Below are 253,917 nucleotides of genomic sequence, written 5' to 3' on the forward strand. Positions count from 1 at the left end.
AGCTCTTAATGTTCAATCATCTGGCCTCTTGTCAAAAATGTGGATTTGTTTCTCAGAGGACAGTTTCAAAGCCTCTTTCCATTCCCTCACTCCCCGTGCTGCCAAGAGGAAGGACATGCAAACCAAGCAAGCGAGAGCCTTTCCTGAGCCAGCTGCCTTCCCCCTGCCTGCCGCTGGTGTGCGTCCTTCAAGGCCCTCCAAGGGCGGCCTCCTCCTTTAGGCCTCCCTGGTTGTCCTTCACTGTGGGGGAGGGAGCGAAGAAAGAAAATGATCTTCTTGAAAAATTATTCCCTCACGCTGAATCTTTATGAACCATATTGTCGGAGCAACTTGAATTATACGTGTAACTCATGGCCTTGTTTTCTTAAATAATAAAATATGCAGTACTCTGCTATAAATTCTACAGAGCCTATTGATTCTCACAGAATGCTTTCACAGCTTTTTGCCAAACTCTTGTATCTCTAACCAACCTGTGGTTGCAACTGATGAATGACAGGAATGTTATAAATCACACAGTTTTGTTTACACAAATGGGTACAACCAAAGCAAAACAGTAAAGATGTAGTCAGAATTTTACTCATTCGTTGATGACATGAATGACTTCTCTGCAGAATCAGACAATAGTTTTCGAAAACTGGAAGAATATTTGCCTAATTTTTTGTGTTTTTCATAACATAATGACTAAAGATATGACACAATTTTTTTTTAAAGATTTTTTTGATGTGGACCGTTTTAAAAGTCTTCATTGAATTTGTTACAATATTGCTTCTGTTTTATGTTTTGGTTTTTTTGGCCGAGAGGCATGTGGGATCTTAGCTCCCTGACCGGGGGATTGAACCCACACCCCCTGCACCGGAAGGTGAAGTCTTAACCACTGGACCACCAGGGAAGTCCCATGACACACTTTTAGAAATAGCTTTTTTGAAGTATAATTGACATACAAGAATTGTACATGTTTAAAATGTATATTTGATGTCTTGATATATGTAAATATCCACGAAGCCATCACCACAATCAAGATAATGAATATATCAGTCAACCCCAAACGTTTCCTCACATATGGCCTGTTTTTCTGGTCATTTCTTCTTCTTCTTTTTTTTTTTTTTTCCCGGCCATGCACACGCAGCATGTGGGATCTTAGTTCCCTGACCAGGGATCAAACCCATGCCCCCTGCAGTGGATTTCTGGTCATTGCTATACGGATGTAGTTGACACTGTTGGTTGTATACCCAACATCCATTCTCTTCTTCCTTCCTTTAATTTTGCTAAGGTTTCAACCCCTCCCCAACATGATCCAGGGAAAGGGCACCTCCAAGCCCAGGACCAAGTATGGATCTTAATTAACCTAAGCCAATCGGTGTGTGACATTCTCCTGGTGACTAGGCCAGACATGTGACCTAAGTTGGCCAATCACACTACAAGGACTTCTGTTGCGTGCTTAAGAGAGAGGTTTTTCCCCTCTCTTGCAGGATGGCCCCGTAGAGCGTGATCTCAATTGCGACTGGAAGCTGTCTTAGAACTGTTGGAGAACTAGCCTGAGGTTGAAGTCAACGCTGAGGAGGCCAGAGCAGAAAGAAGGACCAAACCTGAGTGATTGATGGCAATGTTGAATCCTTTTACTAGACAGCATCCACGATGGCTCCCAATATTCCTTGCCCCCTAGTCTTCATACCTTTGTTTAAGCCCCTCCTGTTGAGTGTAGGCAGGACCTGTGACTTGTTTCTAATAGAATACAGCAATGATGATGGGATGCCACTTCTATATTAGGTTGTATGAGCTGTGACTTCTGTCTTGCTGGCAGACTCTCTCTATTGCCTTCTTAGCTTGCACACTTTGGTAAAACAAGTGGCTGTGCTGGCCATTTCCACATGGCCAGGCACTGGAGATGGCCTCCAGCCAACATCCAGCAAGAAACTGAGGCCCCTCAAGGAACTGAATCCTACCAACAACCATGTGAGTTTGGAAGCAGCTCCTTCCCTAGCTGAGCCTTCAGACGAGACACCAACCCTGGCCAACAACTTGACTGCAGCCTTGTGAGAGACCCTGAAGCAGAGGCAACCATCAAAATTGTGCCAAGACTCCCGAGTCACAGAGATTGTGAGTTAATAAATGTGTTGTGTGAAGCTGCTAAATTTGGGGTAATTTGTTACACGGCAGTAGATAACTGATGCACTTCCTTATCTCTAGGCTTTGAGTTACATGAGGCAGTCCATTTCCTTTGTACTCAGTCCACTTAGAGTCAGGGTTTTCTGTCATTTAAACCCAAGAGCATCCTCCTGTGGTGCGTCTCCTCCACTAGCTTGAAAGCTCCTCAAGGACAGGCCTTCCATGTCCTCCCAGAGATTCACTAGTGTCATAACTTTGTAGACTGTGTGAATTAAGGACATACTTAACCCTAATTTTAGCTCATCTTCTGACGGCACAAAGCAGGGAAAATCCAAACGATGACACGGGACTCAGAAATGGAGAAGACTTTCTCCTTGGTTACAAGTCTTTTTTATTTAGCCAACAAGAGATTATTAAGTGCCTACTGTTTGCAGAGCCCTCCACTGGATATTGGTGAAGGGAGAGAACAAATTTAAAAGGAGGGTATATTCCTTGCTCCTAGGGAGCCGGCACTCACACTAAGGATAACAGAGGCATGAGAACATTATAGTGTCTAGAAATATGTAACAAGTGCAGGTTAAGAGGGCACTTCAGTGGGGAGCAGACAGGCTTCAGAGACAAACCTCGGAGTCAGAGGAACCAATGCAGTGACTGGGCAGGAGAGAGGTTCCCTGAGACAGATACTGGAAACCTTCAGTTTCTGCCATAGCGATGGGTGGGGATGGCCGAGGGGAAGTGAGACACCAGACAAGAAGCTGTCCCAATAATCCAGATTGGGGGCTGCTTTAAAAGCTTTTTGGGGTGTGTCCTCAGCTCACGAGCACCCTTTCTCTCTGAGATTGTCTACCCCTCACAGCCAAGATGGGGCAATCAGGTTACCTCTCCAGAGAATTGGGAATTGGGACCACACGATGCCGGTAGGTCTCTATAAAGGGTTGACTGAGACTTGGAAACTTGGGGGTATTGGGATGGTCTGTCTGCAGAGAGGAAGGAAGAAAGACAGAGACCTGCAGAGAGAGGGCAATGAGGTAGAATCCCAAAGACTAAGGCTAAAGATACTCTGCTCGGTTTTAGGGGAGAGATCCAGAGCATATCTGTCAGGGTCCTATCCCTTCCAGAACCTGGGGAATCCCTGTGCACCTGTGGGTTCCACCAGGCACACCTATGCCTGTGTCAGTTTCACCTTCCTGCCACGTGGAGTCCCAGAGTGGCTGTAGGTACAGAGTGCGGTCAGATCCCAAGCCAGCATCCATAGGGTAACTGGGCTTTTAGGAATGCTTCTTTAGCCAGTGTGATGTTTCAGAAATCTGAAACAGTCCTATAAAAAAATCCAGATTCCCAGGGACTTCCCTGGTGGCGCAGTGGTTAAGAATCCACCTGCCAATGCAGGGGACACAGGTTTGATCCCTGGTCCAGGAAGATCCCACATGCCATGAAGCAACTAAGCCTGTGCACCACAACTGCTGAAGCCCACGTGCTCTAGGGCCCGTGTGCCGCAACTACTGCCCGTGCGCCTAGAGCCCGTGCTCTGCAACAACAGAAGCCACCACAATGAGAAGCCCGCGCACCGCAACGAAGAGTAGCCCCCGCTCGCCACAACTAGAGAAAGCCCAGCAACAAAGACCCGGTGCAGCCAAAAAAAAAAATAATTCCAGATTCCCAGTTTTTTCGTTTTTTATTGTAAGGCCTTGTAGGCACAGGCCCTCGTTCCTGCGGGGCGTCTGCTGGGGAGAACTGAGAAGAGGCTGCCACTTTCTCCAGAGCCTGGTTCTCAGGTCACCCCAGCCCCTACCCAGTGGGCGCAGACATCGTGTTCCTGGCTCACGCAAAGGATACTGATTAATTTTGCCATAATAAAGCTTTTCTCCACCTCTTTTAAAATATTTCCCCAAAGTAACAGGGAATGGAGAGGTGGGAGCTTTTGAGGGGTCAGAAGAAGATAGAAAAAGCCCCTGAAAGAGAGCTGTTCTCTGTATCTATTTTTGCAAAACAAGATATCCCAAACAGCAACCATTTTATTATATTTTACGATTTTCCCAGTCAGGAATTCAGGCAGGGCTTGTCCAGTGATTCTCCTATTCCATGTGACTTTGACAGAGCGCACTGCACGATATTTAGTTAGCAGATGGGCTGGTCTGGAGGATCCAAGACGGCCTCACTCACATGTCTGATGCCTTGGCTGATTTGAGCTCAGTTTGTCTTATTCCACAGCTTTGCCCTCTTGCCCCACTCCACCCCACCCAAGTCCTTTTCTACGCCCCAGGAGGCTGACCCGTAAGGACTCCACATCCATAGGGACTGACCCACGGGCTCCCAAGTCCTCTGGCTTCCAGCTGGCTTTGGCTACTGGGGGACTACTGGGAGGGAGGAAATTCAGACTATTTCTTTTCCTGCGTCCCTGGACTGAGGGTGCTTGAGCCTCTCCCCTGGTGGTCTTTCTACAGGACAGGACTCTCTGCTTCTGGGTCTCGTAACCACTCCCTCTCCTCATCTTTGGGCTGAGAAAGGTAACAGATCGGAGAGTTACAGCACAGTCCCTTGTATTTCCCCACTACACCTTTATTAAATCCTCCTCAAATAATCCTAATCAGAAATGCCATTTGTTTCCTGTGAGATCTGACTGATACACTTGTGCTTAGTCATAGCACAAATAATAGTTAATACTTATTGAGTACTTACTACATGCCAGGCGCTGTTCTAAGCCCCTTACGTTAGCTCATGCGACATTCACAGAATCCCTATGAGGTAGGCACTATTATTATCCCATCTCACAGATGAGGAATACGAGTCACAGAGAGGTGAAGTAGTTTGCCTAAGGTTACACAGCCACTAAGTGGCAGAGCTGGGATTTGAACCCTGGCAGCTTGACTCAAGCCCCTACTCTCAACAACTACTCTATATAGTAGGAAAATTTCTGTTGAACGAATATGCTGTTTCCTCAAAGTCTGTAATCCAACCCAGAGCAAGGTTTTGGCAGGTTTTGAAAAACAAGACTGTGCTGTGAAACGTTTTTCTTCACAAATAGTTCCCGGAAACTCTAGCAAGGCTTGGAGTTGACCTCCTGGAGGTGACCTTCCCCTGCAAATTCCCACACTCCTCCTCTAGAATGAGTCTATTTGCCCTCACTTGTGCAGAGGGAGGGGAAGCCTGAGGAGCACGTGGAGGTGAGAGCCACCCCATGAGGACCCCAGAGAGGCAAACCAGCCTCTTATATTTGGGGGCAGTAAGTTGAAGTGTTTACCTCTGCATTCCTACAGTCCTGCCACAACTGGACATCCTCCAGACCCAGCAGGGAGTGGAAGGCAGAGGGAGGGGCTGCAATCAGGGACAGCCTGGAGTCTTTGGGTGATGACTAGCGGAAACCTGACTCAGATTGCATTCGAGTTTTTAAAAAAGGAAAAGAAAAGAAAAAGGACTGTATTGGTTCTCATACCTGAGACGTCTAATGGTGCAGCTGGCTTTAAGCATCTCAGAATCTAGGCCTCAAAGGATGTCAATAGGGCATAGTCTCTCTCTGCATTGCTTTCCTCCATCTTGGCTGTCTTCTTGAGCACAATTTTACCACATGGTGGCCCAGGTGGCTGTTGGGCTGCCCCAAGGTTACACTCTCTCAGCATCAGGCCAGCTTGGGGTGGGGGGAAGATTGCTGGCATTTCCTGAGAGTGCCAACAAAAAGTCCCAGAGAGGGATCTTATTGGCCTAACTTTGGTCATGTGCTCATCCATGAGCCAATCACTGGGCCTGGTAAGTGCAAGGCTCTGATTGGCCAGACTAGAATCATGTGTTCTCTCTAAAATGGGGGTAGAATCTTGTTATCTCCACCTGAACCCAACAGAGGAGGGGTGACTCCTTAAATGGAGACCAGGTACTGGGGTACTGTTAACCAAAAAAGGTGAGGGTAAAGGAAAGAGCTTGCAGGCCCAAACAGCAGTAGATTTTCACTTCCCAGTAAGAGTCCTGAGATCCATTCCAGGGAGAGAAGTGGTGGGGGTGAGGACTTGGGAGTGAAAAGGGGACCCAGGAAGGGATCTAAGGACAAGGGTGGCAGAGGTCACAACTGAAAGGGGCTTCTCAGATTTTAGTCTTGGCAACCTCTTCCTCAGTCAGTTACTAGCAACAGGGTCAGGGTGGGGGTCCCATCCGGTGTCCCCGTGAGGAATTTTATCTTCACAGGGCAGGTGAGCGGTGGGCCTTGTGGAGGCCTCTGAGGGGACATGGTGAGAGCCTCGGGGCTCGTTCCATGGAGCCCAGGCTTTGAGGAGCTTGTCCTGAGTTTCTCAGGGGTGGTCCAGGGAGCTGAAGGAAACCTTTATTTGTGGGGGCCATGGAAGAGTGAGGTTACCCACAGTCCAGATCAGCCTAGAAGGACCTGAAAGACTACTCTAGGTGTGAGAGTTACATGGACCTCGTCCCTGGGGCCCAGGGAGCCCTGGGAGTAGCCTACAGACTTGTTTTAGCCTCTGGATGCTTTTACCAGAGCCCTGGGTGTCAGTCCTGTCTGCACCTCAACTTGCTGTGTGGCCTGGGGCAAGTCACCTCCTCTCTTTAGGTCTCGGTTTCCTTATCTATAAAATAAAGGAGTTAGACAAGTGGGTCTCAACCGGGATGATTTTGGCCCCCAGGGACATGTGGCAATGTCTGGAGATATGTTTGGTTGTTACAAGAAGAGGGTATGCTACTGGCAGAGTGGGCAGAGGCCATGCATGCTGCTAAACATCCTACAAGCTCCAACAATAAAGCATTATCTGGCCCCAAATATCAATAGTGCCAAAGCTGAGAAACCCTGCATTAGACTGAGGTCACCCTGTAAGGTGCAGTGCTGACCACTACTGTGAAATGTTCTGAGGGCAGCCCGGGCTCAGGAGGCATTTTTTAGTGCCCAGGCATTTAGAGGAGGGGCCTCCTGGTCCTACCAGAGTTGCTGTAGTTGTATTTGTGTAAACTGACTGACTTTCTCCCTCTGCTCCCATCTAGGTGTGGTACCCAGGATAGGTGAATTAGACTCCTGGCTTGGTGGAGGAACAGACTGCTTTGTGAGGTAGTGAGTTCATCGTCAGTGGAGGCATCCAAGAGAAGGCAGCATGGCCACCTGTCAGAGATGTGGAGGAGGCGCCCTGCCTCTGGTCTGAGGCTGTCTAGTGGCGATTTCGAGGCTCCTTCAGGCAGGAGGTAAAGCGGGAGAGTGCCCTGCGTAAAGCTCTTGGCTTCCCCACCTGCCGGTCCGCAGCGGGAGCGCCTTCCTTCCCACGCGACTCTTCACTAAGCTGGAAACTTTTCCCTAAGTTTTCCTCCCGGGTCTCCGGGAGCCGCTGGAGCGGCGGAGGCAGCACCCCGCGGCTGGGCGTCAGCGCCCGGCGCCCCGGCCCGACACCACCCACCGCCAGGTCCGGCCCCGCGGGCGCGGCTGCCGGGGTTTCCGTGTGCCCCAGGGGGGCTCCGGGCTGCGAGCCGCCGCCGAAAGGCTTTTGACAAAACCTCTTGACCACCAAGGCCAGCCTCTTCCTGAAAGCCCCGCTCGCTCCGATACAGGAAGTAGAGGGAGCGAGCGCTCCAGAGCGTGGCGGCCGCGGCGGCTGTGGGTTTCCGACTGCGCGCGGGGCTGGCGGCGGTACCCGCGCGGGCCCTTCCCCAGGGCGGCGCCAGGGGCATGCGGGCGCCCGGGGCTCCGCGGCCCGCGCCGCCCGGTGCCTGAGGCCCTGCGTTCACCGTCCCGGAGCTGCTGGCGGCATGATCCGACGCGCCGGGGCGCCCGAGTGCGCGGACCCCGCGGGGTGAGTCCGGGGCCGGCGCCCCCTCCTCCCTCGGTGCCCCAGGGCCCCGCTCGGCCCGCGTCCCTCCCGCCCAGCTGCCCCTCCCCGCCCCCGAGGGTGCTCGGAGCTCCGGAGTAGACCCGGCTGCGGGACCTCGGGGTGTCGGACTGAGACCGAACCCCTGGCCACGGCCAAGGCCGGTCTCCCGGTTCTTCGCGGAAGGGGGCGGCCCTGGTGCCTCTGCCGTACCCCGAGACTTGGCTAAACTTTTAAGCCCAGATGTCGCTCGCCGGAAAACCGGCCGGCACGTTCGGCGGCTAGGTTGGTGGGTGCCAGAGGGGCGCCTCTACCAGTCAGAGCCGAAGCGGAGGGGCTGTGTGGACGCGGCCCCTCCCCGGGCTCTGGTCCTGCCTGAACTTTAGATGCAGTCACTCGCGGTCCGGGCCGCGCCATCCTCCCGCACCCCCCGATCCGCCTGTGCCCCGTGCGCGTCCTCGGGCGCCGGAGCTCGGTCGGGCAAGGGGCGGCGGACCCGGGTCCCCGTAAGTTTGGACGCCCGCGGCCTAACAGCTGACCAGCCCGCCTACACCGAGGACCCACCGGGATCCCCTCCCCCACCCCTCTTGCGGGTCTAAGGACAGTGACCTTCGGACCGGCCTTTGCGAAACCCGGGGCTTGGGGAGGGTCCAGGGTGCACGAACTGCGTGTGGCCTCCGGGATCCCCCCCCCCTCACACACACACACCGGGAGAAGGCACAGCTTGGAATGCCTGAAGCCGAACCGGTTTGGGAACTAGCTTTCGAGAGGGGTCTCCGGCGTCTAGTTAGTTTCATGTCCCTCACCCCCCAGCTCACAATCTCGGACTTCTGGACATTGCTCAGGGCTGTGCTCCCGAAGTAGGTTCCCTCGTGCCGCCCAGCCCAGCCAACGTCCCGGGAAGCTTCAGCGGGTGGAGGAGGCTCCAGTTCACAGGCAGATTCCTGGGAAAGCCTCTTGGAACCTTTCTGGGGGCTAAGGTTGATGGGCGCCCCCGGGGAAGCCAGTCCTGGCTTTTTGGTTTGAAAGTCCCGGGCTGCTGCTGTGACGGCCAGCCAGCTGCTCGCTGGCCTAGCTCCTGACCTCGGCTCCCAGGGCCTCGGTTCTCTGCTGCGTAAAACGGAGGGGTGAGCTCTTCTTGTGCAGTCCCGAATTGGGGGGCAGCTGGAGGTGACTGGCCCCCACGCTAGTGGGGGGAGTGTCTCAGAGGGGCCTGTGATGCAACTAGATCTGAATGTCTCCCTCGTCCCCGCTCCCCCATTTCCGCCCCAGCTGGGAAGCCCTGCCTGGATGCTTTCCCCGGGAAGTGGAAAGACAAATGCCATCCGCTGGAGGAACTGGAAATTCTGTTGGGGAGGGGGGCCCCTGGGGGAGGGGCCCCCCCAGGGGCAAGTATCTACCACACCCAATACTGATGGGTGGAGCTAGCAGGAGTTTCCCAGGGAGGAAGGAGAGGTGAGGGGCCACAGGGTCCTGATCTCTCTGACTTCCCATATTTCCCCCAGGATGACCTCTCCTTACCCACTTCCTCTTGCCTTTCTTTGTCCATTACTGGGCCAGTTACTTAACCCCTCCGTGCCTCAATAGTTATCTAGAAAATGAAGATAAGTAATAGTAACTAGCCTTTAGAGTTGTTTTGAGGATTAAATGAAATAATGCATAAGAAGTTTTGCACATGGGCCCATGGGCAAACGTTTAATAGTTATTATTATTACAACTATTATCGTTTGTTGAGTGTAACCCCTCTGTTTGCCGACTGTTTAACTGTCCTTGGCCAGGTCTGTAAAATGGGGACAATAATAACACCTACTTCTTAAGATTGGTTATGAGGATTGGATGAGTTAATATTTAAGTAGCTGTCCACAGGCAGCTAAGGGTTAACACACCAACACAAGCCTGCTTAGAACAGTGTCTGGCATATCCTAAATATTAGATGAATATTGGTTTGTTGCTAAAAACGTCGCTTTATTTAAGAGGACCTTTGAGGTTGGAAGAGTTAAATGAGATAGTATCTCATTTAACCTTGCACCCAGTACAGGAATCCCTTTGACAACATTCCTGAAAGGTACTTGCATACCTCCAGTGATGGAGAACTTGCCACCACTGTGGTAGCCTTTCTGACAGGCAGATATCGAAGAAAGTCTGCCTTCTTCTAACTTCTACCATTAGAAACCCTGTTCAGAGGAGCCCAATCTTTCTCGACTCTCAAATACTAGAAGGCAGTTCTCAGGCGCACCCCTGCATCCTCTGTTCCCTGGGCTGCACATCTACCTGTGTCGCAGTGCCCAAAGATGAGGAGCAATCATCTATGACCCCTCACCCCCAGGCCACCCACAGAGCTTGCCGACCACTCAGGGCTGGGTCCTGAGTCCTCATCAGAGCTAATCTTTCCGCCTGGCTCCCGAAGCCCCCTCCTCCTCGCTGGCAGAAAATGGATGTCCAGACAGCTAGGGGAACGCCTCCCACCCCACACCCAGGGGCTGGGTGGGGGTCGCTTGGAAGCTAGCCCCCTGGAATAGGAGCATGAAGATCTTGGCAAGCAAGCTCTCTGTCTGCTTCTTGTTGAAAACGCCGTCTGGGGAGAAAGAAAATGCCGACAGGCTGCCCAGTACTCTGGACGAAGACACTTTTCTCCCTCCATTCATTCAAGTTCCTTCAACAAATAGTATCTGCATTAGGTGGACGCGGGGGCCCAGCATTAAACCAAGCCCCTGGCGGCTTGCAGCTGACTTTCCCAGAAGACAGAAAGTCAGGGTTAAGGGCTGTTCTGGAGCAGGTGGTCAGGGAAGGCCACTCCAAGAAGACGGTGTTTAGCCGAGGCCTGAAGGAAGTGGGGGGAGTGAGTCAAGCCCCTGGGGGGTGTGGGGTGTGGTCTGTGTGTCGGACACAGAGAGGCTGGAGTGGAGTGAGGGAGAAGAGGCCAGAAGAAGGCTGGCCGGTGGGTAGAGGCTCTGGAGGGCGCTCTGAGTGAGCAGGGGCCACGGGTGGGGTTTGCACAGAGAGGTGACCTGATTAGGATTTGGACTGTGTTGAGGACAGGCCGTAGGGGGAAACAGGAACAGAAGCGGGGGGGGGGGGGGGCCCTGTGGTGGCCGGGAGAGCGGGCTGGGGCCCCGGGTGGAGCGGGCAGTGGAGACGTGAGAAGCGGAGCCACAGGATGCGCTGGTGGATTGGAGGTGAGGTGGGAGACAGAGGCGTCGCGACGATGCGGGTGAAGCTGTGACTGCCGGGCGGCCAGACGCCGAACTGAACGGCAGGGTCCTGCGGACGTGTGTGCTCAGAGCCCACGCACTTTCATATGTTTGATCAGTTGAGGGTCTGTTTAAGATTTTATTTGAAAAAGGATTCCACTCTTGGAAAAAATGTGGCCATTACAGACCTCATCCAATCCCCTAATAATGATGACAAGGAAACGGAGACCCAGAAAGAGGAAGTGCCTTACCCAAGGTCCGGGGAGCTGGGCCTAGGACTCCGGTGTCCTGAGCCTTCGGCCTGCACAAGGCCCCAGGGCTTGCGAGAGCCCTGGCTTTCTGCCTCATGCCTGACATAATGCAGGGGGCCTGCAAGTCCCCTTGAGGAGCCCCTCAGCCACTCCCAGCTCTAAAATGGGGACTCTTCCTGGGCAAGGCCCACCCAGAACAGGATCCAGTGATGAATTCAAGGTCCCAGCTACCGCTCTGCTCACTGACCCGGGTTTCTTTGCTGTCAGGGGCTAATGCTCCCAGGTGGTTCTGGCTGGTACTCAGCTGGGATACTGACCCCCTTCCAGACCCTAAAAGAGACTGGCCCACAGGAAGCAAAAGGTACCTCACCAGCTTAAGGCTTCAGTTCAGGCCCTGAGAAGCCCCAGTGCACCCCTGGGAAGCAAGTAGGAGTGCAGGGGATGGGGGCACAGGAGCTGCTTGGGATAGGGGAGTCTCAGCACATTTGCCCATGGCCCCCTTCCCATCACCCCTACCACTTGACAGGCCTTATCCTGGGCCTCAGTCCCTATACTGTGGTCTTTTTTTTTTTTTAATTTTTTAAAATAAATTTATTTATTTTTGGCTGCGTTGGGTCTTTGTTGCTGCACGCAGGCTTTCTCTAGTTGCGCTGAGCGGGGGCTACTCTTTGTTGTGGTGCACAGGCTTCTCATAGCAGTGGCTTCTCTTCTCTAGAGCCTGGGCTCTAGGCGCGCAGGCTTCAGTAGTTGTGGCATGAGGGCTCAGTAGTTGTGGCTCGTGGGCTCTAGAGCGCAGGCTCAGTAGTTGTGGCGCACGGGCTGAGTTGCTCCGCGGCATGTGGGATCTTTCCGGACCAGGGCCCATCCTCTTGTCTTTTATTTTTTAACTAGCCTCGTAGGTGCAAAGTGGTATCTCATGGTGGTTTTGTCATTTACTGCTTTAAAAAACAAAATTATACAAGTAACAACACATGTTCTTTGTAGAAAATTTGAGAATATAGCAAAATACTGTGATAGTCTGTTTTATATGTCATTCTGAAACCGTGCACCTCAGATTGGAACTTGAACCCATGTGCCGGGATTCAAACCCAGCCAAAACCCAGACTGGGACTTGAACCCACATGGCCGGGAATAGAACCCAGCCAAAACCCCCAGTCTTCCAACTGAGATCGCACACCTGGTCTCAGGACTTAATGAAGCTCAGGTTCTTGATGTCTCATCGCAGAAAGGATTCAGTGAGACAAAGTGATAGGTAAGAAGGGAGAAACACAGTCGACAGACAGAGTGTGGGCATCTCAGAAGGTGAGAAAGGCCTATACTGTGGTCTTTACTGAAGCAGCAAGTGTTAAAATACAAGGACACCTGCGTTTTAATCTAGGAGATCAGGAAATCAAATCGGAAACCAGCCAGGAATGGGTGTGATATTTGAAGGGGGCACCCACCCCGGGCCCTGGCTGCCCTCTCAGGCCTCCCAGGAGCTCCCTTTTATAGACGGGAGTCTGAGCGGGCCTGCGGTGCCTCCCAGCCATGGGCCAGAGCAGAGGGAAGGGGAGAACGGGTGCCAGACAACCACAAATTCCATCCTTCCGGCCCCTCACAGATTCCATCTGTCATGGCGAGATCCTCTCCTGAGTGAGAGTCGTCCCCTAGGTTGTGTCATCTAGGCAGTGACAAATGAGCAGCAATGAAGGGGGTGGGGAGGGGCAGGTTCGGAGGAGGGAAGGGCCTGAGCAAAGGCTTGGAGGTGGGACAGTGTAGAGTGGGACTCGGGAGGGAGGGAGTCTACCCCCTGGTTATCAGATAGTGGGGATCCAGGGAACAAGGAAGGCAAGTTTTGGCCAGAGAGAGATTGATGGAAAGGGGCAAGGAGTATGAAGGGGACTGCCCACGGGGACCCATCCTCATCCCAGGTTACTCTAGGAGTTCAGGGCACCTGTATGCCCAGAAAGAGCCCCAACACGGGGGAGGTGACCCAGAAAAGACCCAAACTTCCTGTTTGTCCCTTGCTATCTACCTTCCATTAGAGAGTCCCCTTTATTTATTTATTTTTATAAAGGCAGCCCTCTTTTTTCCTTTTATTTATTTATTTTTGGTTGCGTTGGGTCTTCGTTGCCGCGCGTGGGCTTTCTCTAGTTGTGGCGAGCGGGGGCTATTCTTCGTTGTGGTGCACGGGCTTCTCATTGCGGTGGCTTCTCTTGTTGCTGAGCACGGGCTCTAGGCGTGCGGGCTTCAGCAGTTGTGGTGCGTGGGCTCAGTAGTTGTGGCTCGCGGGCTCTAGAGTGCAGGCTCATTATTGTGGCGCACGGGCTTAGTTGCTCTGCGACATGTGGGATCTTCCCGGACCAGGGATCGAACCCTTGTCCCCTGCATTGGCAGGCGGATTCTTAACCCCTGCGCCACCAGGGAAGTCCCGGGAGTCCCCTTTAGAAGTGAGCGAGGGGCCAGGAATCATCTTGTTCTTGGGACGCCGCCACCTCCTCCATGCAGCCTTCCATCCATGCCAGCTGGAGATTTTAGAGAAGCCAAAACCCCTTTAAAATAGTATTTCTTCCTATTTTGATTATAAACCTCCAATTAAAAGGGATCAGAACCGTTCCGTATCTTTGTGTCCTGCCCACAGTTGTCACTCAATAGATGCTTGAAGACGATGATATACTGAACAGGATTCTAAAAATCGCCTCGCAGCTTTCTCTTTTGTGTCCTGAAGCACCTGAACTTCTGGAACTATTTGCAAGGCGGCCCAGACCTCAGGGGTAGGAAGATCCAGATCAGGGAGGTGAGGAACCCAACTCCCCTTCTGCAGCAAGAGGTGAGGCCGAGGCCACCACACCCCTCCCCCAGTCTGGAATGAGGAGGGGGCTGGCCACCCAGGGAATTGAGTAGGGACCCCACTCCCTTCATTTTATCCTCCCTGTCTGTATCCCTCACTTCTGTGGGAGAGAGGCTGGGAGAAGGTGAAGGCAGCTCTGGATCACGGATAGACATGCATCCTCAACCAAAAGAATGGAGTCAGCTGGGTGAACAGGATCTGGGGGAACCCTGGCTGGTCAGTGAGTCCCAAATGAAGGACTGTGGTCCACTGAGAAACTGGGAAAATAAGGTGTTGTTGTGTTTTGTGTGTGTGTGTGTGTGTGTGTGTGTGTGTGTGTGTGTATCAGCCAAGGTTGCCAAGCTATCTTTTCTTGGGCAGAACTGTTCCTCATTCTGAGGTTAGGTCTTTTTGCTGTATTAAGCTTCCTTTCTTTTATGAAATGATTGGGCACGTTGATGGTGGTTGTTAGATTTTAATGTCCTTTGGGCAAAATAAAAAGTTGCTTGAGGAAAGTCAGAAACACTGCTCAAGCTGCTTCAGTGGAATTTATCCATTTTGTGTCCCCTTCACCCCCTCTCCTGTCCCTGCCACACCTGGCAACCAGAGAGTCGACCTAGTTATATTGTCCTTTGCTGATTTGGAAGATGCTTGGGGACTTGCATGCTGTAGAACATCAGTAGGGCTGGAGGTTATCCTAGGGTCCTGTGCCTTCTGGTGATTTGGGATTATACTCTAGGGAGCAAGTCCCTTACTCTCCCTTGGCCTCAGTTTTCCCATCTGAGAAATAAACTCAGTGATCTCTAAGGACCCTGCTCCTTCTGACACTCAGTGATTCCCTGAATTACTGGCCAACAGGTGTCTTGGAGCGATATTGGAGTGCCAGTCGGAGATGAGACAGCTCTTTCCTCTGATAGAACAGTCTAGAACATACTTTCATAAGAAACAAAGACCCAGAATGGAGACTTCTGGGTCATCACCCTGATCAAGTGCCTGGAAGAAAATGTCTTCACTGCTGTGGGGTGATTTTTGAAAAACTGGCGTTGCAAAAAGTGCGTGTCTTTTGGGAGCCCACTTTGGGGAAGGGCCCCTGGCTTCCTGGTAGCGTGTGCGGCCTGGTCGGCAAGTTGGGAAGGTTCCTTGCAGTGGCCTGAGTGTGACTTGGATCCGTGAGTGGTGCCTGCTCTGGCCGGCTGGCACGGGAGCCGTGGGGATGCGGAGGAGGTGGTGGTGGCCTGCTGTCGCCGGGTCCCTGGCTGGGAAGGCTACTTCAGTCGGGGTTTGAGAGGGGCGAGGTCTGAGGGAAGGCCCAGCCAGGGAGGGGTCGGGCAGGCCCCCCGGCTGAGGGAAGGCGCTCCCTGCCAGGCAGGCTGGGTCTCCCCACACACACCCAGTGCTGCCCTGGCAGGGCCAGCCCGTCCCTGCGCGGCGGGGAGGTGGGCCGAGGACACAGTGTGCCCGCTGCCCTCCCCCCAACCTGCTACACACACACACACACACACACACAGTTATACAGTGAAACCAGCCCTTTCCCTCCTGCCAGCATGGCCTTGAAGGAGAAGAAAGGAAGTGGGTAGGTCCAGAGGAGCCCTTCCCTCAGCCGGGGTGTCCACAGGGCAGTGGGGAGGGCCTTACTGACTCCATTCCTGTGTGGCTGTCAGCCTCAGGCCTCTGATAGAAGGATCTGGAAGCTGCCATCATGGCCGCCGCCTCTGTCTCCCCCACCTGCCAGCAAGGCCCCGGAGCAGCCTCGGGCCCGTCTCCTCTCTAGGGCTGGGCTTGGAGGAGGCTGTTCCCCGTGGCTGGAACAGCTCTGGTCGTCAGGAGCATCCAAAGTGGTGGCAGCGCCCCTTGCCCCATCTTGCCAGTAGCTCCTGGGGGTGCCCCTACCCCAATCTGTCCGTGTTTGGAAGACCCACCCAGCCTGCTATGAAATGTCAGTTCCCTTTTAGAAGAAGCAGCCTACGGAGCGGTTGTGGTCAAGGCCTGTTGCTGCCATAGGTGCAGCAGCAGCAGCGCACGCTCAGGCCACATCCTATGGGGCAACGGCGCCAGCCCGAGGACAGGGCCGCTTGCGTCCTCCATCCTGGGACCAGGCAGGGTGAGAGCTCCCCCAGAACCGGGCTCCACCCGCCAACCTGGAGCCAGGGGGTGGGGGGTGCGTGTAGGGCCCAGGATTCCAGGAGAGGGAGGCCAGGGTGGTGAGGGGCTGGCCTTGAGGGGCTCTCTTAAGGGACACTTTCCCCCATGAACGTGGCCCCCATTTCATCACTGACTCTGGCATCTCAACTTTGTATTCTCTAGTTAAGAGATGGGACTTCAAATGCCAGACACCACCTCAGCTCCATGACTACCATTCAGTATGAGGTGTCAGGGCTGATGAAAGAGCCTGTTTTCCCAAGAAAGAAAGAAGAGGAAAGGGGATGGAGAGGGACAGCCCACAAGAAGGAGAGGAGACCCCAGTGGTAGCAGAGATGCATTCCCTCCTGCACAGGGTTTCCCAGGGCTGGGTTGTTCCCTGGGTTAATAAATATGCATCTTCACCCACCTCCAGGGACCAGAGAAATAAAGGGCTTTGCATCTGAAATTCACAATTGGACGATCTCTGGCTAAAGGGGAAAGCTCTCAAGAAGGAATGCACTGGGGATCTGTTTCCCCCACCACCGTGGCCCCAGCCTCCTTAATCTCAGTCAGTGTCAGAGATGGATACTATAAATTTCTCTAGGGATATTGCAGTTCCAAGCAAGGACTTAACTCTCTACCAATGGTGCCTGATGACAGCATTTATTATGCTTGCTTTTTCTGTTCTTGACATTTTGACAGAGCATCCATCTAAAATATGTTCAGGGATTCTTTTCCCAGTGAATGTCTTCCACATCCATCCTCACCTATCCATTCCTTCATCCAGTTCTCCAGCTCTCCATCCATTTATCCATCCATCTGTTCCCCCATGCATACACCCATCCATTCATCTACTCCATTTATCAAACATTTGTTGTACATCTAGGAGTTTCCAGTTTATCTACTAGGGAAAATAAGAGAAATATGCACACAATAAAAGTACAGGGCACTGTATTAAAAATTGCCGGGGCTCTATTACACTAGGCTGGGGTGAGCAGGAAGGACTCCCTGGCAGAGGTGGCATCTGGATTGGGGCTTGAAGGATGAGTAGGATTTTAACTGAAATCGGGCTTATGCAGGGAAGGGTGTCTTAGACAGGAGAAAAGCATGAAGCGGGAAAATGGGTAAGGACAAATTGTATGCGGGAGCCCTAAAGAGCTTGGTTTGGGGACAGGGAAGAAGGGTTCTTTGTGCAATGGGCATAGAAAGGGAGTTGGGGCCCACTTGGCTACAGGTGGAAGAGTTGGATTTTACCACGGTGATGAAGACCACAGTCTGCTCTCCCTCTTAGAGCTGAGCAATGCTGGGCAAGTCACTGACCTATACCTGCCAGGACATCTCCCTCTTCCTCCTCTGCCAAGTAAAGCAGTGATCCCTACCTCACAGGGTTGTTACATGAGAGGCTGTTCTTACTTATTTGGGCTGTGAGACCAGTTGGGGGCTGCTACCTCTCTGTATATGGGGTGTGTGTGTGTGTGTGTGTGTGTGTGTGTGTGTGTGTGTGTGCTGTTGATTTTCAAAAAAATATTTTATTTTATGCCTGAAAAAGTTCACACACAGACACACAAATAGTGAAATTTAAAGTATCAAACACTTCATCTTTTTTTTTTTTTTTTTTTTTTTTAATGAGGATCTTGAATCAGATGCGTATGTTTGATTGATTGATTGATTGATTGATTTTGGCTGTGTTGGGTCTTCGTTTCTGTGCGAGGGCTTTCTCCAGTTGTGGCAAGCGGGGGCCACTCTTCATCGCGATGCGCGGGCCTCTCTCGTTGCGGAGCACAGGCTCCAGACGCGCAGGCTCAGCAGTTGTGGCTCACGGGCCCAGCCGCTCTGCGGCATGTGGGATCTTCCCAGGCCAGGGCTCGAACCCGTGTCCCCTGCATTAGCAGGCAGATTCTCAACCACTGCGCCACCAGGGAAGCCCAACACTTCATCTTTTTGAGGCTGCACCAGTCCAAGTGCATGTTTACTTAATTTCGATCTTTGGTGCACAGTTTTGAGCTGTGTGTATATGTTGATTTGTGTTCCTCTTTTTCACTGAGTGTTATTTCCTGTACGTATTTCTACATGCCGTGCTGTGGACATATGTTCCCTACCTATCATCTTTGATGGCCTTATCATATTATAATCATTTTAATGGTTGGAGTTGGCATAGACATATGTCACCTTTTTTCCAAGTCCCCTCTGTTTTTTTTGTTTTTGTTTTTTTTAATTAATTTATTAATTTATTTATTTTTGGCTGTGTTGGGTCTTCGTTTCTGTGCGAGGGCTTTCTCTAGTTGTGGCGAGCGGGGGCCACTCTTCATCGCGGTGCACGGGCCTCTCACTATCGCGGCCTCTCTTGTTGCAGAACACAGGCTCCAGACACGCAAGCCCAGTAGTTGTGGCTCACGGGCCTAGTTGCTCCACGGCATTTGGGATCTTCGCAGACCAGGGCTCGAACCCATGTCCCCTGCATTGGCAGGCAGATTCTCAACCACTGCGCCACCAGGGAAGCCCCAAGTCCCCTCTGCTTTAAATGAAGCCCCTGAAAACTTATGTGGGTCTAGGGTTTGGGGACCATTTCTTAGAGATCTATCACCATCTTGGGTATTTGAGTTCAGGGGTGAAGCAGAGCCTGTTGATTGGCCCCCCCCTGAATTTTAGTTGGGTATAAATTTAAGCTAAACACTTCCCAGTTTCCTTGCAGTTAGGTGTGGCTATGTGATTAAGTTTGGAAGGTAAAATATGTGGGGTGTAAAATTTGCTTGGTGATGTCCTCAAAGAGAAGGGTCATGCTTTCTGTTTTCTTTCCTCTTGGCTGGAATGTAATGGCTGGAGTTGAAGCAGCCATCCTGGACTCTGAGGTGAACTTGAGAATGGAAGCTATGCCGAGTAGAGCAACAATATAATACATAATATAATAAGGGTGTCAGACATGTTGACGCATCATCCCAGCTTTGTACTACTTACCCAGACTTGTATATGAGAGAGGAATACATATCTACCTTATTTAAATCACTGTTATTTTAGATTTTCTATCACAAACAAACAATCCTAACTGACACACACACACAATTATCTTTTGTCACATAGCACCAGAGTATATGCCAGAAATACTAAAGCTGCTTTGCAGGACTACCTGCAAATCTTTATTTCCTAGCGGAGGTGGGAAGGAGGAAAAGGAGGAGAGGGGAGAGGCGTTTTGCATCAACTAAGCCTCTTATTTCAAGGACTACATTGCAAACTTTTTCTTTTTTTCATATTGAGTGTTCGTGAGTTTTAGATTTCACCAGAAGCTTCAGACTAGTTATTCTGGTTTCAGTTCTGACTCCCAGACTCTGTGCTTTGACAGAGCTAAACATTGCTGAGCAAGGTAGCCGTGTTGCTTCCCTCAGCCTCAGTTTCTTCATCCGCGCTTTAGATGGAGAGCTCTCCTAGGTTAACCCTCCTTGTGCCCTTCTGATATTGGTTCTCCCATTGCACCAGCATAAGAAAAGCTGGGGCGCTTTCTGATTCAGTGCCTGTATCCTTGCTGGCTGCTGCTATTCGTTCATTCATTCATTCTTTCTTTCTTTCTTTCACTGCTTCTTTATTGACCACTTGCTGGGTGCCAGGCTGGGTTTGTGCTGACCACTGGCCACCAGGGGTCTTGAGTGGTCACCTCACCTCTCTGCTCAGCCTTGAGAAAGGTTTGTCCTGAGATGGCTAGGACTGGCCTTCCCTTTTCCAGGGACAGCACAGGCTCATTTGGAGCCTGTAAGACCCTGCTCCGAGCTGCCATCCCACAGCCCAGAATCACCCCTCCCTGCCGACGGGCATGAGGAGGGCCTCAGGGCTTTGCCTGAGAGGCCACATGTGAGACCTGGGATTGAGCAGGGTGGGCTGTCTTGAAAGGCTGGGCAAGTGCCTTTGAAGTAGTTTGAAAGGCAGGCAGGGGGCTTCTTTCCACGTGCCAAAGCAGACCCCCATCCCTGGCTCTAGCATCGTCAGGCATCAGAGCTCAGTGTTGCTCTGGTGACCCCCTAATCCAGCCCCCGCTTACAAATAAGGCTCAGAGAGGGGAAGTGGTCACCCCAAATTCTCTCAGCTGCACCCAGCCTTTTTCCAAGGCTCTGTGCAGGTGCTTAGGCTGCTCTTTTGCATGAGGCCCTAGAGATGGGTGACGGGGTGGGGACAGACACATCAGCCTTCACTGGTTGCCTCTCCCTCCAGCCTCCGGAAAGTGCTGAGCTCTTTCCTGCCTCAGGGACTAAGCATACACTCCCCACCTCCAACCTCCTGCAAAAGGCTTCCAGGCTGTCAAGCCTCTAGGGCTGTTGCATACAGTCATGCAGTTTGTTCACTGCCCACAGGCACCTGCTGAGAGAGAAACAAGGGGGCACTGAAATTTCATCCTCTCGCCAAGCCCTGTGTGAGTCAGGTGTGTGTGCGGGAGTGGAGGCGGGGTTGCCTGCATCCATGGGGAGCAAGGAGGTCTTTTCCTAATTTGCACAGAGGTGCCGCATAGGCTACCGGGGACACCAGTGTGGCTTAAACAACAACTGGGCCAGCAGAAGACCCATTGGCACCGTCAGAGCCTCACTCCTCATGCCTGTCGCGGCCTCTTCTCTGTCTGTGGCCCCGCTAGCCTGGAAGCTCTCAAGGGCAGAGACAGTGACTCCTCCTGGCACGTGTCATTGTCAGATCAGCCCTGTGCTGGGCACAGAGCACTTGACTCAGAGAACGCCGTGCTGAGCAAGAGTTGTAAGGGCTGGAGAGGAGTGTCCCGCACAGGCTTGGAAGATGTTTGTCGAGTGCATACATGGCAGGTTACTGCCCAGGAGAGAGGTGAGGAGGGATTGACCAGGATAGAGGGCCTCTGAGAGACGGGAAGGGGCCAGCCAGGAGCTTGCCGAGGGGGCGTGGGCTGTGCAAGCCTGACCAGCAGAGTGAGGGGGGTGACTGGGCAGGGCGTCGCGCTTGACTCTGGGCGGGAGGCTCCGAGAGCAGAAGCTGTGGCCGGAGAAACCAGAGACACACCTGGCCTCGCCCCTGCTCCACTCTGCAGGGCCAGGGCCGAGCGGGGCACAGTGTGGGTAGTTGCCAAAGCCCCCCACCTCCTCCCCAGCCCTTAGATTCCCACCCTCTCCGGCCTGTACGGTGCTGGTCCAGCAGGTACCCGACAGCTCAGCCTTGTCCCAGGATCCCCAGTCTTGCGGGCCACAGGAGTGACAGGCAGTGCTGTACCTGCAGGGTGCAAGATGGTCCCTTGGAGTGCTGGGGTCCCCAGCTGGCTCAGGGGTGTCCTGCTCAGACTAGGGTGCGTCTGGGGGAGCTTTCCCAGGGAGGTGAGAGCCCAGCTGAGTGACGTCTAGGAGTTTCCCAGGTAAACCTGGGCGGGGGGTGGGTGGGAGCGGGCACCCAGTGTGGCCCTCTTGCGGGAGCCGCGGGCCCAGTGTGCCTGGCGTTTGCTCTCCGCGTGGACGCAGGGTGGCCTGCGCAGGAGAGGGGACCAGGCAGCAGAGGCTCTTAGGCTGGATCCTGAAGGCCATGGAGATCGAGACAGGCTTGTCCCCCCATTTTTAAAGTTGGGCTGTGTATTGGTTTCCTAGGGCTGCTGTGACAAAGTAGCAGAAACTGGGTGGCTTAAAACAATGGAAATTTGTTTTCGCAATTCTGGAGCATTCTGAAATCAAGGTGACAGCAGGGCTGTGCTCCCTCTGAGACTCTGGGTAGAATCTTCCTGCCTCTTCTCAGCTTCTGGTGGCCCCGGCAGTCCTTGGGGTCCCTTGGCCTGCAGCTGCACCCCTCCAGTCTCTGCCTGGTCACAGGGCCATCTCCTTTCTGTGCGTCCGTGTCCTTGTGTCTCCTCTTCTTATAAGGATGTCAGTCATATCGGATTAGGGCCCTCACCCCTGCTCCAGTGTGACCTCATCTTAACTAATTACATCTGCAACGACCCTATTTCCACGTAAGGTCACATTCTGAGGTCCTGGGGATTAGGACTTCCACATATCTTTTGCGGGGACACACTTCAACCCCATAACAAGGTAAAATTTATATAGAGTAAAATTCACCCTCTTCTGTGTACTTTTCTATACATTTTGGCAAACGTAGAGAGTCGGGTAACCTCCATCACAATCAAGATATAGAACAGTTCTGTCACCCTCCAAAATTCCCCTCTGCCCTTTTGTAGTCAGCCCCTCCTCCGCCCCAAACTCTGGCATCACTCATCTCTTCTCCATCCTTGAGTTCTGCTGTTTCGAGAACGTCATGTGAATGCTGCCTCGCGAGTCTGGCTTCTTTCACTTGGCGGAAGGCATTGGAGACCCATCCGTGTTGTGTGTCTCAGTACTGAGTTCCTTTTTATTGTTGAGAGTATTTCATTGCATGGATGTATCACAGTTTGTTTATTCATTCACGTCCTGTGGCATGTTGGGGTTGTTTCCGATTTGGGGCAATTGCAAATAAAGCTGCTGCAAACGTTTGCGTATGAGGTATAGGTTTTTGCACAGGAATCACATGGGCCGCTTGCATCGGCTGCTGTGTGAAGAAGGGCATGGGGTTTGGGGGAGGAGCCCATGGGGAGGCCGGAAGGATACTACCGTAGGGGTCGGGGCGAGCAGTGATGGAGGCCTGGACCAGGCTCTCGGCAGTGGGGACGGGGGGATAGGAGCCTAGTGGTGTGTATCTAGGATGGAACCTGGAGCTGGACTGAGTTTGCAGCCCTGAGGCCAGGAGGCCACCTTTATGATCTCCCACCACCCCGCCCTCCACCTCTGCAGGAGACAGTGGCAGTCGTGGCCCAGCATGGCTGTCCGGACGTGAGGACGTTGAGAGGGGAAGAGTGCAGCCAGAGGCGCCAGAGGCTCCCCTGCAGCTGCCACTAATACCGTCCTCCCCTTTTTCTCCCAGATCTGTCCTCTACCTCGGACGGGAACTGACCACGGTGTCAGGCCAGCAGGCTCAGCAGCTACAGGATGGGTGTCGAGCTGGGGCCTGGCCTGCGCTCCGGGGCGAGAGGTGTGCTGGTTCCTAGTTCAGATGCCAGGGCAGCTGCCAGGGTCTGCCGGGCCCTACACTGTGACCGGGGTTCGTGTCCAGGTTGGCCACAATTGGTGCCAGCCTAACGAAGGGACGGTCAATCCTCATGATTCACAGATTCTGTATTTGCAAATTGGCCTACTTGCTGAGATTTATTCGTAACCCCCAGATCATAGTGCTTTGGAAGCCATTTGCAGCCACGCACAGAGTGATGAAAAATCTTCTGACACTCATGTTCCCACCTGAGGCGCCGAACAAGGCGAATCTGCCTTCTAGTTTCCGTTCTCATACTTCAAACAAGTGTCCTTGTCGTGGTCTGTTATGTTTTTTCGAATTTTCATGCTTTTGGCTGATGCTTTCACTGTTTAAAATGTCCCCCAAGCGTAGTGCTGCAATGCTGTCTAGGGTTCCTAAGGGCGAGAAGGCTGTAACGGGCCCCGTGGAGAAAATACCGGTCTTAGAAAAGCTTCGCTCAGGCATGAATTGTAGCACTGTTGGCCGGAAGTTCAAGGTTAATGAATCAATGATATGTATTAAATAAGGTGTCTTTAAACAGAAACACACATAAAATAAGATAGGTCTTGATCAGTTGATGAAAATGTTGTGACCAGCGGCTTGCAGGAACCTACCCGTGTGTTTCCCCCAGAAGCAATGGTTCTGTTTCCGCTAACTCAGAGTCCGTGGCGACTTTGTAAAACATACCAACTACAAATGCTGAGAATGGACTGTATGTACGTCGTATAGATAAGTCAGCCCCGAAGCTCTCCGCTAAACTGTCTGCACGTCACTATCAGCAGTTCATTCCTCTGGATTAAGAAGTGCCTGACTTGTGCGTGGTCTGTTTTTAAGATGCACAAGTCCTTGAGAGAGGCACCATCCCTTCTGTCCCTGGACTTTGGTCCTCTCTCCCTCCAGTGAAATTCAAGGCTCGGAAAGGACAGTTTCCAAGGAGGGGAGCGGTCAGCGCCAGGATGTCACATTCTGGGATTCTCACAGACGCGTCTATGTAGGGAGCGGCGTATCCATCAAGGCATAAAAATCGGGGATCCTTGGCATTCACAGATTTGACACTAATATTACAGCGATTATGTCAGACCCCTTTGCTAAAAGCTGTTTCTCAGTTAATTGTCACAGCCCTGTGAGGCTGGGGTTGCAGTGCCCAATTTACAGGCGAGGAAACTGAGGCACAGCAAGTGACTCAATGGAAGCCCTTGGCAATCCATGGCAGAGCCAGGACCCGAATCCAGGTTTGTCCTAGTCCAGAGCCTCTGGCCTTCACCCCTGAACTCCCTGCGTCCCTGTGCCACATCCCAAGATTCCAAGACCCTGCTGCCTCCCCTAGATCCAGGTGTGCCTGGATCCTGGGAGGGTTGCTGCTGGAACCTTCCCCAGCCTTCTGAGCCCCACGGAGGGGGTGCCCTCCTAGCCCCCTCCCCGAGTTGGCTGTGTATGATGGGCCAGATGGAGAACCTTGGAGGTGCAGAAAGGGGCACCGACCCCACCCACCAGCCTCTCCCTTGTCATCCACTGACCAAGTCACACCCTGTAACCCCTGTCCTTAGAGTCGCTGGGAAACAATTTAACCCGGAGGGATGGCGTGTTCCTCTTCAGTGCACCTTCCTCTCTCCCCGCCCCAGTGCCTCCCGATGGTCCCCAAGGTAATGAGCCAGTGGCCTCGGCTTCCTCCACCTCCCACTCTTGAAAACTCACCACCAGTAACTTCCCTTATGCTAAGGCACGAGGGACCATGCACACTGTAAAGTCTGCCGGGGGGGAGGGGGCCGGGTACCAAAACCCTAGAAAGGATGCAGCCCTGAGGGTGGGATTTCAGGCGGGAGGTGGGGCGTCCATTTAGTTTTGTGAGGTGGGCCCGGGCCCAGGAGGCACACTGCCAAGAAGCATCAGGACCAGCGAGCCTGGGGCGTGCTCATGGCCCAGCCGAGGAAGTGTGGTCACGACAAGTGTGAGGTGGGCTGCAGGGTGACTCAGTGTTGCCAGGCGGTGGAGGAACGCGGTGCTGTAGCAGTTTCCTGCAAGGTGCAGCTCGGGGCCTGGTGTCCACAGCCTGTGTCCTCGGGGTGCGGGCAGTGCCCGCAGGAAGGCAGCTGTCGGGCGTCAGCATTGCATTCGGCCCCGAGCCCCGGGCCGGCCCTGGACCTGACCCCACTTCCAGTTTAGAAATGGGGGTTCACTTTGTCAAAGCACATCCCTCTCGCCCTGTGATCATGTTTCACCCTTCTGGCAACCTCTGAAAGCGGGGGGTGGGGGGGGGGGGTGGGGGGGGTATCCTTTCACTTGTTTCACTACTGAGAGAACTGAGGCCCAGAGAGGCGGGAAGGCTTGCCCAAGGACACACAGCAAGTCTGTAGCAGAGGCTAGAATAGAGCCCGGCTCCCTTTCCAGGGCAAAGCATTTTCTGCACCACTCAGAGCTGTGCAGCACGAGACGTGTCCACAGCAACCATCGACGGAGCCATTGTGAAGCTCCAGATGCAGTCGGCTGTTTCGTCCCTACAGCAGCCTTATGGGGTCTGTACAGTTGTCAGTCTCATTTCACAGACCTTGAAAGGCCAGTCTCAGAGCGGAATTCAGTCAAGCCCTGGACACTAAGGGTGAGGCAAAGAGAAACGCCAGCAGAGGTCCAGCGGGGTTGGGGGTGGGGGCCTGGGTGAGGACGTGGAGGGGCCTGGGTGAGGGCGTGGAGGGGCCTCAGCTCCCCTTCCGGGCTGAGTCCTGTCCACCATGGGGCTGCTACCCCCTCCTCTTGCCTCCCCCTCCTCAGCCCCACTGTCAAGCCCGGGAGGGGAGGGCTGTGATCTCCCTCCCGTTTCCCCCAGATGATGGGGAGCCGCTGAGTAAGCCCAGGCCAGGCCAGAGACCAAGGTCACGGTGTGACCTGTGGGCTGCCACCTGGTGTGGGCGCTCCTGGAGGGAGGCTGGCAGGGGCAAAGGGAGGGCCTCCCCAGAGCTGTCAAGGCCTCCTGTTTTCCAAGCCTGGCTCATCTGGGGAGGAGAAGGCAGCGGAAGGAGGGTGGGCAAGGACTCTGGCAGCTCTGCAGGGACAGGCCTGGGGAGGCCTGGGCTGGGATCCATGTGCAAAAGGGACCTTGTCTGCAACCAGCCGCGGGGGGGCAGCTCCTGAGAGAAGGGGGCCTTAAACACTGGAACAAATGACCAAGGGCACAGTCTCCTTTCCCGAAGAACTTTCCAAGTAAGGTAATGGCTAATGGTAATAACATTGACATGTATATCGTTGTCTTTTTTTATCTTCTTTCTTTTTTATTTCTTTCTAATTAAAAACAAATCCCACACACAGTACACGAATTCACACACACTGAAAAGATTTAAACAATAGAAAAGTCTAGACCTGTATTGTCCAATACAATAGCCATTAGCCACATGTAGCTATTTTACAAATTAAATTAATTAAAATGAGGTAACAGTCGCACTGGCCGTATTGCAAATGCTCCATAGCCACAGGCAGCTGATGGTGACCATAGTGGATGGTGCAGACATAGGACATTTCCATCACTGCACGAAGTTCTTTGGGGCAGCTCTGGCTAGACCACGAACAGGGAAAACCCTACCAACTGAAAAATAATTTCTGGAATCAGTTTGGTTCCTTTGGACCTGTTTTATGTATTTACTTATGTCTGGGTGTCCAGCCTTCCCATACGCAATTCTGTCTGATCCGCCCAGCTACTTGGCCCTATGAGTATGAGAATGATACTTCTCTCTCTCTCTCTTTTTTTTTTTTTTTTTTTGCAAAAGAGGAACTGAGGCTCAGAGAAGGTAAATGGGCCACAGGTAAGGGAAGGGTCAGAATGGGTTTGTTCCCTAGGGTCAGAGGCCCTTCCCTTGGTGTGTCCAGGTGACCGAGGTGCAGCCAGGCAGGGCCTACGGCAATCTTTTCACATCCCTGCACATTTCACTCGGTTGTATGTGAAGGAGAGGCCGGACAAGCACATTGATCTTCCAGGAAGACTCTCTCCGGGGCGTCTATTCTTCCATTTTAATTGTGTCCCCTGAAATGTTCGCCTGTTATTTTCTGATTTTCATAGTAATACACACTCAGTGTAAAAGTTTGGAATGTGCAAAAAAAAGTGTCAAGAAGGAAACAGAAATCACTTAATCCCAGGATTAACAGCTGCTCGCTCGCGGACCAGCTTATACTCCCGCCGGTAGAGCAGGAGCGGTCCGGTTCCTCCACAGCCCTGTCATGTAGGTCTGCCTCATGATAACCATTCTCATGGGCTCTTGTAGTTTAAATTCCAGATTCCCTGATTCCTCAGGCTGTTGAGAAGCTTTTCAGACCTTTGTTGGCCATTTGGATAGCCTTTGTGTTAAGTGCCAGCTGAAGCCTCTTGCCCATTTTTCTGTTATACTCGTTTTTATTTGTCTTGTCTTTTCATTATTGATGTGTCAAAGTTCTGTGTATAATCTGGTTCTGAGCCCTTTGTGTTACAAATGTCTTCTCCCACGCAGTGCTTAAATTTCACTCTCTTGATGGTGTCTTGATGAACAGAAAGTCTTCATTTTAATGCAGTCAATTTTTAAAATCATTTATTTACTTATTTATTTGGCTGTGCTGGGTCTTAGTTGTGGCACGAGGGATCTTCGTTGCTGCGCGCGGGATCTTTTAGTTGCAGCATGTGGGATCTAGTTCCCTGACCAGGGATCGAACCCGGGCCCCCTGCATTGGGACCGCGGAGTCATAGCCGCTGGACCACCAGAGAAGTCCTTTAATGCAGTCAAATTTAACAATTTATTTAAGGTTGGGGTGTGTGTGTGTGTGTGTGTGTGTGTGTGTGTGTGTGTGTGTGTACTGTTTAAGAAGTCTCTCTCTTCCATCAGATTATGAAGGTATTCTTTATTTCCTTCTAGAAGCTTTTTTGTTTTGCTTTTTACATTTAAGTCAGAAGAGTCTTTGTGGAACTGATTTTTGTATGAGCTGTGAATAAGGGATCACGTTTCTGTCTTTTTCCCATGTGGATACCCAGTTGTCTCAGCACAGTTTGTTGCAAAGACTGTCCTTTCCTCAACATTCTACTGTGACCATATGTACATCAAGTGACTGTGTGGGTGGGATCTATTTCTGGACTCCTCTAGTCCACTGGCCTACGTGTCTGTCTCTGCACCAGTACCACACCTTCTTAATCACTGTAGCTCCATCATAAGTCTTGATATCCAGCTGACCAATCCTGCCCTTTTCTTCAAGTGTGTCTTGGATGTTCTTGGCCCTTTGCATCGCATGTGCCTTTTCACAGAACACCTTTGGGGTTCTATTTGGGAGTGCACCAATTCTTTCAGTCAGTTTGTGTAGAATTCATACCGTGAGAGTATTAAGTCTTCCACTCTGTGGACAAGATCTACCCTCCATCTCTTTCTTGTATTGTATTATAATGATTAATATTTAACCTTACATTGTGAGTAGGAGTCTGGTGAGATTTGGCAGAGTGGTTAAGTACATGGACTATAGACTTAGAGAAGGCCAGGGTTCAAATCCCAGCCCTGCCACATTCCACAGCCTCAGTGAGTTGCTTAACTTCTCTGTGTCTCAGTGTCCCCCTCTGTAAAATGGGAACGATAACCAGAGTTACCTTGTAGGGTTGTTTGTTTTGTTTGTTTTTGGCCACTCTGTGTGGCATGCGGGATTTAGTTGCCTGACCAGGGATCGAACCTGTGCCCGCTGCATTGGCAGCACGGAGTCTTAACCAATGGACCGCCAAGGAAGTCTCTTTTAGGGTTGTTTGAAAAGGTTAACTTAGTTAATATATGTGAAGCAGTTAGAGCAATGCCTGGCACACAGAAATCTCTGGAAACATTACTAATTTATTTTTGAGTAGGTAATACATTCGCAAGATTCAAAATAAAAATGTATTAAAAAAAAAAGACATACAGTGAGATAGTCTTCCCATCAACCTTATCCCCCATGTGGCCGTTCACATACCTGCCCCACTAATTATTAGTTTCTTCTGTTTTGCTTCAGAGCGACTTTATGCAAATACAAAAAGTTCTTCTTTTTTTTTTTCCAACAAGGGAGCACAGTCTACATACTGTTCTGTACTTTGCTTTTGTCACTTAACCACATATACTGGAAACCTTTCCATGTCAGTACACAGAGAGCTTCCTTGTTTTTTTGGTTTTTTCTTTTTTTTACAGTTGCATAGTATTTACAGAGGCATTGTATTCATTGATTTACCTGTCCCTTTATGATGGACATTAGATCGTTTCCAGTCTTTTCTCCATTACAGACAATACTCCAATGAATCCAATGAGTATCTCTGTCCAAGCATCATTTTGCACATGTGCAACTCTATCTTTACAGATGTATTATTCCAGTGTTTGTATTAGGTTGAATATCTAAAATCACTCTCTCTGTAAGTCAAAAACGGTGGAATGTTGACAGTTTCATATAGTACTAATATTTCCTTAACCACTCAGTCATTTAAAAATTTTTATTGAGCGCCTATTCCATGCTGAGCCTGGACACACAGCGGTAGATGTGACCGACACCAGAACGCAGAGTTTGGGGAGGGGAGGAGATGGGCATGTAGCAAGCAGTATCATTTACCTTTTGATTGTTTCCAGTTTTTGACGACTGTAAGTCACGTTCCAGTGAACATCTTTGTCCTTTAAGCTTTATCCGCATTTTAAAAATATCTCTTTGAGACAGATTCTAGAAGGGGCATGACCCACACTGTGCAGTTTTCACCAAAACAAGAAAGCAGAGTTCTCTAGCGCTCCTTGTACAGAACTCAGCTCAGTTCCACGTCTGAAACCCCCTTGACGAGAACTTTTCTTTTTCAAAGTTACAAACTGTTTTACTTATTTTTCGAATAGGTGATATAATCACATGGTTCAAATCCAAAAGGCACAAAAGGATGTATGGGGAAGTGCCTCCCCTCCCATCCCTGTCTGCTCATCTCCCAGTCCCCTCCCTCTCCCCCCCACTCCCCGGGGGCGTCACTTGATTACGCTCCCCTGTCTCCTTGGAGATGCCTCAGCGCATCTTAATGTGCATGTATCATAAAGATGCACGGGGCCTGCCCATTGCCCTTGGTGACCTGGGTTCTTGTGTCCCCACTGCCTCCAGCTTCAATCTAAGCCAGGAAATTGGTCCCCCAAATTCTGTCTTCTCCAGTAACCATCTCCATGTTCAGTGAAATTTCCAAGGATTTTCAGGGTTGGGGGGGGCGGGGGAGGGAACGTCAGTGCTCTTTTACTATGTGTGACTATTATTGTAAGTATTATTATGATAAGTCTCAAATGGTGTGGGTCCATAGTAGATGCTCAGTAAGTACTTACTGGATGAATGAATGTATGATAATAACATCATTGAATGTTTGCTATATGCCGGGCACTATCTTGAACTCTTACAACAATTCCATAATGTAGTGATGCTTATATTTCCTATTTTAAATATGAGGAAATGGAGGCAAGAGAGGTTTAGTGACTTGCCAAGGCCACTAAGCTGGGATTCTAACCCAGGCTGTCTGGTTCCCGAGCCCATACTTAAACTGCTAGTCAACCTACCACTGAAGGCCTAATTGCACACAGCACTGGGGACAGAATTGGTACCGTCATCTATGAACCGGGTCCTGATGGGAGTGGACAGTCCTAACCTAGGCCTGGCATTGGGGGAGGGGAAGTCAGCAGGGCAAGCAGGCTGGGTCACGTTAGGCTGGATTCAAGCGCCTGGCTGGGATCGGGAAAGGGACTGGGACCCGTGAGCCAAAGAAGGTTACAGAGGGAGGGCGGAGGAACTCAGCCCCAGTTCCGGGAAGGCCGTGGGCATCCAGGGCTAGAGGCCGGGCGAAGGGAAGCTGTGAGCCAGGAGTCAGAGCATCTGAGAACCGGGGTCTGGGAACAGCTACCAGAAGGGCCTCAGCACTGAAGCCAGGTGTCTCCCGCGGGCTCCACCCAGGCCCCAGTGGACAGGCGGACAGCAGAGCACCCAGCGGGCAGCCTGGGAGGCAGGGCTGCGAGCCGGGCACTGCCTGGCACACGCCGGGTGGCAGAGTCCTGCAGCACACAGGTGTGGAAAGTTTGAAGGCCTTTGACCCACTCGACCCCTTGATGTGGGCTGTGACGTGCGAACTGAGACAGCCAGACCTGTTCTCAGCACTTCCGGGGCCCGGAAGACCTGCTTGAGCTGACTTCCCCTCTGCGAGGCTCTGGGCAGGGGCCTACCGAGAAGTCCCGGCTTCCCTGGGGTGACCCAGCGAGGGTTGGGGGCTCAAGCTGCACCCGTGCTCCACCTCGCCTTGGAAGGCCTTTTGGTCTCGGGGTGAGGAGACACGTAGGGCGCTTTCTCACAACAGGATTCCAAGCACAGTCCTTGGAGCCTCAGGCGTCTGTGGGAACCCGCTAGGGCCTCATGCAGTTATTTGGCCCGTGGAACTGGGCTGGAAGCATTGGCCGAGCGTTTGCACATTATACACGTGAGAGATGCTGATTCTGAAACTGGCTGCCTCTCTTCCATCTCCCCGTGACCTCTCTGGTCATCCTGGAGCCGCGCTGTCGGTTCTGTGTCCTCCAAAGGCCGGGCCAGAGGTGCAGCCAGGCGGCAGCTGTAGCTCAGCTTCCACACGTCCAGGACAAAGCGCTTGGTGGAACGGAAGCCACAGAGAAGCTGGCCTGGCTGCCTGCCTTCTCTCAGGCTGTCTGCAGGGCCAGAGCCAGCCTGGCTCGGCAGAGTGCCTTCCGGTGGCACCGGGCCAGGGGTCAGTTGAGTCACAGGATCATGGAATGCATAGTGCTGGAAGGAACCCCAGTCCTGGGTCTCGTCCGTGCTCAGACAATGCATAGCCCAGGACAGAGCCCGTGGCAGACCTCACCAGGAGATCCTAGCAGTCTTTCTCAGCTGAGCCTTTAGCGTAACAGTCCAGGCAGCTGCTGCCTATCAACTGGGGTTCACAGGGAAATCCAACCTACTTACCATTCCAGACCTAGTCTAGTCTTCTCATTTTACTGAAGAGGCCGCTGAGCCTAGAGAGGGGAAGTGAGTTACCCAAGGTCACAGAGTGAACAACGCAACCAGACCGTGGTCTCTTGAGTCTGAGCTCAGTGCCATTTCCTTTATATCGTACCCATTCTCCTGATGAATACAGGATTTGCATGTAACTACTCATCTCCTAAACTCTTGTTATCTCCCTTCCTTTCCACAAGGTGACCGCAACCTCAGAATCCAAAAAAATTTCCCATAGTTCCCCAAGAATGTTATATATGTAGCTGCAGAAAAGCTGATGCTGTCTTAGGTCATGTTAATAGGAGTAAACTATGTAGATTGAGGGAGGTGATGGTCATGCTCCTTTCTGAGCTGCTCAAGGCACACCTGGGGAATCCTTTCCCTGCTCGAGACTCGACATTTCAGATAGAAAAAGACAGAATGATAAAACAGTGGATACCCAGAAGGATAAAAACGGTGCAGATGAGGGGGCTCAAAACCACTCCATAATTTATGATCAACTGATTCTCAACAAGGGTGTGAAGAAAATTCAATGGGGAAAAAAATAGTCTTTTCAACATATGGCTCTGGGACAACAGGATATCCAAATGCAAAAGAAGGAGGTTGGACCCTACCTCACACCATGCACAAAAGTTAATTCAAAGTGGAACAAAGACCTAAGTGTAAAAGGTCTCAGACGAAAACAGGGGTAAATCTTCATGATCTTGAATTAGGTGTTGATTTCTTAGGTATGACACCAAAAGTACAAGCAACAAAAGAGAAAATACATAAATTGGACTTCACCAAAATTAAAAACTTGTGTTTCAAACGACACCTTCACCTTTTCATCAAGAAAATTAGAAGACAATACACAGAATGGGAGAAAATATTTGCAAACCAAGCACCTTATAAGGCACTTGAATCTAGGATATATAAAGAACTTAACAACTTAATAATAAAAAGATAAATAATCTAATTCTAAAACAGGCAAAGAATCTGAATAAATTTTTCTAGAGAATGTATACAAATGGCCAATGATTAAAAGATTCTCAACGTACTTATACATCAGAGAAATGCAAATCAAAATAACAATGAGATATTCACTAAATTTATTGTGGCGATCTTCTCATGATGTATGTAAGCCAAATCATTATGCTGTACACCTTAAACTTATACAGTGTTGTATGTCAATTATATCTCAGTAAAATTGGAAGAAAAAAAGCACGGTGAGATACAACTTTATACCTGCTAGGATGGCTATAATTATAAAGATAGATAATAATAGGTGTTGATGAGAATGTGGAGAAATTGGGACCGTCCTGAACGGCCAGTGGGGTTGTAAGTTATTTAGCCATTTTGGAAAACAGCCTGGCAGTTCCTCACATGCTAAATATAGAGTTACCATATGACCCAGCAATTCTAATCTTAGGTATATACCCACGAGAATTGAAAACAATGTCTGTACAAAAACTCATACATGAATATCAGCAGCATTATTCATAATGGCCAAAAATTGGAAATAACCCAAATGTCCATCAACTGATGGATACGTACAATGTAGTATGTCCATACAAGGGAATATTATTTGGGAATAAAAAGAAATGAAGCACTGATGCATTCAGTGAGCTGTGACCACAGGGGTGAACCTTAAAAACATTATGCCAAGTGAAAGAAACCAAACATAGAAGACCACATATTGTATGATTCCATATATGAAATATCAGAAGACAAACCTATTAAGACAGAAAATGGATAAGTGGTTGACACCAGCTGGGGCATTAGGAGGAAATGGGGAATGACAGCTAATGAGGACAGGATTCCTTGCTGGGGTGGTGAAAACGTCCTAAAACTGATTGTAGTGATAGTTGCATAATTCTGTGATTATACTAAAAACCATTGCATTGTACACCTTAAAATATTATTAAAAAGCAAACCACTCCGTATGCAAATTCATGGAGACAATGTGTGTAAACCACTGTGGGGCTCAGTGTCAGCCACAGGGGAAGAGTTGGTAAATGTTACCTCTGGGTACCACATGGAAGACGGAGGCTCTTCAACCTGGAGAAGAGATGACACTAGGGGTGGGGGGAGGAGATGTGCTGGCCTTCTCCACAGAGTTGAAGGGCTGTGTGGGGGTGGGGTGAGTTGTCCCTGTGGCCTTAAAAAGTGTAGAAAAAGAAACAAAAGGAGAAACTTCAGAGGAGCAGATTTTATCTCAATAGAAATTGAGGATTGCTTCTCGGAATGGGTTGCCCTGTGAGGTAGTGAGCACCCCGTCATTAGAGGTCTTCAAACAGATACAACTACGTGTTGGGATGGTACAGAAAGGACTCCAGTGTTAGGGGAACATCTGAGGTAGAGGACAGTGTTAAAATTCCAGTGGGTGTGCTGCAGCTGATAGGTTCACAAAGGCCTATTGTTCAATATTTAGGAACTTTAAGCTAATTGTTAAACCATTGATAGCTTGTTATCAGCAATGGTGGCAGTACTTACAATGGCAATCAGCATTCACTACATATCAGGACTTTTTTTTGTGTGTGTCCTAGACCAGTGCTTACTAGCACAACACTGGTCCAGACCAACTGCTCCAACAGGTCTTTTGGTATGCTTGTTACTCAACAGAACTTGGGTCTGCTCACCCACATGCAGCAAAGCCAGTCTACTGACACCAGGTTGTAGTGAAGGAAAGTACAGCATTTACTGTAGGTGTCAAGCAAAGAGAATGGGCAGCTCATGCTCAAAAGAAAGACCCGAACTCCCCAGTGGCTTTCAGGGAAGGGTTTTTTGTTTTTGTTTTTGTTTTTGTTTTAATTAATTAATTAATTTTTGTCTGCCTTGGGTCTTCATTGCTGTGCGTGGGCTTCCTCTAGTTGAAGTGAGCGGGGGCTACTCTGTTGCGGTGCGTGGGCTTCTCATTGCGGTGGCTTCTCTTGTTGCGGAGCACAGGCTCTAGGCACGGGCTTCAGTAGTTGTGGCACACGGGCTCAGTAGTTGTGGCTCGTGGGCTCTAGAGCGCAGGCTCAGTAGTTGTGCTGCACGGGCTTAGTTGCTCCGCTGCTCGAACCCGTGTCTCCTGCATTGGCAGGTGGATTCTTTACCACTGCACCACCTGGGAAGCCCAGGGAAGGGTTTTTAAAGGCAACATTTGGGGTAAGGGTTGCAGCTCAGGGATCTTCTGATTCGTTGGTGGTGAGGCATCAGGGTGGTGTTTTGGGAATCTTAAGCATCAGCCTGGTTCCAGCCAGTCTGGGGTCTACTGCTTATTATGGTCAGCATGTAGTCACCATCCTCCACCTGGATGGCTTGTCTTAGTTTCTGCAGAAAGATCCTTATGTAAATCCCTTGAGGAGGAACTAGGACTCTGTTTTATCACTGAACTATTGTTTAAGCTGTCTTTACTTTTCTTGATTGACTACTTTCCCTTTGTTTCTTCATTCTTTCACTTCCCTAATTAGTAACTGCTTGAATCTGCTCTTTGGAACTCAAGGAAGGCCTAGGAGACCAAAGCCTTTTTCTACAAACAAGAAACAGGGGACAACGAGGGGCTTTTGTATCCAGGAAGGCCCCAAAGTGCCCTACTCAGTTTTAATTTCCACTTTTCTTTGATACACCTCAATCCTGAGGGGAACAGGGGCGGGACAAGAAAGGGAATAAAGTTTTGGATTGAGAGATTAATCATAAACTTGGCAGGGGAACTCGGTTCCAGGGGGGCTCACCCACCCTTAAAGTTCCCAGATCCTTCTCCTTTACCAGCAGGAACCCCTTCCCTGCTCTGCCCCAGGGTCTGATGAGCCTTGACTTCCTCCATGAACTGTCTTGAGCTCTCCATCTCATCTAGGAGTTACCACTTAAGTGTCCGCTGTGGCTGGGTTCTTTCTTATGCTGTCCCATTTGACCCTCACACAACCTTTGAGGTAAGGGGTGTAGATGAAAGAGTTAATCAGTAGTTGATCTGGAAAGAAATGGAAAAGTTTGTTTGAGCCAACCTGAGCATTATAACCCAGGAGACAGTCTTTCAGAAAGCTCCGAAAACTGTTCCACCCTTTAGAGGTCAAAACACAGGTATATAAGTTTTTGAGACAAAGGGCTATACTCAAATGACATATAATTGACAGTTTACACAGTCCAGATCTACATTACAAAGCCCGCAGTGGGTCATGGGTCATCGTGGCCCCTTACAAGATTAAGAAGGAATGTTATCTCCTAAGGAGGTCTGGTTAATGCAGAGGCACAGCACACACTAAAGAGGAGGGAGGAGGCCCAAACCGGCAAAGAAAAATTTTATGTTTAAATTTTCTCGTCTTGCCATAAAATATGAATTTTATTTTCTCGGTGGCATAGTCTCCCTGTTTACAGTGGGGGACCCTGAGCCCAGGAGGGGTGTTTGTTCATCATATCAGAGCCTCCGGAGGCAGCGGCTCCCAGCCCCAGATGCCTGCCGCCCATGCTGGACTGTTCCTGTTGGCATCTTCACCTGTAGTTGGAACTCCAAGCTGTCACTCCCTCTGGCATCAGCTGCTGCTGTTTGGTCCAAGTCTTGTGCCGCCACAGTGCAGAGAAACAGCCTCAGTGACCTTCTCTGGCTTCTGCTCTGGTGACCTTGTGGCAGCTGTCAGAGGATTTTCCTAAAAGTCCCCTGGGGCCTGATTCTTTGAATGGACTCATCTTGATTACCTTTCAACACAGGCCCTCAAGGCTCCAGAGCTGACTTAAAAATGCCAAGAAAAAATAGCGGGAGTCAATCCCAGGGAAATTGCCCTGGCGGAAAGAACAGGCTTAGGCGTTCGGAGACCCCTGCTCTATATCACCTCGGCTTGTGACATGCTTTGGGACCTTGGGAGAAGGTGTGTGCATGTGGGGTTTTTGTTTTGTTTTTTAATTAAATATTTCAAAGGTAGCAAAATCTAGAGAAAAACATATCAATGCCCTGATCACCCATAATTCAGTTTTGTTAAATCCTACCCTTTGCCATATTTGCTTCAGATGTTTTAAAAGCAAACAAATCATTACAGAACGGGCTGAAGCCTCCTTCACACAGTTCCCTGATCCCATTTTCTTCCAGCCCCTCAGAGGTCACCATTATCCTGAATTTGGTGTGCATGTGTATCCACAAACAAGACACAGAACTGTTATGTACGTTTTTACACTTTATAGAAATATTTTCATTCCTTCTGTAATTTGCTTTCTTCACTCAACATTGGGGATTTGGTTTGTTTGACTTTAAAAACTCGTTAACTTTTTCTTTTGAAATAATTTCAGACTCCCAGAAAAGTTACAGGGTTAGTACAATGAATTCCTGTAGTTCAGTCTTCATTCAGATTTAGCAGTTATCAACATTTTGTCACATCTGCTGGTTCTCTCTGTCTCCTTCATTTTTTTTTGAACCTTGTGAGAGTAATTTGCAGACATTGTGCCTCTTTACGCCCATATATTTCAGTGGGTATTTCCCAAACATGGACATTCTCTTACCTAACCGCAGCACAAGAATCAAGATCAGGGAATTAATATTCATGCAGTTGACAGGATTTTGAGATTTAACCTTGTAGCTATTGGTTCCTACCTTTCAGCAGCTGTGCGATAGTCCAGGGTGGACGAATCACAACTTATTTATCGTTCTCTCATAGACGGATTTTGGTTGTTCCCATTTTCTCTCAGTATAAATGCTTCCATTATCAATCATCTCCTTATACCGTGTGCGTCCTGGGAGTGGGGCTGCTGGGGCCTGGGCTACGGCATCTCTGTCTCTTTTAGATTTTGGAAATCATTTTCAGAGCAGGTGCAACTGTTTTCATTCTCATGGAGTGTTTTACCCCGTTGGTGCTCTGGTGGCGTTTAGGGGCTGAGCTATGGGCTTTCGCCTATCTTAGGCCATTTCTCATGTTGCTGGTGTTCGTAAGAGAAACAGGGCATGACCATGTGCATGGTTACCCCAGGTAGAATAATGATCTATTTGAGGTGTTCTCATGTACCAGATGATGCTTGATGCATATTACATGTGGCAGGTATTACCAGCTCCATTGCACAGATGAGGCCCGTAGAGGTTAAATACCTTGCCCTAGGTCCCACGGCCAGATATGGCAGGGATTGGGACCCAGGCTGTGTGAGTCCTAGTTCCTCATCTTCAGGCTATGCAGAGTGTGTGAAATGACCACCGCATCTCTGATTGTGAGTTTGTCGTGAGAGGGGTCCACTGAGAGGTTGATGCCTCTTCCTGCAACGTCCCACCTCCCCCCACACCCCTACACGCCTGTCCCTGTCATCTGGTCCCTTCCTCTCTGTACAGAGGGAGTCATTTCATTTAAGAGCAGTCAGCATGGAGGAGAAGGGAGAGGATGGGGAGTGGGGGACAGCAATGAGCGACTGTCCTCCCTCACCCTGGGAGTGTCAAGGCACGGCTGGTTCTCCAGGCCTCCAAGGTCAGAGACAGAGAAAACTCCCCTCTGGGGCTTCTGGACAATCCAGCCGCAGCTCGAGAAGTCGGCGTCATTTCAAAAGGAGGAAGGCTTTGGGCTTCTGGAAGCTCACGGTGAGCACAGGAGCCCCACCAGGCAATTCAGTTACAGCTCTTAGAGGTTTACTCTTAATCACTCCAGAGATAATCATCATGCACGGTGTGCCCTCTCATCTCATTTATGCCCAAGAGAAACCCTCTCCGCTGGTTTTACTTACTCCCCATTTTACAGAAGAGGAAACTGGAGTCAGTGTGGTTAGATAGGCAGTTAAGCCCCTTAGCAAGTCAGTGCAGAGCTGGGATAACACGCGGGCTCGGGAGGCCCCAAAGCCACCAGGTCTCCACCCTGCATGCATTTTTGTGACAAACAGATGTATTTTCACATATTTATTTAAAATGAGTTGTTATCCTATAAGTAATGCATAATTAGCATACAAATTTGAAACAACTCCCCTGCACTTCTCAGAAATAACTGTCCTTAATCATGTCTCACAGAGCCTTCAGGAAATTATTTTTGTGTATAGTTATATTTCTATGTCTCAGTGTGTGTTTGTATATATTCCAAATGGGATAACAAACATTAGTGAACACTCTTTCTTTGCCAGGTACTGCAAGGATACATATACATAGGAAGTTTTTTTAATTTCTTCAAGAACTAGAATAGTGTAGAGGTTGTAAACACAGACTCTGGATCCAGATTTTCTGGGTTTGAATGCCAGCTCTGCCACTTATAGGCTATGTGACCTTGGATGAGCTATTCAGCCTCTCTGTGCCTCAGTATCCTCGTCTTTATTTTTTTATTTTATTTTATTTTAAAAAATTTATTTATTTTATTTATTTATTTTTGGCTGCATTGGGTCTTCGTTGCTGTGCGCAGGCTTTCTCTAGTTGCGGAGAGCGGGGGCTACTCTTCGTTGCAGTGCGCGGGCTTCTCATTGCAGTGGCTTCTCTTGTTGCGGAGCATGGGCTCTAGAGCACAGGCTCAGTAGTTGTGGCACATGGGCTCAGTAGTTGTGGCTCACGGGCTCTAGAGCGCAGGCTCTGTAGTTGTGGTGCACGGGCTTAGTTGCTCCACGGCATGTGGGACCTTCCCAGACCAGGGCTCGAACCCGTGTCCCCTGCATTGGCAGGTGGATTCTAAACCACTACGCCACCAGGAAAGCCCTGTCCTCGTCTTTACATGGAACTGTCAGGTGTAGGGTAGGTATATTAGTTTCCTAGGGCTGCAGCAGCAAGTTATCACGAACTCTGCAGCTAATAACAATAGAATTTTATTTTCTCACAGTTCTGGAGGCCAGAAGTTCAAGATCAAGCTGTCAGCAGAGCTGGTTCCATCTGGAGGCTCAGAGAGAGAATATGTTCCATGCCTCTCTCCTAGCCTCTGGTGGTGACCATCAATCCTTGGTGTTCAAAACTCATAACTCCACTCTCTTCCTCTGCCTTCACATGGCTTTCTTGTATCTCTGTGTCTTTTTTTTTTTTTTTTTTTGGCCACGCCACGTGGATTGTGACATCTTAGTTCCCTGACCAGGGATCGAACCCGTGCCCCCTGCAGTGGAAGTGTGGAGCCCTAACCACTGGACCTCCAAGGAATTCCTCTGTCTCTCATTGAATTTAGGGCCCACTCTGAATCCAGAATGATGTCATCTGTAACTTAATTACATCTACAAAGAGCCTTTTTCCGAATGAGGTCACATTCACAGGTGCCAGGTGTTAGGATTTGGGCGTATCTCTTTGGGGGACACAGTGCAGCCCACTGCAGTAGGTGTGAGGATGATTGTGTGCTGTGGGCTACTTATGGGTGAAGAGGCACATTGCTGCCCTGATTGGCATTACCAGGGCCCCTCCTACCCTGGCCCTCCGTGTCATTTGGGTACTCATGCACCTTGCACAGAGTGATCGGGCCGTCCCACAACATTGATTGCTGGGACCAGGTCTCTTTATCTCAATACAGCCACTTGGCCTTGAAGCTGGGGTGAGGCCTGCCTGAGGTCAGGAGCGTGGGTGGGATGGAGACGGCCTTTTCCTGGTCCTCCCCTTCCATCCCACACTCCCCCCACAAGTTCCGGCCAAGTCTGCACAAGGGGGCCTCAGTTCTCCTTACAATGAGGCGTCGTTGGAACTTTCTGAGCTGCTTCCCCGGGACCCACACAGGCAGCCCGAAGCTGGCGCCCTCATGAGCTGGGAACCGGCGGGGCTTCTTCCATACAGGCAGCCTGCAGCCAGGAGGCTGCGCCACGAGCTGACCCCACGCCACCTGGGCGGCCCCCTCGGGCGGCCTCTCCACCCCAGAGCAGAGCTCTCCTCTCCGCCTCACCCAGGTTTCATAGGCCGGTGACCGGATGCAGCACCACCCCAGGGAGTGTGGACACACCACGCCAGGTCACTCCTTCCCTTGGGAGCGAAGGCCAGGATGCTGAGCCCGGGCCTTGTCCCTGTGGCCCAGGGCGAGGGTTTCCCTGGTGTCTGACCACACTGCGTCTGGGTGTCCACGGCCAACCCGCCCCTTGAATCGGAAGGCTGTTAGGACTGCTGATTAGAGCTAATTGCTCTACTTCCCGTGAGCAAGCAGAAGGAAAACCAGTCATGGCATGATTTCTCTTTCCAGTGGAATTGCTGTAAAGTGTCTAGGCTCATTATTTAGCACTAACAGTGCCATTAATTACCCGGGGCTCCCGGGGCTGCCTTTGCAGGGCCCTCAGCTGGAGCTTGGCTGGTGAGAGGCGGGGGCATGGGTGCTGGGGTGGCCGACCGTGCCAGCAGATGACGTATCCGATGTGGGCTCAGCGATGGTCCCTGGCAGTTAGAGCTGGTGTGGCCAAGCTGTTTAATAACAGTAATCGTGGCAGGGAAGCAGCCTGCCCTGGTGCCGGCTCAGGGCGTTCCCATCTCTGCCATCCTGCTCGAGCCCGACAGTCCAGCCTCTAACCCCAGCATCAGCACCGGCATTTAATAGTCGCAAGTGGGCATCCAGAGAGCTCAAGTGACACGAGGCCCAAGGTCAGCAGGGACTCAGAAATTAGAAGGCAACTTCCTGGCCCCGTTACCATTCTTTGGCTTGGTCAAAGCAGGTGTCCATGTCACTCTGTCCCTTCAGGGCTCTGCTGCTCCTGTGACCTGGTGCAAGGCCCAAACCTCCCCTAGCCTCAGCTGCTCCTTCTCTAACGTCTAGACCTTGCTGCGGCCTTTGACACTTACAGGTTCCACTCCAAGCCTCAGGTGCTGCCGAGTCACCATTTAGGGGGCCCTGAGCAAGCCCTTGTGACTTCTGCCCTGGCCCACCCAGAGGGAAAGGAGAACACGGAAAGACTTGGACAGTTCCTGGAAAGCAATATCTTAAGAGCCTTTGGCCTCTTGAGTGGTTTAGTCTGAGAAGCAGACAGATGCAGAAACTGAGACCCTAAGAGGGAACAGACTTACCCATGGACTTAACTAAGCTACCTAAGCCTAGTTAGTGGCAGAGAGGAAATGGGAGCCAATTGCTCTCACTCCAGCTGCTGTTAGAGCCCTAACTGGCCTCTGGGGGAAGCCCTGGGCCAAGCGAGAAGGTTTTAGGATGATTTTAAAGCCTTTTGGTGCCAGAGGATGATTTTGTGTTTCCAAGGGAGGTTGGAAGAACCTAACAGGCCCCGAATGCTTATTTCTGGGTAATTCTGGCCCCCACTGTTTTCACTGCTTTCCCAGAGGAGATGCTGGACCACATTTTAGGGCTTGGGAAGAGGTCACATCAATATGAGCTGGGCCGCCCTGACCTTGAGTTCCAAATGAGACCCACTTCCACAGCCTGCGGACACCCATGGGTCTGCCCTGCTGCCCCTTCCAGACCCACGACGCCTGCAGCTGCCTGGGACACTCCTGTTGGCCTGGTGACGCGGCACACTCTTCTGTGTGGACCCGGGGGGGAAATCCACACGAACCCACGGCACACGCAGCATCCGGCGGGGGAGGGCTCCTCGGAAGGTTTAGGAGTGGAGGCGTCAGAGGAGGGAATTTTTCGCACACTGACATTGCCGGATCTCTCATCACCACACATCTTTCTAGTCTGGTCTCTGCAAAACCCAACACCGCTAGACCTGTTTAATCCCACACTTCCCAGCCTCCCCACCACCCAGAGAACCACCAGGACCCTCGCCCTCCCCTTGAGGAAATGCTCGTCCCCTCATCAGGACTCCTGGCTCCCGCTGCCCTCTGACCTCAGCAAATGGTTCCACCTTTCTGTGCCTCTAACAGGGCTCATCCTGGCCTCCTCCCACCCCGCCCCCCGGCAGCTGCTTACCAGCCAGCTTTATCTCTGGTGCCCGTGGGCCACATCACAGGGACACGGAGCAAAGGAGGGGCACAAGCCACACCTTCCTGGCTTTATAACTGGCCCCTTCTGTCTGATTAAGGTTTTCACCCCTGCAGATATCCTGAGATTTCGTTCCTCAGGTAGAAGGCAAACAGACCGCACAGCCCACCCAACTCAGGATTTGAGGCACCAAGATGCTGTTCCTGCTTTTCTGGAATCAAAACTCACATGCCAGTGTGTAGGGGGTCGGGTGGAGGGAGCGTGTTGGGAAGGGTCTGGAATCTCTTAGACTGGACCTCTACTTTGTCTTGCCATTTCTCAGGCCTGTGATTCTCCTCCTTTCCCCGGGGACCCTGACGCTTTACATCCTCAGCTTGGGGGGTCAGGGAGTGTTGACTGGCAGGGGCACAAGAAAGCCTTCTGGAAATGTCTGTATCAGCATATCTAATAGAAATATAATGCAAGCCACATATTTGGTTTTAAATTTTCTAGTAGCCACACCGAAAGTAAAAAGAAATAGGTGAAATTAATTTTAATAATGTTTTACTTATCTCAATATATCCAAAAATTATCCTTTCAATATACAATCAATGTAAAATATTATTAATGAACTATTTTGTGGTCTTTTTTTTTTCATACCGAGTCTTTGAGATCCTGTGTGTATTTTACACTTACAGCACGTCTCAGTTGAGACAACTCACTTTGAAGAGCTGATGTGGCTAGTGGCTATGGTATTGGGTAGCACAGCTCTCTCTCTTGATCTGGGTGGTAGTTACACGGGTGTAGACATACGTAAAACTTTGTCTAACTGTATACTAAAGACTAGCGCATTTCACTGTGTATAAATTACACTTCAATTAAAAAGTGTTTTAAAAATCCTCTTCAGGGCTCTGCTCAAATGCCCTTGTTTTCCTGAACCCACCCTGGGTTGGAATTAGCTACTTCCGTTGCACTGTGCTCCTGTTATATTTATTCCAATCTTGTGCTACAGCTGGTTTTTTCTGTGTATGTCTTAACTCATTTTATTATAAGCGCCTTAAGGCGAAGATCACGGTTTGTTCATTTTTTAATTCCCCAAAGGGCCCCTGGCTACGTAGATGCTGAATAAATAAGCATGGTTGAACTGAATCCCCGTTTGTTGTAAACCCCTCTCTGGGCTGGCGGCAGGACGGGCTGGTCATTTGATTCTGTTCTCAGTCCTATTCCAGATGTTGGCAAAGGAAAGGAACAGGAAGAGGAGGAGGAAGATGGCGTGGGGCCTTGCCTGCCGGTCACCCCGAGGAACTGCCTTCCTCTCCGGGGCATCAGCGTCCTGGAGAAGCTCGTCAAGACCTGCCCGGTGTGGCTGCATCTGGGTCTGGGCCGGGCAGAGGCGACCAGGATCCTGCACCGGGAGGCGGCCGGGGTGAGTCGGGGTCTCTCCACCTCATGGCCGCTAGGCGGGCACGGCTGTCAGGAGCTGCTCGGGCTCCCACGGAAGTAGCTGCCCTCTGGACAGCTGCCCATTTGCTCTCTTTTCTTAGGTTTTATCAGCTTTGCGACCAGAGCTCAGGAGCAAGGGACTGGTGGGAGGTCTGGTTTCTGCTCTGGGGAGCAGGTGTCCCACTGGGGATGTACGGCTGGCGGGGGCCTCTCTGGGCGTATGGGTGACCGCAGCAGGACTGGCACTTTGAGAACTCAGCCAGGCATCCAGGGACCAGAGAGTATCCGAGCCTTAGGGAACTGAGAAATCATCTTACACCCCCTTATCTTACATGTGAATATGAGGGGCTGTGTGATGGAATCGAAAGTGTTTTGTTTTGTTTTGTTTTGGAGTCAAGCTCAGTGAGTTGGGAAGTGGCTTAAATTTTCTGAGCCTCACTTTTCTCACTTTGAAATGGGGCCATTAATAGTATTTTCCTCCTCGTGGTGTAAGCATTACAGAGGAAGATAGATGCCACGCACCATGCATTTTCTCTTACGTGCTACTTCCTTTAAATTTTTTTTTAATTTGTTTAATTTTAAAAGTGATACATATAAGTATTTACTGTAAAAAAAATATCAAGCTGGACAGAAGTGATAAAGTAAGTAGTAAAGTGTCTGATAAAGGTCTCTGCCACCCACTCTTTTTCACCTAACCTATTTCCCAGAAGTCTTTTTTTGTTTGGGGCTTTTTTTAAAATTGAAGTCAAATTCACATAACGCAAAATTAGCCATTTTTTAAGTGCACAATTTAGTACATTCACAAGGTTGTTCAAGCACCACCTCTATCTAGTTCCAAAACATTTCATCACCCCACGATAAAAGCCCGTATCCATTAAGCAGTTACTCCCCATTCCTTCTTCCCCTGGCCCCTGGTAGCCACCGGTCTGCTTCCAGAAGGCATTTCTGCTGGGCGTGTGTGGCGTATCGGTCCATTCATCTTCCATGCAGACACCCACATCTGTTGACAGCTAGCATTCACCAAGACTTTATTGTGTTCTGGGCACTGTCACGTGTATTAGCACAGTTTATCCTCCCAGCAGCCCTCTGAGGTAGGTAATACTAATATACCCATTTCACAGAGGAAGTAACTGAGATACAAAGCAGTTATAAGTGACCTCCCCCAGGGAACACAGCGATCGAGTGCCTGAGCTGGCTTTTGAACCCAGGCAGTGGGGGAGCTCCCGTGCTGTATCAGACACACAGGTTGTATTTGACCGAGATGGAATTGCATCTTTCAGCCATTTTTTGCTGTTCTTACCTTCAGTGTGGTATGTATCGCTACACTGTGTCCGGGGAATAGTCCAAGCTCCTAAACACAGGGGGCTCAGGTAGTTAGCAGACTAATTCATCTTGGACTAGATAAAATCCATCAACTCAGCAGTTGTACCTGAACTTTGGAACTACTGGAACTCATGGGGCCTCCAGCAAAGTCCCACAAAGTCCCACAGAGGCTCCTGCCATAGTGAGTGGGGACCATAGAGGCCTAAAGACCCAGCTGAATCCCTCCGGGGCCAGGGGAGGCCTCCCCCGGGCGTGGAGGCAGGCGCCCTGTGGACCAGCCCAGCCCCACCTCAGCCCCAGGGTCAGCCTGGGAGAGGGTTGGGGTGGGGTGGCGGGGGTGGGGTGGTGGTGGGGGGGGTGGGGGGAGGCAGGGAGACCGCATCCTCAAGGAAACAAGATCTGTTGTTTCATTCCTCCCCACCTAAAGGCTTTCAGTTTCGAACTGCCTGAGGCTTTAGAGCAGATATGAAACTGCATAGAAAATAAAATCAGGGATTCATACCAGCAGGTGTTCCGGTCGGCATTCCCAGGCTGCAGCCCCAGCTGGTCGTCCACTCCCCTATTAGGATCTGAGGGGATTAGCGTCCCACCCTTCTTGGGAGGATGCAGCTGAGAAACAGGCCCAAGTGCAAGGTTGTGGTGCTGAGGAATGGCCATTTTCTGGACCTTACTTGGTCATCAGGAGAGATGTGTCCAGGCATGCGTGTAGATGGGGGTAGACCAGACAGTGAGAACCGTCCCGGGAGATGGCAAGTGGGTCTCCAAGGTGAGCTGCACAGGGTGTAAGTCATGCCCACTTTGTCCAAAGGTTCAATACTCTCTTCAAAAAGTTTACGATAAGCCCAACTCAAAACAACAGTAGTGCTTGTGTGTGGAGAATGCTTATTAATGGCAGGCCCTGTACCAAGTGTTGTGTGAGTGTCATCTCATTTAATCCTCGCGATAATCCTGTGAGGCGGGCTCTGCCGTTATCCTCATTTTACTGGTGATGAAACTGTGGCTAAGAGGAGCGCCCTTGGGCTTCCCAGAAGCAGACCCCGAGCTGAGGATCTGGGAGGTGACCCCAGGGGATACCAGTGGGGGAAATAAGACAAGGAAGGGAAGGCAGCTAACAAAAGGTATGTGTTGATGCAGTTACCCCTGGGGGCAGTGGAGCTGGCTTCTGCTGGGGCACTCTGGGAGCCAGGGTAGAGCACACATCTCAAGGTCATTCTGCCCAGAGGGCTGAGGGAGCTGATATTATCCACTGGCTGCTGATAGCCATTGGTTCCAGGCGATGGGGGATGAGGATTCATGTTCCAGCACCACCTCTCTGCTCTCAATATGAGAGGATCTGACTCTGGCCAGAAACAGCCGGTGAGCAAAGTGATGCCAAGCTGGCTGTTGGAAGCAGGACTGGGGTCCACTAAAAAGAGTGGGCAGGGCCCCAGCAGCCTCTACCCCTGGGAGTGAAGTCACCCGCCCAGGGTCACACAGCTAGTGAGTTACAGGGCTGAGATTTGATCCCAGTCTTGGCTAAGCCAAAGCACACCCCTCACGAGGGTGAAGGTTAGTAGCCAGAAAGAAAAAGAAGTAATGTTTTGAGGTCAGTCAATACCAGATGGGTTTGGGTATAAGACATGTTTATAAAGATGGATAAAATCTGATCTTACCACTGTCCTCTCAGAGGGTCTGGTGGGGGCTTCATGCACGGATATGAATGGGAAGGCCTGGGGAGGGGATGTCTCAGTGCTGGGTAAAAGGCAGGACAGCGAGTGACCTAGAGGAGGCGGGGAGCCTGTCCGGGTGGGCTGATCCGGGCAGACTTCCTGGAGGAGACAGATGCTGAGCTGGGCCATGCAAGATGGATGGGCAAGATTGGGATGGGGGAGCTGAGTGGGTGAATGGGTGATGGAACAGCACAGGCTGAGCCCCAGAAGTGAGCATGAGCTGGGCTGGGGCACACGGGGAGGGAAGAGAGCATGACTGCAGGCATTGGAGCCAACTGGAGTCACTGGAGGGCAGCACCAAGATGCATTCATTGCCTTGCAATGCCAGCTTCTGGCTCAGGCTTGGGTGCAGAGTATGTCTGGCTTTGGGTGTTCGTTAGAACAAGTGAATGAAGGATGGCAGGGAGGATGGGACTGGTTCTGGGGAGCTGGCAAAGCCGGGCCAGTTGCTCAGGGCCTGCCTGCAGTGAGGGACAAAGGTCACGTGGCTGTGTTTACTTTCCAGGTGAGCACACATCACACAAGGCTTTAAGCCTTCATCCCAGGTTCTGTGGCTGCAAGAGGCCCAGACACCTCTTCACCCCAAGTAGGTGGAGGTACCCAGGTCGCTATTTTATAACTCAGGGGCTGAGTATAGAAAACAGAAAGCTTCAGTCTGGGTCCTGAAGTGACACCCTTGTCCAGAGCCTTGAATCTAATCCCAGGAGTGAGACCACAGGCTACTGTTAAGACCGAAGGTGATGGGCTAAAAGAGGTCAGCCGGGCCCTTCCCGCTGTTGCCCCCTTACTCTCCCTCTGAGGCCACAGGGACTGGGTCAGCCCCGAGGACAACAAAATTGGAGGAGATGCACCTTCTGTTCAATTCTCTGCCCTCACACCCCACTCCTCCCCGTGAGCTTCTGTATTTTCAAGCAGAAAGCAAAGCCCTGAAGCTCACGCTCTGATAAAAGACTGGCCAACTTTTACCCAAAGTTGTTCTTTGCATGATCTTATTGACCCTCACAGCGACGTCTGTCTGGTTGGTGTTATTAGTGTCCCCATTTTCAGATAAGGAAATGAAGGCACAGAGAAGTTAAGTCACTTGCCTGAAGTCACACAGCTAGTAAGAGCAGAGTCTGCATAGTGTGATCTTCAGGAGATGCTGGGAAGGCCCTTTGCTGCATAATATCACTCTCATGGAACTGTCTGAAATTCCATCAGTGCAGTGGCTTCATCGTTTTTAAGATATAGACACTGGGTAGCCCCCAGGCTGTGAGAGTTCAGAGGGTCCTCAGAGATAACCTGGACCCACCCCTCATGGCAGCAGTGAGAGACAGTGCTTCATCATGTCTGGGGCCAGTGGTCAGGAGACTGGAGATCCAGCCCCTTTGTCCCAAATATCTGTATGACCTTGACCATGTCCCACCCCCTCTACTACTCCCCATCTCCTGCAGCCTGCTTCTCTGATAAGGTTCTGGGAACATATTGGCCCATTTTTGATTTGCGTGTATCCAGAGCAAGGCAATCAAAAGCCATCTTTATTCATTCTGCACCCAAATGGTGGGGTGTTTTTTCTTTTAGTTTTATTTTAGAAGTTTTTGATTTATAGAAAAGTTGCAAGGACAGTACAGAGAGTTCCCTTGTGTACTTCTCACCCAATTTCTCCCACTGTTAACATCTAACGTGAGTATGGTACATTTGTCACAATTAATGAACCAGTATTGATACGTTAGTATTAACTAACGCCCATACTTTATTCAGATTTCCTTAGCTTTTACCTAATGTCTTTTTCTGTTCCAGGATCCCATCCAGGGCACCACGTCACATACAGTCATAGGTCTCCTTAGGCTCCTCGTGGCTGCAAGTTTCTCAAACTTTCTTCGTTTTTGATGACCTTGATGGTTTTGAGGAGTACTGGTCAGGTGTTTCGTAGAATGTCCCTCACCTGGGATTTGTCAGATGGTTAGACTCGGGGTATGAGTTCTGGGGAGAAAGATCCCATAGGCAATGCACCATTCTCATCACATCATGACAAAGGTTCATACTGTCAACATGACATCACTGTTGATGTTGACCTTGATCACCTGTCAGTTTCCACTGTGAAGTTAGTCCTCTCCTCCCCCTTTCATACAGTTCGCTTCGGAAGGAAGTCACTGCGCAGCCCACACTGAGGGAGTGGGAATTTATGCTCCGCCTACTTGAGGGCAGAGCATCTACACAAACGACTTGAAATTCTTAACGCACAAGAGATTTGTCTCTTCTCCCCCATTTATTTATTTATTCGACCACTTACTAATATCGATATAGACTCATAGATACTTATTTTATGCTTTGAGTTATAATCCATTACTACCATAATTATTTTATTGCTCAAATTGTTCCAACTTTGGCCACCGGGAGCTCTTTCAGTTGGCTCCTGTGTCCCTTTGACATAACCCCATCATTGTGTGTGTGTTTTGATTATTTGTTCGGAGCACTTCCTTACTTTCTTACACTAAAAGATGCTCCAGATTGTCTTGTATATTTCTTGCCTCAGTCCTAGGATCAGCCATTTCTCCAAGGAACCCTTGTTCCTTTTATTGGAGAATAATGTTAGAAACCAAGATCTGGCGCTGTGTGTGTTCATTGCTAGTGAAGTGTCATTGCTTCTAGGCCAAGAGGTGGTCTTCTAGTGAAAGAAACCTCTTGTAAGATTGCTTTTTGTAGTGAGGGGTTAGCTCAAGAGTTGCAGTAACCTGAGTTGCAATATGGACCAGCCCACGTTCAAGGCATCTTCCCCTGCTGTGAGACCAAGGAGTACCAGTTACGTCCAATATAGTTTGGCGAAAGCATCGGTGAAACCCCTTTTCTGCCCCTTCAGGGTGCCAGGGCCAGGGAAGAAGGCACAGTCAGCAGGTCTGCTGTGTGCCGAGCACCATCTCTCATCTTTCCAACAGCCCTGCAGAACAGGGGGCAGGCTCTCTATTTTATAAGTGAGGAAACCCAACTCGGACAGTAAGGGGCCTGCCCTGAGTAACATGGCCACTAAGTGATAGAGGGTGATTTGAACCCACCAACTGACTGCCTTCAAAGACTTTTTTTAAAAAAAAACCCACAGTGTCTCAGCCTCATCCCCAGAAATGCTGATTTCTTTGGTTTAGAGTAGGGCTCAGCCATCAGCATGGTTTTAAAGTTCCTTGGGTGATTCTGATGTGCAGCCAGGATTGAGAAACTCCGCTCCATGCCAGGCTACAGCCTCGTTATAAGTAATGGGAAAGGTGGGCCACGTGTGTCCAGAGGGGGCTTCGACCACTGGACCCCTGACCTCCACAGGCACTTGTGGTGCCTGGGAAGAACCAGCCACTGCTGTTCCAGCCCTAAAGAGCGTGATTGGAAAATTTCCCCAAGCAACTGGAAAATAGTCCTAAAATAACAAAAGTAGCAAAGCAGACAGCTCTGGACTGTCCAGGCCAAAAAAGGGATAGTAAAAACAAAACCATTTATAGTGTATTTAGCTTTGGGTTTTTATGTATTTATTTGAAGAGGAGGAGGGGAATTCAGTGGCTGCATAATTCTCTCCCTAAGCATATTTCTGTCCCAGCTGTGACTGAAATCAGTTGGTCTTTCCAGAACCCCTCTGGCTGAAGGTGGATACGGAAGGGCTCCAACCCAGCCAGGGGCTCGAACCTCCTAGATTGCAGTGATTTACCTGTGAAACTAACCCTCATGTAAGCCTCTTGGGGTTTGGGAAAGACCCCAGGACACTGATGCTGGGAGAGAATCTTCTAGAAGGAAGGAGCCCTGGACCCTTTAGTCCCCCTCCTTCACTAGACTGGAAAAGCTAGCTCAGAGAGGGGAAGTGACTTGCCGAAGGGCACAGCAAGCCAGGGTCAGCACTAAGAGGGACACGGTGTCCTTCCTCACAGCCCAGGGATCTGACCATGAATCCACTGTTGTTTCAGGGGGTGGGGGTAGGGGAATCCTAGCTCTTCAAAGAAAACTGGACCCTCAGAGTGGGCATGTCGCCCGTCAGTTTGTACAGCTGGGGAAAGAGGATTCTTCTGCTTTTGGCGAGTTCCTAATCCAGTATATTGGGGGAGCTGACAAAAGGGGAAAAAAATAAAGAGGGAACAGAAGGAGTGGGTGACTCAGATGTCAGCTCAACAAGGCACCAGACGACGTTTGTTCCCATAGAGGAGAGGCGTTGAGTGAGGACACTGGGGCACAGCGAGCTTTGTAGGTGGCCCGGTTAATCGGGGAAGGCTTTCTGGAGCAGTGGCTCAGGGAGGGTCCCGGTGTGAGCTGGGAGCAGGAGGATGAGTTGCTCCATTCCTAATAACCCCAGGCAGCCCACAGGCGAGGGTCCTGGAGGTGGACAGAGAAGGCCCCGGTGCCTGGACTTGTCACCTCACATTCCCTCACTGCTCACCTTGAGCTCATCCTTTCACTCGGGGCTGAGACCTGAAGTCTGGAGCTGCTAGTGAGGGTGTCTTTCCGTGTCCAGGGTGCCTGGTGTCCCACCATCCTGCCTTTCTGAATCATAGAGCCATCCATGAACAGGAGGATGGAAACGCTTCCTCCGTACAGCAGGGAGCTCTGAGGCATGTAGAGACACCATATATTGGGTGCTTATTATATAGCAGGCACTCTACTGAAGTCACCTGGGCAGTTCTTTCATTAATCCTTTGAGGCACTGGGCCTATGGTAGCTACAGCCATAAGGCTACTGTTGTTTACCTAACGAGAAATATGGAGGTTTGGGGTCTAGGGCTGGTTTAGCAGTTCAGTGATGTCTTCAAGACCCAGGTCCTTTCCACCTTTCTGTTCCTCCATCTTCAAGGTTGGCTTTTGTCCTCTGTTTGTCACCTCATGGTTACGGAATAGCGGCTGAAGCTCCAGCCATCTCACTCATTTAAAAGCAGGAGGTCATGGGCAAAAGGCTTTCTTCTCTTAGGCTCAGCCTTTTTGTCAGGGAACAGATGTTTTTCCAGATACCTTATTGGCTACCCCTGACTGTGAGGCAGGCTGGGGAAGGGGGTGAGTGGCAGAGGGGAACAGAATAGCCATGATTGGCTTTGACCAAACAGGATTCATCTCCTGAGGCAGAATGCACTGCTCCCAGGCCAGAATTGTGGTCAGTTAGCAAGGAGAGGGAGGGGACTGGTTCTCAGGGGGCTAACTCATAGCGACCGTCATAGGCAGGAACTATCATGATCCCGTTTTGCAGAGGAAGAAGCAGCCCCAGAGCAGTCACACAGCTCAAGAGTAGCCAACTAAGGACTGAACTCTGAGAGTCTGGCTCCAGAGATCGTGGGCTAAAGTCTTACACAGAAGGGCCCCAAGGCCCGATGCTCTGGACCTTCCCCTTTCCCTATCTCTTTGCCAGTCCTCTTCCTACACTGTTTTCTCATCTGTACAAGGGGTAAAATATTCTAAACGCCAGGGAGGGAGTTGCTACAAGGTATCTAAAGCCTCTAGCCAGGTGCCTGGCATAGAACACATGCTCAGTTTGTGGGTTGGCTGGGTTGGAGGACATGTACTATAATGGTCACAACCCTAATCTGAAGGTCACTGGCCTTGCATTCTTGTCCTGGCTCTGCCACGAACAAATAATGTGACCTCAGGATGTCTTTTTGCATTTCTGGGTCTTGGTTTCTTTGGCTGTAGAGTGAGGAGCTGGACATACCCGTGGCTTTCAAACTTCCCCGCCAAGCTCTGGGGACCCCTCAACAGCACCTCATAGAAGGAAGAGAGGAGGGGGGTACCCAAAGGATGAGGTCCCACCTCCACATAACCCACAGCTATAGCATTACCTACTGTGGCATAACGAACCACTCCAAAACCCAGTGGCTTAAAACAGTCAGTGTTCAACTTTCTCAGGATTCTGTGGGTCAGCAGTTTGGGCTGGGTTCTGCTGAGTGGTTCTTCTGCTGGTCTCTCCTGGGGTCAGTCAAGCAGCTGCAGTCATCTGGCCGGCTGGCCAGAGATGGCCTTGCTCACCTGTCTGGCAGTTAGTGCCAGTTGTGGGCTGGGCCTCACGACTCCAGTGGGCTCACTCAGCCTTCTTCACATGACAGCTGTGGTCCAACAGGGTGAGCATGGAAACAGACATGCCTCTCAAGGCCTAGGCTTAGCACTGCACAGAGTCACTTCTGCTACATTCTCTTTTTTTTTTTAATATTTATTTATTGGGGCTTCCCTGGTGGCGCAGTGGTTGAGAATCTGCCTGCCAATGCAGGGGACACGGGTTCGAGCCCTGGTCTGGGAAGATCCCACATGCCATGGAGCAACTAAGCCCGTGTGCCACAACTACTGAGCTTGCGCGTCTGGAGCCTGTGCTCCGCAACAAGAGAGGCCGCGATAGTGAGAGGCCCGCGCACCGCAATGAAGAGTGGCCCCCGCTTGCCGCAACTAGAGAAGGCTCTCGCACAGAAACGAAGACCCAACACAGCCAAAAAATAAATAAATAAATAAATAAATAAATAAGTGAAGTTCTTTTAAAAAAAAATTTATTTATTTATTTGGTTGCACTGGGTCTTTTAGTTGGAGCAGACAGGCTCCTTAGTTGCGGCTCAAGGGCTCCTTAGTTGCGGCTCAAGGGCTCCTTAGTTGCGGCTCAAGGGCTCCTTAGTTGTGGCTCGCAGGCTCCTTAGCTGCGGCTCGCCAACTCCTTAGTTGCAGCATGCAGGCTCCTTAGTTGTGGCATGTGAACTTTTAGTTGCAGCATGCATGTGGGATCTAGTTCCCTGACCAGGGCTCAAACCCAGGCCCCTTGCATTGGGAGCACGGAGTCTTAACCACTGCGCCACCAGGGATGTCCCCGATACGTTCTTTTGGTTAAAGCAAATCCTAAGGCCACCCTTCCAGGTGCAGGGAAATAGACTCCACCTCTGGATGGGAGGAGCTGTAAAGAATTTGTGGCCATTTTAATCTACCGCATAGGTGAATGATCTTTGAGTCCGTTTTCCTATCTCTTTGTTTGGAAAAAAGATACATAATAATAATCGTATTAATAGTTATCATTTATTTGTCAAACAAGATTATGCAGGTAAAAATCTTAGCATCTGGTTTAGTGCTCAGTAAATGGTAGCAGTCTATAATAATAATAAGTATCATTAAGTGCATGCTCTATGCCCGGCATTTATATATATGACCAGCAATTCTCACAGCAACCCTGAAAGGTGGATATTATTATTCTCAGGCTCAGACGAGGAAATCGAGACCAGAGGAGTAAAAGTAACTTGCCTGCAGACCCACAGCTGGTAAGGAGCAGAGCTGAGATTCAAGTCCCCCTGCAGCTCTAAAAAGTAGGCTGCAGGGGGGTAGAAAGAGAAGTAAGAGGGGCTTGGAGAATTTGCACATGGACCCCCCAAGGGTGCTGGAGAAGGAGCTCTGGGTGGCACACCCAGCCCTTTAGCCCCCTGGGTACTCACCTGCAACAACCATCACGGGCAGCATCTCCTGAGAGGATAAGCAGTGGACACCTGGTGAGGGTAGGGGTGAGATGGGGACACAGGCAGTTCACTCAGATGCCCTTCTCCTGGCACTCGCTTTGGCTGAACTCTGCTGGGTTTGAGCATGGGAGACGCACCTTAACCTAGAACGCTTTGTAGGCGTTACCGCTCTGCATACGTTCTTGCAGGTAGCCGCACAGCGACACTGTTTTTGAGGTGCTGTCTGTGGCTACTTCCTAGAAGGGACCCTGTGACTAGCTGAGGTGCTAAATCTCCCCAAAGGGGAACACGGAACAGACCATCTTATTCCGAAGGACAGTGGCCAAGGCCGACCACTGACCGGGGTTCTGCCCATAGCAGGCACCTGTCAGTGCCCCCTCCCCAACTGCCGTCTGGGCGGGAAAGGTCAGAGGACTCCTCTAGCCTCCCTCCCTGCTCCTCCCCCACTAACTCAGCCCCCCAAACCCCCGACCCACTACCTTATCTTGGCTTTTCAGATAAGCGCCCCAGGACTTGGCCACAGCAGAAGGAAGTGCTACAGGAGGCTTTGTGGCCATGCTGAAAGGGTGGGTGTTGGACGCTCAGAACTGGGAACCTGAGCCCAGCCTGGGGGACTTTCCACCCCTGTCTGCACCCCTGGCCTGCAGTGAGTAGATAACACAGACTTGATGGCAAGAGATAAGTGAGATGTTCTTGGCGACACCTGGGTCTGCATCTTGCTTCTGCACTTCCTGTTTGCGTGGCCTTGGGTTTATTTAACCTCCCTGTGCCCTGAGTCTTCATCCATCAGAAGGAATGGTAATAGTGCCTGCTTCATGGGGCCGTGGGGAGAGCTGGGTGATGCCAAGCGTTAAGGTACTTGGCCCGGAGCGCAGACGTCAGCCGCTGTTTTCAGCTTCTGGCTCCTTACCCTCCACTGAACCACAGTCTCAAGGAAATCCCTTCTGAGTTTTTTTCACAAGAAACACATGTGGTAGACTGATCCCCAGTTCTAGATGGAGCCCGAGACTGGGAGACTGAGGAATATCAACCAGCCATGGGGGAGGAGGGTAGAAGCAGATGGAGAATTAATCCTTAGTGAGCATCGCTGGAGACGCGTGTATCCCATTGGGTGCCTTCCTATGCAATGTCTCATTTACCCTTCCGACACGGAGGCGCGGGGCTTTGGTTTCATTTCTTGTTTCTGCTGGGTGGTCGTGGGTGTTATCCCCACTTACAGATCAGAACACTGAGGCTCGGAGAAGCCACGGAATTACCCAGGGCCACAGAGCTCATAGCTGGCTGCTCTGGGCCCTCTGGGACCCCAAGAAGAAATGCAGATTGTGACAGACTGTGACTCTCCCCACAGCTGGAGGAGTTCCCGTCCGAGGGCTCTTATCTCCTTTCTTTCTCTCTGTGGAACGGGAGGGTGGAGAACGGGGTCCATGTCTCAGCGGAGTGAAGAAGTCCAGAAATAGTTACGTGCTGGGTGTGAAAGAGCCAATTAGACTGCAAGGCGGCGTTGCTGCAGGTCCCAGTTGAGGCTGGCAACCGTGATTTGTCATTGCAGTCACCCTAGAGAGAGATCAGTGGGGGTCAAATAGTCCAGGAAGAAGTTGACAATCAGTGGAGTAGGCAGTCTATGTTGTACTGCGGCCCTGGCCCTCCACTCGTCTCTCTCTCACTCGATCTCTGTGACAAATAGTCCGTCCTTATGATAGGTATCCTTATTGTCTTGTTTTATTCTCTTGTATTTTCTTTTGGAAAAATAAATGGTGGGTGGCCTTTGCCTTAATGGGTCGTGACCCACAGTTTGAAAAACACTGTTTTCCTTCCTGTGCCATTTCTGACACTCAGGGCGGCGAGGGGCCACTCTGCTATGTGCATGTGCTTCTGAACCAGTGACCTGGCTTGTGTCCCTCACACATGTGCCCTACAGAGACAGACACCCCCAGTTTGGTTTCAGTTCAGGAGAGTGTCAGCCTCAGCTCCTTCCCGGTCAGGGTCAAGGATCCAACTTTGCTGTCTGCCTTCCCAGGGGCACCACAGGCTCCCGCTTGGGCCTCGCTCCCTGTGCCCGGCTTCCCAGAGTTCCAGCAGGGGGGACCCCGGCGGCAGCCCAGAGTTCCCTTATTCCACGCTCACTCCCACACATGTTCACTCACCCACGTTCACACACTTGCACACACACTCACTATGCTCCTGACAACAGTTCTCTGATACCGGTTGGATGTCCTACAGTTCAATTCAATTCTGACATGACTACCCAAAGCGAACACAGACCCCATAAGTTAAAGGGAAGGTCCCCAAAAGACTGCTCTCATTGCAAATGCCAGACACAAGTGGGGTCCCTAGGCTCCCAACACTTCTGTCTGACTTGACCACAAACATGACCCCTCTTTAGGTTTGATAATTTGCTAGGAAGACCCAGAAAACTCACTGAAAGCACTATGCTTATGGTGATTATAAAGGATACAACTCAAGAGCAGCTGAATGTGAGACACACGGGGGTGAGGTCTGGGCTGGGGAGGGGGACACGGAGCTCCAATACCCTCTCCCGATGGAAACCGGGCACGCACCCTCCCCACGTGTCAGTGTGTTCACCAACCAGGAGATTTAGTCAGTGCCCGGTGCTTGAACTCAGTCTGCAGTCCCTCTCCCCTTTCCAGAGTTCAGGGTGGGGCTTCGGGTTCCAACCCTCTAGAATTATGCGACTGTCTTTCTAGGGCAGCCCCTCCTTTAAGGTCCCACTTGAGCCGCCTGTTAGCATAAACTCAGGTATGGCCCAAAGGGGCTCTGTATGTATTACTAAAGACCCCCATCACTCAGGAAAATCCAAGGGTTTTTGAAACTCTGTGCCAGGAACCAGGGACAAAGACCAGCTGTATTTTTTATAGCACCCACGGGCTTATTCTCACACACACACACTCATTCTCTCTCTCTCATACACACACACACACACACACACACACACACACACACACTCCCTCACACATGCTGGGTCCCATGGACCTGATGGGTAGGAGGCAGCTCGGCTTTGGATCTCTGAAGAGGAGCCAAAGTGACCTCTTTTCTTGGAAAGACGCGTTCCTGGGGGCCGTCCGAGTCCAGGTGGACGCATCAGCTCAGTGACGCTGCCGCTCGCAGCGGGCAAGGCTGTGCGGGGAGTGCAGAGAAGCACCTAGAGGAGAGCTGGCCTCCCGCTGGGTCCCCTAAGAGGGCCGTCCTTCCAGGTGGGGCACCAGCACCCCCTCCCAGCTCACATTTCTGCCCCAGAAGCTTCTCTCCCGCCTTCCTGTATCCACTGGGTTCTCAGGCTCTCTCCACCCTGCCCTGCACGAGGAGAGGGGCTGGCAAACTCATTTCTGACCACGGTTCAATGGCTGATGGGTGCGTTGTGTCCCTGCTCCCAAGAGGCACTCTCATGGAGAGCAGAAGCTTAATCCAAGAGACTGCCCTCTGTGGGCTGGGTGCAGGGCAGCCGAGGGCTCAGGATCTAGAGCTGAAGGGCCTGCGCTCAGATCCCAGCTCCAGCACTTACTAGCCCTGTCGTCCTGGGCATTACCTGCCTCTCTGTACCTCAGTTTCCTCATCTGTAAGATGGGGATAATAACAGCAGCCCCTCTCATATGAGAGTTAAGTAAGATCATGGAATCTAATGAACTGGGGTTAAGGCTTGGGTAGAGGAGGGAAGCGATACGTGTTAGCTGCTACTAGTCAATAATAACAATATTATTATAATGTTTTATTAACAATTATAATGACATTGTATTAGCGATTATAATACTATAGCAATATCATAATAACAATAGTAATCAATAAGAATGGCGGGGAATTTGGAGCATCACCCAAGGGGTGGCAGGACAGTGTGCCTTGGCGGGGGAAGGGGAGAAGCGCCATCCCTGTGCTTCTCCAGAGCCTCTCACGCTTGGGGCCACATCCTCTGGAGGCCCCAGTGGCCCTGCTCCCCAATCTTCTCTCAGCATCTTTGGCCAGACTTCCGGTCTTCCACACTGTAGACCGGGCTCTTAGAGCCTGAGTGGGAACAGCTTAGACCCCTCGTGGGGACGAGGGTGGAGGGGAGGGGGGACACCGTGACCAAGTCCTTTCTCAGGAAAGGAAGGAGTGAACCTTCCTGGGGGGAGGACCAACCCTCTTCCTCTTCCCCAGGGGGAGCTGTGCCCCAGGAGGCTGGGGAGATTCCAGAAGGTGTCTGTCATCACCCAGAAGAAGGGACGAGCCTGGGTGGGGCCAGTGGAGACTAAAAAGAACCTTTTAAAACCACAGAGTCTGTGAAAGGAATCAGGGGTCCCCTCCCCCTGATGGCCGTGGGGAGGGCGCTGCCCTGGGGCTGCTGTGGGTGTAACAGTGGAAAACTTCAGAGTCACAATCCCCGTAACCGAGCAGAACCATTGTCCAGAGCAGGAGAAGTAAAAGTGAAGTGTCTATAAACGCCCTGGCTCTGGTTTAGACTTCGGGTAGTGCTGGGTTACTAGAGCACAGATAGGTCCCTGGGGCTCAGAAGCATCGTTTTGTTTTTGTTTTTGTTTTTAATTTGTTTATTTTTGGCTGTGTTGGGTCTTCGTTGTTGCACGTGGGCTTTCCCTAGTTGCGGCGAGCGGGGGCTACTCTTTGTTGCGTTGTGTGGACCTCTCCTTGCAGTGGCTTCTCTTGTTGTGGAGCACAGGCTTTAGGTGCGCGGGCTTCAGTAGTCGTGGCATGAGGGCTCAGTAGTTGTGGCTCTTGGGCTCTAGAGTGCAGGCTCAGTAGTTGTGGCGCACGGGCTTAGTTGCTCCGCGGCATGTGGGATCTTCCCGGACCAGGGCTCGAACCTGTGTCCCCTGAATTGGCAGGCGGATTCTTGACCACTGCACCACCAGGGAAGTCCCAGAAGCATCATTTTCGACTAGAGTAAACCCACAGGAGAAGAAAGGGCAAGTCCCTCCCTGGGCAGGATGTATAGAACAGAGAGGGGCTGCATAGCGTGGGGTCTGGAGCATGGACACCAGCATCCAGGGCTGAATCCCAGCTCTGCCCCTTTCAGCTGTGTGGCCTTGGCCAGCCAGAGCCTCCAGGGTATGTCCTAGGGGCCAAGCCCATATGGGTATTTCCTCAGTTGATCTTCACACCAGCCCGAAGAGCCAGGTCCTGTTAAGGTCAGAGAGCGCCTCAGTTTCTTCATCTGTGAAGTGGGGATAACAGCAAAACTCACATCACAGGGTTATTGAGAGGACCAAGCAAGTGAATATATGCAAGGTATTCATAACAGTTCCTGTCAAAGAGAAAGCTGTGTATATTAGTTATTAGTTATTTTTGTTTCCATGGGGGAAAAATAGTGTGAATTGACTAATATCTATGATCGTTTCCAGCAGCCTCCCCCAGGGCATACGTGCTGGCATGTGAGTTGAAATTCAACCCGTCCATTTGAGCTTTTCCAAGCGTGACCCTGGATCACTGCCTGTACCAGATTCAGCTGATTCCAGACCCGCTCCCCTCCCCCAACTAACCAGCATCTCAAGGGGCGGGACTCAGGAATCTGCACTGATTTAGTTGACCCCCCTCAATGGACAAATGAGAAGTTGAGACTCAAGGAGCCAGGGCACATGGGCCACGTGACACATGGCTCTTGGGGCAGAACCCCTAGTTCTACCTCGGGATGCTAGACTCCCCCACCTTGCCTTTTTGTTTCTGGAACATTCCAGATGACTTCCATCTCACTCTTGTCCTTCTAAATAACCTCCCCCCCAAATCTTTGACTCATGGAGTTCCCCCTTCCTCCATTGCAGACGTTCCTGGTCCGCCGGGACAGCAGCTTGAAGCACCTGGTGCTCTGTGTCCACTTCCCTTCCCCAAACGAGAGCTCATCCGCGGTGCTGGAATACACCATTAAAGAAGAAAAATCGAGTGAGTACCATGTCCCCGTTCTGCCTGCAGCCACATGGCAGCGGCAGATGCTACACCCTGTAACCACAGACACTCCTCCCAGGCCAGAAGGGTCTAAAATTAGAAGAAGGGGGAAAGCTTTCATCTGCTGAAGTTATTTGGCCCGGTTTGTTTTGAACTCAGTTTATCACTCAAAGTCAATGCGAGTTTCCACTCACCCATGTCACAGCTTGATGGCTTTGCTTCCTCAAGGCCTCTATGAAGTTTCCTCTTGTTAGGTCATGGTGCAGAAAGGGAAGAAAAAGAGAGGACATATCTGGGCCCCTGGGTCCTAGTGACAGTTCAGCACACACTCAGACCATGATCTTGGATAAGTCACTGAACCTCTCTGAGCCTCGGTTTTCTCATCTGTCAAATGGATATAATAGTCACTTCCTGTCTGTATCACAGGGCCTTTGTGAGGGTCAAATGGGCAAGCACTTTGAAAGACAACAATCCTGTGTGTGCCCAGGGCTGCCAGGAGCAGGCTTGAGCCTCCGTGGAAAAATGTTTGGGGACCTCCAAACAAGGGTGGGTTTGTACGCAATTGAAAGGGTTTGGGCTTCCCCCTCCTCTCGTGAGCCAAGCCAGGTATTAAGATCCACAAAGCTTGTTGGAAGAATCTGTAGACTATTCCAAGCACTGGCTTAGATCCTCTTACAAATGGATCCAGGGATGTCGGAAGCTTTTTACTCTTGGTTAGCAGCAGAGTGACAACATTTAAAGAAGGTAAAATATTTAAGTATTTTATAAATATTATAAGTATATAATAGAAACATATACTTTAATCATATATTTGCATAATTAAATGTTATATAAATATAATAAATATTTTAAAAATATTTATTAAATATTTTAGAGTGCTTGTTTCTCAAGAGGCACTTGTGCCCGACACTGGGAAGATGCAAAGATGAAAAAGACAGAGCTCTGGCCTCAAGGCTCTCCCAGTGTAGTTGGAGGGTGGGGGGCAAGGTGGGTGGGAGAGACACAGACCTCAACACTTGCTGTGCAGTGTGACAGATGTAAGTGCACAGGGACCTCTGGCCGATGGGCACAGAGGATGAAGACCATGGTGGGAAGGATTCCGGGAGGGTGTCAAAGAGCAGGGAATACAGGCTGGCTCCAGAAGGGTGAGGATATTAGTTCAATTAAATGCTGCTTTTCTAGCTCCAGAGGTGGAAGAGAAAGCAAAAGCAGGGGCGGTTTCCTGTTCTTGCCATACACTGAATGGGTGAAACAGTTCACTCATTCATGTATTCAACAGTTGATTATTAAGTGTCTGCTCTGTGTCTCAGGAGCTGTTCTACCATTGGGGACACAGCAGGGAACAAAACACAGTCCCTGCCCCTGAGAGAGGAGACAATAAACAAGTGTGGAGAGTCATGCTATGGAGAACATATAAGTGGGAAGATTAGCCAGCTGTTGCAATAACAACAAAAAATGTAATGGGTTAAACCCAGAAGGGGCAAGTTTCCCAATCATGTGCAAGATTCCTGGTCAGTGGGGAAGGCTCATTCAGGGACCCCATCTGGAGCACGCAGCCCCCAGTTTCCTGTGGTTGACTCCATGCCATAGGCTGGAAGGCGAAAGAGGAGGCTTGTGGGCGGGTCTTACCTCAATGCCTGGAAGTAGGTGTGTCACTTGTGCTCACATTCCATTGGCTAGAACTTGCTCACATGGCCACACCCAACTGCAAGGGAGACGGGGAAATGTGGTCCAGACACCTGTCCAGGGAGGCGCAGAGGGCCTGAATCTTGGTGAACTGCTCGGAGTCTGCTCTCTGGGTAAGGGGTAAGGAGCATGTGGGGTTGTTAATTTATATAGCAACCCTTAATGACTCCCGCCCTACAGCATCCAGCAAGGAAGACAATGTAGGGATCTCAGAGAGGAAAGAGAGTGTTACAGTTTCCCCAGACCAAATATGTAGCGCCCTCTGATGACTGCGGAAGGGGTGAGGTTGCTTGGGGCACCTGGGGCTGCACAGACCCTGGGTGTGCTTTTGATCTCCTGGGAGAAGAGACAGCCATCAGCCTGTCTGCTTCTGGTCTTGTGCAGTCCTGCTACTTATTGAGAGTAGCCAGGCTCTCGGGGACTTGGCTGCCCAGACACCAGGTGTCTACAATCCTTTAGAAGTCCAGGAGCCAGTTGTGCTCTTGAACTTCAACACTAACATTAGGAAAGTCGCTGAAAGTGGGGAGTAGCATTGTGCCGAGCCTGTTGCACGCCAGCACGTGCTCTGGAAGTGGGAGGAGGGAGCGTTGCTTCAAGGGCAGGCCGACCAGGGAGGCTTCCTGGAGGAAAAGGGAGTTGGGCTGGACTGACGGAACGTCTGGAAGTTCTGCTTTCCTCCTTTGCCCCTGTGCTTCTTTCTCCACCTCCCTGCCCCATCTCCAGGGTAATCTCTTCTAGGTCTGCCCAACCCAACGACATCCTGGCTGCCCCAGGCTTTTGGAACTTGGTCAGGAAGCATGCACAAGCTCTATCTACCCCATGGAACCAGGATGTCATGTCTGGTCATGTGTCTCATTTCTGATTAGGAGCCCAAGGAATAAACCAAGGTGTTCGGGATGGAGGAAGCTTCCTTGCCTGGTTTCATGTCTTCCTCCCATGTGGTAGAATCCCATTTTCCATTTTTCATTTTTAAACCTTTAAAAATTTATGCTCAGCTTAGCTGAAAAGAGCAAACCAAACATCCTTCGTGAAACATAACTGTTCCAAATCACGATTCGTGTCCATTCACTGTGACTACACAGATGCCGTAAGTTTGCATGTGTTTCATTTCGCTTTTTTTATTTTACTCCACTGCTCCCCAAACCTCAGACCCCTGAGATGTGCCCCCAGAGAAACCAGACAACAGCAAGAAAGCAGCAGATCGTGTGTTTCTTTGCCATGTTGCTTCGCTGCTTCAACCTTTGTGCTGCCTTTCTGTTCAGTACCTGCCTCCTTAACATGGTTTTTGAGCATGGACCATGGAAGCCACACAGCCTGTGTCGGGTCCGAGCTCCGCCTTTTACCACCTGTGTGACCTTGGGCACCTTGCTTAACCTCTCCAGGCCTCTAAGATGGGGGTGATAATGGTGCCTGCCTCGCAGGGTGCTGGAAGGAGGAGTTAGTGTGTCTGAAGTGCTTAGGGTGGTACCCAGAGCACCATAGAGGGTTATAATTGTGTTGTTGTTGTTATTGCTGTTATTATTGAGCCTCCTGCAGGATTAAAGCAAAAGGAGGAGCGCAATAAGCCTACACACAGGGTTCCAAGGCTCTGGGTAAATCGCAGCCCAGCATGTGGGGCCTGCCTCCTAGTCCCTCATGGGAGGAAGGAGCCACCAATTTCCTGAGTCCTCCCGTGGCCATGGTAGCTGCAGTGGGGGGATGGCCTGAGGAGGAAGCGGGCAAGGGAAAGGCCCAGAGCCTGGAACCGGGACCTTTTGCTGGGGTTCCCCACACAGAGCTGTGGTGAAGGAAGGAGACAAGGGGATCCCCCAAAGCGGGTGGTCAGCCTCATCTGTGACCCCACTCCGTTTGCTCTGACAGGGGAAGACCCGCGTGGACCACCTCTGTGCTTCTGTGTGCTTGGGTCATCCTCTAGTTCCTTGTGAAGAGTTTCGTGGCAAAACTCTGAACCAGTCAGCTCAGGCTAGTTATGCTGTGGTGACAAAGAGCCCTGCCCTGCAGTGGGCTGTACACACACAGTACTGCACACACAGTAATGTGAGTGTATTTCTCACTCACGTCACCTGTCAGCTGAAGCTCTCTACAAAACATTTCACTCTGCAATCCGGGCTGAAAGAGCAGCCCCCAGCTGGGGGCAGAGGGCAGGGAGAGAGATGGCATAATTCCAGGATGGGAGCCGAAAGGGTTTACTCAGAGGTGGCAGGTGTCACTTCCCATCACATTTCAGGTCAGGTCAGATGGCCAGGTCAGACTCAATGGGATGGAAAGTATGATCCTCCCGCCAGCATGTAACTAGCAGGGAGGGGTAGCGACTATTTTGAACAACTATTACTGTCTGCTGCATCCCCGATTCCCTTCTGTGCTGCACCAAGGTGACAAGAAGGCTTTGCGCTGTCTGGGTCACCACTTAGGGACCCTCAGAGGCCAGATGTGTGTCTGGCGGGTGGGGGCAGAGAACCGGCAGAAGAGACATTGGCTCAGGAGATACAGGAGACGAAGGAGCGGGACATGGGGTAGATGGAGGCTAGTCCCGCCTCCAGGCTCAGCCCTGGCCCTTTATGGCTGAAATTAGCCACCTGGCTGGGGGACACTAGCTACTTCTTCATTAATCTGCACCCTTGAAGATGGTGGCAATGACACATTCATGGGATGGCATTTTTCTGCTGGCCGCCAAATAACAGAAAACCGGTTGGCCCCATCTGTAGAAGAGGAGCTATGAGACAGCAGCAGATGGTGTGGTCTGGCCCCTGCAGGAAGTGACTGCCTGGCACTTGGCCTGAGCCACTTGGCCGAGTTTCGGGGGTCAGCCCCACTTCACTCCCTGCCTATTCCCTATGCCGGACTGACCCCTGGCTTTAGAAAGGCTGGCCTGTCGAACTCAGTTAGGATTTCTTTTTGCCCTGAGCAAATCTCCCACTCTTAGGGCTGAGGTTTTAGGCCAAGTAGTTGAATCGGATAGATACACTTGCACTTGGGAACGGGGCCCACCTCATGGGCACATGCGGTGAATGTTGTGCTGATTGGTGCTGATGATTATCACCGCTGGACTGGGGGGAACTTTTAAACCAAGGAGGGGAGAAATTCTAGATGAGTCCTCCTGGGCAGTAGAGATCTGTATGTATAGGAGGGCAGAGGGTCACCCAAATTGCCTTTGAGGTCCACACGGGAGATTTGCTTTCTGTGCTCTTGGGTTTGACCCTTTCACCAACTGACCCATTATCCTAGAATGAGATTTAACCTGTATTTGGACCAAAATGTATTAAGTCCATAAAAAGGTAAGGAATGATTATTATTAAAGTCAGGGTTGGTGTGGAGAATGCAAGTTCTTGATATTTTATCAGGGAGCAAGTATTGCCTCGTGAGTGAGTCTTGTGCTGTTGTCAATGCAAACCTCTTTTGAGAGCACGAGCTTTGGAAAGGCTGACAGTTCTAGGTTTTTATTCTGTCCCTGTCACCTTCCAACATCAGGCAAGTTACTTAACGTCTCTGTGCTTCGGTTTCCTCATCTGCAAAATGGGAACACCTGCAACACAGCTGTTGGAGGATTGATGAGTCAACTCAGGTAGGGATGTGGGACAGTGTTGCCTGGCACAGAGGAAGCACTCAGCATCGTGCTATTGTGACTTAAAATAAGAAATATATCCTTGGCCTTCATTCCCTGGCACAGAGCTCCTAAAACCTTTGAAATTTCCTAAGTGACAAGAGCCATAACTGTGTCTTGAGATTCAAAACAAGCCCTTTCAACCACACCTGAGTTCATGTCCCTGTGGTGACTTTTGGAAAGTGCCTAAGGTTGGGGGCTGGTTGCCAGGGAGACCAACCCTACGATTGGAGTGTTGGAACTTTCGGTCCCACCCCCAGCCTCTGGGAAGGGGAGAGGGGCTAGAGGTTGAGTCAATCACTGATGGCCAGTGATTTGATCAGTCATGTCTGTGTAATGAAGCCTCTGTAAAAAACCCGAAAGGACTGGATTCAGAGAGCTTCCTGTTGGTGAACACTTGGAGACTGGGGAGACTGATGCGCTCAGAGAGCACGGAAGCTCTGCACCCCTTCCTGCGTACCTTGTCCTATGCATCCTTTCCATCTGGCTGTTCCTGAGTTATAACCTTTTATATAAACCACTGATCTTGTGAGTCAATGGGTTTCCTGAGTTCTGCGACTCACTGTAGCAAATTAATTGAACCCAAGTGGTTGGAACCTCCAGTCTGTAGCCGACTGGTCACAAGCACAGGTGACAACCTGGACTTGTGATTAGTGTCTGAAGTGGGGGGCGGAGCCGGTAGGGGGAGAGTCTTGTGGGACTGAGCCCTTAACCCGTGGGATCTGACACTGTCTCCAGGTACATGGGGTCAGAATTGAGTTCAATTGTAGGACACCCAGCTGGTGTTGGAGAATTGCTTGGTGGTGTGGAAAAAACAGACATTGGGATTGATGTCAGGATGGAAGTAACTCTAACATCCTGGTGGTGTCTCCTGGACAAAATGAAGACATTTATGGGGAAAAGCTATCACAGTGTCTGAGTGTAGTAAGCACTCAATAAATACTAGCAGTTATAATTAGCTGTGGAGGTCGAGTAACAGGCAGCTCAGACCTCAGAACCATCACTTCCTTCAGCACCTTGCTCCTGCAGGGCTTCTCTAAGAAGTTAATTCATTCTGCTTATCTCACATTGGTTATTTCCCACGGAGGTTTTGGTAAAAAAAAAAAAAAAAAACTAACCGCAGTTTGTATCTTTCTGTTTTCAGTAATTCCCTTTTCAGCCTCCAAAATTGGGGTTGGCCCAGGAAAAAATTACATCATCAGCTAGTTTAACTCCAAGAACCTGATTGTAAAACTTTGGTGAATTTGTTTCTGTGTTTTTGAAAATAGATTTTGAATCATAGTGGTGCATATATATATATATATTTTTTAAATTACTTATTTATTTATTTTTGTCTGCACTGGGTCTTCGTTGCCCTGCGGGGGCTTTTCTCTAGTTGCAGTGAGAGGGGGCTACTCTTTGTTGTGGTGCGCGGACATCTCATTGCAGTGGCTTCTCTTGTTGCAGAGCATGGGCTCTAGGTGCGTGAGCTTCAGTAGTTGTGGCACGTGGGCTCAGCAGTTGTAGCTCACAGGCTCTAGAGCTCAGGCTCAGTAGTTGTGGCACGTGGGCTCAGCAGTTGTGGCTCGTGGGCCCTAGAGCGCAGGCTCAGTAGTTGTGGCGCATGAGCTTAGTTGCTCCGCGGCATGTGGGATCTTCCCGGACCAGGGCTCAAACCCAGGTCCCCTGCATTAGCAGGCGGATTCCCAACCACTGTGCCACCAGGGAAGCCCTGCATATATTTTTTAGCCTTCCTTTTTTCACTTAAACATTTTATGATGAGCTTTCTCTGTGTCATTAAACATTTCAAAGACTTTATATCCAATGAACTACATGCTGAATGACACTTACGAAGGCTCTGTAAGACATGGCCCCTGACATTGGCCCAGTGGTGAGACAGACACACATGCATTTAACCAGAAATGCAAGTCAGACAGTCATAAGCGCTAGAATGTAAGTGTGCGCTTTGAGGGCACCAGGAGTTTGTCTTGCTCTGAGACAATGGAACACAGGGGGAGGTTTTGACAGAGGTGGGAGAAAGATCTAGGACGCATGGCCTTGGAGGCAAGAGAAGAGGGAAATGGGTTGAGTGGGGAGGAGAGATGTCATCCCAGCACCAGGCCCTAGTGAGTGGCCTCGGCCTGTGTGTACAGTGACTGCCACCTTCAGGGGCTTTGCAGCTTCAGAAAATGTGTCTAAGGGAAAAGAGTCCAACTCAACTGTTTCAGAGAGCCGGGGGCCTCTGCACAGCTACCCCTCTTTTTTTTTTTTTTTTTAAAGCATATTATACTTCCCACTTTTTTTTTTTTTTTAAGAAGTTTCCTTTTATTTATTTATTTATTTATGGCTGTGTTGGGTCTTCGTTTCTGTGCGAGGGCTTTCTCTAGTTGTGGCAAGTGGGGGCCACTCCTCATCGCGGTGCGCGGGCCTCTCACTATCACAGCCTCTCTTGCTGCGGAGCACAGGCTCCAGACGCGCAGGCTCAGTAGTTGTGGCTCACGGGCCTAGCTGCTCCACGGCATGTGGGATCTTCCCGGACCAGGGCTCAAACCCGTGTCCCCTGCATTGGCAGGCAGATTCTCAACCACTGCGCCACCAAGGAAGCCCTACCCCTCTTTTAAGGGTGGCTACAGAGGGGTCAGGCATCTCCTGGGCTTCCTGTCACAGGAAAGCTCTGCGCGTGGATTATTAATATTTGTGTCTGGAGCTCCCACCTTCCTTTCCAGCTGTTTCTGCCTCCTTCTGCCACCCTCCATGAATAGCTGCTCTCTGGAAATTCTCTAGCCAATAAACAGGTTTATACTGACACGTGAAAGACTAACACCACCGTAAAGTAGTGCCCCCGGCCATGAGGGTGTGCATTGCAGTCGGAACAAAGTTATTGTACTGGTGTTACAGGGGTGGAGCGCCAGGCATCAGCCAGCAAAGAGTGGGAGTTCGTCTGTCCTGGCTGTCCTGAAATAGCAGAGCAGGGGGCACCTGCTCTAGTTAAGGCTCATCTGGCCGCCAGCATCCTCCCCACGCCCACCACCCACCCAGGCTGGCTGACTCCCCGAGACTACTTAGGTTGACGGTGAAGTTTCATGACGCGTCTCTCGCCTGATCTTGCCTGTTCGGGGCAGTCTCTCCTAGGTTTTCTCCACGTGGAGGCCCCCCTTCCCAGAAGAGGAGTAATGCCTGCATCCCCATCTGGCACCCCCTGCCCCCTTTCTCTTCTCCGCCTCTGCACTCACCGTGTCACCCCACCTCTGTGCTGTTCTCAGAGGCTCGAAGCCCACTCCTCTGGGCCTGTCGGGTCTTCTCATCATTCTTTGTCATCCATTTCATATTTTCATGTCTTATTTCCCTAGCTGGCTGAGGGTAGAGCTTGTGTCTGATATAATATCCGTGGTCCCCATAGCCTAACAGAGGGCAGGGCCACCGCTCAGCTGGTTAATCACACCTCACACTTGTGCAGAGAGATGGCCTGGTCTGGAAAGACTGAGAGAGTGGGCTTTGAACCCAATGGACCCAAATTGAAACCCACCCCTTTGCTTTCATCAGCTGTGAGGTCTTGGCAACACTGCTCAATCCTCTACCTCACTAAGCCTTGGTTTTCTCAACCGTGAAATGGCTTCATAATTGTAGTGATGACTAATTGGAACTGCATACAGTAAGTGCTCGTAAAAAGTTAATTGCCTCTTCCCCTTCTCTGACTGCCCGCCTTCCCCCTTGGCATAGGTCTTGGGGTCAGAAAACCTGGATTTGCATTCAGTTCTTCTGCTTAACTAGCTGTGGGAACTCAAGCAAGGTGTTTGACTCCTGGGCCTCACTTTCATCAACCACAAATCAGGTTAAAGATGCCTCCAAGGAAATTGTTATGAGGAATAGACAAGAAAACATATTTGTCAGTTTGATTACTATGTGTCTTGGCATGTTCCTCCTTGGGTTTATCCTGCCTGGGACTCCCTGCACTTCCTGGCTTGGGTGGCAGGGAAGTTTTCGACTATAATCTCTTCAAATATTTTCTCGGGTCCTTTCTGTCTCTCTTCTCCTTCTGGGACCTCTATAATGCGAATGTTGGTGCGTTAAATGTTGTCCCAGAGGTCTCTTAGGCTGTCTTCATTTCTTTTCATTCTTTTTTCTTTATTCTGTTCTGTGGCAATGATTTCCACCATTCTGTCTTCCAGGTCACTTATCCATTCTTCTGCCTCAGTTATTCTGCTATTGATTCCTTCTAGTATATTTCTCATTTCAGTTACTGTATTGTTTATCTTTGTTTGTTTGTTCTTTAATTCTTCTAGGTCTTTGTTAAACATTTCTTGCATCTTCTTGATCCTTGCCTCCATTCTTTTTCCGATGTCCTGGATCATCTTCACTATCATTATTCTGAATTCTTTTTCTGGAAGGTTGCCTATCTCCACTTCATTTAGTTGTTTTTCTGGGGTTTTATCTTGTTCCTTCATCTGGGACATAATCCTCTGCCTTTTCATTTTGTCTGTGTTCTGTGATTGTGGTTTTTGTTCCTCAGGCTGCAGGATTGTAGTTCTTGCTTCTGCTGTCTTCCCTCTGGTGGATGAGGCTATCTAAGAGGCTTGTGCAAGCTTCCTGATGGGAGGGACTGGTGGTGGGTAGAGCTGGGTGTTGCTCTGGTGGGCAGAGCTCAGTAAATCGGCTTGTCCACTGATGGGTGGGCCTTGTTGGTTGTTTGGCCTGAGGCAACCCAGCACTGGAACCTACATGCTCTTTGTTGGGGCTAATGGTGTACTCTGGGAGGGCTCACGCCAATGAGTACTTCCCAGAACTGCTGCTGCCAGTGTCCTTGTCCCCGCAATGAGCCACAGGCACCCCCTGCCTCTGCAGGAGACCCTCCAACACTAGCAGGTAGGTCTGGTTCAGTCTCCTTTGGGGTCACTGCTCCTTTCCCCTGGGTCCCGATGCGCACACTACTTTGTGTGTGCCCTCCAAGAGTGGAGTGTCTGTTTCCCCCAGTCCTGTCGAAGTCCTGCAGTCAAATCCTGCTGCCCTTCAAAGTCTGACTCTCTAGGAATTCCTCCTCCTGTTGCCGGACCCCCAGGTTGGGAAGCCTGATGTGGGGCTCAGAACCTTCACTCCAGTGAGTGGACTTCTGTGGTATAATTGTTCTCCAGTTTGTGAATCGCCCACCCAGCGGTTACGGGATTTAATTTTATCGTGATTGCACCCCCCCCCCCATCTCACTGCAGCTTCTCCTTTGTCTTTGGATGTGGCGTATCGTTTTTGGTGATCTCCAGTGTCTTCCTGTCAATGGTTGTTCAGCAGTTGTGATTCTGGTGCTCTCGCCAGAAGGAGTGAGCGCACATCTTTCTACTCTGCCATCTTGAACCCAGTCTCAAGAAAACATATTCAAACATATCTAAAACCTTGCAGAGATGCAAGAGTGAGCTGTATACTACTGCATCCATTCATTCGCATGTATACATAGCTAGCATCTATTGAGCCCTAAGCTCAGCTAAGACCAAATTCTGCTCTTAAAAGGGTCACTTGGTGGGCTTCCCTGGTGGCGCAGTGGTTGAGAATCTGCCTGCCAATGCAGGGGACACGGGTTCGAGCCCTGGTCTGGGAAGATCCCACGTGCTGCGGAGCAGCTAGGCCCGTGAGCCACAATTACTGAGCCTGCGCGTCTGGAGCCTGTGCTCCCCAACAAGAGAGGCCGTGACAGTGAGGGGCCCGCACACCGCGATGAAGAGTGGTCCCCACTTGCCGCAACTGGAGAAAGCCCTCGCACAGAAACGAAGACCTAACACAGCCATGAATAAAATAAATAAATAAATAAATAATTTTTTTTTTAAAAAAAAGGTCACTTGGGTAGCTGAGTGGGTTGAGGCAAGAGTGGAAGAAACAAGGCAAAGTGCTTTCGCGAGTGCTTTGTAGTTCTCACGGCATTCCTGTGCAGAGGCTTGCTCTGGGAGGGGCGCCCCATATTCAGGACTCCTAGGGAGATGTTCCTGGGGGACTCAGCTTTGGGGTTTTTCCCAAAAGGGAAAGCTAACTGTCACCTCTGAGCACTTCTGAAGCACTTCCCAGATTTGCTTGGCTCTGGAAGCTCCCAGACAGCTTCAGCACCAGGAAGAGTGGCAGCATCGGTGTGAACGTGTGCAAAGCCATGGCAAGTGTCAATAAATAGGGTTCTAATCTGGCTCCCCCAGTAACTTGCTGTGTGACCTTTAGCAAGTCACTCAATGTCTCTGGGCCTCCTGTGAAAAGGGACCCCTGACCTCACCGGACAAGAAATGGATATAAAATGCCTTGGAAGGATGAAGCCCCACACAGAGAGAAGGCGCTGTTCATGGTTTGCCTGGCCCCAGACATCCCAAGCACTTGGATATAAAGCCTCACCATAGTGGAGGAAAATACATGTTGTTCAGTGTCCCATGCAGCCCAGCTGGCCACTTGGGAAGCCACAGTATAATGCCTGTCGCACCAACTTCTCCTTTCTGCCCAAACTATTTAAGGAAGCAGTCAGAGGTGAGACCTTCTGGAAAGTTCTGTAGAAATGGACTTGTGACTTCAGTGTTTTGTTGTGTGTCCGTCTCCCTGGATCTGTTAAGAAGCAGCGAACAGTTTGCACTGCTTTTATTGGCAGTCCTGAGCCTGTTGCATACATTCTGTTGTGCTTATTGCTGTCTCAGCCTTGGTTTTCACAGCGGAAACTTTCAGGGAACTTCCCGTCTTGGGGATGTTCCTTAAATGTAGTCATTGTTCCCAGTCCAAGGCTGCCCTGGGCAGCCCCCAGGTGAGATCCAGTTCCTCAATTCTAGGCCCTACCCTTGAAGTCTTATAGCCTTTGGCCCCCAGTTATTGGGGAAACTCCCTGTGTACCAGGCCCTGTACCAGACTCGCTGTGTACCAGGCACAAGGTGGGCATTCATGGCAGCTGTTCCTCTTGTCTTCACCATGGCCCTAGGAAGCAGGTGCTAGACCCCTATTTTGCAGCTGAGGGAATTGTGCCCAAGGATGGAACAGGGATTGAACCCGGGCCGTCGACTCCATGTTCAGAGCGGCTTCATCTGGGCCAGGTTGTTTCTTGTCCTGCCTCTCGTGGTCCTCACGCTCGTGGTGCTCCAGGTCAGGGAGTGGTGGGGGGTGCCCAGAGGGAGATCGAGCAGAACATCACCAAGTATATGTAAGGACTTGGGAATTGCCCTCAGAGTCTGAGGCCTAAGCTGAGATGATACCCGAGAGCTTTATGTTTATTGCACAGAAGAGAAAGCTGGAGAGAAAGGGGCAGACAGGGGCTGGACGGCTTCAATAAGGACAGCCATGGAGAAGAATCAGTGGGGTCACGTGAGTTCCAGGCCTCTTAACAGTTCACCCTCTTGATGACCATCCGCAGGGGGGTTTGTCTCTGAGCCGCGGTTTTGGTGGTGCACCAGAGCCCGATCATTCCAGCCCGTGAGAGCGCTCTTCCCAGCTCTGCGCTTGAAATCAACATGGTGGGACTATTTACATCATGGAAATTGGCAAGGGCCATAAAATTGGGGCTTTCTTTCCCTGGAGAGCCGGTTGTTAAACATTACCAGCACACCACTGCTCAGTTTCCTCATCTATAAAATGGGGACAGTAGTGCCCACCTCATGGAACCATTGGGAGGGGATGTATGTGTGAGCATTTTGCAGACTACAGCATGATGTGTGTGTGTGTGTAGATATGATGTGTGTATTTTATGTAGTTTGTTGTAATTCTTACACAAAAAGCTGTCTCTTTAAAAAGTGGTGGGGCTGTATCTTTGCAGAAACAGGAAATAAGTTGGAACCAGGGAGTGGTACAGCAGGTGTGGCATAGATTCCCAGAGGAATCGGGAGTAATGTGAGACTGTAAACCGATCCTGGGATAACGTTTGAGATCATGAGGTCCTCTCTAGTGGAAGCCTGAGGGGCTCCTTCGTACTGGCTTCAGGGTTCCAAGGACCACAGCCCTGTCAGTCATTGAGAAGACATGGTGGAGTCCACAGTTTTCTTTGTGGCAGTGGCAGTGGCTGTAGTTTTGAAAGAGCCGACACACAGGCAGCCCTGGATGTAAAGGCTGCTTTGTCACTTACTAGCTGGTTGAACCTGGGCGAGCTCCAGAGCCTTTTTGAGCTCGGTTTCCTCATCTGTGACATATGGGTTTGGGGAGACCCGTGGAGAGGGGCTTGTGGGTCTTGGCATCCCTGGACTGTATGTTGAATCTGTGTTGGTTCCGCTCTCTCCCGGGCTCCCTCACAACACCGTCTTAGGATTCCAGGTGGACCCCTGGTTTGCAGAATGTGGCTCAGGGGTTGGTACAGGAAGCTCCCTCTATGCAGCCCGACCTAGAATGTTCTCCCTGTGCCTCTTCCTCTACTAAGTTATGACATGGAATATTTATTGAGAACTTTGCTGGGTACAGTGAGAGATTCTAAGGAAGTAGGACGCTGAGAGCATCCATTCCCTGAGCCCTTTATATGAATTAACTCATTTAATCTGTATATCAGCTCTAGGATACAAACACTAGCATGGGGCAGATTAAAAATAGCTGTGCTTTTTTTGACACTCCTCCCATCAAGAGGTGGGAGGCTATGGCTCCTCCCGTTGAATCTGAGTCAGGCTGGGACTGCTTTGGGCAATAGAATAAGGCCAAAGTGACACTATGCCAGTTCCATGTGCAGCTTTTTAGAGAACTGGCAGCTTCTGCTTGGACTCTGGGAGCCCTGAGTTGCCATGTAAGAAGTCTGATGACTCTGAGACCACCATACTGGAGAGGCCCAGAGATCATATGGACAGGGAGAGAGGCCCAAGGAGGCCTGCTGAGTCTAGCCTTCCAGCTATGCCTGCCAAGGCACGGGCATAAGTAAAGGCTTCTTGGACCCTCTGGACCAGACCAGTCCCCCGCTGAGTATCAGCAAGTGACCTAGTCAGTGCTAGGAGAAGCAGAAGAATCTTCCAGCAGAGCCCTGCCCAAATTCCTGACCCAGGAAATCATGAGCTACAATAAGATGGTGGTTGCTTTATGCCACTAAATTTTGCAAGTAGTTTATTGCACAGCAGTAGATACCAGAACAAGTACTATCCTATTTTACAGATGAGGAAACTGAGGAAAAGAGAGGCTAAGTGGCTTGCTCATGGTCACACACTAGTAAGTGGCGGGGCCAGGATTTAAACCCCACCACGTTCTTGGCACTGTGTCATACTACTTGCTCTTGAGTTGGAAACATGGCTCTGCTCTCAGGGAAACTTCTATCTACTTTGGGGTGCAAGGATCACACACACTACATAATTAGAGAATCACGTGAGACATTTCACTTATTCTTTTACTCAATTTAAGAACACTAGACCCTAGGGATACAGAGGTGATGATATTAAGAAAATGTTAGGATTTTACTGCACTCAGAGGCAGGACTGTCTCCCCCAGTGCTGGAGGGTGAGTGAGACCCCAGGGGGACATCTCTGGGGAGTGAGGACATGTGAGCTGTGTCTTGAAGAATGAATAGAACCATCCCGTTTGGATGAGGGAGGAAGAACATACGAAGTGGTGGGACGGGATGTGCAAGGACTTGGAGTTTCAGGATGTTGGGGTCCGTCCAAGGGACGTGGTATCAGCTGGAATGTAAGGCGTGCGGTGCGGAGGGAGGGACAGGCAGAGAATGGGACCACTGGCCAGAGCTGATCACAGGGTGGTGTGCACCCAGGTCTTGCTGCTCAGCCTTTATCTAAATGACCACAGAGAATGGGGCCGGGCTTGGGGGGGTGGGTGGGGAGGAGATCTGACGCTCCTTTTAAACAGAAGTCCCGTGCCACTGGGGGCAGCATGGAGGCTGGAATGCAGGGGAGACCCCCGGGGGGCGAACACCAGCGGGGACTCGGCAACCATTTAGGGGCAGCATGTGGGGCGTGGAGAGGAGGGGCCCCGGCCAGAGATACCCAGGAGGAAGACTGACAGCCCAGTTGGCAGAACTGGTTGAGGAAGGAAGAGGAGCCTGTGTGTCGGGGACCTGTGGCAGCGTCACCCCAGATCCAGGGGAAGGGTGGTTGGAGGGGGTGACAGCAAGGAACACGGGGAGCCACCGTGCCAGGGAGAAAGAAACCCACCACCATCACCCCGGTGCCTGGAGCAGTGCCTGGCACATAGTAGGTGCTCAGTAAATATTTGATGAATGCAAATTGAATAAACCCCTGGGTCCAGGCCTCTGGAGGGAGGGCAGAGTCTGGGGTAGAGATCTGAGAGTCTCCAGGGGGGTGAGATGCTAAGCCTGCATTGTCCCTCTGTGGTGGACATGTCCTGTGGGTTCAAGAGGCCTGTTTCCACCTCTGTGCTTAGAGATAAGTCCACTCTTCTTACTGGGTGGTAAAAGTGCCATGTGGTAGTTAAAGGGGAACTTGAATTAGATGACGGGCTAGAGAAGCCTAAGACTCTGAATCTAATTGCCGGAGGACTTTGAGCCCTGACCCCCAGTAAGTCACGGGAACGTCCCTGTGCCCACAGAGATGCTTCTTGTGGCGGCAACAGTGGTGTCCTTTTCCCTGTCCAGGGGCATTTATGGTGATTCAGGAGAGCTCCCAGCCCTATGCCTGCCAGGGATTTGGGGAACGGGGGCGGTTCTATAAATAACACCCCTTTCTTCCACTCCTGGTTCAGAGCCAGTGAGGAAATAAAGGGTCAGAACATCAGCTTTCCTACTGATGGACTGATTTGAAGGAAGCAGTTTGACCTACAGCTGAATTCAAGTGCCCTAGCATCACGCCCCTCATGGAATTTGTTCCCTGGAACCGCAGGCCTCCCCCTGGCAAGGGCCAAGCCTGCCCCAGGGCGCTTACACGAGGCCCGGCGAGAAGAAAGCTGCGTCCTGAGCCCAGCTGGCTGGGTCTTTACCAGCAGGTGTTTCAGTAGCATCTCAAAGCAAGTGAAATGTCAGTTGACTTGAGACTGGTCCCTTGTTCTTGATTCCACACTCAGTGGCTCTGTGCTGCTGGTGAAGAGGACTGGAATGTGATTCCTGTGAGGCTGAGGTCGTGGATTCTGAGTCCTAGTGGACACTCCGGTCTTGCATTCAGCTCCGTTCCAGCACTGATGTCGGGCACCCACCACGTGCAGGCAGCTCTGGGTGTCGGCATCCACAGGGCCCCTGGGGTCCTGCCGGTTGTCCTAGGAGCACAAGCTGCTTCTCCCTCTGGTGCTGGGTTTCTGAAACTCAGCACTCGACATTTGGAGCCGAATCATTCTTTGCTGTGAGGGGCTGTCCTGTGAGCTATGGTATGTTTAGCAACATCCCGGGCCTCTGCCAGCTAGATGTCAGTAGTACCAACCCCTCCCCGTTCCCCCCAACAACCTAAGATGTGTCCATGCACTGCCAAGTGTGCCCTGGGGAGTAGATCTGCTCCTGGTCAAGCACAGCCGTCTAGTTTGGCAACCATGAGCCACAGGAGACTACTGAACACTACAGAGGTGGTGAGTCTGAATTGAGATAAGCTGTAAGTGTAAAACACACACCAGATTTTGAACACTTCGTATGAAAAAAAGAATGTGATGTGTCTCTGTAATATTTTTATACTTATGGTTTGTTGAAATGATACTATTTTGAATACATTGGGTTAAATAGAATATATTACTAAGATGAATTTTACTATTTACTTGTTTCTGTTTACTATTACTAACATGACTATGAGCAAATTTTAAATAGCACACATGACTCAAATCATATTTCTACTGGACAACAGGGTCTAGAGAGCCAGCAGCCCAGTGTGCTGGGTGAGGTCACGGGCTGCAGAGTCAGGCTCGCTGCAGGTCGCATCCTGGTACCACTTCCCAGCTCTGTGACCTTTGGTGAGTCACTTAACCTCTCTGGGTCTCACAGCTCTCATAAGTGGCAGTCACTTTCTTCTAGACCACAGATAAAAGTTCCGAAACTCTGAGGTGGGATGAACTTTATAAGCTCCTGAAGTTGAAGCTGGGTTGTTTTCTGGGTGGGGTAGTTTCTCCATGGGTCCTCCCGTGGCCCTCGGGGCTGTTCTCGCCATCAGGGTGGTGCCCTGGGCCACCTCCCTTTCCGCCTGTCCTTTCTGCTCCCAGAGAGAACCATGTTTTCTCATGATGGGTACAATCAAAGATGCCTCCCCGTCCCTACAATCTGAGTAGAGGAGCTGGCGGATTGCTTTCCCAGCCTTGCAGCTCGTTCCCTGTGGGTAATTCAAGCCCTGGGATGGCGGGCCTCTGCTCAGCATCTCTCCTCCACGCCTCCCTGTTCCTTCTCCCCAAACACCTCCCTGTTGCTTACTCTTTATTTAGTCTTCCCTGCCATTTGGCAATTCGCACATCTGTTCAATGTCTCCCCTTCTGTTTCGGCATCTGAACCTATAAATAGTTCCCAGGCAAAGTCCCATCTGCGTTGTGACAGTTCGTTCCGTATTCCTTTTCCCAGACCAAAATCCTCATCTATGCGGTTGCTAAGTACGGAAGTGCACCATCCAAGAAAAGGAATCTTTTATTACAGCTTGGACAGTGTGGTGGCAGTGGCTGCAGATGTAGCTGCCAACGTGGATTCAGAGATAATGCTTTCAATAGTGGCAAGACCCGTTACACATATGGGGTGATCCAGGCGAGGCCCTGGATCTGGGAGAGAGGAAAGGGTTGGCCCTTGCTTTCCGGGATCTTCATCCTGGGCCAGAGTCATGATGTGGTGTAGTCATGCTCTAAATTGGAGTGTGTGTCCAGTGCTGGGGCCAGAGGGAAGGGAGCATAGTTCTGCCCAGGAAGCCCTCTCTGAGGGTAACACGGGGCCTGCCTGGTGACTGAGGAGGTGTGTGACCCATGGGAAGGCGTCTCTGTTAGCTGACAGGTGAGGGAGTCACACTGAGCGCATTCGGGAATGAAGCACTGGAATGCCCTCCCTCTGCGCCATGCCACCTCCGCTGAACAAAAGGTGCCTCGTGCTCCAAGCTCCCAGGCTGGTGGCACCTGGTCATGACTGGCTGTGCCCTCGGGCCAGTTACTTAAACTCTCTGAGCCTCAGTTTCCTGGCTTATAATATGAGGATAATGGAGTTGTCATGATGATTAAAAATACAGAGGCTAGAACACAGTAGGCACTTGGTAAATGGTAGATGATGTTATTATTGTTGTTGTTGTTAAAACTTTGAAAATGATAACCCTCTATTACTAATCAAGAGGCTCAAATCTGAACAAAGCCCACACTGTGAAGTTGGAAGAAGGGGGCAGAACAACAGTAGTCCAGGCTCAGAATCTAGATCCCAGAGAGCACCAGAATCAAGCTCTGGAAGACACCCAGGCTAATCCTCTTTCACTGGACTTCAGTTTCCCCATCTGTGCAGTGAGGGAGTTTGAACCAGAGCTGTCTCTGAGGGCCCTTTCATTCTGACTTTCAATAGTTCCCCATCCACTGGGAGGCATAGTTGAGTGTGCTTGGGTCTAGTCTGGGCAAATTTGGGGTGTGGTAGAGAACTCAGTAAAAAGACATTGCTGCCTTTTACATCCTAAAATTCTTAAGATGAAATCAAGAGGAGATTGCTCCTTATGCCGAGAACAACCAGCATAGATGGCCATGACTCATACCCAGGGCTGCCATGGACAGTTGCCCAGCTTGTGCACTGCTCAAAACTGCCGGGTAGGATTAAATCCAGCTGGCGTTCTGCTCGTCAAGTTGTGCAGTTTTGTGCAGGGCTGCAGCCACCTCTTTGCTCCCTTGCCAAACCCTGTAACGGGGCACTGGGAGCATGTGGAAGTGGCCCACTGCTTGGACCCCTGGCCATGGCGGCTAGGTCCTCCCCTGTTCCTTTCCCATTGGCCTCTAGTCAAAGGTACATGGGGCAAAGTCTTGCTGTGCCCCAACTCTGAACAGAAGGCCCTGCAGCAAGTCCTGCCCCCAGGGGCCCATGGTTGATGGGGGAGACTGAGGGCTAAGGAGGGATAATGTACACTGAGAGGTTTCAGGACTGGTGGGGGTGTGCTGGATTTACAGAGGACAGACTGGTAAATAGACAGGGAAGGGACTCCAGGGCCAGCCAGTGAACCAAGGGCCAAGATGCCCACCCTGGACCATCAGTAACAGCCAGGGACAGAGAAAGGGAACTGCTTTCAGCACATTTGCAGATCAGCATCCTCTCCCAGGTCCCTGAGCTCTAACTCGCCCCCCTGCCCTCCTCCCCCCACCCCAGACCTTCCAGACCTCTGTGTCATCTTTGGTGGAGGGGCTGCTATTCCTCACTCAGGGCCTGCCTGTGGGGTACCACTCAGCCTCTGCACAGCCAGGGGAGGGCCTCAGTTACTCGTATCCTCACTTGGCCGTTAGAGAAATCAAGTCTCAGAGACTTGAAGGCTTGTGGGGGATGGAACCAGGAGCCCATGCCCGGTCGGTACCGTCCGGGTTTGGGATTTGCCTGGAACGGGAACAGGAGTTTGCCCCACTCTGAGCTCCAGTTGTTGCATGGCAGGGCAGCAAGTCAGCTCCGAGAGCACAGATCTGCTGCCTGGCGCTGGCCTGTTTGTTCTCACTTCTCCTGGCAACTCTCCTTCTGCTGGAGCCAGAGCTTCCGGAAGCCCTAGTCCAGCAGCACCCTTCCTTCTGGAGGGGGTAGAGCCGTTCTCCCATTTCACGGGTGACCCAGCTGCACTGCAGCAGCATCTTGAAGTAAGCGGTGCCAGAGCTGGGCCTGGAACCACGGGGTCCCCTGGACTCCAGAGAAATTGCCACTCTCCCCACTTCCACCCCTGGGAACAGGGCAAGTAGTTTTCATCTGTCACAGAAAATTGGGCCTGATGATAGCAGCAAACAGTCCTTTTTCCTCCTCAGTCACAAACTGTCCAGGTGGTGGTTCCCATGGCAACCATGGTGTTGCCAGGCAACGGTGGGTCCCAAGAGCCAGAAGGCAACTGTGACCTTCCAAGTGGGGAATGAGCTGAGGGGGCATGGGAGGGATACCTGGAAGAATGGGCCCGCAGGTGACGCCCACCCCCCACCCCCCCACCGCCTCCTGCTCCAGCTGTGAACCACTCCCCAGCCTCTGGTCACATTGGCTTTTTATCCTCAGGCTCTGCACTCCTGGCCTTTGCTGTCAGGGACCCAGCTTGGTGACCTAGGGCCCCTTTTAGGAAGTGGGATCAGAATCCATTAGGATCTGTCTTCCAACCCATTCTGGGTGATCTGTTTTAGAGAAGGTTGGCTCGACAGTGTCACATAAGGCTCTGGAGTGAGGCCACTTCCTGGGCCCACCCAGATTTCCCCCAGCCAGGTGTGACAGCCTTTTCTGAGAGGCCCGAGACCCCGCCTCTTCTGCCAACACCGGCCCTTCCTGTGTCCCTCTGGGGACGCTGTCCTTTCCGGGCAGTTCTCATCCATCCGGGGCCCATTCCATGAATGCACATACTGAGGCCTTGCTAAGTACAGGGTTTTTTCTTAGATAAAAATCAATGAACATCTCTCCCACCCTCACCCAACCAAACTTTCAATCATAAAAGAGAATGAGCGGGTTGTTTGGAATCTCTGCCCCTCGGGAAGGAGCTTCAGCTGGGTCCTGTGGCCAAAACCAGCGGCCAGTTGCCTGTCGCCCTGCTCACCGTGAGGCTTCCTCTCGATTTCTAAATCCGTTTCCCCTTATTTCTACAGACTATGAGCACATAAATATTTGTCAGTGGTTGAATACATAATGTCCTAGCTAAAGAGTAACTCTGACCCAGCGCTTCAAATGAGGGTCATACCTGGAGATTTATTTATAACTCCTGTTGTCAACCGAACTGTGTTTGAACAGAGATCTCTCAGGTTAACAAGGGTGTCTGCCAACAAGGAAGACGGTTTGCGTTTCTTGAGTAACCTGTACACTTCACAATTTTAATAACTGTTGGCAAGGCGTAGCTTCACTCTGTGTTGTTGTGTGACCATCTTTTCCTCATCAAAGCCCAGGGTCAGGCTTAGGTGAACAGATGCTCATCCTTCACTTGTTAGTAAAGACAAATCAGACCCTAAAGAAGGCACATACCAATAGCCATTCTCCGCTTAAAATGAACATGACGTAGGATGTCTCACTTGTCGATTTCACTCACCTCAGTCACTAGGAATGTGTGGTAATTAAGCCAGGCTTGGCTAAACTTTACCTTTGGGCCAACTATGAAGAAAATGTCTGCAGAGGGACTTAATAGTGTCAGTAAGATTGCACAGGGGACTTTGGTCTAGATAAGGATAATAACTGGTTAAAGATACCTCATACATTGATTATAACAATAGATACTGCCAAGTGCAAAGAAGAGTTGACTGTTCATTAAAGCAGGTTGGAAATATCCCTACTGAATCATTTATGCAGCACCAGTCGAGTGCTTACTATTTCGCAAACTTGGACAGTATTCATTTTTTTCATTCTTTTTTTTTTTTTTTAATTTTTATTAATTTATTTGGTTGCGTTGGGTCTTAGTTGCGTCAGGCGGGCTGCTTAGTTGTGGCAGGCGGGCTCCTAGTTGTGGCTCACTGGCTTCTTAGTCACGGCATGTGAACTCTTAGTTGCAGCATGCATGTGGGATCTAGTTCCCGGACCAGGGATCGAACCTGGGCCCCCTGCATTGGGAGCGCAGAGTCTTAACCACTGTGCCACCAGGGAAGTCCCATTTTTTTCATTCTTAACATAAAATTTGAAAGACCTTGTTCATGGATGAAAAGACAAGCTATAGCTGGGAGAAAATATTTGCAAATCACACATCTGACAAAGGCTTTGTAACTATAACATAAAGAACTCTCAAAACTCAACATTAAAAGCAAGCAACCGAAATAAAAATGAGCAAAGGATCTGAATAGACATTTTTCCAAAGTATCTATACAAATAGCCAATAAGCACATGAAAATATACTTGACATCACTAATCCTTAGGGAAATGGAAATCAAAACCACAAGGAGATACCACTTCACACCCACTAGGATGACTCGAATCAGTAAGACAGACAAAGTACTGGCAAAGGTGTGGAGAAAGTGGAACCTCATCCATTGCTAGTGGGAATGTAAAATGGTGCAGTTGCTTTGAAAAACAATCCGGCAGTTTCTTAAACATGTAGAGTTACTGTAGGACCCAGCAATTCCACTTCTAGGAATATACCCAAGAGAAATGAAAACATATGTCCACTTAAAAATTTGTATACAAATGTTCAATGCAGTATTATTTGTAGTAGCCAAAGAGTGGAAACAACCCAAATATCCATCAGTGATGAATGGATAAACAAAATGTGGTGTATCCATCTAACAGAATATTATTCAGCCATAAAGAGGAATGAAGTGCTGACCCCTGCTGCAACACGGACATGGATGAACACGGATGAACATTTAGCATGATGCTAAATGAAAGAAGCCAGACCCACAGGGCCACATACTGTATGATTCCATGTATATGAAAAGTCCAGAACAGGCAAGTCCATAGAGACAGAAAGTAGGTTAGTGGCTTCCAGAAGCTAGGAGGAGGGAGGGATGGAAAGTGGCTGCTAATGGGTACAGGGTTTGTTTGGGGGGCTAATGAAAATGTTCTAAAATTGATTGTGATGATGGTTGCACAACTCTGTGAATATACTAAGACCATCATGCACTTTAAATTGGTGAATTGTATAGTGTGTGAATGATATCTTAATAAAACGTTTTTTAAAAATTCAACATTAAAAGAAACTGTCCAATTAGAAAATAGGAAAAGACATGAATAGACACTTGAGCAAAGAGGATGTACACACGAAAGGGCATTCAACATCTTTTTGAAATGCAAATTACAGAAATGCAAATTAAAACCACAGTGAGATATCACTCTACACCTAGTGGAATGGCCAAAATAAAAAACAGTGACAACACCCAGCTGGCGAGGATGGGGAGAAATTGAATCACTCTTTCATCGCTGGTGGGACGTAAAATGGTACAGCCACTCGGGAGAGCAGTTTGGCCCTTCCTTTGAAAATGAAGGGTAGACTTACCATGTGACCCAGCAGTTGCACTCTTGGGCATATATCCCAGAGAAAGGAAAACATATTTTCATGCAGAAGCATGTACATAAATGTTCCACAGCAGCTTTGTGCATAATAACTAAAAACCGGAAATTCCCAGATGTCCTTCAGTGGGTGAATGACCAAGGAAACTATGGTACATCCAGACCATAGGTTACTACTCAGCACTAAAAAGGAACGGGATATTGATTCACTCAATAACTTGGATGACCCTCGAGGAAATTATGCAGAGTGGGAAAAGCCCATCTCAAAGAATATGTACCGCATGACTCCATTTACGACATTCAATAATGTAATCACAGAGATGGAGCAATTTGCTAAAAGCGCCACGCCTGGTGCTGGGGGTACCATGGAGAACAAAAGATACATACACAGTTCCTGCCTTGGCAGTTCATTTGTATTATTGAGTGATAAGATGGAATTTCTTAAAACAAAAAATCTTCTAACGGCTTTCGGTTCTTCATGGATAACTGACGTTGAGATTGTAAATGCTAGAAGCCAAGCCGGCGTGTGTAGACCCGGAGTCTCCACCTTGTCCCGATTCAGCCTTGATGGTGAGTCATGAGGTGAAAAGTTTCCTTTTCTCTAGGCAGGGGCAGAGCCCCAGTGTTGTCACCTGTTGTCACCTTGGGACACAGCAGGTGGGTCTGGCTGGTGCTCTTTCTCTCTCCTCACTCTTTGAAAGCGGGATGGTTTAGACAGGGTCTGGCGTGTTCCCGCCGCGGTTTCTGCTGAGGAGGCTGGAAGCTGTATACAGCGGAGGAGTTGCTGCTCAAGGATTCAAAGGTGAGCAGAGGTTGCCAGCATCTTTGATGGGAGGACCCAGCAGGCAGTGGCTGACGTGGGGAGCTTGTCAGCTGTGCCCGCAGTGCTGTGAGGAGCACCGAAGCAGCATGAGTGAGAGGACTCTGGAAACCCATCGGCTTCTGAGAAAAATTTACAGAGAGATTTAGGAAATTCAAGAAAAATTTAGAGAATCTTTATAGCTTCTCTACTTACAGAAGTCATACATGCTCATTATAAAAATCCCAGAAAAACATAATACAGGAAGTGAAATTCAGTCCACTCTGTATGTATGCATTTTCTTTTTTTTAATAATGGCTTTACTGAGATGTATTTATTCCATGTATTCAGCATCATACAATTCACCCATTTAAAGTGTACGATTCAATGGCTTTTGGTATATTCAGTTGTCTAGCCCTCACCAAGGTCAATCTGAGAACATTTTCAGCACCTCAGAAAAGAAGCCCCGTGTTGCACAGTGTGAATGTACTTAATGCCACTGAACTGTACACTTAAAAATGGTTAAAATGCTAAACTTTATGTTTTTCATAGTTTAGCACAATTAAAAAAAAAGAGGGCTTCCCTGGTGGCGCAGTGGTTGAGAATCTGCCTGCCAATGCAGGGGACACGGGTTCGAGCCCTGGTCTGGGAAGATCCCACATGCCACGGAGCAACTAGGCCCGTGAGCTACAACTACTGAGCCTGTGCGTCTGGAGCCTGTGCCCCGCAACAAGAGAGGCCGCGACAGTGAAAGGCCCGCACACCGCGATGAAGAGTGGCCCCCGCTTGCCGCAACTAGAAAAAGCCCTCGCACAGAAATGACGACCCAACACAGCCAAAAATAAATAAATAAATAAAATTAAAAATAAATAAATAAATAAATAAAAATAAAAATCCTTTAAAAAAAAAAAAAAAAAGAAACTCCATCCCATGTCCCCTGTCCCCTTTCCCCTCCAGCCCTAAGCAACCACAGATGTACTTTCTATCTCTGGAGATTTGGTCCACTCTTAATTCTGACACCAGGAGGCCTGGTCAGCCCAGCTGTCCTCCTCAGAGCCTTCCCTGCGTGCCGGGCGCAGGGCTGGGCACAGTGCCGGTGATGGGCAAAGTGAGACCCGTTCCTGTTCTCAGTCTCACCGTCTGAGAACCCTCGGCTCACATCACAATGTGAGCACATATACCCTGCTTCCTGAGCCAAGAATGTGTGATTTGGACAGTACCTCCTGCGTGTGGCTTTCCTGTGGGAGAGGTCGGAGTACCAGCAAGGCTTTGAGGCAGAAAGTGGGCCTGGAGCTGATCCCTCAAGGCAGGGAAGGGGGAAGCTGGATCCTCCGTGCACGAGGAGACAGCATGAGCAAAGGCCCGGAGGCCAGCAATCCCAAGTCGAGGTTGGCAGGGTTGGCTCCTTCTGGAGACCAGGGAGAATCTGTTCAAGGCACTCTCCTGGCTTCTGGTGACAGCCAGCAATCCTTGGCTCGTAGCTGTATTCCAGCGTCTGCCTCCATTCACATGGTCTTTTCCTCTCAGTGTCTGTGTCCCAGGTCTTTACCTGTCTTCTTTTTTTTTTTTTTTAATTAATTTATTTATTATTTATTTTTGGCTGTGTTGGGTCTTTGTTGCTGCGCGCAGGTTTTCTCTAGTTGCGGCGAGCAGGGGCTACTCTTCATTGCAGTGCACGGGCTTCTCATTGTGGTGGCTTCTCTTGTTGGGGAGCACGGGCTCTAGGCGCATGGGCTTCAGTAGCTGTGACTCGCAGGCTTCAGTAGTTGTGGCGCACGGGCTCGAGAGCGCAGGCTCAGTAGTTGTGGCTCATGGGCTCTAGAGCGCAGGCTCAGCAGTTGTGGTGCACGGGCTTAGTTGCTCCGCAGCATGTGGGATCTTCCCTGGCCAGGGCTCGAACCCGTGTCCCCTGCATTGGCAGGCAGATTCTTAACCACTGTGCCACTAGGGAAGTCCTACCTGTCTTCTTATAAGGGCACCAATCATTGGATTTAGGGCCCACCCCATGCATTCTGACCTTGTGTTAACTTGATTCCACCCGACAAGACCCTCTTTCCAAATAAGGTCACATTCATAGGTACCTGGGGTTAGGATTGAAACGTATTTTTCGGGGGGACACAATTCAACCCACAACATGTGGGTACTTTCCTATCCTTGTTATACAGCTGAAGAAACCGAGGCGCAGGGAGGATAAGCAATAACGTGCTGGAGACACGTTCACACTCGGGCTGTTTGGCCTGGGCGCCTGCATACAACCACGAGGCCAGTGCAGGACACAGGGCGGTCCTGGAAGCTGAGCTCTACCACCACCCACTGGAACAAAGGATCGTCTAACTCTTACGGTTTGCATTCACCTCTGCTCCAGAACAGTGTGAGGCTGCCTGTCGGGACTCCCTCAAGTCTCAGGTGTCCCTTTGGGCCCCTGCAGGGAGGACCATGATCTACGCAGTGGGAGGTCTGAGACTAACCAGACGCCCCTGGGGGCCTCTACTCCTCTGGGGTCTCCCTCCCAGACAGACTTTTAGCAGACATTTATTATGTCCCAAACCGCATGCCACACTCTGTGCTGGGCACCGAGGGGGACTCAAATGTGGGCAAAGCCCTGGCCCCGGCATACAGGAGCTCCCCCGGGTGTGTCCTTGGTGTGCAGGGATGCTATTCCCACGAGCAGGACGGGGAGGTGCGAGCAGGGGGCTGGGGCAGAAGAGACCTGGTTACAAAGAAACAAACATGAGCCTTGACCATTGCCTGTGCTTTGACAAATCTACAGTTTTCACAGTAAAAATGTGATTGGGTCAGTAGAAGTTTGCTTGGCTCCAGCTACAAAAATGAATGAGCCCTGGTCCCTGCACCCGAGGAGCGGACCAGAGTGAGGTAAACTAAGTCTAAAGGAGCTGCAGGCTTTATAGAAAGTGCCAGGGACACAGGAGAGGGAGGGACTGACTATCTTAAGGGTTTAATCTGTGTCTGTAGAGGTCAGAACATGTCTCAATGATGAAGAAAACCTGCTAATTGTTGAGCAGGCCCAGCATAGGATGCTAGGCTTTTTGCACACATCACCACTAATCCCCCTTGAAGGATTCTTGAGAAAGGTCTTTACATTCCCATTTTGCAGGTGGAGCGTTCTCTTTACCTCTTGCATCTACCGGAGATCTTTTGGCCAGTTTGTGCTGCTTCCTGTGGAGAAAGTGGGCGATGCACTAATGTGCCACTAGGTGGCGCCATGGGCTGCCTCATGGCCGTTAACTCATAGAGGGTGGTAATTCCATGCACTGATGTTTCTCAGACTTGTCCTTTATGGGCATCTTCCCGGTGCCTCCGAGTACTGTAATCTATCTAATATTTTTCTTTAAACTCCCTTTTAAATTTTTATAACTATCTTAGTGGGATACCATGGTCTCTTTGCCATAAATAAATGATGAATGTAATCTTTTAAAAAATCATGTTAACTGTGTAGAACAGTGCAATAGTATTAGAAGGAAGGAATGTATTAAAGTAAAGCTATTAGAACAAAACGTGTTGGTTCATGTGTCCCCTGTAACCATCTCGCAGATCACCAATGCAGCGGAAAGCTGTCCTAGGGTTTGAAAAATAGGACAGCAGGCTGCTGTCACCTAGATGCGCGAGTGCTTAGGGTTGGAAGGGCTCCTTCCCTTTGCAGGTGGCGGATCTGAGGTGCTGAGAGGGGGAGGGGTGTACCCAGAGTCACACTGTTGATCCCAGGGTTGGAGCCAGGCCTGGAACCCGGGTCCTGCCTTCCCCCTCTGCCCCATGGGCGCTAGAAGAACCTCAGGAAATTGGAACTGAAGTGTGATGCACACATATTTCCTGGCCCCTCTGAGGCCCAAGAAAGTACACTGTGGGGTCCCACGTGCCGGGAGCGTCGCCTGTTGGGCATATGGAGCCCTGGGATGAGAGTCAGGAGGTGTGCGGATGGACGGCTGCTGAGAGCCCTGATGAGTGGCTCACTCAGGTGGTCTGGGCCCCTTGCCCTGGGGCTCTGCAGCAGTGCACGGTGTGGTGCCCCGCTTTCCCCTGGGCAGTCCACCCCAGCTTCGGGCACTGACTGCCATACCCCGGCGCCCTGCCCCTCCGAGCAGCCATATCCACCCTGGGATGGGCTCTTGGGCAAATGCTTTGATCCCTCTTCCTTGTCACAGCTGAAAAATATTGGGGTCACCCTCACTCTTGGATTACATGTGCAGTCAAATCAAGTGAGGTTCTAACAGGCCCTGGGGTTCTTGGGTAAAAGGCCAGTGGCCTCAGTCCAGCACCCCTGGACCAATGAACCTCCAGGAGGCCACAGCAGAACAGGGAAACTGTCCTCCTGCTGGCCCGTCACAGCCCTCAGAATTGGCAAGTGGAGATGACCTTGAAAGTTTAATTCAAGACTTTTTTTTTTTTTTTTTTTTTTGACCGCGCTGTGCAGCTTGCGGGATCTTAGTTCCCAGACCAGGGATTGAACCTGCGCCCTCAGCAGTGAAAGCGCCGAGTCCTAACCACCGGACCGCCAGGGAATTCCCTCAAGACGTTTTTAAATTCTGCTTTTACAATCTAGAGCCTTCTGTGTTATTGTGCTCAATATGAGGAGCTTGTATTAGTTAAGGTAACACCATCTGCGACGATAGAAAGGCCCCTGAACTCTCAGTGGGTTAACACCACGGAAGTGCATTTCTCACCTCCCTGTGGTCCACTGGGCAGCTGATGTACACGCGGCCGCAGCAGGCCGGGTGCTGCAGCAGGTGCTGCGACCTACAGTGAGCACAGAGCAGACACGCCCTCCCCAGGGACCTTCCTCCCCTTTGACAGGGACACTCATCCAAGGCCTCTGTCCTCTCTCCTCAGTATTGTACCTGGAAGGCTCGGTTCTTGTGTTTGAGGACATCTTCAGACTGATCGCATTCTACTGTGTCAGTAGGTGAGTAGCCCAGGCCCCCAGGAGGTCATCTGATGGCAATAGATGTCCATGCAACCTTGGGTGGGGACGGGGGTGTCACAGGGAAGCCCCCAGAGGGAAGTGTGGAGCCCACAGGATGCAGAGAGAGGGGACAGTCCCCCGGCTTCACCCTGGTAACTGTGAAGGGGGGTGCTGGCTCTGCTGCTTGCTTGGACCGGCCGGTAAAGTCCCCTCCCTCACCACCACCTGCCCCCTGGGCTCACTGCCTGTCATACCAGCTTCCTGTATTCCGGCTTCCAGAACAGCTTGGAGTCCTGTGCGGACCTGACCCGCCCCGTTGGAGGAGTTATAGAAGGAACTTCCTGTAGGAACAGCAGGAAGGGCTGATACCCTCCCTCCGTGGGAGAGGGCTTGTGATTGTGAAGCAGCTGCTGGGTGGAGAGGGTGTCTGGTAACCACCCTCAGAGCTGGTCTATTTATTCAGAACTGGTCGCAGGTCAACAGGAATTGAAAAATACATTTTGGTGCCAAAAACCAATGGCTTAAGCTACAGGGACTTAAGCAGAGCTGGGCAAGATGTCTTGGGGTGCAGGGCCCCAGGCTCACCTCCCCCTGCTTCAAAGAGACCATTCATGCTGCCTCTGGTGAAAGCCACACTCAACCCAGAACACCACCACCCCCATCTACCAGGACCCTCCTGGACCCCGTGGGCAGAACAGGTGATGCTGATAATAAGCTGCTGCCTGTTGAGGGCTCTCCAGGTGCCCAGCACGGTGCTAGAGTTCTGTATCCATTATCTTTTTAAATCTTGCAAACAATTCCACCTGGTAAGTGCTCTTGTTAGTCCCATTTTACAGATGAGGAAGCCGAGACTGAGAGAAGTTGCTCAAGGTCGCGCACCTGGTAAATGGCAGCGTGGGGATTCAGAGTAGATAGAGCTCCAAGGTCCATGATCTTTTCTACAGCCGCCCCATTGTGTACGCTCCACGATGATTCTGATGACCTAGCATGTCCTTCTAGGCCCACAAAGCAAAGCATCAGCGGCTCCCTGACCCTTTGTAAGTTATGACATGTCAGGCTCTCAGAGTCAGGCCCTTTCCTATTCTGAGAAGTTCTACCTTAGTAGAAGGCACTAGTCTAGTGTTTGGCCCATGCTAGGTGCTTCGAGTGAGTGAATGAACGAATGAATGATGACGTAATTGCAGAGCCCAGAATTTGAGCTAATCTTAATCTCTCAACTTCCTCTTTGGTAAAATGGGAACGATAATACCCATGCCATAGATGCTGGAGGAAGAAGTAAGATAAAGGGACAGACAATCTGCATTTATAACAAGTCTGTCTGCAAACCAGGGTTTGGGAACTGCTTCTAAGAAAATGATAGTAATAGCCTAGCTGGGGGTCTCCTAGGGGCACACTTGGAAAGGAGGATCCATGTGCAGGGGGCGCTGAAGGACCTGCTCCTAAGGAGGAAGCGACAAAGGAGTGGGGCGCAGGACAGGGACCGGAAAGAAACCCAGCAAGGGTCCATTGCAGGGGCCGTCCCAGCCTCAGCCAGATCCCTCCAGCAGCTTTGGACGGTCCTGGTTTAGGGGGGCAGAGGGAAGGGGCCTGACCGCACTGCTCGGAGGCCCGCAAGAAGCACCCATGACCCGAGCTCCCAGCAGGGGGAGGAAAGGAACAAGCTCCCAGTAGACGCTCCCCTGCTGTGCTGCGTGGTTTCTATAGTAACCCCGTAAGAGGGCGTCCTGTCCACTGTCAGACCAAGACAAGGAAATGACACCCAGCCAGGAATGGCAGAGCTAGGGGTTTACCAGGGCCCTCGATTCCAAAGTTCATGCTGGTTTTTCCTGTCTTTCTGCCTCTCCCTCACTTAAAAAAAAATTAAAATTCTTTTAACTGAAAGGAAGTCGTGCTTTTCCCTCTGCAGTGGTTGACTCTGAAAACCACAGAAGTCACCCAGGATCTGTGAGAAGACGGAGCCATGGGGCATCGCGGGGGTGCAGATATGGTTTCATAGGCCTGGGCCTTCCATGCTGGAAGCACTCCCCAGGTCACCCCAAAGCTTTATAGGACCTTGGGTGGGGCGGGGAGAGCCACGCCCCTGAGGGGAAGAGAAAGCTAGCCTGTGTGAAGGAACTAATGTGATAATATGCGTGGAGCATGGGGCTTTTAATCTGTGGGTCACCGCCCACTAGGAGGTAACAGTATATTGGTACGAAAATATATTTGGCCTTTGTCCAGCTTCTGGACACAGAGCTCCTAACGCCCTGGAATTTCCTGAATGACAGGAGTGTCTTTTGTTATTCCTAATGAGCCCCTTTCAGTCACACCTGGGTTTATGCTAACCCATAAACAGGTGGGGCCCCTAGACAGCCTCAGGATGGGGCCGGTCACCGGGAAGACAGGTGATCAAAGGGCTGGAACTTTCAGCCCCACCCACCAGCCTCCCAGCTGAGGGACACACTGAGGTGCTGGGAGGGTGGTGAACCCAGAGAGGCGTGGAAGGGAGCTCTGTCCCCTAAAGCTTGCCTACGCGCCTCTTCCATCTGGCTGTTCCTGAGTTGTATCCGTATAATAAGCCAGTAAACGTAAGTAAAGGGTTTTCCTGAGTACTGTGAGCCGAGCTGGCGAACTCTCAAACGTGAGGAGGGGGTCATGAGAGCCCCTGATTTATAGCCAGCCGGTCAGAAGTACAGGTGGCCTGAGACTTGCAACGGGCATCCGAAGTGGTGGGACTGAGTCCTTAACCTGTGGGTCCGTGCTGACTACAGGCAGTTAGTGCCGGCATTAACTTGGGGGACATCCCATTGGCGTCCAGAGAATTGCAGAATTAGTTGTTGCTGTTAGAAAACACCCCAGAGGGGATCATAAAGTCAGCTTAGGGGATCATGACGGGCTCTTTTTTTTTAATGAAAAGTTAAACTAGACTGGAAAATATCAGAATGTGTCTCTTGTAGTTGGAATAAGTCTTGTTTTGCTAAACTCTTTAGGGGTGTGTGTGTGTGTGTGTGTGTGTGTACATGACATCAAGATGCCAAATGTGTTTCTTACTGACGGTCATGGTCAACAAAGTTTGAACATCACCAGCTAGGACAGAGGCCTCTAGAGAGGGGTGTTTGCACTCTACGAGCTACACAAGCTGATCCACCAGAATGCAGGGGCAAATGTTAGAACGCTTACTCTAAAAATCTTATTTTTCAAATTTCTACTTTTGTGAATGCATTTTAAGGACTTAATAGTTTATAAGGTGTATATATACATGTACATATATATGTACATGTATATATATTATATATCTGGAGAAGTGCTTAATTTTTATTTTTGCTTTGGGCTCCCTGATTCCCACCCAAGGCTGTGGTCATCAGGATCTACTTGAGAGCTGTTTAAAAATGTGGATTCCTGACCCACACTCAGACTCAACACTGAGAACCCCTGGGCGAGGATCTGAGAATCCACATCTTAGCAGCTCCCCCAGGAGCTGATCCAGAATTAACTAATACAAAAGTAATAATGCCTGTCCATAGGGTTGCTGTGTTACATAGGGTTGCTGTGTTACGATAATAATAACATGATGTGATGTAAGGCCCAACCTGGGTAACACCCAGCCCGATACTTGGCACATAGTAGATGCTCAACGAACACCCCCATCCTGTGTATGCATTTCCTTGGATCAGAAGAGGTGGCCCCTGGATAAATTGCTGAACTGGATGATGGGGGTGGGATGGCAGACGTGCATGAAATCCTTGAACAATACTGGGTTATGGAGAAGGAGGAGGTCCATGGTGCGGCCTTGAAGAATGTGTAGAATCTAAGTAGACATAGGTGGAAGGGACGAGGGGGGCGTTCCCTCCATGCAGAGCTCAGAGGTGGGAATGAGCAGGGGACATTCACTGTAGGAAGATGACATTTTGGGAGGCAGCCAGGAGGCCCCGAGTGCAAGGGAAGGCTCTGTGGTGGGCAGGAGGCGGGGAGCAGGCTGGGGCAGGCCCTGGACGCCAGGGTCCCAGGCTGGGGTGTGATCGGCAGCCACGACTGCAGCATCTTGAGCAGTACACAGAGGAGGTGGGGAGGGGGTGTCAGAGATTGCCCTGGTGGTCGGGGGTGGGTGCCAGGTGAGCCGAGCGATTCTGCTGGCCATTTCAATATATGCAGTGGCCCAGGAACGTTTGGAAGCCCCAGTGGCAGGCCAGACAGCCAACCGGGTAGACAGGCAACACCGGGATGAAATCTGCCACCCTTCAAAATTAGAGAGTGGGGTAGTGGTGACTGGGCAGGGCCTGAGGTGGGGATGGAGCACTGAGGGCCCGTCCGGTCTGCGTCCAGGCCTGGCCTGGCTGGAAGGGCTGACAGGGGGCCCACAGACGGCCTCAGATGCTCAGAATCACACAACTATGACAATGAAGCAAAGATCGACGGGCCACGCCCACCCCATTGACAATGGAGAAGCCAAAGGCCACAACCCAGGAGCTCAAAAAAGGGCCCAGAATCTTCTCCCACCTTCCCCCATCCTGCTATTCCATAAGCAGAGTGTTTTTCCCCAGTGAAAACACTTCCTATGAAGGGGTGGGGGCACCCCGCGGAGCAGCACAGCCTGTATTGATGGGCAGAGGTGGTCTGGGAAGCTTCCCGGCGACCCGCATCCCAGGCGACCTCTGCCCTGCTCTCCCCCAATCCAGTACCTGAAGTTTAGACAGGTCCATTCGGCAAACACTCTCTGAGCCTCTGTGGTGTGTGCTGAGGGCTCTGGGGGCATCAGAGACATGAAAAGCTGCCCGCCCCTTCCAGGAACTTCCAGGGCTCTCACGTAGTTCACAGGGAGGAGATGGAGGGTGCGGTATAGACAGTAAGGCCATGAAGACCCCCGGGTACGGATGGCCATCACGCAAGGCTGTCAGTGGGCCTGGACGGATGGGATTTCAATGACTGGAATCAGGGTTTGGGGAGAAGGTTGACAGAGCTGGGGATACGGTTGGAAAAGGGGGTCAGACTGTGATGGGCCTTGAATGCCAGGCTGAGATGTAGAATTGGGACCAGCCATCCTGGGGCCCCTTCAGGGCCACACTCCCCTTCCTGCCCCACGGAACAGCCCTGGGCTTGAAGTCAGGAGGCCTGGGGCTCAGCACACTCTGCCCTCCACCCACCGTGTGTCCAGGCCTGGACATCTTCCTTTCCCTCTCTGGGCCTCAGTTTCCCCATCTGTACAATAAAGGGGGAGGGTGTCTAGATCCCTTCTGGGAGATCTCTGGAGAGATCGCTGAAAAGATCCCCATTCAGACCAAAGGCAGCAGATAGAGCTGGCTGACTGTGTCGTCAGGGGTGTCTGTCTGTCTGTGTGTTCGCCAGGGGGTACCTGGCGGTAGGTTCACCAGGGGAGTCTGGCTGTGCGCCCGCTGCACATCTCAGTGTGCAGCAGCGAGGGTCAGAGGACTGGAGGGGGTGGGTCACTCGCCTTACCCAGAATAGCACCTTTAGAAGAAGCTGCCTGGACTTCCAGAGCCAAGAAAACTGGGGATAAAGCCTCTCCCCCCACCCCCTCCACGCCCAAGGAGGGTCTTAGCATCTCTGGGGCCAGTGCAGGCACAGGACCCGGATCTGACGGGTTGCTTCCTCAGCCTCAGGACTCCGCCCCTCGGCCCCCAGGGAAGTTTCCAGTCTGTGTGGCGATCCCAGCCGCCAGCGGGGTTGCCGGGGTTCTTCCTTTATGGGCTGAGGATTTGGGGGCGGTGGGGGCCGAGAATGGACACACAGGCCCCTCCCCGGACTTGACCTCCGACCCCTCGTGTCTCCACAGAGATTTACTGCCCTTCAAGCTGAGGCTGCCCCAGGCCATCCTTGAGGCCAGCAGCTGCACAGACCTCAAGACCATCTCCAACCTGGGCCTGGGTAAGTCCCCTCTGGGGTCAGGGGAGGTGGCTGGGCCTTAGGAAATAGAGCCCCTGGATTGCCCCCCACTGACCGCCTGTGCAGATGGACGGCTCCTCAGGCTGACCCCAAGCTGGATCCTGAGTCCCAGCTCCCACGGGACCACCTGCACCCCTGCCCCAGGTGCTGAGCCCCTGTGGCAGGGAGATTCTCCCTCTTTTCAGAGTGGCGCCTTTAACAGCTGTCAGGAGGTCTGATGCATAGCCTTGCCGGGTCTGAGGGAGCTGGGTCTGGTCAGGACCCACACAGGCTGACCTGGTGGCGGGGCGGGGCCCGGGAGAAGCTGGACCAAACGCCAGGGGACTTCTCAGCGATGGCCAGGAACCTGGGTGCCAGCAGCTGCCACAGCCCTGGTCCCCAACCCCGCCCTCGTCAGAAGGAAAAGCAGCATGAACGTGATCATGAGCTAGAGCGTGCCCCCACTCCCTTGGCCTGCCCCTGCCCAACCACCTGATTCAGCACACCCGCCCTGCCCCTTACCCTTCTGACCTTTTGAGGGATGACGAGGGGAGAGTAAAGGACAAGAGCGTTTCTGATCCCAGCCCTTCCACATAATAGTAAAAAGAGCTCATGTTTACTGGGCCCTTTCCATGTGATGGGCTTCGCTGAGCCAATGCCAACCTCTGACATGGCGTCACCATGCTAACCCTCAGGGAGCCCAAGCTCACCAAGTCTGGAGCTGCCAGGAAGCCAAGCCAGCCGCCTCTGTGGGCCCCCAATCCTAGGCAGAGGTCAGGTCTCGTTATGAACAAAGCAGTTAATAAGTCCCTATCAAGACTAAACCACACAGGGAATATAGCCAATATTTTATAGTAACTTTAAATGGAGTATCATCTATTAAAATTTTGAATCACTGTATTGTGCATCTGAAACTAACATAATATTGTAAGTCAACTATACCTCGATTTTTTTTATTACAAAGTCTAAACCGTGCCCAGGAACCTGCACCACACGTGACTGAGCACGGCAGTACATTTTCACCAGTGCTGGTTGAGTGGAGGAGCGGGTGATGGAGAGGGCAGGCCCAGGGTGTAGAGGAAGTTAGAGGCTGACCTGGGATCAGAGGCGATACCCCCTGGTTCCCAGGCCAGCCACTGTTCACCACCCAGAGAGGCCTCTAGACAACAATGCAAGAGACGCCACAGGCAGCTCGTGGTCAAAGGCCAGGAAGTAGGAGGAGTCCAGGCCCTTCAGATGTCTGCGTTTAATGAGCACTGACCTCTTTATCTGCACTGATTCATCAGATCTTCAAACAACCCTGTAAAGCAGGTTCTGTTATTGTGATCCCCACTTTATGGCAGAAGAAACAGACACGAGGGGTTGAGTGACATGTCCAGTGTCACAGGGTCCATGGAGGGCTGGGCAGCTGGGCTCCAGCCCTCACCCACTAGCTTGTGCTGCCCCTTAACTCCTTATCCAGGCTCTGCTAGGTCTGGTTGACCCAGTTTATAAACTTCAGGGCCAGTTTTCAGTCGATACTGGGAATAAACACTGAACTTGGGCCCCAGATGTTATAGTTGTTGGGCTCTTACCCTTCCAGAAGCTTCATGTGGGACAGGTGAGAGTCTTGTAACTCATACAGTCCAAGTGACACCCCTCCTAAGGTCTAAAATGGCACAGGTGACGCCCTCATTGCCGCGCCCTTGGCACTATCTTGTGCAATCCTTGCATCCCCATTTTAAAGATAGAAAGTCAGCTCTTAGCACAGCTGAGAAACTTGTCCAAGATGCTCCAGGCAGGCAAGAGCAAAGCTGGGGTGTGTGCCAGGGGCTTCTGACTCCCAGCTCAGACCCTCCACTGCCCCTCAGCTGCACCTCATGACCTTCTCAGTGTGTTTTGCAACGAGCAGTCCGCTGCCAGTTTTGAGGCCCAGTTGGGAGGGCAAGTGAGATGCATGAGCTCCATCCGGAGAGGCTTGCCTCTGAGAGGAGGGTCGGTTAGCAGCCTCACTGTGGGTAGGTTGAGGCAGGCATCCCTAAGACCCACTGCCCCAGGGACCCGCAGTTTCCTCTTACCTGGGGGGGCGGGGGCGGAGCTGCCCCTAAGCCCTAGGAACGGCTGTATGAAAGACAAGCTGCTCCTCTGGGGAGAAGCACATTCCTTTCTGGAACAGACAAGCCCTTCTATCCTGGGTGAGCTTCACCTCGGGCACGCTGAGGAAGTGAGAGGGGAGGTGCCCTCTGGGAAGCAGGCGGTAGTGCAGATTGTATGCCAGCGTTCACTTCCTTGGGAAGGGGATTTAAATGAAATCTGAGTGCATTGAAGCTTAGGAATCAGGGTTCTTTTTTTTTTTTTTTTTAATTTTTTGGCCATGCCACGCGGCATGTGGGATCTTAGTTCCCCGACCAGGGATCGAACCCGCGCCCCCTGCATTGGAAGCACAGAGTCTTAACCACTGGACTGCCAGGGAAATCCCAAGAACCGGAGGGTTCTGATCAGGCCTGGTGTCCCCAAGGGCTGAAGGTCAGAAGCGAGGTTCACCAGAATAGGTTTTCCCTGGAGCCGAGGAAGGGTTAACTTTTCAGTCCATCCCCAGAATGGATGGAGACCCGGAGCTGAAAGGTCACGTCCTGTCAGAGGCCAGAGGCCCTGGCTCTGGGATGTGCAGACCTCCCTGACCTTCACCTGCGGTTGTGATGAGAAATATGCAAAGAACAGCACTTGCCAAGGGCCCGGACACACCAGGCATTGTGCCCAGCGCATCGCACGTCGTTCTAGGCAAGGCACTCCTGTGGCAGAGAAGTGAAACCCACTCAAACGAGCTTAGATAAAAGGGGATTTAGTGAAAGGATGCCGGGGAATCTCCGTGACAGGAGCAGAAGGTCAGCCGGGCTTTGCAGGCAGCAGACGCTTATCTCTGCACACAGCTCAGCCTCTCCTTAACCCCTGGTTCCCGCTCCCGACCCTCCACCGGCCAGGCTCTGACTCCCGACCCACATCCCCACCTGATGATCTATCTCATAGTTGGAATAAGTTTATGAGGCATATGTGTTTTCTATCACTAGTGTCAGCAGTGGTTCTTTTTCTGGCACTCTACTCACTTTTTACAAAATGAACAGAATGTCATAAATATCCAAATCATTGCACAAGCCCTGCTGTTCAGACAGGCATGATGTTGCTGAAACGGGGCTCTTGACCTACAGGCTCAGCACCACGTGATCGCCCAGAATGCTTGCTCGTGAGCTGATGTAAGAAAGTCTGAGTTTGGCCTTGGAAAAGCCAACATTCAAAAGGTCTATGTAGGTATAAGCTTGGGCCCACAAAACTAACATAGGGAGCAGTTCAGCTCTAAACTGCGTGCAGTTGATTCTAAGTGCAAAAGGAATCTAGAGAAAGCAGTGATAGATAGGGGTTAGATTTGCAGAGGTTCTCAGACATGTTTGCAGTATGTATATGTTTAATATTTTTAAAATATGTTTAGAAAAAGCAAATGTTCTATAGTGCTTCCAAGTTGGCCTGTAACTTGCTTTTTCCTTTACATTATATAATGAGAATTTTCCTACTTATTAAAAATCCATTGAAAACTCCAGATTGGACGGCTGTCCAACAGCCCGTCTTTAGGGTGCCACAAAAACATTCACCCACTGATCTCACCAGACTTTCTAGCTGTTTCCACGGCATCTGGAATACTTGGCTTCATTTACTCATCCCCTCTTTGTTCTGCCGGTAGCCCAGGGCTCCTCAAGTGTGAAACCTTTGTCACCTTTGCCTTCAGGATCTACAGCCCAGTACCTGGCCTGGCCCGGGACCTCTGAGGATTGTAGGAGTGGACGCCTGGCACAAGGCATCCCCAGCTGAGACACAGGAGGCCACAGGGCCAGCAAAACATCTGCCTCAGTCCGAGGGCAGCACAGAGGCAGTGAGGGCACAGGCCCTTAGGGGAACCGCGACCACGGAGCTGAGCTTGGCCCAGTGCCGGTGGGTACAGATGCCCACAGCCGGGCCAGCCACTAGGCCTGCATGACAGCGTTCCGCTTCTCCCCTGGCCTTGGCATTGTGTAGGCTGCAGAGAAAGTTACCTACTTCCTTGTTTTTGAGCATAAAGACCTACACTGCCGCTGAGTTCCCTAATAGGCCCTCAGAGCCCAGGGTGCAGCTCCTCAGGTCCCAGCTTCCCCACCCCTCAGAGCGGCATTCGCTTTGGGACCTCTGCCCTGCGAGGTACAGCCACTAGGCCTATCTTAGGGGCAGGGGAGCGGTTCCTAATCACCCAGGCCCCAGGCCCATTTCCCTGAACCCCACTGTCTGTTCCACTCCTGTAGGAATACAAATCTGAGCGGTGGAAAATGTCTTCTTTTTTTCTGTGCATGATGGACCCCCTGCTATCCTGAGGCGGGCAGTCCAGCAGGTGGTCCATCACTTATGGAGCTCTTTGCCCTCCTTTTTGCCTCCCTCTTCTCATTTTCTCACTTCTTCTCTTCTTGTCTTTAGACCTCTTCCCATGGTTCAGGATGAAACCAGAGAAGTACAGTCCTAGGGTTGGTCTCTCCCGGCAGTGTGCACCAGGACTGGGGAGCCCAGGGGAGTGTAGGCGAGGCCTGAATATGTCAGGAACGGCTCCACCAAACAGGTGACATTTGACCTGAGTGTTGGAGGATGAGTAGGAGTTTGCCAGGTGGAGAGGGTGGGAAAAGCATTCCAAGCAGAGGGAACAACATTAGCCAAGACCTGAAGGTGTGGCAGCCCGTGGCGTGTTCGGGAAGAAGTGAGCAGCAGAGAGAGTGGGATGGAGATTCAGTAGGCGGCGCTGGAAGGGTGTACAGGGCCCGATCCCACAGGCCTTGAATGCCAGGCTAAAGGTTTGGAAGCGATTCTGGGCAAATAGCAATCAAGGGCCCACCATACGTCCAGCATAGAGCCACAAGGAGTAGAATGGATTGGGGGCGGGGTGGGGGGCATGGAGGCAGCCTATGGCCACGATCTAGGTGAGCGGTAATGGGAGCGTCCGAGCATGGGTGGGCAGTTCTCTTGATCGTCTACCCCATAACTTGCACCTTCTCCCAAAGGAAGGGTCTTATGAGAACTTGGAGGTGAGCCTCGGGGACCTCAGCTCACCTATGGGGCTGCAGTCCAGTCACCTTAGACTGGCCCCCTGCTGCTCCTTGCTAGGAAGCCTTCCAAGGAGACCATGCGAAGTACCTGGGAGAATGGACCGGTCATGGAGGGGTCATAGCTGCCCAAGAAAGTGAAGCACAGGGCCCAGGCGGCCCTCAGGAACAACCCGCCTGGATCTAGGGAGAGTCTGGAGACGCACCCTCCCCCTCCGGGCTCTCCACGTCCTCAGGTGGTGGCTGGCATGGGCACAGAGCCTGGCGTGTCAGAAAGTCACACGAAAATTTGTCATCTTTGATGCTGTGGGGACAGCCGGCCACAGCACTTCCAGGCTTGGGAGTCTCTGCCCAGGACGGGGCTGAACCACGAGTCCCGCTCTGCTCCCCTGTGGATGCACACGGCTCTCTTTCAGTCAGTTTCTCGGCAGCCCCACCGTCCTGGGATTACACCTTGCTCACCTTGATTGGGTTTCTGAGCCCTTTGGCCAGCAAGGTGGCAAACACCCACAACCCCGAGAGTGCCCATCCCTTAGGGCAGGCATGCACACGTGCACACACATGCACGGCTGCCCTTGGCCATCTTGCAACATCTCCTTTCTTTCGATGTCAAGAGCCTGTTGTGTTCTTACCACACGCCCCGTTCTGGGGTGCTCACCACCCCACTACTCACTCACGCCAGGAGAGCAACCAGGATGGGAAGTGTCGCAAGTTCCTATGAAGGGCAGCCGCATAACACGGCGGCCCAGCACACGGCTTGCTTGCTTTCTTTCTTTCTTTCTTTCTTTCTTTCTTTCTTTCTTTCTTATTATTTTTTAACATCTTTATTGGAGTATAATTGCTTTACAATGGTGTGTTAGTTTCTGCTGTATAACAAAGTGAATCAGCTATACATATACATGTATCCCCATATCCCCTCCCTCTTGCGTCTCCCTCCCACCCTCCATATCCCACCCCTCCAGGTGGTCACAAAGCAATGAGCTGATCTCCCTGTGCTATGCGGCTGCTTCCCACTAGCTATCTATTTTACGTTTGGTAGTGTATATATGTCCATGCCACTCTCAGCTTTAGAGCTAGTGTGACCTAGTTCAAATTCCAGCTCCTTCACTCACCCACCCAGTGACCGTTCATCTCCCTGGCTTTCTCATCTTCATCTGCCATACGGGGACAACGTGAGGACTTACACCAGAGGCCTGTGGTCAGGGATCGGTGAGATGGTCCCTGTAGAGCAAGGAATCCACACAGCCAGAACGCAATGCACGTTTGTTCCTGGTATTGTCTTTGATGCTGTTTTTGGTAGTTTTCTTACTGATGACTCCCTCCCAGAGGTAAAGAGCCCTGGGTGAGAGGCTGGAGGCCTGGCCCAATCATTAACAAGGAATTTGCACTATCGATCTCTAAAATGAACATGTGGAACAAGGCCTGGGTTCCATACTCCTCCGAAAGGAGCTGCTTGAGTGAGCTTGCAGTGACCTGCCAGCCAAGTGACCTTGTTCTCAAAATGTACTCCTGTGGCCTTTTGGGAGCATCCCGAGCTTTTGTCAGATTCTCCATAGAGCCTGGTACCGAGAGGTCAAGAACTCTGAGCTAGTCAAGCCCCAGCGCCCTTTCAGCTTGGACGTCCCATGCCCATTACCCAGAACGAGCCTGGAGCTGACCATCAGTGCAGGCCTGCTTTGGTGGCCACAGCTAAGGGCTGAGTCAAGAGCAAGGCATGTGCTGGGACTTAACTAGCAGTGCAGGAGCTCCAGCTCTCTGAGCTGGGGGCACAGGGCAGCTTCCTGTTTTAACACTGATATTGGCCAGAGGCAGAATCATTTTGCAGAGGACAGGCATTCCCCCACTTGGATGGTCAGGTCTGAGCTCACTGGCTACAATCCATAGTTCATTCTTCCCGCTGTGACAACTGCAGTGGCCCAAACAGGCCCAAAGCAACTTCTCTGTCAGGACCCCATTCTAGGGATGACTAGATGGAGGCCTAGAAAGGGCCGGTGTCCTGCCCCAGAGCACCCAGCCGGTCAGCATCGGGACCGGGGTTCTGTCCCCTCCATCCCCGTACATACCTGCACCCCGGGGCATGGGTGCCCCCCCCAGTGGGGTCTCACACACCAGGGGACAGGACTGAAGCTGAGCCTGTCACCAGCGCCGTCCAGGCCCCAGCCCGGCACCGCAGGGGAGGATGGCGTGGGGCTTCCCCTCTCAAGGCAGGAAGTAGTGGGAGAGGTTTAAAACAGTCCAAGAGGGGAAACCAACCCTCGGAGCGGTGAAGCAAGCACTGCACGGCCTTCCCTCGCCCTGCCCCCCGCGCAGCCCACAGACACCGCCCCGGCCAGGCTGGGGCCCGGCTTCAGGACTGACCGCTTCTCCCTCCCTCATCTTGACAGGCTTCTGGGACTCCTCGCTGAACCCCCGGCGAGGAGGTGGGAGCCCAGTGGAGGGCCCGAGAGACCCAGCCCCGGGAGCGCCCCCCGCCTCCATTCTCAGGTCATCTGCCCATTACGAAAACTGCTCGTGTGAAATCGAGCTGTCCTTAGGAAACGGCCGCCTGTGGTTTGTGAATCCAATCTTCATCGAGGACTGCGGCAGCTCCCTGCCGGCTGACCAGCCACCCCCAGGAAGCTGCCCCTTGCGCCCGTCGCCTCCCACCTCCGACGCTACCTCGCCCACCTCCAGGTGGGCCCCTCGCCGCCCAGCACCCCCTCCCCCGCCGCTCCCTCTCCATCCCCCCGGCTCCAGCCGGCCTCCTCCCCCTGCCCCCCCTCCGGCCTGCCCTCTGCCCAGTTCTCCCTCGGCGGCTGCTACCCTGCATCTGCATCCGGAGGCCCCTCCTCCCTCACCCCCAGCATCTGCCCCCCGCCTGGCACCCCACACCCCAGGCCCCCCGGAGCTTCCAAGCCAGCCACCCATGACAGCCTGTGAGAGGCTCCCACGTCCCCTCGCAGGCCTGGGCCCCCTCAGGGAGGACGAAGTGAAGCCGGGGGCAGCCCCCAGCCCCTTGCAGGCCCCTGTCCCTCCAGTGCCCACGAAGAAGAGCCTCCCCGCCGCCCCTCCCAGACGCCGCATCACGGAGAAGGTCTCCCTGGAGGACCAGAGTGCAGGGAAGGCGGACAGGGGGGCGGCAGCAGAGGGGGAGCCGGTGGGTCTTTCCAGGGCATCCCCGCTCCGCCTGCTTCCCGAGGGGACCTCAGATAGCCCTGGGGACAGGCCTCAGAGAACCACAGAGCAAGGCCAGGAAGCAGTGGCCAAAGCCGGCAATCTGGGCAGCCTGCCAGAGCCTCCGAGGAAGATTCGACAACCTCCAGTCCCACCTCCCAGGAAGAAACGGCTCTCCCGGCAGCTGGCCTCGGTCCTCCCAATTCCCCTGGAGACTGCCGAGCTTTCCACGGACGGGGAGGCCCCCGAGAACCCCACACCCGGTCCACCTGGAGAAGGCCAAGGTCCTGCCCCCACAGCTGGCACTCAGAGCCCGCATGCCCGGGCCGGGGCCCGGCCCCAGAGCACCCCGGAGTTCAAGGGCTCCCTGGCCTCCCTCTCAGACAGCTTGGGAGTGCCCTCCTCGGCCACAGACCAGGACTCCTACTCGACCAGCAGCACGGAGGAGGAGCTGGAGCAGTTCAGCAGCCCCGGCATGAAGAAGAAGTCGTCGATGATCCTGGGCAAGGCCCGCCACCGCCTGAGCTTCGTGAGCTTCACCAGCGTCTTCAGTGCCTTCCTCTCCAACAACCGCAAGCTGTACAAGAAGGTGGTGGAGCTGGCCCAGGACAAGGCCTCGTACTTCGGCAACCTGGTGCAGGACTACAAAGTGTACAGCCTGGAGATGATGGTGCACCAGACCTCCAGTATGGAGATGCTGCAGGAGGTCCGCACCATGATGACCCAGCTCAAGAGCTACCTGCTGCAGAGCACCGAGCTCAAGGCCCTGGTGGACCCCGGCCTGCACTCCGAGGAGGAGCTAGGTCGGTCCCCGTCCTGGGCAGGGGCTGGGAGCGGGTGGGAGCCAGGGATAATCCCAGATGATCCTCCCTTTCCGTGAACTAACCCCTCTGCTGTTCTGTCTCTTCCTTCTGAGTTCGGCCCATGGGCCCAGTTAGATGGCAGAATCTCAACCACCTGAGAGCTGGGCGGGACCCCCCACCCTCAGGATGCTCCTGGTTTTGTTAGGGAGACAAGTCACCAGGAGCGATTAGCGGCAAAAAAAAAAAAAGGCACTAACATGCATGGCTGCTGAGGGTCAGAGTCAGTCCCTGCAGGAGACCTGGTGGCTGCAGAGATGTAGGGACCCTAGAGGGCATGGACCATCTTATTCTGTAGATGAGGAAAAAGGCCCGGGAAGGGGAATGGACTTGGCCAAGGTTACACGGGAGCCAGGGGCGGTGGGGAAGCTGATCGCAGGTCCCTGCCTCCGGGTCAGCATGCCTCTAGCTGCAGAGGCTCTGAGGGCCTGGAAGGATAGATGGGAGTGGGGTGACGGAGGCAAGGGCAGCCGTGTGTCATCCTGTTGAAGAGGCTGGAAAAGCAAAGGGGAAGAGGGATGCGTCAGGATGAGGACCAAGACAGCCAGGACCAGCCCCAGCCCCAGACGTGGGCCAACCCTAGGCATGCGTGGCGGGGAAGGGTTATCTTGGCCTCTACTGAGACTCGCCATGGGGACATGGGCCCCTCCCTCACCTCCCAGGGATAGAGCAGCTCAGGTGTCTTCCCTACAGGGACAGGACTTGGGACCTCCCCTACTGGGCCAATAGCTGAGACCCTGGGGATCGGGTGGAGCCAAAAAGACTTTCCAAGAATATTTCCCTACTGTCAACCAACGCTGAACATTGCCTTGGTGTCAAGTTGACATGGGTTCAAATCCTTGTTTTTAGACCCCAACTAGCTGTGTGACCTGCACCAGCAGAGCCTGAGTTGGTCCATCTGTAGAGTGGGGATTATGGCATGTATGTTGCACAGTTGCTGTGAGATCAGAGATGCCTAATTCTCATTCCACTAGCCCATCAGGACGCCTCTGGGATAAGATGACATTTGAACAATGAAGGAATAAGCCACGTGGATAGCCATGTGCATTTCTCCAGGCAAAGGGAACGGCAAGTGCAAAGGCCCCGAGGTAGGAGCAAGCCTGGCCGGTTGGCAGAACAGCAAGAAGGCCAAGGTAGCTGGAGCAGCATGAGCACAGGGAGCAAACAAGGTGATGAGTGAGAGAGGTCACGGGGGCAGGTCACAGAGGGCGCTTGTGGGCCACGGGAAAGACTTCAGCTTCTATTGTGCATGAGACGGGAGCCATTACAGGGTTCTGAGCACAGGAATGTCATGATCAAACATGGTATAACAAGATTATGCTGGTTGCTGTGTTGAGAATGGACTAAAAGAAACCAGGGCAAGAGGCTATTAACATAACTCAGGTAAGAGATGATGACAGCCTAGGTGAAGGTGGTAGCTGTGGAAATGGTAAGAAGTCAGGTTCTGGCTATACTGTATTCTTGAGACTAGATTCAAATGGATCTGGTAATTGAAAGAGACACATCAAGAATAACTCTACCAAACATTTATTGGGCACCCAGGCCCTCCAGGTACAGCTGCACAGGTTGTATACTGCACAACTCCCATGTGCATAGTGCTCTCTGAGGTGGTGTACTAGTCAGCAGCCCTGTGAGAGTTTAATCTGTGCCAGGCCCTGTGAAAAGCATTAGATACCATGTGTGGCTCTTGTGCCCTTGGCAGTGTGGCTTTCTGTTGAATGTACTACACTGTCTCACCTGTCAGAACTGTGGGCTGTACCTGCCGGGGCTGTGAGTATGTCCTTCCAGGGACATGGGATGGGGATAGCCACACTGCCGGGCAACAAGACGTGGGGGCAGGATCCCTGCAGCTGGTTTCCTCACCCTCCTGCTCTCGCCCACCTGCAGAAGCCATTGTGGAGTCTGCCTTGTACAAGTGTGTCCTGAAGCCCCTGAAGGAAGCCATCAACTCATGCCTGCGTGAGATCCACAGCAAGGACGGCTCGCTGCAGCAGCTCAAGGAGAACCAGCTGGTGATCCTAGCCACCACGACCACCGACCTGGGCGTGACCACTAGCGTGCCGGAGGTGCCCGTCATGGAGAAGATCCTGCAGAAGTTTGCCAACATGCACAAGGCCTACTCGCCCGAGAAGAAGATCTCCACCCTGCTCAAGACCTGTAAGCTCATCTACGACTCCATGGCCCTCGGCAACCCAGGTAGGTGGGCAGCCGGGAGGGACCCGGGCTGGGGGCGCTCTCCGGATCCCTGGAGCAGCGATATCGTATGAGGCTGTGACCCCTTCCCCTCAACAACTCCAGAGCCCTTGGAAAGCACTGGAGAAGCCTTCCCAGATTCAGAAGCCTGTTGGGGCAGGAGCAGCCTCGGTGGGTTCCCTGGGGGCTGGGAGGAGAGCCATGGTTGGCTGCCACACTGGAAGCAGCCAAGGAAGCCAGCCCATACTGTGCCTTTGTATGAATTAGGAAAAGGTGCTACGTTCGTTTCCTAGGGCTGCCGTAACAAAGTTCCACAAACTGGTGACAACAGAAATTTATTGTCTCACAGTTCTGGAGGCTGGCAGTTTGAGATCAAGGTGTCAGCAGGGCCCTACTCCCTCTAAAGGCTGTAAGGAAAGAGGTGTTCCAGGCCTCTCTTCTAGCTTCTGGGAGTTCCTTGGCTTGTGGCAGCATCACTCCAGTCTTTGCATGGTGTGCTCTCTGTGTACGTGTCTGTGTCCAAACTTCCCCTTTTTATAAGGATGTCAGTCATATTGGATTAGGGGCCCACCCTACGACAGTATGACCTCATCTTAGCCAATTATATCGGCAAAGACCTAATGTCCCAATAAGGTCACATTTCGAGGTAGTGAGGGCTAGGACTTCAACATATGAATTTTGGAAGGACACAATTCAACCCGTAATGGCCAAATAAATCAGTTACATAAGTCAGTGGGGCAGTTACGCTGATCTGGTCAGGTGTGCCTGAGCTTGGCTGGGCTGACTTGAGGGTCTGTGGTCAGAGGGGGTAGTTTGGAGGCTGGCTGGGCTAGGATGGCCTTGCTTATGTGTTGGGTGGTTGATTGGCTATTGACTGGTCTGGGATGGGGGTGACTGGGCCACGTGTTTCTCATTCTCCAGCAGGTTAGCCCAAGCTTGTACCCATGGCGGTAGTTGGGGTCCAAGTGGGCAAGTACAGCCTGCAAGGCCTCTCGGTATGGACTTGAACTGGCACAACGCCAGTCTGACACATTTCACTGACCCGTTTAGTCACAAGACTAGCCCAGATTTAAGGGGTGAGGAACCAGACTTCCCTTCTTGATGAGAAGAGCTGCAAAGGCACATGGCAAGGGGTGCAGATGTAGGGAAGAGAATCATTAGGACCATTTATAATCAGTTTACCCCAGCGCTCCTCCAGGCAGACAAGCTCAGGCATCACTGCACCATGGTGCACACCTTACTGGACAGAATGCTGGCTGGATTTCATCCCCTGACTACCGCTTCAGCTGGATGTCTCTGTGCAGTAAGCAACCTGTGTAACTGTACATGACAACCATGGTAATGGAGAGTGGAAGGATTGTTACCTCTGTAGTCATACAGACTTAGGTTCAAATTCCTGATCTGTCACTTACTACCTGTGTGACCTTGAGTGATTTCCTTAACCCCATAAGACCCAGTTTCCTCATCTGAGGAAGCTGTTTTACAAAGAGGCAAAACTAAGACCCCTAATGGTTCAGAAGCCACGCTTGGTCACTTGTGAATATTGGAAACAGCATATGTAAAATGTCAACCTCAATGCATGGTGCCTAGCAGGCTCGACCAGTGGTGGCTGTTTTAGGGGAGGAATTCTCCATCTGCCTTGGAGAAGGGCAGGCCAGTGTGGCCACAGGCCAACAGAAAACATTTGTTAGTGTGTGATTGGGGGATGGTGCAAGGTCCCCTCACCCTAGAAAAACTTCCTCACAGGCCTGGAACAGGCCACAGTTCCAGGTTGGAGTCAGTCTTTTGGATTAAACTGACTTGGGTCCAACAGTCAATTGTGAGAATGAATACTGTTCCCCGTAAGCAGTGCCACCCTGAGTTACAGCTGCACGTTAACCCTTTATCATAATATTGGAAATGTGATTGGAAGAGAGAGGGTTGTAGCAGTGGAGACGGGATGCTGAAGTGGAGGGTTTTCTTCATGGGGTGGAAGTCAGACCTTGAGATGGGGTGTCCCATGCGGTGTAGAGTCCAGAGAACAGGCCAGCGTGTGAGCTCCACAGCTGAGAAACCGCCTCAGAAATCTTCAAGGAAGTAAGGTGGGGGTCAGCAAGCAGCCTGCACCCCCCAGAGCTCTCAGAGGTGGACCTGCTCTGTCCCAGGGGTGTGGAACCCGGAAAGCTGTCCAGGAGCCCACAGCAGTGGTGTGAGGCTGGAGGTCAAGTCCCCATTGTGGCGTGGCAGAGGGCTGGCCAGGAACCTTCTCAGACCTTCTCAGAGCGAGGCAGCCCCAGATCAGCAGCGGTGGGGGGAGGCAGGCTCAGGGGGTGTCCTGCGTGGTGTGTAGAGGGAGCAACTGGACCAAGGCAGGAAAAGAGACAAAGCCCCGTAGGACCCGTCGCTGGGAGCAGCCTCAGCGAGAACAGACAGGCGGGCCTGGGACCTTGGAGGAACGTGGAAGAGAGAGATCCAGGTTTCCTTCCCAGCTATGTGATTGTGTTCAGGTTACTTCGGTGCTCTGAGCCTCAGTTTCACCTGTGTTAAGTCAGCACAGCTACACCCACGTTATGGGGCTGTTGTGAGACTGAGATGAGTCTGCAGTTTGCATCCAGCCCAGTGGCTGGCACTTAACAAGGACAGTTACCTTCCCCTTCTGAACTTCTCGTTTGGGCAGTCATTCTCCCTGCCTTGCGGGGGCTCGGGGCAAAGTCAGGGCCCAGGGCTCTACAGACCCTGAGCCGTTATCAGGGAGGCAGCTTTGGGCCTGAAATGGGCAATTGCATCCTCAGCGAGTCCCTGTTTACTCAGAAGCCTGCAGTTCTTTTCAACACTCAGTGTCTTGGCAGTGGTTTCAAACACTGTGAGTTTTGCGGACAGTGAATTTACTTACTAAAAACTTAGCAGCGAGCAGGGAATGGGGGAGGGAATGGCTAAATCTGAGGGAAAAGAAAGATAGAGAGGCACTGCCGGAGCTCAGCCCGTGAAAGTCTGAACAGAACAAGGACGCTCATAGTTTCCTTGTCCTTGGCTGGGTGGGGGGTGGTGGGGGGGTGCAGGAGCGCCGGGGCAGGGAGACAGGAACCTCTCTGCTGATTCAGAAGCCAGCTCCAGGCAGGGAGATCTGAGCCCAGAAATTCAGGGCGGGATCAAGGCTCCGTGTGAAGATTCCCCACCAGGAACAGACCCACCAGGAACAGACCCACCAGGAGCAGATGGGTTTCTTGGCAAGAGCCAGACAGCGGGTTCCCCTCCCACTGCTGAGCGAGCACCGGCCCGTGAACCCAGCGGCTTCCAGTCTCACCTGTGCCCCAAGCAGGCCTGGGCTGCCCCACTCGGAGCCTCAGCCTCTTCACCGGAGAGGAAGCAGTTCTGCCAAGAAGAGCAGGGATGTGAGGGTTCGTTCAAGGACATGGGTTTGAACCCAGCTTCAGTGCTGTAGCCTTAGACTTGAATCTCATGGGGCCTCTGCTTGTGTGTAAGATGGGAATGATAAGACCTGCCTTCCAGGTTGCCGTGCAGGGTAGAGGTGGGGGGAGCACACAGAAAACCCCTGGGCTGCGTGGCCCCGAGGAGGTACTAATCTTCCAGAGCCTCTGGTTTCTAGCCCCGTTCAAAAAGAGGCTGGGAACACCTCTCTCGGGGCTGTGGCGAGGCTCAGATGCGACCAGATGTGTGGGTGGGTGTCCAGTAGATGTGAGGATGCAGGAATGGCCGCTCCAAATGTGGAGGATGCAGCCACTCAGTGGTTTCCAAGCTGGGTTCCAGGAGGCACCCCAGGGGCCACCAGAGGGACACAGGACCGGGCTTGACCCCAGACAACCCTGCTTGTCCCTGTTTTACACGCAGGGTTCCACCTGGGATTTTGTTTGAAATAACCAGTTCTGCTGCTAAATTTTTTGGCTTTTTTTTTTTTTTTAACATCTTTATTGGGTATAATTGCTTTACAATGGTGTGTTAGTTTCTGCTTTATAACAAAGTGAATCAGTTATACATATACATATGTTCCCATATCTCTTCCCTCTTGCATCTCCCTCCCTCCCACCCTCCCTATCCCACCCCTCTAGGTGGTCACAAAGCACAGAGCTGATCTCCCTGTGCTATGCAGTTGCTTCCCACTAATTTTTTGGCTTTTTGAGAAAACCTTTCATTTGGAGAACATTTCAGACTTCAAAAACTTCCAGAATAGGAATAGTACATTAAAATAGGAACATCCACTTACCCCTTGTGGACTGTTAATATCTTACGTCATTTGCTTTATCATTTATCCTCTCTCTGTGCATATGTAATTTTTTCCTGAATCATATAAGGGCAAGTTACATACATCTTGGCCCTTTACCCCTAAATACTTCTGAGAATAGGGATATTCCCTCACATAACCACATTAAAGTTGTCTGCTTCGTAAATTTACATCAATACACCATTTTTCTCCACTGCACTGCCTGTATTCCAGGTGGTCACTGAGCTAACAAGGCTCTTATTAGCATTTCCTCCTCCAATTCAGGGTCCAATCCAAGGTCAGCTATCGCATTTAGTTGCCTCCTTTAATCTGGAACGTTACAGCCTTTCTTTGTCTTTTATGGCATTGGCATCTTTAAGGAATACAGGTTTCCCTCCCTGCCCCCTCCCCATCTTTTCTTTGTCACGAAAGTTCCTCATTTCGTGTTTGTCAGATGTTTCCGCATGATTAGACTGAGGTTAGGCATTTTCAGCCAGATCCGGACTGACTCTTAAATTCTCTTCTGACTTTGACATGCAGTGACCTTAGGACCAGGTCTTCTGCTCACAACGTCCGGCCACCCGGCCCTGCTCCCCTCCCGCACCCTCACCCCCTCACCCACCAGACGCTTCCAGCGCTTTGCTACTCTGAGTGTGGTCCCCAGCCCCGCCGTGGAGGACACAGCGCCGGCTTGGCTGCCGCCGGCCTCCACCGCTGACCCACTCTACGCAGAAAACTGCCCTTCCCCCCACCCGCCCTGCCCCAGCCCCTCAAGTCCAGGAAAGAAGCTCCACCGGCCTGTCTCTCCCATTGCACGATGCTGGCAGTAGTAACTGGTATCCACACGGCCTGGCTGCTGGCGAGACCGGCCGGGACAGTGGGAAAGGCAGAACTTGGAGACACAAAGCCTGAGGTAATGGGCCAGGCTGTCTTTTCCAGAAAGGTAGTTGCTGTTAATGCCCATGATACAGATGGGCCAGGATTCAAAGCTAGGATATCCTTACTCCAGAGCCTGTGCTTCCATCACTGTACCAAGCAGCCAGCCTGGGAACAGATCCCAAAGTTCCCGAATCCTGATCAAGTGCTTCCTCCTCTATAGCAGGTTTAGGGGCCCGTGTCAGGTACAGTGGGGAGTTCACAGAGACAAATGGCTTTGGATAGACCTGGCCCTCTGTCCTGCAGCCAGGAGCAGACTGGATGAGCAGACCGCATGAGGCTCGGTGAGAGCAGTTAGAACTTCTAGAATCATCTCTCCCATTACTTTGACAAACAAGCTATTGCCACCTCTTCAGTGTCTAAGACCCGGCATTCAGGGCTGGCCCTGCTGTTGGGGAGAAATAGCTTCAAGCCCAAGAACTCCTCCATAAGATAGGAGTTGGGGGAATGAAAGAAGAATGCAGCTCACTCAAATGTGGGGCTCTTTCTTAAAGAATAAAGAGCAGGCAACATCCGAGAGGGCAGTGAAGGCCAGCGGGCTGCTTTCTTCTCTTCCTTCCAGAGTCTGTGTAGCTGGCTCAGGCAGGGGCAGAGGCGGGGGTTGGGAGACCCCAGGTGCAGGGATCGACAGGCCTATGACATTGACTGAGGGTAGACAGGACAGAGAGGGAGGTCAGTCTGTTGATTTCTAAAAATCGATGTTAAAAAATCTAAACTGATTTCTGTTGACCAAAGTCACTAATGTTTATTGTAGAAAAAGATGATTAGTATTGTGGTAGATTTCTATCTGGTCTCTTTGAAATAGACATAGATAGGTAAGTAAATAGATAATTAGTTAAGGAAATACTTTCTGCTGTAACAGATGAACCCTGCAATCTCTAACTCAGTACAGATTTATTTCTCACGCATGTAAGTCCAATTGGATGGAGGAGGGTTGGGGAGCGGGGAGTGGGCTCTGCTCCACATAGTCATCCAGGGATCCAGGCTGAGGGAGGCTTTCTAAGAAGTCCCCCTGGGCATTGACATGCAGGTGACAGAGAGAGACAGACAGAGAACGTATGTGCCAGGCCTGGAAGCAAAGCATAACCTTGTTTTTACACCCACAACAGAAATGGGGTTCAGGACCTCTAACATGTCATGTTCTGAGGATTAGAAGCCACGTTACCCTCCCGTCTTGCATAATAACTATCTGTAACATTTCTCACAGTCCAATAACCCAGAAGCCACCATGTTAATCACTTTCTATCTGTCTCGTCACTGAAACATCACAACCACCCCCACGAGGTGTGGACACTGTTGTTATCCCCATTTTACAGCCAAGGAAACTGAGTCCCGGCAAGGTGAAGCAGCAAGCTCAGGGTCACACCTGAGCAGGTGAGTGGTGGCCCTGGGACTTGGATCCAGGTCCTGTGCTGGATTGCTGTGTTCTCCTGCCTCTCTAGGGTGCCCTGGGGTCAGAGATGACCTCAGGGAGGCCAGGCCCAATCACAGTGGCTTCATGCGTTTTCCAGCCAGGCTGGGACTTTTGGCTTCTGGTCTCTGCACCCACAGCCTGTGTGGCTGACTGGCTTGTGGGCTGAGCTCTCCGAAGAGGAACCCAGGGAGCTGGAGTGATTTCCTCAGGGATCCAGTGTTGCCCAAAGCAGAACTGAGACTTAAGCAGCATCTGCAAAAAGCACAAGCAACCCAAAAGGGTCGCTTTGGGAAGCTCAGTGGGAGAGAGGCTGGCTTCTCGTCTCACATCAGCCACAGACTACAGGGAACCTCCCTCCCTCGGGCTCCAGCTCTTTCATCTGTGCAGCTGGGAGTTCAAACTAGACCAGTGGTTTTCCAACTGGTCCCAGAGAACTCTCGAGGGACTGGGGACATCTTGCAAGGGGAAGGGGGGAGGAGGGGAAACAGCAAACCAGCCCTGCTGTCCGACTCTGATCAACCAGAGCAGCCAAGTTCTGTATCAGATACCCCTTAACGAAAGGATTCCACTGCAAAAGTAAATTTAAAACCTCCTGTTCTAGAGGCTTTCTACTTCCTGCCATCCTGTGTTTTTATCAGATAAGTTCGTTCATTCAACAGTTCAACAAACATATATTGACAGTATGGATGTTAACAGGAAAACCCAGCCCCTGTTTTTAGGATGGTCACAATTCAAGTGGAAAAACAGAGCATTCAACAGGCGACAACCCTGCAGTGAGATAAATGGTATTCATTCATTCATTTAGCAAGTATATTTATTAAACACCTACTACTGTTGAGGCATTGGATATAAACAGTGAGCACGATAAAGTCCCTGCCCTCATAAAGCTTTCATTACCTGGGGAGAGACAGCTAATAAACAAGGAAACAGAAATACAAAATATATCATCAGATGCTGAAACAGGCCACTAGAATGAATAAAACAGGCTAAGCGGTCTGGGGAGTGTGAAGGAGTTTGCTGTTCTGGGTTGGGAGGTCAGGGGAGGCCTCTCTGAGTTAACATGTATTTGTTTTTCCATTCTTCAATGACAAGCCCAGGGAAACCCGTTATAAGGGCACTGAACCTAGCTGGTGGGGAGTGGAGGTCTTGGGTTAAAACTTCCTGGAGGAAGGAAGTGGTTTCAGGTGGGAATCGTGGCGGAGGGTTAGGGCCAAAGCAGATCACAGTCGTGAGCCATGTGCTGCCCCAGGATCGTTGCACCAGCCACACCCACTTTCAGTAAGGGCCCAGTCAGCACATTCCAAGGGGCAGTTATGGTAAGATGATAGATTCTTTCCTCTAGATCGGGGTCTGCAGGCCAACTGTGGCCTGCCACCTGATTTCGTAAATAAATTTTTATTGAAACAGCCACGTTCATTCATTTACACAGTGTCTCCGGCTGTTTTTGTACAATGGCTGAGTTGAATAGTTGGGACAGAGACCATGTGGCCCATGAAACTAAAAATATTTACTATCCAGCCCTTTATGGAAAAAATTTGCCAACCCCTCTTTTAGAAAATGCTTCCTAGAAGACCAAACTTTATTTTTAATCCAGCCACTTGTTCGACGCTCACAAGGGCTCTGAGTAACAGACTGAGTTTTGTTATTACTTCTGGTTTGCAGATAAGAAAAGTGAGGCTCAGAGGTAGTGGCCCCAGATCACACAGCTGGTTAAGTGGCCGAGTCGGGGGCCTCCTAATCCAGTGTCCTCACGGTTTGTGTGACCCAGGTGTGCACGCTTTAGCTCATTTTTATCAGAGCTCTTCTTCTCCAAAATCCCCCAGCTGATGAAACACGCATAAGGCCCTCAGCCAGCTCTTTAAAATGTAATCAGCTCCCCCAACATCTACAGATGGAAAACAGATGTGACTTTGGCAAAAAGAAAGCAGGAATCAGCAGGAAAGGCAGGCTGCAGCCCAGCAGGCCTTTCAGAGGTACAGCCTGATGGATGCGATCTCTGACCCACGCAAGGCAGATGTTTCGACCACAGGTGAATTATTTTGCAGCTGTGCCCCAGCCTCCCAGTGCTGCTGCCTGAGGCCCCACTGTGTGCAGGGCTGAGCCCCGAGCCCTAAGCCTTGGGCTCCAGGCTTCAGGGAAGGAGAATGCAGCCCTAACTATCCCTAGGATATCGGGTGGGAGCCAGTGCATTTAAATGATGCTTAAAGCTCGTGTTTGTCCACAAATAGCTCTCAGGTCAGGGATCCTGTGTGGGCATTTCTCACTACATCAGGGAAGAGAGACCCAGATTCTACTGACCAGCTGTGGGGCCTGGAGCACATTTCTCCCATCCGTGAACCTCAGTTTCCTCACAGTGAGGTTGGACTTGATGAATCCAAGGCCACTGGTGTGCTAAGTCAGCGATGATACGAACCATCTCATGGGAGCTAGCCGTCTGCATCTCTTCCCCGCTCCATGTTCATGTTGGTAGCTTGAAGTTGGCCATTGTGGAAAGATTTATGCCATGCAAATTGGCAAATGCTGCAAATCAGAGCTTTTTTTTTTTTCTTTGGAGAGCCGGTTGTTAAGCATTCCCGTCACACCACTGTCTAAGGCCCATAATGGATCCTAGTTTCCTTGACCATGGCCCCAACCATGGGCAAGACAGAGTGGTGCCTGGTGGGAGCACATGTGGGTCCAGTTCAGCTCACTGTTGGTGTCCTACATCCCAAGCCCTGTGCTGGAGACTGGGAAGGCAGTGATGGGGCAGAGGCTCAGAGAGGTTAAGTGACTTGCCCAAGCTCACATAGCCTCCAACCCTGCCTTCAGGGAGTTCACAATCTGAGGAAAAGGGCAGGCTCTGAAACAGTCAAGGGTATGGGCACTAGAGCAGGAACCATCCAGCTGTGCTTGAGGATGTGGGAGGACAAGGAGAAGTTAGTAAGGGAAAGGTAGGGAGGGTGGTCCAGGCAGAGGGAACTGTGTGTGCAAAGGCACAGAGGAGTGAAAGTGCCGGAAGAGTTCAACCGAGATTCAGCACAGTGGGGTGTCCCATGGGAGTGTGATGGTGGCAGAATGCCATTCTGAGTTGGAAGTTGTCGTTCTGAGTTCCCCCTAATGGGGGAAGGACTCCTGGAGTCTGTGTAGAGGCCCATCCGAGTCAGCGCCAGGCCCCGGGCTCTGAGCTCTTGCTGGGAGCTCAGCATTCATTCACTCCCTCACCCAGCACCACCTCTGCCGTGCGTGCTCTGTGTACTGGGGAGACGGAGAGGAAGTGCTCACCGGTAGTTGGAGGGACAGACGTGGGGTCGAAGGAGTCCCCTGCAGTGGGCTAGCTGAACGCAGTGTCATGGAACCGAGGAGGTGGGCCCCAAAGCCCTTCCTGAGAATCAGCCGAGATTCTCAAGAAGGGCTTGGGGAGAAGAAGAAAAGGGCAAAGCACTTTCCATCCCCACCGCCCACAGAGCCGCAGTCCAGAGGGCTTCCTTCCCCGTCTCTCTAAGTCCTCAGACCTTGGGCTGGAGCTGGACCATCCTCCTGGCTGAACATCACTGTCCCTTCAAGCAGGGTTTCTCACCTTAGCACTACAGACGTGTGGGGACTGAGTAATTCACCTTTATGGAGGGCTGCCCTATGCGCTGCACGATGTTTGGCCACATCCCTGGCCTCTATGCCAGTAGCAAAAGCAACTCCAGACGTTGCCAACTGGCCCCCGAAGGGCAGAATCACCCTGGTTGAGAACTACTGCTCAAAAGCAAATGAACTTGCCTGATTGTATTTTTGGGTGAGCTATTAATACTATACCAAGAAAAAAATTGGTATTCTTGGAGGCGGAGTAAAAATTCAATCAGCTTTTAACCAATGCATGAGTTATAGGTGAATTCCAAAAGGCACAGAACTGTTTCACATCCATGCTGCCGGACATGCCTTGTTCCCTAATTCATAAATCAAACAAGAAAAGAATCTCCCGTGTGCCAGAATTCTAATGATTAAATTATCAACATGGAAGACAACTGCAGGCACAAAATAATCTTTCCCCAGGAACTCTTCAGTTGTGTCTCAGGCTCATAAAGGTTTATGGAAGATGTTCTCCAAAACTGACTAATTCTGTGCACAGAGGCACAAGAACCTTGAAAGAAATGATCAGAGAGCTCAGAACACAGAGCTGGAGTAAGAGGAACGACGTCCTTCCTTAGTGGGCATTTCCGTGGAGGCGGTATAGGAGCGCTCTGCTGTAAATCATTTCCTAGAATTCTCACCAAAACCCCATAGGATGTCATGCTATCTGTGTCAGTTCACATGTGTCTAGAAATGCAGGCTCAGAGAGGTAGAACACTTAGCCCACAATCTTATAGCTGGTAAGGAGTCCGGGTCTGACTCTGCTTTTCAGTGCTGTGTGTTACCAACCCCATCAGCTGATTCATTTTACTGGTGGAAAAACTGAGGCCGCCTGAGAAAGCAGAACGGAGATGTCAATAATAGCTCACTTTTCCATTGCGCTCCATGGGTACCGAATCACTTTCGTATTCTTTTTCTCATTTCATTCTCTCAAAAACCCTGAAAGGCCGTCAGGGCATCTTTTAGGCCCACCTCCACCCCGCTCCTTCCCCAAGGTATCTATTACTGTCAAGAGGCTCTGAGCCCCGGGAACATCTCCCACAAAAGCAGTAGTGATAAGTTATTCCTTTCAGAGGTATTTACGTTTTAGAAAAAAACCTAGGGAAAGGGCACTGCTTAACCCAAAAGAATGAAGGTTGGAGGGGAAACTTTAGGCCTGGTAGCATCTGGTCGAGGGAGGGCTTCACTTTTGCAAGTGGAGAGAGAGATGTGTTGTTCCCAAAAGACGTCAGTGTTAGACAGACAGCTGCTTCTGGGTCCATGAATAAGTTTGACGTGAACTTGCCTGAAGGTGTTGCAAGGGAAGAGCTGGGAAAGGGGAAGGGGCTGGGTCTTGCCCACCCAGCAGAGGGCACTTTTCTCGGTTCCTTCTTCCTAAACCCAGACTGTGTCTCAGGCCTCCCGACCAGGCTGATCCCAGGGTCGCCCCCTGTCATGAGAGTCAGGAGAAAACAGGAAGGTTCCTCTTCCAGGGGTGACCACCCCCCACCCAGCAAACCACTGTCCCCTTGCCCTGGGCTGGGAGCGGCTCACAAGGAGAGCCTCACACTCACCACCTTCTGCCTCCTTCCTCTCCCAGGGAAGTCCTACGGGGCAGACGACTTCCTGCCGGTGCTCATGTACGTGCTGGCCCGCAGCAATCTCACAGAGATGCTTCTCAACGTGGAGTACATGATGGAGCTCATGGACCCTGCCCTGCAGCTGGGGGAGGGTGAGTCACCACCCCAGGCCCATCTCCGGAACCCTGGGGCCCATCGCCCACTCATGACCCAGCCACACCAAGGGCTCGCTGGAGGGCCCAACAAGCACCTCCTGGATGCCAGACTCCACTAAGCCCTGGGACACAACAGTGCCTGACACAGCCCCTGTCCTGGGGGACTCAAAGACTAGCAGGGGAGCTGGGCCAGTAAAGAGACCTTGTCACCTATGCTAGACAAGGGAGGCCCAGAGAGTACCAGAGCACGTTACTCAGGCTGTGCAATCAGGGAAGGCTTCCTGGAGGAGGTGATGCCTGAGCTGGGCATTGAAGGATAAATAGGGGCCAGTCAGATAAAGAAGGGAGAGAGGCAGTCTTCGCAGAGGGAACAGCAGTTGCTGGCAGTGTACAGGATAAGGGAACAATGGTCAGCTCTTAGGGGTGGCCCTGGGGACTCAGCCTCCTGCTCATCCAGATCTGGGCCAGGTACCCGTCAGTGGGAGGAGGGTCATGCTGTGGTGTGGGCAAGAGGCCATGCACTCTCCTGTAGGATGATGACAGGGGTGTAATTTGTCCCACCCTCATCTTCCCTTCCCTTTCCTCCTTCCTACCACTTCGTCCCATACACTTAGCCTCGGCCACCCCTCCACCAAGAATCCCTGAGGTGCAGCCAGCCCAGATAGCGGTTCTGAGGGAGCCCCAGGCTCCCTCTGAGACACTACCCCCAAAAGGGTGGAGAGACTCTTAGGCCCCCAGTGGCCCCTTTGGGCTTTGTGGTTCTTGAGATAAGCTGGCCCTCTTTGCATCTGTTTGCATTTTTAGACTGTGTCGGTCTCTGGGGGGGACAGTATGACGTGGCTGGTTCTGTGAGTTCTTGGAAGCTCAGGGGAGCATGTAAAGCCATGCAGGACTGGCCCACCCCCGTGGATTGTTGTAGGGTCATAGAGAGTGCCAGGGAAAGAGCCCTTTGGTGGGTGGAAGGATGGAGCGAGGCTGTGGCGCTCTGCACTTGATCTCAGCACTGGCCGGCTCTCTGGCAGTGGTCACCCCTGCCCTGGCCGCCGTGGCTCCTGTTCCATCCACAGCCTGCATCCTTGCTGCCAGACGGGACTCCAGGCCAGGCGCAGTGGCGAATAGGGACAGGACAGGGACATCCTTGGCCCAACTACCCTCTCCTTATGGACCTGAAGCCCCCCACCCCAAATCTGCCATAACCTCCTGCGACCCTTCTTCCTGTTCCTGAAACCCACAGGGGGTTCGGGTGGGAAAGCTGAGGTCCTGCAGGCAGGAGAGCTAGTCTGTTTGGGGCTACATTAAGTATTTTTTAAAATTGAAGTATGGTTGATTTACAAAATTGTGTTAGTTTCAGGTGGACAGCAAAGTGATTCAGTTATATATATATGTTTTTCAGATTATTTTCCATTATAGGTTATTACAAGATATTGAATATAGCTCCCTGTGCTACACAGTAAATCCTTGTTGCCTATCTATTTTATGTGTAGGGCTACATTAAGTATTTTTGAGGCAAGCCAAGTACAAATGAATACATAAAGATCTTAAACATTTCACACTTTCTGACCCAAAGCTGCCTGAATACCTGCAGCCTACCCCTTTTAGACTTAAGGGTCAGAGCCCCCGCCCCAGCTCTGGACCTGTGGGGAAATTTCTAAGGAATCTATGGGGTGTTTGCTGGAAGAAAAGATGGCAGGGCAGAGCCTCGCATGCCACCACATACCGCCCCTCCCAGCAGACCCTGCCCAGGGCAGCTCTGAGGACCACGCTGCACACGCCAGCAGGTGGGTTGGGTGGCACGGGCGCCTCTCTCTCTTCCTGCGCCCACAGCCAGGGTGGGAGGTCACAGCGGCCGGGACAGCCCAGCCTCACAGGTGTTGGACTCCGACAGAAAGATGACTTGGGGGTCTCCAGCATGGGCAGGAGCTTCCACCCAAGTCTGCCAGCTGGTAGACCTCCATCTAGACATATCTGGGCCCAAGAGCAGGAGGACAGAGCGCCAGGGGGCAGCGTTCCTCAGTTTCCCCAGCTTCACCCTCCTGTCTCTGCTGGGTGGTGGCCCACAGGGTGCTCCGTCACCAAAGCCTCTGAGGTGCAGTGAAAAGAGGGGCTTGCCTGGGAGGCGGGGGGGTGGAGGGGGAGAAGCAGAGCCCCTGCTGGCCAGTCCCCACCCCTGGTGCTCTGCAGAGTCAGACATGCCCGGGACAAGGGCAGGCCCCTGGGGAGTCCCTGCTCTTGAGAACTTAAGTTACTCCATCCTAAGAGGAGAATTAACACAGGGTGTAGAAGAAAGAGTAGTTTGGAGGCTGGATTTGGTCCCAGTTCTGCCTCTGATTGGCTGGAGACCTTGGGCAAGTCACTTAACCTCTCTGGCTTGGAAAAGGGAAGGCATTGGGCTAGATTTGGGGTTTTCAGACCATCTGGGCACCTTCTGCAGAGGCAGCTGGGGGAAAGTGGAGAGCTGGAGTGGGCCTCTGCCTTCTTGTGTTTCACAGTCTGAACAGACAGATCTGCATTCACCAAAAAGCCTGCAAGACCGTCACATTCTTTCAACTGGTTCCACGTGCTGGAATTTGGCAAAGATTGTGACTGGGTCCCACTTTTTTGCAGCAGGCTTCTGGAGAGTGAGCGATCAGGGACTTCCTATAAGAAGTAGAGAGGACCTGAACACTGGGCTGATGGGACCCTGACCCCTTTCTCCCCCCTCTCTCTGCAGCTCCCACCACTCTGGGCAATTACAGGGCAGATGGGAGACCCAGGCAGCTGCTGGGCACCTGGCTGGAGCCAGCTCAAAATACAAACCTCTCCAGAAGCACCCTCATAGATTCCTTTACCCACATCCCCTCTGCACCCTGGCTGACAGCTGGCCATCCTGGGCTAGTCATATCTTAAGAGAGGCAATGAGGTTTTCCCATCAATGGACAGCACACTCTCCCTGAAGAGAACCCTCGACTCCAAAACTCACAGTGCGAGGAGTTGCCTGCCACCTAGTGGTCATAGCAGGAACTGCAGGACCCCAAGTCCAAGGGAAGTCTACTGGGAGAGCCAGGAGACTGTAAAAAAAGCAGGGCTTGAGCAGGCAGGAGTGCAGTGGCAGGGCTTAGAGTTCCTCTCCTTTGCCCAAGAGGGTGGGGAACCTCCAGAGCAGCTCCCTTAGGTCACCTAACCACCGTGCCATACTCACATGTTACCGAGCACTGCACTTTATGTGTATTCATCTCATTTACTTTCCACAACATTATGGATTTTGCAGATGAGGAAACGGAAGCATAGAGGACACTAACTCACCTGAGAGCACAGGGCTCTCTGCCAAAGGCTGAGACCTAAACCCTGCTCTCTGACTCCAAAACTGACCATTCGCAGTCAGCGCACTGCACTCAGCTCCTCCCTTCCCAGCCAGGGGGCTGTGATCACGATGGGAAACAGGACCACGGGGAAATGCCAACTAGAGGACAGGGCTCTCTGCCAGCGAGGGCTGGAGGCACCAAGGAAGGCTTCTTGCACACACAGGCTTTGAGCTGGGCTGGAAAAGGAGACCCATGAGAGGTCTGCTGGCCCTTCTCTGATAAGGGACACCAAGCCAAGTTCCATGTTGGCCTTGATATACCTATTTCAAAACTGTCTCCTTCCTACACTGCCATGAGAGGGTGAGTGATCCTCTGGCAATAAACCCCTTTACCTCATCCCCCGCCCACCCCAGTCAGGGTGTGAACTTTTCCCATACTGGTTGTGAAATTTGTAGGAATATATAGACAGCTTCATCCAATGGAGCAGTTAGGAATGCTTTGGGCTGCAAATAATTCACGATGTAACTAATAATGGTTTAAATCAGAGTGAGGGACTGGTTTGTCTCTTGCATCAAGAAGTCCTGGGGTAAGCAGCTGATAATGATGGCAGTTTTTAGCCCCACCATCAGGAAATCGTAGACCCAGCTCTTTCCATTGTTCTTTAGGATGTGAACTTTTGTCTTTGTGCCTATCACCTCTGATCACAAACAGCTGCCGTGCCTCCAGGCTCACCTCTGTGTTCCAGAAAAGAGGAAGGGGGACAGGCAAAAACCAGAAGGGATACACTAACTGAGTCTGTCCCTTGCAAAAGGCTTTCCTGGAAGCGCCACTCAGGGACTTCCACTTACATCTAAGTAGCCGGAACGAGGTCTCCTGCCCTCTACCCTGAACTACAAGGGAATCTAGGAAGTGAGCATTTTCAGTTGAGTGTTGCTTTACCCCACAAAAGTAGAGTTCAGTTAATTAGGAAGAAAGAGAAGATGGGATTTGGGTGGCTCACTAGCAAATGGGCCTCATGTCAAAACTCATTGCCCTGGTACCCAAAGGGCTGGGGAGAAGCTTGGTGGGTGGGAAGGAGGCCCAGGGAAGCACTGCAAGACCTTGGCCAAGTCACCCTGCCCCCTCTAGAGTGAGGGACGAAACAAGGCTAGTGCTTCTCAAACATTTTAACCAAAGCCTCCAACAAGCCAAGGAGAGTAAACTTGTAAGCATCTGTGCAAATTATTATCTTTTATCTGAAAACTTCATGTAAATTTTGTAGTCTGAAGTATTTCAAAGCTTAAATTAGGAAACATTAGGTATTAGGAATATGTGTGAATTAACCTAAGGTAAAAAGAAATGGAGAAATAAACGAATCAAAGTTTTTACTTTCCTTAAATCTTTAAAAAATAGTGTGTGATAGTATGACCGTAATTAAAATTTTCTCCACATATTTTTAAGTCGTTTTGTAAAATAGGGTATATATGACACATACAATGAGGAGTCTCCCACCCACCCATGTCTCCAAGGCACCCCTTTCCCCACCCTAAAGACATCCGTGGTTCTTGTGTATCTTCACATTGTAAAACTCATTGTAAAACTAAAAACTCATTTTAAAACATCACTTAAATATAAGCAAGAGTTACGTCCCAAAAGGAACAAGCTTTGATCAGGGCCGTACAGATCAGGGCTGGACTTGAGGAAGCTCGTGAGGCTGCGGGGGGCACAGAGTTGAAGTTGGGCCGGTGACCAAAGGGGCGGCAGGTGCCTCCTTGCAGCGGCGGTGGGTGGGGCTTAGAGAGGTGGGTGGGGCGGGCCGAGCTGGGACCAGCCCCTCCCTTTGGGGGTGGGCGGAGGCGGTCCTGGCTCAGCCTCCACATCCTTCCCCCCCCCCCCCCCCGCAGGTTCCTACTATCTGACCACCACCTACGGGGCCCTGGAGCACATCAAGAACTACGACAAGATCACGGTGACCCGGCAGCTGAGCGTGGAGGTGCAGGACTCCATCCACCGCTGGGAGCGCCGGCGCACGCTCAACAAGGCCCGGGCCTCCCGCTCCTCCGTGCAGGTGACGCCTGGGACCGAGGGTGGGAGGGGGCCGGCGGACCTTGTCCCCAGACCATCCCTACTGCCCGCCGGCTAGCAAGCCTGACGCCGACTGGCTGCTCTGGCCAGCCAGCCCAGCCCCCAGGGGCGTTCACGTGGGAGGCAAAGGCACCGGCTCTCGCCTGCCAGCGTGTGCCCAGCCCAGTGGCGGTTGGGGGATGGGAGTGGAAGTTAAGGGGTGGAGACTACAAAAGTATCAGCAGGCCTCGGTGGGCAAACATGGTAGGGATATGGGACATTTATCCACTCTTCCTTAGCACCTATGATGTCCCAGCAGGCTGTTAGGGCTGGAGATGTGAACAGTAAGTCGTCCCAGTGAGAAGCCCACGAGCTGATCTACAGCCTTGCCCCCTTGTGCCTGGACAAATGCAGCAGGTGCCAGGGGTCCCCCTGCCCCAAGCCTGCCCCCTCCAATCCAGCCACCCGTCCTTCCCCACCTCTCTCTATACAAACTCAGTATTCAAGCCATTGGTGGCCAGACTCCTCCCCCCCCCATTAGCCCACACACCCCCAGGCTGCATCCAATCAGCTACCTCTAATTCCCTGAACACACTGTGCTCAACTCCCTGGGGCTTAGCCTCTGCCCATACTGGTCCATCTCCCCTTCTTCACCGGCTGCCACTGCCCATCCTCAGTTTCTCCAATAGCCCCTCCTCTGAGAAGCCTTCCCTGACACCCCCTCCTGCCCCTCATGCCCTATGGCCTGGGTTAGATGCCCTCCGCTGTGCTTCCTGCGGCTCCTTCGCCCTTTACAGCACATAGACACTGTATTGTAACCATCTATGCATGAAGCTATCACCCTAAGAGAGCAGGGCCCATTGCTCACGTGTCTTAGGGGTCCCAAGCCCAGGGCCTGGGACAGAGTGAGACTGGGGTGTATGCAGAACGGCCAGAGTTAGGACAGTGAGCCAGGCTGCAATCCAGAGCTGTAAATAGCTCTACAGACTCACTTACCTGGCACCCAGAGCTCACTGGACCTGAACCCCACGCCTGGCTTTCCAGATGGCCCTTCTGTAACCAGCAGAGCCCAGGCCTGGGAAGCAAGAGGCTCAAGGTATGGACCCAGCTCTGTACTAGCTTGCTGTGTGACCCCGAGCAGTGTCTGCCCTCTCTGGGACTCAGTTTTCCTGTCAGCACAGGGGGACTCTGGACTATTTGAGCTCTGCCTCCCCAGTACCTGTTCTAGGTGGCCAAGCTGATGTCCCCCCTCCTCTAATCAATGGTGTCTTGATAATGTTTAGTAACTGGTTCTCTGGGGAGGAAAAAAAAAAAAAAACCCTCTGATCTCAGCTTCTGTCGATTTCCATGGTATAAATGCTCCCACCATGGCCGATTTCAAGCTACTAACTTGGCATCACTGAACTTGGAGTTGGGAAGCGGGTATGAGCCAGCATGAGTTGGCAAGTGCCAGCTCCAGCACACTACCACTGCCCACTGCCTCCTGGGACAGCTGTCCCTCCACCAGCTCTTGGAATATGGACACTCTTGGTCCAGGCCTGACCCGGGCATTCCTTACTTCTTGCTTCCGCCCTGTGGATTCCCAGCGCTGAGCCAGGCAGAGCGTCAGTGCCTCCCACTTAGGGAGGCAAAGCTCAGGAAGAGGCTTGGGATGAGGAGTCTTCTCGGCACTCTTTCCGGGGTATGGGGAGGTCACCACCCCCTTCCTCCTCCCCCAGTGCCTCCTCTGCACCCCATGCTCTAAATCCCTCCCCTGGGAGTGAGAGCCCAGAGCTTGACAGTCATCAGGTGTAAAGGGCCCTTGGGAGGCCTAATGGGGGACAAGGAGAGCACAGGCAGCCACTGAGACCCAAGGAAGTGGGTGGGCTTTCCTCTCCCGGAAGAAAGGAGTGATCCCAGGGACCCTTGACACAGAGCCTGCCCTTCACATGCACTCACTGCTCTGCAGCCATAATTACCACCATTCTGAAGTGGTCATCGCCCTCATAGTCGCCATCCTCCTCCTCCTCACCGGGAGACGGCTGTGCTGTCACCATCCTTCCACAAGGGGGCAACCCTGCACACACCACTTCCTACCCGTCCTCGGTCCTTGGGGAAAAGGGGACTCTTCCAGGCTCTGAGCTAGTTTTGTTTTGTTTTGTTTTGTTTTGTTTAATTTTATTTATTTATTTATTTATTTATTTATTTATTTATTTATTTATGGCTGTGTTGGGTCCTCGTTTCTGTGCGAGGGCTTTCTCTAGTTGCGGCGAGCGGGGGCCACTCTTCATCACGGTGCGCGGGCCTCTCACTATCGCGGCCTCTCTTGTTGCGGAGCACAGGCTCCAGACGCGCAGGCTCAGCAATTGTGGCTCACGGGCCCAGCCGCTCTGCGGCATGTGGGATCTTCCCAGACCAGGGCTCGAACCCGTGTTCCCTGCATTGGCAGGCAGACTCTCAACCACTGCGCCACCAGGGAAGCCTGAGCTAGTTTTATGTGCTTCCTCACAGCCACGGAGTAAGGACTGGTTTTATCCCCAGTTTACAGTTGAGGAAATGGAGACTCAGAGAGGTGTAGGTCACACAGTGGGAGCAGATTCAAAGCCAGGCAGGGACTCCTTCCACCCTCTCTGGTGGAGGAAGGTGTGAGTGTGCTGTTCTGTGCGAAAGCTCCCATCCCCACCCTCGCAGGCGTCGCCTCACCCTTGCCCACGTAGCTTATGAGGGGCAACTCCTCCACCTGCCCTAAAGCCCCCATCCTTCAGGCCCAGCTCCCCAATCCCTTTCCCCTAAGTCTTCTCCCCCCCCACTTCCCTGCCTGCCTGCCCCCCCCCCTCGGAACACCAGGCTTCTCACCCCCAGGCTCTTCCAGCCCTAAGGCCTGAACTGTTCTGCCTGCCTTAGCTGCCCCAGCTGAGCCATGGGATGCTGGGGGTGGGTCTGAACCTCTGGTTTTATTTATGCTGCCCTGCGTGCCCAGCATAGCGCTTGGGACGAAGAGGGGCTCAGGGAGGAAGAGATGAGAAAGTGAGTGACAGATGAGTAAATGATGGCGAGCCCGTGGACTGGCCACCAGGGGGCGGGCGCTCTCAGTCATTGCCGAGACTGCAAGCCAACCCACTGACCTGGAATGGTCGGCCCCATCGAGAGCTGAGGCTCAGAGAGGGAAGGCCCTTGCCTGAGGTCACACAGCAGGGTCAGCTGCAGGTGCCCTGACTGCCAGCCTCACGACCCCTCCTGCCATCCATCCGCTCACTACAGAGAGGACCCTGGGATACAGAGAGGACAAAGGACTTGTTCAAGACCACGCAGCTCCTCACTCCTGTCCAAGCTCCCAGCATCGGGACGGGGGTGAGACCCGACGCCGGCCTGGCCCCGCCGGTGACCCACGCCCCCTCCATCTCGCCCCGTAGGACTTCATCTCCGTGTCGTACCTGGAGCCCGAGCAGCAGTCGCGGACGCTGGCGTCGCGGGCGGACACGCTAGCCGAGGCGCTGTGCGCTCAGTGCGCGGAGAAGTTCGAGGTGGTGCAGCCCCAGGACCACCGGCTCTTCGTGCTGGTGGACGGGCGCTGCTTCCAGCTGGCCGACGAGGCGCTGCCGCACCGCATCAAGGGCTACCTGCTGCGGAGCGAGCCCAAGCGCGACTTCCACTTCGTGTACCGGCCCCTGGATGGCGGCGGGGGCAGCGGGGGCCCGCCCTGCCTCGTGGTGCGGGAGCCCAACTTCCTGTGAGGCCGGGGCTGCAGCCGCTCCAAAGGCAGTGTTCACCCAGGCGGCGAAGCCGTCAGAAGACCCGGCCCGCGCCCTCACCCCACACACTCACACTCAGCCGCAACCACACGCGCGCACACACACACACGCACACACTCTCCCAACAGGGATGCCCACACGTCACACGTGCTCGCAACCCACTGAGCGCGCGTAGACCAACGTGGCACTTAAGCAACGTGATCAGTGGCCCCCAGCGTGCTTCCTGAAGGAGAGTCATAGCCCCCTAGAGGCCACGTTCTTCATTAGGCAGAAAGGGAAACAGGCTCAGAGAGAGAAGGGATTCTCCAGCCCCCTGAAGCAAACAGAGCCCAAGCCCGGCCCCTGTTCACACACAGCCCCTCAGGCCAGTCCCTCTGCCCCTGACCCCCATGCCCACCGGATCCTCAGTCTTTCCCGGGGAGGGCTTCCCGTCTCCCCAGGACTGTCCTCAGGAGGAGTGGCCTGGCCCCAGCTGCTCCCACGCCCCTCTTCCCACAGGATGGAGCTGGGATGCTCTGGACCCTCCCAGCATCTCAGGAGCATCTCAGGGTGTGTGAGGAGACAGCCCCCCTCCCCCGACCCCTGCATAAGAGCCTGCGCTTGGCTCTCAGCACCCACAGCCCCGCCTCAGCTCCCAAGCTCCTCCAGGAGCAGCCAGACGTGCACTGCGACCTCCAAGTGAAGCCAGCTCCATGGCTACGTGGGTGAGCGCAGCCTCGGCCACGGGGGACATTGACTGGGCCGTTGCCTTGGGGGGCACCCCAGGGCTGTGGCACCTGTGGCAAGAGGCACTGTGTGGGGAGTGTTTAATAAAAGCCCTTTTGAAAAGGCGTCTTCTTTTCTCGGGCTAGAGCTCTGCTCAGCCAGCCAGGCCCCCCATTAACAGCCTAATCCCCTTCCCAGGTGGAGTACAGAAGACCACCTCCTTTCCACCGAGGGCCCTATGTTTTGACAGAATCTGCAGCATACTCTCAACCCTCAGGGCCCTGGCCCCTGTCTGCCCCTCAGCCTGGTCATCTCCTGTCTCCTCCCCCACCATGGTTCCCATCATTCCTGCCTCTGCCGCCTAGCCCGGGAATACCGTTCCATATAGTCTTTGCGTGGTCAAACTCCTCTTTATCCTTCAAAGCCCGTCTCCTCCCCCTGGAGAAAGTCAGCCTTCTCTGACTTCCTAGGCTGGCCAGATGGTCCTTGTCCATGTCTCCCAGGCCCCTCGGATCATCTCTCTCACAAGAGATAGCTCATCAAATTGCATTTGTCTGTTGATATTTCTGCTTTCTCCACCAAATTTGGACCCTTCATGTCTGTATCCTCAGCATTGATTAAAATATGTGTTTGTTGAGTGCCTGTTAAATGTCAGCACTCTTCTGGGCCCTGGGAAACAGCAGAGAACAAAACAGATGAAGTTCACGTGGAGCCCCAGTGTGAACAGCAGTGAGCGGTGCACCCAGGGCAGGTCGGCTGGACTTACCTGGATTATACTCCTGGGCAGCAACCAGCTCATTCAGCCAGTCAACAAACATCTGTCGAACTCTGGCTCCAGGCCAGCCCTGTGTGAGATGCAGGGATTGCTCCAGGATGCAGCCAGCCAGCCCTGGAGGACCTTCCAGGCCGGCGCTCAGTATAACAGACATGACAAAACAGGCAAACAGCTTCTGATCTGAGGCTACCCTCAGATCAGAAGCTGAGGGTAGCCGGCTCTGATCCCAGGTTGTCCTTTCCTTCCCCATCCCCCTACCCACCACCCAGTGCAGACACTGTTCCCTTCCTGAGCTTCCAATGCTCCCTGCAGCCCTGAGCTGAGCTGGCCATACAGCCTCGTGCCCACAGCTGTACGGCAAAGTGCCCACTGCCTCCCACTAGGCCTGAGGCTGGTGGGGAACGTCAGAGGCGGGTCCATTTACCCAAGCATGCTCTTGGCCAAGTGGGGCCCAAACTTGGGATGGGGTTGGAATTCAGAGCGTGGATCGGACACCAGCCCAGCCCTGGGAGTCTTCTGTCCAGCCAGTGATCTGGACCAGGGACCACTGTAAGAGCACTGTGTGTGTGTGTGTGTGTGTGTGTGTGTGTGTGTGTGCGTGCATGTATGTGCACAAGCATATGTACTGGGCCCACCGTCCTGGGGCCTCTCCCATCAGGAGAGGCCAGAGAGCAGGAGGGGTGGGGCTACCTGGACCCCTGTCTTCTGGATGCCTTCTCCCCCCGGGGAGGTGCGGGGGCCCGATTCAGGGCGCAGAAACAGCCTCGCATGGACTGAGCCCTCACGGGGGTGCCTGGCGCTGGATAGTGGCTGCCCTGTGTGATTTTATTTAATCCACACACCAGCCCCTTGTGGGAGGTATTTACGGATGAGGACGCAGAGGCTCAAAGGAAGGGGGACAATTAGTTAGTCTACTTGGGCGGCCTTAACAAAATACCACTGACGGGGCAGCTTAGACAACAGACATTTATTTTCTCACAGTTCTGGAGGCGGGAAGTCGCAGATCAGGGCTGGTTTCTCCTTGGCTTGCAGACAGCTGTCTTCCCGCTGTGTCCTCACACAGCCTTTTCTCTGGGCCTGAGCAGCCCTGGTCTCCTCCTCTTCTGAGAACACAGGTCCTATTGGATTAGGGCGCAGCCATATGACCTCAGTCTACCTTAATTAACCCTTTAAGGCCCTGTCTCCAAACACAGTCACATTCTGAGATGCTAGAGGTTAGGGCTTCAACACATGAACTTGGAGAGATCACAACTCGGCCCATAGCAAGGGATGACTTGCCCAAGGTCACACAGCTGGTTAGAGGCCAAAGTGAGGTTTGAACTCAGGGCTAACCTACCCCCAAATTCAGGGCTCTCTTTTCTACCGGGTGCAGCATCCCAAGTGACCTGTTGGTAGGAAACCAAAGTCAGATGAGCCTCGCCCGCCAGGCCCGCTCTGGGTGAACTTGCCTGAGGCCATGGTGAGCATCGCAGGGCTGACCTGATCCAGAGGCCCAAGATGCAAGTGAAGCGGCCTGGTTTCCCCACAGGCCCCGAGCAGGGGGTCATTGTGTCCAAGGGTGATGGGGCCACAGGCTGGGACGTAGGACAAGGGCTCGGCTGTGTGTCCTCCCTAGCGTCTGTCCCCTCTCCCCTTGGCCGGCTGGCTCCCTCCCCTCTGCTTTTACTGGCCCCCTCCCCCGCCCCCTGGCCTGAGGCTGGGACTGGAGCCAGCGGTGCTGGGAGAAGCTACGAGTGCTTCTGAAGAGACCAGGGCATGCCCAGGCCCTGCTGCTCCTCCGTCCCCAGGGCCTACCAGTGACAGCTGGGTGCAAAGCCCTGCCCATCATGAGAAGTGCCAAACTGCCCCTGCAGACACCTGGCCCACGATGGCCTCACAACACCTTAATGTGTTGAATCCAGGTCTCCCTAGTGTGAGCAGGTCTCTGCTGGGGGACAAGGGACGGGCCTGCAAGGGAGGTGGGCAGAGAAGAGCAGAGGCCCTGAGAGGGAGGAAGGGAGGGTCCTCTGGGTGCAGTGGAGATACCTCCCTCCCCCACCCACAGACCAGCCTGTCATCCCCACTTGGCGGCGGAGGCTGTATCTGGAAGGCACGGCGCCCGGTTGCAGATGTGGTCGCTGTGTGTGCACTCAGCTGGCCGGAATCCAGGAACTGGCCACCTCCTGCTCTGCAGGGTCATCTGGGACGGGGAGGCGGGGGAGCAGCTGGGCCAGGAACTGGGCCCTTCCTTTGCAGGAAAGTCACGTGGAGCAGGGCTTCGGGGAGAAAAGCACTGATTCACAGTGGCTGTGGCTTTTCCTCTTCCCCAGCTGTCAGCTATTTGCTGCAAGACAGCGGTTTCCCAGGAATGCCCTCCAGGAAACCTCTTTGCTGCTGACGCAGCCCTCAACCAAAAGGGAACTCTGAAATCTGGCTTCGAAGTCGGAGAAACTGCTCAGCTGGAAGGTGGGAAGAACCTCTACTCGTAGTCAGGAGACCTGGGCTCCAGGCCAACTGCAAGCCCTCGGCAAGATGCTCAACATCTTTGTGCCTCAGTGTCCCCATTCTTAAGAATGCTTATGCCCTGATCTCCCAGGCTTGTCGCAGGGATCAGACAAGCTCCTGGGTTGGGGCAAGAGAAGCCTTAGATCTTTCAGAAAAGGGAAATAAATTCAGAGCTAGCACGAGGGCAGGGAAGTTGTTCACGGCCAAGGCTGCACGGCTGAGGGGACAAGTGGGGTTGAAATCCAGTCTGGGCTCCACTTGTCACCCTGGCACAGGACTGTGTCCACCCAGAGAAAGGGACACCTTTTCCATATGATGGCATTAAATGGTCTATGGGGAGTCCAGGTGAACTCAAGCCTGGGGGCTACCGAGCCATGCACATATTTTCTGTTTAATGTGAGCAGTGTGATGACAACAGTCAGCACGGGATGTGATGGGGTCCTGAGGGAGGGGAGGGCATGTAACCCACCTGGAGGAAGCAGAGGGCTTCCCTGCAGACAGGGATGCCTGAGCTCGGTCTTGAAGGATAAAGTGTTGGCCAAAAGCAGAGGGGAATTGAAGAACCCCTGAAGATTGCTGGAATTCTCCATGGATCTCTTGCATGTCTGGTGAAGACTCACTGACAGCTTTTATTCCAGACTATCTTCTTTTTTCTTTTTTTTTTTAATTTTTAAAATTTACTTATTTATTTATTTTTGGCTGCATTGGGTCTCTATTTCTGCGCGTGGGCTTTTTCTCTAGTTGCGGCGAGCGGGGGCTGCTCTTTGTTGTGGTGTGCGGGCTTTTCATCACAATGGCTTCTCTTGTTGTGGAGCAAGGGCTCTAGGCGCACGGGCTCTGTAGTTGTGGCACACAGGCTCGGTAGTTGTGGCGCACGGGCTTAGTTGCTCCGCGGCATGTGGGATCTTCCCGGACCAGGGCTCGAACCCGTGTCCCCTGCATTGGCAGGCGGATTCTTAACCACTGCACCACCAGGGAAGCCCAAGACTATCTTCTTAAGAGTATTTGACTAGCCTTGGAGGATAAAGATAGTTTCTCCCTTCTGGGAAGAGGGCAGATTTTTTTTTTCCTGACTAAGATGATAAAATAATGTCTCTCACTTTGGAAGAGAGTGTCTCCCCGCAGGGTAAAAGCGGCACAGGTCTGCTCACAGCCTTCTTCCTCAGCTCGAGTTTTCTCAGCCTGACCCAGACCCACTGTGTGCATAGCCTCTACCAGGGCCCACCTCCACATCACCCTCAGGGCACTCGGCAGGCAAGAGGAGTCGAAGCAAATATGAAGCACGTGCGCCTGGTTGCCAGGGGTGATGAAGTCCCTTGTCATGGTCCCAGGAGTCTCCTGCCAGCACCTGTGAAACTGTGGCAGGTGACCTTGTTAACGTGCAAGTGGGGTAAAATCTCTGGCTCTTGACAGTTTCTGACAAGGAAGATCAAAGAAAGTGAAAAATCACAGAAAAATGAAATAGGAGTGTGCTGTATGCAGGGTCACCAGTCATTTCCAGATCGCTTGTACATAAAGCCTGAGGCAAAGAGTAGTGGAAGGTGAGGATGAGGGGCAGCTGGCCAGGCCCTTGAATGGCCCTGTTTGGCAGCCCAGGGAGTCTGGAAATTCTCCACCCACGTAGAACAGAACTGGAGGGGGCCAGCCTGGAGGCAGGAGCAGTGAGCACTCCTAGCAGTCAGACTGCTGTCTTGAAACACTATGTCTCATGAAAAGAAACCAGCTTTTCCTGGAGAAATAGCTGATCCCAGCTTTGGGACAGGAAGTGTAGAATGAAACATCTTGATACACCAGATATGAAGGAAGCTATGGAAATTTCCTAGGGTCATGTCAAAAGGGCTTGGGAGCCCACCTTTAAGATTCCATCAGCCAAAAATGAACAATTTGAGCTTCAGTACAGAAGTACAATGGATTGAAACCCATTAGACACGTACAAGGCCTCTGGATCCTGCTGCTGATCTGTCAGAGAGCTGGGCGTCAGAAAAACGTGCTGAACAGCAGCTTGAATATGCAATCAGCAAAGTCCAGACTGAGAAACTCTACCGATCCACAGCCTGGACTCGTCAACAGAAATTGGAAGGAAAAAAAAGGATGAGGAAACCTGCAGAATAAAGACTAAAACGAGTGTCTAGGGATACACACTTGTGATAAAACCACAAAGAACACAAAGAGAGTGGTTACTTTTTGTGGGGGCTTGGCTGGGGGGGTTCTGTGACTGGGATAGAGCACAAGCACGGGCTTCCAGGGTGGCTGGTGAGATGGTTGATTTTATGTGTCCGTTTGGGCCATGGTGCTTATTTCGTCAAATATTATTCTGGATGTTGTGGACTTTTTGGATGATGTTAACATTTAAATGAGTAGACTCTGAGCAAAGCAGATGACCCTCCACGATGTGGGTGGACCCCATCCAATCAGCTGAAGGCCTTAGGAGAGCAAAGACTGACCTTCCCTGAGCAAGAAGGGATCTGCTAGCAGGTGGCCTTTGGCCTGGACTGCAATTCCTCCCCTGGGTCTCCAGCTTGCAATTTTGGACTCACCAGGTCTCCACAATCATGTGAGCTGATTCCTTCAGATCAATGTCTCTCTCTATATATACACATCCAACTGGTTCTATTTCTCAGGAGAATCTTGACTAATACATCTGGTAAAGCTCTATTTCTTGACTTGGGTGGTAGTCACAAGGATGTTCATCTTATAATTCACTAAGCATTACACTTGTTTTGTATGGTTTTCTTTTTTTTTTTTTTTTCCACACACACACACTGTATTTTATTTTTACAAGAGATAGATAGACTGACACCAAGCATTGTACATGGATGACCACAACAAAAGCAACAATGATTGCAATTACCAAACATGAAACACACTTATACTATGTCATAACATTGACATTCAGTCCAGTAATCCTCCACTGTAACAGCTCCTTTACTTTGCAGTGAAAATTGATTTGTATATTCTTTTCCTCTGAGTCCTTGTGGGATTTTTTTTTTTTTTAATTCAGACAGAAAGTCACAAAAATTATACTCATCCTCATCAGTTCACTCCGTCCCATGTAATTAATTTCTTTTTTTTCATCTTGATCTTTTGTTAGCACTTTTATGAGTTCATCAGTTTTTCATTAGAGTTCTGAAAATGCTTATTCATTCAGTTCAGCAGTACAGTCAGTTACCAGAAACCTGTACTTGTCAGAGTCTTTTCCATGAATTTCTTGAAGATGAAACTCTTTTATAGGAACATATTTGCAAAATCATCAGAGTACACCCAGAACTGTCTGTAAATGACAAAAGACTTAAAAATGTCCATGGTTAAAGATTTGATGAAAGTTCATAATAATGCAGTTGACAAGAAAATTAGTTATTTCTGAGATATACATTTTAAAGTAATAACTAGGATTATTACTTATAACATTATACCAGAACATATAAGATTTTTAGACGTTTCCTGTAATGTCTGAAACATTTATATTAACATATTTCCATACATATTTCCATACAAATACAAATATAAGATTTTTAGAAATTTCATGTAATGTCTGAAACATTTATATTAACATATTTCCATACATATTTCTTGTATGGTTTTCTATATCTGTTTTTATTTTATAATGAAAAGGCAAAAAAGTATTATTTGTATATAGGTATGTAAATATATAGAAAGGGCATTCTAATGACGAATACAAACTGACATTTGGGATTTCTGGGGAAGAAAAGGGTTGGCCACGTTTTACTCCGAAAGTTTCTGTACTATGTACCTCTTATGACAGAACATGTCTGTACGTTTTGGATATAACTAGGGAAAAAACGCTGGTCCTAGTTGTGATACACATAGAAAGGTCACCCTTATCAGAAATCTAATAGAAAATGGCTTAATACAAGGGATGGAGAGCCATGTCTGCTGGGGGCCTATGAACCACATGAGGAGAAAGAAAAGTCAAGGCAGTGTGACTTACTTATGGAACTGTCATTTATTTGAGAAATGAACAAGCTGCTTTTAACCTTCAACATTCAAGTTACTGCACTTGTTAAATAGTTAAGGATATTTTTGTTCTACAGGGAGGACAAATAATAAGAGAGAAGCAGGGTCACAAAGTAGGTAACAGTTCTAGAAAACAGAAGAACAGAATTTTTACCACCTGAACATTGAGGCCTTTTAAGAGACTCCTTTTAAATATTCTACTTGTCAGTATTTGCATTTCGTTGAACATCAGCCGGCCCTCAGGGCTGCCCATTCTTGAGCTTTAGTGATACATGTTCACACACCTTACGCTTCTTGTACTTGTTACTTAAATCCCTAAAGCTATCCCAAATCTGTAGGACAATAAGAGTTCTTTATCCTGGTCACGTGATTGAATGTATTAGGACAACCGCATGGAGAAAGGATAAACTGATGAAAAATGGGCCCATTAGAAACAAAAGTATCACCCTTGAATCTGTCACAGATATAAATAACCCTCTTTGCCAGTATCTCAACTTCCAGTCCGTACCTCCAAACTTTAAAGGCGTCAACCACTGCTAAATAAGACAGGTTTCACTACATAAAGACAGGTGGTCACAAGTGTCGTGGTTTAGTGTTCCTTTTTTCTTTGCTCTCTATTTAAACAGTCATCTAGGTATATGGCTTATTTTTAAAAACAACGTTACTGAAACATAATTAGCAAACCACATAATTCCATTTGATGTGTACAAGTCACTGGGTTTTATTTAGTACATTCAGAGTTTTACAACCATCATCATGATCGGTTTCCGAACATTTTCATCAGCCCCAAAAGAAGCCTCATGCCCATTAGCAGTCACTATTTCCCTATTTCCCTCTCTCCCTGGTTCCCGGCATCACTCATCCACTTTCTGTTTCTATAGATTTGCTTATTCTGGATATTAGATACAAGTCGAATCGTATAATACAGGGTCTTGTGTGACTGGCTTCTTTCCCTTGGCTAAATGCTGGAGCTGTGCTTCATCCTTTATGTGGCCGCGTAATATTCCACTACGTGGAGAGAGTTAGTGCTACTTTTAAATGTCTTTCACAAACCCACGGTGAGTACCACCCCATGTGGGACACTGGGCCAAGGGAAACAAAGGCAAGGCAGGCAGCCTGTGCCCTCAGAGGAGATAACCTCCCAGCCCCCAGGCGTGGTGTAAGGGCAGACCCCTACAAGTGCTGGAAAAGACCCAAGGAAAATGCAAATGCCAACGGACAGAGGAGAGGGGACTTTTGTGTGTGGGAGAGAAGGAAGCTGAGGAAGACAGGGCACTTTCAGATACACCTTGAGGATGGGTCAGATGGAGGGAAAGGCACTCCAGGGCACAAGGCACAGCAAGGAGCAAAGGCACAGGAGGCTGAAAAGTCCAGGCGGTCGGGGGAGCAGGGAGAGCAAAGTGGTACGTGGCGGTGTGGGAGAGGGGAGGCTGGAAGACAGACAGATGGGGCGTGGACCCCACCAGGAGGGGCCAGGAGCATAGACTACGAAGTCGGGGACCTGAAATTAATACTCGGATTCAGTTATAAATCTTTATTTTTCAGACTTGTCCATTATTGACAAATAAAATACAAAAGCAATCAAAAATTATACTATTTTCTAAAAATAGTTTTCCATTTGGGGTTTACGTCCCTCTTCCATAAAATCACTGTAAAGACTTAAGAGGTTCTGACTTCAAAGACTCTTCCACTGGCTGCAGAAGCCCCAGTGAACGTGTCGCTCCTTAAAAGTCATGGGCAAAAAAACCCTCTTAAAAAGCAAATGCACCTTTCTCAGTGCAGAGATTTAGCCTCCCAAATCTGTGGCTTTTTCAGAGGATCACACAGGACCTGTAGGAGCTGGGGAAGTCGGTAAAGGTGAGCAAGCCATCCTGGGGGAGGCCTGGAGTGCGGCCCGCGTGGCCTGATCGCATCCCCGGGAGGGCCTGCAGCCGCGGGGGGAGCCTCCCTCTGGCCCCAGCTCTTCTGTCTCTGATCAGCACACATTCTAAGGGACGTGTTCACATTCAGAAAAGCGTCGACAGCATTTCAGTAGTAACCAAGGCATACCTTGTTCATGGACAGTTTTATTCTGTAAGAAACGGGAAGAAGAAGTTATTGAACCCGAAGTTGGTCAACTCTGAAGAAATGAAGACGAACAGAACCCACCACGGAACATGTATGACAGACCCACCCAACCCAGCAACCCTGGGGATGCATCTATTTTGAATTCGTCCACAGTGAGAGGTGGAAGCCGGCAGAAGCAAAGTGCCCACGTGCAGAAGAGGACAGCAGTGCTACACGTGCCCTTCTGCTTTCAGAAGGACACCGACCCTTCAAATGCCAGGTGCAGGGTTACCTGTCAATCGGATAAGGGTTTTCACAAAGGTTGACCAACACGTACAAATGTCTCAAAGCATACTCGTACTGGAGGAAAACAAACCAAAAAGCACGATCAAACATCATCATTTGATAACACGATCAACTCCTAACATGGGAATCTGTAAAGCATCTAGACCAGTGGTTCCTAAGAATTCCCTGGCAGTCCAGTGGTTAGGACTCCACACTTTCACTGCTGAGGGCCCAGATTCGATCCCTGGTTGGGGAGCTAAGATCCCACAAGCCGCCTGGTGCAGTCAAAACAAAAGAAAAAAAAATTACACCAATGGTTCTTAACCTTTATTGAATCAGGGATCCCCTCCCACCTTTAGATTATCTGGTGAGATTTATGGACCATCTCCCAGGAAAAACGCACATGTGCAGGGGGTTGGCAGGCTTCCTACGGCACCCTCAAGCCCAGGTAAGGACTCCTGGATGAGAACCCCCTGGCCCTGCTCCCCTCTGTTAGCTCAGACCTCCCCCTGGCAGCCTGGCTTTTAGTTTGGGACACAGTGGTGAGGGAGACAGATGGTAAGTGATTGCCAAACAGATGGCAACTAAGACGGAAATAACTGGGGGTGTTTACCTTGAAAAACACTTCAAGGGAACCTGAGAACTCACAAGAGGAAGAAAGGAGAGATTCACTTTCTGTGATTCCAGCAGGCAAAAATGTTAACACCAGAGGATTAAGTATTTGTTAAATAAATGGGAATTTTAAAAATCATTAAATAAAGAGAATGCTTTGTTAAATAAGTGAAAAATAAAATTGAGAGCCTCTTAATAATGGAGAGCTATCTCTCAAGTGCCCAGCACTCCACCCTCAGAAGTATCTGAGGATGACCATGGTCTGCACGTCACAGCCCAGAGAGGACTTTCTGCAACAATGAAAATGTTCTATAACGTTCTCAATTCAGTAGCCACTCACCACATGTGGCTCCTGAACACGGGAAACGTGGCTACTGCAGCTAAGGAACTGACTTTTACGTTTGGTTTCATTTTAATCCATTTATTTCTTTATTTTAAATTAATTTTTTTCTATTGGAGTAGAGTTGCTTTACAATGTTGTGCTAGTTTCCGCTGTACAGCAGTGAGTCAGTTACACATACACATATATCCACTCTTTTTCAGATTCTTTTCCCATATAGGTCATTACAGAGTATTGAGTAGAGTTCCCTGCGCTATTTAGTAGGTTCTTTTAGTTACCTATTCTATATATAGTAGTGCGTATATGTCAATCCTTAATCAATTTAAATTCAAGTTTAAGGAGCCACGTGAGGCTAGTGAGTACTGTTATCGAAGAGCGTGGGTCTAAAGCAGGACTTGGCAAACTTTTCTGTCAAGGGCGAGACAATAAATATTTGAGGCTTTGCAGGCTGCATGAACTACTCAACTCTGCTGCAGGGTGAAAGCTATGTGACTGAGTAGAGTGTGGCTGGGTTTAGATAAAACTTTATTTATAAAAACAGGCTGTGGAGGGAAAAACCCAACAGGCTGTGGGCAGGAATGGGCCTGCGGGCCACAGTTTGCTAACCCCTTCCCTATAAGGAGCCAAGCATTCGTGTAAGTACTGACCAGAAAGGAGGCTTTTTAGGTACTTTCCAACCCTGACATTCGACAATCTGCAGAAACTAGGTCCTTTCTTCTCCTCCATGGGCCAGGGCCTGCTTCAACAACAAATCTGGGGAAGAGGTCGGAACAGACCCAGAAGGGAGAAAACCTGCGTGGCTGGTGTAAGGGGCAGGGCGGAGGGGTGGGGTTTGGCAGGGACGGCACAGTGTGAAGAGAAGGAAGTCCCCTGCAAAGGCCAATGGGAACGGCAGTTGAATGGTCTATGACTGGTAAGCTGTCCCAGCCACTGGGACAGTTCAGAGTGTCTGGGGCCAAGATTTAGGGTCAGTGAATTTGGATGACCTTCCTCCTCTCACATCCCCACCAAAGGCCTCTGAATGAGCCTGTTGCTTCTTCTACAAGGCGGAACCTTCTACAAGGCAATGCACCTGATGCGATTCCCAGTGGACAGTACTAACTCAGGTTTGGGGTTTAAGATGCAGAGGAAGGCCAAGCTAGTTGGCCCACGGAAGGCAGCGTGCAGAGGCCGGCAGCCCCAGGGTCTGGGCTTACCGTGGGGTTGTGCCAGTTGAAGCAGTGCGTGCGGAAGTGCGACACGGCTGCCTGGTAGCAGTCGTGCGCCGTGAGCGGGGCTCTCTGGGACAGGAGCCTGTCTACCTCGGCATTGGACCCTGAGATCAAGGCGACGATCTTCCACACTGACTTCTCAATGACATTTCTGACCTGTGAAGAAACACATCTTTTCCAAATGTATCTTACTTAACGTAGTCTCTCCTGGAACCCTGGACCAGTTAGATGTTTCTTTCATAGAGCCTCCACCCCAGTATGTTGAAAGAGATTCCAACAGATGCTTTCTGTGGCCAAAGACGCACACGCGAGGCTTCTGTTACAGCTAGAACCCTTCAGAAATACCTTGCCTTTTAGGGATCTTCGGGCATGACGGAAGCATTTAAATCTGAATACCTGAAGAGCAGGTATGGCCCAGGCTAAGGAAGTGGGGAGGCGGGGGGAGGGCATGTAGAAATTGTGCCCCAAAGTAGACTGTTGTCCCATAAGCGGTGCTATGTGTTCACAGGCACCTTTGTCCATTCTGGAAACCATCAGATGCTTAGACAGAAGGACGCAAAGGGTGGACATCATTTTCTTCCCAGATAATGAAAACCAGCATCATTAAGGAGAAAGCTGCTTCCATATCAACCAAAACTTACAATCGAGTCCCCTGACCCTCCCGTTCCCCAGCCAGGGTTTGTTCCATTCATGCCCGAATGCTCCCTGCCCACCGTGTGCCAGACCAGCGGGTCTCAACATGCGGTCCAGGACCACAGGGGTCCCCCAGGCTTCTTGGGGGCTCCATAATGTCCTCCCTTTCCCAACTGTGTATCTGTGTAAGGTTACATTTTCTTTATAGGTTTCAACCAGAACAAAAGAGCCCAACAGTGAATGCAGACGCAGGTACGATGACCCAGCTGTCTTCTAGAACGCCAGGCAGAAAACAGATTTGCAGAAGTGCAGCGATGCCACTCTTCTCACCCAAATTGTTTTTATTTTAGAAAATAATTCTTTTTCATAAAAAATATATGAACACAAAATGGGTTTATTATTATCTCTAAGTGAGTTACTATTTTAAAAATCTCAGTGTTCATTTCTAACACAGTAAATATTGATATAACCCACACCAACAAAAGCTCTTTGGGATCAATAATTTTAAGAGTGTAAAGAGGTCCGAGAGCAAAAAAATATGAGAACTGTTGTATTACCCTGTGGTACCAACAACTACAACAAAAACCCCATCCTGGTTAATGTACCACGTGTAGGATTGCTAACTGTCAGGATTATGAGATGTACGACTCTAAGACAGGTCATATAGATTTTTTTTTTTCTTTCCTAGAAAATTCAGGCTGTATCCCAGCACATCAATCCCTGTGCTGTGCTGAGGAGGGGACAGAGTCTGCACAGCTGACTTTGCTGAACAGACAGTCTTTGCCCAGCATCTCGTGAGGACACACGTGGTGGTTCTAGCCACACAGCTAGAATCTGAAAAGAAATTCGGCCAGTTGCAAACAAACAGATGAACTGCTGAAAACAAACCCAGTCATCGTAAAAGATTGCTCAAGCATTTTAGGAAGAATGTGGGGCTGTGACTATGATTTTCCTAAGGCAGCAGAAATTTTTTGTGGACTGGATTTTTGTTTTTAAATATGCTTAGCTACTAACTCACCAAGCAGCAAAATAAAAATGTCTTGTAAGCAACTAGGTGTAAAAGAAGAAACACCCACATGCCGTGGCTTCTTGGCAGGAGACGGGCTCCCTCTCTTTGCTTCCTGCTTCCGAAGAGGTCAAGGCCAGTTTACTGATGAAGGATGAAGCTGGCCTCTGCCCCGCTCACTCGCGTCCACTTTACAGCGAGTGCAAAGCCTGGTTTCCTTTCCCATATACTCCCAGTGCGGCAGGAGGAGGGTGACCCCAGAGCTCTGTCACTTGGCTCCCGCCAACACGGATTTACGGTCAGGAGGCAGAGACAGGACTCGCACACGCTGCCCGGCAAGGCTGGGAGCCGCAGCTTCGCCACCGCTTACCTCCAGCTGCCTGTCGATCTTCTTGACAAGACGCCTGGACTCCTGCAGATCATTGGTGCTCATCAGTTTCCTTTTCATGATGGTGAGGGGCACCTCGGGGCTTGGAGTGAGGTCAAGGTGTTTGACTCGGGGCAGGGAGATGGGAGAACTAGCTTTGTGTTTCAGACCCTGAAACTGCATCAACTTCATGGCAGAGATGGACTGGGGAGGGAGGGGGAGGGGGGGAGAGAGAGAGAGAGTCAGTTTGAGTGGGAGGAGCAGATGTGCCAAACGTCCCTTGGGTCCTGGAGTCCACAGTTCACCGCACGTGGTTTCAGGACCACTGAAGGGTCACAATCGCAGCCTGAAAGCACGCGCTTGGTCTTCAGCAGCGGGCGACGCAACGCATTCGACCACCTGAAATCCACCGATGATGAACTTCGAAGCTGCCTGGCATCCTCTGCAGCAGAACCGCTACCCAGTTCCGCCACGCTCGTACCAGAGTCGTTTCAGCCAGGGGTGACCCTGGGTTGTGCTCACCCCTCCACGCTCACCCGCCTGCCCCTAGTGACCAGCAGAAGGAAGGTGCAGAGCATCTGTCCGGGTCAGAGCTGAGGTCTGGGTCCACTGAGATGGGCAGAGCTAAAGCCACCGAGGGGCGGGGCTGACTTGGCATCAGGGCCTAACAAGCGGGCCCGACTGCCTGGCTGCATTTGCCTGCAGGGGTCACTGCAGACTGGATCCCGATTAAGAGGGAAAGAAACGCTACCAGCGGTCATGTTCCTAAACCAAGCGACGCTAATCTAAAAGCAGTTCTAAAACAAAAAATAAAATAGGACTTCCCTGGTGGCGCAGGGGTTAAGAACCCGCCTGCCAGTGCAGGGGACATGGGTTCGAGCCCTGGTCTGGGAAGATCCCACATGCCGCGGAGCAACTAAGCCCACGAGCCACAACTACTGAGGCCGCACACCACAACTACTGAAGCCCGTGAGCCTAGAGCCGTGCTCCGCACCAAGAGAAGCCACTGCAATGAGAAGCCCACGCACCGCAACAAAGAGTATCCCCCGCTCGCCGCAACTAGAGAAAGCCCACGCACAGCAACGAAGACCCAATGCAGCCAAAAGTAAATAAAAATAAAATAAATAAAATTTTTAAAAATAAATAAATAAATAAATAAAATATACACACACGTATATAGAAACATAATGCTTAGAAAAGATCCTTCATACCTCCTCAACCAAGAGCAGATGTGGCTAATGCTGAGGAAGTTGTAAAGAGAACAGAAAGCTCAGGGCAGAAGAGTTGTTGCTGGTACCCTCCCTCCCTCCAATTCCCCGACAAAGCTGGGGCAGTGCCACCTTTGACCCTGCCCCCTCTGAATTACCTTTCCCTGGCCTTCTCTCTGCTCCACCTCCCCACTACCTTCCCTCAAAAGCCTGACCAAGCCCACGACATCCTGAGTGCACTTCCCGTGGCCTGTGAGTGCACTTCTCGTGGCCTGTGACTGCCCTGCTGGCTCCCAGGCCCTCCGATCCACACTCTGCCCGAGAAGTGCTGAAGGCAATAGCTGGACTGACTGCTCACAAGGTCTTCTACAAGGCCAACGCTCACATCAAAGGAACAGAACTCAGCTGGCGAGCTCTCAGCTGGTGGCAGGCCACCTGGGGGATGATGTCTGGTCGTACAGACTACTGGGAGCCCCGCACAAATCCCCTCCTCTGCACATCCCGAGGGCTAGCCCCAGGGGTGGCACCTAAGGCCCAAGCCTTCAGCAGCCACCTGCTATGACCTCTGTCCGGACAGCCCTGATGGACTGACCTATTTTACCACCTAGGTCCCTTCTGAACATAGTTGGGGGGTGGGGGGTAGGGGCGGTAAAAGTCTTGAATTTATAGCCAAAGGGTCAAGATAACATCCTGCAACTGCAGGAAGGCTGGACCCCGGAGGATTCAGGGTGTGGGGTTCTACGGGGCAAAGCCACAAAACTCACAGGAGAAGCTTTCGATTCAGTAACCTCTCACTGTGTGTTTCGTGCACGTGATGGACCGCCTGCTTTTTACTCATCACCTTGTGCGCTAGGGCTTTGACCAAGGAGGAAACGGAGAGGTTTCAGAGAGGTCAGGTACAACTTTGTGAGTTTGAACCTGAGTCTGATTCCAAAGCCTGGGTGGAATCTCCAGGATGGAGCGGCCATGAGAGGCAGAGCCAGCCCTGCCTCAGCCGTTCCTCACCCGGATGGATCCCGTTTCTCTTCACCGGGAGAGAAACGTCCCCGGTGAGTCAGCCTGAGACTCCAGGCATCATCAGGGGTCCGAGGCTCCCCTACTCACCTTGTTTCCATACTGCATGACGTGGCTGGTGTTGGTGTGGGATTTCACCAGCTGGTACTGCTTGTGGAGGGTCTCTTTGGTCAGATCCTCCTGCCAAAATGAAAACAGTCAAGTCCTTTGACCATCGCAGCTGACAGCTAAGCCTCAGCTGAGCAGCCGGCCCCCAGATGGCTCACCACGTCCGAGTCTTCCATCCAGTTGACGCTATACCAGTCCCCCAGGAACGTGGACCTCGCCTCATCGTAGTAACAGGCATAGGACGACTCCCTGGGGTTGGCAGCAGTAGTTGCATAAACTACGAGGAATTAAAGACACATTTCAGTCGTGTTTTATTCTCGGCTGTCTGCAGATTCCACTTGAAGCTTGAGTTCCTCCTCCTTTCCTAGTGCAATCAAAGCAGGTCACCTGGGGCTTCCCTGGTGGTGCAGTTGTTAAGAATCTGCCTGCCAATGCAGGGGACACGGGTTTGAGCCCTGGTCTGGGAAGATCCCACATGCCGCAGAGCAACTAAGCCCGTGCGCCACAAGTATTGAGCCCGCGTGCCACAACTACTGAAGCCCGCGTGCCTAGAGCCCGTGCTTCCCAGCAAGAGAAGCCATGACAATGAGAAGCCCACGCACTGCAACGAAGAGTAGCCCCCGCTCGCCACAACTAGAGAAAGCCTGTGCACAGCAACAAAGACCCAACACAGCCAAAAACAAAAACAAATAAATAAATTAATTTAAAAAAAAAAAAAAAGCAGGTCACCTATGATCAGCTCAGGGGGGGCAGGGAGACCTCCTTGTATCCAGCCCTGTTCACTGAGTTTCAGTAACTCATTTAAAACTAAATGTGGAAAAAGAGAAGCCAGCTGATAGACACTTTCTGCAGCAATGAGGAAGCAGGAGTGCTTATTAGGACATCCAGCTATTTTGGAACAGAGCTAACAGATTTGAGTAGCTCTGGAATCTTGAAGGATATGGACCTCATTTCATTTCCACAGAAAGTGAACATTTATTAAAGAAACACTTAGATGGACTGAACATATGAAATAGCTACCATTTACTACCTAGCTACCATGGGCTCAGAACTATGCTGGACAAATGTCATCGCTTAAAATGTAACTCTCCTAACAGACAGTATCTTTATCCCCATTTTACAGATGAGTAAGTCTGAGGGTCCAAGAGGGTAAGTCACCTGCCCAAGATCAGAGAGCCGGCAAGCAACACATCTCAAAGGACAGAGGCCGGTCCAAAGACTGTGATTTTGGTCTTAAGTAGCCCTACTAGAACCCGGCAGAGCACCACAGAGCTCACATCCAGAGCTTACATCCCTTCATCCCCTGACCACTAATCCTGCAGGAGTAGAAGAAGCTCAGAGCTGCCCACAGGTATCCCCCTACTTCCAAGCACTAGGCTGGCCTAGGCCTGGCTTATGTAAGACACTTGGTTCTTCCCATGGGCAGATTCAGAGAATGTCCAATTGCACCGTGTAGCAAGGTGCTCGCCCAGCCCAGCTCAGAGGCCAGTGCTCCCACCACCTACCATCGATGTTGGGTGGCAGGTGGCTCATCATGGACCCAGACTCGCAGGCTTCAATGTAGAACACCATCTGGGAGGCGAATGAGACAGGTGAACTCACCCCGCCCAGGCACAGACCTCTCGCAAATGCTACTTTGACTTTGCCCGCTCTCTTGACCTGTTTCTTAAGAGTCTTTCACTTTTGCTTTTGGGAGACATCTCTGCTGTAAGAAGCAGAGGCTACAGAAGCTGTTGTCACACAAACCAGAAGGACCCAAATTTATGCATGGCTAGGAGAATAAAATGATCTTTTAGCTGAAATAATGTAGAAAAAAATGGAGCCATAGATGATGCTAAGGAAAACTGATCTGCCATCCAACGCAGGGAGCAGTTTCCAAGTGCAAAACACGTTACTAACACACACACGCCTGAGCTACACAGGTTCCATACAGGGTGCAAAAGGGGCCAGAGAGGGCCGAAGGGAAAATAAGAAGGTGGTATTTTCCCCCCCAGCTGCCCCAGATTGGTGACAGCCCTAGAAACAGTAGTCCTCAAAGTGTGGTCCCTAGACCAGGATCTTCAGCATCACCTGAAAACTCAGAAAGGCAAACCCTCAGGCCTCTCCCCCAGAACAACTGAGCCAAATTCCGGGGCTGGGGCCCACACTGTACTTTAACAAGATCGCCGGTGATTCTGATCTAACAGCTAAAGCTGTAGAATCACAAAAAGTTAATCCTGGGAGACCAGAGGTCAAAACTGATTGAAAGGACACCCTTTCCAAAAAAACACAGCCAACCCAGAGTTAGGAGGCCTGTCGAAGAACCATGGGCTTTGCTTCCACTGCATCCCTCACATTCCTCCCCCAAGGCCACCCCAAGCACTGACATTACCTTCTGGTACCTCTTGTGTTTATGCATGTAATGGATGGTCTCATTCAGGTCCTTGACGTGAAGCTGAAAGGTAAGAATATGGACATTCAGACCAAACACATCAAGAGAAACCATTTGCTGGATAACCCACTAACCAAGTCTTAATGATGCTTTATAAATTCTTATTTAGAAATCCTGAGAGATAATCGTGGTGAACAGCATTATCCTGGAACATCATCGAGGGCTTTAATCACATAATAAAAAGGGGAAGCAGATGTGCTTCCTCATCACTTTGTCCGGAGCATTCAGGGACTAAGTTCTATGACTGCGTCTAGTGCACTGCACCCAAGTTCAGGGACAGCGACTCATGCTGTGATGTCAGGAGACACGCAGGGAAAACCTGCCGGAAGAGATGCCTCTGGATAGATTTCAAGCTGCTAAATGTGACCCCACCCTCAGCAGCCACCTACGAACCTGCGCTGTAGGATGTTAGAGACACGCATCACAGGTGGCCTGCCAACACTGAGGTTTTGTTTCCCATTCTCCCAGCTTGTTGTTTTTTTGTTTTTTTTTTTGGCCGTACCACATGGCTTGTGGGTCCCCCGACCAGGAACTGAACCTGGGCCCTCGGCAGTGACAGTGTGGAGTCCTAACCACTGGACCGCCAGGGAGTTCCCCCCCAGCTTGTCTTTAAAACATTAAGAAGAACTCACATCGTCGTTAGGAAACACCAGTATTCCAGTGGCTCCGTGATCAGTGAAGTAAACGAACACGTGGTCCCGGGGGCCACTGCCAAGAGACACGCAGACAAGCATGAGAGTCCAAGTGGACCACTTCTTAGTTCTACTTCCATTTCTCTGAAAAGCCACCCCAATCAGAAAACTCAGGAGAGGTCCGAGGATTACAGTCTCCCAACCAGGTGGGAGGAGGAGCCCAGAGCCCGCCGTGCAGCCCGTTCCCTCCGCTCCCGCTGGGTGCCGTTCTGCACCACGAGGCGTACCCCAGAGCCTGCAGGGTTCACGGCCGGGAGGGGGCTCCGCACTCAGCCCAGGGTGATCGGGACAGCAAGGCCTCTGGCAATGGGGCCTCATCCCGGGCGGCCACGCTGTGCCACCAGATCTCTCCGCAACGAGTAAGGGAGCCAGGACACGCCGCCAAGCACGGTCCTGCCGCTCCGACTGCCCCTCCGGGCCCCTCGGCCTGCACACGGCCTGGGACGTCCACCTGCGCCCCCTCACCAGGCTTCCGCTCAGAGGGCCCTGCTTCAAGGTCGCAGAGATGCAGTAACTCACTCGGAGGCAATCTGGTTCATCCCGCGCAGATGTCCGTCTCTGCTCTAACTCACACGAGCTACTTGTGCCCAGGTCTCCCCTCGGGCATAAGGGAAACAGCACCATTTGCCAAGTACCTGAGACTCTCTGAAGTCATGCTCCTAAGGTCCCTGACAGCACGTCAAAATGCTGCATAAAGAGATGCTAAACAAGACATCTCTAACCCACAGCCAACAGGGCAAGCAATGGGATGAGTTTTCTCCCGATACGGAGGTTTGCTCTGAACTTACAAATGTCCTCCTCCCACTGGGCTGACCTGCCATCAGAGCACAGGGTCGGCAGGAGGCGGGGCGGGGGCCCTACAGCCTGACTGGCCACAGAGCCTCACGCCTGTCTTGGCGTGTTCCACTGGTAGTGGAACCGACCAGCACTAGGATCCACAGACAACAAAATGCAGCGGGTTTAAGTGATGGGGAACATTTCACTAAGACTAACCAGGGACCCTGGATCACAGGGTTAATTCGTTACAGAAATGGGCTGCCAAAAGAAGCCACCAGGTCTGTGCAGCCTGTCAGGGCAAAGGTCCCCACGCTGCCGTCTCTCACAGGTAAATAGTCCGGGAACAAAGGGCAAGGCCTGTTTGAATTCTCAGTTCTGGAGTACCACGTCATTCAGAAAAGTGTGACAGCCATAAAACAGACATTACCTCTTCAAGACCTTTCCAGATCCTTTGCCCTTCACTGCCTCTGCATCACCTCTCAACACAGCAAGGAAATTCTGCGGGGTGACATCCTACAAAGAATTGGGAGTTGAAATCAGATGCAGCTGTCACTCCAAATCAGTGCGTTTGCTGAGTCTGTCGCAGAGGGCCCAGGCCACCGTCCACATACCTCCAAGGCTTAAGGTTTAAGGGCAAACACTTTGCAACCAGGAAAAATCCAGTGTTTCCTGGACATGTGCGTGACCTCGTCTCAAGTATCATCTTGTCTTTGGCAGATGCCAACTCAGCAAGCCTGCCATTCCTCCTTGACCATTAATAAAGTTCATGTGGAGAAACCCAAAGATGTTGGTAGGTAGGGACAAAGAACAGAGGAAGAGCACACTGCCTCAGAGAGACAGCAAAGAGGGCGGCAGAAACGTCAGCGCCGACCTTTGCAACCAACTTGCCTCCTAAAAGGCCAGTTCCCAAGGACATGCAATGTCCTTAAAGGGGATTTTGTAAAATGGATATGCAATCGTTAAAAAATGTAGTACAGAAAAGCACAAGGAAAAAAAAAACATTAAAAATCCCACCACCTAAATTCCAAATGTTTCCCTACATAACTATATAGAAATAATTTTATAAAAATGGAATCATCTATATGACATGTATGATGTGCCTGATTTAAACGTTCTTGAGTTTAAAAGAGAAAAATAAAACTGAAAGAACTGCTAAACTCCAGACGTTTCCCTGTCACAAGGAATATTACTTTCGATCCCTCTGACATTACGAAAAAGGGACTATGAAATCCATGAGGCTGAAGTCATAATGGTGTTCTTAAAAACGTGTCAACGTATACAGCCTCAATCGACGGGGAAGCATGTAATGTTCTGGAAGTTATATACTATAATAATTAATGAAAAACTATCTTACAAAATTTAGAGATATATTTTGTACCAGGGCTGATGCTGAGAAAATTGATTTTCAGAAAAGGGCACGGATAATCTATAATCAGATCGCTGGCAATATCCTAAGAAAATCAGGTATTATGGCAGGAAATCTATTATGAGGCTTAAAGTACAACAAGATTAGAAACTAAAGATCAGTAGACTACAACTAACATTCTTTTTTTTCCCCTCTGCTTTCTTTCAAAATTCTCAGAAATTACACCTCAAGCACAAATCTTAATACAAACACGAAACATTAACCAGAAATCAGTCTAATGAGGTTCTGATTCCAGAAGTGCAAGAAAGAGGGAAAAATCATCACTGAAATGAAACAGACCCCGCTGGCTCCGACCCCGTGACGTGCCTCACCTCGCCCGTGTAGTCCTTTAGAACCCCCTTGTACACGTCTGAGCCGTTGGGCCTGTTGATCACAATTCCTGGGGTGGGATTGCTGAAAATCAAAGGACACGAGTGAAGCACACAATTTGACGTATCTCTGAAATCTATGTCTTCGTGAATACGCCCCTGTTACGCTTAAAAATACTAAATGACCGTGGTTGTCACAGACATTTCTCATTGCCTCCGAGGTCACCAACGTGTTAGTGATTTTAGCAGCTCGGGGGTCTCGGTGTCCCACAACTCCTGAGTTCCTGGCAGGAGCAGCGAAGGACTGAGCTCTGCAAACCGAGGACAGGGACCCAGGCCCCCGTGTGCCTGGCTTCCTGCTGGACACCAGATTGCATCTTGGGGGCAAGATGTCATCAAGAGATCTCTCAGAGCAAAACTACTTTCAGAAAAAGACAGACCAGAAAACAAGGCTTTAATACAAGAGCTTAGGCTTTAAAGCTGAGGATGGATTATGAGCTGTTACGTGATCACAGTACAGCGCCATAGTCTGGGAACCAAGGAGCTGGGAGACTGGATAGGGTTAGGGTTAGTACCCATACAAGGAGCTGGGAGACTAGAACGGGTTAGATGTTCTAATGTATTCTAAGATACAACTGAGCCTTCTGTGTACAGGGCCTCTGAGGTGTCCCTGCTCAGAGCTTAGGAACAAGCACCACAGAACCCACTGATGAGTCAGTTCCCCAAGCTGAGAGGGAATTCATGTTTTAAATCCTTCCAAAGCCCCAGCCCAAGGACCTTCACCACCATTTCCTATGTCCCTGCCATTGCTGGGTCCCACCAAGATATGGTGAAAGCTCTAGATGAAGCAGCCATGTGGAATTTCATCCAGGAGCCTGTTTATATTCTAATGTTAGGCCGCTGATCTAAGCATTCCTGAGGGTCTGTGTGCATTTTCTAAAATGCCCTGAAGTTCCTCACCATCAAGTTCAAAGCACTCCCTACTCACTCTTCAGAGTTAGCGATGTCATCATACATCATCACGATGATCTGCTCATCAGGAATCCCATTTCGGTGAACAATCTGGTAGGCGTGGCACGCATCGGCCTGGGAGAAGTGGTTTTGTCAAGTGTTAGATTTTTCCCGGAAGGAAGCCAATTTTGGAGTTCTAATGAGCAACATGTTCTTTCTCATGGAAGATGTGCTGTGAACCGCTCCCTAACTGGTCAGGTATTTAAATTATTTTAAGACACACTCATTTATCTTTTTCAATTCAATTTTTAAAAATCCACCCCCCCCATGAAACTTTCATTCATCAGGCAGTTAGTGTATATGTGGATTACACACACACACACCACCACCATCACATCTACAGGCAACAAGCGCCTTTGAAAGTCCTGAATAAGTTATTTTCATTTTCCACACCATAGAAAAGTCTCCTGAAAGCACTGATTTAGGTCTGAAGAACAGAATGACTTAGAATGATGAACCAGCAGATTAAAAGCTTAGCGGCTAGTTCTGTATCACACAGGATTCTTCTGGTTCCAGTAACGTTAACTGCCGTAGTTGCTGTTCAGAGAACTGAGTGAAAACTCAAAAGTTCAGCTCAGGAATTGAAATGAGGGATGTGTTCTTTAGTTTAAAAAATAACAAGGGTTGGGACTTCCCTGGTGGCACAGTGCTTAAGAATCCGCCTGCTAACGCAGGGGACACGAGTTCGAGCCCTGCTCCGGGAGGATTCCCATACGCCACAGAGCAACTAAGCCCGTGCACCACAACTACTGAGCCTGCGCTCCAGAGCGAGCCACAACTACTGACGCCCGCATGCCACAACTACTGAAGCCCGCACACCTAGAGCCCGTGCTCCACAACAAGAGAAGCCACCGCAGTGAGAAGCCCGTGCACCGCAATGAAGAGTAGCCCCTGCTCGCCGCAACTAGAGAAAGCCCATGTGCAGCAACAAAGACCCAACACAGCCAAAAATAAATAAATTAATTAATTTTAAAAAATAAATAACAACAAGGGTGACCATATTAAGGGTAAAAGAAAACCTTTTCTAATGTGATTCCTTCTCCATAAAAGGGTGAAGACATTCTTTGCTTCCTTTTTCAGATGACACATACTACACTCCGTGACATGGAAATCATTTGAGAACAGAAGGGAAAAATGTTACCTAACTTTCTGCTTTTATTTAATTATGTCTTTCCTAGGACAAAGCATAAAAGAAACAGTTTACCCAGCTACTTGCCTCTCTAAGGAAGAGGGCTTTAGGAACTGCACCTCCACAGATCATATTCTACACAGCTCTTAGCACGTCAATTAAAATAAAGCTTGCCCGACGTGGATGGACCTAGAGACTGTCATACAGAGTGAAGTAAGTCAGAAAGAGAAAAACAAATATCATATAATATCGCTCATATGTGGAATCTAGAAAAATGGTACAGGTGAATTTATATGCAAAGCAGAAATAGAGACACAGATGTAGAGAACAAACTTATGGATACCAAGGGGGGAAGAAGGGGTAGGATGAATTGGGAGATTGGGATTGACATATATACACTACTATGTATAGAATAGATAACTAATAAGAAACTACTATATAGCACGGGGAACTCTACTCAATGCTCGCTCTGTGGTGGCCTAAATGGGAAGGAAACACAAAAAAGAGGGGGTATATGTATATGTATAACTGATTCACTTTGCTGTACAGCAGAAACACAACATTGTAAAGCAACTATACTCTAATAAAAAGTAATAAAAAAACAAAATAAAGCTCACCCACCACCAAACCCAGCATTTTGCCTGTAGATGCCCCACACAAATGGACTTGATAGCAAAAAATGGGTGCTCAAAATACAGCTGCTAAATGTTGAGTGGGTGAGTCTAAGACCTGGCATTCAAGAGCTGTTAGATGAACAGATGACTGAATAAATATGAAAACTCATACATTTATTGACTTTCTTCTACTTGTCAGGCACTATGCTCAGACCTTCTATGCACGATCTCGTTTAATTCCCATAACAACTCTCTATGTGGTAATTATTCCCACTTCATAGATGAGGTAATCAAAGCTTAGGGAGGGGAGGTGACCTGTCCAAGTCACACAGCTCACAGTGAAAGATCCCAGGCATTCTGACTCCAGAACTTGATATTGCTTCAGACAGGGACAATCAAGAAATCATTAAAACTGTAAAGGCCCAGGAAGAGTAGGGGGCTGAAAATCTAAACATAGATCATTTTTAAAAAGCTACTAAATATTACAAACATATGCACATTAAAATGTTTAAAAATGTTTAAGTCCCCATTTCTATAAAATAACAAGGACCCTCAAACACCAACTACGGTAGGATGAATAACAGCTCCCCAAAGATGTCCAAATCCTAATCCCCAGAACCTGTGAATATGTTACACTACATGGCAAAAGGGAATTAAGATAGCAGCAGATGGATTTAAGATTGCTAATCAGCTGACCCTAAAATAAGGAGGTTATCCTGGATTATTCCAGCAGGCCGAATGTAATCACAGGGGTCCTTATTTGTGGAAGAAGGAAGCAGGCAAGTTGGTGTCAGAGGCATATAATGTAAGAAAGACTGGATTGCCACTGCTGGCTTTGAAGATGGAGGAAGATGCCACAAGCCAAGGAATGTGGGCAGCCTTTAAAAGCTGGAAAAGGTAAGAAGATGGACCTCTTCAAGAATCACCAGAAAGGAAAGCAGCCCTTGGGACACTTTGATTTAACCTAGTGAGACGCATTTCAGATTTCTCACCTCAAGCTGTAACATAATAAATTTGTATTGTTTTAAACCACTAAGTTTATAGTAATTTGTTACAACAACAATAGGAAACTAAAACACTGATGGTGGAAGTATAGTGTAATTGGCACTGGGCTCAGGAAAACATCTTGACATTATCGGATCAGACTCAAGCATATACCCTCCAACCCAGCAATTCTGCTCCAAGCTATACCCTAGGCCAGGGGTCCCCAACCCCCGGGGCCGCAGACCACTACTGGTCCGCGGCCTGTTAGGAACTGGTCCGCGCAGCAGGAGGTGAGTGGCGGGCAAGCGAGCGAAGCTTCACCTGCCGCCCCCCATCGCTCCCCATCGCGTGCATTGCCGCCTGAACCATCACCCCCCACCCCAGTTCCGCAGGAAAAATGCCTTCCAAGAAACCGGTCCCTGGTGCTAAAAAGGTTGGGGACCGCTGCCCTAGACTATGTGTAACGGGAGAGTGTTCACAGTGCCACTGCAACAGTAAAAATCAAGAAATAATCCAAAGCACCATCAATAGCTGGAAAAATAAACTGCCCTATGTTCATATAATGGAATATCAGAAAGCTCACATAAACGGAATACCTAAAATTGAATGAAATACAACCCATGCTTCAAGATACATGAATCTCAGGAACATAATGACAAAAAGAAGTCACAGAAAAAAATATTCACCACAGTTTACATGATATAAAGGTCAAAACAGACTAAAGTAAACATTATGTTGTTTAGTTAAATACATATATGATAAAGTCTAAAGCAAAGCAAAAGAAAACTCAGGAACTTGTCCTCTGGCAGGAAGGGAGGGCGCTCGGATCACACAGGGGACAAGGTACTAGTAATTTTCTTTTGCCTTAGTTGGGTACAAGGTACACAGGTATTCATTTTATTATTATTCTTTAAACTGCACGCATGTTATATAGACATTTGTTATCTATTTCATAAGAAAAAAAAATCAAACCAATATTATATCAGATTTAACCTCCCCTATGATGAAACTGGAGTGAGCAGGCACCCCACCCACTCACCTCAGTGCAAGTCATACTATTATTTATCTCTCCTGTCAGATATTAAAAGGCAGGTTCGGGCTTCCCTGGTGGCGCAGTGGTTGAGAATCTGCCTGCCAATGCAGGGGACACGGGTTCAAGCCCTGGTCTGGGAAGATCCCACATGCCGCAGAACAACTGGGCCCATGAGCCACAACTACTGAGCCTGCGCGTCTGGAGCCTGTGCTCCGCAACAAGAGAGGCCGCAATAGTGAGAGGCCCGCGCACCGCGATGAAGAGTGGCCCCCGCCTGCCGCAATTAGAGAAAGCCCTCGCACAGAAGCGAAGACCCAACACAGCCAAAAATAAATAAATAAATTAAAAAAAAAAAAGGCAGGTTCATCAAAAACCAAAAAGAAATTAGGAATAAATTTAACAAAAGAAGTGCAAGACCTGCACACTGAAAATTATAAAACAGTGCTGAGGGAAATTAAAGAAGATCGAAATAGAGGAACATCTCATGTTCATGGATCAGAAGACTTACTACCCTTAAAATTTTTAAAAACCGATCAGCAGGGATTTCTGCAGAACTTGACAAGATGATCCTAAAATTTGTATAGAATTGCAAAAGACCTAGAATAGTGAAAAAAAATATTGAAAAAGAAGAAAGTTGGAGGACTTTCACTTCCTGTTTCCAAAACTACACTGGGAAAGAAGAGTCTTTTCAACAAATGGTGCTGGGACAATTTGGATATCCATAAGCAAAATGATGAACTTAGACCCTCACTTCACACCATATACAAAAATTAACTCGAAGTGGATCGTAGACTTAAATGTAAGGGCTAAAATAATAGAACTTTTAGAAGATAACCTAGGAGAAAATCTTTGGAACCTTGAGTTATAACTGCAAAGATGTCATAGATATGATACCGAAAGCATGGTCTATAAAAGGAAAAAACTGATAAACTGGACATCATCAAAATTAGAAACTTTAGTGCTTCAAAAGACACCAGTAAGAAAATGAAAAGACAAACAGCAGAGTAAGAGGAAAATGTCTGCAAAACACATATCTGATAGAGGACTTGTACCTAGAATATGCAGAGAACTCTTGTACCTCAGTAAAACAATCAGTCCAATCAAAAATAGATAAAAGATTTAAATAAACATTTCACTTAACTAGATATACTAATAAGCCCATAAAAAGATGATGTCCACAATCATTAGTTATTAGGGAAATGCAAATTAAAACCACAATGAGATACCACTTCATAGCCAGACAGACAGTAACAAGTGTTGGTGAGTATAAACCAGGAACCTTCATCTACTGCTTGTGGGAATGTAAAATGATGCAGCCATTTTGGAAAATTGTTTAACAGTTTCTTAAAAAGTTAAGTATAAATTTACCATATGACCCAGCAATTCTACTCTTAGGTGTCTGCCCAAGAGAAACAAAACCATTTATCCACACAAAGACCTACACACAAATGTTCTTAGCAGTATTATTCAAATAGACAAAAAAATGGAAACAACCCAAATGTCCACCAACTGGTAAACAGAAAAAAAATGCGGTTTATCCATACAATGGAACACTATTTGGCAAGAAAAGGAATGAAGTACCGATACATGCTACAACACAGATAAACCGCAAAAACATTACCCTAAGAGAAGCCAGACACAAAAGACCATGTTGCAGGGCTCCACTTACACGAAATGTTCAGAAAAGGCAAATTTACACAGATAGAAAGTGTATCAGTGGTTGCCTCGGCCTGGAGGTAGGGAAATTGGCCCAAGGGATCTTACTGGGGAGATGCAAATGTTCTAAAACTGGTTTATGGTGATGTTTGCACAATTTGGTAAGTGTACTAAAAAAATCATTGAGTTGAACACTTGAAATGGGTGAATTATACATGCTCTGTAAAATATGCTTCAATAAGACCATACATTTTAGAAAATATATTCAGCCTGTCCTGTTAGTGCTCCCCTACACTGTTTGGCTCCTCACCACCACCTTGACAGGCAGATGCTTTTACGCCCATTTCACAGATGCGGACAAGCTCAGGAAGGGCTCGTGGCTTCCAACCCAGATCTCCTGCCCCCGATCATGCCCTACGCCCTGCCTCCACACACAGTGGTCTCAAAGCCAAGTGGTGATTCTCTCTTGAGTCCTTGGAGTTACTTGGTTGCCTCTTTTTTTTTTTTTTTTTTTTTTTTTATTTATTTTTGGCTGTGTTGGGTCTTCGTTTCTGTGCGAGGACTTTCTCTAGTTGTGGTGAGCGGGGGCCACTCTTCATCGCGGTGCGCGGGCCTCTCACTACCGTGGCCTCTCTTGTTGCGGAGCACAGGCTCCAGACGCGCAGGCTCAGTAGTTGTGGCTCACGGGCCTAGTTGCTCCGTGGCATGTGGGATCTTCCCAGACCAGGGCCCGAACCCGTGTCCCCTGCATTGGCAGGCAGATTCTCAACCACTGCACCACCAGGGAAGCCCTGGTTGCCTCTTTCTTAATTCAGAAGGGTTTTTGGTTGGAGTCAAGCATTTACTGGTACCCAAGAGAGATAAATAAAAGTAGGGTTAGGCCAAGTCAAATGACTTGGGGATGGTGTTAAAGGTTACTTGAATGACTTCCCTGGAACACAACTCATCTGTATGCGTTTTTCCCCTTAAAACAGAAATGCCATACGAGGTGCTATGTGAGAGGAGGGTATTGAGCAAGACTTTAAAGAAAGGCAGAGCCCTCTGGACTACTGAACAGAGACTGCTGACTCAGCTTGTTTCATGGCTTGCGTAAGGAGTTCCGACGGGGCTTACTAATGCATCCCGTGATGTCCTGGTGCAGGTCACTGTCCGGACACTGATGGTGCTGCCTTACCTCAGACCCAACTGTAAGCAAAATAAGGATAGCCAGCTTGGAGCAAAGGCTAAATACTTGGCGTGTTCTAGTCACTGCCAAGGGGTCCACTTTCAAACCAGGTAGGGGTTGGGAAGTGGTCCTCACAGGCTGCTCATTGAGGGTATATTACCACTGAGTGTATATTACCGCTTCCTGACACGTGCTCTGAGCGTGGCAGAGGCTAAGCCCTGGATCTGGGCTTTGCGGGGATGCCTCACTGAGCTCACCACCACCTCAAATTTTCCAGAGGAGAATCAGAGGTTTAGAGTGAGACCACGTAATTTGTTCCAACTAATACAGCAGGTGAGCAGAGAGAAGGAATTATACCCGGGGTCTGTGCAAGTCCACGGACCACATTCCCCACGACCCGGCCCAGCCTCTGGCTTGTACAAGGACAGCCCTCCTGGGCTAACTGCATTCCCCCAAGTCAGTCCTACTCTGCTCTGCTCTCCATCCATGTTTCTGTTTTTAAAATATATGTGATATTTAGTAAAAAGATGGATTAATCTCAAACACATTATGCTGAGCGAAAGAAGCCAGACACCACAAACACTGCATATTGTATGACTCCATTTATATGAAGTTTCTGGAGAAGGCAAAACAATAAAGACAGAAGGCAGATCCTTGGTTGCACGGGGCTGGGATGGGCACAGGCATGGGGAACTTTCTAGAATGATGGAAGTGTCCTAAAACCAGACTGTGGTAATGCTTGCACAACTGTTTGAATTTACTAAAAATCACGAAACTACAGGATAGGTGAATTGTATGACATGTAAACGTATACCTCTTCAATAAAGCTGTTTCTAAAAAGTGGTAATTGTACACACTTTAAAAGTATATAAAATGAAAGGCGGTCTCTCAGAAATGTAACCCTCCATCATCATATCTTCTCCTCCCGACTCCGACGTGCGTGAGTTCTAGACTTCTCCCTCTCCCTCCCTGCTTCCTCCTGGCCCCAGGATGCAGATGTTCTCAAAGCCTTCCCGGATGAGGTGGAGCTCCCTTCCTTTCCGCTCCAGCCCCCAGCTCGAGACCAGCAGAGGGGAGGAGGCACCAGCATTCTCCCAGCCCCTCGCCCCTCCTGCTGTTCTCAAACCACTCCTGTCCTACTGCCAACACGCCAGACCTCCACCTTCGGTGCCCCCCTGCCCAGCAGTGACCTCAAACCGCCCCCCAAGCCCCCTTCTCCTAGTGACGCCCGGCTCACATCTGCCTGTCCTCCCAACTCCCACCATCCTCAGCGTCCTCCTGTTGGCCTGGGCAAGGGTGAACTTCACCTTCAATCTACTTAACACCAGCCCCCCCCCGCCCCCACTGGGCCTTATACTTTCCTTCTCAGCGTGCTCAAATCTCTGTCCTAAAAGAAACCCTCCTCCAGTCCTGTTCCTCCCCTGGTGACCTACATACTTCTTTTTCCCCCTTACAAGCCTGTCGGAAGAATAGATGGTACAGCTGTCCCCGTGTGCAGCTGAGCTTGCACTGCAGGGCCTCTCCCTCTGTCCTCCACGCACTGCAGACTGGCTTCTGTCTCTGTCACTGCAGGAGCCTGTCCCCCCAAGACCGTCCCCCCAACACTCAAGAGGCAGCACGCCCCACCAGCATCACCCCAGACCGACCAACTCCTTCTCTGTCATCCCATTATCCCAGCCAAAAATGGAAAACAGAGAAATCCAATTCAGTTCAACCAACATAGGCTAAATAACCATCAGAAAGCACAGAAAAGCTCTCTGCAGTGATTTAATTGTGCCTGGTGTACTAACCTTCCCTAGACAAAAGAAATTTGTGATAACGAGTGCCGTGTTCCACTCAAGGAAAATATAAACCTCTATAAAAATGTAAGTTTAAAAGTTTGTGTAGGGACTTCCCTGGTGGCGCAGTGGTTAAGAATCCGCCTGCCAATGCAGGGGACACGGGTTCGATCCCTGGTCCGGGAAGATCCCACATGCCGCGGAGCAACTCAGTCTATGCACCACAACTACTGAGCCTGCGCTCTAGAGCCCGCGAGCCGCAACTACTGAGCCCGCAAGTCACAACTACTGAAGCCCGCGCACCTAGTGCCCGTGCTCCACAACGAGAGAAGCCACCGCAATGAGAAGTCCCCGCTGGCTGCAACTAGAGAAAGCCCACACACAGCAATGAAGACCCAACACAGACAAAAATAAATAAATAAAATAAATAAATTTATTTAAAAAAAAAAGTCTGTGTAGAAAAAAAAAGCCTGTGTAGGTTCTAGGGGAAAAGTTCTTTCAAATGCTGTTTTAGTGCTTGGCCTCCTAAGTCGAGACGGCAAATGTCGGCAGTTGGCTGAGAAGAGAACCGGTCCGGCCGGGAGATGGGCTGAGGCCAGAGATGATTCAGCACCCATGTTTCCTCTTCACAGCCTCAGTGCCAGCATCCTCCCTCATTTAGGGATGAAAATTTCAGTCTGTGGCCACTTCTTTTTGCCTTGCTTGCCTCATTCCATTTTGATATGGAATATTTTACCCAGGGAAACTAGCAACACTTAAAAATGTTTTCTGGGGCAAAGGTTAATCGGATACCTATACTTAGTAATATTTAACCAATACATGCTTTTTTTAAGTTGGTTGTATAAAAACCAGGGTGGCTGATGAAGCAGCCTATCCACTATCAGTGACCCATATTTATAACACCGCATCTTTCTGACTCATGGTTAGAGAGGGAGGAGAAAACTGAGCTGGGCAGTTAGTACTCGGGTTGCTCCTCTTTAACTGGGTCAGGTCTGGGTTAAGCATTAAAAAGAAAAGGGATCATTTTGCCATAATAATTTTTCAATCAAGCCAAATTTCCTATTCAGCTAACATAACAAAAAGCATTCAAGAAATAAGTCATTCAATAATCATCAAATTATAGAGCCAGTAGGAAGTTCATCTAAACCAACCCCTATTTAACAGATATGAAACTGACACCCTGGGAGGGAAACGCACGTGAGGCAGCCCTGCTAAGCCATCAGGAACACAGATGCTAGGTCCATGCTGTCTAATACAGCAGCCGCTGGCCACGCTTGGTGACTGAGCACTTCAAATATGACCAGTCCAAACTGAATGTAACGTGAAGGTAAACGTGCACTGGATTTTGATGACTTAGTATTTTTTAAAAAAACGTAAAGTATCTCATTAGTAACTTTTTATATTGATTACAAATGAAATGATGATAGTGTGGCTATATTGGGTTAAAGAGGACATATGAAAGTTAATTTCACCTGTTTCTTTTTAGTTTAAAACACAACAAAAACGTGGCTACTAGAAAATTCACCACGACACAGGTGGCTCTCCTGTTGGACGGCGCTGCTCTGCAGCTAGTCGGCCTGGGTTTGAATCCTGGCTCGACCACTTGCCATCTGGGCCACGTTGGGTTGAAGTACTGACCTTTTCAAAGCCTCAGTCCACGCATCCGTAAAAAGGGAACAAGAACCAGACCTACTGCACGTAACCCCACAATGGTTAAATGAGTTCACTTGTGTAAAGGGCTCTTAGATGCAAGCCCAGCACCTACCGTGATCATCTGTGCATCTTGTCTCTGAGAACTGAAAGATTCAATGACTTTTTTTCTTTTTCTTTTTTTTAAATTTTCTTACTCTTTTTAAAAAATTTTTTTAAAAGTTAAAAAAATTTTTAAATATTTATTTAGTTATTTATTTGGTTGCGCCAGGTCTTAGTTGTGGCAGGCGGGTTCCTTAGTTGCAGCACGTGGGCTCCTTAGTTGTAGCACGTGGGCTCCTTAGTTGTGGCATGTGAACTCTTAGTTGTGGCACGTGAACTCTTAGTTGCAGCACACATGTGGGATCTAGTTCCCTGACCAGGGATCGAACCTGGGCCTCCTGCATTGGGAGCGTGGAGCCTTACCCACCACACCACCAGGGAAGTCCCTAAAATTTTTTATTTATTTATTTATTTTTGTTTGCTGCACCGCACAGCTTGCAGAATCTTAGTTCCCCAACCAGGGATTGAACCCGGATCCTCAGCAGTGAAAGCGTGCAGTCCTCACCACCGAACCACCAGGGAATTCCCTCAATGACTTTTTAAATAACAACTTTATTAAGGTATAATTCACATACCATAAAAGTCAACCTTTTAAAATATACAATTCAGTGGTTTCTAGTATGTTCACAAAGTCATGCAACCATCACCACTATCAAATTCCAGAACATTTTCATCACCCCCAAAAGAGACCCCATACCCATGAGCAGTCATTCCCTCTGCCCAGACCTTGGCAATCTACATTCTGTTTCTCTAGATTTCCCTATGCTAGACTTTCATATATAAATGGAATCCTATGGTCCTTTGTGACTGGCTTCTCTCCCTTAGCATAATGTTTTAAGGTTCAGCCATGTTGAAGCATGTATACAGTACCTTGTTGTTTTTTATGGCCAAATGTATGGATGGACTACATTTTGTTTATCCATTTATCAGTTGATGGACACTTGGACTGTTTCCACTTTTTGGTTAACGTGAACAAAACTGCTCTAATCATCTGAGTACAAGTTTTAGGGGGGACATATGTGTTTATTTATTTATTTTAGTATATACCTAAAGAGTGAAATGCTGGGTCATATGGTAACTGTGTGTTGAAACTTTCAAAGAACTGCCAGACTGTTTTCCGAAGCAGCTGCACCATTTTACATTCTCACCTGGAGGCCGCACTTTTAATGTATTTACGAATATAGATTCTTTCCGCTCTGATTTCTGCCAGGCTGATTTGCTGGGAATGCCAGGAAAGATGAGGAGAAAGGGGTAAGGGCAGAGCAGCAGGGCAGAGGCGTGGAGGGCAAAGAGGCCTCGCGATGCTTTGACCAGAGTCCCCTCTGCACCTCAACTTGCTGTGTGGCCTCGGGCGAGTCACCTCCTCTCTTCAAGTCTCAGTTTCCTTATTTATAAACTGAAGGCATTAGACCAGTGGGTCTCAACTGGGGACATTTGGCAAAGGCTGGAGACAACTTTGGTCGTGACAGTGGGTTGGGTGATGCTCCTGGTATCCAGAGGGCAAAGGTCAAGGATGCTGGTAAACATCCTACAATGTGCAGGACAGCCCCCCCCAACAATAAAGAATTACCTGGACCCAAGTGGCAATAGTGCCAAGGTTGAGAAACCCTGCATTAGACTGAGGTGACCCCAGATGGGCCACTTTGAGAAACTGTCAAAATGTTTTCCAAAATGCCTGTACCATTTTATAATCCACTCAGCAGTGTGGGAGAGTTCCCATTTCTCCATATCCTCACCAACACACTTATTTTTGCCAACCTAATAGGAACACAAATGGCTTTTTAAAAAGTCTGTTCTAGTAACAATGTCCAGGATCGTTTACAGAATGCCAGTGTCATAAAGGAAACGATTAGGCATTTTCTTACCTGGTGCCTATAATTATACCAGCCATTTGATCCCGCGACAATCACCACCCAGTGCTTGCCTCCGTCCTCAGGATCGTCCACAGGAATAGCACCAACTCCCAGGACCAAACTGAGCAACACAGCGACTTCCCAAATCATTCTGCGCCTTGGAGTTCCACTGCAGAAACCTGGGAAGAAAAAGGCTGAGTCAAGCAAAAAAGGAATGACACAAACAGAAGAACATTACTGGCCCCTAAGAAAAGATCACAGCAAATGGGTCAAAAAGATAAGACGATTTAGTCATCAGACACAACATGCTGAGGATAAAAATGATGACAAAGCAGAATTTTATTCTTAGCTCTGTGGCCCTTTTCCCCGGGTGGAGCAGGGGACTGCCCATAGCTCCCAACCTTCACTGTGGGTTGAAGTTATGAGTATAAATCAAAGAATAGTGAGAAAGCTCTTGGGGCAACCTTTTAAAGTTTCTGTCACAACTTAGAATATGGCAGACAAAATTCATCAACAAACTTGACTGTGTTGGAAAAACGCCTACCACATACTATGAACTGTTTGTAAGAAAACAGACATGCAATGTGTGCATAGCAAAATGCGGAAGGCAGACAAAATTTAACAGCAGTTATTCTTGGGTGGTAGGTGGAATTAAGGATGATCTTTATTTCTGTCTCTTTTACTACAATTAATATATATTAATTATACAATAAAGTTTGTAAAAATTCAGCATACATTCAATATAAACACAGGGGGGAGCAATTTATGTTTGTGAGTTATCTGGATAAGCTATAGTCTAACACTGGCAGCCCAAATGAATGTCTTTGCATAACACTTAGAACCCATGTACATTATTCTGTACAAGAGGCAGGGCAAATATTTTAATCCTTGTTTTACAGGATGGGGAGGTTGAAGCACGAGAGAAGTGACTTGCCCAATATCCATAGACAGTCAGCTCTGGGCAGAGATCAGAACCAATGCCTTCTGAATCCCTGGTCCAGCCTTTCTGCTACATGGTTCTGCATCTCAAGACTTTATTCTTAATGAAGTACATGCCCAATTTTATACTTCATTGTCAAAACTTTAAAGGGCTTTAAAGCACAAAAGGCAAGACTGAGGCCACTTTGCATTACTCAGACAAGTATGTTATCTCACTGCCCTGTGTCCTGACTATGTTATTTTAAAAAACAGCCTTCCTGTGACAGAAGCCAGGCCTGTCACTCTGAGACAAGAGGAAAAACAGTCTTTGAGCATCTCAGTCTGCTTTGAGATATAGGGACTCAGAGCGGAACAAAGTCTAGGAGGCTAACCTCTGCCTCCGATGCCTTTTGACAAAACAGCGCTCATTCGCTCATTCACTAATTTATTCACTCATTCATTCACCCACTCAGCCAGAGTCTCCTGAACTCCAACCCTGCCAAACAAAGCGCTGGGTGCCGGGAACGCAGCAGGGACAGGACAAAGCCTCTGTCCTCACGGATCGCACAGCCAGCTAAGGCATGAACCACGTCTAAGCCTAAGAAACCATCCTCAGCAACTGTGCCTGACACTGTGCTGAAACTCAAAATGATGGATTTCACCCCAAGTGAAAAAACAGGAAGCCCTGAGTCTGGTAAAAGTTTGAAAAAGTAAAAGTACCTTGGGCCAGCGCTTCTCCAACTTGACTGTACGCGGAGATCACCTGGGGGGCTTGTTAGAAGGCAGATTCTGATTCAGTAGGCCTGGGCAGGGCCTGAGACTCTGCATTTCTGACAAGCTCTGGGTGATGCCCAGGACAACACTTGGACTCACAGCAGGCCTCTTCCTTAACCCTGGCAGGCTCTAGTTGGCTCCGCCCAGAAGCCTGGCATCCCCATCAAGAAACCACACTACTCTATCCCCCGGATAACTCCTCCCAAGAACTCCGTTCTTAATGTGTAAGAATTAAGAATCTGAGTTGGTGCTAGATCCAGGTTTCTTTAGCTCCACCGCAAGGTCATGGATGCACGGGTAACTACAATAACGTGCCCCAGGTTTGTTTTCAAGATTGTCTTGAAACGGTCAAGGTGCGTAACAGATGAGGGCAGTGGACTGCCCAGGGTGCCCCAACGCTGGAACCTGCTGGTCTGTTAATACGTTAGCGTGTATCGGAGGATGCTCTCCCAAGTCCACTCGACCTGCCCGGGGCTCACCATGGGGCAATAAAAGGTGAAGTTATACAAATGTATGAAGCAGCAGCAGTGAGGTCAGGCAAGAGACAGCCAGACTCCCGTCCCCAGAGCTCTGCAGTGGCCTCCACGTGGGAGGGGAGGTACGCCAGTGACTGCTGAGGTCCTCCAACCAGCAGCCTCCTGGCTGCAGCCAAGCCTCCCAGGAAGCCGTCCCATGGGGTAGGGGTCGGCAAACTTTTTCTGTAAAGGGTTGGAAAGTAAGTATTTTCAGCTTTGCAGGTCACACCATTTCCATCACAACTCTTCAATTACCATTGTATCACGAGAGCAGCCAGAGACAATACGGAAACCAGTAGACATGGCTACGTTCCGATAAAACTGAAACAGCAGTGAGCCAGAATGTGCTCTCAGCCCACATGACTGGTACAGCCTGGGGTTTTTATCATCTTTCATCGACAGTCATGCAACAGGCTCTCTGGTTTGCACACCACTCTCTTCTGAGTTTTGATCATGCGACTTAATCCCAAAGGGGCTCATTCCTCTGGAGACACTGGTGTGTGACCTTTTCCCCTCTTTTTTTTTTTCTGTGCCTCACAGCATGCAGGATCTTAGTTCCCCTGACCAGGGATCGAACTCATGGCCCCTGCAGTGGAAGCGTGGATCCTTAACCACTGGACCACCAGGGAAGTCCCCCCCCCCCTTCATATTTAAATAAAATACTAAAATTGAATGGTTGCCTGACTGTGGACAACAGAATAGACATGACCAGCTCAACTGCCTAAATTAGTAAACAAAAAACACCACCAGGTTATTTTTACAAGTTCCAGTTTACCTTTCATTCTTCTACTAAAATACTAGCAAGTTACTCCTCGGTGAGGCAAAGTACCTTATTCATACACAAGTGATATTTTCATGGTTAACATCTGGCAATGGTTCCTGTCTATCTTCTTTTTTTTTCTTCTTATAAACACAGAGTTGTGGTTCCTTGAACACAATGCCAAGTTAAAAGCCTCACAGGGACTTCGCTGGTGGTGCAGTGGTAAAGAATCCGCCTGCCAATGCAGGCGACACGGGTTCGAGCCCTGGTCAAGGAAGATCCCACATGTTGCGGAGCAACTAAGCCCGTGCGCCACAACTACCGAGCCTGTGCTCTAGAGCCCACGCACCACAACTACTGAGCCCGCGTGCCACAACTACTGAAGCCCGCACGCCTAGAGCCCGCACTGCAACAAGAGAAGTCACCGCAGTGAGAATCCCACGCACCGTAACGAAGAGTAGCCCCTGCTCACCACAACTGGAGAAAGCCTGCGTGCAGCAACGAACACCCAATGCAGCCAAAAATAAATAAATTAAATAAAGTTTTTAAATAAATAAATAAAAGCCTCACAGTGTGACACTGATTGGGAAATGCCACTTAAAAAAACATACTAATGCTATTCTGGGAAACATATTGGGGCCTGGGGCAAAGGAAAGATGTGAAAGTAATATAATCCTTCCACTGCCCTCAGCAATGAACACATCTCAAAGCAGCAGGTCTCAGACGGCAATTTCCTGGTCAGCAATATTCTTGACAAAGTCAAAACATGAAAACAAAGTCATAATCTTGCAGCATACCTATTATTCTTGTTTCATCAGAGTGAAAAGTTCAAGAAGAAAATGTAAATGATCCCTGCCAAACTAGCCCTTGGTGACTGCTATCTTTGCTCGTGGTCCTCCATGGTACCAGTCACACAGGCGTTGCCATCTACTTCTTCCTGTCTACCCACCCATCCATCCAACAAACATGGCCTGAGCACCCACCAGGTGCTCACAGGCACTGAACAGGGCGCCAAACAGATGAAACCCTTCGCAGAGCTGACATTCTAGCAGGAAGAGACAGACCATTCCAACGCACAGGTTGTCCGGTGGTGATGAGTGCTGGGGAAGAAATAAAGGCGGGGGAGGCAGTCCCAGTGGGAGTGGCAGGTATCATTTTCAAAAGGGGAAGATTTTAAGAAGGTAAGGGAGCCTGCCTGTGTGTAGCAGCAAAACCCTGGAAGCAACATAAATGGTCATCTACAGGAGCCTGCCTAGTTAAATCAATTATGATACATCCTTATAATGGGATACAGTGATGCCTTTAAAAGAGGAAGGCAGTTTTTAACGTGCCAAGCGTGGAAAGACCTCCAAGGGGATGGTTAGGGGTATGTGTCTAGTCTGCTAACTGTTTGCAGGGAGAAAATGACCCAGGTAGTTTTTGCTCTAACCAGGGGTGGGACGGAAGTCTCCCCAAGAGTGCTCTGTGTTGCTGCACATGGTGGGAGAGTGGGATATGTATGTGTCTATGAGCCATGCAGTGTGTGAGGCACTTTACCATCCTCACAACAGCCTGTGACCAGTCTCATTACTACCTTCAGCTGAGACGGACTCGCAGAGACGGAGAAACTAGGTAGAAAGTGGCACTGCTGGGTGACACACAGATCTCATTCCAAAGATTGCTTCTTCCACTACACCACCTCGCTTGTCACAAAAAAGCACTGTTTATGTGAACATCTGGGAGACCCTGCAACCACAGATGGCAGTGCTACACCCCACACCCCTGGGCCTCCAAGTTTCCCCCAGTAGCAGGATTCCCACAGTGCTCTTCACCACCCTACTATTTTAAAGCGCTTGTTGGTAATCGGTCATAAAGAGCTCTTAGAAGAAGAATCCATCAAAGGAGAACCTGAACCACACAAAGTCAAAGTCAACGGACAAGCCTTTACAAATGAATTTCAGCAGCCTCCAAGGACAGGTCCTCACTGGTTCCACTGGTCCTGCGACCCTCCCAGGCTGCAGGGCTACATGAGGTCAGTAATTCAATTGAAGGACTCCACCTGACTTCAGGAAGTGTACCATCAAGTGGGGTTTATCCATTTAGGAGGTTTGGGACAGAATGCCCATTCTAGATCAACTGTTACCAGCAATGCAAGTAATAGGCTACCGTTAGAGGACCATCTAAATAGCAGAATCAAGTTCAACTCCATGTCTGACACCAAAGCCCACACCTTAACCACCATGATGACCTCCCACCATCAGCCCTGTACTTGCTACTTGCAAGAGACAGCGAACCATCAAAGCCAGGAGAAGCAGCTGGGCAGACAATGTTATCTGTGAAGAGCCTTCCAAACCTACAGGTTTTTGATCCTGCTATCTGTTCCCTGGGGGCTTACAACAAAATCATCATGCAAGTGGTCCCTGGCGGACAACATGCAAGAGAGACAAGGACAGATGACAAGGACCCCTCCTTCACCAAACTTAAGTCAAGCTCCTCTGAGCCCTCTTCCTGACTAGACCTTGGACTGCTGAGCCCAGGTTTAGCAAGAATCCTGCAAGAATCTCCCATCTTTGACATCTAATCAAGCTCCTCTTAGTAATTTTTCAGCCACTGACCCTCCCACTCTGCCTACTGGTGATAAGTCTCAGCTGTCCTTGATGTATTTGGAGTTGAACTCAGTTCTATACTGAAGTGTCTCTCTTCTAATGCAACAGCTGGAATAAAACCCATCTTGCCATTTTTTAACAAATGTCAGCTGCAATTACTCTTTAATATCGGACAGGTAGTTACTAAGTCAAGGGAGACCCTCTCTGGGCCTTAATTGTCCATCTGTGAAATGAGACGGTAGAACTAAACTATTAAGGGCCCATTCAGTTCTCAAATCCTTTGATTTCCTGTTTCAAGAGTGAAATTAAAAAAAAATAATCCAAATAGGTCTTATCTCAAATCTCAAACAAAATACGGATTTTGTTCAAGTTGGTTAATCAAACTTTTTTCCATAGGGAAAATTTCTGATTCAGTGGCAAAGCAGATTCTAGATTACAGCATGTCCTTCAAGGTTATCTAATTCTGATTCTATGGAAATTTTTTTCACAACTCTGTAAACCATGGATACTAGCAATGCTAGTAATTCATGTCTAAAGACATGCAAATGAATTCTATCAAGTGAAGGTTCAAGTGACTCCCCTAGTGAAAGAAAGAAGCCAGGCTTCACAATGCACATTTCAGTATTTCTAATCTACAAATGTACTTTGGAATCTCCTTTGAACTGGTTGTAATACCTCACTGAATCTCCTCATTAATAAGTTAAATAGGGCTTCCCTGGTGGCGCAGTGGTTGAGAATCTGCCTGCCAATGCAAGGGACACGGGTTCGAGCCCTGGTCTGGGAAGATTCCACATGCCGCGGAGCAGCTGGGCCCGTGAGCCACAATTACTGAGCCTGCGCATCTGGAGCCTGTGCTCCACAACAAGAGAGGCCGCGACAGTGAGAGGCCCGCGCACCGCGATGAAGAGTAGCCCCCGCTTGTCACAACTAGAGAAAGCCCTCGCACAGAAACGAAGACCCAACACAGCCATAAATAAATAAAAAATAAAAAGAAAAATAAAAAAAGAAAAGAAAAAATATTTTAAAAATAAGTTAAATACAATCTTTAACACTTGTTCATTTTTATATCTGTATAGAATTATGACTTTACTTTTTAAAAATTATTTTTTAACATTACAAAAGGTACTAGCAGCTATATCATATTTCAAAATAGATATAGTCAAGAAAGCATTATTTATTATTTATTTATTTTTATTTTTTACATCAAGGATTTTTTTTTTGACATCTTTATTGGAGTATAATTGCTTTACAATGTTGTGTTAGTTTCTGCTGTATAACAAAGTGAAGCAGCTATCCGCATACATATATCCCCATATGCCCTCCCTCTTGCGTTTCCCTCCCACCCTCCCTATCCCACCCCTCTAGATGGTCACAAAGCACGGAGCTGATCTCCCTGTGCTATGCCACTGCTTCCCGCTAGCTATCTATTTTACATTTGGTAGTGTATATATGTCAATGCCACTCTCTCACTTCATCCCAGCTTACCCTTCCCCCTCCCTACATTTTTAAAATCTACTAATGATTAGAATTAGGAATGTAGCAAAGTAAAATTTTACCAATGGTTAATGGTTTTTCCAGTTTTATTTTCACTGCTTTTATTGGCACTTGAATTCCTTTTTTTGAATTTCTTCCAAATTACTATATTTTGAAACCTGGGATTAATAATAGTTTGTAGTCTTTTCCCAAAATCAATGAACATGACTTTTATAGCTAGACGTTAAGTTCAATTTTGCTATAATTTATATTTTACAAAATTTAAGGATACACATTAAACTACAGAAATGTACAAAGTATAACATAAAATACCTGTTACCATCATCCAGATCATCAACTGTTAATATTCTGTAAATCCGTTAACCCTGTTTCCCCATAAACAAAACATTACAGAAAAAATAGTCCGCCATGTCCTGTCCCATTCTCCCCATACCACAAGGTAACCACTACCGTAAGTTATTTCGTTCCAATCAATTTATTATACTTAAAAAAATATATATCCACTTTATTAACATTCCCCTACTAATAGACATTTAGGCTGTTTCAATTTTTTTACTATTACAAACAATGTTGCAAAAACATTCTTATACTCATCTCCTTGTATACAGATGTCTCTTTCTCTAAGGTACTTTAGGAGTAGAACCACTGAGTCTTAAGATATACCTATTTTGGGGCTTCCCTGGTGGCGCAGTGGTTAAGAATCCACCTGCCAATGCAGGGGACACAAGTTCGAGCCCTGGTCTGGGAAGATCCCACACGCCGCGGAGCAACTAAGCTCGTGCACCACAACTACTGAGCCTGCGCTCTAGAGCCCGTGAGCCACAACTATCGAGCCTGCATGCTGCAACTACTGAAGCCTGCACACCTAGAGCCCGTGCTCCACACAAGAGAAGCCACCGCAATGAGAAGCCCGCTCACCGCAACGAAGAGTAGCCCCCGCTCGCCGCAACTAGAGAAAGCCTGCGTGCAGCAACGAAAACCCAACGCAGCCAAAAATAAAATTAAAAAAAAAAAAAAAGATATACCTATTTTGCTAGCAGCTGTACTGTTCTAAGATATTCTTCCAAATTTCTATCATCTCTTGAGAGTATCAAACTTCATAATTCCTAATCTGATAGATATAAAGTGATCTAATTATGGGGTTTAATTTGTGTCTCCTGGATTACAGGAAAATTCAAGTCTTATATGTTTAACCATTCAGATTTCAACATCCTCGACATATGTGATAATTTCCCCATCCTAAACTGGGATTCGAATTTTGGTCTACAAAGCAACGTCTGCAGTTTAAGGGGGGAAAAAAATGCTGGTAATTTCCTTAAAAGATAGTCATAGGTGGAAAACTCAAGAGACAGCATTCACTTCAGTATATTTTTACTGAACAATACTGGGTATGGTGTTCACCTCCTTAACAGTTCACAACCCTTTTCTCATCTTCTCTCCCTTCCCACTGCAACTGTCTTTAAAACCCTCAGCAATTCTCCTGGGAATTACTGCAACGAGCTCCCTGGTGTGGCCTCTCCCCAACACTTTTCCACATTAGAGAGTATCTAAGATACACATCTACTAAATTCGGCTTCCGGGGCTTTCAGGACAAAATCCAAATCTCTTACAGCAGCACAGGAGGTCCTGCAAGATGTGCCTCTCTGTTCTCCACTATCCACATGAAATCCCTTGCTCCAACCAGGCTCCGGGACTCCAGGTCCAAAATTGGTGCTCTTTCCCTGCCTTCATCATGCTGTTTTCCAGGCGAAAAGCTCTTCCTCATCTCATCAGCTCCTGCCCGTCCCTCAAACTCCATTCAATCATTCCCTTCTCTGCGAAGTTCTATCTCTTCCCACAAGTCAGGGTTAGATGCTGCCCCTGGAACACTGGAATAGTTCATGGTAGACTGCTTCTCCCCTTTACGAAATAATCCCTGCTCAAAAAGCGTAGTAAGGCTCAATATATGTTTGCTAACTAATGCAGCCCTGGAGTAAAGAAAGCAGGGCTACTCCACTCACTACATACCACAGGGCACCTCTCAAATCCTGGGCATTTATTTTCACCTCTCAAACGAAGCACATGACGCAAAGTTCCTTCTCCCAGCCCCCAGATTCTGCAATTCTTGGCACTGAATAACACATGTGGGTATAACCTCAACTCTAATAGTTAGGAGCAGGGGACCAAATCCAGATAACCTTCACTTCCATGGCTGATGTGAATCATCCTGTAACTCCCACCAGCTCAAGCCTCTGAGAAGTAGAGCTTTCCTGATTTCTCAGAAGGGATGTTTTTATACGTTTGGGTATATTAGTTGTGGTGGTTAACATAACCCCTTCCCCCTTGGACTACTGAGAACTAACTGGAAACGGGTGCAATCCTCTGCATGACAAGCCTCAACAGCTTGACCTGTTTGTAGACTGAATTTGGGAACCAGGCCCCAGACACCTCCCGGCACTCTCCGGCTATGAGACCTTAGTAAATGTGCCCTCGTCTTGGGTCTGTTTCTCTGTGAGCTCGGAGGAGCCTGGGTTTCCAGCCAGAGCACGCGCAACAGAAGGAGTCCCACCCTGCCAACCAACAACCCCACAGCACGGCAGGCTGAGAGGTCGCAGGGTTTCCCTCGGGATTCATCGTTTGCCGAAACTCCCTTTCGCTGGGTGAGAAATGGATTACTCAGAAAAGGCCGGGGAAACTGAAAATCCCCGCCTTGAAGCCAAGAGCTGCGGCAGATGGGCGACGCTAGTCCGGGGCTTGGGACCCGGTCCCAGTCCCCTGCCAGGAATCACGGTTACCTGCGGTGGGACCGTGGGAACTCCTCGCGACGCGCCGCCTCCAACCAGCCACCTTCCGACAGCCGCCCTGCAGTGATTGCAGAGCAGTATCCTCCCTCCCCGCTTTGAGGGTCTGCTGCGCCGTGGTGATTGGCGGAGCTTCGGGGCGGGGCGTCTTCGAAAGCCAATGGGAGGCGGGAAAGAGGCCGGAGAGTCGCAGGGACTACGAGTCCCAGCGTGCACCCGCCGGGCCTTCTGAGCTCTGAGGCTCAAGAAACCCAGGGAGGTGGGTACGCAGTGAGCTAGGGCTGGGTGGGTGGGGACGGGGGTCCTGGAGTGCGTGGGAACAGGGGGCGCAGTGATTCCACCCAAGAATCAAAGCTAGCGCGCGGAGCACTTTAACCCTCAGTTTCCAAACTTGTGCACATATTGGAACCACCTAGAGTAGCTTCAGAGACACTGATGCCTCCGCCTCACCCTAGAGACTGTGAGTTCATTGGTCTGCGTGTGGCCTGGGTTTTGGAATCTTTAAAGAGCCCCAGGAGATTCGATGTGCAGATCCGTTTCATCCTCGTAACAACCCTACGAGAGGGAGGAACTATTAGCGTACACATAGGGCAATGGAGGGAAGTTTTGTCAGGGAGGTTAATTTTCTGAAGGTCACACACCTGTGAAGTGGCAGAGCCAGAATTCGGAGCCAGGCAGTCTAGTTGCAGAATCCCGTGCTTTTAATCCATATGCAATGCTACTTCTCAGACGGTTGGTATTATCTCACAGGGAGAGAAAAATGAAATACTATACATACAAAGTGCCATGTTGTGGAGCACAGAAAGTTGAGTTGAATTATTGTGAGGGAATAAGTCCAGTTTCGCTCAAGGACATCAAGACGTCAAGTGCAAGATATAGGACTACATTCATGGGTTGTCTTTTTTTTGGCGGGGCAGCTTATGGGATCTTAGTTCCCTGAGTAGGGATTGAACCCAGGCCCTTGGCAGTGAAAGCGCAGAGGCATAACCACTGTACCGCCAGGGGATTCCCTGATCTTCTTTTATAATCCTCTTTTACAGTAAATCATGGGTCAGCATACTACCCTGGGCCTACTGCCTATTTTGTGAATAAAAGTCTATAAGAGCACAGCCTCGGTAATTCCCTGGCAGTCCAGTGGTTAGGACTCCACGCTTTCACTGCTGGGGCTGGGTTCGATCCCTGGTCAGGGAACTAAGATCCCACAAGCCGCCAGTGCCGCCAAAAAAAAAAAAGAACACAGCCACACCCATTGGTTTAGGTATGGCTGTTTTGGGGAACAAGGCAGAGATGAGTATTTATAGGAGAGACTATATGGCCCGCAGAAGAATATATATATACTGTCTGACCATTTACAGAAAAAGTTTACCCACCCTGAGTTAAGCAGCTGGCCCAAGATCACAGCTGGTGGGGGGGGATGGGGAGGGTGGGAGGGAGGGAGATGCAGGAGGGAGGAGATATGGGAACGTGTGTATATGTGTAGCTGATTCACTTTGTTATAAAGCAGAAACTAACACACCATTGTGAAGCAATTATACTTCAATAAAGATGTTTAAAAAAAAAAAAAAAAAAAAGATCACAGCTCCGAAGTGAACATGGGCTTCAAGCTCAGGTCTATCGTAGCCCAAGGTCAATTCTCATGACCACTATGCTTTCACAGTCTTCCTCAATGGGGAGCATTAACATTATATGCCAGGTGTAACTGAACATGGAGAGAATTAGGATTCTGTCCCTTACCCTTGAAAACTTACTGTCTAGTAAGAGAGGCAGAGTGTCTTTAACCACTCCCTCAATTCACCCAGAATAAATGGTGACCTCTGGCAGGTGAGGCTTTCACAATTGAAATGGAATAAAAATAGTGGCCTGGTGCCAGGCATGTTTAGGCAAACAAAGGGCCGGGGGTAGCCCCCTCAGTCTCCCTCAGCAGCATTGTGGCCTGAGAGCTCAGAGTTGGGACAAGAGAAGGTGGCTGAAAGTTGAGGACCATGGGCGGGGGGGGGGGGGGGGGGGTTGCCATGGTGACGGTCAGGTAAGCCTCAGAAGAGGCTGTAAGGTGTCTAGCCTAGGCCAGCCACGGGGAGGAGGCTGAGATGTGAGAGGCCTGGAATGGGAACTTGTAGGTGGTGGGCTCTGCCATCAAGCTACCTGAATCCAAATCCCAGTTTTACTATTTACAAGCTGTGTGACCTGAGCAAGTCGCTTAGCTTCTCAGTGCCTAGGTTTCCTCAACTGTTGAATGGAAAAAACGGCACCTACTTCATAAGGTCTCTCTGAGGATTAAATTTGTTAACACAGTACTTAGCACCAAGTAAGTGCCCTATAAATATTAGCTACTCCCTGTGTTAATAGGATCTTTGGTTGCTGGGCTATAAATTAAGAATCCCAATTAGGAAAAGAAGATGGGGATCTGACTTTGGGCACTGCCTGGGCTCCTGGTACCCACTCATGGGATGGCAGCAAGGTATGTGCTAATAGGAAATGCCAGGAGCAGAGAAGTTGGCACCAAAGCAGCACACAGGTGGCAGGAAGGTGGCAGGTTCCCCGTGGACATACAGGCATGGGGACCTCCCCATCAAATGCCCCTGGCAGAATTCTCACAAGAAAAGTCACAGTCTGGGACTCTTGCCACCATTCCATGCAATCAGAGGTTAATGAGGCTCAGCTGGATATGGATGTGGCCCATAACTCTCACCAGAGGTAAGAGCCCTGAGGAGCCCTGTCAAATTCAGACCCTTTTCTTATCTAATGGTGGGAGATTAAGTGAGAGATTAAGATTATAAAGCAACAAGAGTTGGGGAGAGTGTGAAAGAAATTGGTTAGGTTTAGAGCGGGTTTCTCAACACTTCTCAGCACTACTATATTTGGGGCCCACTAATTCTTTGTTGGTGGGAAGGTGGGGGCCTGTCCTGCACATTTTAGGATGTTTAACAGCATCCCTAGCCACTACCTATCTGATGCTAGTAGCACCCCTCTCCCAAGTTATGGCAGCCAAAAATGTCTCCAGACTTTGCCAAAAGTTTCCCCCATGTTGAGAACCTCTGGTTTAGAGAGAAAGAGAGAGCTGAATATATCGTTCATTCATTCATTCATTCACTCCATTTTATGTGATGGTTAAAGGCCTAGACTATGGATCCAGACCACCTGAGTTTCAATTCCATCTCTGCCACATTTCCTGGTTGTGTGACCCTGGGCAATCATTTCACTTCTCTGTGCTTCATAGGGTTGTTATAAAGACCAAATAAAATGATACATGTAATGAAAAAACTTAGTTCAGTGTCCAGCCAAGTGTCAGCTATTCACTGAGTGCCTGATAAGTGATGGACCCTAGCCTCAGCCCTGAGGGTCCCTACAGTCAATTCCTCCCACCGCAGACAGACTGATCTTATTCTTAAACTTAAATATTTCAATGGAAGTATAATGTGCATAGAGGAAAATGCACAAATTATAAATGTACAGCTCAATACACTTTCACAAAGCAAACACGTCCAGGTAACAAGCACCCAGATGAAAAACTGAGCCTGGCCAGCACCCCAGAAGCCTCCCTTGGGCCTTCTTCAGATTATCTTTTTTTTTTTTTTTTAAATGTTCCATACCCTCCCTTTCCCTGAGCATTTAACCACACTGTTCCCTGCAGCTCCCAACTCCCTTTGTTTTTATTCTGACCAAGTACTACTTATTCTTTTTTTTTTCCTTTTTCTTTTTTTATTGTAGTAAAACATATATGACATAAAATTTGCCATTTTAACCATTGTTATATGTGCAATTCAATAGCATTCATTACATTCACATTGCTGGGCAACCATCACTACTCTCTATTTCCGAAACTTTTCATCATGATTTCCAGCTCAAAAACCATCCCATCCTTCCAGAATAAAATTCTGCCTGGCTCACATTGCCTGCCTAACCCCGTGACCTCATTTCCTGCCACATGACTCACTCCACTCCAGCCTGATGGCTTTCTTGCCCTTGTGTATGCAGCTCCCTCTTCCTGGAATGCCCTTCCCCTTCCAGGCACACAACCAGCTCCTGCCCAAATGGCACCACCTCCTCAGAGAGGCTGCCCTGGGCCAGCTGACCCAAAATAGCACACAAACCTCTAGCCTTTCTAGCTAGCTTTTTACCTAGCTTTATGATCATTCTCTAGCCTTTTACCTAGCTTCAGGATCTCACTTTATTTTTTGTTAGTTCATTTCCTGGGGCTCCACTAAAAGTTAAACTGCTTGAGAGCAAGACCCAGTCTATCTCATCTATTTCTATATTCACAGTGCTAAAAGTGTAGCTGTCATATAGTAGGTGCTCATTAAGTAAGTATCAATTGAATTAAATGGCATGATACAGGTAAGTGCGGTTTGCTGTGCTCCTGTACTCAGGGGGGGGCACCATCTCTTCTTGGTTGTTGTTTTAAGGATTTCCAGTCAATCAATAAGCATTTCTTTACCCCTGTGGTAGGCAGTAGTCTAAGAATGACCCCCATAACCCTCACTCATGTATAATCTGCTCCTCTTTCAGTATGGGTGAAACCTCGGAAGATGATGAGATATCATTCCAGTGATTATGTTATATGGCAAAAGGGAGATTATCTGGGCAGGTGAGCCTACTCTAATTGTATGAGCCCTTTAAAAGCAGAATTTTCTCTGGCTAGTGCTAGAGAGAGTCATTGCTGGTTTGAAGATAGAGGGGCCACAGACATGCAGGCAGCTTAAGGAGCTAAGAGAGGACTCCAGCTGACAGCCAGCAAAGAAATGGGGACATCAGTCCTACAAACTCAATGAACATAATTCTGCCAACCAGCTGAATAAGCTTGGAAGTGGATTCTTCCCCAGAGCATCCAGGTAGACACCCAGACTGGCCAACACCTGGAGTTCAGCCTGTGAGACCCTAAGTGGAGAACCAAATTGAGTTCACCTCTGATGGCCACGAGGCTACATAAGTCTACCCTGTCTACAGATGCCATTTGGAAAAGAGGAGGGAACAGAAAGTATATTAGTTAGAATGCAGAGTCAGCTGCTATGACAAAAACCAAAGTGACAGTGACACAAACAAGATGGGTTTCTCTCTCATGAAACACTTCAAGTGTTAGCAGTCCAGGGCTGATAGAGAAGCTCCCTGGTGTTGGGGACCCAGATTCCTTCTGTCTTGAGCTCTCCCGTTCCTAGATCGTTGGCTTTATCTGGTCCAAGATGGCTCCACACCATGTCACATTCCAGGCAGCCAGCTGGAAAATGTACATGTATATTACATCCTGCTGGCCAGAACTGAGGCACATAGCCATACCTGGCTTCAAGGGAGGCTCGGAAATGCAGTCTTTAGTTGGGCAGCCATGGACCTGGCTAAAACTCAGGGGTTCTGTTATTAAAGGAAGCAAGAGAGAATGGGTATTTGGGGATATCCAGCCATTTCTGCCACCAAGAAGACAGCCTGAAAGACTAATCAGTTTTCCCCCAAAATCTGAAGGAAAGTGATTTAAACCAGAAGAATCTGAGAAGCCTCTCACTGGCAACTTTAAGCCGTCTTCCTTCCCCTGCCCTTTTAGCCTGCAAGATCCAGTTGAAGGAAGTAGAGGAACACAATATTTTCTGCACATCTGAGGGGCCTGTGTAAATGTTTAACCTACGAAGAAAGAAAACAGAGCTAGGTAAGCTTTGTAGTCCAGCTCTGTTCCAGAGCAGCCAAGCAAGCCTGCACTTCACCCTCAGGAGAGGGAGAAGGGAGTTCCATTGCCAACAAGCACGGGCACCGCAAAGCAGATCTAGCGAGGGGAGCACGAGCCTTCTGCAGAGGTCCCGTGAGCGCTCAGTAAATTCCAGGTGACGACAGAACAGGAGGAGGTTGTAGCGTAATCAGAGACAGGCCTGAAGTCAAGGACCTCAGGAGCCCAATTTTAAAATGTCTTTTTTCCCTTTAGTATTAAAGCTGTCATGTTTTTTAAAGCTCACTCAGGACCTGTTAGCAGAGTATTATTTTATCATTTAGTCCTCTTTAAAGGATTAATTAACTAATAAAGTCTATGAAGTAGGGACTATTACTATTCCCATTTTACAGATGAAAAAGTGAAGGCTCAGAGAAATTAAATAAATGGCCCAAAGTCTGTAAGGGAGGTTAGCCTGGAGAGCAGGGGTCAGGAATCAAGCTGAGCGGGGGCTTTTCTCCTCCAAGGATGCTGTCAAGGTTGTCTTCATTACCTAGTGGAGTATGCTTTTCAGAAGGACCAAGGTAGAAATTCTGACTGGTCTTAATATAGTTAGTTCTTGAAGGGGAGACACTGAATTGTATAAATGAATGTGTGTGTGTGTGTGTGTGTGTGTGTGTGTGTGTGTAAACACAAGTCTTATTGTGAAATCTGAAATCTGTGGCCCACCCAAGGGAAACCCACAGTTTTTCAGACTCATTTCTGGCCACTTTGTATGTCACCACCACAGTCCTTTCTTCTTTTACTTCCACTTTTTTTCCTCCAAAGTCACTCTTTTAATGTAAAAACATGTGCTTGGGAGGAAAAGTCTTGGTTTTGGCTTGGAGTCAGGCCCAGCTGCAATGCTATGTGTCTCAGACCACCAAGGCAGAAAAAAATATTTAAAGTTCTTTTGTTTGTTTGCATCAGAGCAATACTGTGGACAATGAAACACCTGACCCTTTTAAGATGACCTTCCATGTAATATTTTGCAAAATAAATCAGGATATACTTGGAAGACAGGGACAGTCCATAGGAATTGTCATGGATCAGTTCCCTAGAAACAAAGCCTGAGAGGTGATCCTTGTGCAAGTGAGTTGTTGAGGGCATGTTCTCAGGAGAAACCTAGAGGGGAGTGGGGGAAAGGGACAGGGCAAAAGAAGGAACTCTGAAGAGATATGGATTCAGGAAGAAGTGGGCCTCAGCCTAATCCCACGAGGAGCTCTGAAGCACACCTTGTACCATAGAGGTTGTTCCACCCACCTTGGCCAGTCATTGGCCGTGAAGAGGAAGTATAACCTCCAGGGCATCTCCTGGTGGGGGACAGCTTCCCTTAGCCAAAGGCAGAGTGGGAACCAACCTAAGAAAGGTGCAGAGTGAGCTCTTAGCAGCCAACACCTGGTAGTTCACTGGCCCAGTGAAGGGATCCCGGGCAGGGCACCAAGAGCATCCACTACAGTGGAACCATCACAACTTAAGCGTGATACTAAAGTCGAGTATATATGATAGTTTCTTGGTGTGCTATTCCGGTTACTTATTTATTTTGGTTAATTTTAATAGACTTTATTTTTTAGAGTAGTTTTAGGTTCACAGCAAAATTGAGCAGAAAGTACAGAGAATTCCATATACCGCCCCACCCCCGTACCCGATATACACACAGCCTCCCAAACAATCAACATCTTGCACCAGAGTTACGCTTTTATGACAACCAATGAATCTACACTGACACGTCATTATCACCCAAAAATCCATAATTTACATTAGGGTTCACTCTTGGTGTTGTACAGTCTATGGATTTTGACAAATGTATGATGATATTGATCCACCATTACAGTATCATACAGAATAGTTTCACTGACCTAAAAATCTTCTGTGCTCTGCCTGTTCATCCCTCCCTCCCCCAAACCCCTGGCAACCACTGATCTTTTAACTGTCTCCATAGATTTTTCTTCTCTAGAATGTCACGTATTTGGAATCCTACAGTATGTAGCCTTCTTACATTGGTTTCTTTCACTTAGTAATATGCATTTAAGTTTTTTCCATATCTTTTCATGGCTTGAGAGTTCATTTCTTCTTAGCACTGAATAATATTCCATTGTCTGGATGTACCACAGTTTATTTATCTTCATCTACTGAAGGACATTTTAGTTGTTTCCAAGTTTTGGTAATTATGAATAAAGCTGCTATAGACATCCACGTGCAGATTTTGTGTGGACATGAGTTTTCACTCACTTGGAGAAATAGCAAGGAGCACAACTGCAGCATCACGTGGAAAGAGTATGTTTAGTTCTATAAAAAAATGCCAAACTGTCTTCCAAAGTGGCTGTACCTGTACCATTTTGCATTCTCCCCAGCAATGAACAAGAGTTCTTATTCTACATTCTCACCAGCATTTGGTGTCTTCAATGTTTGGGATGTTGGCCATTCTAATAGGTGAGTAGTGGTATCTCATCGTTGTTTTAATTTGCTAGTCCCTAATAGCATACGATGTTGAGCATCTTTTCATATATTTATGTGTCATTTCTATATCTTCTTTGGTGAGGTGTCTGTTCAGGTCTTTTGCCCATTTTAAAATTGGGTTGTTAATTTTCTCATATATATATGTATTTTGGATAATAGTCCTTTATCAGATATGTCTTTTGCAAATATTTTCTCCCAGCAAGGGACCGGGATAGAATGGGGAGTGACTCCTAACAGGTACAGAGTTTTCTCTTTGGGGTAGTGAAAATGTTCTTAAATTAGATATTGGTGATGGGTGCAGAACAGTGAATATATTAAAAACCACTGAGGGAATTCCCTAGTGGTCCAATGGTTAGGATTCTGTGCTTCCACTGCAGCGGGCACGGGTTCCATCCCTGGTTGGGGAACTAAGATCCTGCTGGCCGCGTGGTGCGACCAAAAAAAAGAAAAAAGATATCTAATTTTGCAAATTCCCTGGTGGGCCAGTGGTTAGGACTCCGCACTTTCACTGCTGAGGGCGTGGGTTTGATCCCTGGTCGGGGAACTAGGATCCTGCAAGCCATGCAGCGTGGCCAAAAAAAACAACAAAAAACCCCACTGAATTGTACACTTTAAAACAGTGAATTTTATAGTATGTGAGTTATATCACAATAAAGTTTTTTTTTAATAAGATATATGAGGTACATCCTTAACTTTTTTTTTTAATTAATTAATTATTTATTTATTTATGGCTGTGTTGGGCCTTCGTTTCTGTGCGAGGGCTTTCTCTAGTTGCGGCAAGTGGGGGCCACTCTTCATCGCGGTGCGCGGGCCTCTCACTATCGCGGCCTCTCTTGTTGCGGAGCACAGGCTCCAGATGCGCAGGCTCAGTAATTGTGGCTCACGGGCCTAGTCGCTCCGCGGCATGTGGAATCTTCCCAGACCAGGGCTCGAACCCGTGTCCCCTGCATTGGCAGGCAGACTCTCAACCACTGCGCCACCAGGGAAGCCCAATCACAATAAAGTTTTTAAAAATTTGTGCTTTACAGGGAGATCAGCTCGGTGCTTTGTGACCACCTAGAGGGGTGGGATGGGGAGGGTGGGAGGGAGGGAGATGCAAGAGGGAAGAGATATGGGAACATATTGTATGTGTATAACTGATTCACTTTGTTATAAAGCAGAAGCTAACACACCATTGTAAGGCAATTATACTTCAATAAAGATGTTTAAAAAAAAAATTTGTGCTTTAGAGCTAAGAGGTGTAAAAATTTTAATTGAATATTTTTATAGACATTTTTAATAAAAAGTTGGGTTTCAGGTCAGAACATGACTTCCATATTTACATAATTTTAGTATCACTCTCCCTCTTTCTAAACTTTTTTAAAATTGAAGTATAGTTGCTGTACAATATTATATAAGTTACAGGTGTACAGTATAGTGATTCACAATTTTTAAAGGTTATACTCCATTTATAGTTATTATAAAATATTGGCTATATTCCCTGTGTTGTACAGTAGATCCTTGTAGCTTATTTCATACAAAATAGTTTTTACCTTTTAATCCCCTTCCCTTATATTGCCCCTCCCACCTTCCCTTTCTCCACTGGTAACCACTAGTTTGTTCTATATATCTGTGAGTCTGTTTCTTTTTTGTTATATTCACTAGTTTATTGTGTTTTTTAGATTCCACATATAAATGATATCATACAGTATTTGTCTTTCTCTGTCTGACTTATTTCACTTAGCATGATACCCTCCAAGTCCATCCATGTTATTGCAAATGGCAAAATTTCATTCTTTTTTATGGCTGAGTAGTATTCCATTGTGTGAGAGTGTGTGTGTGTGTGTGTGTGTGTGTGTGTGTGTGTGTGTACCATGTCTTCTTTATCCATTCATCTGTTGATGGACACTTTGATTGCTTTCATATCACTCTCCCTTTTAATTTACACTCTCTGTATTTTATGCATCCTTGAAAGCTGCCTTCAATACTTTCTGGAATTAAAACTAGATGTAAATAAATAAAGACAGAATGCCTGGGACTTCCCTGGTGGTCCAGTGGTTAAGAATCTGCACTTCCACTGCAGGGGGCATAGGTTCAATCCCTGGTCAGGGAACTAAGATCCTTCATGCTATGCAGTGCAGCGAAAAGAAAAAAAAAATTAATAAAACCAAAAAAAAAAAAAGACAGAATGCCTGATTCATCTTTGGGGGGTCTGGAAATTTTCACAGGTGCCTTTGCAGTATATTTTCAGCAGCAAGAGTGAAACTGAGAATGTGGTGCTGAGGTCCAGCCCCAGGGGTTACATGTTCATGTAAGTTAAGTCACATGTTCATTCTGCTGAGTCTTGGGGAAGTACACTTAGTTAACAACACAAATGGTCAACATCTCCTTTGGCCAGTAAGCCCTTCTTAGTCATCTGACAGATGCACTTCACTGCCTTTGACTGTCATGTGACAGTGTGGGCTGGCCTGGGTCAAGTGACTTATCCAGATTAACTGAGCTCAGTAGAGCCAGGCATTTCCCCTAGAACTGTGTCCTGGGTGAAACCTCTTCACATTTTGACCTGCCTAGAATGTCATACCTTAGTGTACACTGATAGGCAAATAGAACAATTCTTAGCTTCCTGGAATCAGAAGGTGCCTTGGAGGAGGCAGTGAGAGTGGAAAGAAAATGAACTATCCAGAGACTGGCTAGGCAACCTTTGATGAATGGCTCCACTGCCATGGGCCTCCAGCCCTTTCTCATCTTGAAAATGAGAGGGTTGAACTCAGTGATCCCTAAGACCTCTTTCAGCTCTACAGATTAGCTGGTGTAGGGCTTCCAAACTCTTGGATTTCACAGATCATTACAGTTCCCACAAACCTTCCAGAAATGACACAGGGTGTTTACTTTTTACTTTCCGAGGAAGGACAATAAAAAACCAACTACTATTACTGCCATTTTCTAGCACATCACTTCTAGGAAGAAAGGATATATTAACTTTAAAAAACATGGGAAGGAAATAATCTCAGAATAAAAGACAGTCCTTGTTAAGAAAAGGGGTTGGCAACTTCAACATGTGCACTCTATACTCATTCTGTCCTTCTCATTTTAAGAAACAGCTTTATTGAGATATCTACATGTCATACAATTCATTCATTTTAAGTATGTAATTCAATAATTTACAGTAAATGTATAGAGTTAGGCAACCATTCCCACAGTCTAATTTTAGAACATTTCCGTCATTCCCAAAAGGCCCCTTATGCCCATCTGCAGTCACTCTCTGTTCCCACCACCAGGTCCCAGTTACCACAAATCTACTTTCTGTCTCTATAGATTTGCCTTTTCTGAATATTTCATACAGTGGAATCATGCATTATGTGGCCTTTTGTGTCTGGCTTCTTTCATTTAGCATAATATTATAAAAGTCCATCCATGTGTGTATGTATGAGTACTCCATTGTTTTGTTTTGTTTTGTTTTGGCTCAGTAATATTTCATTGTAAGGATGTATACCACATTTTGTTTATCTATTTATCAGTTGATGGACATTTGGGTTGTTTTCACTTGTTAGCTATTGTAAATAATTCTGCTATGAACATTCGTATATGAGTTTTTGTGTGGATATGTTTTCAATCCTCTTGGGTATATATTGGGTTGGCCAAAAAGTTCGTTCGGTTAATAAAGTTCTTTGTGAAAATGAGGAAAGGGTCTTTTATTTTTACTTAAAACAGAACAAACTTTTTGGCTGACCCAATACCTACAGGCAGAATTACTGGGCCCCCAAAGATGTCTATGTCCTAATCCCTGGAACCTGTGAACATGTTTCCTTACGTGGCAGAAGAGACTGCAGAGGTGATTAAGGATCTTGAGATGGGGAAATTATCTTGGATTATCAAAGCGGGCCCAATATAATCACAAGGGTAATTATAGAGAAAACAGGGAGGCAAAAGAGAGTGTCAGAGTGGTGTAGCATAAGAAAGACTCAACTGGCCATTGCTAACTTTGAAGATGGAGGAGTCCATAACCCAAGAAATGCAGGCAGCCTCTGAAAAATCAAGGAAGCAGATTCCCCCCTAGAGCCTCCAGAAGGAATGTAGCCCTGCCAACACCTTGATTTTAGACTAGTGAGACCCGTTTTGGACTTCTGACCACCAGGACTGTAAGAGAATACATTTATGTGGTTTTAAGCTACAAAGTTAGTGGTAATTTGTTACAGCAGCCATGGGAAACTAATACACTGGGTCATAAGCTAATCCTAGCTCTACTTTTACATCACTAACAGAACCATTTAGGGAGACATCAGTGGTTGGAATTAAGAGCACAATTTGTCAGATGTCTGGGTTCAGATTCCAACTCTACTACTTACTGTATGTGATCTTGAGTAAGTTTTCTTAACTTTTCTGTTCCTACGTTTCCCCATCTGTAAAATGGAGTTAATAATAATACCCTTCTTGCAGTCTGTTATGAGGATTGAATGAATAGGACTTAGTACAATACCTGGCATATGGCATATACAGAATCATTTACTGTTATCATTATTCACATTGTCTTCCCAGAACAAAGGAACAGAGGTGAAACCAAAAATTTCCTTAAACCTTTCAAAAGATACTTTCTTCCTCCCATCAACTCTATTAAAACCTCAAAGTTCTTTAGACCAGGTTTCCCCTAGAGCGAAGATAAAAGTTTGAAGTCCCGTCCCTGGAGAATTATTTTTGAGAAGAAGGCTTGGCCCAGCCTCCTAGCTGAAGAAGACAGTGATGTTCTGCCAAAATGTTCTTGGCAGATCTGGTTCCCTCTGCCACATCTTGCTCAGAAATCACTGCTTGGTCTAGGGACAACTAGCTGTTACGTGTTTTCATCCAGTCCCTCAAAACATGGTGAGCACTTTGCAAATGTTGGCTGAATACCAAATGAATGTGCGAGAGTTGACCAGAACAACATTATGGTTCCTACTTCAGGTGACATTCTTTCTAGAGTAAATGAAGTCCCTTTCTGACTTTTGGATGTAGAATAACTTTGGAGATGATATAGCCCAGGACCCTGATTTTGCAAATAAAGAAACGGAGACACTGAAGGAAACATGACAGCTAAGATCATACAACAAGTTAGCTGCAAAGCAGGACTTGAACATGGCTCTTCTGGTTTCCAGCCCAGATGCCTCTCTAAGTGTTGCTACACATCAAAGAGTCTAAGATTTGGGGCTGAATCTGGGCTGATCTCTGGTCATGCCCTGAAAACCACTTGTTGAATCAAGTTCCTGGTACCATGTTGTCTCATTTTCTTATCCTTCCTTTCCCAAATAAAACTTTTTTCAATTTTAGTGTTCAGTAAATCAAAGAAATGCTATCAGTATTATTTCTTTTGCATCTTCTTTCTACAGCCTCAATGAGCATGAAAAGATATTGGCAAAATCCACTGTTATCTTTGGCTGATATGCCAGAACCCATGACTTCCCCAAACTAGGGATGAATTGCATAGTGAGCCTGCCTTGTGACATTTAGCAGAACACACAGATAGTAATTAACATGATTTCAAAAGTAAAAATAGTTAACCAAAGTTGAACAAAAGTAGACCTAAGTTCCTCTTTTTTCTTCTTTTTCTATAACAAAGCACTTGGTTAAAAGTGAGATGGCTGACTGAGGAAATAAAAAAATCAAAACGGGAAGCGGTAAATGGCTAACAAAGCTTTGTGCTCAATAAAGGACTCCCAGACAACTTTATGCTTTCATAAATGAGTGAACAGACCCTGAATCTATGAAAAGTTATGCAGAGTGTATGAATAGATTCAACACTCATCTTCTTAGGGATGCTTTATGCTAATAAACTCCCAGGACTTCTTACCTTCCTTTACATCATTCAGAGAAGAACCTCTGATGTCTTCATACTATTCCTACCCCTGAACAAATGCTCTTTTGTTATCCCCTCCCCAAAAATTCTTTACCCAAGTCCTCTAAAAGATCTCTTTATTTCAAGCACTATGGCAGTATTTGGATCTTTGCCAAATGTTTTAATGTTTTATTTCTTTTTCTTATTTCATTACATTGACTGGGACTTTTAGTATAATGGCGAACAGCAGTGGCTATCTTGGCTTTTTAAAAAATAATTTACTTTGTTATTTTGAAATATTTCAAATGTAAGACAAGCCTATAGAATAAAAAATGTCCATATACCCACAGTCCAGCCTTATCAAGTGATAACATCATGTTATTTTGTTCTGACCCTGAAAAAACTTATGTCTGAAGGCCCCTCTGTCCCTGCTTCCTCAACCCAGAAGTAACTACTGTCATAACTTAATGTTTATTATTCCTGTAAATTTTTATACTCTTACTAGGCATGCATACATCCATAAAAAGTATATAGTAGGGGATATCTGTATATGTATGGCCGATTCATTTTGTTGTGTAGCGGAGGCTAACACAACATTGTAAAGCAACCATACTCCAATTAAAATTAATTTTAAAAAAATTTAAAAAGAGTATATAGTACAATTAAAGGAATGGAGGAAACTTAAATGCATATTATTAAGAAAGAGGCCAAACTGAAAAGGCCACATACTATAGGATTCCAACTATATGATATTCTGGAAAAGACAAAGGTATGGAGACAATACAAAGATCAGTGGTTGCTAGGGATGGGGCAGGGAGAGATGAAAAGGCAGAGCATAGAGGATTTTTAGGGCAGTGAAAATACTCTACGATATTGTAATATGATGGCTATATGTCATTATACTTTTGTCTGAACCCATAGAATATACAACACAAAAAGTGAACCTTATTGTAAATTATGGGCTTTTGGTGATTATGATGTGTCAGTGTAGGTTCATCCTTGATAAAAAGTGTACTGTTCTGGTGAGTGATATTGATAATGGGGGAGGCTATACATGTGTGAGAGCAAGGGGTACATGGGAAATCTCTGTGCCTTCCTCTCAATGTTGTTGTAAACCTAAAACTGCTCTAAAAAAAAAGTCTTTTTAAAAATTACATAGTATTGGGACTTCCCTGGTGGTCCAGTGGGTAAAAGTCTCCACGCTCCCAATGCAGGGGACCCGGGTTCGATCTCTGGTCAGGGAACTAGATCCCACATGCCCATCCCACAACTGAGAAGTCCGCATGCTGCAATGAAGATCCCGCGTGCCACAACTAAGACCTGGCACAGCCTAAATAAATAAATATTTTTTAAAATTACATAGTATCATTTCACAGATTTAAAAGTTTTAAATAGATGTTATTATACCATATAAGCATCCTTCAGCAACTTCTTTTTCTCACTCATATTTTAAAAATAAAAACAGGCAATTCTGATCAACTAGGCAAGTATGTATCAAACATTCCATGAGACACAGTGAAAACAGTGAAGAGCTCAAACTCTTGCTCCATGCTGGCGGGGCAGAATTCCTACCTCATATCACGTTGTCTTTTCTTGTTTTAATTTTTTATTATGGAAAATCTCAAACGTTTACTAGAGTAGACAGCACAGCATAATGGACCTCCGTGTACCTACCTATCAGTTGTTGATCAACCGATGGTCAGTCTTGCTTGATTTGTATTGAATCCCACCAAATTCCCAAAATCCACATTATTTTATAGTAAATCCCAGACATTATACCTTATCTGTTGTAGTCAGCCCCCAAGATGACCCCCAGTGATCCTTACCTCTGGTTACTCACGCCCTTGTTTATTCCCCTCCTACACTGAATCCGGGATGGTCTGGGTAGCCTGTAAAATACGGTGAAAGTGTTGGTTTCTGATTGCTGAGTCTGAGTCATAAGGTATTGCAGTTTCCTCATTGGCCTCTTGGATTGCTCACTGTGGGGGACAAGGCTGGGTCTAGGACAGCAGTCCCCAACCTTTTTGACACCAGGTACCGGTTTCGTGGAAGAAAATTTTTCAAAGGAAAGGGCCGGGGGATGGTTCAGGCGGTAATGCCAGCGATGGGGAGCGGCAGATGAAGCTTCACTCGCTCTCCCCACCGCTCACCTCCTGCTGTGCGGCCCGGTTCCTAACAGGCCGCCGACCGGTACCAGTCCGTGGCCCGGGGATTGGGGACCTCTTGTCTAGGATGACATAAGCAAGGCACCTAGGATACAAAATATAGGGAGGCATTTACTCTCAGGTGCCCACCCTACACGTGTACAACCCTGAGAGTGCGTGCCTCCTCCAATTTTGCCCTCTAAGTGACTCACTTCCCTCACCATGGTCCCAGCCCTGGTGGGGGAAGCAAGCTGCCATTCCATGAGGACATTAAAGCATCCTTATAGAGAGGCCCATGTGAAGAGAAACAGAGGCCACCCATCAACAGACAGCACTGACTTGCCAATCAGGTGAGAAGCAGATCCTTCAGCGCCAGTCAAGATTCCAGATGACTGCAGCTCATGGAAGACCCTCATAAGACAATCTGATCCAGAACTGCCCAGCCAACCTGCTCCCAAATCCCTGCCCACAAGACTGTGGGAGATAATATATAACACCATATTGTTTAAGCTACTAAGTTTTGGGATAATTTGTTATGCAGCAGTAGATAACTAACACAGAGACTGATACACGGAAGTAGGTGCTGCCTTAACAGAAACCTAAAAATGTGGGATTGGCTTTGAGATCAGGCAAAGGGTGGAAACTGGATGTACCTTGAGGAGTGTTAATGAAAGCCTAAAGGGCCTCAAAGAGGCAGTTAGAAGTAGCTTAATGGCCCCCAGGGGGGCTGACCATGAAAGGTTAAAGGAAAATGAAGAAAATATCAAAAACTGGAAGCAAAGGAATCTTGGTATTTAATGGCAGAAATTTTAGCCACATCGTAATCCATAGTAACATGGAAAGTAGACAATCTATCTAATTAAGTGAGTGATCTAAGAAAATTTTTAAGCAGAGGGTTGAATATTCACCTGACTTCTTATTGTTGCCTATAGTAGAATGCAAGAAGAAAGACGTATGTTAAAGAAATAACTCTAAAACATAAATTTTTCAGGACTTGCCAGATTTGAAAATTCCCAGAATCTATAGATAGCAAACAATGCTAAAATTAAGAAATGACTTCTGGGAAAAAAATCAGAACACAAGTTATAAAAACATGGTTTAAAGATGAAGCCAAGGGCTTCTCTGGTGGCACAGTGGTTAAGAATCCACCTGCCAATGCAGGGGACATGGATTCGAGCCCTGGTCTGGGAAGATCCACATGCTGCGAAGCAACTAAGCCCGTGTGCCACAACTACTGAGCCTGCACTCTAGAGCCCACGAGCCACAACTACTGAGCCCACGTACCACAACTACTGAAGCCCATGTGCCTAGAGCCAGTGCTCTGCAACAGGAGAAGCCACCACAATGAGAAGCCCACGCACCGCAACAAAGAGTAGCCCCTGCTCGCCACAACTAGAGAAAGTCCACATGCAGCAACGAAGACCCGACACAGCCAAAAATAAATAAATAAAATAAATAAATTTTTAAAAAAAGATGAAGCCAAGGGTGGACTATAAAATCCTTTACTAACATGTTAGAAAGATCTAAGGCAGTGCCTCAAATAATGGTTCAAACAATAGGACTTCTAAGAATTTTAAGAACATTGTTCTTAGGCAGTCTCAGGCAAAGCCCAAGTAGAGAAGAGATTATCTGAGAGATTCGTGGGTGTTGATTTGCCTAATAACGTAAACTCCAGTAAGATTCATAAGAGATCTACAAAATTTTAAAGAGAATTATATTAGGAGAAACACCACCGGTTTGGACTGAAATTAAGAAATCTTTGGACCCCCCAGATTCTGTAGGCAGAACACAATCTATAAAAACTAACTCGTTGTAAAGACAGGCTACCTTTCATGGAAAAGGAAAGATGATGTAGAGGGTGGAATCAGGAGCCATAGTGAATCTTCTCAAGCCTTGAGCCCTAATCAGGGAACTAACAACATGTGCCTCCTGGATTTCAGAATCCACTGCTATGGACTAGTGATTCTTGTGTGTTTCCTAGTCCCCCATTTTTGAATATGAGAATCTATACTGATTACCCTATGCCTGCTTCACCATCGTATGTTGGCAGACCTCATTCAAATTACATCACGTTTTACATACACTCATTTGTATGTGTGTGTTTATAGTTTTATGCAGTTTTATCACATGTATAGATTCATGTAACCACCACCACAATCAAGAATTCAAGATACAGAACTATTTCATCAACACAAAAGAACTATTTTTAAAAGCATAATCTCAATATTATTGTCACACTAAATAAATAACTATAATTCCTTACTATTGTCAAAATCCAGTCATTGTTCAAATATCCCCAATTGTTTCATATTATTTTTTGCTTTTTCGTTTTCATTTGTTGCAATCAATATCCAAGTAACATCCATACATTGGAATCTATAGGTTCCTCTCACCACCACCACCACTGCCCCGCCTTTCTCTCTCACTCTCTTTCTCTGTTTTTTGTTATAGTTTTTGTTTGTTTTTCTACCTTGCAATGTATTTGTTGAGGAAATCAGGTTATTTGTCCAGTAGAGTTTCCCTCATTGTGGATTTAGCTATTATATCTCTGTGGTGTTTTTAACATGTTCCTTTCTGAAGACTTGATAAGATTCAGATTCCAATTTTTGACAAGAATGCTATGTAGGTGATGGTGTGTACTTCAGTCAGGAAGCACCTCATGCATGGTTCCTCCCTCTTTTCTTAAATAATAGTTTTATTGGATATAATTCACACACCATAAAGTTCAATTCCATGCTTTTTATCATATTCACAAAGTTGTACAACTAACACAACTATCTAATTCCAGAATATTTTCATCATCCCAGAAAGAATTCCCATACCCATTAGTGGTCACTTCCCATTCTCCTCTGCCTGCCCCCCTGCAACCACTAATCTACTTACTGTCTCTATAAAGTTGCCTGTTCTGTACACATCATATAATGGAATCATGCAATATGTGTTCTTTTGTGTCTGGATTCTTTAAACACTTAGCATAATATTTTCAAGGTTCATCCACCGTAGCATGTATTAGCACTGCATTCATTATTATGGCTGAATAATATTCAGTTGTATGGATACGCCACACTTTAAAATCCATTCAACAGTTGATGGACATTTTGGTTGTTTCCACTTGTGTCGTTATGTGTAATGCTGCTATGAACATTCATGTACAAGTTTTTGTGTAGACATATGTTTTTATTACTCATATATATACTAAGGAGTGGAATTTCTGGGTTATTGTTGAAACCCATTTAAGTTTTCTTGTAGCTTTTTGTTCTCCTTTGGCCACGTGGCTTGTGGGATCTTAGTTCCCCGGCCAGGGATTGAACCCAGGCCCTCGGCAGTGAGAGCGCAGAGTCCTAACCACTGGACCACCAGGGAATTCCCTCTTGTAGCTCTTTTTGTTCTTAGTATATATGTCTGTGGGAATGTGCAGTCAAATTACTTTGTGTTAAAGTGAATTGAAATAGTTTCTGTTTGTGTGGTTATGCCACAACTCAAGGTACAGATGTATTTCATTCTTTTCTTTTGATATGGGGGATTTATTTTTAAACTTAATTTTGTTTTATATTTATGTGAAATATTCATATGGGCTTCCTGCCTTCCTTTTTTGCTTCCTTACTTAATAACCCAGTTGAGAAGTGATTGAACAGGTACAAGTGAGGAAAGTTGCCAAGTTTGGAGGTACCCCAATAGCAATCAGGGCTCATATAAGATTATTGGCCCAGCAGGTCAGTGCCCTGGCAGTGGGGTCCTCAGCAAAGAAGGTGACCAAGTTGGGCAGCGACAAAGCAGGGTTGGGAGATTAGTTACATAAAGTGGGATTGAGCAAATACATAAATATATTGAGGATAATGGATAATAGAGAGCAGGTTTCTCACTGTCAGAGAGGAGAGTTACAAATATGAAAATGGCAAGTCTGGAATGAACCTTGTGGTGTTGGATTGGGATTCGAAGTATTGGTGTAAACTCATGGTTCTCAAAATATAAAGATGCACAAATAAACAGCAAGTAACAATGAACACACTTAGCCCCCAAATCTTGGTTTCTAAATACCACTTTTTTCTAGCAAAATGAACCAGGGATCCTTGGGGAAATTACTGATTCTAGGAGGGCACAGAAAGTATAAGATGAGCCCAAAACCTCTTGTGGGGTCCCAGAAAGTAAGGAAGTGCTCTAAAAATGATAGTGACATGTCAAAAGAACAAAGAAGCCAGATTCTAGGAGAATTTGAAAATCAAAACAGTTAATAAGCGTTACAGATTATAGGGACTTCCCTGGTGGTCCAGTGGTAAAGAATCCACCTTACAATGCAGGGGACGCGGGTTCGATCCCTGGTCAGGGAACTAAGATCCCACATGCAGCGGGGCAACTAAGCCCGTGCACCACAACTACTGAGTTCGCGCGCCTCAGCTAGAGAGTTTGTGTGCCACAAAACTACAGAGCCCACGCGCCCTGGAGCCTGCGCGCCACAACTAAAGAGAGAAAACCTGCACGCCACAACTAGAGAGAAGCCCGTGCGCCGCAACAAAGAGCCCGACCACCGCAATGAAAGATCCCACATGCCTCAACTAAGACGTGATGCAGCCAAAAATAAATAAAATAAATAAATAATAAATAAATCTTTTTTTTTAAAAAGAGTAACAGATTATATTCCATTGAGTCAAACAGGAATCTATGAGTCTACATTGATATCAATAAATGAATGAGGAGACAAGAAAGCACTTACTTACTTGCAGTAGAATGCTAACTAATAAATGTAGAAGGAATGATGGAATCAGAAAATCATCATTTGGCAATCGTCATAGCAATAATGAATTCAGACAAGCAACATCAATGGATGTTAAGTCCAGCAGATGAATGTTGGATGAGAAACAGGATATTTACATAGTCTTGAAATGTCTCCCCACAAAGTATTTATTAACTCAGAAGGAAAAACAAGTAACTTCATGATGGAGAATGTTGGCAGAGTACATTGTCTTCCACTTTGAGGACCGAGCACAACTTACTCAACTATCCCTATTGATGGCCCTTCGGGTGGTTTACAGTCTTTTCTTATCATAAATAGTTTACAGTGAATAGTCTTGTGCATGTCTCCTTTTGTATTTGTATCTGGGCATTATTTTTGTAAAATAATTTGACTTCAGGACCCCACCCAGATAACTTTCCTCAAGATTAAGATTATTCATTCACATTAAAAAAAAAATTTACTGAGCACTGCTCCAGGCGCTTTTGAATTTGGAAATTAACAAGAAAGCAAACTTCCTGCCTCCATGGGGCCTGCCTTTTAGTGTCGACACAGAAATAAACAAATAAAGTAGCATCAAATGATGATAAATGCTATGAAGGAAAAGACAACAGAATAAGGGAATAGTGAATGATAGGGTAGGCTCTATTATTGGGCCGTTAGGATAGGGAGCCTGAATCAATGCAACAAGTTCTGTGAATATCTTCAGGCAGAGGGAACAACTGCAAAGGCCCTGAGGTGGGAGTGAAAGCTGTACCTCACTCCCGCTCGTTGGAAGAGGCAATGAAATGAGCTCAGGCACTGCTGTCGATGGAGGCGGCTTGTAGCCTGTGGCTCTAGTACACTTTCCCCTGGAGAGCTCCCTTCACCAAGGGCATTTTCATGTAATTTTACAAAGCATCCACTGTCATCACATTCCGGGGTGAAACTGGATCCTTTCAAGGTGAACAGAATGCTTCTTGTTTGCTCAATGCCTCTTCAGTGGCTCCTCAGCCAAGATTATGATCCCTCCAGCATGTTCAGGATTTTCTCCCAGCACTGACTCACTCACCCCTCCAATAAGCCTGGGAGGGCAGGGGGCCCAGGGAGTGAGAGACAGGGCTGGGTCTGCACTGGGATTTCGGCCAGGCTTTGGGTGGGATTTCTACTCTACCACTTGGCTTCAGAGCCTCCGTTTTCTGCCTTGTGTCCTCCCTAACAATATCCATCTTTGAGTCTCAGACCTTACCAACCACCACCTCTCCCCATTACAGTCGTTACTGACACCAGAACCAAGATCCTTGTTCCTTGAAGAACAAGCTTCTTGTTCCTGGATCATTGTCACTCTCTCCTGCACAATGCCTGTCACTATTCTCAGTGATTCCAATATAGCCACAGCTATTCCTTCCAACACCCTGAGCCCCCAAATCCCATGTCATATCCTAGAGCAGACCATGTCATTATCAGTGTATTAGTCTGCTCAGGCTGCTATAACAGAATACCATACAGTGAGTAGTTTAAGCAACAGAAATTTATTTTTTCATAGTTCTGGAGGCTAGAAGTTCAAGATCAAAATTTGGTTTCTAGTGAAAACTTTCTTTCTGGCTTTTGGCCTTCTCACTGTGTCCTCACTTGGTGGGGAGGTGAGGATGGGGATGAAGAAAGAGCACTCCCTCGTTTCTTTTCTTTTAAGAACACTAATCCTATCTCATCAGGGCCCCACCCTTATGACCTCATTTAACCTGAATTACCTCCTTATAGGCCTTATCTCCAAATACAATCACATTGGGGATAAGGGCTTCAATACATGAGTTAGCGGGGATACAATTCAGTCCATAGCAACCAGGAACCCCCAATCCTCCATAATTTCAAGCATTCCATTCTCCACCACTTCTTCCTACCTTCCACTTCACTCTCTCTAGGACCTCGGCCCTAACAGTCCTTGTAACCCTCCAGACTCTACCATCCATTTCACATAATGTGCTTTGCTGTCTGCCACTTACCTCATGCTCTCACACCCTTTAACCCACTTTAAATTCCATGGCCACTTTCATGGGCTCTCCCATTTCCTCAAACTTGCTTAGCTGAACCTGGCTAATCCATTGCCCCTCCTGCTTGGCCCAGGGCTTATGAGGCAGAATACCACTGCAGGGGATCACGCAACCAGCCTGATACATCTCACTGTAAGTTCAGGGCCCAGCTTAAAGTGGGCCCTGGATGCTATCCAGAAATCACCCATATTCTCCCTATAATTTCGGTTCCCAGTCTGCTAAGCGGCACTTTCACATTTTCTCACTCCTAAAACCCCATGACCTCCTCCCCAATCCTCATCTTCAGCTGGTGACCTCATTTCTTGTTTTTCTGAGAAAAGTCAATCAATCAGAAGAGAACCTCTACAAGCAACCTGAGAACATCCACCCCTCTACCTGCATCTATGACTGTACAGTCTGCTTTGTTTCCTGTGAGGATGTGCAAGCGAAAGAAGAGCAAAGAGCATCTCACTCTCCATCCAAGTTTACAAAGATTAACCCGCTGCAGCCGCTGACTGACAGTGCACTAGGTACTTCAGACAAAGAGATTATGGCAATAACAGGATGAAGCGCTCTGTGCTTCAGACAGAGGAAATTAAAGATGGCAACAGGATGCTCTGTGCTTTGGACAAACAGGTGCTTAGATAGTTTGATGCATTTTGGGAAGAATTTTAATGAACCGCGGGAGACAGCATTTCAGATAGCACTGAGAAACTGCTCCAAAGAGGTAGAGGGGAAGGTCAGTATACATGTGATTTTGGTGAAGGGGGAGTGCATGCAATCAAGCACATATTTTTTGCAGAAGGTTTCTGCTAGTCACGAGGCGCAGACGTCACCATGAAGGATTTTAGTGGTTTTCTAGATATGAGGAGATACAAGAATTGGGCTCATAAAATCGTCTCCTGAAAATATCGAACTATCTGAAAACCTGTTCTGCTAGTTTTTCCCAGAGCACAGAGGGCCTCATCTCTGCTCTCCACCCTGAACTCCTTTCAGGGGGTGTTGAAAGTCAGCAGCTGCAGCAGCTCATGATTTAATCCTTGTAGAACTCGATGGCAAGTGCCAATTTGTAAGTGACAGAGGATAGACCTTTTTTTGGTGTTCTGAGACCAATTTCCAGTGCCTACTGAAAAAAGAAAGCCACGCAACCTAAGAGCTGTGAGTTGCGTTTTGCTCAGGATCTTACTGAGGATGATAGCCTGAGAAACAGCCTCTCAGTAACTCTGAGGAACTGCTCTGAAGAGGTAGGGCGGGAATCAGTATACACATGAATTTTTTTGTCTAGGAAAACATGTAGTGAAGCATACATCTTGGTGAAAGGTTACCGCTAATCACAAACTGTATCTCAGGTTGATGAGTTTAGTGCTTGCTAATCACAAACAGTATCTCAGGTTGATGAGTTTAGTGCTTTTCTGTGTATGGGAAGATGCAAGAATCTGGGCTCATTGAGATTCTTCCTGAGATATGCATCTTAGCCATCTAGGACCCTGTTCTTAACTATCTGGATCCTCATCCTGTTTATCCAAAGCACAGGATGCCTCACCTGTTTTTTCCATTCTGAGTTCTCCTCAGGGTGCACAGTCACGGGGCAACTGCCCTAGGTTGTGATTTAACCCTTTGTATAACTGGAGGATGAGTGACATTCTTTGTTCCTTTTTTTATACCAACATGGCGGGGGTGAGGGGTGTTCCCCACACTAACAAACGATTCTCAGACACCAACTGGGTGTCCTAGAGTTCAACTCAATTCTGACGCTATCTACCTGGAGTTAGCAACAGACTCTACAGGTTAAGGCTTCGGTCCTACAAGACTGCCCCTCACCACCCCCCACCCCTCACTTCAGAGGCCAGTCACAAGACCAGGTTGTTATCTGTGTTAGCTGCTTCTGACCAACCAGCTAAAGATTGGAGCTTCCAACACCCCTCCTTGAACTTCAGATGCCAGTTGCAAGTCCAGGTTGTTACCTGTACTTCTAACAAACTGACTGTAAATCAGAGGTTTCCAAAACGCCCTCCTCAGGTTTGATTAATTTGCTAGAATGGCCCACAGAGAGACATGTTACTTACTAGATCACTGGTTTATTGTGAAAGGATAGAACTCTGGAAAAGCCAGATGGAGAACTGCGTAGGGTGTTACCAAACTGAACTTGGGTCTGCTCGCCCACCACACAGCAAAGCCAATCTACTGACACCAGATTGTGACGAAGGAAAGTACAGTGTTTATTGCAGGGCAAAGCAAGGAGAGCAGACAGCTCATGCTCAAAAGACCCAAACTCCTGATGGCTTTCAGGGAAAGGTTTTTAAAGGCAACATTTGGGGTGAGGGCTGCAGCGTGCATAACCTTTTTCTGATGGGTGGGTGGTGAGGTAACAGGGTGGTGTTTCAGGAATCTTAATCATCCACCTCCTGATTCCAACCAGTCTGGGGTCCACATGCTTGTGGTCTGCAGATAGTCTTCATCACTATGATGAACAGGGGAAGAGGGGGCCGGGTGGGATCTTCATTTTTGCAGAACAACTCAAAGATAGGCATCAGATTGTTATATATATATATCGCTTGAGGAGGAACTAAGACTGTTTTGTTGCTGAGCTATTGTTTCTTGACTGCTTTCCCTTTGTTTCTGCATTCCCTCACTTCCCTAATTAGTAACTGCTTGAGTCTGCTCTTTGGAACTCAAGGAAGGCCTAGGAGACCAAAGCCTTTTTCCACAAACAAGAAACAGGAGACACAGAAGGGCTTTTATAACCAGGAAGGCCCCACAGGGCCCTGCTCAATTTCAATCCCCCTTTTCTTTGAAATTTCTCAATCCTGAGGGGAATAGGGGTTGGACGAGAAAGGGAATAAAATTTTGGATAGAGAGGTTAATCCTGAACTCAGCAGGGGAACTCTGTTTTAGGGGACTTGGTTTCAAGCGCAGGGTAAGTGGGAAGGGGCACAGAGATTCCATGCCCTCTGTTGGCCACTTTGCCTCCCATCCACTCATATTCACCAACCAGGAAGCTCTCCAAACTCTGTCCTTTTGGGTTTCGTACGGTGGCTCTATTACAGAGGCATGACTGATTAAATCATTGATAATTGGTGATGTATTCCATTTATTCTACCTCCAGCCCCTCTCCCCTCCCCACAGGGTGGGACTGAAAGTTGGTTGGTTCTCCTGGTAAACACCCTCTACCCTTAGTGCTTCCATCACCTCACTAACACAACAAGACACTTTTCATCACTCTCAACACTTAGGGAATTCCGAGCGTTTGGGGAGCTTAGAGCCAGGAACTGTGGACAAAGACAAAATTATATACAGAGAAATATATGTCGGTCATCTGAATGACCAGATATATATTTCCTATAAATCACAATATCTCAGATCTCTTTAAAAATAAGGAACTGATCTTCATAAAAATCAGGATTGTTGCTACCTTCAGGAGAGAAGAGGGTTATGGTAGGAAAGAACACTCAGGGGCCTCTGATGCACTGGCAAGGTCATATTTGTACATGTATGTGATATGTATTTGTACACTCCTCTACGTGTGTTATGTTTCACTGTAAAAATAGGTTAAAAAAATGCAGGGGAAATTTGTGTCCAAGCAAGTTGTGTATAAAATATCCTGAACTCTTCCTACATTAAAATACCTAAAAAACACTAGATAAAAATATTTTTTAAAATATATTTTATATATACACATTATATACTTACAAAATACATATTTATATACATGTATATTGCCAACTTAAAAAAATGCACAATGTGAGAGTTGTGAGTTAAGCTTTATTTGGGGCAAAATGAGGACGACAGCCCGGGAGACAGCATTTCAGATAGCTCTGAGAAACTGTTCCAAAGAGGTAGAGGGGAAGGTCAGTATATATATGATTTTGGTGAAGGGGAAGTGCATGCAATCAAGCACATACTTTTTGCAGAAGGTTTCTGCTAGTCACAAGAAGCAGATGTTACCATGAAGGATTTTAGTGCTTTTCTAGATATGAGGAGATACAAGAATTGGGCTCATAAAATCATCTCCTGAAAATATTTAACTATCTGAAGACCTGTTCTGCTAGTTTTTCCCAGAGCACAGAGTGCCTCATCTCTGCCCTCCACCCTGAACTCCTTTCAGGGGGTGTTGAAAGTCAGCAGCTGCAGTAGCTCATGATTTAATCCTTGTAGAGCTAGATGGCAAGTGCCAATGTCAAGTGCCAATTTGTATTGACAATATCAAGGTGTACACATACAATAAATGTTTACATATGAAAAACCACAATAAGACACCACTGGACACCCACCAAATTGGCAAAATTTGTGAAGCTGGAAAAAAACATCATTTTAAATGCACGAAGGAGTTAGCAAGAAAGAAAAAAGTATAAGAAATCTGCTGATGCCAAGGTCAAAACCAGATTCCAGAGGTGAGTGAGCCTTGAGGTTAATGAATAAAATGACAGAAGGAAAACATGCGATCCTTGCTTTGGCTCTGGGTGGAGAGGTAAAAATCTCCTGGGATTACTGTGGCCTTCTGGCAGCCCTCACGTGTCCATTCTCCCTTTAATTTACTCTCCTTAGGTTTTTGCTCTACAGCCCCAAAACAACTCCTGTCTAGACCACCAAAGACCTCCACACTTCTAAATCCACCAGTCATTTCCCAATCTGAGCACGCTTGATCTCTCACAGAACTTTTTTTATTGATGTGAAATTCACATAACATAAAATTAATCATTTTAAAGTAAAATTCAGTGGCATTTAATACATTCACAGTGTTGTGCAACCACCATCTCTGTCGAGTTTCAAGACATTTTCATCACCCCAAAAGAAAACCTTATACCCAATCAACAGTCACTCCCCACTCCCCTAACACCTGGCAGCCACCAAATCTCCTCTTTGTCTTTATTGATTTACCTACTCCGGATATTTTGTATATATGCAATCATGCCCTCTCCCACAATTTGAAGCAGTCGATCACTTCCTCTTCCTTTCAACATTTTCTTCACGAGGCTTCCAGGATCCCCACACTTCCTGGTTTCCCTTAACCTGATCTCTGAACATTGGTGGGTCCAGGGCTTAGTCCTGTACCTCTCCTTCTCTCTGTCCCCATTCACTCCCTGGCTGACTCACCCAGTCACATGGTTTTAAGTTGCATCCATGTGCTGATGGCCCCAAGCTTTTCTCTCCAGCCAGGACTCTCCCCAGAACTCCAGACTCACACATCCCATTGCCTACCTGACATCTCCACTCGGCATGTCATACTTGTCCTAATCAAGTCTGAGCTCCTGACCTTCCCCACCAAGCCTGCTCTTCCTGATTCATGTCAAGTCCTCCTTCCGGGTCCTCCAGCAGAAAACCTTGAAGTTTTCATCCTTGACACTGCTCTTTCTTTCATATCCTACATTTGACCTGTCAGCAAAATCCTATGGGTTCTCTTCAGAACAGATCCAGAATCTGACCACTTCCATCACCTCCACAGCTATCATTCTGGGGCAGGCGCTCTCCTTTTTCACCAGGGTTATTGCAATCACTCGATAACTGTTGTCCTACTCCTGTCCTTGGACCCCTTCAATCCATTCTCAACACATCATCCAGAGGGATGTATTAGTCAGGGTTCTCTAGAGAAACAGTATGTATGTACGTATGTATGTATGATAAGGATATAGAATTGGCTATTGGCTCATGCAGTTATGAAGGCTCTGAAGTCCCGTGATCAGCTATCCGCAAGCTGAGACCCAGGAAAGCCAATGGTGTGGTTGCAGTCTGAAGGTCTGAGAACTAGGAGAGCCAATGGTGTGAGTCCCAGCCTGAGAGCAGAAGACCAACGCCCCAGCCTAGACAGTCATGCAGAAAGCGAATTCTCCCTTCCTCTGCCTTTTTGCTCTATTCAGGCCCTCAGTGGATTGGTTCATACCCATTCACATTGGGGAGGGCAATCTGCTATCCTCAGTCTACTGATACAAATGGTAATCTCATCCGGAAACATCCTCCCAGACACACTTCGAAATAATGTTGAGCCAGATATCTGGGCATGCCCAGACCCAGTCACGTGGACACATAAAATGTATATCACGTTGCTAAACGTGAGTTAAAGCAATTCTCTGCTGGAAACCTTCTAATGGCTTCCTAACACTTCCAGCATAAAATGCAGAATCCTCCACATGGCCTAGAAGGACCCGTATTATCTGACCCCTGCCTGCTTCTCCACCCTCACCTCCAGCCACTCTGCCCCTTCTGCTCTTACAGTCCTGGCCCCCTTTGCCCCTGATTTCCAGGTCCCGACACTCACACTCCCCTCTGGCTGGAGCACTCTTCCTCCCCCCTTGCCCCATGTCCTCTGCGCTCACTCCTTTACCTCCTTCAAGTCTTTACAGAGGCGTCAGCTTTTCATTCAGCCTTCCTGACCATCCTATTGAAAATTGCAGTTTCCACCGGGAACACTGCCCCCTCCTTCCCTGCTTTGTATTCTCTCATAGCACTTACCACCATCTCAGATGCCAGAATTTGACTTATTTTATCTGTCTCCTCTCGTTAGAATATAAGCTCCACAGGAACAGGGATCTTTGTTTTGGTCCCTTTTGTTTCTATCCCCAGCACCTGGATTTGTACTTAGCGCATAGTAAATGCTTAATAAATATTTGTTGAATCAATCAATGAATGAATTTTCCAAAAGATAGTTTAAAGAAAGAAAAAGGGTTTGTACTGATCAAGAGAAAAATTCCTTATTGTTCATAGAAAGGAGAAACCTTTTAAGGATCCCACTTTCCCCAAGTCTCTGCCTTAGATATCTCACATGTATCCTTTTAAGAGAGTGGCATGGTCTTGTGAATTCAGTCCTAGACCTGTCTGCTCCTACCCACTGACAAGGTGGACATAAGACTGGTCACACCATGCGCGGGGGCTACAGGATTGAGTAGATTGAGGTATGTTCACACACCCAGACTTACTCACTAATTCACTAATTCATTCATTCCTCCGGCCTCCCTTGCAGGACTTACTACCTTGTTTGTAACTGTCAGTTTTCTTATCTATCCACACAGACTTTGAGCTCTTTGAGAGCAGACATTCTATCTGTCTCCTTAACGCCTAGCTGTGCCTGGCACAGACTAGACAACTCAACAAAATGGAAAGAGTGGGTGAATGGAAAACAGTGGCCAGAGTGAAAGAAGGCCAGCAGCTGGGGAATTCACAAGGCTTGTCTTCAGAATGGGGGGGGCACCTGTCTGGATGGAGCAGAGGGTACCTGTTGGGGGAGTAACATTGGTTGGGTGAAGCTGGGCACCGCGTCCCTGCTAGGCTGCCACAGTTCCCTAATTAGGGGAGAACAGACCAGTCGGGAGGGACATGAGTTGAAACAAGCACACATTTATTTGGCTGCCTCCTATGTGGCTTCACACAGCTACCCCACCTGCATTCAGATGACGGATCCCCTAATCATGATTAACAGTCAGTTTACGCGGGACTGATGTCAATGACCCAGGAGTGCCCCTTCCTGGGCCCCGTCACTAGACTCAGGCACACTTCTCTCCTCCTTCTGCCCTCCGTGACCGGGGAGCCCCACCATTATCCCTCCTTCCTGAGACTCTCACCTCCTTCTCGACCTCCTGAGGAAAGGAGGCTGGGTTGGCCCTGCCCCTTGGCCATGCCACCAAAGTCACACCTGATTGCAAAGATGATGTCTCCCCTGAGGGGTGATGAAGACCCCTCCTCTCAGGCCTGAGGAACTCCACCAGGCTTTTTTATGCTTGCATGCTGGAATGCCTCCAGCATTTCAGTAGAATGTTCCGCCCCCATGTTTCTGGGGTCCTTGAAAACCAAGTAGGGCAGCTACTTGACATGAGTTTTGGGAGGAAAGAGGTAGATTGGCCTTGTGGGTTAGGCAGGCTGGATGGGAGGGGTCCAGGAGGTCCATGGCAAGACCCATGCCTCCATTTTGGATGGAACAAGGACTTTGGATGTGGATTATGGATGGAGAAGAATAAGCAGAAGGTCATGCAGGGGGAAACTCAGAGAGACATAAAAATCATACCTACCATTTATTATGCACCTGTTGTGTGCCAGGTATTGTGCTGGATGACTACATATGCAATAGATTCTTTCTGAGGTACCTACCTATCTCGTGGAACCAGCTTCTCTAATCCACAGGGTGGGACCACTGCATTCATTCATTTAACAAAATACGTATGCACCTACCAAGTAGTAAGCCCTGTCCTAGGTGCTAGGTACACAAGAGAAAGACAGATGTGGTCTATGCCTTCATGGAGGGGAGATGCACACTAAGTAAATAAACAAATAAAACTACATTATACAGATTATTATAAATTTGCATAATTATAATTGCACAAATTATAATTATACAAAATAAAATTGTATAATTATAAATATTATAAAGGAAAAGAATGAGGTATCGTGTGGAGCAGGACAGGACCTAGTTGACTCAGGGTGGCCAGGGAAACCTCCAGAGGGGGAGAATTTTATACCAAGACCTGAATGATGGGAAGGGACTGGCCGTGTGAATTGGGAATTGTGGGTGATGATGGGGTGGGGAATATGTGGAGGGGCAATTTCCAAGACAGTGGGAACATCAAGGCCAATGTTCTTGAGGGTGGGATGACTGGACGCTGTGAGTCTGAGGGACAGCTGTTCCAGATGGAGCTGGTGAGGACAGCCTGAGCCAGATCCTGCAGGGCCCTGTAGGCCACAGTAGGGAGGCCGGGTTTCATTTTAATTTTAATTTTTTTTTTTTTTGGTCCTGCCTGGCAGCCTGTGGGATCTTAGTTCCCTTACCAGGGATGGAACCGTGCCCCCTATATTGGAAGTGCAGAGTCTTAACCAGTGGACCTCCAGGGAAATCCCCCGGGTTTCATTTTACACACTGTTATTTGATGTGTTAATTTAAAAAGTATATAGATTATTGAATCATACAATTTTAAAATATTTTGATAACTGTATTTCAATATTTCCACTATAATTTCTTTTGTCATACTGTGCATATTATTTTATGGTTTAAAAACACAATTCTGCCTCATGGTTCCAGTGGGGAGAGAAAGAGGAAGCAGGGGAGCGGGCCGTTAGGGGGGACCCACCAACAGTTTCTGCTACCACCGCCGGGGCCGCCTCTGTGCTTTTGGCGGGGGGGAAAGGAGCTGTGAATCCCGGGCGCAGGGCCGCACCTGCGGGAGGGCGGGCAGCGGGACGGCGATGGCAGATACGAATAAACTCAACCTCAACAGCCTCATCCAGTGGCTGTTGGAGGTTAGAGGGTCCAAGCCAGGCAAGCATGTCCAGCTACAAGAGAATGACATCAGAGAACTGTGCTTAAAGTCCCAATCCCAAGAGATCTTTCTCAGTCAGCCCATCCTACGAGAACTTGAAGCACCGCTAAAAATAGTGGTGGTACACACAGGTAATACTATGATTTGCTTTGACTTTTGGAGTATGGTGGTTTCCCACCAGAAAGCAATTATCTATTTCTTGGGGACAGGGAGAAAAAGTCTTTGGAGAATATCTGCCTCTTATTGGCTAAAGAAAATGAAATATCCCGAGAATTTTTTTCTTCTCAGAGGAAACCACGAGTGTGTCAGTATCAATAGCATGTATGGAATTTTTTGATGAATGTAAAAGAAGATACAACATTACACTATGGAAAACTTTCATAGACTGCTTTAAACTGTTTACTGATAGCAGCCACTGTGGATGAGAAAACATTCTGCTGTCATGGAGGTTTGTCACCAGATCTTCAATCTATGGAGCAGATTCCGGGAACTGTGCGGCCAACTGATATACCAGATCAAGGTCTTCTTTGTGATCTTTTGTGGTCTGACCCAGGTAAAGATGTCTTAGGCTGGGGTGAAAATGACAGAGGAGTTGTCCTTCACATTTGGTGCTGAAGTGGTTGCCAAATTTCTCCATCAGCATAATTTGGATCTTATATGTAGAGCCCATCAGGTGGTTGAAAATGGTATGAATTTTTTGCAAAGAGGCAGTTGGTCACTCTGTCTTCTGCAACTGATTATTGTGGAGAGTTTGACAATGGAGGTGCCATGTTGAGTGTGGACAAAGCACTAATTTGTTCTTTTCAGATTTTAAAGCCTGCAGAGAAAAAGAAGCGGAATGCCAGGAGCCCCTTTAACACCTCCAAGGGGTATGATCACAAAGCAAGGAAAGAAATAGGTGTCATTTTGACACTGCTTAATTGGGACTTGTAACATATAGTATATGATCTTCATTTTTTAAATCGTAACATATATTGGTCAGCTTGCTCAAATAGTGTTTGTGGGCTTGCTCCTTCCATTTTTGACTTAATGGATGATATTTGCTAATTATAACAGCAAATAAAAGACTCTCCACTCCCAAGAAAAAAATGTTTTGTTTTGTTTTTTAATTCTCTGGATTTTTTTGCAAACAATTTTAATGATGGTATTAAAGCTGTACACCCCAGGACAGTTTATCCTGTCTAGGGGGTAAGTGTGAACTGATTTATTTTAAATTCAGTACAACCCAAGAATAATGCAAATGCTTGTTTTCTTTAGGATATAAAGAGAGCCCTAGGGTGCTCAATCTGTACAAGTTATTGTCATAAAATGCATACTGTCGATACAAACCACTGTGAACATATATTTTTAAAACGTTGTTTCAAAGGATTGCTTTTTTCTCTTACTGTCTTGTCATGTACAAACTAGTAACTTTCAACCTTGCCAGTATCACTGGTATGATGTATATTTAATTAAAGCACACTTTCCCCTACTATATACTTAAAATGATGATTAAAGCCATTATTTTATTTTACTTTATTTTTTTAAATAAATTTATTTATTTTATTTATTTATTTTTGGCTGCGTTGTGTCCTCCTTGTTGCACGCTGGCTTTCTCTAGTTGCGGGAGCGGGGGCTAATCTTCGTTGCAGTTCACGGGCTCCAGGAGTTGTGGCACGTGAGCTCAGTAGTTGTGGCTCGCGGGCTCTAGAGCGCAGGCTCAGTAGTTGTGGTGCACAGGTTTAGTTGCTCTGTGGCATGTGGGATCTTCCCGGACCAGGGCTTGAACCCGTGTCCCCTGCATTGGCAGGCGGATTCTTAACCACTCCGCCACCAGGGAAGCCCCAGAGCCATTATTTTAAATGTTTGTTAACTCTTTCCTAAAGCCAAAGTTTCTGTTGAAATACGTATTGACACTCCTCTAAGTATAAGGTGGCTTGGTTGTGTACACATGTTGCCTTCCTGGGGATTCAAAAACAGGTTTTTGAGTTTGAATAGCAATTAGTAACATAGTACTGCTTAAGCTATTAATGATTAAAGTTAATAACATTTTGTACAATTTCCATATAGCCTATTCATTAAATAATCTTTGTACCGTTACATCAGGCCTGAACCCGCTCATTCAGAAAGCTTTAAATTATAGAAACAATACTGTTCTTTATGAGTGACCAATTATGCTTTCTTTGGTCTACATTCTTTATTCTACAGTGAAATTGAGGCTTATAAGTCAAAACAAAGGAACTAACTTACTACCACTAGTTTATACAGAACTCAGGATATCTGTGACTTTTTAAAACTATCATCTGTTACAATGTTTCAACAGATGATCCTTTACAATACCATGTGGTGAAAATGAATTCAGACTTATTAAATGATGAACTTGTAAAAACACACACACCCACACACAATTCTGCAAAAGGGTCCATGGCACAAAGAAGATAAGATGTAGGTCAATTCCCTGCACCCAAGCTGGACTGGCCTTCCACAGGATCCCAGAATCTCAGAGTGAGGCTCTTAAAGAACACCCAGGGAACTCCCTGGCAGTCCAGTGGTTGGGACTTGGGGAGCTTTCACTGCCTGGCCAGGTTCAATCCCTGGTCGGGGAATTAGGATCCTGCAAGACTTGTGGCTCACCCCCTGCAAAACAAAACAAAACAAAACAAAACAAGCCCAGTACAGGGTGCAAAGAGTGCAAAGACATTTTAAACTCCCTAGTAGCTATATCAGGAGCTTCTTGGTAGGGCATGGGGAAAGACTGGGAGGGGCTCTGCATACCTTCTTCCCCGCCCCACACCCTCTTGTCCACACTCTTCAATCAGGACTGCTTGACTTGGATGCATTTTATATATGGGGCATGGACATAAAGATTTCCTTTGAAGAAAGAAGCCTACGGTATAACAATCACTCACATACACCTTAAAAACCACTAACCACCCATTTTACAGGTGAGGAAACGGGGGCCTTGAGAGAGAAATGGAATTGCCTATGATGCCAAAGCAAGGCGTGTGATGTTTGTTGACTCTCAGGCATCTGCTTTTTCCAGGACAGCACAAAGCCTCTTCTCCACCCAGCCCTGCTGCCAATGTTGGGTCATATGGGGGTTGGAGGTCTCTGAGCAGGGGCAATAACAGGCTGAGGATGTGGGGTGAATGGGGGCCTAGGAGGTTTCATCAGGGCTGCAGTGGCAGAGGGACTCATCTCTGGGAGCAGCTTAGCATTCCAGGTGACATGGAAAACACCAGAAATGGTCTGTCAATCTGGAGGAACTCCCAAACAGGTATGGAAATATGAAATTCCTGGGTGTCACCCAGCGTTGATTCATGGAAATACTACATTCTGTGCTCTATAAACAAAACGATCCAGCAATACTCATTTTACTTGTCAATCCAGATGTAATATACATACATACAAACATACAAGCGTACGTATATATTTTTAAGCATTAAGTGCCTCCTGCTGCTGGAAGCTAAAAATGCACAAAGAGGTTCACAATTTCATTCTTCAGAGTTGCTCAACAAAGAGTAGAATCACAAAAACCCGGAGTTGAAGAAACACAGGCATCTTCCAAAGAAGGTCACAAAATCCCTAGGGAAAGCCTGCAGGGCTAGGCAGGTGACATAAATGAAGGGCGTCAGGCTATCTGAGAGGCAGGGCTGTGAAGACATGAGGAATGCATTCAGCCTCCAAGGGTGTTCAAAGTTAAAAAAGTTTTTTTATATTATTAACTTTCAAAAAATAACAGATTCTTATGGTACAGAGTTAAAAGGATACATACAAAAAAGGATTCATTGAAGAATAAACCTCCCTCTTACTCCTGTTGCCCAGCTGAATTCTCCAAGGAGGGAAAGAAAGTGTCCCTCAAGAGACAGACTCTAATCATCAAAGATATTTGTACACAAATGATAGCATATTACAAACACCAGTTTTTAATTTTTGGTTTGTTTTTTTTTAATGTATTTATGTTGCAATGCGTTTAAATTTATTTATTTATTTATATTTACTTTTGGCTGTGTTGGGTCTTCGTTTCTGTGCGAGGGCTTTCTCTAGTTGCGGCAAGCGGGGGCCACTCTTCAACGCGGTGCGCGGGCCTCTCACCGTCTCGGCCTCTCCCGTTGCTGAGCACAGGCTCCAGACGCGCAGGCTCAGTAGTTGTGGCTCACGGGCTTAGTTGCTCCGTGGCATGTGCGATTTTCCCAGACCAGGGCTCGAACCCGTGTGCCCTGCATTGGCAGGCAGATTCTTAACCACTGCACCACCAGGGAAGCCCCAATTTTTGGTTTTTTAAAACATCAGATATTGTTAAGATCTTGGAGCTCTTTTCGTATCCTTGAATAAGAGCTTCTGTTTTTTTAAACATCTGCATAGTACTTCATCGGATGAATGTACCAAGATTTTTAAATCAACGAACATTTAACTTGTTTCCAATATTTGCTATTATAAGCAATGCTGCAATTAATAACTTTGTATATGTGTGAGTATATCTGTAGGATAATTTCCTAAAAGTAAAATTACCTTCTCAGAGGGTATGTGTATTTTTTTTTGAATTGTTTTCATTGAGATATAACATACATGAAATAAAGTTAACAGTTGTTAAGTACAGAGTTTATAAACTCTTACATATGTATCCATACCCATAATCAACACGAAAGTCAAGATATAGAACATTATCAGCACTCTAGGCGCCTCCATCTTGACCACTCCTAGTCAATATCTGGCCCCGCAAAGGTAACTACTATTATAACTTCTATAATCATAGATTAGCTTCACCTGTTCTTGACCTTCATATTAATGGAATTATACAGTATGTTGTCTTTTGAGACAGGCTTCTTTTTTTTTAATTGAAGTATAGTTGATTTACGATGTTATGTTAGTTTCTCATATACAGAAAAGTGATTCAGTTATACATATATATATTCTTTTTCATGTTCTTTTCCATTATGGTTTATTACAGGATATTAAATATAGTTCCCCGTGCTATACAATAGAACCTTGTTGTTTATCCATCCTACATGTAATAGTTTGCATGTGCTAGTCCCAAACTCCCAATCCAACCCTCCCCCGCCCCTGGGACTAGCTTCTTTTAACTCAACAATATTTCTTTAATTCAAGTAAGTCTGATTCATCCATGTTGTTGCATGTATAGTTTTTTAATTTTTTTTTTTTTATTTACTTATGGCTGTGTTGGGTCTTCGTTTCTGTGCGAGGGCTTTCTCCGGTTGTGGCAAGCGGGGGCCAGTCTTCATCTCGGTGCGCGGGCCTCTCACTATCGCGGCCTCTCTTGTTGTGGAGCACAGGCTCCAGACGCGCAGGCTCAGTAATTGTGGCTCACGGGCCCAGTTGCTCCGCGGCATGTGGGATCTTCCCAGACCAGGGCTCGAACCCGTGTCCCCTGCATTGGCAGGCAGATTCTCAACCACAGCGCCACCAGGGAAGCCCGTTGCATGTATAGTTACTTGTTTTTCATTGTACATGTCTTTTGATGGACACTTCACCTCCATTTCTCTTGAGTGGAACTGCTGACTCGTAGGGTGGCCCTACGCTGGGCCATAGAGTAGGCCTATGTTTAGCTTTAAAGACAGAGCCCAAGTTTTCCAAAGTGGTTCTATCACTTACAGTTCTGTCAAAAATGCATGAGCGTCCTAGCGGCTCCACAAACTCATCATTACTTGGTATTTTTCATCTTTTTACATTTTAGCACTTCTGGTGGATGTGTAAAGGTATTTCATTGTGATTTTAATTTGTATTTCTCTGATGACTAATAGTGTTGAATACTTTTTCCTGTGCTTTGGCCAACTGGATATTTTCTCTTGTGAAATGCTTATATATTAGTCTATTTTTGTTGGGTTGATTGACATTTTTTTATTGATTTGTTGGAGAGCTTTATATATTCTATATATAAATCCTTTGTCAGATATATGTATTGTAAATATTATCTACCAGTCTTTGGCTTGCCTTTCACTTAACGAAAGCCTTGCAGGCTTTAATGTTGCTGTTGTTGTTGTTATTGTTGTTGTTGTTTTTGATGAAAAGAAATTCTTAATTTTAACAAAGTCCAAATTTCAATCTTTTCTTTTGTGGTTAGTATTTTTTGCGTGTGTCTTGTACAAGGCAAAGTTGTAACCTCTTTCTGTTGGCTGTGTTGTTTCTCTGGCTAATCCAGCCTGGCCCCGATGACTTCTGGGTAGTATGTCTCTATATGCTGACTCTCTCAGGGAGTATACATGGGAATTCTTGAAACATTGGGGTAGCCTGCCCACTGCCATTTTTTTTTTCATATGGGAGATCTGGCTCTGCTTCAACTTCTTTCATTCTCATCCCTTCACTGATTAACAATATTGTTTCTGGAGTCACACTGACGTAGGTTTGAATCCCAGATGTATTACCTACTTCCTGTGTGACCTTGGGAAAGTAACTAAACCTCTCTGAATCTCAGTGTCTCCATCTGTTAAATGGGGTATGTTTTAGATTTCATTAGGTAAGGCTGAATAAGAAACAATTTCAAATCTCTAAAAGCAAAGGTTTCTTTTGCACTTATGTGACTTGTCAGGCGTGGGTTGCTTCACATATCTTTCCCTCCAGGACCCAGGCTGAGGGAGCAGTTCCATCTGGGACAGGCCATTCTCATGAGAGAGGGAAAAGATTAAGAGCGTTGGTAGGAATACATAATGGCTCTTAACACTATTGCTCAGACGTGTTGAAAGACACTTCTATTCACATTCTATTGGCCAAAGCAAGTCACGTGATCAAGCCTGACTTCAGTAAGGCTGGAAAGGACACTCTTCCTACAGGATGCGTTGCAGTCACAAGGCAACAGGTGATGATGTATAATCCTTGCTGACCTGAAACAACTAGGCTGCCAGGTATTTCTCCAGCAAAGATGGGTTTATTTGGAATCAGCAGAGAATTGCAATTTGGGGTCTGCAACCATGGTGAGCCACATGTAAGTCCCCACACAGCAAGGGAAGGAAAATGCTGTAATAGAAAGGGAAAGGGGTTGGAAGGGCTATAGTAAACAAAGCGTCTACAGCTTTTCATTGGCTGATTTGTTGCTAGGAAAGAAAAGGGGTCTTTCTACTTCTTGGGTGAGAGAGCTCTCCCTTCTGGTCTCCTGACTCTATTTAATTTAGGTTTCTGTTTCTTAATTTTTTACATCCTTAACAGGAGGAGTCACTTAATAGCTGGGAACAACAATGCCACCTACCACAGGATAATAACAGTACCTTCCTTATGGCTGTTTTGAGAATTAAATGAGGTGAAGCACGTCCAGTGCTTAACACAGTATACTGCCCTTAATAAGTACACAATAACTATTAGAGGCTATTATTATTATCATTATTACTATTATTATTTCCTGGTTCTGCTGAAAGTTCTTCTGCTCACTGGACTGGTCTAAACCTGACTTGAGAGGAAAAAAGAAGGAGCTGTAATTACTCCCAATATTTAATTTGGAGACAATAAAACGTTGAGTCTAACGGCTCAAGCTTTGGAGTAATATGGACTCCTTACTAGGGCACATGATCTTAGACTAGTTACTTAACCTCTAGGGTCCTTGGGACTATGTTGTAGGCTTGTCATTAGGGCCAAATTAAGTCAACCCTGTGCACAAAGTAGGTGCTGAGTATCTGCTGAGTTATTAAATGTGGATTTTAGACTTATTTCAAATATTCAGTGAACTGTATGCATAACATTACAATAAAGCTGTAAGGAAAGCCCTTTACTGGCCTTTTCCATCATTTGGGTCTCAGCTCAAATGTCACCTCCTCAGAGAGATACCTTCCCTGTCCACATCATTTAAAGTGCTTCCCTCACCTCCAGTCACTTCTCCCCATTATCTTGTATTTACAGCTCTGGTAAAGCTCTGAAATTGTCTTGTTCATTCAGTGGTTTATATAATATGTCTCTGCCACTAGTTCTTGTTTCTGTACTCTCATCCCCCGTTGAGGATAGGCCTCAACATCCTCATTCGTAAAACTAGGCGAGCGGAGGAAGAACGGGGAAAGGTAAACACCGGGCGCTGCACCTGTGTCTCCGGCCTCCAATTCCTTCCGGCGGGGCACCGCCCCTGCCACCCACGTGGGCCGCCGTGGGGCACGCCCCAGATGGGCGTGGCCTCCAATGTTGTGTCGGTCGCGTGCGGGCCGCGGTCCTAGGGAGGCGAGCTACGTCACACGCACGCAGGCCCTGCCCCCGCCCTTGCTCGCCACAGGCGGGAAAAGGGAGTGGCCAGGCGCGAGGGCCCCGCAGCCGGCGGCGCTGCCGCCTGAGCCGCCTCCAGGTGGCTGCTCTAGTCTCTCGCCCGCTCAGGCAGCTCGGAAGCCACTCTGTTTTGGGGTCCTCGCCGCTCTTCCACGTCTCCCGGAAGAGTAACTGGGCCGTGGCTGATCGAGGGCCAGGTCTGCTCAACCTGGGCCCTCTCCCGGCCGGCTGCTGAGGACGGGCGGCCTGGGAGGGTGACCAGGCCGCGGTGCAGCCGCTCCAGAGTCCTCAGGTGAGGTGGCCGCGGGGGGCCGAGGGGTCCCCTTGGGGCATTAACGGCCTTAGAGGCGGGGGCGGCATCCCCTCAGCGGAGACCCTGATCTCTCCGCCCTGCCGGGGGCTCGGGAACAGGGCAGGGGAGCCCCCTTGGGCCTCCACGGACGTGGCTTAGTGCCCTCCCCTTTCCTCCCTCCCCCATCCCAGCCTGGTTTGGTCGCTCCTCCCCCTCCGGAGGCTCAGTGCAGTGGGTAGGGAGCGAAGTGGGGGTCTGTACTCGCCCACCTGGGATTGACAACAGAGTCTCTGGGACCGACCAGCTGATCCCCAGCCTCCCTTCCTCTGTGTTGACACTTGGCCTTCGTGCAGGCCCTGCCACCGCCGTCGGCCGACCCATCCCCATCCTCATCCCTTGCGCTCTCACTCTCTCTCTCTTCAGCTCGGCGTGGGCCGTTTACTGGGCAGAATTTCTTGAGGGCTCTGTACCTCGGAAGTCTGCTAGAGTTGTTCTTTTGTCCGCGGGGCAAGTGCCTAGGGCCCATCTTAACATTTAATTGGGTACTCAATCTTAAGGCACAGGCTTTTGTTTTAAAGCCCTTTAAAACTTTACAATGAGAGGCAAGATATGTTAACAAGTATGTTTTGATTGTTTTATTAGGAGAGATCATTTGCTCCCTACTTACCACCAGTGTTTACTCGGGAATGATACATACTCTGTAGGGAGTATGTTATGGAGCATGTCACTTCCATTTTCATTGGATTTCACATAAGCTCTGTGAAATACACGGGCATGTAATCATCCCATTTTGTAAGGAACAGGTTTAGAGGGTGAGTTTCTTCTTGAGGTTGTTCAGATACTGGGAGGCTAGATGGGGAACTCAGGGGTTAAAAAGTGGGTTTGGCTGACTTAGATTTGCCTGTCTGAGCTGCTGTCTAAACTCTTGGATCTTTCTAAACCTTTACCCCCCATTTTTTTGTGAAAAAGGGGTATTGCTACTTACTGCACAATGTGGTTGTGAAAATTATGTGTGCTAAAGATAATGTTTGCAGGGCACCTAACATAAAAATTAATTCCATTCCGCAGTATTTATGGGTGCCTACTGTGTGCTGAGAATTCATTGGTGAGCAAAACAGACATGGCGTTTATCCACCCACTCCCCGCCTCCCCTTCCCCAAGAGGGAGAGACAGGGGGAAAAAATACATATAAAACATGAAAGGATGTGAAGGAAAAGAATAGTGTGTGAACAGAGAATGATAGGACCTAATTTAGATGGGACAAAAGAGCTATTTTGGGGGCAGATGATGTTCAGGTGAAGACCAAGAACAAAAAAAAAGTTAACTGTGAAAGAGCGCTCCAGGCAAAAGGAACAATGTGCACATTCAAGAAATGGTTGTTGACTTTTTTATATGCTACTCTTCTATGTCATGGAAACTAGTTATTTCATCATCATCATTTTGATTTATTGTGGCACTGGATAAGTACCCAAATATATGCATCAAATGAATGTCTATGCAATCGTAATTGTTTTATTCTGAACTTAGGTTAATGTGCATATAGTAGGTACTGAGAATCTAAATTATTGAAGGTATATTTTAGACGTGTATATGCACACCTAAATTATCCATGATAGTGCTGCAGTATTTACACTTTGTTGAAATAGGAATAACAGTAGTAGTGGTAGTTGTAATTATGGTAGCAACTACTCAAATGAGTGCCTACTGTGTGCTAGGCATTTTTCAAAGTGTTTTTTAATGTAGTATTTCATCTTAAAACTATCCTGTAAAGTAAGTACACTTATTTTCCTCATTTTCTAGGTGAAGTTTCTCAGTTTCAGTCAAGTAGTTTGCTTGAAATTACATAGTAAGAGGCAGGGTCAGGCTTTCCAACCCAGGACTATGACTCTAGAGCCTGGTCTTAATCGCTGTGCTTTGCTGTTAAGCCACACTGATCATTTTATATCCTTTTTACAGGTTCACCAACAGGATTATTCTGCTGCCATCATGTCCTGGTTTGCTGATCTTGCTGGAAAGGCAGAAGATCTTTTAAACAGAGTTGATCAAGGGGCTGCAACAGCTCTCAGTAGAAAAGAGAACACCAGCAGCATTGTTTATAGCAAAAATACTGACTATCCTGAACTTCACCAGCAAAATACAGATTTGACTTATCAGACAGGACCTAAAGCGACTTACATTTCCTCAGCAGCTGATAATATTAGGAATCAAAAAGCCACCATCTTAGCTGGGACTGCAAATGTGAAACTAGGATCTAGGACATCGGTGGAGGCCTCCCATCCTGTTGAAAATGCATCTGTTCCTAGGCCTTCATCCCAGTTTGTTCGAAGAAAAAAGTCAGAGCCTGATGATGAGCTGCTGTTTGATTTTCTTAATAGTTCACAGAAAGAGCCTACTGGGAAAGTGGAAATCAAAAAGGAAAGGGGCAAAACACCTGTCTTGCAGAGTTCTCGGACAACAAGCGACAGTTCTGTGAACACCAGTGTAACCGCCATCAAAACCATTGAAGAACATCCTTCTGGGAGCCAAAGCCACGGTAGTTAATCAGTCCTCTGTTTCTTTTAGAGTTAACCAAATTGGATGTCATCATAGCCTAAAATGTTCTGGTAGCATTTGTCATGCTCTGTTTTGTTACCTGTCCGTGCTGGCGCAAGGGCAGGCTCTCTGAAGTGTGTGGTGTAAATAAGGGGGACAGCATAGAACACTATTAGCCAATGTACGGTTACAGTAGGGACCTTTGAATGTTGTCTGTTGGTAACTTTACCCAGCCCAGCGTCTTTTTTTTTAATTAATTAATTAATTTATTATTTATTTTTGGCTGTGTTCGGTCTTGGTTGCCGCGCACGGGCTTTCTCTAGTTGCGGTGAGCCGGGGCTACTCTTCGTTGCAGTGCGTGTGCTTCTCATTGCGGTGGCTTCTCTTGTTGCGGAGCATGGGCTCTAGGTGCGCGGGCTTCAGTAGTTGCGGCACGCAGCCTCAGTAGTTGTGGCTCGCGGGCTCTAGAGCGCAGGCGCAGTAGTTGTGGCGCATGGGCTTAGTTGCTCCGCGGCATGTGGGATCTTCCCAGACCAGGGCTCGAACCCGTGTTCCCTGCATTGGCAGGCGGACTCTCAACCACTGCGCCACCAGGGAAGCCCTACCTGACTTCTTTTATTCAGCATGTTAGTGAGATTCACTCATGTTATTGAGTATATTAATAATTCTTTTTTATTGTGTAGTATTTTACTGTAGTATTATACCACAATTTACCCAGTCTCTTTTATGGGCATTGGGGTTTTTCCAGTTTTTGTTTTTTGTGAATAAAGGTGCTATGAACATTTTTGTACTTGTCTTTTTGTGGGAAAATGTTTTTATTTCTCTTCAGTAAAATACCCAGGAATGGAATTACTGGGTCAAAAGGTAGGTACATGTTTAATTTCATAAGAAATTGTGAATTCTTCCCCACAGTGTTTATATCATTTATATTGCCACCAGCAATTTCTCTATAAGAGTTCCATATCTTCACCAACATTTTGTGTTGTCTTTTTAATTTTAGCCATCTAGCGGGTGTGTTTTGGTCCTTGTTGTGGTTTTAATTTGCATTTCCTTGATCACTAAAGATGTTGAGAACCTTTTCATTTAGATATAGTTCATTTTTTAGCACATACTTAATTTTTTTGGAGTAAGTAAAAAGTGTATTTGCATCACATTTAGTAACAAAAACAAGATGAAACTGAATTAATGAGTGTCTGAATTAATGAGTATCTCTTTGGGTAAGGCAGTTTAGACTCCAGTTTGGTATATAACAAATTGCTCTGGCCTGTTATTACTCTCCTTGCCTTGAAACCCACAGCTGTTCTTTTATGCCTTTCCAATAGTTTCAATGTTGAAACTTCTCCCTTTTTTTCAAAAATGGTTCATAGACAGAAGGGAGACCAAAACCCTTGTTTACCTAAACCCAACCACGTAAATTTCTCTGCTTTTTTTTTTTTCCCCTTCCCAGAACTGTATTCTTGTATCTTTTCTTTATCACCATTTGTTCAGTGTATCCACACTTTGAGGGTTCTTACAGATCTATAGGCTGTATGTATGAGAATGAAATTTCATCAGAGGGAAGTCTATTAAAAATTTAAGTTTACCTTTTACGGTGTTTTAGCTATAGCAGTCGCAGTCAACTTGAGCCAAAAGGCATTCTACCACAGTAAGCTACTAGTGCGTATATAGTGAGCATTCCAATGTAACAAAGATGTATTTGCTTTTTTTACAGAAGCCTCTAATAATTCAGATTCTGGCCATGAAGGCCAAGAGATTTCTTCAAAGGAAAATGTATCATCAGGTGCTGCCTGTGCTGATCACAAGCCAGTGCCTAAAGATGACGGGCGATCACATGAACTATCTAATCTTCGACTGGAGAATCAACTGCTGAGGAATGAAGTTCAGTCTTTAAATCAAGAAATGGCCTCATTACTTCAGAGATCCAAGGAAACTCAAGAGGGTAGAGCCTTATTTAAATTACCCAGGGTTAGGAATTCACCATTTCAAAAATAAACTAAAAACTTGATTATATCTAAACTATTAGAAAGATTTTAGATGGGACTTGTAAAATAGTGTTTTCACAGAAATATAAGGCCCAGATTTGGAAATGGGACCAATCATCCTCCCACCCACCTGAAACAGAACACTGGCCTATTTGGTCATTCTTTAGAAACCACAAATAGGAAGATAGTTTAAGCCTTGTTAGACTGACTTTAGAAACCCAGACTAATTTAGACATAGAAATAGTTTTTCCAGAGACCCTGTACAGTTTGCTTCAATATTTATTTATTTATTTTTGGTTGGCACTCTGCACTGCATTGCTCTTTCTGCACCAATTTTCTAGGTTAAAAGAACATCTTTTTTGCCACAGTAATTGAAAGAAACATTTCTTTCCAGTGTTTATCTTTAGGTTTTGTTTTTGTTTCTTTTGGTCCTACTGGGGTGTACATCGTCTGCCCTTGATTTGGATGTGCATTCTTTCCTATCTGTAGCAGAACTCCAAAAATCCACTGACCATTTTAATCTTGTGAACTCTCGGCTGTCTACTGGTGTTGGCTCCCAAATGCTTTATGACATATCTCCAGAAAAAAACATTTGTAGAAGAGCAGCTAGCTTCATGCCTGTTTCCAACCAATTAACTGTAATATAGATATGAATGTTGGCCTTGGAAAATGGAGGTCCCTCTTGGAGCAAAAAATTTGAAGATACTTGTAAGCTCCTAATTTTGGCAATAAGTACTAAAGGGATTCAAAGGAGACTCTTTGTGTGCTCTGAGAAAGATGTGTTTACTTGTATGGAGAAATTTCTTTCTTTTTCTTATTTTTTTTAAAGAATTAAACAAAGCAAGAGCAAGAGTTGAAAAGTGGAATGTTGACCATTCAAAGAGTGATCGAATAACTCGAGAACTTCGAGCACAAGTAGATGACCTGACTGAAGCGGTGGCTGCAAAGGATTCCCAGCTGGCTGTACTGAAAGTGAGACTCCAAGAAGCTGACCAGCTGCTGAATACTCGCACAGAAGCGCTGGAAGCCTTACAGAGTGAAAAATCACGGTAGCTAATTCTATTAATAATGAGAAAATGAGCTAGAATGTTTCTCAGTGCAAGTAATGATAAACATGGTAGTAAATACTGTCTTATGAAAATTTAACTTTGTAAATTTACGAGAGAAAATGTAGCTCTTGGTAATGCTGGAAATGGGTGTGGTTAAAAATGGATTTATTATCTGAATCTTGAGATGCATTGTTAGCAAATTCTGAATTTAAAAATATTTGAAGAGCAGTGTCGTTAATCTTTTGACGTACAGTGATGTGTGGCGTGTGCTTATATTTGGATGCCTAAAAATATAGATTACAGTCCATGAAAAGGGAAAGAGATTTCTCTAAGAATGTTTTAGTCAAACCATCTTTTTTGTGCTAATATGCCAATGCTCTAAAAATTATTCTACCTTTTCACTTGTATACTGTGGAAATGAGTTATTTCAAGGGATGTCTTTTCTTTTAGAATAATGCAGGATCACAGCGAAGGTAGTAGCCTGCAGAATCAAGCTCTACAAACTCTTCAGGAGAGATTGCACGAAGCAGATGCCACTCTGAAGAGAGAGCAGGAGAGCTATAAACAAATGCAGGTTAGAATGGGGACAGCGGGGCTCTTTTATTATCTGGATGAGGAGGAATCGCTTTACACTGATCATAACATATTTACTGTAATAAAATTCTGCAGTGCATTTCAGAAAATTCTGTTTCTGTGGCAAAAACTAAGTATTTGAAAATTTAGCTTGATCCTTGCTAAATTTAATTTTCTATGTTGAAAAACAATTAAAATGCTTAATATTCATTAGATATATACATCTTTTCATTTAATTTGGTTGTGTAGCCAGCATTACCATTATTTGATTAAAAGCTGATTTGAGACATCTCATTCTTTTTTTTTTTTTTTTTTTTTTTAGATTTTTTTTTTTTTTTTTTTTTTTTTTTTTGGCTGTGTTGGGTCTTCGGTTCATGCGAGGGCTTTCTCTGGTTACGGCAAGTGGGGGCCACTCTTCATCGCGGTGCGGGGACCGCTCTTCATCGCGGTGCGCGGGCCTCTCACTATCGCGGCCCCTCCCGTTGCGGGGCACAGGCTCCAGACGCGCAGGCTCAGTAGTTGTGGCTCACGGGCCCAGCTGCTCCGTGGCATGTGGGATCTTCCCAGACCAGGGCTCGAACCCGTGTCCCCTGCATTAGCAGGCAGATTCTCAACCACTGCGCCACCAGGGAAGCCCCATCTCATTCTTTTTATTTAAGCTTTTTCTGATTCCAATTTAATCTGATTCTGTTACTTCAAGAGAAAGTTGTACATAATGTTTATTTAGAGTTTTACACTTAAGTGAATTTTTGCATCTAGTTTAGTGATTTTCAGCTCTGTCTACACATTAGAACCTCCTGTGTGGTTTTAACACTTTCTGATGCTGAGTCTTCATTCCCAGGGAGTCAGATCCCATTGTATGAGGTAGGGCATAGGTGTTGGTGATTTGGATTTATACGATTTGCAGGTGTAGCTAATGGGTAGTCAGGGTTGAGAACCGCTGGCTCAGACTGTCTTTTCAACAGGTGAAAATAGTTCAGCCCTAAAAGTAAATAACAGGTAATATAGACTTAAAATTTTTTATTAATATATTTTATTTACCACAGTAAAATATCCCAAAGTACTATCATCTCATCATGTAGTTAATGTTAAGAATTATTCATGAGATATTTTACATTCTTTTTTGCATACTGATTCTTTTAAATATGGTGTGTTTTACACTTACAGCACATCTCAATTCATTCACTAAATTTTCTTCAGAAATACTTGATCTGTATTTAGATTTCATAAAATTTATAGGTGAAAAAGTAGTTCTAAACATACTCAGAATAACAGTTCCTCAAAAAGTTAAGCATAGGGTCACCATATGCCACAGCAATTCTGCGCCTAGGTATATACCCAAGAAAATTGGAAATACATGTCCACACAAAAACTTGTACATGAATGTTCATAGCAGCATTATTCATAATAGCCCCAAACTGGAAATAATACAACGTCCATCAGTTGCTGAATGGATAAGCAAAATGTTGTATATCCGCACAAGGAGATATCATTCAGCCATAAAGAGGAATGAATTATTGACTCATGCTATAGCATGCATGAACCTTTAAAACATTATCCTAAGTGAAGAAAGGCAGACACAAAAGGCCACATATTGTTGATTCCATTTGTATGAAATGTCCAGAATAGGCAAATCTATAGAGAAAGAAAGTAGATAAATGGTTGCCAGGGGCTGGGAGGGAAGGGGGACGTATGGGTAGAGGATTTCTATTTGGGGTGAAAATGTTCTGAAATTAGATAATGACAAATGGTTGCACAGCTCTGAGAACACTACACTGAATTGTGTTCAGGAATACACTGAATTGTACACCCTAAAAGGGTGAACTCTATGGAATGTGAATTATATCTCCATAAATCTGTTATTAATTGAGCTTCAGTATTTATGTTAAATTAATTAAAATGAATAAACTTAAAAATGCAGTTCTCAGTTGCAGACACATTTCACATGCTCAGTGTGCCTCGCTGAGTGGTCCTCGTGCTCCTTTTCTTCCAAACAGGAGTTAAGATTGGATCAGAGATTTGTGGGCTTTAGTTATTGGCGTGTACCTATAAAAGCTTTCAGACTTCTGTCTCACCTTCTGAGTTTTTTGGTGATGGGAGCTTTTGAAAATAAGGGTAAAATATAAATAATTCTCAGAACTAAATGTAGGCTAAGGGACAGACCATGTGTTTTTTAGAGTGTACTTTAAAAGTTTCTTAAGCTAAAAAAATTAGAGGGAATAGTTTCTTAGAAAAACTGAAATAAAGGAAAAACATTAGCCATGATATTAGAAAAGATGTAGCTGTGTACTGTGTCTTCCATTTGTTTTCTAATAGACTTTCTAGTTTTCTGTAGACCTTTATTCATTGATCAGCTAGTGTCAGACCAGACCTAGTATCCAAGTGACCAGATTCACCTGGGAAACTTCTTAAAAAACAGATTCCCAAGCCCAGTCTTGGACATTCCAATTCAGTTAAGCCCAAGGAAGGCCCTGGGCAGCTGTATTTTTAACAGACTCCCTCACTGATTTTGATGAATTGCCATGTTTGGGAACCACAACCTTAGAGTTCCTGTTCTTCAGTTCCTAACAAATGAAGAACTTTTTTTTACCTCCCTGTTATGTTGTTGGGCTGAGCTAATAAATCCCATAAGATATCTAAATGGATGGTTGTAAAGTATACCTCAAAGCAAAATGATATAATAAGTATAATATAAACTTTGTCACAGAGCGAGTTTTCTGCACGCCTTAATAAAATGGGAGCAGAGCGCCAGAATTTGGCAGAAGCAGTTACCCTGGTGGAAAGAAAATACTCAGATGAGAAGAAGAGAGCGGATGAGCTACAGCAGCAAATCAAAATGCTTAAGTCCAACTTGGAGTCCTCTAAGCAGGAATTAATTGACTACAAGCAAAAAGCTACTAGAATACTCCAGGTAAGTGTGAGACACACATGTGTGAATGTTAAGATAGGCCAGATGACCGAGAGACATTCTGAGACTTTTTACAGATCTGTGAGATAACTTTGTTCCTGTTTGACTGGGTTGGCTTGCTTCAGGTGCCTTGCTCTTCTTAGAAATATTATAAAAAAGATGAAATGTCTCCTGTTTCTACCACTTTTTTCCTTTTAAGAAAAAAATTCATTCTGCCACTACCTAGTTCAGGTCTTCAACCTGTCACCTTAATCACCGTGATAAATAATTTCAGTTTTTGTTTTTAACAGTTGTTATGTTCTTCCTTGTTGATCCTCTTTTGAATTTTTCAGAGTGACTGGTCTAGGCCTCCTCCAGCTCTCAGATCTCCTCTCCCAGCTTTTTCCCCCTCCCTTAGATCTAAGACTGTAGTCATCTAATGTAGTTTTCAACTTCTCTTTCCTTTGCCTTTCATATCAGAGTGAAGATGTGTCCTTTCATTTTTTTTTTTCTGGGATAATTCTTCCACCTGTGCATTGATTCCATCTCCTTTCACCTCATTTAAGCCCTTTCTCCCTAAGTCTGTTCTCTTTCTTCCATCATTGATGTGCATTGATTCCATCTCCTTTCACCTCATTTAAGCCCTTTCTCCATAAGTCTGTCCTCTTTCTTCCTCTGTATCTTTCTCTCTGCTGCCTTCTTCTGGCTCAACTTGCTCAACAACACATGGTTACTTAGTGGAAGAACAAAGACCAGATCTTGAAACGCCTAACTGAGGAAAAAACATTGCTTTTGGCTCTTTTGACCACTTTGATCCATTTCCCTGTCCTTCTCCTTTCTTTTAATGCCAGACGTGCGACATCTGCCAGACGTGTGATATCTGCTGTCTTCATTTTAGAACTGTTAACTTTAACTCTTTTATGTAATTTCAGTCCCCACTACATTTCTGAAATTGTCTTCTCAAAAGTCTTTAGTGACCTAAATGCTTTCTGTCCTCTGACTAGTTTCCATCCACTTTGATTTTGGTAGAGCTTTTTGACCCTGTGAACCCTCCTACCTTCTTGAAAGTTGCCTTCTAATTTTGCTTGTACTGCCTTAGCTCTCTGTCTTCTCTTTACTGCTGTTTCTGTTGGGTCCTCTTCTTCTATCCTTTTTTGTTATTCTTTTTTATTTTGCTTTGTCATATACTGTGCTTCTGTCACTTGATGTGACTTCAGCATGGCTCCAACTTCCCACCTGGTTTCTGAATGCCTGCCATGCTTCTCTATGTGGGATGTCCCAACCCCCAAATCAGCTTCCCCTCCATTCTCCTGTTTTCGTAAGTGATATTGCCACCTTCCTAGGCAGTGAAGCTTGAAACTGCAGTGTCATTTTGACGCCACCTTTTTCCTTTAGCGCCTGCCTCCTACTGGCTATGAACACCTTTTTTATTCTACCTCCGTGAAATATCATATCCATCTCCTCTAAACTCTTCTTTCTAATTTTTTGTGTCGTATCAGTGTAATTTGTTAATTCATCTAAGAGGTACTTAATTGAGCACTTAACTATTCACTAGGCGCTTTGATAGGTGCTGAGGATACTGAGCTCAAAAGATGTGTCCTCTTTCTTAAGGGAGCATTCAGTTTAGTGGGACAACACTAAACTGAAGTGAGGCAATTGATAAAATGAAATTATTGACGCAGTACTATGGGAGCTTGAAAGAAGAAGTCCTTAAAACCTGCCTGGAGATGTCAGGGATCACTGGAGATGCTGTATGAAGAGGAACTTGAAGGATGAGTAGGAAGACTCATGATAGGGAGGAGATTTCAGATAGAACAGCCTGTGCCAGAGCAAAGCGGGCCTGAGGGAACATGGTGTATTTAGGAGACTGCAGCTAGTTCTCTGTTGCTAGAGCATCAAGTATTAGAGATTAAGAGATGAGAGAGAAAACTCAGTGACAGCAGATGCCAGATTGTGGAAGGCCTTGCATACCATGCAGAGGAGTTTTGATTTTATCCTATAGGTGATGGTAGGGGGTGGGGAGGTTTCAGAGGATTTGAGCAGCATGATCAGATTTGGGTGTAAGAGCTGTGGCAGCCATGAAGAGGTCAGGGGAGTGTTGGATGTCTGTCTTGTTTATCATTGAATCCCCAGCAGAGTGCCTGGCCCTTAGTAGGTACTCAGTAAATTGTTGAATACATCGAAGGGATGAGGAGTGGGATGGTGAGATGTAGATGATAAAGAGGCTTTTATCAAAAATAATGGTAAGAAATTATGAGGACCTGATCTAAGTTTGTGGCAGTGAGGATGACAAACCAGGGACTGCTAGGAGAAATGTAGGAGGTAGAATATATGAGACTTGGAGACTTAATTGGAAGAAGAGAGAAAAAGGTAAATGGAATCTAGGATGATTCCAGGTTTCTGGTTTGAGTGTACTAATGATGTTCCCATGTACTACTGCAAAAGGGAAAAAAGGAAAGACAGCAGGTTAGGATTGAAGGAGATTATGATAAATTATGCTGAGTTTGCAAAATTGATGTGACATCGAGGTGAAAGTATCAGGAAGGCCATCAGAAATGTAGGCCTGAAGCTCAGTAGAGAGGTCTGCTCTTTAGCCACATGGAGGTATGGATATATAAATACAGATGTAGATCGAATCATGTTTATTATAGAAAATTTGAAAAATACATAAAAGCTTGAAGACATCACCCATAATTCTACCACATAAAAAGGAGAAACTATTTTTGATGGAGGAGAGTGACTTTCAAATATTTATGATGAAGGAACCAATGGTCCTTTTTATTACTGGCTTAGGATTACAGCGCTTTTTAAACTAGTCTTCCCATGTCAAATCTCTTCTTCTAACTTATCCTTTATACTAGGTGTCAGCAGACTTTTTCTGTAAGGGGCCAAATAGTACCTGTTGTAGACTTTGAGGGCTGTATGTGATCTCCATCACATATTCTTTGTCTTTACTTTTTTATAATCCTTTGAAAATGTAAAAAACCATTCTTAGCTTAGTGAGCTATACAAACAAAGGCCAGAGGCCAGACCTGGCCCCTCAACCATAGTTTGTGAGCTACCGCTTTAAACCTCTGCCACAGTTACCCTCCTCAAACGCACCTCTGGTCATATCACTTCCTTATCCACTTCCTGGTAACTGGCTCTGGACTGCCCAGTACAATTCACACATTTTAGCCTGGTATCCGAAGCCCTCACACACTGGTCCTGACATTCTGTCTGAATGCATCCCAGGATACTCTTGGGCCCTTGTGCTTTTTCATTTTATGCTTTGTCCTCTGTTTTCTCTCCACCTTTTAAAATCTTAGCCATTTTCCAGGACCAGTGTAAGAGCTATCTTTCAAGTAAAGCCTTCTCTTCCCCAGAAGTGTTTTTTTTTCTGCTCAGAACTCTGCAGGTAATCTTACTATATAGCCTTCTCTCAGCTTGTGTTTATTGCCTTGTATCGGATATTTGTCACTTCCCTTTTAGTTTATAAGGCAGAGGGCACTATCTGGAGTGACATTGTCTTTATTACATGGGACACTTAGAATAGTGCCAAACCCATTGTAGGTTCTCCATAAATATTTGTTGAGTGGAATGTGATCGTGGGGGGGGAGCGAAGTATAAGAAAGGATGAGAAGAAAGTATGAGAAGAATCTTGTTAATAACAAGTTATCAACAATAACATGGTCCTGGGGACTACAGTCCAAGAACACTGTACAGCAAAGCTCTGTTGCATTTTTATCCCTATGGATTTAACATTCTGTGGACTTTCTCTGGTGGAGAATATAATTGGAATATTCCCATAACAGTTTAATTGGTGTGTGGTAGACGATATTCAGTGTACAAGCTAATCTCTGCTTTGCTATTCTTTTTTTTATGATAGTCTAAAGAAAAATTGATTAACAGCTTAAAGGAAGGATCTGGTTTTGAAGGCCTAGATAGCAGTACTGCAAATAGCATGGAACTAGAAGAACTTCGGCATGAGAAGGAGATGCAAAGGGAGGAAATACAGAAACTGATGGGTCAGATACATCAGCTGAGATCTGAATTACAGGTAAGATTCATTACCGTTCAGCTTCACAGACAGCCATTTACCCTCAGATATTAGTAGCTTGAGACATGATGGATTCTGTATTTTGGGGGAAGGATATTGGTGAAATAATGTGTGAAACTTTGGGAATATTAGTTACCATATAGAAGTGAATCTAAAGCAATAGGTTTCTTGTCCATTGATTGACTTAAAGTTACAGGAATAAGAAAGATAGGTAACTAGATTCATTCATTCAGCAAATACTTACCAGGTATTTGCCATGTGCCAGGCATCTTCTAGGCTTAGAGCTATAACAGAGAACCAGACGATCTTCATATTTATGGACCTAACATTCTAGTGGTTAAAAACAAATTAGATTTGGGCTTGTTTCTAAAATTAGAGTGTTGTCTAATATTAGAATGGGCTTAGGGATGATCTTTTATAGTTTCATGCATAATCTTATAATTTATAGTTTGTGTAATTAATATATTTAAAGGTAAAATTGGGCCACTTATTTATCTTAAACATGGGGTCTTTGACATAGGAGGGATCTCTGAGGATGGGAAAGATAAAAGTGTGGGGTAATGAGCCTTCTGTTCTTAAAAAAGAAAAACAAAAACAAACCAACTTTCTGCCAAGAATACTTATCCATGCATTGACTTAGGAAATTATTGATTTGTAAGATGTACATGAACAACAGTGGCAAGTGTGGAAGTTGTGAGAATGGGCTGGCTTGTCTGGGGCATGGGTTTGACTGTCAGATCTAGATGCAGATCCTGTATCCTGGCTTTGGCACTTAGTAGATGTGTTACTTTACACCAGGTACCACATCTCACTGAGCCTTAGTTTTCTCATCTGTAGGTTGCAGATGAGAACAAGGTTCTCTTGAGAATAAGGTATACTATGTATAAAGGGCCTAGCATTGTTCCTGACACATAATAGTCTCAGTAAATAGTAGCTGCTATTATTTCTGGGGTTTTTTCTTACTGTCCTTTAAAGTGTAGGATCTTTTTTCTCTAAACGATTTTGAATTCCAATGACTTCAGTCCCATGAAATTGAAATTGAATAAATGCTAAACTTTTTCATACCTATTCTGTGTCTTTTGGGTGAGATTATGAAAAATATGATTTGTTTTACTTTAATATCTCATCCCTACCCCGGCATCATTGATGACATTGACACATTTTCCTATCCTTTCTCAAGAAGTTTATGAAATTGATAATAAGGACTGTAGGATTAGGGCTGGCAAAATGGAAGAATTGTTAATTATAGCAGCTGTCATTTGCTGAGCACTTCATGTGCCAAGCGCTGCACAAAGCCCTCGACATATGTCCTTTCATTTATTCCTTACCAGAACCCTGTGAGGGAGATGATGCATTCTTATTTTACAGTTTGAAGAAATTTAGGTACAGAGAAGAAAAGTAACTTGCCATGACTCGTAAAGTAGCAGAGCCAGGATTAGAACCCAGTCTGTCTGATTCCAGGACGTGTATCCTTAACCACTGCGCTTACTGCCTATCTCTTGAGAATTCATCGGATTTAGTCAAATTGATAACAAAGATTAGTCTACTTTCTACTCACCCTGAAAATGGTAGGGAAAAATAATTTACCTTATTGCTGTTTTCCACTAAGTCCACAAAGTCGTGTGAATTTAGAGTATTTTACTGTGATTATCCGGGAGTATCATTAATCTATCAGTTCTTTCAAACAATATGCGAAGTGCCAGAATTTGTGGAGATGAGTATATAACACAACGTACCAAAAGATAAAAAGCAAAGTTAAGATGCCAGTTTTTGTTTCATGTAGTACTGTATGAATGGACTTGTACTTATTAACCCATAGAGGGAAAATACAGAAACCTAGAGCAATGTTCTTTGCCACTAGTGGATTTCACAGATATCTAGAAGCTGGTTTTTGAGTTTGAAGAAGTGAGAATAGTGACACCAAGTGAAGAAGTTAGAGTGAGAAATATGGGAAGATGTGAAAACAGATAATAGTAATAGAGCTAAAAAAGAAATCTACTAACCTCAGGTGATATGAGAGAAAAGTTATTTTTACTGTATGTTACTGTATGTTGATACCCACACATGTACAAAAACTAATTATAACCTGCAATTTCAGGGGACTAAGGCAGTGAAGTCCTTTTTGATGTTACATTTCTATTGTTGAAATTGTTGCTTTTGAATAGAGAGATGCGTCTCCCAGTGACCCGCTGTCTGCTCATGCGCATTAAACCAAATGGTTTCTGCTGCGGCATCCTGTTCATTTCTCTCACCATTTGCCGTGTTACGTCATGAAGTACCAGTTTTTGTGCTCCTTTTAGTCTGCGTCCGTGTCTCATTCATCTTTATCCCTCCAGTGCCTGCTGAGCCCTGTTCACAGCACATGATGATCACTCAGTGAATATTGAACTGAACAGTTCATCACTGCTTTCACATGTGCGGTTCATCTTTTTAGGATGTGGAGGCTCAGCAGGTTAGTGAAGCGGAATCAGCAAGAGAACAATTACAGGATCTGCAAGACCAAATAGCTGGACAAAAAGCAGCTAAACAGGAACTAGAGGCCGAATTGGACCGACAGAAGCAGGTAAGGATTTTAGATTGATGATTACCTAGGAAGACTGTCCACTAGCGGTCATATGAGGAGACTTCTAGTAAAGCAGCGTACTGAAATTCTTAGAGGATGAGCTCAGAGGTCCCTCCTGCCTTATTACTAACCCACCCTCCTCGTTGTTTGTTTGTTTTAACAGGTGAAAAATAGCAACACAAAATGATTTTGAGACTTGCTTAATATCACACAGCTAATTAGAGAATAGAATAGAATCCAGGATTCCTGTCCCAGAGCCCAGAATTCTTTCTGCTGCTCTGTCTGTATTTTATTGTATCTCCTTGTCAGAGTATGTATGTTAGAACACTTGAAAACATCAGTTGATTTTTGTATTTTATCAGATTTTTACCTTCTAGAAACAGTAGTAACTTTTATTTAATAGAAATATAAATACAACATTAGTGCCATAATAGACTGCTTTTTCTGTTTTGAGAAAAAATGCTTATAACAGACTTTACTTACAAATCATGTTTAAAATTATATTTCATTATTCAATTAGCAGTTGCCTGCTCTCCAAGCCAAATTATTTTACTTTAATGTACTTATATGATAGTTTCAGTACTAACACAGTTAAACATGTTTACAGTCACATTTTCACAATAGGAATCTATATTTAATATTCGTAACATCTATAATTTACTGAGTAACAACGTTGTTATAGGTACTTAGCATACATTATCTTATTTCATCTTCACGATAAAATCACTATTCTCTTCATTTTACAAAAGGGAAAGAAAGCTTTGTATATTTCTCAGTGCATCACTTATAACGTTTCCAGCTTTGCATATTTCTATTCTTTAAAGATTTTTTTCATTAGGATTTATCATTTCTGAAACCGGTTCTATTTTCACGGAAGTGTTTGTTTTTATTATAACAGTGATCTCCTGAGTAGTAAGAGAAAAATTCACCGAGTAACAACCTGTAGGGTACATCATAGACTATCTTAGATAATTTGGTTGTAAGATTAGCTCTCCTTTCAGAAATTGCATTTTAATTTAAGGAGCTAGTATATATTAAAAGACAAGAATTTGATGTTCTTGATGTTTAGTGAGAGAACTTTCTTTTTATTATGGCTGATGGTTTTACACATCCACTTGCAGTGCCCTTTTCTAAAATGAGGGAGTGAAGTAGAGGAAAGTGGAGCTGAATGTAGCTCTAGGCTATTTATTTAGTAATCAGATGTTCTGGATGGGAAGTACTTAATCTTGGGATTAAATAGTCCTTTAAGTAATATAAGTAAATTTAAGCCTTACATTTTATGCTAGCCTAGAGCTTAAAAGAAACTGGGCAGGGGCTTCCCTGGTGGCGCAGTGGTTGAGAATCTGCCTGCCAGTGCAGGGAACACGGGTTCGAGCCCTGGTCTGGGAGGATCCCACATGCCGTGGAGCAACTAGGCCCGTGAGCCACAATTACTGAGCCTGCTCATCTGGAGCCTGTGCTCCGCAACAGGAGAGGCCGCGATAATAAGAGGCCCGCGCACCACGATGAAGAGTGGCCCCCGCTTGCCACAACTAGAGAAAGCCCTCGCACAGAAACGAAGACCCAACACAGCCATAAATAAATAAATTAAATAAACCCAAAGTTTAAAAAAAAAAAAAAGTAAGCTGAAATATTTAGTTTAAAAAAAAAGAAACTGGGCAAACCTTCTTGTAAATTATGATTCCCCTCCCTAACCTAATTACCTTCCCATTTTCTCTTTTCTCACTTATCTCAGTTTTTTTAGTCTGTGAAGTGAGCAGGTTGAACTAAATGTCTAAAGTAGTCTCTAGCAGTTTGATTCCCTATCACGTTACTTCTTCATACAGCTCCCCTTACTTTGCACCGTTAAGCATAATGCTTTTGAAGGTACTTAGTTAATGATTTACTCTTTCTTCCCTGGCATTGCTTTACTCTTTAATTCTGAGCTGACTCTTACTGATCCTGTCCATCGTACAAACTAGTTTGGTGCAGTTGTTAGTGAATTTGGAGGTATTTCTTTTTTTCCTCTCTCTGTGTTTTATCAGTGATGGAGCAAAACAGGTGCAAGATATTGCCTGATAAAAATAAGCCCGTGAAAAGCTGCCCAAAATCATCAGGGAAATGCAAATTGAAACCACAGTGAGATATCACTACATGCCCACTATAATAGCCACACTTACAGAGACTGACAGTACCAAATGTTGGAAAGGATGTGGAAGAACTGGAACTCTCTCATATTCCTGTAGGAATGCAAAATGGTACAGGTATTTTGAAAACCATTCAGAAAACAGTTTGGCAGGTTTTCTTCCTTTATGCTAGGCATACACTTATCATATGATCCAGCAGTTCTGTTCCTACATTTTTCTACCCAAGAAAAATGAAAACATATGACCAATAAAGACTTGTGCTTTGGGACTTCCCTGGTGGCACAATGGTTAAGAATCCACCTGCCAGTGCAGGGGACTCAGGTTCAAGCCCTGGTCCGGGAAGATCCCACATGCCGCAGAGCAGCTAAGCCCGTGTGCCACAACTACTGAGCCTGAGCTCTAGAGCCCGTGAGCCACAACTACTGAAGCCCACGCACCTAGAATCCGTGCTCTGCAACAAGAAAAGCCACTGCAATGAGAAGCCCACACACCGCAACGAAGAGTAGCCCCCGCTCGCCGCCACTAGAGTAAAGCCCGCATGCAGCAATGAAGACCCAATGCAGCCAAAAAATAAATAGATAAATAAATAAATTTATTTAAAAAAAAAAAAGACTTGTGCTTAGATAGTCATCATATACAAATTGATACATCATGCTGAAGTATTAACTTTTCATCAGATCCCTTGAAGTCTGTTCATTTACTCATTCGGTATATACGCAGCACATATTGATCAAGTGCCTACCTTGTGTCAGGCATTGTTTCAGGTACTGGAGATGACATAGGGAGCACTAACTTAGCTTTTGTTTATTTGTGCCTCACTTTATAGGAATTCCACTACATGGAAGAAGATCTGTATCGAACAAAGAACACATTGCAAAGCAGAATTAAAGATCGAGAAGATGAAATTCAAAAACTCAGGAATCAGGTATGAAGCAGCATTCACAACTTGGGCAAAGATACCATTGTAAAACTACATTTTTTTTAGAGATACAGTAAGACTTTCTTTTCCTGTATTTTCACCTGAATCCTATTGTTGGAGTAGTGAGGTAAGTTATTTTCAATGTGATATAGAATTTTCATCAAATGCCATTTGAGTCTGCATTTGCTGTATTCTAGGGCTTGCTTCTTATACCGGTATCTTGTAACCAGTCACCCAAGGAGATGTGAGTTACTCCAGAATTTCATACCATCTAACTTCAGTGGTAGTTTTGCTGATTGCCAGTTTTATAATTGTGTTTTCCTAAGAAAAACCCAACAATACATTTTCTTATTAATAGATCTTTCATTAGAGTCACTAAGACCTTTTTATAACTGAAAATGTGAAACATAGAAAATAACATGTGCCTACCACTCAGATTTGCCAGTCTTTATCATTAACTGACAAAATTGTGCATTCACTTACCTTGTCATTATACACTGTCCTTTCCTCTCTTATAGTCACATGATTCACTTAATAAATAATGAACTTATTGATCATTTAAATAATTTGCATAAAGATTGACTAGTTCATTTTTCAGTTAGGTGATGACTTTGTTTGAACATGAAAAGTCAAATAATTTAATCTTTTTAATTCTTAGACTTCTAAGTAGTCCATAATTTAAAATGTTTAAAAACTTTAAATTTTTATAAGAGTTGGGGACAGCTAACTGATTTTGACTGTTCCCTTCTCCTTCCCTTTCCTACATTTGTGAAATGATTACAAATGGTAAGATGACTTGCTAACAGAAAATTAAAGAAAAGAAAGGAGCATAAACCACCATCAGTTTAATGCTTAGGTAAACATTCCAATATTTTAAAAATATTTATTGAGTACGTACTATGTCTAAGATATTGTGGTATTTTTGTTAATCAAGAATTAACCATAGGAGGTTATCTCTTAAAGATTTTTCATCTAAGTAAGAAGGAAGTTGTACAATTTAAAAAGATATCAACCCCTTAATACACTGCAAACAAAACAAAACCCCACTCAATCAGTGAGTTAAGATATATACTGAATGAACAATAAAAAATGCTGTTTCTGCTTATCTTATTACCTTTGGGCCTCCTTGGAGAAAAATATCTTGGTTAAAAAATTACATTGCATAGGAGTTCCCTGGTGGTCCAGTTGTTAGGAGTCTGCCTTCCAGTGCAGGGGATGTGGGTTCGATCCCTGGCTGGGGAACTAGGATTCCACATGCTGCGGGGCAACTGGTCCCGTGTGCTGCAACTGGTGAGCCTGCATGCTCTAGAGTCTGCATACCACAAACTAGAGAGAAGCCTGTGCACCGCGACGAAGAGCCCGCTTGCCACAACGAAAGATCCCATGTGCCACAAAGACACAACACAGCCAAATAAATTAAAAAAAAAAAAAATTACATTGCAGTTTGACTATTTTTTCATTCTTTAAAAACTATTTTATGGGACTAGATAAAAATTTGTGGGAAAAAATGAACCTTGATCTTTATCCCCTAGTTAGACTTGTAAGATTAACAAAAATTGATTTGGAATGAAGCTAGGCGTAAGCTACAAAGCTCCCACAAGAAAGTATAGGGAAATCTTTTGCAATTTGGGAGAAGACAGATTTCTTAGGACACAAAAAGCACTAACCATAGACGGAAAAAGTGATAAAATTGGACTTCATCAAAATTAAAAATTTTTGCTCGTCAAAAGACTCCATTACAAAAATGAAAAGAGGTCAGCAACAGACTGGGAGGAGCTATTTACAATACATACAGCTGACAGAGGATTTGTAACCAGGATAAGAACTCTTACTAAAAATAAAGAGATGCACAACTAATTTTTTTTTTTAATGAACAAAAGACTTGGGTAGACAGTTCACAAAAGAAGATTATGAATAGCCAAATAAGCACATGAATAGGTGCTCAAAATCATTAGTCATCAGGGAAATGCAAATTAAAAACCTCAGGGAGATACAGCACTCCACACCCACTAGACTGGCAGAAAGTGCAAAGATTGGCAATACCACGTGTTGAAGATGTGGTGCATTTGGAACTGTCATACTCTGCTGGTGGAAGGGTACAATAGTACAGCCACTTTGGAAAACTGGCTGTTTCTGGTAAGATTAACAACATACATCTAACCTATAACCTCAGATATTTACTCAGTATAAGTGAAGCCATATGTCCACAAAAAGACTTGTACAGGAATATTTGTAGTGGCTTTGTTCATAAATAGCCCAAACTGGAAACAACTGAAATGTCTGTCAACAGGGACGTGGGGGCTTCCCTGGTGGCGCAGTGGTTAAGAATCCACCTGCCAGTGCAGGGGACACGGGTTCGAGCCCTGGTCCGGGAGGATCCCACATGCCGCAGAGCAGCTAAGCCCGTGTGCCACAACTACTGAGCCTGCATGCCACAACTACCGAAGCCCGCGTGCCTAGAGCCCGTGCTCCGCAATAAGAGAAGCCACCGCAATGAGAAGCCCACACACAATAAAGAGTAGCCCCTGCTCGCCACAACTAGAGAAAGCCCGTGCAGCAACAAAGACCCAATGCAGCCAAAAATTGATTAATTAATTTTTTTTAAAAAAGTACATGGATAAACACATTGCATACTACTCAGCGATAAAAAGAAACAAACTACTGATACAACAACATGGATAAATCTTTTTATTTTTTATTTTTTTAGTTTTTTAAAAAATAAATTTATTTTTGGCTGCATTGGGTCTTTGTTGCTGCATGTGGGCTTTTCTCTAGCTGCGGCGAGTGGGGGCTACTCTTCATTGCGGTGTGCAGGCTTCTCTTTGCGGTGGCTTCTCTTGTTGTGGAGCATGGGGTCTAGGCGCGCGGGCTTCAGTAGTTCTGGTGCGTTGGCTCAGTAGTTGTGACTCGCAGGCTCTAGAGCGCAGGCTCAGTAGTTGTGGTGCTCAGGCTTAGTTGCTCTGCGGCATGTGGGATCTTCCTGGGCTCGAACCCATGTCTCCTGCATTGGCAGGCGGATTCTTAACCACTGCGCCACCAGAGAAGCCCCGGATAAATCTTTTTAAAAGCCACATACAAAACTGATCATACTGTATGATTCCATTTATAGGATATTCAAGAAACGGCAAACTAAATTCTGGTTATAGAAAGCAGAGCAGTGTTGTCTGGGAGTGATGGAAATATTCTCTGTTTTGATCTGGGTGTTGGTTGCACAGTTAATAACGTTTGTCGAAACTAATTTTATACTTAAGATCTGGGTATTTCACTGAATGTAAATTTTACCTCAACTAAAAAATATTGAAGTGTGGAGTAAGTAAATTGGGGATCACAGTGCAATCTTAAAATTGAGCATTCCTTTTTAATAGTAAATAAATCTTAGTTTATACTCAGTATAATTCCATTTCGTAGTTACTTGTTGTAGACCTAGCCCTGCAATTAATTTGTGGGAGTGCTGTAAGCGGTTTAGAAGGAAGGAAGCTTGATGGATGGTAACTAGACTTATTGTGTTGATCATTTCACAGTGTCTACAAATTTCAAATCATTAAGTTGTACACCTGAAACTAAAAGTCAGCTATACCTCAGTGTAGTTTGTAGTTTGCCCTAGGTTGTAGCTAAGAAGTGGCAGAGCTGGGGTTTTCAACTTAGATCAGTCTCTCAGCCTCTTTTCCAGACTGTGTTGATGCAGACAGTGATTCTTGCCCTCACAGAGCTGACTGGCAGTTTCACTGAGGAGGCAAAATTGTTACCATAGTGAAGATAAATGCCAAGATAGTCAGCGGGAGTCTAAAAGAAGGCTGAGATCAGCTCGGGCTGGAGTAGTTGGAAAGGGCTTCAAGGAAGAGGCTTTGAAGGGAGGCAGAGCCTGGAGAAGAGAAGGAGACTGGGTTTGCCCAAAAGGGAAAATTTGAACAGCAGAGCAGAGGCCAAATGGGAGCAGAGGAAGATGATACAGATGAGAGCAAATAGAAGATGGAATGAAGTTATTAAGGAGCAACTGTCAGCCAGACCCTACTAGGAAAATTCTCCTTTCATATCCCAAAGTACCATGTGCAGAAGGCACTGTTATCCTCACAGATGAGCAAACAGATTCGGGGAAGTGTAGCAACTTGTCCAAGGTCAGGTAGCTAGGAAATTGCAGCGCAGAGATTGTGGTTTTTGCACTGCACCACAACTGTTGACTTATGGAGGGTTTTGAATCCAGGTTGAGAAACTTGAACTGTGTCCCATGTACCAGTGCTTTCAAATGTTTTTGACTGTGATGACATAGCAAGAAACAAAATTTAAATCACGTCTCTATACTCACACACACTTACACGTATAAAACCAAAACAGAAGTTTCACAGAAGAATGCTCTCACACTATATGCTGTGCCCTCTATGTACTATTCTGTTCTGTTTTTTTAAATGGCAACTGTGACCCACCAAAATTGATTTCATGGACTAATAGAGTTTGAAAATCGCTTCTGTAGATGGTGAAAGAATCGTAGAGTTTTGAGAAATCACTTAATGCCACGGTTTACCTGTGGGAATGTAGTAACATGGTTTCTGTGTTGTATGCCTTTCGTTTTATGTAGTAATCTTATGAATACTTTGCCTTTCAGCTTACGAATAAAACTTTAAGCAATAGCAGTCAGTCTGAGTTAGAAAATCGACTCCATCAGCTGACAGAGACTCTCATCCAGAAGCAGACCATGCTGGAGAGTCTCAGCACAGAGAAGAACTCTCTGGTCTTCCAGCTGGAGCGCCTTGAGCAGCAAATGAACTCCGCAGCTGGAAGCAGTAGTAATGGGTCTTCTATTAACATGTCTGGAGTTGACAGTGGCGAAGGTAAAAAAAAAAAAGGAATCTCAAAAGAATATTTCATTGCCTTAATTTTCAATGTTGCTAATTCAAACATGATTTGAAAAGTTACAGAAAGACCATTTTTGTTTAAACAGAAGCTTTATCTAACAAAGCACCCACTTTTCTCAAGGCCTGGGCTATGCACTGTTTGATATGATCATTAATGAACTGGACAATGGGCTGATTACTATCTCTCACTGATTTCAAACCTGGAGAAGGCAGCCCAGGACACTTAACAGGGTGGTGAGGACAAATAATTCAGTTGAGAGGGGCTTTCAGGAATCTTAAAGTAAGACTTGCTTTAATAACCATAATTATGAATATTAAAGTTAATACATAGTCACATGAGTATATTCATGCTCTATAATTTTAATGGAGAAATGTATAGATTCTCAAAATACATGATCAAGAAGAATGTTGAAGATTTTAGCATAAGTTTCAACAGATCAGGTTTTTAGTCTTAGAACTTCATAACTACTTTGACTACAAAGTAGTCATTCAACAAATCTTAGTTCTTTGGCTTTAAATTTTTAGAACTTTTTTTCAAATAACATGTTATTTTATATATATTTTTTAATAAGACAGGCTCACTATAAAAAGAAATGCCAAAAAAAGGAAATTAAAATCAGCTGATAATCTATTGCCCTCAGATAACATTTTGGAACATCTTTGTCCAGACTTTTTTCCTACATATGTTTGCAGTACTTGTTTTATTGATTTTAAATTTTTTTCATATAAATATATTTTAATAATATATTTCATACAATAATGTGTATATTGCTTTATAGAAATTTATCACATGAAAATACTGTAATTTGTTTAATCAGTTCCTTGTTGTTGGAGATTGATAAATGATCAGAAATGGAATTGTTGGGTCAATAAGTACACACATTTAAAGGCTTTTGATTCTTGTTCCCGAAATCAGCAAATAATTATTAAGTGCCCACTCAGTATCAGGTGCTGTTGCAGAGATACAGTGGTCAACAAAAGAGGCCAGACTCTCTGCCCCACAGATCTCACATTCTGGTGTCGTGGGGGAATACAGAGGAGGAGACAGGCAGTAAACAAGCGGTATGAGCTGGAGATATGTGCTACAGAGGGAAATGGAGCAGAGAAAGACGTGCAGGGTGCCACATGTGGGGAGGGGACAGTAATTTAAACAGGGTAGTCAAGGAAGAGCTCGTTGAAAAGGTGGCATTTTATTAACGTCCCAAAGGAAGTCAGGTAGTAGACTATGAAGAGATCTACAGAAAAAGTGTTCCAAGCAGAGAGAAGTGCAAAGGCCCTGAGGCAGGAGTATAGCTGGCATATTGCAGGAGACCAGTGCAGCTGGAGTAGACTGAATGAGGGGCCAGAACTTGGAGGAGGCTGTTTAGGTCTGTATAAGGACTTTTACTCTGAATGAAGTCGGAAGCCATAGAAGGGTCTTGAGAGGGGTGACTGAGCTGACCTGTATATTTTAACAAGATGTCTCTGGCTGCTGTGTCAAGAGTAGACTGCAGAGAGCTAAGCACTGAGGCAGGGAGACCAGGGAGGGGCATGGTATTAACCCATGTAAGATATGCTGGTGACTCAGACCAGAGTGGGGATGGAGGGGGTGGGTTCAGGATTTATTTTAAAGGAAAGCAGATGGAATTTGCGGGCAGATCAGATGTGGAGTTTGAGAGAAAGGAGTTAAAGGTTTTGGAAAAGTGGAGTTGTGTATTGAGATGGGGAAAACTGCAGGAAGAGAAGGTGGGAAGCAAGGGCAGGCAATCAGGATAACAGTGTGCGGCGTGCCAGGTTGAGATGTCTACGAGACATCCAGATGGAAATGAAAGGGTGATCAGCCGAGCCTGGAGTTGGAGGCGGACTGGGCTGGAGATGCGAATTCGGGAGTTACCACCTTTGTAGAAAGGGTGTGCGGCCTCACTCCTGCTGGCCCAGGAAGAAAGTGCCCATTAATGCTGCCTCTCACCAATACTTGGTAAACTCTGATTTTTGCTAATTTCATGGGAAAATAATTTTCGTAATTTTTAAATTTTGATTTTTGCGGGTATGGAAGTTTACATATTTAAACTGTCTTTTTTTAATGTTTTCACCTTTGGTTATTGCTTAAAAGTTGACCTTGAGAATTTCTTCCATATGTAACATAAGGTATATTCAACTATAATTTTGTTAGAAAGTTGACTTTGGTGTTTGTACGTTAATTACTTATTTTCTTGTTTAAACAGGCACACGTCTGCGAAATGTTCCTGTTCTTTTTAATGACACAGAAACTAATCTGGCAGGAATGTATGGAAAAGTCCGCAAAGCTGCTAGTTCAATTGACCAGTTTAGGTAAGCAGTGCCAGCACCAATGAGTGATGGACCATATTTTTGTAACATTCTCCAGTGATTTCAGTCATATTAAGTCCTGTCCAGCAGAGCTGATATTGATTGATTGATTGACTGCGCCATGTGACTTGCGGGATTAGTTTCCTCACTAGGGATTGAACCGGGCCCCCTGCAGTAGAAGCGCGGAGTCCTAACCACTGGGCCACCAGGGAATTCCCAAGCTGTTTTTTTTTAAAAATACTTATTTATTGGGCTTCCCTGGTGACGCAGTGGTTGAGAATCTGCCTGCCAATGCAAGGGACACGGGTTCGAGCCCTGGTCTGGGAAGATCCCACATGCCGCGGAGCAACTGGGCCCGTGAGCCACAACTACTGAGCCTGCGTGTCTGGAGCCTGTGCTCTGCAACAAGAGAGGCCGCGACAGTGAGAGGCCCGCGCACCGTGATGAAGAGTGGCCCCCGCTCGCCGCAACTAGAGAAAGCCCTCGCACAGAAACGAAGACCCAACACAGCCAAAAATAAATAAATTTAAAAAAACAAACAAACAAAAAAAAAACGTATTTATTTATTTGGCTGCACCAGGTCTTAGTTGTGGCACGTGGGATCTTCATTGCAGCATATGGGATGTTTAGTTGCGGCACGTGGGATCTTTTTTAGTTGTGGCATGCAGGATCTAGTTCCCTGACCAGGGATTAAACCCGGGCCCCCTGTGTTGGGAGCACGGAGTCTTAACCACTGGACCGCCAGGGAAGTCCCCCGAGCTGATATTTCAGTGTCATGAAATTGCTTTAAGAGGTCTGCCAGTGCCTGTATTTTGTTGAAGGTGTTTAACTCTGATCATTTCTCTTCTTTCTATAATAAACTCTGTTTGAAAACTCATTAAATTTCATTGAGAAAGCCTCTATCATGTAAATGCATCCATTTGAATGTTTTATCTGCTTACTTCATCATTTGATTAGAATAAAAGATGCCACTATATATAAATGAATAGTACTTATTTTCATATATATTTTATATATATGTTATATATATTTATAAATAAAACTTTTTATACCTGTAGTCATCCACCTTATAAAGAAAATGTTTTACCAGTATATGTATATAGCCTTGATAAAGTTCATATCTAAATAACCTACTAAACTCTCTTGCCTTTTAGTTTTTATAATTAAACATAGTTTAAATGAATTGTTGCCTAACAGAGCAATCTTTTCTTACCTTTCTGTGTCAGAATAGAGCTATGGTATTAAAAATGAGGATGATTTACTAATTTGGATTCCTGAAGCCATGAGCCTTGGATGCCATAGTCACTATCTCCACATTATTGAGCACATCTATTTCAACTATTAATTTATTCAACATACATATTAATTTTTAGAGAGCATATATGCAAGGCAAGGCATTGTGCTAGGGGTAAGGAAAGAAGCAGAAGGGCATAGAAGAAAGGTGTATCTGTACATGTATCCGTCTTAGGGAAAAAATGTTGCAGAAAGGCACAGTAATAGGTCTGGACATCGTAATGCTCCCCACTCTCACTTAAAGTGTTTACTTGAGTTTCTGTAGTTGGGAGCCTTTTAGAAGTATGTGTCCATGCTAAAGCTCCCAGATTAGCTATTTACAGGTTCATTCCAACTAGACTCTTTTTTCCTATTCATGTGTTCACACTTGCCTTTGGTTCCTAAAAGAAAAATGATTGCTAGAGGGACCAAGTTTGCCTTCTACAGTTGTAGCTGAAGAATTAAGAGGAATAGCTTGTGCTAAAAGCTTAACAGTCAATCCCCAAATAATGATAAAAGTATTTGTTCACTGCTATGATATTTTATATGGTTATTTCAAGTAATCATTTAACAATCTACTATAAAACAGAAATAATCTGTCTTTTGTGGTAGCCACATAAATAGTTTAAATGAGTGAAGTCTTAAAAAACATGATGAGATATTACCACAGGAACATGTTTTGAGTGTAACTCTCTCCTCTCTCTCCACCCCTACCACTTGCACAGTATCCGTCTGGGAATTTTTCTCCGAAGATACCCCATAGCACGAGTTTTTGTAATTATATATATGGTAAGTAAACTTGTTTGCAAAAACAGTGCTGCATTTGATTTTTAACTAGTTTTTTTCAGCTGCTGATCTTTTTGACTAAACTTTTAGCAATCAATTTTGAAAGAGAATAGAACTCATTTTTGGTAATTAAGATTTTTTTTCTTAAAGTATGCAAGTAATGTTGATCATTCATTATGTCCAAAAAATAAATTGCTTGAAGGCTTTTCCGACTAACTGTAGTGCAGTTTAATGATTACCTTTATTTCTAAGCGCCTCCAGTGATACAATACAAAACAATTGATTTCATTTTTATCTTGAAGTAAAGTTTAATTATTTCCGTGTGTTTTGCTTTATTTCCTAAAGGGATCTCAAAGTTGATGTATTTTCTTTTTTAGATTTCTTAACTGTAATAAAATGGTTACCATAGTTTGGGATGCCGTGTCTTATCTTCTGTGAGCCTAAAAAGCCCACTGACTGTTCTGAGTGGGGATGTCTAAAAGTAGTTGAACTGAATTAAGACGGGCAGTTTTCTTGAGAAGAAAAAAAAAGCATACTTAGAAATTTCCTTGTGAGCCACTAGAGGGAAGAGTTACTCCTTTAAACAAAAAGGTTTTAAGATGAGGGGGATGGGGAGAGCGAAAGAAAAAATACTGAATGGCATCAGAAAGGATTCAGAACATGCCCACATCTGGGTGGGGAGACTGTGCGGAGCACAGGCACCCTCTGTCAGCATGAGATGCGATGTTGCGCGTCTTGTGTGCGAGGCACTTCGTGATGGAACCTCATTGTGTCAGCACCACCACGCGGGAGTCAGTGGAAACGTATCACTGCAGGTCCTTGCTCTGGACCCTAAATCGATCTCTGAAACCTGATACATTATTCCTGTCAAGAATGTCTTCCCATCTCCTCTTCACCAAATCATGGCTAAACCCTCTTTCAAAACACCAACCACAACTCTGTTCTAACAAGCCTTTCCAGCCAACTTCATGTATACCTAGCAGTTTTAATCAGGCCATCTACTCTGCATTGTAATCCCCTGATGGGTTAGTTATGTGTACGTGTGCATGTTTTGAATGTGTTCAAGACTTTGCTCCTCTCAACTGAGAATGCTGTAGGTATTGTAGCTCTTTATTACCTTCCATTGCACTTTTTAGCTCATTTGACTATACAGTTGTTTCTTCCTTGTTTATCCAGTAAACAATGTACTGTGCGCCTGCACAGTTGCAGACACACTAGCCACAGGAATACAGAGACAAACGAGACGTAGCTCCTGCCCTCAGTGCACTGCACAGTGGGCCTTTAGGGAGGATTGATTTATTGGCTAATCCATAAATTGTTTTTTCTTTCTTCAGGCTTTGCTTCACCTCTGGGTCATGATTGTTCTGTTGACTTACACACCAGAAATGCACCATGACCAACCACATGGCAAATGAACTGAGCCTGGTTGTTTTGGTGATTGGTCGTCTCTCTCCAGTTTTGGGGTCTGCAGAAGGGTCACTTGGCTGAAATTCCTGAGAAGGGTACACAAGATTATTTTATCACTACAAGCTTTTAACTTTTTAAGTTATTATACAAGTACTCTGCTACCGAAATCTTCCTCTGATTTCCTTCAAATGGTAAGAGTTTCTAAAAACAAAAATAATCTAACGAGCTCAGCTCTTGCTTTTTCTGAGGTCAGGGGCTCAGTGTATATATGCATACACACGGAGATGCTGGGGGTGTCTGCCTCTGTACAGACCATCCTGTATTTTAGGTGACACTCATTATGGGTTATAATCAGGGAAACTAATTGTATTTAGTGATATAAATAAAATGTTTTCTTTTTGATAATTCAGTCTGCTTTGTATTTTCATATATTTAACTTTGCAAATGTAGATTTATTTTTTACATTGTTAAACGCTTGATTGGTATAAATCTTTCTGTAAATACGTAAGTAAAATTTACTGTGCATTTTTCTTTTAAAAATAATAATTTTTCACTCCCATTTAAACAAGACCTTTCCAGATGGGCATTCACGAGCAGAGCCAGAAATCAGAGCTGATGCCACTTGTAATTGCATTAGTGGTGTGTGCGCTTCTTTTCCTCCCCCTCCCCACCCCACGTGCTGTCTTCCTTTGATTCTTATTCGTTCATCCATTGTCTTCCTTCACCTCTTTTCCTTTTCTCTAGCCTATACCTTGGGTGGGCTCAGGACACCCATAGCCCCTCTGGTAGCATTTAGGAATCAAATTTGGTTTAACACCCTTTGTGTTTTTAAAATACTCCAAGGCAGAGACGATACAGAGTTATTCTTTGAAAAGGGACATTTTCTTTGCCTTAAGTCCAGTATAATGTCTGTTTTGGCTTTCCTTGTCTTCTACACGTCTGAATTCTCATTTTGTCTGTGCTGGGCACTGGCAGTCTCTCTTCATATATAATTAGCATATGTAGATCGTGGGCTGGGCCAAGGGTATAGTCCTTCCTGTCAGGAATGCCTTTGCAGTAGCCTGCTGGTGCCTAACAGTAAACCTGACCAGTTTCTATTCTTAATGATATTTATACTATGACTTTAATTGTCCTATAAATTCTTAAAAAGTTTTGGTATCCTAGATGTATATGTTTCTTATTTTCCATCAGAGAATGAAGTTTTAAAGGTCATCTTAGGTGTGTTTGGGCTTTTTTCCAATTTAACATGAATGAAAAGGGTGGAGAGTTCTATACCATCTAAAAGTGGATATGAGATTTTGGAGGGTAGGGTAGAGACATGTTATTAAATCTACATGTCATAGTTTTTTTTTTTTTTAATTAATTAATTATTTTTGGCTGCGTTGGGTCTGTTGCTGCACGCAGGCTTTCTCTAGTTACGGCAAGCGGGGGCTACTCGTTGTTGCAGTGCACGGGCTTTAGGCGTGCGGGCTTCAGTAGTTGTGGCCTGCGGGCTCTAGAGCACAGGCTCAGTAGTTGTGGCACACGGGCTTAGTTGCTCCGCAGCATGTGGGATCTTCCCGGACCAGGGCTCGAGCCCGTGTCCCCTGCACTGGCAGGCGGATTCTTAACCACTGCACCACCAGGGAAGTCCCTATATGTCATAGTTCTTATTCAGGTGTGATAGCCTATTAGAGTCTGAGTGTGAAGTCAAGTCTTATCTCAAACAGAGTGAAGAGTTTAGACTTGTTAATATCTTTTAAAGGTTTTTTTTTTGCTTCTAATTTGGAACCATTTCTGGAAAATGATTAAAACCAGGTGACATACTTAAAATGGAAAATGGCACCTGCTTCATCATCGTGTATTGCCAGACCTCCCGTCTCTGCATGTCCTCCTGGTTTTTGTTGGGATGGCTCTAAATCTTTTGTTCAGATGGCTCTAAATCTTTTGTTCAGTTTTTATACATTCTTGGCTTTGGAAATAGTTTGACAAAGTGTTTCTGAGATTATTTTTCTGAAGTTACTTAAATCTTTAATTGACTTTCAGTTTCTGTATTCTTGACCACTAACACACTAGGGGATTTTTAAAAGTCTCCCATTCACTTATCCTCAGATAACACGAAACCTTCTTGACTTACTTAAAAGGATTGTGTGAGAGCTGAATTTTTTTCTTCTCAATGTACTGCTTTGTATTTATAGCTGTCAGTTGGAAAATAAGATTATTTTATTATCTTAAGATTTCCCTTTCTCTAGACTTTGTGCTTTCTAAAACCTACCATTTCTATTGCTGCAGAACAGAGACTTCAAAGGAAAAGCATGGGTTGTTAAAACGTGGAACTAGGTCTACCCTGGTTAGTTTTTTCGATAAGGGAATAATGTCTGGGGCTGGACATTCTAGCCTTCATTTAGGAAGACTTATATACAACTCACCCTGGAGGGGAAAAAAACCCAACCTACTCAAATATGCCTCACTGGGCTCCAGCTCCCTACTTGAGGAGGTCAGCTGTATTGGAAAAGGCCAGTATGGGCATCTTGGTCTAGGTGGAAGTAGAAGGACAGAACTGACAAAGCCAAAGGGACTAATAGCCTAAAGCTCTTCAGGCTGTGATTGGTCAGAAGAAAGAAATGACAGAAAAATGTCTTAGTGGTTATTCTGAACATGTTGAGGCTAGTATTCTTAGGAACTCTTTCCTGAGTGAGAAGGCTGTGGATTGAATGTTTCTGAACTTCTGCAGTTCTAACATGTGGTCTGCTCTTCAGACACAGATTCCAACACAAACACCTCCAAGTAAAGGAAACTTGTTTTTTGTACGAACAGTTGAGCCGTCAGGTGTGTTACACACAGAAACCTCATTTACAGAAGATGTCTCGAAGAAAAAAAGTGGTGGTAAAATAATTTTATGCCATCACAGGACTATAAGATAGTTCAAATTACATACCCTTGTGCTGGCCCCTTCTAGGAACTGGGAATAGAGTGGCGAACAAAAGTCCCTGCCCTCTTGGAGCTTACCTTTGAGTAGGGAAGGCAGAGTACAAACATATGCAAAATGTGTCACTAAGAGTTAAATGCTGTGAATAGAGAATGGACTTGAGGATATGGGGAGGGAGAGGGGTGAGATGTGACAGGGTGAGAGAGTGTCATGGACATATATACACTACCAAATGTAAAATAGATAGCTAGTGGGAAGCAGCCGCATAGCACAGGGAGATCAGCTCGGTGCTTTGTGACCACCTAGAGGGGTGGGATAGGGAGGGTGGGAGGGAGGGAGATGCAAGAGGGAAGAGATATGGGAACATATGTATATGTATAACTGATTCACTTTGTTATAAAGCAGAAACTAACACACCATTGTAAAGCAATTATACTTCAATAAAGATGTTTAAAAAAACAAAAACAAAAACGAGGCAAAGGTGTAGAGAGTCATGGGGGAGGAGAGAGGGAAGTTCTCCCTGCAGAGGTGACACTGGTGCAGAACCTGAATAAGGTGACAGGCCATGCAAAGTGGAGTGGCAGTGGGTTAAAGTGCAAAGCCCCTGAAAGGTGCTAAATTTGCTGAGGTGAGGACAGGCTGAACCCAAGGAGGTGATTTTCCTATGTAGTTGCAAGGAATAAATACCAGGTCAATGAATTGGTACTTTCCCCCATAACTTCTTGGTCTCCGCATTCATAGTTAATGCCTCATCTTTGTTCAAGTCAAGGACAAAGAGAAAAATGAAATCCAAGAGCAGAGCCCTTCATATCTGAAGGCAAATGTCTCTCATCCTTTGATCAACCAGCCTAAGCACAGCTCACTGTCCGGCACCACCGCTCTTGTGCTATCAGAGCTCGTAAACTCAAAATGACATTTCTGATCCCATGAGGACAAAGATACTACCTTTTTTATCCACTATTATATCCTTAACGCCTAGAACACTGCCTGACACATAATCGGCCTTCAGTTGTTGTTCATTGAACTTCATTGACTGAATCAGGCAAAACACTAAATTCACGCATGACTCCTCGAGAGCTCCTCGGACCTTCACTCAGCATCTGTCCCGTCCACGCAGCACCTCTGGTTTCCAAAACCAGAGCAAAGAACTGTAACAGGCCAGGCACATTGCTAGTAGCGAGGACTTAGATTGGGCAGCTTGGCAGGGTTTTCCCAAAGAGGGAAAAGCCATAGTAATTTAAAATGTAAAAGCAAAAGGTGACCTGAGGATTTCGCTGGTCCTAGATGTTCATAGTGAAGACCTTTAATCATCAGGGAAAGTTCCGTCTTGCTTAATGACTCTCTCAAAAGACAGGCAAGGCTGCCTTACAGTGGAGAAGCCTTCTGAAAGCAATAAGATATTTACATTCACTTTTTGAAAGTTCTGCAAAGCAACATGTAGGTACAATCAGGTTCTTTTCTAATGTCGAATTAAGTTTCCTCTCTACTCCACTGGACCTCTCCTCTTTAGCCGATTAGCTTCTTGTGGTGCTAGTTAAACTGAGTTTACACAAAGTATATGATAAGGTTTATGCGTGTAAACTTATCAACTACTAACAATTTGCTTTAACTCACAAATGTGGCTTAAGTCAGCTGAACTCAAGAATTAATTAAAACAAATGTAACTGGGGCTAGAACATGCATTCTCAACGTGGGCTGATACCACCTTCAAGGGGGTGAAAATTGATTTTTAGATGGGGAAAAATATCTTACTGTTTTTATATATAAAGCCCAAATATACATGCAGTACATAACACTATATCTGTGACATTAAGATTTTATTGGGGTAGGGAGTAATAATGAAAAAAAAAAGGTTGAGAAATACTGGGCTAGAAAGATAAAGCAACCTAGATCCTGCCCTTGTGGAGCCTACATTCTTTTTTTTTTCTTTTTTTTTAATTTTATTTTTTTATACAGCAGGTTCTTATTAGTTATCCATTTTATACATATTAGTGTATACATGTCAATCCTAATTTCCCAATTCATCACACCAGCACCACTACCACCCTCCCCGCTGCTTTCCCCCCTTGGTGTCCATACATTTGTTCTCTACATCTGTGTCTCCATTTCTGCCTTGCAAACTGGTTCATCTGTACCATTTTTCTAGATTCCACATATATGCGTCAATATACAATATTTGTTTTTCTCTTTCTGACTTACTTCACTCTGTATGACAGTCTCTAGGTCCATCACATCTCTACAAATGACCCAATTTCATTCCTTTTTATGGCTGACTAATATTCCATTGTATATATGTACCACATAATCTTTATCCATTCGTTTGTCGATGGGTATTTAGGTTACTTCCATGACCTGGCTATTGTAAATAGTGCTGCAGTGAACAGTGGGGTGCATGTGTCTTTTTGAATTATGGCTTTCTCTGGGTATATGCCCAGTAGTGGGATTGCTGGGTTATATGGTAATTCTATTTTTAGTTTTTCACGGAGTCTCCATACTGTTTTCCATGGTGGCTGTATCAATATACATTCCCACCAAAAGTGCAAGAGGGTTCCCTGTTCTCCACACCCTCTCCAGCATTTGTTGTTTGTAGATTTTCTGATAATGTGCATTCTGACCCATGTAAGCTGATACCTCATTGTAGTTTTGATTTGCATTTCTCTAATAATTAGTGATGTTGAGCAGCTTTTCATGTGCCTCTTGCCCATCTGGATGTCTTCTTTGGAGAAATGTCTATTTAGGTCTTCTGCCCATTTTTTGATTGGGTTGTTTGTTTTTTTAATATTGAGCTGCATGAGCTGTTTTTATATTTTGGAGATTAATCCTTTGTCCGTTGACTCGTTTGCAAATATTTTCTCCCATTCCGAGGGTTGTCTTTTCGTCTTGTTTATAGTTTCCTTTGCTGTGCAAAAGCTTTTAAGTTTCATTAGGTCCTATTTGTTTATTTTTGTTTTTATTTCCATTACTCTAGGAGGTGGGTCAAAAAAGATCTTGCTGTGATTTATGTCAAAGAGTGTTCTTCCTATGTCTTCCTCTAAGAGTTTTTTTTTTTCTTTTATAAATTTATTTTTTATTTTTATTTTTGGCTGTGTTGGGTTTTTGTTGTGTGCAGGCTAACTCTGGTTGCAGTGAGCGGGGGCTACTCTTTGTTGCAGTGTGCGGGCTTCTCACTGCAGCGGCTTCTCTTGTTGCGGAGCATGGGCTCTAGGTGCGTGCGTTTCAGTAGTTGTGGCACGCGAGCTCTAGAGCGCAGGCTCAGTAGTTGTGGTGCACGGGCTTAGTTGCTCCACGGCATGTGGGATCTTCCTGGGCCAGGGCTCGAACCCATGTCCCCTGCATTGGCAGGCGGATTCTTAACCACTGCGCCACCAGGGAAGCCCCTCCTCTAAGAGTTTTATAGTGTCCGGTCTTACATTTCAGTCTTTAATCCATTTTGAGTTTATTTTTGCGTATGGTGTTAGGGAGTGTTCTAATTTCATTCTTTTATGTGTAGCTGTCCAGTTTTCCCGGCACCACTTATTGAAGAGACTGTCTTTTCTCCATTGTATATCCTTGCCTCCTTTGTCATAGATTAGTTGACCACAGGTGCGTGGGTTTATCTCTGTGGAGCCTACATTCTAAGGAAACTGGTTTTTAAAGTCATGCATGATCTGCCCTCACTGCCTCATGAGCTTCAAGCCACCCCCACATCTACTACCCTCCAGCCTCTTGTACTGTCCTAGTCTATTGCTGTTCCAACTCTTCACTGCCTATTCTTATGGGAAGATTTTACTTCCTGTCCCGCTGATGTCAGCCTTGGCCATATGACCTGACTTGCTTTGGCTGATGAAATGTGAGTGGAAGGGACATGAGCCATTCCCAAGCAGAAGTTTTAAGCATCATCTTATGGTTTTGCCCCCTAACTTGTTCCTCCACCATGAGCACAACATGTTGTAGACAGGGGCTGCTCCTGGAACGAAGAGGACGTAGAGCAGAGCCAAAACATGGCGCATGTCAACAGTGGACATGTAGCTTGAACAAAAAGTAAAACTTGGGTTTTGTGAGCCCCTGAGATTTGGGAGTTTGGTTGTTACTGCATCACGACCCAGCGATAGATGACTAATGGACCCACCAATGCCCCCTGCTTTTGCTCCACCTCCAGACCTCCCCTCTGCTTAAAGACACTTCCCTTCTTGGTTCTGGCCCCTCCTGCTGTCAGCTTAGATGCTTCTTTCTCTATTAAGTCAGAATTCCTCCCTTCCCCTCCCCACCAAAATAATACCAGGCTAGGTGTCTCTAGTAGGCAGAATAATGTCCACCCCCCCAAATGTGTCCATGTCCTAATCCCTGAAACATATAAATATGTTATGTCAGAACATTGCAGATGTGATTAAGGATTGTAACAAAAGGAGATTATCCTAAATTAACCAGCTGTGCCCGATGTAATCATAAGGGTCCTTAAAAGATGGAAGAAGAAAGCAGCAGAGTCAGAGATGTCATGACAGCAGAAGTCAGAATGATTGAATTGCTGGCTTTGAAGATGGAGGAGGGGCCATGAGCCAAGGAATGCAGGCAGCCTCTAGAAGCTGGAAAAGGCCAGGAAGCAGATTCTCCCCTAGAGCCTCCACAGAGGAATACAGCCCTGCCAAAACTTTGATTTGAACCCAGTGAGACCCACTTCAGACTTCTGACCTCCACGACTGTAAGAGAATAAATTTGTGTTGTTTTTAGGCACTTAGTTTGTGGTAATTTGTTACAGCAGCAATAGACTCTGATACGGTGGCCTTCCCTGGTTATGAAGCCCAATCATACAGTAGTTCCCTAAACATAATACTGACGCTGAATTGAATTGCCTCTTCACTTTCCATCACGCCAGCATTCTGGAATGAACAAACAACTTTCTAAACCAGGACTAATGAGGAACAGTGATGGGTGACAAAGTAGTATAAACCTAAGGCTGGATGCTACAACTTTCTGGCTTGCTTAAGCCAGCTGTGGTGCTGGACAAGTCACTAAAATGTCTCTGACCCTCGATTTCCTAATCTTTAAGAATGGAGAAGCTGGAAAGAAGCACAAAGGATTTCCCCAGGTAAAACGAGCATTTTCTAAGTTGAAAGTGTATCCGAGTGTTAGTTTTTTATCGGGTGCTATGTTTATTTTAAAGCTGGATGGGAGTGAGAAAGTAGAAAACGGCCCTACTGACAAACAGTCAGCCATGTTCCCAGCTGAACATGAACAATACTCAGAACAAGACATTGAAAAGGCCACTCTTGTGAGCCCCCAAATTACTAAACACCCCCCACTCTGACAAGCATTCCTCCTTTCTGAGCAATTGCTGCTGTTTCACCAATAACAACTCAAGCCCCATTTTAACTCTCCTTCTAGGTGACAATCACTGAAGTAGTCAATCACCCAGTTGCCCCTGCTTCTTGACAGCATCCAACCCAGAACAGGTGCCTGGTTCTTTAATGCCCCCCACAATCATCCAGCACAAACACAAACCCTAGAAGAAGCCCGTCTCGTCTCCCCTGCTGGGATCCTCCTGAGGATACCTTCTCCTCGGCTGCAGCGAGCTTGGGAAACCTAACTTTGAAAGTTTGTGTTTTGTTTATTTGTTTTGACTACAGGTGTGGTCTTTGGTCCTCATATTTAATTCTAAATTCACAGACACGCGAACAGGTTCGGAGACCCATCGAGGTCCTCTAATTAGCTATAAAAATGAGATCAAACATGTCTTTTGTTTGTTTTCATATAGCCATGGGCTTGGACTATTTGGTTACTGAACATGTCAGCTTACCAGGTCTGTCTGGCACCAGGTCTTCTGTTTACCATCTTGGCAAGAACTTTCCAGTAGCTTTTAGTCACTGGAGAAAACCTGCCATATTTTTTCAAATAATGCTTCGTCCTGCGGCAAAGCCAGATGCATTCTGATGAGAGTTTATTAGTGTGAGAGGAAGCAGGTGTGTGTTCCCTGCTGCCATCTGATTTCTTTCTTTGAGCTCTAGAAGCAGACACTCCATCAGCCACCCAAGCGGGAAATTGCCTTTCTATAGAAGGTAAACAGAGGGTTTGCTTTATTTTCAGCCATAATATTGGACCTAAAAAACATTTCAAATCACTTTTTTTAAAAAAAAGTCTGATTATTAGAGTAATATTCCTATTGTGAAAAATACAGAAAAGTGTAAAGAAGAAAGTATCATTCATCCATAGACCCATCACTCTAATACGTCTTCACATCTGGGCCTGTTTCCTTCCAGTCTCTTCTCCCGTTGTGTATGTGTATATACATAGGAAGGTCCAGAAGTGGAGAAAAAACAGCTTATAGTGGAAGTCACACTGTATATTCAATTTTCTATTTTAATTGTATTTCTAAATTACATACTACATGCTCATTATAAACATTCTAAGCAATACCATATGCCATACCGTACCAAAGTTCTAGTGCCCTTTTAGTGCCTCCCCATCCAGCCACTTCCCAGTGATAACTCCTCTTAAATTAGGAAGAAGCGAGCTTTAGTGCTCAATTGTAAATACTCAGTAAATAAGAATTTAGTGGTGGGTAGGGGTAGGTGTGGCAGTTGTAGAGTGGATTCTTCCCATCCCTTTTGTGGCAGACAGACCCTACGTTGACCCCCAAGGATCTCCTGTCCATGCCTTTGTGTACTTCCCTCCTCATGAGTGCAGATGGGATCCGTGACTTGCATCTAACCTATAGAATACGGCAAACGTAATAGGATATCAGTGTCTTGATTTGGTTACATTATAAGGCAAAGGTGGTAGGATGTCAGCTTCCTGATTACATTACATTATGTAAGATTCCATCTTAGCAGACTGGATTCTCCTTGTTGGCTTGATGAAATGAGTGGCTGTGTTGAGGAAGCCCATGTGTCAAGGGATGGTATGTAACGTTTAGGACCTGATGGCAGCCTCCAGCTGACAGCCAGCAAAAAGCTAGGCCCTCAGTAATACAACTGCCAGGAAATGAATTCTGCTGACAACTTGCACAAACTTGGAAGGAGATTCTTCCCCAGTCAAGCCTCCAGATGACACCTGGCCAACATCTTGATTATAGTTTTGTAAGACCCAGAACAGAGAACCCAGCTAAACTGTGTCCAGACTCCTGACCCACAGAAGTTTCAAGATAATAATTGGGTATTGTTTGAAGGTGCTAGAATTGTGGTAATTTGTTACACAGTGATAGGAAACAAATACACCTTTTCTATGCATTTCCATGCTGTAGGGCTAGGACTCCTTGGGTGCAAGCAACAGGTACCAGCTCAAACTGATATAAGCAAAAAGGAAATCTATAGGTTCACCTAACTTCAGGCACGTTTAAATCCAGGTGCTCAAACAGTGTCAACTGGTGTCTTTCTCTTTCCTTCTTAGTTCTCCTGTGTCAGCTTGACTCACAGGTAGCTACTCCCCAAACAAAGATGACCACACTGCTTCAATTCACATCCTCTCAACCTGACAGCCTCAGTGAAAAAGAGTACCACCTCTTCCCCACACGTCCAGCAAGAGCCCTGGGGTTGATGTCCATTGGCTCTGGTTGGACTAACTGAAGACATATGCCCACCAAACCCTGGAGACGGATGTAGATGGCCCCCACATGCAAACCCCATGAACCAAAAGAGGGAGGGTAGGTGCCAAAAGAAAATACGGGTGCTGCTAGTTGTGCATGTTATAATCAGTGCAAATGCAATGATTACAAACAACAGCTGTCTACCATAGGTACACGCATATTTGTACATCCAGATTATACACAACTTCATATCCTACTTTGATGATGTAATAGTATCTGACAGTATTGTAGTAAATACCGCCCATATTATTTTTTGCCAATGTTTTTAAAAATAAACATGAAAAACTTTATACTCACAGAAAAGTTGAAAAGACAACACAGTGAATATCCATAGGCCCTTCACCTAGATTCCCCCATTGTTAACATTTTGCGCCATCTGTTCTCTCTTTTTTTTTTTTTTTTCTCTCTGAATGACCTAAAAATAAATTGCAGACCTCATGGTACTTCATCCCAGGATAGAGCCCAGCTTGGATCTGAGAAGAGAGGCAGTCTCCTATATAACAGGAGTACCACTGACACAGCCAATAAATTTAACATTGTGCAAGGATATTACCTAATATCCAGTCCATATACACATTTTTCTAATAGTCCAAAAAATGTTCTTTGTAAGCTGTTTAAAATTGTTTTCTGGTCCAGGATCCAATCCAAGATTACACTGGATTATCCCATCCCCCCCGGCCCCTTTCATCTAGAACAGCTCTTTCTCCCCATGCCCCTTTTTTAGTCCTTCTTGCTTTGATATTTAAAAAAAATTTTTTTTTT

At 47.6% G+C, this 253,917-nt stretch overlaps 3 protein-coding genes and 1 pseudogene across 5 annotated transcripts; 3 read left to right on the top strand and 1 right to left on the bottom strand.

Moving 5' to 3' along the window:
* The first annotated feature begins 7,418 nt into the window (after nucleotides 1–7,418).
* Nucleotides 7,419–129,000, top strand: RIN3 (Ras and Rab interactor 3). 2 transcript variants are annotated; one of them, XM_057539190.1, is made up of 10 exons: nucleotides 7,422–7,877; nucleotides 44,158–44,365; nucleotides 60,591–60,708; nucleotides 89,554–89,626; nucleotides 95,397–95,488; nucleotides 102,960–104,531; nucleotides 106,476–106,784; nucleotides 118,506–118,637; nucleotides 123,805–123,968; nucleotides 127,357–128,998. In XM_057539190.1, the coding sequence occupies exons 1-10, from the start codon at nucleotides 7,834–7,836 to the stop codon at nucleotides 127,675–127,677; spliced, it is 3,033 nt and encodes a 1,010-aa protein (XP_057395173.1). In that variant the 5' UTR covers nucleotides 7,422–7,833; the 3' UTR covers nucleotides 127,678–128,998. The 2 variants fall into 2 exon arrangements, with proteins under 2 accessions (XP_057395174.1, XP_057395173.1); XM_057539191.1 differs by lacking the exon at nucleotides 118,506–118,637 and having other exon boundaries at nucleotides 7,419–7,877; nucleotides 127,357–129,000.
* Nucleotides 129,001–137,153: 8,153 nt separating this feature from the next.
* On the bottom strand, nucleotides 137,154–173,004 carry LGMN (legumain). Its single transcript, XM_007184261.2, has 14 exons — nucleotides 172,894–173,004; nucleotides 163,086–163,252; nucleotides 151,087–151,184; nucleotides 150,102–150,183; nucleotides 148,792–148,877; nucleotides 147,528–147,603; nucleotides 146,836–146,898; nucleotides 145,970–146,036; nucleotides 144,623–144,741; nucleotides 144,447–144,536; nucleotides 142,138–142,338; nucleotides 140,114–140,284; nucleotides 137,973–138,040; nucleotides 137,154–137,705 (listed from the first exon to the last, which is right to left on the bottom strand). The coding sequence occupies exons 2-14, from the start codon at nucleotides 163,221–163,223 to the stop codon at nucleotides 137,663–137,665; spliced, it is 1,302 nt and encodes a 433-aa protein (XP_007184323.1). The 5' UTR covers nucleotides 163,224–163,252; nucleotides 172,894–173,004; the 3' UTR covers nucleotides 137,154–137,662.
* A 31,852-nt stretch (nucleotides 173,005–204,856) lies between these two features.
* On the top strand, nucleotides 204,857–207,077 carry LOC103012898 (serine/threonine-protein phosphatase PP1-gamma catalytic subunit B-like; annotated as a pseudogene).
* Nucleotides 207,078–213,130: 6,053 nt separating this feature from the next.
* GOLGA5 (golgin A5) lies at nucleotides 213,131–250,271 on the top strand. 2 transcript variants are annotated; one of them, XR_451195.2, is made up of 14 exons: nucleotides 213,131–213,397; nucleotides 215,354–215,930; nucleotides 217,641–217,868; nucleotides 218,741–218,960; nucleotides 219,411–219,534; nucleotides 222,241–222,444; nucleotides 226,289–226,459; nucleotides 228,894–229,022; nucleotides 231,975–232,073; nucleotides 236,668–236,893; nucleotides 239,122–239,227; nucleotides 241,222–241,285; nucleotides 242,617–242,880; nucleotides 250,027–250,271. XR_451195.2 is itself a non-coding variant. In XM_007184260.2 (13 exons), the coding sequence occupies exons 2-13, from the start codon at nucleotides 215,384–215,386 to the stop codon at nucleotides 242,695–242,697; spliced, it is 2,199 nt and encodes a 732-aa protein (XP_007184322.1). In that variant the 5' UTR covers nucleotides 213,131–213,397; nucleotides 215,354–215,383; the 3' UTR covers nucleotides 242,698–243,094. The 2 variants fall into 2 exon arrangements, 1 of the variants encoding a protein (XP_007184322.1); XM_007184260.2 differs by lacking the exon at nucleotides 250,027–250,271 and having other exon boundaries at nucleotides 242,617–243,094.
* Nucleotides 250,272–253,917: the final 3,646 nt, after the last annotated feature.

The sequence above is a fragment of the Balaenoptera acutorostrata genome, assembly GCF_949987535.1.
Source record: "Balaenoptera acutorostrata chromosome 3 unlocalized genomic scaffold, mBalAcu1.1 SUPER_3_unloc_1, whole genome shotgun sequence".
Taxonomy (NCBI): domain Eukaryota; kingdom Metazoa; phylum Chordata; class Mammalia; order Artiodactyla; family Balaenopteridae; genus Balaenoptera; species Balaenoptera acutorostrata.

Coding starts and splice junctions, on each gene's coding strand:
- RIN3 (XM_057539190.1), top strand. CDS start 7,834: ATGATCCGACGCGCCGGGGCGCCCGAGTGCGCGGACCCCGCGGG. Junction 89,627..95,396: donor GCATTCTACTGTGTCAGTAG/GTGAGTAGCCCA, acceptor GTGTCTCCACAG/AGATTTACTGCCCTTCAAGC. Junction 104,532..106,475: donor GCACTCCGAGGAGGAGCTAG/GTCGGTCCCCGT, acceptor GCCCACCTGCAG/AAGCCATTGTGGAGTCTGCC.
- LGMN (XM_007184261.2), bottom strand. CDS start 163,223: ATGATTTGGGAAGTCGCTGTGTTGCTCAGTTTGGTCCTGGGAGTTGGT. Junction 148,878..150,101: donor TAAAGGACTACACGGGCGAG/GTGAGGCACGTC, acceptor AATTCTTTGTAG/GATGTCACCCCGCAGAATTT. Junction 144,742..145,969: donor CCTGCCACCCAACATCGATG/GTAGGTGGTGGG, acceptor AATTCCTCGTAG/TTTATGCAACTACTGCTGCC.
- GOLGA5 (XM_007184260.2), top strand. CDS start 215,384: ATGTCCTGGTTTGCTGATCTTGCTGGAAAGGCAGAAGATCTTTTAAAC. Junction 229,023..231,974: donor AATTGGACCGACAGAAGCAG/GTAAGGATTTTA, acceptor CTCACTTTATAG/GAATTCCACTACATGGAAGA. Junction 239,228..241,221: donor AGTTCAATTGACCAGTTTAG/GTAAGCAGTGCC, acceptor CCACTTGCACAG/TATCCGTCTGGGAATTTTTC.